At 45.9% G+C, this 248,589-nt stretch overlaps 4 protein-coding genes and 1 long non-coding RNA gene across 6 annotated transcripts; 3 read left to right on the top strand and 2 right to left on the bottom strand.

Moving 5' to 3' along the window:
* On the top strand, nt 22,300–27,118 carry SAL1 (salivary lipocalin). Its single transcript, NM_213814.2, is given in 7 exon segments — nt 22,300–22,456; nt 22,794–22,930; nt 23,657–23,727; nt 24,812–24,922; nt 25,291–25,392; nt 25,602–25,647; nt 26,837–27,118. Coding segments are annotated over 7 exon segments (576 nt in total). The 5' UTR covers nt 22,300–22,357; the 3' UTR covers nt 26,847–27,118.
* LOC110256075 lies at nt 31,660–57,608 on the top strand. Its single transcript, XR_002337314.1, has 3 exons — nt 31,660–32,595; nt 56,159–56,339; nt 57,009–57,608. It is a non-coding gene; the product is annotated as an uncharacterized LOC110256075 (long non-coding RNA).
* LOC100516718 (Purkinje cell protein 4-like protein 1) lies at nt 77,794–91,737 on the bottom strand. The gene is given in 4 exon segments (XM_013993755.2): nt 77,794–79,002; nt 79,004–79,125; nt 88,347–88,411; nt 91,638–91,737. Coding segments are annotated over 4 exon segments (357 nt in total). The 3' UTR covers nt 77,794–78,932.
* On the top strand, nt 94,120–105,590 carry SLC46A2 (solute carrier family 46 member 2). 2 transcript variants are annotated; one of them, XR_001306580.2, is made up of 5 exons: nt 94,120–96,304; nt 97,693–97,776; nt 98,136–98,292; nt 100,308–100,393; nt 104,749–105,590. XR_001306580.2 is itself a non-coding variant. In XM_001928427.6 (4 exons), the coding sequence occupies exons 1-4, from the start codon at nt 95,185–95,187 to the stop codon at nt 104,804–104,806; spliced, it is 1,419 nt and encodes a 472-aa protein (XP_001928462.1). In that variant the 5' UTR covers nt 94,123–95,184; the 3' UTR covers nt 104,807–105,590. The 2 variants fall into 2 exon arrangements, 1 of the variants encoding a protein (XP_001928462.1); XM_001928427.6 differs by lacking the exon at nt 100,308–100,393 and having other exon boundaries at nt 94,123–96,304.
* Nucleotides 109,672–236,674, bottom strand: SNX30 (sorting nexin family member 30). The gene is made up of 9 exons (XM_003122081.6): nt 236,203–236,674; nt 181,962–182,153; nt 168,973–169,083; nt 155,714–155,872; nt 150,486–150,681; nt 148,376–148,575; nt 132,635–132,721; nt 119,656–119,808; nt 109,672–115,567 (listed from the first exon to the last, which is right to left on the bottom strand). Exons 1-9 carry the CDS (start codon nt 236,356–236,358, stop codon nt 115,508–115,510), a joined length of 1,314 nt encoding a protein of 437 aa, XP_003122129.3. The 5' UTR covers nt 236,359–236,674; the 3' UTR covers nt 109,672–115,507.

Genomic DNA, 248,589 nt, shown 5'->3' with positions numbered 1-248,589 from the left:
ATATATGGTTTGAGGTAGGGGTCCAATATTATTCTTCGAATGTGAATATTCAGTCGTCTCAGCACCTTTGTTGAATACTGTTCTTTCCCATGTTTAACTATCCTGGCATCCTTGTCACCCAATGGGATTTTAAAATGAAATTTAGCACACTAAAAATAAGTATATTAGAATAACTAAATGACTCTTAAAAACCAGAAACAACAAAATAGGGTTTCCCCTCCAAGTGATTCAAATGGTAGAGTGTAGGAACCAAAATAGTAGGTATATCACAGATGATACATTGTATATATAGAATAGAAAATAAAAGAGAAATATGTATACATGATAGTTTAGTATATGATAAAAATTGTATTTCAAAACACTTGAGAGAGTCAGCTATTCAGTAAGTGATATCAGGGTAACTGGCTACTTACTTGGACAAATAATTACTTCCTAACATAAAGTTAAATTCCGGGAGGGAATAGTGGAATGCCATTTTGTGGTAATTTTCCAGAAGACAGGAACTGGGCACACAAATCTGAGATTTTCTTCAGATCGGTCCATAACCAGTATTGTATAAACACAAATTTAAGTATTTGAAAAAGTTTTATTATAACTGCTGATAGAGTTATATTGGTGGAGTTCCTGTCATGGCACAGTGGTTAATGAATCCGACTAGGAACCATGAGGTTGTGGGTTCGATCCCTGGCCTTGCTCAGGGGGTTGAGGATCCGACATTGCCTTGAGCTGTGGTGTAGGTCACAGACGCGGCTCGGATCCTGCGTTGCTGTGGCTCTGGCGTAGGCTGACAGCTACAGCTCCGATTAGACCCCTAGCCTGGGAACCTCCATATGCCGTGGGAGTGGCCGTAGCAAAGGCAAAAAGATAAAAAATTATATTGGCATAATTCTCTTCACATCATTACAAAAAGTGGAAAAATGACATTGCTTTAGGGAGAAAAAAGAAAAGGAATAAACCTAAAACAAAGGAAGAAGTAAGATTGGATTAAACCATTTTATTAGTAAAGATACTTCTTTTTCTAAATTTAAATTTTTTTTTGTCTTTCTAGGGCCATACCTGTGGCATATGGAAGTTCCCACATGGGTCAAATCAGAGCTCTAGCCACTGGCCTATGCCATAGCCACAGCAACACTGGATGCAAGCTGCATCTGCAACCTTTACCATATTTCATGGTAATACCAGATCCTTAACCCACTGAACAAGGCCAGGGATCGAATCAGAGTCCTCATGGATACTACTCAGGTTCATTACCACTTGAGCCATAACGGGAACTCCAGTGAAGATACTTAAAAGTGACAACTTTTAAGTTACATTTACAGGAAGGAAAACTAACATTTGTTGGTTGCTGAATAGTGTAGAAATGAAGGCGCTGAGGTTGTCTGACTCATCGACGGTCACCCAACTTTGAAGGGCAGAACCAGGATTCCAAAACAAATATATCTGAAATTATGCAGAAACTTTCCTAATGAAGTAGACAAAAATAAATTTGTAGGGTTTTAATACAAAGCTTGTATGAATTCTGCAATGACACCATGCACAAGGGCCTATGCCATAGTATGATAGGGCTCATTACTGAGGAGAATATGGACCTAGGAAGCCAAAGATAAGCATCTTCATTTCCTAGAGTTGATGTAACAAATTACCACAAACTAGGTGATTTAAAACAACAGAAACTGATTGTCTCAGAGCTCTGGAGGCCAGATGTCTGAAATCAAGGTGTTGGCAGGGCCACATTACTTTTGGAGCCTCTAGAGGAGAATCCTTCCCTATCTTTCTAACTTCTGGTGGCTCTCAGCTTCCTTTTGGCTGCATCATTCCAGTCTCGGCCTCTGTGTTCATGTTACCTTCCTTCTGTGTCTGTCTTCTCTTCTGTCTCTTATAAGGGTGTTTGTCATTGAATTTAGGGCCCAGCTGAGTCAGCCAGGGCAACCTCACCCCTAGGCCTAACTTGTATCTGCAAAGACCTTTTTTTCCAAATAATGTAACAGTCACAGTTTCCAGGGGTTTGAATATAGACGTTTATGTTGAGGGTGTCACAGTTCAACCCACTGCAGTCCATGAAATGGAAGACAAATACAAATCATAATCAAAGCAGAATGCAAACAGGTGAAGCCATTCTGAGTGTTGGAATAAGAGGTGAGACAGGTATCAAGATTAAAAATCCTGGCTATGACTGTCTATGAGTTAGAACATGAATGTAAAATTCGACCAGGTCAGGGATTTTCAAGCAGGAATTCCTGGAGGTACATGGAAATACAAGTAGTATGGTTTGAAGGTAATGAATTTCCACATTCTCTTTCCTAAACTTTATTATTTGAAAGGAAATCTGTGTTCACAGTGACTCTTCTTTAGGTTTGCCTAAGGAAGATATATTCCACTCATCCTGAACTTTGCTAATACATACTAAACACATGGTTGTCATTTCTCTGGTGATTAATGGAGACACCATGAAGCCCAGGGCTTCCTTCTGTCAAGGGTGAAGTATAGGCTTAGAAATGGTACATTTTGACTAAAATTAGGATTTCCAACCTGAGATGATGGCAGAATTGGTAGGAGGAACGTTTAAATTTTTAAGAACTTGACATTACCTCAACTGTTGCCAAAGAATGCATTGCTCTCAGAGTTCCTGTTGTGGCTCAACAGGTTAAGAACCTGATGTAGTGTCAGTGAGGATGCAGGGTCGATCTCTGGCCCCACTCAGTGTGTTAAGGGTATGGCATTGCCGTGAGCTGCAGCATAGGTTGCAGATGTGGCTTGCATCCTGCGTTGCCATGGCTGTAGTGTAGGCCGGCAGCTGCAGCTCCGCTTCGACCCCTAGCCTGAGAACTTACATATGCCGCAGGTGTGGCTCTAAAAGGAAAGGAAAAATAAAAAAAGAATGTATTGTTCTTGAGGGAAGGTCTCTTGAGTAAACAAAAAAAATCCATAAAAATGTTGTTAAAAGACAGATTGCTTTATGTAATTAAACAATAATTATTTTCATCTGCTCTTAATCTTCATCCCTAAGTGTGATTTTGGCTGGAAAGGAAGGCATCGTGGAACAGCGGTAGTAAAGGACTGTGGCACCGTATTTGATCATCCGCTCGATAAGGTGATGACCAAAGGTGGCCTGAGATGAGGGCCTACAGGGACTCCTGAGTAGTGGCCAGGGGCTTGATTGGTTGGCCAGAGGCCAGAAAGGATTAAGATTGGGATTTGCAGACAAGGAAGTTGAGGCAAGAAGCATGTGCACGGGGTTGTGCACAAGCTGTTGGTTTCTGTGTCTTGGAAAGGACCCCCCACAGAAGAGGCACTCAGCAACCAGATGTACTAGTAAATGTCAGCCAGGCTGTGTGTTTTTTCACCATAGTGCTTGTGCAGGGGGCCCCTGAATTGAGAAACCATGATTTCAGGGGTGGAGGGTGTTACCTAACGGGCCCAGCAGCACCGTCTCCTTCTCATCAAGGCTGATCTAGCTAATGTTGCGTGGAATACCTGACACTTTAGCAGCAGAGACTGACAGCCTCTGTGGCAACATCCTTGAGATCAGCCACCTGGTGGCAAGTGGATTACCGTGGCCACTTTCCATCCTGGAAGATGTGGTGATTTGTTCCTACTGGAACTGACAGCTAACCTGAATGTGGGTGTGCCTTTGCTGTGACTCTGGCTGCATAATTAATGGAGAACTTTCTGAAGCCCCAAGTTATGGATGTGGAATCCTACAAGTCATTGTCTCAGACTAATGTACCCATTTTTGGTGAAGGATGTGTGAAAATGGATGTATGGCCACGGCATCTACCAGTCCTACCATACACCATATCACCTAGAAGCTACCACTTTGAATAGAATTTTGGAATGGGAGTTCCCATCATGGCACAGCAGAAACAAATCCAACTAGGAACCATGAGGTTGTGGGTTCGATCCCTGGCCCCATTCAGTGGGTTAAGGATCCGGCGTTGCCATGAGCTGTGGTGTAGGTTGCAGATGCAGCTCAGATCTGGTGTTGCTGTGACTCTGGTGTAGGCCGGCAGCTACAGTTAGACCCCTAGCCTGGGAATCTCCATATGCCACTGCTGCAGCCCTAAAAGGACAAAAGACAAAAAAAGAAAAAAAAAAGAACTTTGGAATGGCCCCTTAAGACTCAGCTAAGGCACCAGTTTAGGAATGACAGCCTTCAGGGTTACAGTGGTATTGTCCAAGTTATGGCACATACAATGAAGATACGTGCCCTGCCCGCCCCCCCCCAATTTGTTCTCTACCTCTGAGTTAGGAAAGCTTGGTTCTTTTCCTCCTGAATAGAAAAAATCCATCCCCCCCACCTGGGTGTCTCCTTTACTCTCACACCACTGCCACATTCACACAGAACACTTCACTTTGGGTCACCAAGCATGTATGGGTTTTTTTTCCCACACCAAGCAATTCACCGGCACACCAGCTGGGTGTGATACAATCTAACTCAATTCTGACACTACCTACTTGATGATAGTGTCAGATCCCACAGGTTAAAGGTGCAGTCCCACAAGACTGCTCCCACCCGAATGAATGCCAGGCACAAGTAGCACGTCCCCAGGTTACCATAACTTCTGTCTGATTTAGCTACAAATAAGTGGTTCCCAGGACCCCCTCCTCGGTTTCTATTAATTTGCAAGAGCGGCTCACAGAACACAGGGCAATACGTTCTTAGGTTTACCAGTTTATTAAAGGATATGGTAAAGGATAGAGATGAACAGCCAGAGGAAGAGATACATAAGGTGAGGTCTGGAGAGTCCTAAGTGCAGGAACTTCTGTCTCTGTGGAGTTGGGATGTGTCACCCTCCCAGTGCTTCATCCACCTGGAAGCTCTATGAACCCTGTACTATTAGGATTTTATAAGAAGTTTCCTCACATAGGCATGATCCATTATGAACTCCATTTCCAGCCCCTCTTCCCTTCTGGAGAAGTTGGGATGGGGCTGAAAATCCCAGGCTTCTAATCATGGCTTGGTCTTTCTGGTGACCAGCCTCTGGAATCCAGGAGCCCACCCAGAGTTGCCTCATTAGAACAATAGATATGCTTAGTGCTCTTAGCATCTAGGAACTTACAGAAATTTTAGGAGCCCTGTGTCAGGGACAGGGATAAAGACAAGTATTAAAACAAGAGGTGCCCCTACTGCTCTTATGACTTCAGAAATTATAAGGGTTTTAGGAGCTCTGTGCCAGGAATCGGGGACAGAGACCAAGATACATTCTCTGCTATCTCAGCCCCCCAGTGGCTGTTATATGCAGGTCCAGGAACCAAAGGTTAAAGTAGGATTGGCTCCTCTCACCACCATACCCAGAGGCCCACCAGTCCTTCCTTTGCCACAAACTTGGCCTGTTTGCAGGGGCAAGATGTCCACTGAACATAAAGCCATGACTGCTGCCTGGCCTTTAGCACCCTCATGTCAGGAGACCAGCAGATACAAAAAGAAATACTGGTGGGTTATCTGTATGGCCCCAACCAGTCACATATTTTCTCTTTGTCTCCTTTTTGTTTTATTCTATACCTACAAAAGCTTCTTGCTTTCTGCCTCGATTTGCAGTTCTCTGAAAAGGGACTGTCCACCTCATGAAGCATTTCCTAAGGTTTGTTTATATCACCTAAGTGTTTGACAGCACTAAGAGAAATTGATGCAAAAAGGGCCAGGGTAGGAGAGTTCAGGGCTTGCTCTGGGGGCTTCCTCAGTCTTACTGCTCTTTTCAGAGTGAAATGGGTCCAGGATACAAAGATTCATATTGGTAGAAAACCGCTACCCGGTGGGACTGGGGCTTTAAATGAACTACCGGTGCACTGAGGCTTCCCACCTCTGACCCATTAGCTGCCCTCCAGCCTGCTCACAGGCAGAGGCCCCTGCAACAGAGACAGGATCTTCCAGAGCCAAGGCCCTGACACTGAGGGACACCAAGGTCCAAAGGAGGGGAGCAGTGGAGGCCAGGCTGCAGGGCTCACCTCCTCCATTTGTATTCATTTACTTCACTTTTCTCCTACTAGGCTGATTTTTTAGACTTTTTAGACTTTTCTTTTTTCATGAAAAGGAAGTCTTCAAAACTACAAATTTTCTTCTAAACACTGCATTAGCTGCATCCCGTAAATTTTGATATATTGTATCTTCATTGTCCCTTAACTGATCCAACTTATTTTCTAAATTTCTTGTGATTTCTGTTTGATCCAGGTTCTAGCTACCTATTCCCAGCTCCAGTGGGCAGCACTTACACACACACACACACACACACACACACACACGCACGCGCACGCACCCTGCACCACCACTCTCCAAACACCGAGCACAGGGCCTGGGCCCCCTGCAGTGCCATCTGCTCTCTGGCTCTGGTGGAGTCAAATTTGTCCCTTCCTCTCCCTTCAATTGGGCACAATTGCCTCTTCACTGCTTTCTTTTCATGGTCTCCATTTTCTTCTCAACACCTGAAGAGGTTTCTTTCTATTCTTTTTTTTTTTTTTTAATTGAAGTATAGTTGATTTACAGTGTTTCGGGTGTATAGCAAAGTGATTCCGTTATTCTTTTTCAGATTATTTTCCATTACAGGTTATTAAAAGATATTGAATATAGTTCCCTGTGCTATTCAGTAGGTCCTTGTTGGTTATTATATACAGTAGTGTGTTATCTATTAACCCCAAACTCCTAATTTATCACTCCCTTCCCTGGTAACCATTAATTTGTTTTCTATGTCCGTGAGTCTGTGAATAAATTCATTTGTATAATATTCTTAGATTCCACATATAAGTGATATCATGTGATATTTGTCTTTTTTTCTTTGACTTACTTCACCTGGTATGATAATCCCTAGGTCCATCCATGTTGCTGCACATTGCATTGTTTCATGCTTTTTTATGGCTGAGTAATATTCCTGCAGTGGTTTCTTTGGCCTGCTGCCAGGGCTTAGGGAGAATGGGGCCCAAAAAGGGAGAGAGGGTGGTTGATCTCCTATGGAAGTCTGGCAGAGAGGGCTTTAGACCAGACATCAGCCAGAGCAGACAACAGCCTCACTCTGAGTGCTTTGTTGCCACCTAGTGGCCACTATCCTCAACTACAATCTCTCAGGGCCTTGCTTTGTCTTCAAGTGCTGATTCTTGTGAATAAAAAGTGTTCTGCCTCCTTTTACCATGGAAGCTGGGATTAGGGGGATTTTTGCTGGCCTGGTCATGGATGATGGAGTCAGAATTTAGACTTGAGGGCATGTCGATTACAATGGGAGAAAATAAAGAAATTAATTCCCAACTCAAAAAGCCTGTAATGTGGAGTTTCCTTGTTGTGCAGCAGGTTAAGGATCTGGCAGCTCAGGTCACTGATGTGGCACAGGTTCAGTCCCTGGCCCAGGAATTTCTGTATGCTGCAGGCACAGCACCCCCCCCCAAAAGCCATAAGGTAGAACGAGAAATAAAGGAAATAATAAAAATAAAAACAGACACTAGTGATGTAGAAAGGCAGTTGAACTAATATGTAAATCAAAATCCTTACTTTGAGGGAAAAATTTTAAAAACATTATACAACCTCTAGTTAACCTAATCAAGACAAAGTGGGGGAGACAAAAGGAAACAAAAATACACTAATGACAAATGACAATAGGAAGGGAGCTCAGAAGCGGGGGGCTACAAAATGTGTGGGGCCCAGTGCAAAATGACATTGCAGGGATCCTTGTTCAAAAAGCAGAAGAAAAATACCCTGAAAGGTATGAAAACACGAGGTTTTTTCCCTTCCTCTGTGGACTTTTTGGTACTTTTAATTTTCTACCTATTGTCATTTTCCTTAAAGGAAAATTGAAATTATTTGCATACATTTTCCTTTTCACCCCTACATTGCACAGTGCTAGCTTTTAATGCAATATAATAGCATTTAAGGAATATGCAAAATCACCAAAACTAAACAAGTTGTGTTCTGTACTTCATATATGCACACGTATCTCGTTCTACCCGAGCAGCAGAAATGCTACACAGCTCACTTTTTCTTTCACGTCTTCCTATTGCACATTCCACGAGCACTCTCTCCCTTCAGCTTCTGCATGAGTAAGGACCAAGAAAAAGGAGCTATGTGTTCCCCTATCTTTTCCTTCCCATCTTTGTCATGATTTTCAGCAGAAGTAAATGTAGGGAAGTAAGTTTCGTGTAAAAGGACATGATATGGGTCCTTGTGGGTCTGTGTTTCTTCTAACGCCACTGCCTTCCTTCTGAGTTGGAATCAAGTATGCGGTTCAAACAGAAAGCATGGTGTCTCAGAGGCTGTCGCTCGGTTGCAGATCCAGCACTGGTACCTTTTTGCATCTTGCTGAATTCCTCTGCATTGTGGGTGCAACTCTGTGTTCGTGGACACCGTGACCATCCAGTGCAAATGGCATGACGAGGAATGGCAGACCCGAGTGATGTACGAATCTGCTCACGCACACGGTCCATTGTCCCCTTGGACTTCAAATGATTGGGGATTTCAAGATGATGGCAGCAGCCCGTTAAACCAAGTCCAGGCTCCCTGAGCACTGGGCTCTGTGTGACCGCATGGGTCATGCTCCAGGGAAACTAGCCCTGCTCAGAAGCACATGCTTGGATTTACCAGTCAGTTTACAGATTGATCCCTGCTGTCTGTGTGGTGCACAGAGCAAGGAGCATGGCCACAGCCTCGGGCGAGACCACCGCAGAGGAGAGGCAGCTCAGTGAGTTAGGTGCCCTGTGGGGGCTGCGTGCCACCAGTGGAAACTCCAGGAGCCTGGTTCCCAGAGCCTACAGCTCATCCAAGGCTACCCTCAGTGCACCCATGTGTGTGTAGAACTAGGCTGGGTATGGAGGCTTCCAAGACAGGTGGCTTGAGCCCAGGCTTTACACTATTTGGTCCCTTTAAATATGATTCACACCAGGAGTTACCGTCGTGGCTCAGTGGTTAACGAATCCGACTAGGAACCATGAGGTTGCGGGTTCGATCCCTGGCCTTGCTCAGTGGGTTAACGATCCGGCGTTGCCGTGAGCTGTAGTGTTGCCGTGAGCTGTGGTGTAGGTTGCAGACGCGGCTCGGATCCCATGTTGCTGTGGCTCTGGTGTAGGCCTGTGGCTGCAGCTCCAATTCGACCCCTAGCCTGGGAGCCTCCATGTGCCACGGGAAGCGGCCCTAGAAAAGGCAAAAAGACAAAAAAAAACCAAAAAACAAAAACCAAAAAGATTCATGCCAGAACTTCATCACATAATGTTGTTACATTATCTCCTCCTAAAAATGTCTGTTTTCCTTGGAGTTTTTATTGCTTTGTATTTTCTTTATGCACGCTCCCTTATTCAAGTAGCTGATGAAAGTACAAACTGCTTTTTAATGATTTCTTTTCTTCCTCCTCTTTCTCCGCTTTGTCCTTCTCCCCCTCCTTCTTCTTCTTCTATTTATTTATTTATTTATTTGGCTGCCCCACGGCAGATGGAGTTCCCCGGCCAGGCGTCAGATCGGAGCGGCAGTGCCGGAGCCTTAACCCACTGTGCTGGGGGCAGGGATCAAACCTGTGTCCAGGTGCTCCCAAGATGCCCCTGATCCCATTGTGCCAGAGCGGGAACCCGTTTTTTCAATTTAAACATTTTTTCCCCCTCCTTCTTCTCGTAAACCTGGAGACACGTTCCTGGAGCTTTTCACCCTCTCCAGTCAGATGTTTGCTCTTGTGCCAACTTTGCTGCTTTCCTCTTGGGAATGATCCTTTGCCATTAGCCTAAGAGTTCCCTTGGCTTCTCCCATGTGTCCATTTCATTTCTCACATATTTCTTTTGCTTTGTTTCCTTCCTCATTTTGTGAATCTCTTCCTCCAGAAACTTCCTGATAAAGGATACAAGGAAGTGAATGTTCACTCTTCATACTGACTTTATTCTGCTCTCGCCCTTGATGGAGAGTATGGCTGGATGTAGAACTCTAGGTCAAAAAAAATCATCATTCTCTCAGAATTTTTAAGCTATTTCTCCACTGTTTTCTAACTTCCAGTGGTCCTGTTTTAAGAATGCCATTCTGATTTTGTATGTGACTTATTTTTTCTTTGTAGCTCTTAGGTTCTTTTGGGTTTTTTCCTCAAATTTAAGTGTGATGGTCCTTGCTGTTAGATTTTTTTCATTCCTCAGTATATAAATCAGTTTTGTTTCATTTTACATTCCACCAGCAATGTCTGAGAATTCCGTTTGTTCTACATTCTTCCAATCTGTGATGTTTTGGCTTTCTCGTGTTTTGGTTTTTTTGTTTGTTTTTCTGTCATTCTTTTAGCATATAGAGATATCACCTGGTAGTTTGAATTAAAGAATGTAAATAAATGACAAAGTATGAAAATATCATTTATGTCCCCTCCCCCCAAAAAGAGTAGTAATATCTTTTTTTGGTTGAAGAAATCAGACTTCCTCATGTTGTTGCTGGGAGTCTCAATTTGTGCAGGCTCTTTGGAGGGCAATTATCTATTTAGCAAACCTTCGCTTACTGTCTGCGATGCCAAGACCCGTCCCCGGGGAAGTGAGTACAGTGGGGAATAAGAGATGGTCCTGCCTTCTTGAGAAAAAATGAGAAGATGACAAAAAAGCAAATAAATGCAAGAACTTATGTCTCATTATCTGTGCTTAGCAGAAAATAAAGTGCCACAAAATAAAGAACAAGGGTTGACACACCTAGAGGACAGGGTCACAGAAGGCTCTTCTAGGAGGTGATAGCTGAGTAATTTGGAGACGTATTTAAAGGCCAAAAGTGCTTCCCTCCTGACCTAGAACTTCCCCTTCTGGGAATCGGATTACAGAAGTTCAGAAAGCACACATAGCAGTGCGAGGACGTTCACTCGTGCTTCCTGTCTTGCGCCACCACCATGCCTCCCAGCTCGCAGCAGCCAGTGTGATCTTTGGAAAACTCCAATCTGATCCTGTTCCCTTCTCGGCTTAAAAGCCTTCAATTGTTTGTACTCTGGATAAAGTTCAAACTCCTTATTTTATCAATCCCACAATAACCTGACTCTTCCCTATGAATAGCTTAACTCCATTTCACACCCTTCTCCCTGCTCCTTGGGATCCGGCCACCCTGGTCTGTTTTCTGTTCTTTGCACACACTCTACACACACCGTTCCCTCCATCTGAAAGCTCTTGCCTGGATGTTTCACGTGGTTGGCACGTGCTCACCCTAGGGTCTCAGCTCGGGTCTCACGTCCTGAGAGTTGTCTTCCTGATGAAAGACTCCGGGAGTGTATAGTCTAGTTTATATCTACTCAGAGAGACAGACAACAAGCAAGCAAGTGAAACAAATATATAATAAAATTTCAGGGACTATGTGCTATGGAGGAACAAAGCAGGGAGAGTCTTTAGGAAGAACAAGCCTTGCCAGGGTGTAGGAGAAACATGTTTTTGAGGGAATATAGATGTTGCAAAGGTCATGGGGTAAAAACAAGCACGACATGTTTGGGGAACAGCAAAAGCCAGGACATGAGGCTGGGCTTGGAGAGGTCAATGCCGGAAGCAGTTTGGCTGTTTTCTGGGAATGATGGAGAAGATGGAGGTGTTGAGCAGTAAGATGATCTCATTTCCATTTTTGAAAGTTTGCTCCAGCAGTTGTGTAGAAAATAGGTTACACTTGTGAATGGAACTCAACAAGATGAAGATTGGAGCCAGTAGCCGTGGCTGCATTTCTCAAATGTATCCAAATAAGACTGGCCAATTTTTAAAGAGTACTATGTGGGTAAGCCCTGCTGTACTCTACTGAGACTCTTCAGCTGATAGTTGCAAATTATATTTACATATGTATGTAAATATACAGAAATAAACATTTAATACTTCTGACCTCAGAAATCTCACAATGCACAGAGAAAGAGAGGAAGCCGGAAGAGGCTGCTGCTCCAGTTTCCCGGGAGTGGTCACCGTGCGGCTGTGCGAGGCAGGGCGGTCCTCTAGATGGCCGCCAGAGGGCGCTCCGGAACCGCGCAGCCCTTTCAGCCTCTGATCAGCTCGCAGGGTCGGCCTTCCTCTCTGGCAACTTCAATCAGCTTCGATGGGCGTCCCAAGCTCCTGATGGAAATGCAGTTACGAATTCTTCCTCTTTCATCCCTAGATTATCTGGGACAAGTCCGAGCATGGACAGTTACAGAGATCTTAGAGAGGCTCCGTACGAACAGATCTTTCTAAGGTCCTCTCTTATGTTCAGGATGCTAAATCTCACTGACGTTTTTTCTACTGTCATTTTACTTGACTTTTCATCAGCATTTGACCCACTCACTCTCTCCTTCATTTTTCTATGTACTAAATTAAAACGTTATTGAATAAGGATCCTTTTCCAAAACATATGATTGGATGGACTACACCACATGCAGTTAAACTGAACATAGTCATTTAACATGGAATGTCACACAAATCAGTACTTCTCATTGTACAAAACTGTTTATATACCAGCTTTATGATAAACAAGGCATATGATTCTAGATTAGTAAATAATATATTTGAAAAGACTAGATTTTTAAAGCATATATTTTAAAAATATGTCCCATATATGCTATTCAAAAACTATTTCAGTTGTTTTGCATTCAAACCTAAATGCCAATATCAAAACTAATGGTTATTCTGGAAAATTGACTCCCAAACTCTTAAGAGAATACAGGTTCTGAGCTAATGTATATTAAGTGAACTAAGTAAGGCAAAGCCCAAGAAATACCAGTCATTGCCAAATTCATATAGGCACACCTAGTAGATCAGTTTTAAGCACTTCTTTAGCGATTTTTAAAAGTTTCTCACGTTATGATGAAAGTATGTTTTAAAATTCTGTAATTTGGGGAGTTTCCATTGTGGCTCAGTGGGCTAAGAACCCAGCTAGTATCCATGAGGATGAAGGTTCAATCCTTGGCCTCGCTCAGTGGATTAAGGATCTAGTGTTGCCAAAAGCTGCAGTGTAGGTCACAGATGCAGCTCGGATTCTGCATTCCTGTGGCTGTGGCATAGGTTGGTAGCTGCAGCTCTGATTCAGCCCCTAGCCTGGGAAATTCCATATGCTGCAGGTGTGGCTCAAAAAAATTTCTATAATTAAAAAAAAAATTGAAGTATAGTTGATTTACGTTGTGTTAATTTTTTCCATGCAGAAAAGTGATCCAGTTACACACACGCACACACACATATATATACATTCTTTTTTATTTTCTTTTCCATTATGGTTTATTATATGGTATTGGATATAGTTCCCTGTGCTACACAGTAGGACCTTGTTGTTTACCCATTCTATGTAAAATAGTTTGCATCTGCTAATCTTCAATTTCCAATTCATCCCTTCCCCCCCTTCTTGGCAACCACAAGTCAGTTCTCTGTATCTGTGAATTCGTTTCTGTTTCATAGATAGGTTTATTTGTGTCATATTTTAGAGTCTACATATAAGTGACATCATATGGTATTTGTCTTTCTTTTTCTGACTGACTTCACTTAGAATGAGAATCTCTAGTTGCATCCATGTTGTTGCAAATGGCATTATTTCATTCTTTTTTATGGCTGAGTAGTATTCCATTGTATATATGTACTACATCGTCTTTTTTCATTCATCCATTGACTGACATTTAAGTTGTTTCCATGTCTTGGCTATTGTAAAAAATGCTGCTATGAACATAGGGGTGCATGTATCTTTTTGATACAATTCTATAATTTAAGATTAATAATTACATTTTAGGAAAAGAAAACCATTAATGTCAGTGGTAGCATCACTGCTATTCAGTTGAACCATAAGAAACTGCCAATAATCAGCTGTTTTTTGACATATAAAATAACAGTTTTATATGGTTAAACTTAACACATGCCATGTTTTCTGCAGTTACCCCCTGAATATGATCCAGTGCATTTGGTATAGGTTTCTGAGTAAGCTGGAGAAAGCTATAGAAACTAACAAGTAACCCAATTGTCCCACTTCACATACAACTAACTAAAGTTGAAGTTATTTCCTTTAAAGGGAGGTCACTTAAACTGATTGCCAGATTTTAACTGTTCAGTTGTGATATCATGATTCTTATCAATACATCACAGCAAGTAACATTCTAAGTGAATAGAATTAGCTCTCCTTAGTTCTCCTGGAGAAAAATAAAATCTCTTTGCTTCTGCCACCTTGTTGCCAATTTCATTTTCCTGCTTTGCTAGTTTTCAATAGAAGAATTTCTATGATTTTATGAAGACTTTGCTTTTCCAGAAAAAAAAGTATTTGGACCCATGGCTTAAAGGACTTGCTTCTTTTCAGGACGCCAGGCAAAAAGGTTAACTGGTAAGAAATCTATATTTGGTTTAAAAAGTGTGTAAATTCAGTACCTGTTGTGCCCTAAGCCCAGGAGGAAACAGAAAACAGAAGAATGGGATCCAGTTCCTTCCCTTTAGAGCTCAGTCAGTGTCTGGTGCAGGAATGATCAAGACAATCACCTGAGGCAAAGCTATGAGCAAAAGTCCAAAGGGATTTTGGAAGGGACTCACTCCGAATGCAGCCAGCCGATCCCAAGCTTTCTTGTGGAACTCTGGTGTTACTTGTAAGCTCTTTTTTTTGTTGTTCTGTTTTGTGTTTTGCTTTTTTTTTTTTTTTTTCCCCTCCTGATGGTACGACCTTGTCTTCAGACTCCCTACTCTTCACTTTTCGTGGACACTCAGAAAAGACTAGTCGGTTCCCAAGAAGGGTGACCTGGAACAGTCTCTTTCCCCAGAAGATAGAATAGCTCAGTGTGGGAGTTCCCGTTGTAGCTCAGCCGGTTAAGAACCCGACATAGGGTCCATGAGGATGCAGGTTCCATCCCTGGCCTTGCTTTGCTGCAAGCTGCAGCGTACATCGCAGATGCAGCTCCGACCTGGTGTTGGCTGTTGCTGTGGCCATGGTGTAGGCAGGCAGCCGCATCTCCGATTTGAACCCCAGCCTGGGAACCTCCATATGCCACGGGTGCCCTTCCCCTAAAAAGAAATGGAGGAGAGGAAGAGAATGAAAGAACTAATATGTATTGAGAACCTCATGTGTTCCAGCACTTTCTAAACCTTTTCAGTTTAGAAGTTGTTATCTTTGCAACAACTCTTTGAGGACACTGAGACAGGGGTTAAGTGTGGAGGCAGAATTTGAATCCAGGCTTTTCGGATTCCGAAGCCATTATCGCTTCACAATTACCTTTCCAACCTATGTGCAACCATAGAAACTAGGGTTGCAGAAAATTACCCCCAAATTGATAAAAGGTCAAAGACGACCACGTGTCCTTCAACCTCATACCAGAACACCGTCTAATAAGCCCTCCTGGGGTCATCTGGTTCTCCTGGCAAATGCAACTGTGTTTAACTTGCCATCTACTGTTAAGTGGCCGGACTCTGAAGTCAGAAGTTAATTAGTCCCAAACTGAGAAGGTTCCCTTTGTTTTTGTCCAGTAAACATGTAAATGATTTCTGTTCAGTTGAGCCAATAACCGCAAAGGTTGTGGATTTATTGCCCAGCAGGAGATTACCCTCCTGTGGTTAACTTGGCAGTGTTATTCCAGCAGTTTTTTTTCCTTTCACTGACCTGTATACACAGCTGCTTCTCACATCCGCCTTTGCCTCAGCTGTCATTCTTTGGGTTCCTTCAATAATGAGTTAATTAAATCTTTGACATGGGCGCGCTGTACGAGCTGTACATGCGGTACGGGCTGTACATGCGGTACGGGCGTTCTGAGTTTTAATTCACTGAGAATTCTCTTCTGACAGCAGCACGAACCAAGTGGGTGGGTGCTGCTTGCATGCGAAAGTCAAACTCTAGGTGCCGTGGAGACAGACGAAGGATGAGAGCGTAAAACCTGGGGAATCGAAGAGAAGGAATTCTTGAGTGGGGCCTTGGAGGAAGGATACAATTTGAACAGGCCAAATGTGCAGCATGAGGAAAAGAAGCATGAAATCAGGGGGTTTTCTAGAGGCTACAATTAAAGAAGAGCCACCTAGTTTGGTCTTTTTCCTTAGCTCATGCTCTTGATTGCATAGGATCCAGAATGTGAAGATTTAGAAGAAATAGACGACTGTAGCGGCTCAGGAACAACAGGAGTTTGAGGGGGGTTTTTTGTTTTGTTTTGTTTTGTTTTTGTCTCTCTCTTTTTTGGGGGGTGGGGGCCACACCCACGGCATATGGAGGTTCCCAGGCTAGGGATTGAATTAGACCTATAGCTGCCAGTCTATACCACAGCCACAGCAACACAGGATCTGAGCCATGTCTGCGACCTACCCCACAGCCTCATGGCAACACCAGATCCTTAGCCCACTGAACGAGGCCAGGGATCGAACCCGCAACCTCATGGTTCCTAGTCGGATTCATTTCCGCCGTACCAGACGGAACTCCCTGAGCTATTTTTTATCAACAGTGTACTCTCGGGGCCTAGGCATAGTAAGCCAACAATGACTGTGAATGACTAAGTCGATCAAAAGAATAGAATATGACCAGCTCCCATTAGTGGACCACTTACTATGTGCCAAGCACTGTGCCAGGCTCTTTGCATAAGTAATTCCACCAGAGGAGTTCCCATGGTGGCTCAGCAGGTTGAGGACCCAATGCTGTCTCTGTGAGGATGCAGGTTTGATTCCTGGCCTCCCTCGGTGGGTGAAGGATCCAGCATTGCTGCAAGCTGCAGCATAGTTTGCAGATATGGCTTGGATCTGACGTTGCCAGCAGCTGTAGCTCCAACTTGACCCATGGCCCAGGAACTTTCACATGCCACAGGTACAACCATCAAAATAAAAATAATAATAATGATAATAAATAATAATTCCATCAGACTGGTGGAACCATTGATGGTACCAGTGATCATGCCATTACACTGATGCTATGAAGCAGATTTTCTTTATTTTTCAAATGAGAGCCAGCCTATGGCAAAATTGCTCTGTGGATAATCTTTATCTTTGGATAAATATCTGGACCCAAGGGGTCCAGAATCCAACACTTTTTTTTAATGGCCACACCTGCGGCATATGGAAGTTCCCAGGCCAGGGATGGAACCCGAGCCCCTGCCGTCAGATTCCCACCGCAGTGGGAACTCCCAGAATTCAACACCTTTGATTCTTCCCCCTCTGCCCAAACTGTCTAACCCCCTCCCCAAGCCTGATGCTGTCAGTACCATTGGAATAAACTGATCCTAAAGGATGAGCAGCTGAGAGTCCCAGATGGACCTCTGGGTAACCTGGGCCCACGTGTACGAGGTACTTGCTGAATTTTCGTGAGGGAATCTGGAGACAACATTCACTGGGCTCCTTGGTTTTCTTACCTTAGGGACCCCTCAGGTTGTGGTGGAAATTTCAAACTAGAAAAGAAGGGAACGGGTTTCTGCTTTCACCCCTTCCCCTGCCCTAGGTGGGCAGAGAACTCAACCTCTTTTGGGGGGACTCCTTATTTATCGAGATGTCTTGCTCAGAGTCCCTCTTCCAGAAAGGGCTCGTTCCCCTTTCAAGAAAGCTGTGAGGCATGTGGCGCCTCGCAGCCTCCACTGACAACCGGTTCAGATGGCCCTCCACTCCTGAGCCGAGCTAGTGGTGTCCTTGGGGCAGCCCATCCAGTGACTGCGCGAGACTGTGGTACAAGGTCCCATCCATTTCTGCCTAAGCCGGGACTCTCAGAGTTCCCAGGGGGTCTGACAGAGGCCGTCTCAGATCCCTTTTCCCTTTCTCAAGTGTCCCTCCCAGTAAGCTTTTCACACTCCTAAATCTGCCTTAGTATCTCCTTTCCGGGGACCCAGATGGTACCGATGGGATGCTCTTAGCTCCAAGCAACCTCCCTCGGTGAAGGGAGTGCATATTTTAGAACTGAATTTGAGCCAGTACCAGCAGAATATGTAATCACCCTGGATGCTAGGGACCAAGGAATACTTCCATTCTGGCACATGAATCACATCAGCTTTATTTCTTGCTATTCATCTTGGCACGGACTGGGTCTTGGTGTTATATAACACGGCCTGACTTGTTGCTCCCGGCTTTCTCAATGAGCGATTTGTTCAATTCAGAGTGTGACTAAAGACAAGGTCACTAAGTCCGTTTCTAGCCAGCCAGTTAGTTTCAAATCCAGTTGCCTGTTACAAATGGATTGTTATCTGGTCATATATGGACTCCAGAAGCCCCTCGCCCACACTGAGTCATGACTTAGGTTAGTCGTTTCCCAGCCACCTGGCAGACTGTTACCTTTCCCATGGGTCATTTATAAAATGCACTATAGTCTGGGGTTGGGTAAGTAAGTCTTTTTTTGGGGGGGAGGGGGTTCTTTTAAGGGCTGCACCTGCAGCATATGGAAGTTCCTGGGGTGGGGTCGAATCGGAACTGCAGCTGCCAGCCCATGCCACAGCCAGGGCAACTAAGGATCTGAGCCGCATCTACACTTCCACCACAGCTTGCAGCAATGCCAAATCCTTAACCCACTGGGTGAGGCCAGGGATCAAACTCGCATCCTTATGGTTACGAGTCGGGGTCTTAACCCACTGAGTCACAACAGGAACTTCCAAGGGTGAGGAAGTCTAATGTGGTTGGTGATCAGGTACTTAACTTGTGACCACAGGTGGAAGAGAATAGTTTTTGCTTTTCTGGGGTGTGGAAGCATCTCCCAATTCCTTATTAGAAGAGCAATACTCCCCCAAACTACCCATCCTTCCATCCATTCATCCATCAAACATTCATCCACCGAGAGAGTTGCTCCTTGGCCTTCACTTCATCACACTTGCAGCTGCATCCTTAGTGCCACATTTTGGGGAAATCTACATGCAGCTTTTTCAGTAGTAACTCTCACCTCTGGGGTTTAAATTGTCACTTGTTCCTTTTCTATCTGTCCTTCATGTCAGAACGTCCATCCTTGACCTGTGTTATAGAGTCAATAAGGGAGTTCCCGTTGTGGCTCAGTGGAAATGCACCTGACTAGTAACCACGAGGATGTGAACTAGCCTGGCCACTTCCATATGCTGTAAGTGGGGCCCTAACGAACAAACTAACTAACTAACTAAAATTGAGTCAGTAAGAGAAAGTGCTCTGGGATCAGACAATCTTGGGTCAAATATGGGTTCTCCCACTTACTGGCTGTGTGATCTTGGTGAGTTTGCTTAACCTGAGTCTCAGTTTATACCTCTGTAAACAGAATGATCGTTCTCATCAAACAGAACTATTATAAGGATTATATGAAATAATATTTGTAAAGCAATTATCTAACACTCACTGATACTTTATGACATCAAAGTATTATTTTTTAATATCTGACCCATGGACAGATGATTTTTGTACTGCTGCAAAATATATCCCCGTTATAACTATTTGCCTTGGTAAGTGGATCCTGGCACAGTCCCCTGCTTGAACAAACATGACTTTGAACAAGACCTTCTTTATCTGATTACCAGATTGTTTCTGAGTTTACGTCTAAGTGCCTTAAATATAAAAGTAACTGATGCAACTTGACTGTACTGTAGTACTTTGTATTTGCGCGCCGAAGCGAGCACTGTAATATACTAGTCTGGATTCAGGTGTCAGTGTCATGTTTGCAATGTGGGACTACAATTGTTTTAAAATAATCTCTGTTCTTAAAAGGTGGGTAGATGTTTGGGGCCTGGGCAGCTCAGCCCTGGAATGACTGGTTACTCCTGTCGTCAGTTGGTCCCATAAATAGAGCCCAAAGGCTAGCTCTCCAGGGTGGGGACACAGGACAGGATGGACCCTTGGTCCATCTGCTTCTGTTGTACTGACTGAGGCTGGCTCCTCAGACTCACCTTTCTCCACAAAACCTTGACATCCCAGACAGCCTCCATCTCCCTCTCCACTGGGCCGGGAGACAAAATTGTGGTCCATTAAAGCTGGTGTTTTTTTTTTAGACAAAGCTCTGCTCATCTGGAGGGAAAAATTCTCTGGCTCTGTTCCTGGAATTACGTGGTCCGTCGTCCATTGGACCAAGCCACGTTTTCTTTTTCCCCTGTTGTTCCTCTTCTACATCACTCTTGGCTTTTCTGTTCTCCTGTATTGCTTTTCTTTTTCTTTTTGTTTCGTTTTTTTTCTTTTCTTTTACTTTCTACCTTATAATTAGATTGTTTTCAAAACATCCACACACTGGCCAGGAGTTTCTTGAGCACACAGCCCTTATCTTATTAATCTCTTTAGCTCCTGAAAGTGCCGAGTACAGAGTAGGCATTTGTTTTGTTTTTTTAGGGCTGCACCTGCGGCCTATGGAAATTCCCAGGCTAGGGGTCAGGTTGGAGCTGCAGCTGCAGTCTTACACCACAGCCACAGCAACACCAGATCCGAGTGTCATCTGTGATCTATGCTGCAGCTTGCGGCCACACTGGATCCTTCACCTACTAAACAAGGCCAAGGATCAAACCTACATCCTCATGGGTACTAGTTGGGTTCTTAACCTGCTGAAGCATAATGGGAACTCTGCGAGCAGGCATTTGTAAATGGTAGTTGAGCTAAGTTGAGTCATCATTATTTCTCAAAAATCCTTTAGAAGCACTAGCTCCCAAATCAGCTTGCTATGCTCAAGACAAAATTACTCTGTCAGATGATTGCCCTTTGTATCTTGCATTATGTAATAGAGGTATTCCCTATTGATGGGTAGTCAGGTGAACTTTTGTAAAATGAATCCTTATTCCATGAACTTATACTATCTCCTGGGAGATGCTAACACCCGTGGTTACTCTTTTTCTATTTCCTTTTTTGGTCATCTTTCCCCATGTCTCTATCCTTCCTATCTTCCACTGTTTGAAAGTCAGTATCACCCAACTGTGGTATTTATTGGTCATCTATAAGTTGTGAGAGTGTTTTCAGGTCATTAATTTACAGCACCTACTGCAAATATTTCAATGCAGCGCACAAATATTATTTAAGGGCATCCTGTTGGAAAGCTAAGCATCGCTCTTGATCGACTTAATAGTCGTTTGGCTTTGGTTTTGTCTGGGTTTTCTTTTTAAAAAAATTTTGTTGAAGTATAGTTGATTTATAATGTGTTAATTTCTTCTTAATCGCAGAGCGATTCAGTTATACTCACAAATTCTTTTTTAAAATAAATGTTATTGGAGTATAGTTGACTTAGAAAGTTGTCTTAGTTTCAGGCGTACAGCAGAGTAAATCAGTTATGCATATACCTATATCCATTCTTTTTCAGATTATTTTCCCATGTAGGTTATTACACAGTATTGAAATTTCCCTGTGCTATACAGTAGATCCCTGTTAACCATCTATTTTATATATAGTAGTGTGTATAGTTGTACATATTTATTCTTATTTGTATTCTTTTCCATTATGGCTCATCATAGGATAGTGAATGTAGTTCCCTGTGCTATACAGCAGGACCTTGTTGTTTATCCATCCTGTATATAATAGTTTGCATCTGCTAATCCCAAACTCCCAATCCATCCCTCCCTCCACTTGGCAACCACAGGTCTGTTCTCTACATCTATTTCTGTTTCGTAGATAAACTCATTTTATTGGGTTTTTCTCTTTTTCCTTTTTGGCCACCCCTCGATATACGGAGTTCCCGGGCATTTCCCCACCTTCATTGAAAGTTGCTAAGGAGTTCTCTGGTGGCCTAGCACTTAGGAATCCAGCATTGTTACTGCACCTGCTTGGGTCACTGCTGTGCCACAGATTCAATCCCTGGCCCAAGAACTTCCGCATGCCTCAGGCACAGTTTAAAAAAAAAAAACAAAACAAAAAAACAAACAAACAAACAAACAAAAAAAACGCTTCCCTAAAGGGAGGATGACAACTTGTACTTCACTTCTGTTATGGGACCTATGAATGCGAGGCATACATGGTGATTAAACACTTGTTCAGTCATTGTGTGGAAAGGAAAGGCTGCAGTGGTCAAATCTGGAGAACAAGGAATCGAGATATACTGAATTGAATGCCAGACACCATACTCTGAAAACATTATTTTATTCAACCCTATTTTAACCCACCATATGTTAATGCTTTGTGATAGGTACCATTGTTTTTGGTAGAGACAGTTTCTTTGTTTCCGAGTCCATAAAAACAGAGTAATTCTCCCAATTCTGCACACATTGTGAGGGACTGGAAATAGAGTCCCCACACATCCCATTTCTCAGTAAGACTCCATTTCTGCCCCATGCAGCTGGATTTCCGATTGCAAGCTGGATCCACAGTTAAATCTGGTTCCACAAGGCAGTCCTGTAAAGCATCCACTATTTTACTTGAGTATGTGCTTCGAGACATGTAAGGTCACTAAGCAGATGTAAGAGGTGAGATTGCCAACTTTCAAAAGGGCAGGAACAGTCCTTGGCCTCACCCCAGTGAATGACAGACCGTTTCATGGAGTGGGAGGAACCAAGGAGGGGATAAAACCCTGAACCCAGAGCAGATATGAAAACAGAGGCACTGGGGAGTGAAGCCACCAGAGGGGAGAGATTCAGTCCCAGTGACTACAGAGGAGACAGTGCTGTCCGCTGCCAAGATGAAGCTGCTGTTCTTGCTGTGTCTGGGGCTGACTCTAGCCTCTTCCCACAAGGAAGCAGGCCAAGATGTTGTGACAAGCAACTTCGATGCTTCAAAGGTAGGGTCAATGGAGCAGAGTGCCTTCGGGTTTGGGGGATTCGGAAGCAAGGTGGCCCTCCTGGAGGGCAGGAGTCCCTTGACATATTAGACAAAAGGGGCAGTTTCAGACCTGGGACTGAGGGGAGTTGTGCCCTGTTAAAAGATGACATACTTGGGGACCTGCCTTCTCACGGAAGGGACAGTGGAAAGAGGCCTCGGTGTGGTGCCTGTTGGCCTGTGTTCGAATTGCCTCTTCGCATCAGCGTTGTGAGTCCTGGCCAGAGTTCAAAAAGACCAGCATTTGTGTGGTATCCTCTCCCCCTTTCTCGGCCAATCTTTTTCTCGATTTATTGCAGATTGCCGGCGAGTGGTATTCCATTCTTTTGGCCTCAGACGCCAAGGAAAATATAGAAGAAAATGGTAGCATGAGAGTTTTTGTGGAGCATATCCGTGTCTTGGACAACTCTTCCCTAGCCTTTAAATTTCAGAGAAAGTAAGTGTGGCTTTTTTCACTTAGGAAAGAAAAAAACCAGAAGCCCGAATATGGTCTTGGACACACACACACACACACACACACACACACACACACACACACACACACGGAAACATTCCGAGTCTGTATCCAAAATCGGAGTCCATCACCTGGCACTGATCTGAGGCTTGATAAACCTGTGGCTTTCCTATATTCAGAGATGAGGATTGGTGACAGGAATAAATTTAAACGGGAGCAGAGGAGGTAAGGGGTAGAGGGGTGACAGAATCCTAAGTAGCATGGCAGTACAGCGTAGCGTGCAAGCATAGCATTTGGAAATCGACAGCAGGTCTAGCTCTTGAATCTGTTTTCCTAGTTGTGTGACTAAGAAAGTTCATCTCTTTCTACCTCGATTTTCCCTTGGGTAAGAGAAGGTGATGCTAATGCCCTCTTGTGGTTTTTTGGTGAGGACCGGTGAGGTCGTGTTTGTAAGGTACGTGACTGAGGGGCCGGTGCATGGTGAAACTGAGCTCATTCTCTAGACAAATAGCGGTCATAATACTAAGAGTGGTAGAAGTTGTTGACTCATTCTCAAACTACCAACTAGAGTGAAATAACATAGATGAAAGCGCTCTGGAAGTGGTACCCCAGAATGCTCCGCAATTAATCAGGGGAATCAAACCACAGTCATGGAAGGGAGCCAGCCCCATCAGTCTCTCTTGGGCATCAGCACATTCTGTTTTTCAGGGTAAACGGAGAGTGTACTGACTTTTATGCGGTTTGTGACAAAGTAGGAGATGGTGTGTATACAGTTGCCTGTAAGTATGCCAAAAAAAAAGTCTTTTTACATTCTACTTCCAACCACAAGGACTGTACTAAACCCCAGTATCTTCAGGATCTTGATCAATTCCTGACCAATGCTTATTTCAATAATCTAATGGGGCCAGCGAATAGCCAATATTCTGAGTTTGGGAGAAATGCATGTGTAAAAGCCAATGCCTGGCACATAATACCATCAGATAGAGAAGGCAGTCTGGTCATATGTGCTTCCTGCAATTAAAGAAAATTGACAAAAAAAAAAAAAAGGTAAATTGGCAGGACAGGTTCTCATTTGCTGCCTACTTTCTGATGTCTGGAGCCATTGTCATATGTTTTAATATTATATAGCATATTATTATTATTCATTATTGTTATTAGTATTGAATATTATTCAATATTATTCATTATTATTAGTAGTATTGAATATTATTCAATATTATTCAATATTATAGAGCACTGGGTATATAATACCAATGGGGCTTATAGAGAGGACAGAGACACGTCTTGGTTGGCAGAGATGGCCAGGGGGCTAGGTGAGTCTCGGGGAGGATGAGGGAGGGGAAGTTGCCACTGTGGCTGAATTCCCCACCACTAGTGGTCAGTCTACCAGTTGACCTTAGACGTTGCCTCATGGAGCCCAGAGCAATGCAAATGGAAGGCAGCCAAAAGCACTCGCTCTCTCTTTCAGGATAGGCATGTGGATTTGTTTTGCGGGAGAGAATGAGTGAAAGGGGTCACTTCCTTCTCATGGACTTCAAAGAAGTTCTGAGGCTGTTCCCATCGTGGCGCAGTGGAAATGAATCCGACTGGGAACCATGAGGTTGAGGGTTCAATCCCTGGCCCTGCTCAGCAGGTCAAGGATCCGGCGTGGCCGTGAGCTGTGGTGTAGGTCGCAGACACAGCTCAGATCTGGTACTGCTGTGGCTCTGGCCGGCAGCAACAGCTCCGATTCGACCCCTTGTCTGGGGACCTCTATGTGCCATTGGTGCAGCCCTAAAAAGACCAAAAAAAAAAAAAAAAAAAAAAAAAGGTAAAATAAATAAATAAAGTTCTGAGCTGTGTTCTGTTTCCCTCCCCTGCCAGACTATGGAGAGAACAAATTTCGCCTACTTGAAGTGAACTATTCTGACTATGTCATTTTACACCTTGTGAATGTCAATGGCGACAAAACATTCCAGCTGATGGAGTTCTATGGTACTGTATTGTCATGCCGACACTTATCCTGGGGCACGGGGACCAGGGAGGGAAGGCGGCCTGGAGACACCATGGCCTTCCCAATGCTATCCTGAGACACCTGTTCTCTGAAGACAGATGCTCACCTTTGGTAAAAATCCCTCAGGCTCAGTGATGGGAAGAGGATGAGTCTCTCATGGTGCCAGAAAGCTATCCTAAAGATGTCAAGCTCAAGACAGGTCCTAGTCCATCTGCAAGACTTCTGCCTAAGCAACCAGTCAAACCAGTCAGCACCCTCCCTTTTCCCACCCATCTGGAGCCCCACCTCGCTCCTGAGCCTCACAGACCAGGGAACAAGACAAAAGCAGTTTCTGTCCCTCTTCCCACAGGCCGAAAACCAGATGTGGAGCCAAAACTCAAGGACAAGTTTGTGGAGATTTGCCAACAATATGGCATCATCAAGGAAAACATAATCGATCTGACCAAAATTGGTGAGCTTAACCATCCCTGGCCTTCTCTGCCTAACTTCCCTTTTGCTGAATGCGGACCTTACTGAAGGGGGAAATCCGAGAGAAGCTTATCCCTCCCCTGATCCGTCCCCCTTTGTCCTCGCCTGGAGAGTCATCTGGTTTCATTCTGGGAAATAAACGGGGGCTGGTCTTTTTGGTTGGTTTGAATGTGTTCTCTTCTGCCTCTATAGATCGCTGCTTCCAACTCCGAGGGAGTGGAGGAGTCCAGGAGTCCAGGTTGGTCAGCTCTGGTGGAAAGGGGGTGGCCCAGGGGGTCAGTGTCTTCCAAAAGCATTGGGGGGTTCCATCCAAAGACTACAATGAAAATAATTTGGGAAGGAAGCTTGTTGGGAGAACTTGCAATTTGACGTTGGAGCACCTGGGTTCAGGACCCGGTCCTGCCCTGAGCTCCGGAGCAAATGACACAGCAATTAAAAGGAAACAATGATGTCTACTGTACAGAGTGACGGGGTGGCTATAATGCTGGAGAAAAGGGCTCGGTAACTGATCGTGTGCTAAAAGTCATTAAGACTGAAAGTTGTAAGTGGGAAACGGGTGTGAGTATGAACCTCAAATACATGTCTGTGTTCATGGTCCATCTTCCAAGCTCAGAAGGCCATCTCACCCTCCAATTTATGGGGGGGAAATCTCTTCCTTTGATCTCTGCACATCCTTAACTTCTAATCTGGGAACAGAGCTGTCTGACTTTCCAGTTATCTTCCAATCTGGAAAATAGACCCTTGAGTCTCCTCATCTGTTTCCCGCCTCGGATTTATTGTGGGGCTTCACTCAGATACTATGCGGGGAAGTCTTAGCAACTGTGGCTTAGGTAAGGTAAGCAGTTCAAAAAAGATGGCCATGACTTTTGCCGTTATTCCTCAGTTTACCAAAAATTCTTTCAACCGTCCAATGCTGCAGATGGCAGAAACAAGCCTACGAGCCTTGGGTGCTTCCTTTCTTCTTTTCATAGACTCACCTGGGGGAAAGTCAAGATGGAATCAGCAATGGGAAAAAAAGTTATTTACTTAACACACTGGCAAATAGCGTGGTTAGAACACAGGTTGACATCTATTTCTTCAATTTTTTTTTTTTTTTGTCTTTTTCCCTTTTCTAGGGCCACATCTTCAGCATATGAAGGTTCCCAGGCTAGGGGTCGAATCGGAGCTGTAGCCACCAGCCTACGCCAGAGCCATAGCAACGCAGAATCTGAGCTGCGTCTGCAACCTACACCACAGCTCACGGCAACACTGGATCCTTAACCCACTGAGCGAGGCCAGGGATCAAACCCGCAACCTCATGGTTCCCAGTCGGATTCATTAACCACTACACCAACTTTTTTTTAAATAATAGAAATTCTCTTTGTCGTCAGTTCAGTCTGAGAAGGCTTAATGTGTTTGTGTGTTCTCTTTCTCATCTGCTTGTTTAGTGCTGAGTGAAGGCCTCCTCATGTGGGCTCCAGGATCTTCTCCTCCTTGGTCCCCCCATCATCTGGTGACAAGTCCTGTGATCCAGTTTCCATCCCGAGCCCACAGAAAGCCTGAAAGGCATTATCTCTGCCTCTTCAGGATCTTCCCTAATTATCTAGGAAGATTCATCAGCTCACCAAGAATCAAAAGTGTTCTCCAAATTCCTGACTCCCTCCGCCAGACCCAGGACAGGGCCACCATGAGGAGAACCTCCTCTACCAGGTCAATAAATGATTCTCCTTGCAGTCCTGTGACTCATCTTTGTTTCAGGCTATGCCTTCAGTTCCCTGCTTCTCTACCCCTTTCATCCCATGAGGTGGTCAGTGTCCTTCCTTTCAAACTCTTGGAAAACCTCCTTCAAACACCTCTCTTGTCTGCGGTGAACATATTAAGTGAGATTCCATGAAATGTGAGAACACTTATCTTCAGCAGTCAACACTTGGTACAGTCAGGAAGCACCAAGGAGGCTAAATGTTATTAACCTCTTCTTTGGGGAGTTTACAGGCTTTGGAGAAAGGGAAATGAAAGATCCTCTCCCATTATAATCCCTTCCCAACATCAGCTGATAACGAAAACAGTGTAAGAGCTACACGTGGGCATTGGGGCAGAGCGAGACATGGATAGGGGTTGTCATGCAAAAAGAATGACTCATTCATGATGGACATAAGGTTTATAGTAATGAGAGAAGGCTTTCTAAGCATCCAATGCTCCCCATATTCTACTCTGCCTCTAGATCTGAAGAATTAGATTGAGGGCTTTTATTCCTGACTGAAGTGCTTGGTCTGGTTTGGTAAAATACGACAAAAGGCTATGTAGAAAGTCCACCAGTCATGCTAGAATCACTCGTCTTTAAAAGGTGGCATTCAGGGAAAAGACCAGCTGACACCCCCAAGGGCGTATTGCTTGGGAATTCTTAGCACATGAACAGTAGTAACCAATGCAAGGGATGGGAGATGGCTGGATAGTGCCACGTGACCGGAAACTACAGCCAAGCGGGAGGCATAGAAAGACCCCCAGGGATGGCAGATGAGCTCATGCTGAAATCCACCCCCAACCCCAAACATTTTATGCAAATGAGGCCTGAAATGTCAAGGACCCCCAAAAGCGAGGAGTGAAGGTGTCTGAAGGAAAGCAAACGGATGGGAATGAAATGGGTACATTGGCCAGAGCAGCATCATCGTCTGGGTTCTCAGGACAGATCTGGATGCAGAGTTGGGGCCAACCAGGTGGGGCTGCAGACTGAAGATGCTGACCTCATCCTGGGTCACAGAAAGACGCTGGCTGCCTATGGCCTGCAAAGGAGGCACCATCACTTACTTGAGAACGAAAAGGGCAGTCCATGCTCTCCTGGAACAGCCTGATCCCATCACCAGCTTTCAGTGTTATCGCCAGCTGGGCTGATGCTCACAGCTGGCCCAGGTTACTCTGTTAGACAGAATCTCCTGAAACACCAACACAGACAAGGTCACTGTCATATAAGCAAGATCATTGTGCGATCCAGAAACGTGGCCCTCTCTTGGCTAAAATCAGTGGTGGCTTCTTTACTAATTATAGCTTTATCCTCATGCTGGACTCCTCTTCCTTCAGATAAGATTTTATCTGAGATATTCATAGACTTGCCCTTGCTTTCTGACAGCACCCACTCCAGAGCTTCCTTAAATCCATCCCAAGCCTGTGGTAGGTTCTTCCTATGCTCTTACGGAGACACCCATGGTTCACCATGGTGAGCAGTCTTCCTAGCTGCAATAATAAACCCAGTTTGTTCAACTACAGGTATGATCCTGGTGGTCTTTGGCTGAAGAGTATTAATATTTCTAGGACTTGAACTGAGGCCCACTCCCTGCCTGTGCCACCTGGAATTCTGGGAAACACCAAGTCCTGGTTTAATGCTGTGTGTTTAAGTAGGCACAGGCTGGCACCCAGGATGCCTCCAAGGCTTTTGGATGCCTCCAAGGCTTTTGGCCAGAGCAGTTGGAAGGATGGAATTGCTTTTTTTTTTTTTTTTTTTTTTTTTTTGTCTTTTTGCCATTTCTTGGGCCACTCCTGCGGCACATGGAGGTTCCCAGGCTAGGGGTTGAATCAGAGCTGTAGCCACTGGCCTACGCCAGAGCCACAGCAACGCTGGATCTGAGCCACATCTGCAACCTACACCATAGCTCACGGCAATGCCGGATCCTTAACCCACTGAGCAAGGGCAGGGATCAAACCCACAACCTCATGGTTCCTAGTCGGATTCATTAACCACTGCGCCATGACAGGAACTCCGGAATTGCCATTTCTTCAAGTTAGCTAGAGGAGCCAGTTCAGTGGGGAAGGATAAAATATCTGTGTTAGACATTTAATTTGTTTGTCTGGCAAGGCTGCTATGAGAAAAAAAGAAAAGAAAAAAAGGAGACCCAACCATAATTTAGTTTGGGTTAGTGACGATAGAATTAAATTCACTCTCCTGTGAACAATCTGAAGCTGGCAACTGTTCCATGTGGTTATTCAGGAACTTGGTTCCTTCTATCTTGTTTCTCCATTAGACTTAGGACCTTGTCCTCGTCTGGGTGGTTAAAGCAGAGGTGCACATAGTAAGAGAAAAGAGAATGTGGTGGAAGTAGATCTTATGCCCGCTGTCTTCTGTGCTCCCCAGCTCTGGGAGGTTCTTCCCTGTTCATTATCATCCGTGGCCACAAGTGGCTTCCTGTTCGTGCAGGCTCTTGGAGGTTATCTTGGGAATTGAAGGGTTACATGCTCTTGCTATAGGCAAGTGTCGCGAGACATGTTTCTACAATATTTTCTCAGCCTCTTTGCTGAAAACTCCATCTTGTCCTGCTTTACTTTACCCCATCTTCCTCCTTTACTTTACCCCACCTTCCTGCTTGAAAAACCGTCGCAGTGCTGGTAAATGACTTCAGCTTAAGAACAAAGACCTAAAGGCCTAAGTTATTCATAGGATCAGCTGAATGAGGACACAATGCATTGGTCTAGGCACACCGGACCTGTGCAGATTGGCATGCCATTTGCACAGCATGATAGGTCCTCTTAAGAATAAAAGAGGAGCCCCATGGCCCCAAGGGGCTTATGAGGGGTGGTTAGCTGGATATGCACTAGCAAGGAGCACCGAGGTACAAACCGAGGCACGCTGGGTTGCTGCAGATAGGCATGCCTCTGCAGAAGCACAATGGTGATTCTCTAGATGCTGTGCAGATAGCTGACGCCAAGCTTCCTCAAATGCTACTGATTGTTAAATGCCTAAAGTTCAGAATAAAAGCTTAATCAGCAACAGGCTATGTGACTTTTAAAATAACTTTAAAAAACCTATATCCTGCACCTACAACCCCCTTCTCACTTGACATAATCCTAAAAAGCACAGTAAAAGCAGTGTGGTTTCTTAAGGCGGGGCTCTTGGTCCCTGAGACCTTGAGTCCCCTGGTTCCCACCTTTACTTAATATAAATGTCCCTGTGTCTTGTTTTATGTTAACTTCTTTCCTTAAGTTTCACAGCACCCGTTCTTCAGCCCCATCCTGCTGAGCTGGTCTCGGCAAGCAAGACCTAATTTTCTTTTGGCAATGCAAATTCCCCAAAACCTGCTAGGCTTCTGTAAGTTTTGTATTTGCCTCTTAACTCTTCCATGTGCATATAACAAGACTCCCCAGATCTTAGCAAGACTTAGAGTTAAGCCTGGAAACGCCTAGGCTGGCCTCTACCCTCTCCACTCTATCCTTTTTTCTTAATTTAATGGTAGCTAATTTGAGGCCATCTAAAAGAACATGTTTGGGTGGGATGGGCCCTTAATCCCCTCTTTGCTGGTAGGATCAGAGCTTCTCAACAGCAGCAACATCGCCTCCAACTGAAACTAGGTTTTCACCCCACAGCCACTGATTACAACTGGTTGGCTTTGGGGTAAAGAAGCAATAACCCTGACACAAACAAGGGGACACTTCAGGCAGAGAGTATCTCTTTTAACAAAGTTGTGCCATCTTCTCTCTCTGCTTGCACCCTGGCTGGCTCTAGCCCAAGTCTCTCCCTCTTTTAAGTTTTGCTGAAATCAGCAAGAGCCATGGCCACAATGCCAATATTTGAACCCTCCGAATATTTTCTATCTATTCCTCTAGGTCCACAGCCTTTGTCAGCCCACGGCCTGTTTTCCAAGATACAGCAGGCAACCATTTGACCACACGTTTCACCAACATGTAGAGTCACCAGCTTTCCAGGCTGTGGTAGTTGAGTCCTTGGTGCCCAACATTGACCTTCCTCCAGTAAACCGGCCACACGTTTTAGGTTCTATCAATTCCTCAACTAGTAAATTTCCACCACATCCCATATTCTTGTAACAAGCCCTTGCGAATAAAAAAAATCATGATAAAGCCAGATATTGTACGTGTTAAGAAAGATCTATGTCAGAGGGCCTGTGAAATACAGAGCAAAGGTCAAAGCCCAGGGAGGTTTGCTGGCCAGTTTCCCTTAAAGATACTGGGATAAATGGCCCTTCCTATTCCACCCTGTTGATGTAAATATCTTTGCTTGTCTAATTTGCTTTGAATATTCTCATTGACCTTGAGACATCCAGACTTAAAACTTCTCCCCCACCCCCCGCCCCCAGGCATGTAACATTTAGTCTTAAAGCCACACGCAGTTACTCTTTTTTTTTTTTTTTTTTGTCTTCTGCCATTTGTTGGGCCGCTCCTGCGGCATATGGAGGTTCCCAGGCTAGGGGTCTAATCGGAGCTGTGACACCAGCCTACGCCAGAGCCACAGCAACGCGGGATCCGAGCCGCATCTGCAACCTACACCACAGCTCACGGCAACGCCGGATCGTTAACCCACTGAGCAAGGGCAGGGACCGAACCCGCAACCTCATGGTTCCTAGTCGGATTCGTTAACCACTGCGCCACGACGGGAACTCCAGTTACTCTTTTTCTTTGGGAAGTACATTCCTCCCGTGGCTGTGATGCTCCCAGGAAAGAAATAAGTGTGTTTTGTGATAAGGAGAGGGCGTTAAGACTCTTTGGGCATCTCCCTGTCTACCTGATCACACTAATCCAAGCTGCTATCTGATTTAATAACAGATTTCATGATCAGCAAAGGAAAGGTGAATTTTCTTCAACAAGAGGGAATGTCCTAGATGGATTTTAGCATCTTTGGATCTCAAAAACAAATTGTTAAGATGAAAAAAAGCCACTTGTGGAATGACCCACAGTGTGACACCATTTATACAATTTTTTTTTAATGGCTGCACCCAGGGCACATGGAAATTCCCAGGCCAGCGATTGAATCCAAGCTGCAGCTGTGTCCGATGCCGCCGCAGCTGCAGCAACACTGATCCTTTAACCCATTGCACTGAGCCGTAGATCGAACCCGTGCTTCTGCAGTGACGGGAGCCGCTGCAGTTGGATTCTTAACCCACTGCACCACAGTGGGAACTCCTATATAACTTGTAAGTAACACAAAGAACGGTGCAATGCATTATTTACGGATTCCCACAGGTCTGCTGGCACAGTGCTTATACTGTGTATCCACATCACCTGGGGATCATGTTTAGCAGCAGGCTCTGATTTAACAGGTCTGGGGAGGGGCCTGAAATTCTGCCCTCTCACAAGCTCCCAGAGATGCCAGTGCTCCGCTCCTTCAGGAGAGAAGAGATGCAGGTCAAGTGAAACTGTTCTTTTGTCATTTCGCTCCATCTGGGTGCTAGAACCTCTCGTGTGTACTTCCGGACTCCCTCCCACAAAGGTATTATTGTCTGTGAGTGGTTGTTAAAATAGGTCTGTCTGTGGGGTTGGGAGGGCTGGCACCTCCTATTCTGCCATCCTGCTAATGTCAACCCAAATGAGTCATCATTTCACCTGAACGACACACAAAGACATGGAGTTTTCACAGCTATTTTTTAAGATTTTTTCTAGACTATACTGAAATCAGGGATCAAATGGAAATTAGGGTGGAATTGTTACCGACGTGGGTCCTTAGACCCTTTAATCCACTGAAATTGATGAGGCCTGATGAGAAATTCAATCAAAGCTTTATTGGGGCTCGCACTGCAGCACAAAGAAGGGAGAACAAGAAACAAGAACCCTTGCCCGCTCCCAGAGGGCGGGCTGGTTCCTTAAATGGCCTAACAACAGGGGTGGGTCTGTGGATGGAGCAGGAGGTGTCGCTTAGCTGGTCAGCCCACCCTCTAGGTGGCGCTGTGTGCAGGGCTCCTGGGCAGTACCCGCGTTCACTCTGGGCCCCACAGAAATGGCAGTTGAGTTGCGGCCTTTTTGTCCCTTACTGTCCATCATCGCCCCACCTGGGCAAGCCTGCAGCTATTTTTCGGCCCTGATAGTCACTTTGTATCCTGTTGCTGGAGGAATGGCTTGTCCAGGTGCAAGCACTCCAGTGAAGGGTGCCAGGTCACAGCATTTCTCCTTCCCCACTGAGGGATTCTACAAACCCTTATTTTTAAGGGTGAAGGCGCCAAAAGTCTCTTCTTCTGAAAGCTCTTCCTGCTGGAGAGGGGCTGCAGATCCCTAGCCTACCCTAGACCTGTAGGAGTTTCTCTGGGACTGTTCCAAGGACCTGGAGGGACCTGGGTCAACCTCCCGCTGCAATGAGTTAAAATCCTTGCACTGTTATGAGCCTCATTTGACACCACTGGAGCCCAGAAGGCACAAACTTAACCAAAAGGTTCAACAGACAAGGGCCAAAAAGAACAATTACTAGCTGCTAAAGGACCTGGAAAGGGAAGGAACAAGGTTATCTTTGGGAGGAGCTGTTGGATTCCTTTTCAAATATCATTTGCCTGCTCAGCCTGACTTTGGTGATGAAGCCAGTTGGTCTTTTCTAGAGTCTTGCCAACACTGTTCAATAATCCCATTAGTATTAATGTAAAAACGGCAGGAGGTGTTAGCTAAGACAGGTACTCTTGCCTTAGTTTGCTAACAGAGAGTCTAAGGTGAATCTGTTATCCAAGACCATTTTGCCAGTGAGTCAAGTGACTTCTGCTGAATTTTCAAATCCATTCCAGATTCCTTAGCCGCCTCAGACACAGTTTCCATCACTCTTTAAAGAACAACAGCATTGTAAATTCTTCCCCACCTGCTGCTAAGGAGCAGTGATGAAATGACCCTTGCCCACTATTGAGTCCAACTCCCCTTTTTGTGAACCCTGTCTGTGTGGCTGGTGGGTCGCATCTCATTGAGTGCTCCAATAAACTCAGGATGAGGGGAGACAGTGCCGATGGTGCAATACCTGTGAGTCTGGGTGGGGCTTAGACGTTAGGATGCTCATCTATTGCGGAACTATCGTTGTGAGCACCCGAAAACATTAGTCTTCCCTCAAAGCAGACCATTCTTCTCATTTATAGACCTTCGGTTTTTTTGGGAATTCTCTTGTGGTGCAGCAGGTTAAGGGTACGGTGTTCTCACTGCAGCAGCTTGGGTTGCTGCTGTGGCGGGGGTTCAATCCCTGGTCCAGGAACTTCCATGTGCCACAGGTATACCCCCTCTAAAAAAAAAAAATAGACTATTTTTTCTAAACCACTCTCAATATTCTATTTTGAACTTTATAAGAAAATGCGGAAATGTGTTTCCTCTAGTACTGTATTAGTATCTACATAATATCTTCAATTTTGTTGCTCCTTCTGCAAAGCCTAAATTATTTGTGTTGTCTCCCAAAGATTTACGTTTCTCCCAGGCATGTTGAAATTAGATATGGCCCTGTGCCTTGCTTTAAGCAGTGAAAGTGAAGTACATGGAAAGCGGGGTATATTGGCCATTGGGAATCTGCTGTATAGCACGGGGAGCTTTACTCAATATTCTTGATAATCTATATGGGAAAAGAATCCAAAAAAGAATGGGTATGTGTTTATATATAACTGAGTCACTTTGTTGTAGAGCAGAAATTATCACTACATTGCAAATCAACTATACTTCAATAAAACGTTAAAAAAAAAATCAGTGAAAGTGAGTGGAAATTCCATAAATACTGGGCACCAAGATATTTTAAAAGCTCCCCAGGTGATTCCAAAGTGCAGCCAAAGCTGACAATGTGCTTAAGTAAGGATGGAAGGAGGAGGTTCTGGTCACATATCTCTAAACTAGACCTCTGGAACTGGAGCTGCAGAGACCCCAAATCTTATGAGGCCAGAAGGTGGCTGGTGGCTGGGAAAATTGCAGATTGGCCCTTTTAGATCCGCCCCATGCCCAGAGGAGCCCCAGGGAATGGCTTATGTCCCCTCACAGGTGGCCTCCCAAATGCTCATGGCTCAGACTTGTCTCCCTGCAGCAGGGGAAGATGCAGCCACAAATGCGCACCTTGGGGTTGGGAGCTGCAGAAAGCTTGGCATGGTGTCCCAGGATATTTGCGAGAGACATGGCGCCGTCTGGTGGCCGATCATGCACATCGCAGCGAGGGCCAGGGAGCTGCCTGGCAAGTGTCAAGGAGCCTGGGCAGAATCCCTGGCAGAGAGGCCACAGGCCACTTTGGAGACCTCTTGATGAAAGCCTAGGGTTCATGCTGGCTTCCTAGGATTCTCTATGGGCTGGAGAAGCTAAGTTGGCGCAGGGCATGAAGGAGAAGTCTGCCAAGGAGACTGTGGTTTGAGAGGGCAGGATGAGGCTAAGGCCAGCCTCTGGAGGGGAGGCTGATAGAGATGCTTTTTAGATGCTGGGTGTCCAGAACTCACCAGACCTCTCTGATCACCTCCTGGCACTGGCAGGAGTTGCAGAGCTTAGGATTAGGGCCTGCAGAGAACCCTGTGTTGGCAGAACCTGCAGCCAATGGGTTGGTTGCTCTCTGCTGCCTGCAGGTTAGAGGTGGTCCCCAAATGTGTTGGGGAACCAGGAACTTTGCCTCCCAGAGCCCAGGGCCCAGCTAGGTATGTCCAGAATCTGGACCTCGGAACCAGGCCCTGGGAGGCTGGCTGGAAGCAAGTGAATTAGTTTGGAATCTTCACTTACCTAGTGCCCTCGGGTACTAAGGAAGCACCCCCAACACACACACAATAGCCCAGTGACTCAATTATACACATGTATACGTTTTATTCTTTTATTTCAATTTTTTACTATCATTTTTCATTGTTTGAAGTATAGTTGATTTACAATATTGTGATAATTCCTGCTGTATAACAAAATGATTCTGTTATATATGCACACACTTCCATTCTTTTTCACATTCTTTTCCCATTTAGATTATCACAGAATATTAGGTAGAGTTTCCTGTGCTATACAGCAGGTCCCTATTGGCGAACCATTCCATATGCCCCAGTGTGCACATCCCAATCCCACACCCACGGTCCATCTCTGCCTGCCCCCACGTGTCCCCTTTGGCAACCATAAGTTTATTTTTAAAGTCGGTGAGTCTGTTTCTGTTCTGCAAGTAAGTTCATCTGTAACCTTTTTTTTTAAGATTCCACATATAAATGATATCATATACTGTTTGTCTTTTGCTACCTTCACTTAGTATGATAATCTCTGTGTCCACCCCTGTTGCTACAAATGGCCTTATTTCATTCTTTTTGATGGCTGAGTAATATTCCATATATATATGTACCATGTCTTCTTTATCCATTCATCTGTTGATGGACATTTAGGTTTCTTCCATGTCTTGGCTGTTCTTAGTGCTACAGTGAACACTGGGGTACATATATCTTTTTGAATTATGGTTTTCTCCAGATAGATGGCCAGGAGTGGGATTGCTGGATCCTGTGCTAATTCTATATTTAGTTTTTTGGAGGAACCTCCATACTGTTTTCCATAGTGATTGTACCAGTTTACTTTCTCATCAACAGTGTAACAGGGTTCCCTTTTCTCTGCACCCTCACCAACATTTATTGTTTGTAGACTTTTTGATGCTGGCCATTCTGCCTGGTGTGAGGTGGTACCTTATAGCAGTTTTGATTTGCATTTCTCTAATAAATAGCAATGTGAGCATCTTTTCATGTGTTTTTGGCCACGTGTATATCTTCTTTGGAGAAATGTCTATTAGATCTTCTGCCCATTTTTCAATGGGGTTGTTTGTTTCTTTGATATTGAGCTATATGATTTGTTTGTATACTTTGGAGAGTAATCCCCTGTTGGTTGCTTCATTTGCAAATATTTTCTCCAACTCTGTGGGTTGTCTTTTCATTTTGTTAATGGTTTCCTTTACTGTGCAAAAACTCTTAAGTTTAATTACATTCCATTTTTTTAATTTTTATTTTTATTTTCATTATTCTAGGAGGTAGATCTGAGAAGATATTGCTGCAATTTGTGTCAGAGTGTGTTCTGCCTATGTTTTACTCTAAGTTTTATAGTATCCAGTTTTATATTTAGCTCTCTAATCCATTTTGATATTACTTTTGTGTGTGGTATTAGCAAGTGTTGTTATTATTATTTTTAATGAAATTCTTTTTTTTTTTTCTTTTTCTTTTTTAGGGCTGCACACACGGTATATGGAAGTTCCCAGGCTAGGGGTCTAATCGGAGCTGCAGCAATGTGGGATCTGAGCCTCATCTGTAGCCTACACCACAGCCCACAGCATCGCTAGGTCCTTAACCCACTGAGTGAGGCCAGGTATCAAACCTGCATCCTCGTGGACACTAGTGGGGCTCATTACCACAGAGCCACAGGGGAACTCCCTAGAGAGTGGGGTTTTGTTTTGTTTTGTTTTAATTTTTGGACAGGGGCACGTATAAGCATAGAATCCCCCCAAAAGTGGCCATGCTTTGGGCTCAACTTATGACATCCATAAAGGAGGCCCTGGGGGAAAAACAGCCTCTTGTGTGGTGTGTTGTGTTCAGTTGATAGAGGAAGGAAGAGGATACAAATAGGGGGAGGGAAGCCCCTTCTGTTGCTGACCATGGAGGGAGGAAACTGCTGCTGGGGCTCTGTGGTGACCCCTGAGAGCCACTGTCTAGGAACTCCGCCAGAGCTTCATGCTTTTTTTAAGAAAAGCCTGGAACCTGGAGATGTAGGTGAAGTGCCTGATTTTAAGTAATTCCATGGTCCTGTGGGCCAAGGAAGACCAGTTGGTAGGCCTGTGGGCTGTAGCTTGGTTTCGGCGTGTCCCTTGCCCAGCACCGTGATGGACACAGCATGACGAGTGCACAGGGAGCCAGAGCGGGGCTGCCCTTCCAGACCCTAGGGCAGAGCTCGCCTACCGGGAGTCTCTCTCGCAGCCTGGAGTCCATGCCCACTGTTCTTTTAGCTGCTGAGGCCAAGAGTTTGGAGGTCCTCCTGTGCTTAAATAATTTCCTCCTTTGATACTTTCCTCCGCTGGAGCACAGGCCTGACCTCGGGCCACAGGTGAGTCACATGACCCCAGCCCTGTGGAAAGAGGAGCAGCAACCCCTCATCTGTGGACTGAAAGGGCTCGCTGGTTCTAGAGCCTTTTGGGAGCCCATCTGTGAGGGAAGATGATTCTCTGGAAAGTACTGGTGCACCAGGAGTGAAATTGGAATTACCTTGGGCTTGAATTTTTTTTTTTTCCTTTTCTTTGTCCCATGTATATGTTAAGCTTCTGGCTGCATACACATGGCTTCTTGAAAAATATATAGCAAAGGGAGTTCCCTGGTGGCTCAGTGGGTTAAGGACCCATGTTTTCACTGCTGTGGCTCAGTTGGCTGCTGCGGTGTGGGTTCAATCCCTGGCTGGGGAACTTAGGCATGCAGTGGGCATGCAAAAAAAATTTTTTTTTAAATGATTGGCATGAATTAAAACTTTATAGTTCCTGTTGTGGCTCAGCGGTAACAAACCTGACTAGCATCCATGACGATGTGGGTTCGATCCTGGCCTTGCTCAGTGGGTTAAGGGTCTGGTGATGCCATGAGCTGTGGTGTAATTTGTAGATGATGCTTGGATCTTGCGTTGCCATGGCTGTGGTGTAGGCTGGGAGATGCAGCTCCAATTCCCTAGCTTGGGAACTTCCATATGCCACAGGTGTGGCCCTAGGAAAAAAAACAAAATACACAAACAAAAACAAAAAAAACTTTATACCAGTGGTGTCATACTGTACTCTTCCTTCTCCAACTGCTTTTCCCCACTCAAGTCCTGGTTGCAAGATTTGAGTAAACAGAAATAATCCTAGTGGCTTATTTTCTTCTTTATTGTGGTAAAATACAAATAACATAACATTTCCCATCTGAGCCATTTTTAAGCATACAGTTTAGTGGTATTAAATACAGTCAAAATGTTGGTTAACCATTATCACCCTCCATCTCCAGAACTCTTTCCATCTTATAAAACTAAAACTCAATACCCACCATCAGGGAATATTTTAACCCAGAAAATGATACATCAAGTAAACAAAAATAAAGATATAGAAAATCTAAATAATCATTATTAATAACAGATACTCATGATCATGTTTTAGACCATAAGGGAATTATTCATTAATTTCACGGATATAGAGAATATAAAACAAAAATCTTTGTTTAATCTTTAAAGAAAGTTTTTTAAACTGTATGGGTTAAATCATAATGGTATTAAATGGAAAGCCTTGAAAAATTGCAGCCTTGTTCAAAATAAATACTTTGAGGAATAAGAGTTAAGTGAGGAGTTCCCGTCGTGGCGCAGTGGTTAACGAATCCAACTAGGAACCATGAGGTTGTGGGTTTGATCCCTGGCCTTGCTCAGTGGGTTAAGGATCCGGCGTTGCCGTGAGCTGTAGTGTAGGTCACAGACGCAGCTTGGATCCTGAGTTGCTGCGGCTGTGGTGTAGGCCGGTGGCTATAGCTCCGATTCGACCCCTAGCCTGGGAATCTCCATATGCCAAGGGAACTGCCCCAAAAATGGCAAAAAGACAAAAGAAAAAAAAAAAAGAGTTAAATGAGACTCCCTGGTAATAACCATGCCCCAAATAAGTTATGCTTTGAGATGACCATCCCCAAAATAACAGGGCTTGAGAGGGAGGCGTTGAAAGTTTGCCTATCCAAATGCCTGCAAGCTAAAACCAGCTTAAAAATTCCTGCACATCATGGGATGTGCCTTCCTGTTTATAAATGGGATTAATTGTTTAAGGAATTCAGTCTGTTCAGTTGAATTAATCAAGCCTCAGCCAAAGAACATACGAATGACTAAATAGAAAGGTCATTATACAAATCCAGATATATTAATCAAGTGCACATGGAAATTTCCTATAAAATAAGAACTTAACATGTTTCATGAAATGATGACCGCAACAAGTGAACATCCATCATCTCATATAGATACAAAATTAAAGACATAGAAAGGTTGGAGTTCCCGTTGTGGCACAGCAGAAATGAACCTGACAAGTAACCATGAGAATGCTGCTCTGATCCCTGGCCTTGCTCAGTGAGTCAAGGATCCTGTGTTGCTGTGGCTGTGGCATAGGCTGGCAGCTGCAGCTCTGATTTGACCCCTAGACTGGGAACTTCCATTTGCTGTGTGTGTGGCCCTTAAAAAAAAAAAGGAAAAGAAAAATTGTTTCCTTATGATGAAACACAATGCATAGGATTTCCTCTTAACAACTTTTGTATATAACATACAGAAGTGCTAATTATATTAGTCATGTTGTGTGTTACATCTCGAATACTTATTTATCTCATAACTGGAAGTTTTTAGTTTGGGACCACCTTCATCCACCTCCATCCCAGGGTAGACTTTTAGCAAGCAATGTTGCCATGACTAATTAGGCTCATGGAAAAAGATAATACTAGAATAAACTTCAAATGGATCAGATTGCTATGCATAAGGGGAAAAAAATAGAAGAAAGCTTGAGTGGATTCCTTTATATCCTGGCAATAAGGAAAACTTTCCTTCTTATGATTCAAAATAAAGCAATGACAGAAAATAAGGAAAAAATGGACTATACAAAAACCATTTTTTTTTTTTTTTGCCACTCCTGTGGCATGTGGAAGTTCCCAGGCCAGGTATTTAACCCACACCACAGCAGCAACCTGAGTTGCTGCAGTGACAATGTTGGATCCTTAACCCACTGCCCCACAAGGGAAACACTGCATGCATTTTATGTCCATGCTTGTGGCCCGTAGAAGTTCTAAAGCCAGGGATGGAACTGACAACCATAGCAGTGACAATGCTGTGTAGTTAAGCTGGAGGCCACCAGGGAAGTCTGAGGTTTTGAAATTATTTTGAGTTTATCTTTGTATGAGGTATGATGGAGTGTTCTAATTTTTTTTTGTCTTTTTTTTTTTTTTAATCTTTTCTAGGGCCTCATCCTTGGCATATGGAGGTTCCCAGGCTAGGGGTCTAATTGGAGCTACAGCTGCCGTCCTATTCCACAACCAGAGCAATGCAGGATTCAAGCCGTGTCTGTGACCTACACCACAGCTCATGGCAACAATGCCAGATCCTTAGCCCTGTGAGTGAGGACAGGGATCAAACCCACAACCTCATGTTTCCTAGTCGGATTCATTAACCACTGAGCCATGATGGGAACTCCCGTGTGTTCTAATTTCATTGTCTTATGTGTAGCTGTCTAGCTTTCCCAACACCACTTGCTGAAGAGACTATTTCTTGATTGTATATTCTTGCCTCCTTGTGTATTGACCACAGATGTGTGGGTTAATTGTCTCTATTCTGTTCCATTGATCTATAGGTCTGTTTTTGTGTCAATATCATACAGTTTTGACTACTGTAGCTTTGTAGTATTGTCTGAAATCTAGAAGGGTTATGCATCCAGCATTGTTCTTTTTCCATAGGATTGCTTGGACAATTATGGGTCATTTTTGGTTCCATATAAATTTTAGTGTTAATGGGTTCTAATTCTGTGAAAAATGTCATAGGTATTTTGATAAGGATTGCTTTAAATCTATAGATTGTGTTGGGCAGTATGGCCATTTTAACAATATTAACTCTTCCAATTCAAGAGCATAGGATATCTTTCCATTTCTTTTAAGTATCTTTTATTTCCTTTATCAATGTTTTATAGTTTTCAGCCTATAGGTCTTTCACTTCCTTGGTTAAGTTTATTCCTAGGTATTTTTAATATAATTTTAAAAGGGATTAATATAAATTAATGATATATTTTTAAACTTTCTCTTTCTGATACTTTGTTGTTAAAGAAATGCAACAGATTTCTGTATATTAATCTTGTATCCTACTACATTGTTCAATTCATTTAGTAGTTTCATAGTTTTTGTGTGGAGTCTTTGGGGTTCTCTACATAGAGTATCATGTCATCTGCAAATAGTTACAGTTTTATCTCTTCCATTCCAATTGGATACCTTTTATTTCTTTTTCTTTTCTGATTGCTGTGGCTAGGACTTTAAATACTACGTTGAATAGAAGTGATGAAAATGGGCATTCTTGTTCTCTTCCTGAATTTGGTGGAAAGGCTTTCAGCTTTTCACCATTGAGTATTATGTTGACTGACTTTGTTGTTTATTATGTTGAGATATGTTCCCTCTATGGGTACTTTAGAGAGAATTTTTATCATAGATGGATGTTGAATTTTATAAAATGCTGTGACTTTTGTTGTTGTTGATGTGGTATATCACATTGATTAATTTGTATATATTGAACCACCCCTGTGACTCTGAAATGAATCCCACTCGATCATGGTGCACGCTCCTTTTTATGTATTGTTAAATTCTGTTTCTTAATTTTTTTTTTAATGGCCGCACCACAGCATATGGAAGTTCCCAGGCTAGGGATTGAATTGGAGCTGTAGCCACTGGCCTACACCACAGCCACAGCAACTCAGGATCTGAGCAGCATCTGCAACCTATACCACAGTTCACGGCAATGCTGGATCCTTAATGCACTGAGTGAGGCCAGTGATGAACCCACAACCTCATGGATCCTAGCTGGGTTCATTAGCCACTGACCATGAAAGGAACTCCTCTGTTTCTTAACATTTTGCTGAGGATTTTTGCATCTATAGTCATCAAAGATACAGGCATGTAATTTTTTTTTTTTTGGTAGTGTCTTTGTCTGGTATCAACCTGATGGTGGCTTTATAGAATGAATTTTGAAGTGTCTCCTCATCTTCAATCTTTTGAAATAGTTTGAGAATGAAAGGTATAAGTTTTTTGTGTGTTTGGTGGAATTCACCAGTGAAGCCATCTGGTCCTGGACTTTTGTTTGCAGGGAGTTTTTTAAATTACAGATTCTCATTGACATCTAGTGATTGGTCTGTTCAAATTATCTGTTTCTTCTTGACTCAATTTTGGCAGGCTGTACATTTCTAGAAACATGTCCAATTTGTTGGCATATAACTGCTCATAGTATTCTTATTATTTTTTTATTCCTGTGGTATTGGTTCTTATTTCTCCTCTTCCATTTCTTATTTAATTATTTGGGTCCTCTCTCTTTCCTCCTTGATGAGCCTGGCTAGAGGCTTATCAATTTTGTTTATCTTTTTATCACTGATTTGTTCTTCTGCATTATTCATTCTGGTTTTTACTGCCCTTAGTTCAGTTTGCACCTCTGCAAATGAATGTTCTAGTTTTTCTTGGCTCCTCCTTATATGTTCTAGTTCCTTTCTGAGGGTATCTGCATTACTGTTCATATCTTCTCTTAATTCCTTCAGTATTTTCACTATTTCTCTTTTGAACTCCAGGTCTGTCAGACTGCAGAGATCTGTTTCATTGTTGACTGTTTTAGGTGAGTTCTCCTGTTGGTTTGACTGGGGGTGGTTTCTCAGCTTCTTCATCTTGCTTGTTGTTTTCTTTCTCCTGAGGGAGTTGGACTCTCCGTGATCGGGCAGTGTTTGCCTTGTCACTGCCATGGAATATTTCCTGAGGGCTGGTGTTGTTGGTCAATCTTTTTTGAGGCAGTGTGGCTTTTCTGGAGTGTTGATGGGGCTAACAGTGTTTCTTTGAAGCAAAGGAGGACTTCCTGAGGGCAGACAGGACTGAGAGGTCCACACCACGATGGTAGCAGATTTCACTTGGTCATGCAGAGCTTGCTCTGGTGTTTTTAGGCTGTGGGGTTCTTGCAGGGGGTTGGCGGTGTTGGGCAGCTGTTCCTCAGGAGTGCAGCACCCCCTGGGGGCTGGAGCAGCTATCTGGGTCACTGAGAACCTAAGAGGCTCTTCCCTAGGGCAGCCCAACTCAGAAGGACAGCCTGAGAATGTAGGCGGGTCTTTTCACAGTCTGGCCAAGCTTGTTGCAGCTTTTCTGGGCTGCAGGGGCTCTTCCAGGGGGCTGGTGGTGCTGAGCAGCTATTCCGTGGGAGTGGGGCACCCCCTGGGGGCTTGGGAGGGTAGCAGGGCCACTGGAACCCCAAGAGGCTCCTCCCCGGGGCAGCCTGACTCAGAAAAACTGTCTGAGATCTTTTCCCGACTCGGCCAGGCTTGTTGCAGCTTTTCTGGGCTGCAGGGGGTCCTGCCTGGAGCTGGCAGTCCTATGCAGCTGATCCACTAGGGCACCCCCTAGGGGCTTGGGCGGGTAGCAGGGCCGCTGGAAATCCAAGAGGCTCCTCCCTGGGGCAGCCCGACTCAGAAAAACTGTCCGAGAATTAGGCAGATCTATTCACAGCCTGGCTAGGCTTCTTCTAGCTTTTCTGGGCTGCAGGCCTTTTCTCGGGAGCTGGTGGTGTTTGGTGCTGCTCTGCGGAAGTGTAGCCCCTCCAAAGGGCAAGCAGGCCTGTGCAGGGACAGCCCCTGCGGTGGTAGGCTTCAGGCAATTGTTGAGGCCAGCCCTCCTGGATGGCAGGCAGCCCCAGGTTCAGCGAGAGCGGAGGGGGTGGTGGGGGTGGGGGGAAGGGATGCACTGGGAAGCACAGCTTTCAGCTAGCTAGCGGGCCTGTAAGCTTGCTGTGGCGTGGGGGGTATTCTATGGGGACCTACCCCTTCTTCTCTCCCCTCCCCAGCACTGGCACAGACCAGGCTCTTCTCCCAGGTTCCCTCTGATGTGGCTTTCCACTTCCCCACTCCTAGAGTATTGCTCCCTTCCTCTGTGACAGCTTTGCTTTCTAGTCTCCCAGGCAGTCTCTGCCCCATCAAATGGTTTCTAGACCTCCCAAGCAGTTTCCGCTCTGCCCCGCCCCCCCAGCCCGATCTCGCAGACTAACCTCTGGAGCCGAGGTCTCGGTGCGTCTCAATTTTTGGTGACTGTGCCCATAGTTCAGATGGTCCGTTCGGTTCTTGATCGGCTTTTCCATACTCCAACTTACTGCTACACTCTTCTCTGCATCTGGAGATTCCTCCGGTTCATTTGATCTTTCCCCCATGTAGGTGACTTTCCAGGGTGCGGGATCCCTTTCTCCTCCGCAGTTCCCTTCCGGGACTGCCCGTCCCGCTCGGATTCACCTTCTCTCACTCTCCTCTTTTCTCCCGTTCTGCCCAGTAATGTCACGAACTTCTTGCCATTATTGGAGTTTAGGTTCCTCTGCCAGCGATTAGTTGCTGTTCTGTGCGAGTCATTTATTCTGTAGATGTGCTTTTTTTGTTGTGTTTGTGGGAGAGGGCGAGCGTGTCCCCCTACTCCTCCGCCATCTTGTCCTCTTCTCTTGTTTATCTTTTTAAAAAACCAACTCTTGGTTTTATTGATTTTTTTTTCTGTTTTTAATTTCTGTTCTGTTTGTTTCTTCTCTGCTCTTTATTATTTCCTTTCTTCTACTGAGTTTGGGTTTTGTTTGTTCTTTTTCTAATTTTTTTAGATGGTAGGTTAGGTTGTTTATTTGAGATTTGTATTGTTTCTTGAGGAAGGCATGTATTGCAATGGATTTCCCTCTTAGAACTGATTTTGCTGCATCCCATAGACTTTGTAAATGTGTTTTTTCATTGTCATTTGTCAAGAAGTATGTTCTGATTTCCTCTTTGATTTGATTGTTGACCCATTGGTTTGTTTTGTTTTCTTTTTTTTTTTTTAATAGCGTGTTGTTTAGTTCCCCTGTGTTCATTTTTTCCCTTTTTCCTTTCTGTGGTTGATTTCTAGTTTCATACCACTGTGGAGAGAAAAGGTGCTTGAAATGATTTCTATCCTCTTAAATTTGTTGAGGCTTATTTTGTGGTTCAAGGATTGGTCTCTCCTAGAGAATGTTCCTTGTGCACTTGAAAAGAATCTATAGGAAAGGGGAAATCACAATAGGAAAGACAAATATATAAAAGAATTGAAGATCACTTAAATAAGCCAATACAGAGATTTTTTTAAAAATCAAAAAATTTTTGTAAAAGCGATGATAACTGCAATTAGTACCAAAAGGATAAACATGAGGATGGAAATGGGAGTCAAAAATCACAAAATGTCGGGGAAGGAAGTAAAAAAATGTAGATATTTTAGAATGTGTTTGAACTTATGTGGCTATCAGTCTTTTTTTTTTTTCTTTTTAATCTTTGCAGAGAAGACATGTATTACCGGGCTATAAATTAGAGGTGGCAGGTGGGGTGGGGCCGGAGGAGCCGCGTGGTCATGTTTGGGGCATCTGCTGGCGCTCTCTGTCCTCCTGGGCCTGGATCCTGACTTCTTCATCAAGGCGCTCCTTCGCAGGGGCCACCTTTGACTGCAGGTAGAAGGAGCCACCCACGGATTTGTTGTTCACTTTGAAGAGGTGTTCGTAGTTCTGCAGAGGAGGGGACGCGATGACAGGGTGTGCGGTCCCCGGGTTGCAGAGGCGGTTGTAGCTTCTGAATCTCCTGGGGGCTCAGCTTGGAGATGTTGAGAATCGGCTGTGCCTCCTGAAGGCTGAGGCCGGAGAGGTTGGAGACAGCTGCAGACTGGGGGCGGGCACGTCCCCAGGCATCAGCTGCTGCCCTGCTGGCCACAAACTCCTGGCGCAGGGCCCGGGGGCGAAGGCCCTGCCCACCACCTGCACACACATCACAATGATGCGGGCCAGGTACTTGGCCACGGCGGCTGCTCTGCCTCAGGGACCCGGGCTCCTGCTTCCTGGCCCCGCGGCCTGAGCTCCTCGCGGCTATCTGTCTTAAACAAGTAGATGTCATTACTGGTTAACATACTAGAAAACCAGGGTAACCACAAATCAAAAGCATGCAATGGATTCAAACACTAAAGAGAAGGAGACTTGAGCCTAATGCAAAAGAAAACCATCAAATCAAAAAAAAAAAAAAAAAAAAAAAGGGAAGAAGAAATGAACAAAGAAGAACTAAAAAAAAATCAATCCTTAAATCTTCTGGTGACCACTGGGGTCACCACCTGTTATAAACAGCAATAAACAAGACACTCTTTTTCGTTAAAGTTGAAACACTTCACAAGGCTTGTAAAAGGGATTTGAGAATTTTCCCAGTTCCTTTAACACTAGAGATAACATATCTATTAAGCCTTTTTATTTGTTTCTTCTGAATTTTAATTTTCTAAAATTTTAATTACTTGCCTCTAACTAAAACCATTGCCAAATTGATATTTTCACTGTGACGTACTTCATTCTAAGAAAATCACATGCGCACATACTACCAGATTATGTTTGTAATAACAAAGCTCCAATGATTTTTTAAATTATTTTTATTTTATTTTTTGGCCTCACTTCCTGTGACATGAGGAAGTTCCAGGGCCAAGGATTGAACTTGAGCCTCAGCCGTAACAACGCCAGTTCCTTAACCCATTGAACCACCAGTTAACTCCAATGATCTTTAAAAAAACAAAAACAAAAAACCCAAAAAACCACACTGTGAGTGGTAGGTTGCATATGTGGCTCAGATCTGGAGTTGCTGTGGCTCTGGCGTAGGCCAGTGGCTACAGCTCTGATTGGAACCCTACCCTGGGAACCTCCATATGCTGCAAGTGTGGCCCTAAAAAGACAAAAAAAAAGGTACCGAGGAGCACTAAAAGGAAAGTTGACTGTGATGGATTGAACATATAAACATGTGAAAATCCACAAGTGAGGTATAGAACATAATGTACTTTTTTGTTTTGTTTTGATTTTGGGTTTTTTTGTTTTTTTGGTTTTTTGCTTTTTAGGGCCACACCCACAGCATATGGAGTTTCCCAGGCTAGAGGTCAAATTGGAGCTATAGCCACCAGGCTACTGCACAGCCACGTCAACATAGGATCTGAGCTGCGTCTGCAACCTACACCACAGCTAGCTCACAGCAACACTGGATCCTTAACCCACTGAGCAAGACCAGGGATCAAACCTGTGTCCTCATGGATGCTAGTCAGATTTGTTAATCTTTGAGCTATGAGGGGAACTCCCATAATGTACCTTTTGATTTAACATGTTTTTGCCACTTAAAGATAACTAAAGATGACTTATAGGTGTATAAATATGATAAAGTGAGCCCCGAATCCACTAAGGTACAGGGATGCTTTAAAACTCAATAAGAATATTGGTCAATGAGAGTATTTTTAAAGCAACTTTGCTTTATAATTGCAGAACCAAAAAATACTTTACAATGGGGACATCTAGCGGTCACCAAATGACTAAAGCACCACTGATGGGACAATAAGAGCTTAGGTGGCTCTTTGTGTGTTGCCATATGAAACACACTGTATCACCTATGACAGATTCTTGTTAGCCGTTTTTAACTTGAAGTTAATCAAGTTTTTGGCTCTAGCCTGTGGGTTACAGGAAATTCAAGGTTGAATGATTGCTCATTGCAAATTAGGCTTGGTGTTTCACCTGGCCAGTTCCGCCAGACTCTTTATCTGTGGTTGCTCTCTTATCTCCATTTGACCTTGTTCAGGGAGCCAGTGCATCTGATGGGTTCAAATACCTGTTGTCTGCTCTTGGGGGGTCTGGGGAACCAGCATCTGATTCATAACTAAGAAAGCCAAAGCAGCCATGGAGCAGAGTTGAGTCTGTGTTTGGAAAATAACTGTATTCTTTCCAAAAAGCAAGGCAAAGCCCACAACTTCTCAGAAATGGTTGCAGAATGTTGGCCAGGATTAACAAGACTCTTGCTCAAAAGGACAACCTTCTGGGGGGATTCTGTGATGCCCTATAGGAAGATGCTAGTTGGGGGTGGGAGGAGTTACAGATAGGAACAAGCCAGTCAACAGAAGATTTAAACAGACAATTCTCCAAAGAAGACATACAGATGGCCAAAAACACATGAAAAGATGTTCAACATCACTCAGTATTAGAGGAATGCAAATCAAAACCACTCTGAGGTACCACCTTACACCAGCCAGAATGGCCATCATCAAAAAGTCTATAAACATTAAGTGCTGGAGGGGATATGGAGAAAAGGGAACCCTATGACACTGTTGGTGGGATTGTAAATTGGTGCAACCCCTGTGGAAAGCAGTATGGAGATTCCTCAGTTCTAAAAAATAGAACTACCATTTGACCCAGCAATCCCACTCCTGGGCATCTATCCAGAGAAAACCATGCCTCGCAAAGACACATGTACTCCAATGTTCATTGCAGCACTATTTGCAATAGCCAAGACATGAAAACAACCTAAATGTCCACCGACAGAGGAGTGGATAAAGAAGAAGTGGCACATATACACAATGGAATATTACTCAGCCATTAAAAGGAAAGAAATACCAGCATTTTTAGCAACATGGATAGACCTAGAAATTATCATGCTAAGTGAAGTCAGTCAGACAATGAGACATCAACATCAAATGCTATCACTTACATGTGGAATCTAAAAAAAGGACAGATTGGACTTCTTTGCAGAACAGATGCTGACTCACAGACTTTGAAAAACTTACGGTTTTCAAATGAGACTGGCTGGGGGGTGGGGGGATGCACTGAGGGTTTGGGATAGAAATGCTATAAAACTGGGGTTGGGATGATTGTACAACTATAAATGTAATAAAATTCATTGAGTAATTTTAAAAAACAAACAGATGATAGGTGATAGATCAATTGTTAAATGTTTATACTTGTATGTGAATAGAAAATTTATGGAAAAAAAAGGGACCTAAAACAATTGTTCCCTGAGAAATGGAACTGAGTGGCTGGAAACAGAAATGGAAGAGAAACTTATTCCTTACTTATGCCCTTTTATATGTTTTACTTTGTTCTATATGCATTTTCTATTTATTAAAAAAATTAATTGTTTAAAAAAAGGAAGAAGCCAGTCAAAGGAGCACTGCCTCCAGCATGGGGGCCTAGTCAGTGAAACCTCTCAGAGGATCCACCTTAAGAAAGGTCAGCTTTGGAGTTCCTGTTGTGGCTTAGTGGTTAACAAATCCGACAAGGAACCATGAGGTTGTGGGTTCGATCCCTGGCCTTGCTCAGTGGGTTAAGGATCCGGCATTGCTGTGAGCTGTGGTGTAGGTCACAGACGCAGCTCAGATCCCGTGTGGCTATGGCTGTGGTGTAGGCCGGCAGCTGTAGCTCTGATTAGACCCCTAGTCTGGGAACCTCCATATGCCCTGGGATCGGCCCTGGAAAAGACAAAAAAAAAAAAAAAAAAAAAAAAGGTCAGCTTTAGACACAGAGGGTAAATTCTGAGTAATCTAAACCAATCATGATAATTTCATTCTAATCACCAGTAACCCGTTTATAGTGGTCACATGACCAGATCCTGAGCCAGCAAAACAGATGGGTTTTGGTTCTGGGGAAAAAAAAGTAAAAAACAGTGATCAAATGGGTCTTACTCCAGGAATGTGAGGGTATTTCAATAATAAAAAACCAATCACCGTAATCCATCACACTGAAGAAAAGTAATCTAGTATGCAGGATTCATTCGTGTTCTTAGCAAACTGTGGATAGAAAGGAACTTCCTTTTTTGGGGTAACGAATATCTTAAACTACAACAAACAGCATATCAGATGGTGAAATATTGAAAATTTCTCCCAAGATCAAAAAACTAGACAAGGGTATCTGTGGTCACTCGTTTTTAATTCAATCGTTTTGTGCAGAAGGACCTAGCCAGGAAAGTAAGGAGGAAAAAAGAATGAAAAGGCTTATGGATTAGAAAAAAGTAAAATTTTAATTTTCAGATAACATGATGTTGTATGTAGAAAATCCTCGGGAATATGCAGATAATTGGAATTGAGTAGATTTAGCAGAATCCCTGCATATAAGGTTGCTATGCAAAACTTGGTTTTTAATATACCAGCAATGAATACAGAAAATGAAAATTTTTAAAGCAACCCCACTTACAGTAGTATCAGAAATCCTTAAGTGCCTAACTCTATGTTTTCAAGAATTGTATCCAGAAAAAAAATTATAGAACAGTGAGAGGTAGATATCCTGTTCCTGGACTCCGGGACAATCTTAAAAAAGTATCTGTTTTCCCCAGATTAAGTCACATATTTGATGTAATCTCACTCAAAATCCTAGCAACTTTTTTTATTCAAAATTCTCAATGTCATATAAAAATGCTGAAGACCAATTGTCAAAGCTATCTTCTAGAAAAGAACTAGAGAACCTGTAGCGCCAGATATCAAGAGTTGTTACAAAGCCCAAATGTGGTATGGGCACAAAGATAAATTGACCAGAGGAACAGAATAAAGGTTCCAGAAACACCCATGCATCATTCACTCACTTTTGGCAAAGGCAATAATGCAATATAATGGGAGAAAGGCTGTTCTTTCCAGTAAGTGCTTTGTCAATTAAATGTTGTGATTTCATAGAAGATGGAAAAATGAAATTGAGAGGAGGTACCATTTTAAGTATGAAATGTAAAATAATAAAGCTTCGAAGTTCCCTTGCGGCACAGCGGGTTAAGACTCCAACGGGGTCCCGGCAGTGGCTTGGGTCTGCTGCTGCTGTGGAGTGGGTTTGATCCCTGGCCTAGGAACTTCCACATGCCTTGGGCATAGGCAAATGAATAAATAACTAAAGCTTTAAGAAGGAAATTTAGGCTAAAATTTTACAGTAAGCAAAGTTTTCTTACCCAAGAAGCACAAGTCATAAAATAAAACCTGTTCATTTGAAGAAGAAAAAAAAAAAAGAAAAAGAAAAAGAAAGTTCAGCTTTCAAAGGTCAGCTGTAAACACTCGTCAAGTCCAGGGAGCACAAAGCCACGTGAGGATAGTGTTGGCCAAGTGCAAACACTTCCACTCCTCTCTGTTGCCTTTTCCTCCCTCCAATCTCAGAGAGGCCAGAAACTGCCCACAGGAGTCTAAGAGGGGAGAAGTGGGGGGAAGGAAAAACCCTCCACGGAAGCCTGTAGTGGCCTTGGTCCCTCGAGAGGCGTGAAGACCCATCTTTGAAACGGGCATGGAAATGTTCATGAAAATATTGAAGTGGACATTCCGGTTGCAGAATTAAGACTCTGCTTGTAACTTAAAGTAACCCCTGGCATATAAAGGTGTGTTTGATTAAATGATCCTCGTGGAGGACACTCTGTACAGACAGAAGAGGGAGAGAGATTTTGTACTCGTTGTCCTCCTCCTGTGTAAACAGTTTGATCTCATCCCTTTGGCCGGCCGCCTCTGCCCCTGACATGGCTTTGAGATCTTAGACGGGAGGGGCTCAGCTTGGGCAGCCATGGGTGTCCCTCAAGCTCGCCCAGTGTCAGCTTAGACAATGTCCCACGAGAATCTACTATATTTGGGGGGAGCAAGGACTTAAAGTAGAAAACTATGTACTTAAAATAGAATGTGTTTATTACTATTCAAGCTCCCCCCCACAAGGCCATAGAAAAATTTCTGTCCACAGAGTAAAAATGGCATATAATTTAGCATCTTTCAATGTATTACTATACCTCACAAGTTCTGTTAAATATGGGTTCATTTTCCAATCAAATATTTGTAAAGAACAATTTCTTTTCTTTTCCTTTTTTTTTTTTTTTTTTCTTTCTTTAGGGCCACACCTGTGGCATATGGACGTTCCCAGACAAGGGATCGAATCGGAGCTGTAGCTGCCAGTCTATACCACAGCCACAGCAACGCCAGATCTGAGCCCTGTCTGCTGACCTCCACCATAGCTCACGGCAACACCGGATTCTTAACCCACTAAGCGAGGCCAGGGATGGAACCCCAGTCCTCATGGATACTAGTCAGGTTCTTTAACTGCTGAGCCACGACAGGAACTCCTGTAAAGAACAATTCTTCTATTCATACTTTAACAGGTTAATCTGTATGAAGGGCTTTTCATTTAAAACATGGTCTGCGAATCAGCAGTTTTACTCCATTTCAGCATTTCTATGCATGAGTTTCTTTTCTTTCTCATTTGCTCATGTCTAATCAAAACCTTTGAAGATTATGGCACTTGGTAAATAAAGGCCAGACACACATTAGTTCAGCTATTGAATCAAATTAATGCGTGCCAGGGCTGCGTAATGGGTAATCCTCTTAAGGCCATTACTTTACAATCTGCCCTAATGCAGCCTATTTCTGCCAGGGCAAATCTTTTTGGTAAACAGATGGGAAAATGGCTCTTGGTATCACGTTTCTCTTTGAGAAACGTACTCAATGACTTGTTTTTCTCTCACAAATGGTGGCCATTTGGGGAAAACCTCAGAACAAAGAGACATTCCAAATCAACACTGCTACATAATTCTACAAAATAGAGAGTTGGCCCAGAATGACTCCAGTAAGAATAGTAACTGCTGTCCATTGTGTGAGATACATGTGCATATTGTGACTTCGTTTGATTTATGCAAGCTACGCTGTGAATTTTTTAAGTTTTCTGCTATTGTTACCAACCCGGGTTCTTGGCCTTCTTTAACCAATAGAGATTGCTAAGAGGCCAGTTAAAAATTCAGGCAAGGGAGTTCCCTTCATGGTTCAGTGGTTAATGAACCTGACTAGTATCCATGAGGATGTGGGTTCGCTCCCTGGCCCCACTCAGTGGGTTAAGGTTCTGGCATTGCCGTGAACTATGGTGTAGGTTGAAGACGTAGCTTGGATCCTGCGTGGCTCTGGCTGTGGCATAGGCTGGCAGCCACAGCTCTGATTCAACCCCTAGCCCGGGAACCTCCATATGCCATGGGTGCAGCCCTAAAAAGACAAAAGATTAAAAAAAAAAAGAAAGAAAGAAAACAAGAAATTCAGGCAAGGCTTCATTTGGGTCCCTGCTGCAACAGTTTCCTTTGTTCCCCAAGGATGGGGGGCAGGGGCAAGCTGGTTCCTTATATGGGACAAGGGTAAGGGTTAGTCCAGGGGTCGGGTCAGAGGGGTGGCTTAAGTGGTCTGCCCACCCCTTTGGGAGTGGTGTGTGCTGGGGCCATGTAGGGTACCCTGCTTTTGCTCTTGACTCTTCAGAAGTGGCAGTTGAGTTTTTAGGGTTTTTTTGTGCTTTCTTATCCATAATTTACCCCAACTATGCATGCACACAGCTGTTTTTAGTCCCTTATAGTTGCCTTGTATGTTGTGGCTCAAGGAGATGTTTGCTTAGTTGCAAGCACTGCAGCCACTGCAGCAAAGGTCCCAGGTCCCAGCCCGTCTCACTATGTGTTATGCCAAAAGGTGGTCTGATTCTTGAGCTACAGCAACTTTGTAATATCACTTACAAGCAAAATGAAGTAAACTGCCTTGAATAAATCAATTGAAAAACAATGTTAGCCATCTGTTCAGCTGTAGAAACATACAACACATTGTTTCTACAGAGACAACTAAAGGGGACAGAAAAAGACAAGCAGCTATTTAAATAGACATCTTAAAGGGGAATATTCTGAAGCAATCCTTGCTCTCCTGAAATTTGCGTGAGTTCATGGCTAGATGCTCAGCAGTGGAAAGTCTGTGCTTCCCCTTCCTCACCTGGACTCTGGCCTTGGGTTGCTGAAGGTCTCCCTGACCCCAGATCCTGTTCTATAGCCCTCACAGGAGATCCCATCATGGTAATCCCTTGCCTAAAACTCTTCTGTGACTCCCTACTTTCTGCAGGAGAGAGGCCCCCCGAGTCCCTTAGCATTAAGATCCTTTGTGGGGAGTTCCCATCATGGCTCAGCAGAAATGAACCTGACTAGCATCCGTGAGGATGCAGGTTTGCTCCCTGGCCCTGTTCAGTGAGTTAAGAGTCTGGCATTGCCCAGAGCTGTGGTGCAGGTCGCAGACACGACTCAGATCCCATGTGGCTGTGGTGTAGGCCGGTGGCTACATCTCCAATTCGACCCCTAGCCTGGGAACTTTCATATGCCATGAGCGTGGAAAAACAAAGACCCTCGGTAGTTCAACCTTCTTTCCCAGTGTCATCCCTGCCACTCGCCCCCAGACCCTTTTCACTTTCTAGGCTCAGCAAGAAGGCAGCTTATCTGACATCACATTGAAAGCAAGATTTTGTGGGGCCTAAAGCTAATGTCATGTGGGGACCTTCTTAACAAAATTCCAAATTACCCAAACAAAATTAGACATTGAAGTAAGTACTTAGTAAGAGTGAGAAAATAGGAGTTCCCACTGTGGTACTGTGGGATAAGAACCCGACTGCAGTGGCTTAGGTGGCTACAGAGGCTTGGGTTCGATCCCTGGCCTGTGCCAGTGGGGTCAAGGATGCCGTGTTGCCACAGCTGCAATGTAAGCCACAGGGATGGCTCAGACTCACTCCCTGGCCCAGGAATATCCATATGCTATGGGTGTGGCCATTGGAAAAAAAAAAAAAAAGAATGGGAAAATAAATCACAACAAGGTACAAATTCCACAAAGCTGAAATATACCTCAGACGTCACAAAATTCAGAAAAATAAAATACCTTAACTGATGAACTGCCAGACACGCCGCTATAATATTTTTTCCCCTTCATGTTTGTTTCACACTCTTTGATCACCTTCTGACATGACAATAATTTTTAATTGGTAGTTTAATGGAAAAGTTTCTTGGAGTTCCCATTGTGACTCAGTGGGTTAAGAACCTAACACAGTGTCCATGAGGATGCGGATTCAATCCCTGGCCTCACTCAGTGGGTTAAGGAGCCGGTGTTGCCACCAGCTGATGCAGCTTGGAACCTGTGTTGCTGTGACCGTGGCATAGACCTGCAGCTGCAGCTCCAATTTGACCCCTAGCCTGGGATCTTCCGTATGCCACAGGTTTGGCCCTGAAAAAGAAAAGAAGAAGGAGAAGGAATGGAAATATTCCTTTCAGCTGTTCCTTTCACCTCATTAATAATATAACTTTCTGGGATTTTGTCAGCTTGGGAGATTTTAACAAGTTCTTTCAAATATGAGCTATAAGATTTCAAGGTGCTTTTTTCTTGTGCAGTGACTATTACATAATCTTTGAATTAATGACATGTGAACCTCTTTGTAGGGGATGCTCTCATTATGCTATATTAGGCCGTTTATGTTATCTTTGAGTTTGTTTTGTTTTATTTTTGGCTGTGCCACACTATATGAAATTCCCGGGCCAGGGATGGAAGCTGCACCACTGCCGTGACCAGAGCCATAGCAGTAATTGCACCAGATCCTCAACCCACTGAGCTGCCAGGAACTCCCTATATTATCTTTGTTGGTGTCACTATTTCACGTTGAATCAAGATATTAAAATCTGTCTTTTCTAATATGTTCATATAATTCACTCTTCCTTATTAACTGGTTTATGAAATAATAAAATTACCTGTTCATTTATAATTGTTTGGTCTGCATTAGTAACAGGTTTTCTCTTTTTTGACTAGGTGTACCTGAAAACTGAATCTTTTATTTTCCATTTTGCCGTCACATCACACAACCTCTATCCGCAGGGAGGACAAGGCCTGGAAGCCCTCGTCAAACGGTTTCATTTACCTCCAACTGCCAGAAACCGGGGGAAGCAGGGCCTTTAGAAGAATCGAGGTGTATCTGTGTTTTTTTTGAAAGGTAAATCTAACTTGACCATCTAAGTCCCTAGACTCTATGGCCAAGAAGCTACCCTAGTGATGGGTTCTTGAACATTCTGCTACTGTTGGAGGCTCTTGATCGCCTATTTATGTTTTTCATGGCTACCCTGGAAGCATATGGAAGTTCCTGGGCCAGGGGTCGAATCTGAGCTGCAGCTGAGACCTACGCCAGAGCTGCAGCAATGCTTTAAACTCACTGTGCTGTGCCACTGCAGTCAGGTTCTTCACCCACTGTGCCACAGTGGGAACTCACACTTGGCCTTCTTAATCAATGGAAATTGGTAAGAGGCCAGGCAGGACAATTCAGGCAAGACTTTATAGGAGCCCCTGCTGCAGGAGGGAGAAGTGAAAACAAGTTCCCTTGCTTGCTCCCTTGCTGAGGGGGCATGAGCTGGTTCCTTAAATGGAGTGAGATAGGGGCTGGTCTAAAGGTTGAGCCAGGGGAGTGGCTCAGGGGGTCTTCCCACCCTTTGGATGGTGTGTGCAGGAGGCTTTTGCTTCTAACACCCTGCTTTTGCTCTTGGCTCTTCAGAACTGGCAGTTAGTTGGGTTTTTAGTTTTTTCGTATCTTCTTGCCCATAATTTGTCCAAACTGTGTATGCATGCAGTTATTTTTAGCCCCTTAGAGTCTCCCGGTATTTTGTTGCAGGAGATGTTTGTCCAGGTTCAAGCACTGCACCCTCTGTGGCAAGCGTCCCAGGTCCCAGGTCTCAGCCTGTCTCAGTTGCATAGAAGAGAGACCCAGGAAAGGAAAGATCATAATCCCTGATAATCTGCAGGTGAAAGGTTTGAATGTTGGGTCCTGGGTCACCTTTGTGGCAAGTCACTTTTTATACCCTAACCCAATATAAAGGGACTTTTCACATATACATGTGATGTCCTTTTCAAAGGAAGACCGTTGAACCAAGGAATTATTATCTTGGTGGGTGTGTGTGTGTGTGTGTGTGTGTGTGTGTGTGTGTGTGTACTTTTCTCTCTGGATACTAGATGTCTGGTGTGTGTCCTTAAATTTTCAATCTTCCTTCCCTACTCCAGTAATAGTTGGAAGTGTCTATCCCTCAGTTGCTGATTTCTTATTTAGAAGATGTTAAAGAGGAACTGGGACCCAATCTCTGAAAACTTAACTCGGAGGAGCTATTGAAACAGCAGGATCCGGATGCTTAAAACCAGGTACAGGATAGAGGACAGTTGAATCCTTGCAATTTCTGAGCCTGTCTCCAAATCCTCAATACCTATTACTTTTTTTTTTTTTTTTGTCTTTTTGCTATTTCTTTGGGCCGCTCCCGCGGCATATGGAGGTTCCCAGGCTAGGGGTCGAATCGAAGCTGTAGCCACCAGCCTATGCCAGAGCCACAGCAACACGGGATCCAAGCCGCGTCTGCAACCTACACCACAGCTCACGGCAACACCGGATCGTTAACCCACTGAGTGAGGCCAGGGACCAAACCCGCAACCTCATGGTTCCTAGTCGGATTCGTTAACCACTGCGCCACGACGGGAACTCCTCTTTTTTTTTTTAATAATGATTTTTGTTTTTTCCATTATAGCTGATTTACAGTGTTCTGTCTATTTTCACCTTGCACAGCAAGGTGACCCAGTCACACATACAGGTATACATTCTTTTTTCTCACGTTGTCATGCTCCATCACAAGTGACCAGACGTAGTTCCCAGTGCTGTACAGCAGGATCCCATTGCTTATCCATGTTATTTTCTTTTTTAACATTATTATTTTTATAGCCATCCTAGTGGATGTGATATCCATATTATTCTTTTTCAAAATTTTGTTGAGGGAATTCCTGTTGTGCCTCAGCAGGTTAAGAACCCAACCAGTATCCATGAGGATGTGGGTTCAATCCCTGGCCTTGCTCAGGGGGTTAAGGATCCAGTGTTGCCACAAGCTGCAGCATAGGTCACAGATGCAGTTCAGATCTAGTGTTGCTGAGGCTATGGTGTAGGCCCAGCAGCCACTGCTCCAATTCGAGCCCTAGGCTGGTGTGGCCTTAAAAGAAAAAAATTTTTATTGATGTATAGTTGATTTCCAATGTTGTGTTAATTTCTGCTGCATAGCAAAATGACTCCGTTTTATATATATATATATATGTAAATACACACACACATATATACATATTCTTTTCCATTATAGCTTATTATAGGATGTTGAATATAATTCCCTGTACTATATCCAATTTTTTTTTTGTTCTCGTTGTTTATCCATTCTATACATACTAGTTTTCCTCTGCTAATCCCAAACTCCCAATCTATCCCTCCCTCCACCACTCCCCTTCCCCTATGGCAACCACAAGTCTTTTTCTCTATATCTGTGAGTCTGTTTTTGTTTCATAGATACATTGATTTGTGTCATATTTTAGATTCCATATATATGATATCATATGGTAATTGTCTTTGTCTAACTTACTTCATTTAGTATGATAATCTCTAGGTCCATCCATGTTGTTGCAAATGCCTTATTATTTCATTCTTTTTAATGGCTGAGTAATATTCCATTCTGTGTGTGTGTGTGTGTGTGTGTGTGTGTGTGTGTGTGTGTGTGTGTGTGTGTTACATCTTTATCCACTGGGGTGCATGTATATTTTTGAATTATAGTTTTGTCTGGGTACATGCCCAGGAGTGGGATTGCTGGATTAGGTGGCAACTCTATTTTCAGTTTTTTGAAGGAAGCTCTATATTGTTTTCTATAGTGGTTACACCGATTTACTTTCCCACCAACAGGGTAGGAGGGGTTCCCTTTTCTCCATACCCTCTCCAGCATTTGTTAGTTGTAGGCTTTTTAATGATGGCCATTCTGACCAGTGCAAGGTTGTACCTCACTGTAGTTTTGCATAGTATTCTGAAGGTTAAAAAGTCATATTTCAAAACAGCATGTAGTGGTGTCCCCTACCAGAGGTGAGGTATTATCAAAGATGAAATTTGTAAGTCCTCCGCCCCCAGCAATCTTCAGTTATAAAAAGGAACCACAATTCCATTCCTTGGATTTATTAAAGGTAGCACCCCCAAAACTTAGAGGTAAGTTTCTTAGAAGAATTCCTTAGGAGGTGGGAGAGGGGTTCCCCTGGAGTCCCCCGGCAGAGCCTCCTTTTAGGAAAGGCAGGTAAGCAGCCCTGTTGGGAAAGGGAGAACTGCGGGACTCCATGTTTCGAGAGCTTACAAGAAAAAGTGAATTGGGTTCACAGAGGGAAGGGAGAAACTTGTTTGGAGTTGGTGGGGTGATAGACACTGGAACCAGATCTGATTCCATGCTGGGGCTCCCTGGGGCCCTAGGGGTTGGCCTCAGGGAGGGGAAGGGAGAGTGATGATTCAGTACGGGGCGGGGGGCGGGGCCGGTGGTACTGCGATGCTCTTACAGTTGGCTCTTTGCAGGTGTTTCCAATTCATGGCACTAATGTAGTTATCTCGTTGATGAAGACATTAAATCAAAAAGAAGTTGGAGTTCCCGTCATGGCGCAGTGGTTAACGAATCCGACTAGGAACCATGAGGTTGCAGGTTCGGTCCCTGCCCTTGCTCAGTGGGTTAACGATCCGGCGTTGCCGTGAGCTGTGGTGTAGGTTGCAGATGCAGCTCGGATCCCGTGTTGCTGTGGCTCTGGTGTAGGCCGGAGGCTACAGCTCCGATTTGACCCCTAGCCTGGGAACCTCCACATGCCGCGGGAGCGGCCCAAAAAATAGCAAAAAAGCCAAAAATAAAATAAAAAAAAAATCAAAAAGTTGACTTTTTTAAAACCTTGGAAAGGCTCCTTTCAAGCTGCTGTTACTAGGAAAAGCAATGAATGGACAGGCACCATGAGGTTCTTTCGCTCATTGATCAAACCCCTTTTGGCCATAGAGAACCTTGGTTCTATTTGTGAGGATCTCTAGAAATGTCTTGGACTATTTGAGGAGCTGTTCCTGGGAAAATAATGTGCTTCAGGCTAATAAGCCAGTAGGGACTTAGAGCATGTGACCTTGGGACAGTATTCTAAATGAGATAGTGGACTCCTAGGGGTAGAGATTTTTTTATCTATTTGATTGCTGCTGTGCTCCCGGAGCCTAGAATATTTGGGGGTGTAAAGGATTCACCTCGTCCAAAGAGAATTCTGGCCTTTGCCCTCAGTTCCTGGGAGGTGATCTCTAGGCTTTCAGAATATCCTACCCGAGAAGAGCATCTTTGTTTACCTATGGGCCTTGGGCCACACAAGACAGTCTAACAGTGTGAGCATGATGGGGGTTTGGGGCCACACAGTCAGCTGGGCCTGATCAGAAATCAGAGGGGCTGGAAACTATAGGTCAGCCTCGCCTCACAGGCTGCCAACCATGTCAACATAATGGAGCTCTAATAAAAACTCTGGGAGTTCCCGTTGTGGCTCGATGGGTTAAGAACCCAACATATTGTCTGTGAGGATGCGGGTTCCATAGGTATTGCCATGGCTGTGGCGCAGGCTGGCAACTACAGCTCTGATTTGACCCCAGCCCTGGAACTTCCATATGCTGCAGCTGTGGCCTTAGGGAGAAAAAAAAAAAAAAAAAAAAAACTCTGGATACTAAGGCCCAAAGACCCTCTTTGGTTGGCATTACTGCATACATATTGTCACACATTTTTGCCAGGAGAGGAGCCCTAACCATGCTCCCCTGGGAGAGGATAACTGCAGGCTCTACTCTTGGAAATTTCCTGGACTCTACCCTATGTATGCATCACTTCTTTTGGGTAATTTTATTTCTTTTTATGGCCACACCTATGACATATGGAAGTTCCCAGGCTAGGGGTCAAATCCAAGTTGCATCTGCAACCTATGCCAGAGCTCACAGCAATGCTGGATCCTTAACCCACTGAACAAGGCCCGGGATCAAACCTGCATCCTCACAGAGACCACATTGGGTCCGATGAGCTACAACGGGAACTCCCTCTTGGGTGATTTTAATCTGTATTCCTTTGCTGTCATAAAGCTTAATTGTGAGTATAACTCTTTCAGAGGATTCTGCACGTTTTTTGAGGAAATTATCAAACTGGAGCGGGGACTTGGGATTCCCCTCGAACTTTCCTTTGGTGTCAAAAGTCAGAGTGATCTTGCACATGGTCTCCCTACCATGGCAAGTGCCTTGCACAAGCAGATGCTTCCTAAGGGTGCAATGAATGAAAGAAAAAGAATGAAGGGATTTCCATGCACTAACCAAGGAAGGCACGCCAGTTACTGAAGGGCAGAGACTTTCCAAACATAGCGTAATAAAATGTTGTGTTTACGAGACTTGCGTGACAAAACGAGGCTTTTAAATCCTGTGAGTGTTCTTCCCAGATAGAGTTGGACAGTTTGGGTCACCGCTTAAACATATTTTAATTACCCCAACAGCAGGCAGATTTCTGCGTAAAGAGTGAGAATAACAGCAATGGCCGCAAGGTCTTTGTAGCGCATGCGCAGGGTTGAGGCTGGTCTGGAAGGAAAGTGCCATCATTTCCTGGGTCTTCCCCTGGAGCTGCTGTACTGTGGACACCTCAAGTGTCGCTGGCCACGCGAGAGACACCTCCTCCCTCCCCGTGGCTGGCAGAAGCTTCACACAGGGCACAAGAGCACCTCAGAGGCACAGCACACTCTCTAAACTGCTGCCCGTGGACAAAAGGAGGTCTCCTCTCAGTCGGAGGTCCGGTTATCCGTGACCTCAGAGAAGCATAAAGCCTGGAGATGTACCTTGGGGGGCTTCCTCCCGCTCTCCCTTCTTTGGAGACCCAGGGAAGGTCTCCTCTGCATCCTCTCGCACCTTGGATCTCAGGCACAGATACATCCCCATTCAGAGGTTATGCTCCATGGACAGGTCAGGCCTGCAGTTCCCTCCCTTGATGTTTTCAGCAGTGAATAGCTGGAAAGCAGCTGCTATCGCATCATTAGCAGGGGACAGACAGTTAGTATAATAATGAGGCCCAGCCCTGGGAGAAAAGCACTTCATCTCCCTGATTCCTATCAGCTTTTTGATGGTCATGAATCTGAGTTTCCCCCCAGGATGCAATCCTGGCCTCAGGCATCACTGAAGAAATATTGGCTCCCTTATCCAGACCTGGGATCCCTGGCCTTTCAACCTTCAAATCCCCAGGGTTTTGGGGGAGGACAGGGGTAGGATGGTCGGCCATGCCCACGGCATGTGGAAGTTCCCAGGCCAGGGATTGAACCCAAGGCACAGTAGTGACCCAAGCTGCTGCAGTAACAATGTCAGGTCCTTAACCCGTTGCACCACAAGGGAACACCTACCCCAGTTTTGATCAGATATCCTCAGGTGATACAAAATTTAGATACCCATAGTCTCTTCTCAAGAATTCCCACTTCAGGGAGTTCCCATCATGGCTCAGTGGCTGATGAACCTGACTAGTAGCCATAAGGATGTGGGTTCAATCCCTGGCCTTGCTCAGTGGGTTAAGGATCTGGCGTTGCTGTGAGCTGTGGTGTGGGTTGCAGATGGGCCTCGGATCTGGCATTGCTGTGGCCGTGGCATTGGCCAACAGCTACAGCTCCGATTCAATCCCTAGCCTGGGACCTCCGTGTGCTGAGGGTGCAGCACTAAAATGACGAAAAAAAAAAAAAAAAAAAAAAAGAATTCTTAATTCAACCCCAGAAATGCAAAGCCAACTTCCCTTTACAGACTTCTCATGGGTCAGTTCTACATGAATGTAATCTGGATATGATGTGGTGCTTCTAGATTTTTAAGTTCTAGAGAACACTGGCTTGAAACCTGTGTGCCCCCCTCTCCCCTGAACCTTCTAGAGTTTTCAGAAGTCCAAAGCTTTTCCAGCATCTCCTACAAGTTCCCAGGGGATATATTCCCATGTTCACTCAGCTTCCATGCTCCAGCCTCCACGTAGACAGCTCTTCTCTGTTCAGTTCCTTCTACAATTTTCACAGAATTCCCATTTACACGTTGAAGAGTTTTGTATTTTCATAAAAAATGTGGAGCATATTCAGAAATGGAAGCAACCTCACTTGATATCGCCATTGAACTTGAGATAGCACCATTCATAAATTATCCTTTACTGACTCATGGAACACCTTAGCTGATCACACCACCTCTCTCCATCCTTTCTTCTCCAACCTCTCCCGCCAAATTTATTTTTCTTTTTCTTTTTTTTTTTTTGCTTTTGCTTTTTAGGGCCGCACCTGCAGCGTATGGAAGTTCCCAGGCTAGGGGTTGAATCAGAGCTGCAGCTGCCACCTACACCACAGCCCCAGCAACACAGAATCCGAGCCGTGTCTGCTACCTATGCTGCAGCTCATGGCAACACCAGATCCTTAACCCACCGAGCGAGGCCAGGGATCGAGCCCTCATGGATGCTAGTCAGGTTTATTTCTGCTAAGCCATGATGGGAACTCTCAAATTTCATTCTTATTGCAGCAGAGCAATTCAATCATTCTTTGTTGCTGTGATTTTTGCTCTTTAATCCCATTCTCCATCAATCAGCTTATCAAGATATTTTCTGCCCCCAAAGAATCCTTTTTTTTTTTAATGATCATAACAATCTAATTTCACAGGATTTCCATCCCACAGCCCAAGCACATCCCCCCACCCCCCAAACTGTCTCCCCCAGAGACCATAAGTTTTTCAGTGTCTATGAGTCAGCATCTGTTCTGCAAAGAAGTCCAGTCTGTCCTTTTTTCAGATTCCACATGTCAGTGAAAGCACTTGATGTTGGTGTCTCATTGTATGGCTGATTTCACTTAGCATGATAATTTCTAGGTCCATCCATATTGCTAAAAATGCCAGTATTTCGTTCATTTTAATGGCCGAGTAATATTCCATTGTGTATATGTACTACATCTTCTTGATCCACTCCTCTGTTGATGGACCTTTAGGTTGTTTCCATGTTTTGGCTATTGAGAAGAGTGCTGCAGTGAACATTGGAGTACATGTGTCTTTGTGAGTCGTGGTTTTCTCTGGATAGATGCCCAGGAGTGGGATTGCTGGATCAAATGGTAGTTCTATGCTTAGTTTTCTCAGGAATCTCCAAACTGCTTTCCACAGTTGCACCAATTTACAATCCCACCAATAGCACTCCACACCCTCTCCAGCACTCAAAGAATCCTTGTATAAACAATTATAGTGTTTTATTGTCATTTCTTAAAGAACTGCAGTTTACCCTTGAACAATGCAGAAGATAAGGATGCCCACCCTCTGTGCAGTGGGAAACCCTCATATAATTAGAGTCAGCCCTCTGTACCCACGACTCCTCCATATGCATGGTTCCTCTGAAATGTGTGCTTTCATGTTCATGGAGTCATCCAACCATGGCTCGTGTAATGCTGCAGTATTTACTATTGAAAAAAATCCTGACATAAAGAACGCTTGCAGTTTGGACTCGTGTTGTTCAAGGATCAATTGCATTTTGGCCTTATTTGGTTCCGTCAACCAATGATCATCCCTGACAGATAGAAGCTCGTTCATGGAAATGGACACTGTTTTATCTATTTATTTGTTTTTTACTTTTTAGGGCCACACCCATGGCATATGGAGGTTCCCAGGCTAGGGGTTGAGTCAGTGCTACAGCTGCCGGCCTACACCAGAGCCACAGCAATGCCAGATCCAAGCCACATCTGTGACCTACACCACAGCTCAAGGCAACACCGGATCCTTAACCCACTGAGCGAGGCCAGGGATTGAACCCACAACCTCATGGTTCCTAGTTGGATTCATTTCTGCTTTGCCACGACAGGAACTCCTGGGCACTCTTTTATGTTGGGTTCCCTGGAGACAGACTCTGAAACAGAGAACTGCTTATAGAAGGCTTATCAAGGAGTGTTCTTGGGGGTGAGGAAATCAGAAAGGCAGGAGGGGGCAGTGGAAGCCACTGACCTGCGATGAGATTGCAGTCAACACCTGGCTCTGTGGACCTCAAACAACTCTGCTGAAGACCCCTGGAGTTGCCCCAAACTGAAGCAAGGGGATTGAGCCTTGTATCCTTTCAGTAGCCAGTTGTCAGCTGGGGGATGCTCCCCGGGAAGTCTGTGGAAACTTGGGCAGAGCAGCCCATCGTGCCGAGTGGAGTTACCAGTGACAGACGCAGCTCTTGGGGGGGCAGAGTCTGATGTTTCCAGCAGCTGGGGATTAGGTGTATGGGCCGGAAGAGAGGGTCTGAGTAAACACTACAATATCCTCTTCAGCTCACCTCTCACACCTCTCAGATCCGTCTGAGAATGATGTTTCCATAATTCTGGCTGACCTAGCTTGCTGGGGAAAACCGACCAAAAAAGGGAAATAGTGTAATGAACTGCTGACCCCACTGCCACAACTAAACGGAGGCCATGAATGACATTCACCGTCCCCTCCTCCACCTCCCATTATACAGCCCCCTCATTACCCCTGCTGGTCTGAGTGGCCACTGAGGGACTCAGATCATCATCCCTAAGGCGTCTGTGCCTAAATCTGCCATGTGGCAGTGGCCACTGCCCTTGTCCATCTAGTACCATTAAACCTGGGCATGGGAACACTAAGAGGCCCTCGTGGATCTCCTGAAGATCAAACATGTTCTTTCCTGTCCCGTTGAGTTAGAGCAGCCCTAGTTACCCTGCGTTTCCTTTTTTGCCTGCTGTTCTCTTGGCACGTGGGACTGGAAGTGCGCCAGCCACAGCCGTAGCTTAAAGTTTGATGCGATTCTTACTGTGTCCCCTGATGGAAGCGGCCCCTTCTAGACCTGAAGAGTAAAGCTACAGGTATGGGAAGCACAGATTCCCCACGAGGGTCTCTGGGAGTGATTAAGAGGGGCCACTCGAGTTCCATCCTTTAGTTTCCTAGACTCATGTATTCTACCTTCTGGGGACAGGGAACAGCGCTCTACAATGGTCCCTGGTTTAGAATGCCCTGGATAATGATATTCCATCCTTAAAGGGTATTAACTCTAAAGTGAGATCTTGGCTGGTCTTATAAAGACCATTCTACTGCTCTACCATGTTAGTGGCTTCTAGGTGATGAAATGTGAGATAGAACTAATGGATCCCATGACCATGTACCAACTCCCATACCCGTTTTGCTTTAAAGTAGGACTCAGCTTTGATCCTTTGCTTCTACAAAACACCCTATAAGGTATCAGATGGTGGTGCTGGCTGAGGCCTCGCATCAAGAAAAACAAACCTGTATTAAGAATATGGGGAGTTCCCATCATGGTGCAGCAGAAACGAATCTGACTAGGAACCGTGAGGTTTCGGGTTCGATCCCTGGCCTCACTCAGTGGGTTAAGGATCTGGTGTTGCCGTGAGCTGGGGTGTAGGTTGCAGATGCGGCTCGGATCTTGTGTGGCTGTAGCTGTGGTGTAGGCTGGCAGCTGTAGCTCCAATTCTAGCCCTAGCCTGGGATTCTCCGTATGCCACGGGTGCAGCCCTAAGAAAAAAAAAAAGAATATGTATTGACTTTGATCAAGATTTTAGTGGGCAAGAGACACAAAGTAGCCAAGTGGCTGGTTGGTTTTCCTAGGGCCATGTCAGAGGCTCAGTGGTGGTCTCTGCTGCTGATGGGTGAGACTTTTTTTTCTTTTTTTCTAGGTGGGGTTTTCAACAGAAGCAACAGTCATACCTTGGGAAACATATATAACCAGCTTTACTTCTAAGAGATTGTCCCATTGGGAGGGCTTCCACATTGCTCTCTTTCAACAACACAGCTGAGTGGCGTTCAGGTGTAGCCATGGTCCTTTGGCTTATTAAGTTATTAAATCCACTGGCATATTCAGCGGACACGTGTGAGCCAAGCACAATCTTTTTTTCCCTTCCTCAGATGCCGTAAGCGACCCCGTGCACCGCTGGTGCTGAGAGGCACCAGAGGAATGGGATCTGAGCCATTGCACTGTCTGGCCCTACCCCAGTGTACCACTTTCATCTTATGATAAACTGCAGCTGGGTCCATCCAACCTTACGGTTTGGAAAAATAGTTCATGAGAGATGGTCCTGGTTGTGCGGACAACTGCTGTCTCTTGGTCAGATGCTCCTTCTCTATCAGGGCCCAACGGGACCCCAGAAGCTGCTTTCCAAGTGGTATAGAGTTCTCTCCTGTCAATGGCATGGACTTTCTCCAGTAAGTACAATATCCACTACAGTTCTCCTTCATGGCATTTGCAATTTGGGAAGGTTAGTTGAGGTTTACTTTTATTTCCCCTTTTGGCCTAGGTTACATTTTAATCCCCGAAGCCAGAGCTAGTCCCCCCCCCATCTTTTTCTGTCACTCATTGATAGATATGGAAGATAATTGGTCATTGCATACTTTAACTCACAATTAACCCCATTACTGTTATGATGCCTTCCAAGCTTCTCCCCACTAGTCTAAACATCCACATTTCCTTACCCTACTGTATGGCTGTTAGCATAACTGAGGCCATCTTGGACCCTCACAGTTTCTCCTGTCCTTTCACTGACCCTCCCCACGACTGCACTATATAGTGAATCACTCCTCTGTCATCAAGGGCTTTGTAATTAATAGATATTGTTTAATAATCATTAGGACCAGGTAGCCTCTATGCTCTCTTGGTTCCCAAACAATCGTGAAAACCTTCTCTGACACATTCCAATGCCCACGAAACTGGTTACCCATTCATAAATCTTAAGAGTGCACTTCCTATTTCCAAGCATATACCCCTGCATACTCTAGGTTAATTATAAAAAGTTTCCAGTGGAGTTCCCATCGAGGTGCAGTGGAAATGAATCTGGCTAAGAACCATGAGGTGACGAGTTCAATTCCCTGGCCTCACTCAGTGGGTTAAGGATCCGGTGTTGACGTGAGCTGTGGTGTAGGTTGCAGACGCGGCTCCGATCTGGTGTTGCTGTGGCTATGGGGTAGGCTGACAGCTGTAGCTCCAATTTGACCCCTAGCCTGGGGACTTCCATATGCCACAAGTGCAGCCCTAAAAAGACAAAAGACAAAAATAAAATGGTCCCAATGGCCGTTTAGGGGTGTGGAATACAGCTATTCGGTTCCCTGTCAACCGAATCCCACCTGTAAGTAACATCCTCTAATAAACTGATCCATTGGTGTATGGAGCCACCTGCCTTTTTTTTCCATCTCAGGCTGATTTTCAGTTCAGTGGGCACTTTTTTTTCTGTCTTTGAACACCTATGCTTAGAAATATTCACCAAAATGTCTCTGCCCCTTCTGTGGACTTTAGAGCTCTGCTCTAAATTCTTTAACTTCTCCTCGGAAAAACCTTCCACGCACAGTGATACTAAACTTTCCTTGAATACATTTTTGTCCTATGGATCTCATATTAATTATCCTCTGAGCCGATAGGATTATTGGGTCTTTACCTACACTCTTTGTGAGTGAGCACATTTATTTCCAGGGCTTCTCCTCCTACCAGTATTTCAAACCTTAAATCAATTACTATCACCACCCAGTATCGAAAATTATGCTCACCCTAATTCCTTTATTCATGTCTCATTTTTTTCCATAATCACAAATATGATAGGCTAAGAGTGTGTTTAAATTTGCACTTTTCATTACTAATGATGCTGGACATTTGTTGGACATTTTTTGTAAAAATAGTTTCCTATGAGGTTCCCATTGTGGTTCAGAGGTAACAAGACTGACTAGTATCCATGAGGACGTAGCTTCAATCCCTGGCCTCGTTCAGTGGGTTAAGGATCTGGTGTTGCTGTGAGCTGTGGTGTAGGTCCAAGACATGGCTTGGATCCTGTGTTGCTGGGGTTGTGGTGTAAACTGGCAGCTGTAGCTCCAATTCCACCCCTAGCCTGGGGACTTCCATATGCTGCAAGTGTGGCCCTAAAAAGCAAAAAAAAAAAAAAGGTTTCCTGGAGTTCCCACTGTAATGCAATGGGTTAAGAATCCAACTGCAGCAGCTTGGGTAATTGCAGGGGCAAGTGTTTAATCCCCAGCCAGTGCAGTGGGTTAAAGGATCTAGCATTGCCACAGCTGCAGCCCAGATTCAATCCTTGGCTCAGGAACTTCCATACGCTGTGAGTGTAGCCATAAAATTAAAAAAAAAAAATCTTCCTATTTGAATTGTCGCTTTTTGTCACTTGCCTGCGGCAGTAGGTGCTGGAATGGGCTGTCCGGGCCTATCTTTCAGGGCTGGGGCATTCATTCCCTTAGATACTAGAGCGTTGATGGCTGACAGCTCTCATCGGAGTCCTCTCTGGGACCTGGTTTCAGCTGAGGAGCTGCTTAGCCCAAAGTCACACTCCCTTCTTCAGGGCAGCCTGATTCCCTTGGCTGATCAATCCTGTGCGGAGGGAAGCATAAAGGCTTGGCCCCGTTGCCCAAGGTGGGTCAGCCCTGAAGGATCCTCCTAGCTCCCTCTAAAATCAGGCCTTCATTGCAACTGCACCACCGTTCAACTGTGCCCTGTGAGCCTGCTTCTCTCACTCCCCCTGGGGGCATTGATCCGCTGGGCAATTCACAGTAAACCTCCTGCACACAAACCCTCTGCTTCTTAGGGAAGCCAACCTAGGCACCTATTTTTAGAAGCTGAGAATGTATGTCTTTTTTTGTCATTGTTGTTGTTCCTTTTAGGGCCACACCTGAGGCATATGGAAGTTCCTGGGCTAGGGGTCGAATCAGAGCTGCAACTGCTGGCTACACCAGAGCCACAGCAATGTAGGATCCAAGCCGTGTCTTCAACCTACACCATAGCTCACAGCACCTCCCCTTAATCCACTGAGCGAGGCCAGGGATCAAACCCACGTCCTCATGGATACTAGTGGGGTTCATTACCGCTGAGCCACAACAGGAACTTCTGAGAATGTTTGTCTTTATTATTATTATTATTATTTTTAGAAGTTTTATTGAGGTATAGTTGATTTATAAGATTGTGATAATTTCTGCTGTACAACAAAGTGATTCAGTTACACATGTACACACATCCATTCTCTTTCAGATTCTTTTCCCACATAGAATATCATAGAATATCGGGTAGTGCCCTCCCTGGCCAACTGTCCCTGGTCCTCACAAAATGACTGCTCCTCTCTTATCCTTTGTAACAGGACTTTCCTCACTTTCCTTCTCATCTTCTTCTGAGCTAAGGCTTCATATTTGATAGGGAAGAGATTGTTGCCCCAAATTGGAGTCACTTGCAAACTCCTGAACTGGAGGCTCTTGTGTCTGATTCCTTCTCTCAACTCTTGGTCCTCAAAGGTGGTACGATGATGAGAGATCGAACCCTACTCTGAGGCCTCAGCTAAAAAGAGTTGCTGTCCAAGCTTGGGTGATGCAAGCTTGGGTTTTGGAAGAATGGGGACAGTGAGCTAAGAGGGGGTTGGAGAGCATTGCCACACTGGGGAAAGTGAGCCAATGGAAAAGAAGTTATCTCCCATTGGGAGAGAATAAGGGGTTGCTGTCCAATCCCATGAAAAGTCCACTGGCTGGTCTCCTACATGATAGGGGGACAGGGGCAAGCATCTCTGATTTCAGGAAACAATTAGCATGGGTCTCATTTTCTTGTGAAAAGTGGCAGCATTTCTCCAAGTCGTATTCACTGGGAAAGTATTTCACTTTGAGTAGTTTAAAAGGTAAGATGTTCCCTCCTACGGTGCCTTCTTCCCACGTAATATCCATCTACATCCGGCCCCTCCCGCCTTCTTCCCTGTGGTCTTCTCCAGTTCACGGAGAGGCCACCTGCTCCATCCCTTCCTCCTCATGGAAAGATCTTGATCCATCACTCGTTCCCTCTCCAGGATAATCCTTCAACCAGTTCCTTTCCACTGGCTCTTTTCCGCTAGCCTAAAAGTCTTTCCAATAACCACACTTGAGGGCCAGGGATGCCGTCTTGCTCTGTTCCACGTGGCACTACTGACATCGTCGTCTGTGTGAGCGGCATCCGATGGAATTGAGCAGCACATATAAGATGAACGAACGCGTGGGAAAAGGAGCATTGCCTCTGATCACTAGGTGGCGCTCTGGCAATTTTCAACTAGATGCTGCGGCAGAGGTTCCATGAACTCACTGCCATTTTCTTAGCCAAGTAAACCTATTTTTTTGACACGGGTCCTGAGATTACAGAATCAGATTCTAAAAGAAAATTTGAGTTTGCATAGCCTCAGCTTGTAAAATCTCCAGTGGAAGGAGGATAATAATTCCCACATAAAACACGTCGGTCAGCTGTTCAGTCTTTTGTGCTGTCCATCAGGAAGCATTGATTGAGAACCTCCTAGGTTTCAGGCACTATGCTCCATGCTGAAAATTCAGGTGAGGATAAAAGGGAAAAAACATAGACCTTTCAGGCATTAATCCAAAATTCACACGAATGCCATTCAATTGTATCAGTGGAAAGAAGTACACATTAGAAGTACATGATGTTATGAGAACAGCTAATGGACCAAGGCAAGAAGTTCAAGGGAGACTTCCTTGAGAACGGCATGGTTGAGTTAACATCTGAAGGGAGAGTAGGCGTTGATTAGTTAAAATGGAAGTGAAATGTTCCAGGCAAAGATAAAAGCGTGTTCCAGGGGCCCTGTGAGGAAGTAAATGATGAAAAGCAGTGTGGCTGGACCACCGTGAGCAAGGAGGAGGGTGAAGTGAGATGATATTGGAGGGGTGAGGAGGGCCAGACCCAATAAGCCTCATAGGCCATAATACAGATTTTGGTTTTAGTCTTCCTGGATGTTATTGCAGGGTTATTAACAAGGAAATGACATGATCATATCTGTGCTTTAAAAGGACCACTGGCTGCGGCTGTAATGTGGCTCATATATCAGAGGAGTCTTAGAGACGTAGAAGAAGTTAGAAGGTTATTGAAATAGATCAGGAGAGAGACGCTTGTGGCTTGTATAGGGATGAATCTAAAACACTCTATTAGGAATTCCTTCCTTTGGATTCCACCAAATCCATCCAGTGCCCCTAGCTCTTTCTCTGGGACCACGAAGAACAAGGCAACTCCACATCAACAGGGTAGATTAAGGATTGCATTGTGTCACCTCTCCGACACTACCTCCTCTTGCCCTCATCGCTTAGTCTCCTTTCTTCTTGGTAAAAGCATGATCCTCTTAAAATTCAATCCTCAAATGGCCTAAATATAAACTCCCTTTGCCATCCTCACTGCCCCTCCCAGGCCAGTCTCAAAAGACCAGTAAAGACTAAATCCCTCGATGGCTTCTGGAGGTTCAGAGGGCAACAAAAGATGTGATTGAGATGTTACACCCTAACTGCGGCATGCAAATAAACAAGGAAGAGTTGAACCTACAACCTGACAGCTAGAAAAATCATAAATTAACATCGGACTTCTCCATCAGGCCATTCATATTAGAAATCAACATATATCAATGGATGGAGTTCCCGTCGTGGCGCAGTGGTTAATGAATCCGACTAGGAACCATGAGGTTGCGGGTTCTGTCCCGGCCCTTGCTCAGTGGGTTAACGATCTGGCGTTGCCGTGAGCTGTGGTGTAGGTCGCAGATGCGGCTCGGATCCTGCGTTGCTGTGGCTCTGGCGTAGGCTGACAGCTACAGCTCCGATTTGACCCCTAGCCTGGGAACCTCCATATGCCGCGGGAGCTGCCCAAGAAATAGCAACAACAGCAACAACAAAAGACAAAGGACAAAAGACAAAAAGACAAAAAAAAAAAAAAACAAACATATATCAATGGAGTTCCCTGGTGACCTAGTGGGTAAGAATCTGGCATCGTCTCCGCTGTGGTGTGGCTTTGATCCCTGGAACTTCTGCATGCTGTGGGCATGGCCAATGTATAAAAATAAAGAAGTAAAATAGCTTTTACTTTTAAAAAAATCTATTGAGACTTTTAAAAACATATCACATGGATTCATTCATTTAGTCCTCACAAACCCCCCCTGAGGTAGGTCCTAATATTATTGCTATTTTACAGATGAGAAAAATAAGGTCTGAGAGATTAAGGTTACACCGTTAGTAAGCATCAGAGACAGGACTCAGGCCCTCATCTGACTTCAGGGACTGTGCTCTCAGCCACTGACTACAGTGCCTTCCAGGGCAAGGGAAACTGCCTTCAAACTTTTAGAAATGAAACATAAATTGATAAAAAAAAAAAAAATTAGGAGTTCCCGTTGTGGCTCAGTGGTAACAAACCGGACTAATATCCATGAGGATGTAGGTTTGATACCTGGTCTCGCTCAATGGGTTAAGGATCCGGCATTGCAGTGAGCTGCAGTGTCGGTGGCAGGTGCGGCTCAGATCCTGCATTGCTGTGGCTTTGGTGTAGGCTGGCAGGTGTGGCTCTGAGTCCACCCCTAGACTGGGAACTTCCACATGCTGCAGGTGGGGCCCTAAAAAGCAAAACATACAAAGAAACAAAAAACCCAAAAGGAATTAGAGATTAAGATAACCAGATAATTTACAATTGTTTCATTTAATTATAATCTAAAGTCCAGATGACAGATTTTTTTTTTGCCTTTTCTTGGGCCGCTCCCACGGCATATGGAGGTTCCCAGGCTAGGGGTTGAATCGGAGCTGTAGCCACCGGCCTACGCCAGAGCCACAGCAACGCTGGATCCGAGCCGTGTCTGCAACCTACACCACAGCTCATGGCAACGCCAGATCGTTAACCCACTGAGCAAGGGCAGGGACCGAACCCGCACCCTCATGGTTCCTAGTCGGATTCGTTAACCACTGCACCACGACGGGAACTCCCAGATGACAGATATTTTAAGATACTGAAAGAACAGTCAGATATAAACCCAAAATAAGAGTTTGTCATCTTTAAGAAATATTGGGGAGGTGTACCCACTGTAGCTCAGTAGCTTAATATCCCCACATAGTGTCTGTGATGATTTGGGTTTGATTACTGGCCTTGCTAAGTGACTTAGTTCTCAGATGTGGCTCAGATCCAGCATTGCAGCTCTGATTCAACCCCTGGCCCAGGGAACTTCCATATGCCACAGGTGTGACTTTCAAAAGAAAAAAAGAAACATTAGGGAGTTCCCACTATGGCACTCAGATTAAGAACCTGGTGGTGCTGCAGCTGTGGCATAGGTCACAGCTGTAGCTCAGACTCAATCCCTGGAACAGAAACTTCCATATACTATGGATGCAGCTGAAAATTTTTTTTTTTTAAAAAAGAAGAAATATTGGAAGATGATTAGAGATGCCCAATGTATGGTCAGGTCACTCAAGATGGCTATGCTCTTGCTCCCTGTACATCCCCTGCTCCACCTGCTTCACCTTCCCTCTACTCACATGGATGTGCTCTGCCCCCTGCCCCAGCTGATGATTGTTCTCATCCTCGGGCCAGAGTAGCTGCACAGGGTTAGCTTATGGAAGGGCAAGACCTGCCCTTGTGATGGCTGTTCACCTGAGGGGCTGGGAGCGAAGGACCCCTCTGGTGGTTTCCCTGGAAACTAATGAGCCAACGCCCTATAAATGGCAGCCTCCTCCTCCAAGCAGCAAAGGTTGCTGCTAATGTCTGCCTGCCCGCCCGCCTGCCTGCCCGCCCGCTCTGCCGCAATGGGGTGTTATTCCAGGACCTTGGGCTTCAGACATGTAAGACCCCTTATCCAATAAGCCACTGCTCTCTCTGTTGCTGTCTCTGGGTTCTTTTCTTCAGTCTCCAGGCTGGGCAACTGCAAAGCTTGCAGGCCTGTAGGGTGTACCCCAACAACTGGCAAGCCAGCCAGGAGGCTGAGGAACCTCCTGTGAGCACCGAGATGTGGGGAAGTAAGGATGAGAAGTGGAAAATTGAGGGATAATCCCAAGGTGGTCTTCCCCCGCCCCCCGCAGCTGACCACCACCGCGAGAGAGGTCTTTCTCTTCCATTATGTTGCTGATCTCGTGTTAATCTCAGTCTCTTCCCAGTTTAAAAGCAGCAGCCCCCATGCTCTTGGCTCATCTGACTGCAGAGGGATAGCTGGTGAAATCAGACATACCCCCCCGACCCACCACCCCTAAACAATTACAGACGAGGGCTTTAGGGGTATTAACTCAGGGACAGGCTTGCGAATTGGACGTGGCCAGTCACTCAGAAGGGTTTTTGTTGGGGCCTGTGGCAGCAGCAAAATAATGGCTCTAATGGGTACCCTGGGTTTCTAAGGCGAAGGAAGGAGGCAGAGCAATGGTATAAAGTGATGGAGCAAAGCCCATGACGTGTTACAACAGGGGGAAGACATCACAGAAGGTCCATCATGTTACTGAGCGACGCAAAAACACATGATTTGGGGTCTAGAAGAACTGTGTGACATATGGGACCTCATGAACATCGACGACACCCCACTTTACCACTCAACTCCGGGTCAGGGCTTTGCCACAGGATCTACCCCATGGGAACATACAAAATAGCCCTGAGTCTGGCAGATACGTCCCTGGTGGTTTGGGTTTGCCACCCCGTGGGGAAGAAGGCTGGAAAGGAGGACTTAGAGATGTCACCTCCCTTCTACCCAGCCCCCCCCGAAGATCACTCAGGTCCTTGATATGGGCCCCCTACTGGAGAAAGGCCCCCTTATGTTAACCCTGTGGTCTGTGGTTATTCCGACCCTCCAGTACTTGGCACCAGCTGTGGGGACTGAGGGTGGGCAGGCTGGCTGTGTGGTCCTGCAGGCCAGGACAAAAGCCACAGGCAGACGCGGTGTTCTCTGAAGGCTGTTACTGCTGGCACTCTGCTTCTTGGTGGTGATTGTCCCTGTATGATGCTTGTGAAATATCTTCCATTCCCTCCCTAGTCCGAGGGGAGGGACTTTGTTTGCAGACTGGGGTGACAATGGTGGTCTCACTGTGAAAGGAGTCTGATGGCTGAGTCTACAACAAGATGCTCTTGTCCTCCTGTGGACGTGAAAAGTTGACCCACTAAGCTCTTGGATGGTTTTTTTTTTTTTTTTTTTTTTTTTTTTTAATGGCCAGACCCAGGGCGTATGGAAGTTCTCAAGCCAGGGACTGAAACCAGCCCCACCTGTGACCTATGCTGCAGCTGCCACAAGCCAGATACTTTAACCCACTGTGCTGGGCTGGACATGAAACCTGTGCCTCTGCAGTAACCCTGTCCACTGCAGTCAGATTCTTCACCCACTGTGCCACAGCGGGAACTCCTTGGCTTACTCTTGAGGCTTGTTAGCTGCTATCATCTGTACTGTTTGCAGTATTTGGTTGCAGTGTATCTCCACATGCTGACCCCAAGGGTGTCACAGAAGAGGGGTGGACCAAGACTATAAGGGTCACGCAGGGTAGGCAGGGGTGGAGGGTATGATCAGGGCACTCGGATGGCTGTGCTCTTGCTCTTTAGTAATTCCCCAGCTTAACCAGTCCCGGCTTTGCCTGCTCCCTACCCACACCAACAGCTGCTTGCCTGCATTCCTGGCTATTGATTGCTCCAATCCTTAAGGCCCCAAAGGCTTCACCTGCTACTTATTAAACAACCTCTACCCTCGTGATAGTCATTAACCTGAGTTTCCCTGGTAACTGATGAGCGCAACCTGATGTTAGTTCACCTAATAAATGGCAGCTCCTTAGCCCCCAAGTGGCTATGATGGCTGCCATGTCCTGCCTGCCTGCCTACCTGTCCCAGTGGGGTGTTGCTCCAGGACCTTTTGCTTCAGATATGTAAGATTCCCCTATCCGATAATGTCTCCCTTGCTATCTGCCAGCTCTTTCTGCTTGGTCTCCAGCCTGGATGGCTACCAAACTTGTAGGCCTGCGGGGTGCAGCCCAACACCCAAGAAATGAAAAAGACAAACTTTCAAAGCAAAGGGTCTGTTTTAGGAAACTGACTTGATTTATCTTCAGCTTTCCTCCTTCTGTATTGCTATCGTTTATTAACTGGGAAGTGCTAAATGGCTTTAGGAAAGTCATTGAAATTCTAGCTTTTAATTAATCATCCATCATTAATTCACAATATTTACTGAATACTCATCTGGTGAATGTCATACAGATTGCTAGGTGCTGGAGGAGTTGGTCAGGGATCTCCTCTTGGAAAAATCTTTTTTTTTTTGCTTCGGTTTTTAGGGCCACACCCACGCATATGGAGGTTCCCAGGCTAGTGGTCCAATTGGAGCTACAGCTGCTGGCCACAGCCATAGCAAAGCCAGATCCGAACGGCATCTGTGACCTACACCACAGCTCATCGCAATGCTGGATCCTTAACCCATCGAGTGAGGCCAGGGATTGAACCCACAACCTCATGGTTCCTAGTTGGAGTCATTTCTGCTGCACCTGGATGGGAACTCCTCTTCTTGGAAAATTCCAGTGAGGAATATCATTACTGAAAAGGCAATCTCACTATTATAAACGAAATAACGTTATAATTAAAAATATGGCTTCCAGTGCAGTTTCTAATTTTTAGTAACAAGAATGTAAATGACTTCATTTTTAATAAAACTTATACAAAGGGAAAATCATTTAAAATCTTATGACTTAAATGTTTGGTAAGATTATGTCCAAAATTGGTATAAAAATATGGTAAAATTGGAGTTCCCACTGTGGCACAATAGGCCCAGTGGCATCTCTGCAGCCCACCAGATGCAAGCTCAATCCCTGGCCCAGAAGGTTGAAGGATCTGGCATTGCCTCAGGTAACTGTGGCTCAAATCTAATCCTTGGCCTGGGAACTCCATACGGTTTGGGGCAGCCAAAGAAGAAAAAAATTGAAAATTACATAAATCGAGAAACAACTTAAAAAGTTGAATCCAGGAGTTCCTAGCCTGGAAACATCCATATGCCATGGGTTCTGCCTTAAAAAGAGCCCCCCCCCCAAAAAAAAACAAACTTGAAGAATCCGTTTTGAGTCCACATTCACTTATTTATCCCATTCAAGGGTTTTAAAAGTATTTCTATAACTACTAAACATGCTAAAACCACAGCGTGGCTCTTCCACTTTTGCTCTGACTCCACAGTGGGGCAGGTGGAAACTAAAGTGGCCAGTTGCTTGTGTGACCTCTGGGGACAGCTGGATGGAGGGGTTAGCGGTAGGCAGCTTAGCAAAGCCCAAGACTCTTTCACACAGGTGCCTTCACAGCGGTGACGTGTGTCTTTAGACACTTCCTTTTTCTTTCCTGCTTTCCCCACCTACCCAAGTTCCCACTCCCCTGCTTATGGCCCCCTGAACCTCTTCCACTCCCACGCCTTGTGATGCTAGACTAGATGATGAAGGAATCACTTCCTGGTCTCTCCCAGTCCCATCTCCCTTCTTGGAACGAGTCTGCACAGCACGCATGGACATGGGTTCAGCTGGATTTAGAGGATGTCTAGGGGGCAGGGAGGTTCCAGACCCCGCTGCGGCTTAGCTCCTAGGAGGGAAGTTGAGGTGCTGGTGAGAAGGCGGCCAAGGGGGATAATGCAACCTGAAGAGTGAATGTCCCACCTGGCAGAACAGTGTCTGTGCCCCGTCCTTGGGCCCCTTCCCCTGAGGGCTTTCCCCTCCCTTCCGCATTGTCTGGGTCCCTCTCAACCTCAGCGCTGGCATCTTGCCACCCTCATAAGGCAGGTATAGGGACCCATTAAGGAGCCCTTTTCCAGGTCCACCCGTAGGCAAGGGGCTGCCTATCAGATTCTTCATCTTTCCCACGTTCCTTTAGCTGCAGTGGCTTGAAGGAGCCAGAGAAAATAAACAATGCATAAGGGTTGAATTTGCCTCAGGGAGAAGCTAGAGGGACGGAGGTACATAGGGGTCAGAGCTGTGGAGAAGGGGAGAGAAGGGAGCTGGGCAAAGGGCAAGACTGGCTCTTCAGGAGCTGGGACCTTTCTTCCTCTTGCAGACTCTCTGGAACCTGCCCTGCATGGCAAGGGCAGCCTTCTGTTTCTGGTTAAGTCAGATCACAGTCTGTCTCCTCCTCCTCTGCCTTCTTGGCATTGCCAGCTTTCCTGGTTTCCTCTGGGCCAGGTGCCTGGTTGGTTGCTGGGGATGCTTTGGTGTTGAGCTAGATTTCTGGAATCGAATTTGTTTCGAGACAGCCGAGGGTCTCCGTTCTGTAGCTGGTTCAGAGACTGTGAAGCCAGCTCATTGCTTTTCCTCATTTCAGCCTCTGTGCCTGGAAGAGAGCCGGCTCATGGGGCAGCGGGACAGGGCGCACCGAGCACAAGTGCAGGGGAGGCGGCAAGCAGCCTGGGGGGCGGGGGCCCTGCTGACAGTGGAGGAGAGTTAGTAAGGAGAGCCTCTGCTCCCTTCCTGCACCCCGGCTCCCACCCCTCAGCTCTGCACCAGGAGTCCCCTTGTGACCCTGTCCTCTCAGAGCCTTTGAGTCCACTTTTAATGTTTTTTGAATTTATAGACTTTAAAACGCATCCTTTTAAAATGCACAATGCAGTGAATTTAGCATACTCACAAGGTCATGCAACCATCACCACCATGTCATTCCAGAAGGTAACAGCCCCAAAGAAACCCCTTACCATGAGCAGCCTTCCCGTCATCCCCCTCCCTGAAGTCCCTGGCGGCCACAAATCTATTTTCTCTCTATGGATTTACCTAATCTGCATATACATGGAGTCATAGGATATGGGGTGTTTTGTGTCTTTCACTTAGAGTGTTTTCAGGGTTTATCCATGTTGTATTGTGTATCAACACTTCATTCCTTTTCATGGTAAAAATATTCCGCTGTATGGCTACACCCCATTTGGTTTACCTGGTCCTCTTTGGGGTCGTTGCCACGTTTTGGCTGTTATGAATAACACTGCCATGAACATTTGTGTTCAAAGTTTTTATGGGGACACGTATCTTCAGTTTTCTTGTGTGATCATCTAGGAGTAGAATTGCTGGATCACATAGGGACTCTGTTTAACCATTTAAGGAATTACCAGAACTTTTGCCAAGTTGGCTGTCCCATTTTAAGTTCCATCAAGAGTGTGCCAGACCCTGTTTGTCATTGGCTTTCTGATTAAAGCTCTCCCACGAGGGTGTGAAGTGGAATCTCTTTGTGGTTTGGGTTTGCATTTCCCTGATGGCTAATGATGTTGAGCATCTTGTCACGGGAAGATGGTCATTTGTATGTGTTCTCTAGAGAAATGTCTTTATATCTTGGGCTCTTATTTTATTTTTTTTCTCTTTTTTTTTTTTTGGCCACCCCCCAGGGCATATGGAAGTTTCTGGGCCAGTGATCAAATCTGAGCCACAGCTGCAACCTACACCATGCCAGATTCTTTCTTTCTTTTTTTTTTTTTTTTTTTTTTTTTTTTTTGTCTTTTTGCTATTTCTTTGGGCCACTCCCGTGGCGTATGGAGGTTCCCAGGCTAGGGGTCCAATCGGAGCTGTAGCCACCGGCCTACGCCAGAGTCACAGCAATGCGGGATCCGAGCCGCGTCTGCAAACTACACAACAGCTCACGGCAACGCCGGATCGTTAACCCACTGAGCAAGGGCAGGGACCGAACCCGCAACCTCATGGTTCCTAGTTGGATTCGTTAACCACTGCGCCACGACGGGAACTCCTATATCTTCTGCTCTTTTAAAAGTTGGGTCACCTACCCTTTCATGGAGGTGTAAGAGTTCTTGATATATTCTAGATTCAAGTCCCTTATTAAACATAGAATTTGCAAATACGTTCTCTCATTCCGTGGGTTGTCTTTATACTTTCTGATAGCGCAATTTAAAGAAGCAAATTAGCAGCAAATTAGAATTTGAATGACATCCATTTGGCCGGTGAGTTTTGAGGATGTCACTTCCTAGGCCAAGTATTTGATTGCCACCATGAGAATCTCTCTCTTCTCTAAATTAGATTTGATTTATAGTTTTGTGCCAATTTCTGCTGTATAGCAAAGAAGACCCAGTCATACATATACATACATTCCTCTTCTTATATTATCTTCCATCGTGATCTTTCCCAGGAGATTGGATATAGTCCCCTGTGCTCTTAAGTAGGACTTTATTGTCTATTCATTCTAAATGAAATAGTTTGTATCTGCTTAACCCCAAACACCCGGTCCTTCCCACTGGCTCCACTCTTTCCCTCAGCAACCACAAGTCTGTTATCCATGACTGTGAGTCTGCTTTTTTTTTTTTTCTGGAAATAGGTTCATTTGTGTCATATCTTAGATTCCGCATTTAAGTGATGTCATATGGTATCTGTCTTTTTCTTTCTGACTCTCTTCACTTAGTATGAGAATCTCTGGTTGCATTCATGTTGTTGCAAATGCCATTATTTCATTATTTTTTTTTTATGGCTGAACAGTATTCCATTGTATATATGTACCACATCTTCTTTATCCATTCATCTGTCAATGGACATTTAGGTTGTTTCCATGTCTTGGCTATTGTGAATAGTGCTGCTAGGAACATCGGAGTGCATATATCTTTTTGAATTGTAGTTTTGGCCAGATATATGCCCAGGAGTGGGATTGCTAAATTCTATGGTGGTTACTATATTTATGGTAGTTCTATATTTTCTAAGGAGTCACCATACTGCTTTCCATCATGGTTTACCAATTTACATTCCAACCAACAGTGTAGGATTGTTCCCTCTCTAGCTAGCATTTGGTATTTGTAGACTTTTTAATGATGGCCATCCTGACTGGTGCGAGGTGATAGCTCATTGTAGTTTTGGTTTGCTTTTCTCTAATAATTAGTGATATTGAGCATTTTTTTTATGTGCCTACTGACCATCTCTATGTCTTTGGAGAAATGTCTATTCAAGTCTTCTGCTCCGGCTGCCAGCCTACACCACAGTCACAGCAATGCCAGATCCGAGCTGCGTCTGTGACCTACACCACAGCTCATGGCAACGCCATATCCTTAACCCACTGAGTGAGGCCAGAGGTCGAACCTGCAACCTCATGGTTCCTAGTTGGATTCATTTCCACTGTGCCACGATGGGAACTCCAAAAGGTATTTTTTAAATATCCCTTTTCTAATATCTCATTGTTAGTATACAGAAATGCAACCAATTGCTGAATGTTAATCTTGTATCCTGCTACTTTGCTGAATTTGTTGATCAGATTAAGTAGTGTTTGTGTGGATTCCTTGGGTTTTCTCTATATAGTATCATGTCATCTGCATAGAGTGTCAATTTTACCTCTTCTCTTCCAAGTTGAATACCTTCTATTTCTTTTGTTTGTCTGATTACTGTGGCTAGGACTTCCTATGCTATGTTGAATAAAAATGGTGAGAGTAGGCATCATTGTCTTTGTTCCATTTTAGCGGGAAAGCTTTTAGCTTCTCGTCGAGTATTATAGTGGCTGTGGGTTTGTCATAAACAGCTTTTATGAGGTTAAGATATATTCCCTCTATACCCATTTGGGTAAGAGTTTTTATTTAATGGATACTAAATTTTGTCAAATCCTTTTTTGCATCTATTGAGATGATCATGTGGTTTTGACTTTTCATTTGTTAATGTGGTATATGACATTGATTTACATATGTTGAACCATCCTTGTGAACTTGGGATGAATCCCGCGTGGTCATGGTTATGATCTTTTTTATATGTTGCTGGACTTGGCTTGCTAAAATTTTGTTGAGAATTTTTGCGTCTATATTCATCAATCTTTTGGTAGTATCTTTGGTTTTGGTATTAGGGTGACAGTGGCTTCATAGAATGTCTTTGGGAATGTTCCTCCTTCAATCTTTTGGAAGAGTTTGAGAAGGATCTGTATAAGTTCTTGGTATGTTTGATAGAATTTGCCTGTGAAACCATCTGGTCCTGGACTTTTTGTTGGTATATTGAATATGTATATTCAATTTTATTTCTAGTAATCAGTCTGTTAAAATGATATATTTCCTTTTGATTCAGTTTTGGTGGACCCTGTTTCCAAAAAGTTGTCCTTTTTTGGAGTTGCTATTGTGGCTCAGCAGTAACAAGCACGACTAGTATCCATAAGGATGTGGGTTTGATCCTCTGGCCTTGCTCAGTGGGTTAAGGATCTGGCAGTGCTGTGAGCTGTGGTGTAGGTCACAGACACAGCTCAGATCCCAAGTTGCTGTGGTTGTGATGTAAGCCAGCAGCTGCAGCTCCGATTCGACCCCTAGCCTGAGAACTTGCATATGCCACAGGTATGACCCTAAAAAGACCAAAAAAAGTCCATTTCTTCTAGGTTGTAATATCTTTTTTATACAAGAGCTTTGACATGTCAAAATATTCTGTGACTTTTATCTCAAGATGGTAGGTGGACATATGTATTACCTCTTCTTCTCAAAATATTATTGAATGTAGAGGGAATATAAATAACTCCATTGAGTCAAAAGCAAACAGATGCCAGAGGTGAACCAGAGTGGTTAAGGAACATTTGGAAAATGCTGGGCAGATGGTCAGATTGAAGGTGAAATCCGTGAACAGAGAAGTCCCAAAATACAAGCTGGTTGCAAGAGGTGATAGCACTATTCCCCTCCCTCATTAAAGGAGGTGATGTGGAAGATGGATTTTTGATGGGTAGACAGATGATTAGTCAATAGACAAGTAGGTTAGATAGGTAGTAGATCTGAAAGTCTGAAAGAAGGGAAGAGGGAGGGGGAAGCGGGGAGAGAGAACAAAGGGAATTCGGAATGGCACAGCAGATCAGAAATGCGCTACAACTCAGTATCTAATTGAACAAAGAAGAGAATGAAAGTGAACATGGAAAAATTCATAATGTAAAAAGTGAATGTCGAGCAAATACCAAAAAAGGAAGTGATATGGAATAAACTCGAACCCCGATCTATGATGACTAAATCTAGGTCTTCAAAACATGTACTTGCTTTCTGGACAGGGAAGCAGATATATTTATTTTCTCCTTGGCCCTACTGTGATTCTACAAGTTTGGCAATATCTACATGTCGGAAATTCCCTCCACTGTTTCTTTCCTTTCTCTGGACTAGTTTCCTTGACAGCATTTGTGTTTGACACTTTCACTCTCTGAAATCAGAAAATACCCTGTCCTGAGTTAACTCGGTACAGAGGTATTTCCAGGCCTACGCCATCCATGTCTCTCCAAGCCCTACTTGTTCTGTTTCACAAAGAAAAAAATTGACTGATACATGATGGTGCAGACCAGCAAAGAGTGAGTCAGGGTGACTCACATACACATCAGTTTTAAAATAGGAATGGTGGTTTGTTTTTTTTTTTTCCTTGCCTCCTCTTCTTCCTAAATTGCAGAGTGGTTTTTGAGATAAAGCTTCCTTAAGTACGTGGGAATATAAAACTTTATTTTGATTTGTTTTTTGGTAATACTGGAGTTTTTTTTTTTTTCCACTTTGAGGTGGCTTAGCATGTGTTGGGTAAACAGTGTGGCTTAGAGCCCCACTCCCTCAATTATGGAACTTCAAGTCTCTGTCAGCTCCTCTGTTTCCCCCTAGAGATTCCCTATGGTGAAACACCTGAGGGGGAAGGAATGGTGGTGTTAGCTTTTGACTGAGACAGTGTGTGTGTGTGTGTGTGTGTGTGTGTGTGTGTGTGTGTACTTGCTAGATCCTGACCAAGGAGAACCAACAAAGGCAGGTGAGCTGAGATTAATGTGATTCCCAAAGGATCCTTTGCCAAAAAGTTTTCTTGGTATATTAGGAGCTGCCAGAAGGTGATGAGACTATGAGCTGTAGCTCTTGGCTCTATATCCAGCACCACTGACCACAAAGCTTTTAGTAAATCAGGGCTTGTAGGACTAGCAGGATTCCGAATTCACCTTTGTAGATCTTATTTAGTGGTGACCGTCTGTCCAAGGTATAGTGCTGATGAGGCTAAGCATCTCCCCACAAAGGTACCAGTAAGTTAAACCTAGCCCCAAAATCACATGCTACTCTGCTACAAATATGTGCTAAGATGTTAGAGGGTTTGGCTTACTGGAACCCAGCACCACTGCTGAATGGGAGGAAGACTGATGCAGTGGAAGGTTTGAGTCACAGAATTAGAAGACTGGTACTTACTGACTGACTGTGGATTTGGGGGGCCTCAGGGTCTTTATAAGGCTAGTTTAACTAATGACTAATATTCAACGTTTCTGTCTCTAAAAGCCTAAACCCATGGTACATTACAATGGGAATGTAGTCTTTACTTAATAAAATTTCGATCGCATGCCTTCTACATGCCAGACAATGTGTTAGGCTCTGGGGCTTCAGCAGAGAAAATACGGTCCCAGCCCTCATTGATACCAGAAGACATGAATCATGTTTATCACCCAACTAAATGTGAAAATTGCAACTGTGACAGGAAGAGGAGTTGCATGGTGCTGAGGGACCCTACAATGGGCATGGGGTAGAATAACAGCCAGAAAGTCAGCGAATGCTTTCCTGAGGAAATGGCATTTGAGCAGAGACCCAAAGGATAAGGAGCTACTACTCAGGCAAAAACAGGACTTGAGCAGGTTCCAGATAGAAGGAATCACATGTGCCAAAAGGTCTCTGCAAGGAGAAGTGCAAAAAAAAATTTAACAGAAAGCCAACATGACTTGGAGTAGAGACAACAAGAAGGAGCACAGTAGAAGATGGAGGTAGAAGGGAGGTAACGACCAGACCATGTCAGGCTGGTGGACCATGGTAAGAGGATTTGGCTTTAGAATAAGAGTATCTAAAGCCTTGAAGAGAGAATCTTCAAGATTCTCTTGTGTATCTTTTTAAAAAATTACTCAATGAATTTTATTACATTTATAGTTGTACAATGATCATCACAACCCAATTTTATAGCATGTCCAACCCAAACCCCCAGCACATGCTCTCACCCCTCAACCTGTCTCATTTGGAAACCATAAGTTTTTCAAGTCTGTGAGTCAGTATCTGTTCCGCAAAGAAGTTCATGTCCATTTTTTAGATTCCACACGTAAGTGATAGCATATGATGTTGGTGTCTCGCCATCTGGCTAACTTCACTTAGCATGATAATTTTTAAGTCCATCCATGTTGCTGCAAATGCCATTATTTCTTTCCTTTTAATGGCTTAGTAGTATTCCATTGTGTATATGTACCACATCTTCTTGATCCACTCCTCTGTCAATGGGCATTTAGGTTGTTTCCATGGCCTGGATGTTGTATATAGTGCTGCAATGAACACTCTCTTGTGTATCTTGAAATGAGAAATTCTTGGAGAAGAAGGAAAACAGGTAAACCAATTTGTATCTTATTGTGTGAGTCAAGAAAGAGATACTGATACTTTGAACTATGGTGCTGATATGATACTTTGAACTATGGTGCTGATATGATACTTTGAACTATGGTGCTGATAAGAAAATGGAAAGAACGAGATAGATTCTGGAGATATTTAAGAGAGTAAAGATAATTTGGTAAAGAAATGTATAAATAAGCAGGAGAAAAAGTTATCAAGGATAACTTCCTAGCTTATACATCTAGATGGATGGATGATAATGTTGTTCACAATGACAGGGAGTTGTTGGGGCTATAATGGGGGTGGGGAAAGGAGACTATGAGTTTGGTCTTAATACCCATTGGAAAGATATCCAGCAGGTAGTCAATGTGTGGGTCTGGAGCTCAGAAGGGTCTGAATTGGAGATATAACAATGAGTCATCTATATTTAAATGGTAGTTAAAGCTATATGTGTAGGTGACATTGTTTAGAGAAGGGACTGAGAAGAAAGCCTATGACTGGCCCATAAGGAATTTGAATTTTAAATTCCTGGTTAGAGTTTGAGTCTCCAAATGGTCAGAGAGAAATGAGATAAACCAGAAAGGTGTGATGTTACCAAAGCAAGAGAATAAACTCTCAAAAGTTTAGGAAAGAGTCCAAAATTTTCAAAATTTGCTCAGAGTTAATTAGAATCACAATAAAAAAATGTCCATTAGGAGTTCCCGCTGTTGTGCAGTGGGTTAAGAACCTGAATGCAGCAGCTTGGGTCACCACAGAGACCCAAATTCGATACCTAGCCCAGTTTAGTGGGTTGAGGATCTGGTGTTGCCACAGCTGAGCTGCAGCTTGGAGTCAATTCCTAGCCTGAGAGCATCCATATGCTGTGATACAGCCATTAAAAAAAAAAAAAAAAAAAAAAAAAGTCCATTAGATTTAACAGCATGGAATTGCTGACCTCAGAAAATTCATTTTAGTGACACAACAGAGCTGGACATAAAATAGAAAACAGTAGAAGAGTTTGAACATTTGAAGGGAATGGTGAAATTCTGAACCTGTAATTTTGGAGAATGAAAGACTGAGAGCTGGCTAGAGAAACAGCGTAGGATCACTGGGTAGTCTGAGTGCTCATTTGAGATTGCAGTTGGTAAATTTAAAACTTGGCCCATTGTGAAACTTCCCCTAACAATCCCAAGCCACTTCAATGCCAGCAGATAACCTGGTTCATCCAAGGTTGACATGGATCCGTGGATCAAAAAGAGAGACGAACCAGAATTTGATCTATTGAAAAGGGAGTTGTTGAAATGATGTACACCATGAACTCTAAGTTAGATGGTAGAGGTAAGAGAAGAAAGGAAAAAGCTACTGGCTTGGAGAGTCATACATTCGTATAGGGTACATGGGTCCTGATATAAGATCAAAGAATCATTGATGTGGAAGTGGTTGAACAAGCAACATAGGGGCGGAGGCTGAAGTCAGAGTGAGGTATTTGATTCAATGACTATGGAGGTGGCACAGCTACCCAGGACCCAAGGGAATTTGTGGCTGAAGAAGGGCAGGGGTCACTAGAGCGAGGCCTTGGTTTGATTCCATCACATCTTTCATTTGTGATAGATGGAAAACCCAAATCAAACTGGGATTGAGAAAGGGGAATGTAGAGCTTTTGTTATTAAAGGCTGAAGGGATCCTTTAGCTTCAGGTATAGCTCTCCTGACCTCATCAGGATCTGACTCTCCATCTTTCAGCTCTGCTGCCCTCTATGCGGGCTCCATTCTCAGACAAGCTCGTCTCTGGTGGGAGCAAAATGGCAGCCGGCCACTCTCACCAGGCTTTCATCCTCACCAGTCTAAGATGAGTAGAAAAGAACAAGTGTCTCTTTCCTAACCATTTAAGCCAGAGTCCTGGACCTTGTTCTTATTAGTCCAAATTTGGCTTACATTTCCATCTTTGAACCAATCATTGTGACCGGCCAGACCTGAGTCTCATCTCCACTTGGAAGACGGTTCATCAGAGGAAAAATGGGCAGTTGTTACCTGAAGAGTCAATGCGGGCTGGCCAGTAAAAACAGATGTCTGTCGTCGTCTTTTTTTTTTTTTAATTTATTTTTTATTGCTATTTCCCCCAACATACTTTTTTCCCCCACTGTACAGCATGGGGACCCAGTGTCGTCTTCTACCGTGCTGAACAGGTTGTTTGTGAGGCCATTCAGGTTGGTGGCAGAGTCTGGGCTGGCGAGGAATCCTGTTAAGCCAGAATCTTTGAAAGAGGAGGCATGACCTGGCATCAGTGACTTCATGTGTGAAACAGGATTTGAAGTGTTTGTAGAGTGCCTTTGGCTAGCCCTTCAGACTGAAAGATCCTTGAGGGCAAAGGATTTTGCATCTCTGGTAGCAAGTAGTGGGCCTGACACTTCAGAGAACTTGTAAATGATGGATGTGTGGATGGAAGGTGGAAGGATGATTGAGCAAAGAAATAAAACAACTGGGTTTGAAAATATCTTAGATAGGAATAGGCTCGGGGTATTTGATGGAAAATATTCAACCAATGCCTTTTAAAATATCTCTTCAGAGTTCCTGCTATGGCTCAATGGGATCAGCGGTGTCTTGGGAGTGCTGGGTCGCAGGTTCAATCCCTGGCCAGGCACAGTGAGTTAAAGATCCCCAGTCAGTGTTGCCCCAGATGCAGCTTAGGTTGTGACTGTGGCTTGGATCTGATCCCTGGCCTGGGAATTCCATATAGCATGAGGCAGCCAAAGATGAAAAAAAAAAAAAAAAGTATCTCTTACAATTATATCAGAAATGGAGCATCGTGGGAGTTCCTGTTGTGGCTTAGCGGTTAACAAACCTGACTAATATCCATAAGGGCATGGGTTCTATTCCTGGCCTCGCTCAGAGGGTTAAGGATCTAGTGTTGCCATGAGCTGTGGTGTAGGTCGCAGGTGCAGCTCAGATCCCCACGCTGTTATGGCTGTGGCGTAGGATGGTGGCTACAGCTCTGATTAGACCCTTAGCCTGGCAACCTCCATATGCCACAGGTGTGGCCCTAAAAAAGAAAAAGAAATGGAGCATTGTGAAAATAGCAAAGGCTCTGAAGTCACACAAACCTAGATTTGAATTCCTCACTCTCTGGATTCTTGTGCAAATGACTTAAGTCTCAGTTTCCTCATCTATAAAATTGGGCAATGTTTGGGTGGCACCTTGAGGGGGAATGGCCAATTAAACCATTTCCCAAGAGGATCCATGGGTGGCTTTCATTATTTTGATCATTTATTATAGATGGGGACCTAGCTCTCTGTTTAACAGAATAAAAAACTTCATATGCATGTGGAGAGGGAAGCCATTTTCCAGATAGAGGCCCACATTAACCAAATTAGAGAGGCAGAGAAAAATCAATGTCAATATATTGTCTTACCATGAGAAAATATTTGGCGTAGCACATTGTCTTCCTGTAAGCAGCTATACAAGGGAAGTAAAATAATAACTAGAGGATTGCTGGTGCTCAGGTAAGGGGACTTGGGCTGCCTCCAGCATATAGGGATGGACCAGCCATTGGGGAAATTCTAGAACATTCTTGGATGGTCACAGACAAGGTCTCCTAGGATGAGTTTGTACATCTTTGCTTTGTTCCATTACGTACTGACATCTTGGAGGATAGCCTTTCCTCCCTGGCTGTGTCTTGGGAAAAGGCTCTAGCCCCTAAAATATCAATGACAGAGAGGCACGCCTTTCCCATCCGTGCAGCCTCTGTCAGCTGTGAGGGTCTCCCTGGCCCTCAAGATTTGGGTCAAATGGCTTAACTCCCCGAGTCCACAGCGTGTGACAGACTCGAGTCCGTCTTAGAGATCAGCAAGTCCTTGGCGTTCCTGTGGTCCCCTCTCCTCCTGTTTCCTCACGATCTCTGCCCAGCACTGTGTCAATCCAGACATGAATCACAGCTGCTTCCCCAGCCTCCACCAACAGGAAAACCAAAAAATCCCGCTCACACAAAACATTCATGCAGAGACTCTTCCAAAGAACCGAGGCAGCAGGAAAGCTTCCTATACCCACAGGAGACAGCAAGCAGCTGAAAGCCCTATAAGACCTTGCTATTAAGTTCCTCCGAGCACCCGGACATGGGGGTTCCCATTCTCATCAAGAGCCCTGAGTCTCACTTCCCCCACCTCTTGTCTTCCTCCTCCCCCTCCTCTGAGCTCCCTCCCTCCCCCCCCCTTTCTGGGCACCAGGCAAGTTCCTCTTGACCTCAGGCACAGGGCTTCCACCCCCGTCTCTGGAGCCACCTCCACAGCTGAAATCCAGGCTCGGGGATGTCACCTTCAAACTTTCCAGACAAAGACTATTCCTTTTTTTTGGCTTTTGTCCTTTTTAGGGCCACACCTGCAGCACATGGAGGTTCTCAGGCTAGGGGTCCCATTGGAGCTGTAGCCACCAGCCTACGCCACAGCCACAGCAACACGGGATCCGAGCCGCGTCTGTAACCTACACCACAGCTCATGGCAACGCTAGATCCTTAACCCACTGAGCAAGGCCAGGGATCAAACCACAACCTTGTGGTTCCTAGTAGGATTCATTTCCGTGTGCCACGACAGGAACTCCCAGACAAAGACTATTCCTTTCTAAAATGAATTTGGGGACCATCTGTTAAGAAAATAGAAGTATTTCCTCTTTGAAGGGAACTAAGTGAAGGGTCTGGGACGTATATTCAATAAGTCAACTTCCATCCGCTCTTACTCCTCTCCCCTTATGTAACGCCTGTTGATCAACAGTAATTTCATCATGATGAACGTGCTTTTGCTCCTCACCACATTCCTATGTCAGCTGAGAAGACACCGGCAAATATAATTCCTGTATTTACCTGTATTTTCTCCATAGAGCAGTGCTACATGCTGGCTCCCCAACTTACTAGCTGTGTGCTCTTGTGCAAATCACTCAGCCTCTCTGGCCTCAGTTTCTCCACCCATAAAAGGAGGTGATAGACTAGTGTGATGACTTCTCAGGAGGATTAAATTCATTCCTATAAAGTGCTCAGTGGATAGCAAAGGCTCAGTAAATGTTGCTGCTCCTTTTTTTTTTAAATGTCCCTTTCTCCTCAAATAGTGTGACTTGATCAGTGTAAAAAAAAAAAAAAAAAAGAGAGAGAGAGAGAATTTAACCCGTGCGGTTTATTGTTTGTCTTTTGTATTTGGTTGGTTTTTGTTGTTGTCATTTTTGGTTTTTTGTCTTTTTTTCTCTTCTTAGGGCCACACTAGCAGCATATGGAGATTTCCAGTCTAGGGGTCAAATCAGATCTGTAGCTGCCAACCTACACCACAGCCACAGCAACATGGGATCCAAGCCGCATCTGGGAACTACACCACAGCTCACAGCAACGCTGGATCCTTAACCCACTGAGCGAGGCCAGAGAGCAAACCTGTGTCCTCATGGATACTAGTCAGATTCTTTTCCACTGAGCCATGACGGGAACTCCTCACCTGTGCAGTTTAATGAAGCCATGCTTGAGCTAGAGACTAAAGTGGCAGAGTCAGGGAGCACCTTGGCCCAAGGGCTAGCTCTGCTGGTAGCCTCAGCCATGGGGGATGGCCAGGTGCTAACTCTGCTGGGAGCCGGCCTTCAAAGATGGAAGGGAGCTTTGGGTGTGATGAAAATATAATCGAAACCTGAGTGGCCTAAACTAGGAGAGATCCCAAATCTAGTTCATTTCTGGACCAGAGGCTTTGGGTCCCAACATGGAGGGTCCCGGGCCTGCCAGCATCATGAGGACCCAGCTCCCTTTGGGTCCTAAGATGAGGTGTGAATCTCTGAGGCCCCTCAAATTTCCCTGGTTTCACAAAGGATGGGGAGAAATAAAACACCGTGGATGCCACCCCTCACCCCAGAGGGGATAAAGGCTGTCCTTTATCAGCAATCCCAAGACTAGAGAGACCCTTCGATTAAATGACCATAGTGGTCCATCTGGTTCGGCGCTGTTCTCAGGGCCATATCTGCCTGCTGAATACCGTCTTCCCCCATAACATACCCACCCACTGGAGCCCCTGCCCCTCACAGGAGCAGGCTGGCTGGACTGCTTTGCTGTGACCTCTGGAAGAACAGGGTTAAGAATGGAGTGGGAGGGCCCAGCCTGGGCTGGGTGAAACCAGTACCTCCCAAGGTGCTTGTAGGTGAGGGAGAGGGCAGCGAAGAAGCTTTGAGGGGCTGCCAGGCCAGCTCTACAGGGCACCTCTTAAAGGGGAGACTAGGTGAGGGCTTCTCTCAGCAGAAGGCGCAGCTGACCAGGCCTGGATACACCAGGCTGAGCAGTGACAGGGAGGAGTAGAGAAGATTCCAGCTCATCTGAAAACTACCTAAAGGGCACCTGTCTACACAAGATCATTGAGAGTTTAGCCCCTCTTCCCACAAGGGCATTATCCATTTGGGAATGCTGGAGTCTTCCCCCTTGTGTGACTTCCGGTTCCGGTTCGCATGGGCTACCATGGGGTCAAGCAGACAGGGAGAGCGGTTGAGTGTTTTTTGACTCTCCATCCCTGGGGGGGACCTGGAAGAAGACAGGTCTACCTCCATGGTGCCTCGTGGCCACTGCACCCTTTACCCTGGTCCTTTTTGCAGAAGTGTGTGTCTAAAGGAGGAAGCAGGTCTCCACCCAGTCCTAGGCAGCGAGCCCATGAAACGGAGGAAGAGCCACTGAAAAGAAACAGAAAGGGTCTTGGGACTTTATTAAGGAGCAGATGAACCTGGTGACTCTGTCCTTGTAGGATCTACCCCCCCCCCCCGCCCCCGCCAGAGTCCAGTTTCAGCATCTTTAGGGGACACCTGGCAAGCCCTCCTCCCCTCTCCCTTGGGCCTTGGGATTGAGGCCAGAGCCTCCAGGCTGGGGCCGATGCTGGCTCTGGGCCCATGAATCCAGGTGCTCAAAGGGGGCCTCTTCTCTGAAAGGCCTTTGGCTTAAAGGAAGGGCTGAGCCTGGCAGCTCCTGAGGTTTGTTTGGGTTTGGGGGGGCGGGGATTTTGTTTTCTAATTGTGTGGGAAGAACACGTCACCTGAGAGGTACCCTCTTCACAAACTGTTAAGTGTGCAATATGTTATTGCTGCCCGTAAATACAACCCACAGCAGCTCTCTGGAGCTTATTCATGTAGCTTAGCTGAAACTTTATGCCTGTTGATTAGTAATTCCTCATTTCTCCTTCCCTCTGCCCCGAGTCCTGGGCAATGGTCTTTCCACTCTTTGACTCTGAATTTGACAGTTTTAGACCTCATGGGAAATCAGGTAGTAGTTGTCTTCCTACACCTGGCTTATTTTACTTAGCACGATGTCCTCAAGGTTGATCCATGCTGTCACAAATTGCAGGATTTCCTCCTTTTTAAAGGGTGACTAGCATTCAGGTGTTTGTATGTATACACCTCATGTTTTTTCCTGTCAATGGACATTTCGGGGCTTCCACATCTTGGCTATTGTGAATGGTGGCGATGAACATAGGAGTGTTAATCTCTCTTTGAGATCCTAAAAATCAAGTGGGACTATATCTCATTAAAAACTTCTGCACAGGAGTTCCCGTTGTGGCGCAGTGGTTAACGAATCAGACTAGGAACTATGAGGTTGTAGGTTCAATCCCTGGCCTTGCTCAGTGGGTTAAGGATCCGGCGTTGCCGTGAGCTGTGGTGTAGGTTGCAGACGTGGCTCGGATTGCGTTGCTGTGGCTCTGGCGTAGGCTGGCGGGGTACAGCTCCGATTCAACCCCTGGCCTGGGAACCTCCATATGCCGCGGGAGCGGCCCAGGACATGGCAAAAAGACAAAAAAAAAAAAAACCTTCTGCACAGCAAAAGAAAAATCAGAGAAAGGGCAACTTATGGAATGGGAGAAAGAGTTCCCTGGTGGCCTAACAGGTTAAAGACTCAGCGTTATCACTGCTGTGGCACAGGTTTGATCCCTGGCCCAGGAATTTCTGCATGCCGTAGATGCCTCTGAAAAAACAGGGGGGGGGGAGAAAATACTGCATATCATATACCTGAAAGGGGTTTCATCTCCAAAATATATAAGAACTCCTCGAATGTAAAACAAAAACAGGCGAAGGATTTGCATAGACATTTCTCCAAAGAAGGTATAGCAATGACCATCAAGCAAATGCAAAAATACTCAACTTCACTAAATCTCAGGGAAATGCAAATCAAAACCACAATGAGGTATCACCTCACACCTGTCAGGATGGCTATTTATCAGAATAGGTAAGTGTTGATGAGGCCATGAGAAACGGGAACCCTTGAAGCAAAATGCTGTAGCTTCGAAGGAAAACAATTAGAAATCTTCCCCCCAAAAAAGGCAGAAATGCTCTATGATCCCAGAGTGTTACTCTCACTGCTGGGTATTAATATAAAAGAACTGAAATCAGGATCCCAAAGAGACCTGTTAGCACTTCTGAGTTTTTTACTTTTCTCAGACTGCTGCCCTGCTCCCGACAGCACTTGGGTCCCCGCTGCTTTTAAACTCCCAATAAACCCTCCTCTCCCCGAGCCCATGGATCCCAGGCAGCATCCTAGGCACCCCTCACCCCACCCCACTCCCTACCCCGACCCAAATCTGCCTTGCCGGAGAATTATGCTCCTTGCCTGGGGTCTCAGGTCAGGACAAGCCCTAGATGAATGAGTCCAGCGACCTGCGCGAGGTCCAGGCACGCCGGGCTGAGGGGAAATCAGCCGGTCAGGCGGCCGCGCTCCCCGAAGCAGCGTGACCCGGGGGCGTGGGGGTACGACTCGCTGTGCGCTCCCCGCGCCTGGCTTCCCTGGGCGGCTGCCAGTCCCACGCTGCCGGTAGGGGCGGAGCGCGGCCTTTTTTGGTCTGGGGAGGAGTGGCTGCGCGGCCCCGTGTTCCCTCGGCCTGAACTCCGCCGCCTGGCTGTGGGCTGTCACTTGCGCCCCGCGTCCTGGCTCTGCGCGCCTCCCCTCTTTCCCGCGTGCACCCGGCCTGAGCCCCGGTCCTCGGGAGCAGCTGCCAGTGTGCACACCCTCCTATCTCCCTATCCGACCACATGGGCCCCGGGGCCATCTGCCCGTGGAGGGGCCCCCTGCCCCGCCTCCAGGTCTGGACCTGGATCGAGCCGGTGGTGGCCTCCAACCAGGTGGCCACCTCCCTCTACGACGCGGGGCTGCTCCTCGTGGTGAAGGCATCCTTCGGAGTCGGGGCCTTCTCCAACCACAGCGCCAGCCCGTCACCCAGGGGGGCACTAGAGGACCAACAGCAGAGGGCCCTCTCCAACTTCTATATCATCTACAACCTTGTGATGGGCCTGACGCCCTTGCTGTCAGCCTACTGGCTGGGCTGGCTCAGCGACCGCTACCACCGCAAGATCGCCATCTGCGTGCCGCTGCTGGGCTTCCTGCTCTCCCGCCTCGCGCTGCTGCTCAAAGTGCTGCTGGACTGGCCGGTGGAGATGCTCTACGGGGCCGCGGCGCTGAACGGGCTGTGCGGTGGCTTCTCAGCGTTCTGGTCGGGGGTCATGGCCCTGGGGTCCCTCGGCTCCTCCGAGGGCCGCCGCTCCCTGCGTCTCATCCTGATTGACCTGATCCTGGGCTTGGCAGGCTTCTGTGGCAGCATGGTCTCCGGGCATCTCTTCAAGCAGATGGTTGGGCACACCAGGCAGGGCCTGGTGCTGACCGCCTGCAGTGTGAGCTGTGCCAGTTGTGCCCTTTTCTACAGCCTCTTGGTGCTGAAAGTCCCTGAATCCATGGCCAAGCCCAGCAAGACCGCGGATACAGTGTCGGGCACAGTCGGCACGTATCGCACCCTGGATCCTGATCAGCCAGCCAGCCAGAGTGTAGTGGGGCACCCTCCGGCTCCTGGAAAAGCACGGCCCCAAAAAACCATCATCGCTCTGCTCTTTGTGGGTGCCGTCATATATGACCTGGCGGTGGTGGGCACGGTGGACGTGATCCCCCTCTTTGTGCTGAGGGAGCCTCTCAGTTGGAACCAGGTGCAGGTGGGCTACGGTATGGCTGCGGGGTACACCATCTTCATCACCAGCTTCCTGGGCGTCCTGGTCTTCTCCCGCTGCTTCCGCGACACAACCATGATTATGATTGGGATGGTCTCCTTTGGGTCCGGGGCCCTCCTCTTGGCTTTTGTGAAAGAGACGTACATGTTCTACATTGGTGAGTCTGGCCTTCCTGGGGAGGCAGGATGAGGGCACTGCTGGCCCCCCCGAGTCATGGGGCTGACAGCAGGGAAGCAGTGGTCTAGGGGTCTGAGCCCAGCACCAGGGATTATAGCTGGTCCCTGGAGGTACAAGGGAGGTAGGATGATTTGCACTTGAGTTTGCTTGTATGGTGTGGTGTTATCTGTATTGTGGTGTTGCCCACTGTGATGTCACCAGAGTGGCATCCATAACTCTTGGACATCAAGGGAGAGGTAGTCAGTGGTGCCTGGAGTCAGTAGGAGAGGCTTCAGGGTGAAGGCGATGGGGTTGAGTTTCCTCTCCCCAGTTGTAAAGGGAAAAAAAAAGTTAAGGCAGCAGAAAAAGCCCCTTAATTGAAATCATTTCAGGTCAAGCACAGGCTTTTTAAAAACAGACAAAAATCCTCCAGCAATGCCCTCCACAGCCAATGTAATACCCTCCCTCAAGGAAGCAGAATGAAGTTTCTTCTCTCTGAGGACACGGGCCAGGCACCTGCAAGCAGAGAGCTCCGGAACGGTGGCCCAATAGAAGTTTCTGTGATGACAGAAATGCTCTGTGTCTGTTCTGTCCAGTACAGTAGCCACTGGCCATGTGTGGCTCTGGAGCCCTGGAAAGGTGGCTTATGCAACTAAAGGACAGAATTTTTCATATTGAGTCACATGTGGCTGGCAAGTGGCTAACATGTTAGAAAGAACTCTAGATGGTTACCAGAGACTGTCCTTTGGCTGGGGTCACACACCTCAGAAAAACACCTCACAAAACAGCAAGATTACCTTTAGCCAGCTCCCAGTTAAACACGCCAGTGCAAGAACCAGAATACCCCTTTCCATGCACCCTGGTCTGTCTCTTTGTCTCTCTTTCACACACACACACACACACCACATCAGGGATGACAAATAGGGCTTGAGGGAAGGAGGGGTGTGTGGCAGTGGTGACACAGGTTTCTGGACGCAGTTTGCCAAAGCTCCTGGGACCATCTCCCAGAAGTGCTGATGAAAAGGAGGGCGGACACCTCTCCCGGGAGGCAAGGGAGAGGGATTTTGAGTCCCTTGAGTGACATCCACTCCACTTTCCTAGAAACCACTCAACTCTGCCAATAAGGACACCCTTCCTCTGTCACCGTGTCAACTGTGCCTTGCCACTTTGCAGATGAGTCTGCATCAGAAAGCTCGGGGAGTCAGCCCGCCCTGGAGGAGGTGGCGGAGGGGGGGGCACTAGTCTGCCAGAGAAACCACTTCTTCCCAGGCCAGCCACCTAGGGATTGTGGAAGAGTGGGTTCGAAGAGAGACTTTTGCTTTATTCTAATGTATTCTTTGGCCAAGCCTGGGCTACAGGGAGGAGTGTTCTCGTGTGATTCCTTTCCAGCTCGGGCCGCTATGCTGTTCGCTCTCATCCCCATCACAACCATCCGATCTGCAATGTCCAAACTCATCAAAGGCTCCTCTTACGGTGAGTGAAAGGAAATCTCTCTGAAGCTCTCTGCCTTGAGGGTTTCAGAGCCGCTCGGCTCGAGGCACAGGGTTTGGGCTGGCAGAAGGCACAAGGGGAGAGCCCCAGAAGCAGCCTGGAACACACTGGTGTCCATCCAGAGGGGAGGGGGTGGAAGACCCAGAAAGTGAGCCGCTGCAAAGCCACAGTCGAAGGGAGACACTGCCATGTACAGGATGGAAGCAGGAGTCCTGGTAAAATGAGCCATGAAGATGGAGGGAGTTGGGTAAGGGTAAGGGGTTCTCCTGAGAGCCCCCCCAGCCACCCACCCCGGAGACTCAGCTCTAACATCGTGGTAATCTTCTTGGTAACCTTTGCAGGAAAGGTGTTTGTCATCCTGCAGCTGTCCCTGGCTCTGACCGGGGTGGTGACATCCACGGTGTACAATGAGATCTATCAGCTCACCATGGAAAAATTCGTGGGCACCTGCTTTGCGCTCTCCTCCTTCCTCTCCTTCCTGGCCATCATCCCCATTGGGTAAGACGGGAGCGGTGTCTGTCGTTTGGGCCTGGGGCTTAGGTCAAGGGCGGCTGGAGCATTTCCAGTCCATGATCAGAAAGCCTTTATTTTCTGCCTTTACACAATGGGTTCTGAGCAGGCTCTCTCACAAAGGAGAAGTTCTCCTGTTCCCCCAAACTCATAATCTGGCAATTTAGGAATTCCCTCAAGACATAGGTCATAAACAGAGGACCTCAAGAAGCTGGCTCACTTCCTGGCAGTTTTGTAACACCATTTATTTATAGGCTCCTCATATACTTCCCTGTAATCACAGAGGCTGGGGTTGAAAGAAAAGCCTTCTTGAACCATTCAGACCTCCTTTGTCTCGTTTGGCCTCACTTCCAAGTGCTTTCTTTCTGTACTTTGCTGAGCAGCTGGTGGCCTCTGCTCGGTGCCCTTGAACTCTCATGGCCTCTGGACTGTGGGAGCTTTTGTGTAGGATATGAGCAATTCCTTGGACCTCTCTGGGGCACTGTCTCATTTGTCAAAGGAGAGTGCTAAAGTCTGGGAGCTAACAGGCAGGAGGCAGGCTGGAGGAGCAAAAGAGGGACACTCCAGGCCGTGGTTGAGAGGGCCAGCCTGGGTCACCACCAAAATGGGATGGGGAAATACACACGAGCCACAAGGGCAAGCCATATATGTGATTTTAAATGTTCTAGTAGCCACGTTTAAAGAGTAAAAGGAACAGGTGAAAGAATTTTAATATTTGATTTGGCTTAACATATCTAAAAGATCATTTGCCATCAATTTAGAAAATCAATTTTTTTTTTAAACAAAGTCTTTGAAAGCCGGTATGTATTTTATACTGACAGTTGGACTCAATTTGAATACATTTCACGTGTTTAGTAGCCAGTGGAAGTAGTGGCTGCATATTAGCTCAGCGTTGGTCTGTTTAGGCCCTTTTATCCATTCCTAAAATAAGGTTCTCTCATGCTTGTATCAATCCCACCAGAGGAGAAAGGAGTCAAAGAAATTACATCCCCGGTAAGATGCAAGGGACTTGATACAGATTTGCCTTTTAAAAGGGACCTGCCTAGTAGCACATGACAGCTCTGCCTATCAGTCATGGGGACGTTACAGGCAGCAGAGTAAACAGAATTGAAGGCAGTTTGGAGAAAGTGGGAAGCGGATGGTGGAAAGGGCCTTTTTTGAATTCTCACATCACATTGTATAGGTCCCTGCCTACACAGAAAGTTAAGCCTCCTGGAGTTCCAGTTGTGGCTCAGCAGTTAACGAACCCAACTAGTATCCATGAGGATATGGGTTTGATCCCTGGCCTTGCTCAGTGGGTTAAGGATCCAGAGTTGCTGCGAGCTGTGGTGTAGGCTGCAGACGCGGCTCAGATCCCACGAGGCTGTGGCGTAGTTGGGGGGCTGCAGCTCCAATTGGACCCCTAGACTGGGAACCTCCTTATGGTTCCTTTGAGGGTGCAGCCCTGAAAGAAAAGAACAAAAAGACAAAAAAGGGAAGCCTCCTGAGGCAGGAGTCATCAGTCATGAAGGCCCTTTGCTTTATTTCTTAGTTGAGAACAAGCTATGAAGGTCAAACAGCTGAGAGAACGGGTGCGAAGCAGCAGATTTGATACTAGTCCCCTCTTGGTCCAGTTGTCATCTTCCCAAGGGCTAGGAATGGGCCAGACCTGTCCTCAACCTGCCCAGCCCTTAGGCCTTTTCATGTGCCCCTGTTTTCACGAGAGTCTTTGCCAAATGGGTTGAGCTTAGCTAGACCTGGCCGGCGATGCAGACGCCTCAGAAGTCCCAGTTCTTTGTCCAAGTGAGTAATGGATTTGCGGCCACTCGGAAGTTATCCAGTCCTATTTGCTTGGCAGTTGGCTGAAAGACTCTCTTTCACCTACATAAACAAACAAACCCCCCAAACAAAAGAAAACAAGTCTGACTAGTTAATGTGCTCAGAGGTAGAGATATAAACAGGCAAATGGAAGCAATGAGCATATGCGATAATTGGGTCCTTGCTACGGTTTCATTGCTTGATAGGTATGCCAAGAGGCTTTGCCTTCTTTGAGACTTTGGGGTCCATGAAGCAGGCGTGCTCCTCTTGACGTCTCACCCCAGTGTACCAGGTAATATGCCCTTGGACCCAGGCCTACCTTCTGTGCATGGAATTTTAATCACAATATGCATGTTTATGATCTTACATCACAGAAGCAGGGACAGAATCGTGAGCCAATCAAGTAACTGAAGGCTTACGTGGCAGAGAAGCAGTTGCTAATTGTGTCCCTCTGTTGTAGACGTTTAGTGGTAGAGGGACCCATGGGGCGAACAAAGCCTCCTTTGCTGGCTGTACATTGGACCCTGGAGAGATTTTAAAACTTCTGGTACCTGGATCCCACCCCCAGAGATTCCAACGCAATGGATCTGGGATGCAGCCTGCAGAGGAATTTTTAAAAGCTCTCCAATTTATTCAGATGTACAACCGGAGTTGAGAACCTCTGGTATGAAGAGAGTGTTTCTATCACCTTTCCCTTCCACAAAGTCACTAAATGAGAGCCTAAAAAATTCCGGAGGCCAAGGCTGTACCATCATTCATTAAGTGCAATCAACAGGAAAGACCAGTAGAACTCTAACCGCAGAAAGAAAAGCTGCATTCCAAAGACATAAAAGCAGAGGAAGACATGTCACAGCAGGAAGCAGAGGAGGGCTTGGAGGGCGGAAGCTTGGAGAAGCTCCTGGGCCAAGCTGCCAACAGCCTGTTTGCAAGAAGGGGCAGTGGGCCCAACCCTTCCTAGTACTGAAGTGAGTTGACCTGATGAAGCTCTTAGTATTTCCTGCGATAGGGAGATGCTGAGGGAATCTGGTGGGGCCCACCTGCAACCCTCTGGTCACCCAACACCCATGCACTCAGCTGCAGCCTGCCTTGGGCTTCACAGAGAGAATAGAGGCTGTCATGGGTGAATGGGCTCCTCTTCTCTGAAGGAGACGTACAAGCCTAAGTGCATGTGCACCCAGCATGTGTTCCTCCTCCCAGCCTCTCAAAGGTGATAACAGCAAACACTTAAATAGACCTTATTATGGGCCAGGCACTACTTTAATTTTTAAAATTTATTTCATTGACGTGTAGTTGATTTACAATGTTGTGTGTATTTCTGCTCTACAGCGGTGATTTCGTCAAATTTTCTGTACAGCAAAATTATTCAGTCTTTTAACACTTCAAATTACCAGTTCAGTGCTCCAGATTGATTCATGAGGCCTCCAAAGCCTGCTCCCCTCTGGTCTTCCCCATCTCATTCAACAGCAGGTGCACTCAGGCAGGTGGAAATCTGAGGGTCACAGATATCCTCCCTCTCCTTCGTCTTCCCAAATCTCCAAGCTAGCAGGCCTCGCTGATTCTACCTCCAATACATTAGGCCTCAAATTCATCCTTTTCTTTGTATCCCTACTGTTGCCACCCCTAGTCCAAAGCACTTGAGGGACCAAATTAGCTTTTGAGCCATTCTCTCCCCATGCACACTTGTTCCCCTCACACCCTCTCCACCAGGTGGCCAGAGCAATTTCCTTAGAGTGTACATCTGTTCACACCCTCTCCTGCTCAAAGCTCTGCACGTGGCTTTCACTGCTCTTAGGATAAGACCCAAATGTCTTTCTTCCCCCCCAGGGTGGCATAACATGTTAAAAAAATTATTGGAGTTCCCGTCGTGGCACAGTGGTTAACAAATCCAATTAGGAACCATGACGTTGTGGGTTCAATCCCTGGTCTTGCTCAGTGGGTTAAGGATCTGGAGTTGCTGGGAGCTGTGGTGTAGGTTGCAGACACGGTTCAGATCCCGAGTTGCTGTGGCTCTGGTGTAGGCAGGCGGCTACAGCTCCGATTACACCCCTAGCATGGGAACCTCCATATGCCTTGGGAGCAGCCCTAGAAAAGGCAAAAAGACAAAAAAAAAAAAAAATTATTGAAGCACTGAAGTTCCTGTCGTGGCTCAGTGGTTAAAGAATCTGACTAGGAACCATGAGGATATGGGTTCGATCCCTGGCCTTGCTCAGTGGGTTAAGGACCCGGTGTTGCCGTGAGCTGTGGTGTAGGTTGCAGACAAGGCTTGGATCCCGTGTTGCTATAGCTCCGATTAGACCCCTAGCCTGGGAACCTCCATATGCTGCAGGAGCGGCCCAAGAAACGGCAAAAAGAAAAAAAAATTGAAGCGCTGCTTTACAATATTGTGTTAATTTCTGTTGTACAGCAAAGTGACTCAGACACACTCTTTTCATGTTCCTTTTCATTATAGTTTATCACAGGATATTGAATACAGTTCCCTGTGCCACATAATGAGAACCTTGTTTATCCATTCTCTAGATACCAGTTTGCCTCTAATCCCAAACTCCCCAATCCTTCCCACCTCCACTACCTCCCCATCTTGGCAGCCACAAGTCTGTTGTGTCTGTGCCTCTGTTTTTGTTTCATAGATATGTTGATTTGTGTCATCTTTTGGGTTCCCTATAAGTGATCTATGGTATTTGTCTCTGACTTCACTTAATATGATAATTTCTAGGTCCATCCATGTTGCTGCAAATGGCATAATTTTACTCTTTGATGGCTGAGTAATATTCCATTGTGCATATATATGTGTGTATAAATGTGTGTATATATACACACACACACACACATTCTTTATCCATTCATCTGTTGGACTTTAGGTTGTTTCCATGACTTGGCTATTGTGCATAGTGTTGCTATGAACATTGGGGTGCATGTATCTTTTTGAATTATAGTTTTATTTGGGTATGTCCCGAAGTGGGTCTGCTGGATCACAGGGCAACTCTATTTTTAGTTTTTTGAGGAATCTCCATACTGTTTTCCATAGTGGCTGCACCAAGTTACATTCCCACCAACAGTGCAGGGCGGGGGGGGGGCGGTTTCCCTTTTCTCCACACCCTCTCCAGCATTTATTTGTAGGCTTTTTAATGATGGCCAGTGTGAGGTGGTAACTCACTATATAGTTTTGTGTTTCTTTAGTAATTAGCAGTGTTGAGCATTTTGTCATGTGCCTATTGGCCATCTGTATGTCACCTTTGAAGAAATGTCTATTTAGGTCTCCTGCCCATTTTTCAACTGGGTTGTATTTTGTTACTGAAGAATTCTTTGTATATTTTGGTTTAATTTTTTTTTTTTTTTTTTTTTTTTGTCTTTTTGCCTTTTCTTGGGCCGCTCCTGCGGCATATGGAGGTTCCCAGGCTAGGGGTCTAATCGGAGCTGTGGCCGCCAGCCTACGCCAGAGCCACAGCAACGCAGGATCCGAGCCGCGTCTGCAACCTACACCACAGCTCACGGCAACGCCAGATCGTTAACCCACTGAGCAAGGGCAGGGGTCGAACCCGCAACCTCATGGTTCCTAGTCGGATTCGTTAACCACTGCGCCACGATGGGAACTCCATGTATATTTTGGAAATGAAGCCCTCGTCGGTTGCATCATTTGCAAATATTTCTCCCAGTCTGTAGGTTGCGCCCCCTTTTGTTTAAATGGCTGCATCCGCAGCACATGGAAGTTCCTGGGCCAGGGAGTGAGTCAGAGCCGCACCCGAGACCCATGCCAAGGCTGCAACAACAACGCCAAACTCTTTAACCCACTGTGCCAGGTCAGGGATTGAACCCGTGCCCCTGCAGTGATCCAAGCCACTAGAGTTAGATTCCCAACCTGCTACACCACTGTAGGAACGCCTGTCTTTACGTTTTGCTTATGGTTTCCTTTGCTGTGCAAAAGCTTGTAAGTTCAATGAGGATCTCTTTATTTTTGCTTTTATTTCTATTGCCTTGCGATCTAAATGTCTTACTGTGGACCCCAGGTCCTGCCTAATCCAGCCTCACCTGCCTCACCCACCTCTCTAGCCTCCCATTTCTGCCACTAACCACTCTCTCTTCATGCTACGCTTCAGCCCCAGACACCTCCCCTCATGCTCTTCCCCCTTCCTGATCTGCACATCTAGTTGTGGTCTTAACACGAACACCATTTTCTCAAAGAAGACAGGAGAAAAGCCCCTTCTGAATCTAAATCACATCCTCTACTACATGCTTCCCAAGCTGAGGCGCCCAGAGCTCAAACAGCTGAGAAAAACTAGAGGTTCTCCTTCCTCCACATCCATTTACCTACAAATATCCTCAAACCACGCAAAGATTCATGGAAGAGAGAAAAGGGCTACGGAGAGGCGGCAGCTAGTTCTGCTGGGGATGAGCAAAGCTTGATCTGGAAACAGACATGGGTGTTCATCATCAGGCAGAAGAGATTCCCAAGAAAAGGTAAATGGCAGAGGCAAAGGGCTCTCGCTGTTATGGGAACAGGACTGAGGCTGGAGTGAGAGAAGTTCCCTGGGGCCATCTTCCTCCACGCCCACAACCTTCTGCTGTCATAACAGGTAGCGCCTCCCAGTGACAAAAAGGTCACCCCATTCCAGCTCTTCTCTTCTAACTCCCTGTTGCCATTTCTTACAGCATTGTGGCCACGAAGCAAGCCTCGTTGTTGCAGTATGGTGACACGGCAGAGAAATGAAGGTGCTGATCTGCGGGAGTCGAAAACACCCAGCCGTGGCCGGGCCCCTCCAAAGACCCAGGAAGAGACCAGGAACTGGGGACCAAAGCGGCTCCTTGCCCAAGAAACCCGAGTTGGCTTCAGACTGACCTGCTCTGGTGCAGGGCTCTCCCTGGTGGGTGGGGAAAGCACTTTCCTGGTGATGGAGGAACTTTCTGAGCTTTCAGACATTGAAATTAGATAGAGGTGAGGTTCTGCAGGCAGGAGAGCTCAACTTGCACGGGCGATACGCAGGCTGCACCCACAGCCAGACCAGACCCCGAAGCCTCTTTCTTCGAGGACCATTCGCTGAGGCCTCCCGCATGGGGCCAACTAGTCACCTAGGGAGTCCAAGCCCCACATTTTCAACAGCCCGAGGGATAATGCGGAGGGGAGGTTTGGTAAGAACTGCCAACAGTGGGCATTCCATCAATCTTTGTTAAATGAAAATATAACCTTGAAGGAAAGTTACTTTCTTCCCTGAGCCTGTGTTACCTGCGAACAGCTCCAGAGAGAGCTGGACCCCTGGCACTTGGCTTCAGGGTTGTTTTGTTGTTTCGAAGAAGCAACTATCCCAAAGCTTTCTTCAATGGACTATATGAAATTTGATACTTCAGTCAACAGTCCTTTCCAAACTGAGAGGTATGAAGGGAGAGGGGAGTGGAAATATGCGAAGAGGCCTTTTATTTTGAGGTACTTATTTTTATAGCCTATTTTACGACTATAAAGGCAGCCTCACCTGCTAATAAAATCAACGTTCATAACATGAGTGTGAGTCATTCTTGCTGAGGAGGTCTGGTTCCCTCTGGAACTCAGACAGGTCATTCTTAGGCTGGGGTCAAACTTAAAGCTAGAGGATGCATGTACATCTCGGCACATTTGCATTCAGAGTCTGTGTCTCTAATCCCTGGGAGGGAGTGTTCAGAACTTGAAGGCACATCTCCTAAGGTCCCGGCTCCCTTTGAGCTGCTGGCATACAGCGAGACCATGACAGCACCTGCCCCAACAGTGTATTATCTAGAGGGTGGAGCAGACAGAACAGCAGGCACTGGTGCATCGTATAATAAACTCTAAAGCATATCATCTAGACACAGGAGAGCAGGGAGGCCTTCTCCAAAGACGTGGTGTAGGATAAGACAGGAAATAGAGTTACCAAGGCTGAGGAATATTTCGGGTAGAATGAACAACAACATGCTGGAAGGCAAGAAGGGGAAACTATCCCCAAGGTAAGAAATCGATGTGAGGGGAGAAAAGAGGGATGGAGGGAGGGGTATCCGGGGGAAGGAAAGCCAGAGGCGAAACTGGAGAACAGTAAGAAGGAACAACCTCAAAGCCGAGCCTCTAAACATTGCTCCTTAGAGTAACAGGATAGCTGCTGAAAGGCTGGTTTGAAGCAGGAACAGCGAATGCTTACAGCTGTAGCTCAGAGGGCTCCAGCGGCACCAAGAATGAACTGGTGGAGGGAGGAAGGAGCAAGACTTGCAGAGCGGAGACCAGGCAGAGGAACCCCTGCAGGAATTCAGGTGAAAGAGGATGGTGGACCATCACTGCGTAAGAAGCTATGGTGGGAGGCGTTGCCTTCATGGCTCAGTGGTAGCGAACCTGACTAGTATCCATGAGGACGTGGGTTTAATCCCTGGCCTAGGAACTTCTACATGCTGTAGGTGCAGCCAAAAAAAAAAAAAAAAAAAATCAGGAATGAGTGAAAAAAATGTTCTTTTTTTTAAAGCTATGGGGATAGAGAAAAGTTAGATGGACTTGGAGAAATATTTGGAAGCAAGAGGTCAACAGGAGTTGGTGATGGATGAACTGCAGTGGGTGAGGTGGATGGAAGCAAGAATGACTCAGATTCGGAATTCAGGCAATTAGGAAGAAGGCAGAGTTCCTCGCTGAGACAGGCAGCACGAGCAGAAGAGGGTGGGATGGGGAAGATGAGTTCAAGGCCAGGCCCTGCTTCACTCACACTCTCACCAGTCAGCCCATTCCTCTAGACGCCTTGCCTCCCACGCCAGCCCCTGACCAGTTCCCCAACCTGTGTGAATCTCATCATTGGCTTCTCCATTCCTAAGAAACTTGCTCTCAACATCCAGAAACATTTCCTTATTTGTCCACATTGACCCTGCCATGAACTTGTGTGTTTTTCCCCTAAGCTGTGCTCTCAACATGCCAACACTTTTTCAACCCCCCTTGTTACCAGGGTAGCAGCTTCAAATCTGTTCCCCTTTCCCCAGGTCATCTGAGTGTGATTCCTGGACCAGCATCATCGGCATTCCCATGGGAACCTGTTAGACATGCAAATTCCTGGGCCCTACCCAAATCAAACTCTAGGGGTGTTTGGTGCTTTCACAGGTGCTCAAGCTCAGGAACCACCATTCTAATTTATAGGCCTTTTTCTCCTTATAAACTTTCCCTGAGCACCCCCCTCCCTGCAGCCTTTAATTCTTGAGCCCCCAAAGTCCTGTCCTTGGTTCTCTTCCCAAGTCATCTGGTCTACCAGAACTCTCTCTCCAACAATCTAGTTAACACCTCCACCCGGATTTCCTCAAACCCAGGTCCAAACCAAATTCTTCTTCCACCCCACCATCCAAGCCCACTCCCATCTGTTATGCTTCTTCTGATTCACTTCATATTTCAGCTAGTGGCATCACCCCCCAGATCCCAGGCTGGAAATCTCCAAGTCAGCTCTGACCCCCTCTCCTCCCCGTAGAAATCTCTTCAATCCCTCTCCCTTTTTACAACTTCTTGTCACAGTGTTTATGACCCATTCCCATCTATTCCCTCCGGTCTCCAGTCTGACTACAATCCCCCCAGCATACTATTTTCACAACCTTCTTTAAAGGAAAACAGCTTTCAAAAAAGATACATCCCCGATGTAAACTGCTTGTGGTACAGCAGGTTAAGGATCCAGCATGGCCACAGCTGTGGCATGGGTTCGATCCATGGCCCAGGAACTAAGATACACCCTCCACTTTTTCTTTTAGGGTTGCGCCCAGGGCATATGGAAGTTCCCAGACTAGGGGCTGAGTTGGAGCTGCAGCTGCCGGCTTATACCACCGCCACACAACCTACAGTGTAGCTCCAGGCAATGCTGGATCCTCAACCCACCGAGCAGGGCCAGGGATCAAACTCACATCCTCATAGATACCAGTCCAGTTCTTAACCTGCTGAGCCACAACAGGAACTCCCTATATTCCCTTTTAAAATATTCAATTGGGAGTTCTGTTGTGGCACAGCAGAAACGAATCCGACTAGGAACCATGAGGTTGCGTGTTCAATCCCTGGCCTTGCTCAGTGGGTTAAGGATCCAGCGTTGCCGTGAGCCGTGGTATAGGTCGCAGATGTGGCTCAGTTCTGGTGTGGCTGTGGCTATGGCGCAGGTCAGCAGCAACAGCTCCCAATTAGACCCCTAGCCTGGGAACCTCTACATGGCATGGGTAGGGCCCTAAAAAGAGAAAAGACAAAATAAAGTAAAAATGTTCAACTGGCAAAGCATACAGCAAGGACTGTTACAGCAACATCCTTGATATTTAACTCGGCCATACTTAAACAAGTAACAGGACAAGTCTTCCCATAAGGATTACTGCATAATGAGCGCCGAGCAGCCACTTAGGTGCTTTCTATACATTTTTGCCCGTCCAATTAGCAACCTTTCAGGGAAGCCATGTCTTCATTTCAAAGATGATACTGAATTTCAGAGATGTGACTTGCCCAAAGCTACCTAGCTAGGAAGTAGAAAAGCTAAAACTTGATCCCAAATCTCTTATCCCACACCTCGCTGCCTCATTTTATATGACTGCAGTTTTATGTTAATAATCTCTACCATGAGTAAGCCAAGTGTAGCACCAGTTTAAGCCCATTTCCAGGGCACTGCCATCATTAGGTAAGCTTAACTGAGCATTTTCTTTTCTTTTCTTTTTTTTTTTGTCTTTTATCTTTTTAGGGCTGCACCCATAGCATGTAGAGGTTCCCAGGCTAGGGGTCTAATTGGAGCTACAGCTGCTGGCCTACACCACAGCCACAGCAATGCCAGATCTGAGCCACATCTGCGACCTACACCACAGCTCATGGCAACGCCGGATCCTTAACCCACTGAGCGAGGCCAGGGATCGAACCCGAAACCTCATGGTTCCTAGTCGGATTCATTTCGGCTGTGCCACGATGGGAACTCCTCAACCGAGTATTCTGGTCTCTAATTTACAATGCACTTGAATGCTCTAACGAGCCACAGTCATGTCTTCTTTCCTTACAGACTTTTTAAAAACATAGCGATAGAAAATAAAAATCAGAGACTGACTCTGACTCAGAATATGATGCTGTGCTTTGCTATGGGCTGGAAAAGGAAGAAATCCTTCATGTAATTACCTGGGCCGGCGGCCGGCCTTCCCGCCAATCACGGTGCCGCATGGACGCCAGGGAGTTTCTTCATCTCCCCAGACTGGTGCCACCTTGTAAGACGGGGGAGAGGGTAAACTGAGGCTAAGTCCCCAAATAGTTCAATTACATGTTTTTCCTCTTGCTCTGCAGATCCTGATTCTTGCAGGCAGACTGATACCTCTTTAGAGAAAATAAGAAAACAGAATGAGAGGCACACTTATTTTCCTGTCCTATACAGCAGTACAAATGAGAACGTGACCCAAGGTAAAGAAAGCATCTTTTATAGGTTTATTGGTCCATTACTTTAAGTTAATTGAGGTAAAGAAACCTTTTAAAATTTACAAGCTCATAGTTTTTATCAAGCAATACAAATTCTCTTGTTTACCTCAAAATGTAATACTAACCCCATAGTAAACAATGGACAGAGTTTTTTACACACAGATATATGAAAAAAACGTGGACAAAAACTTCATGCCAGCGTCAAAAACGCAACAAAGCCTTTATAATCTCTGGGTTCCATGGCAAAGGAAAAAAAAGGTGACATTCTTTTTAACGTTTGGTAGCTTCGTGAAACAAAGATTTGAATCTGTAAATAAACCACGTTCTCATCTACACACATTCTCGAGCACACTGGTTTTTCACAGCTTTTGATTTGGCTTAATGGCAGCATGGAGAGAAGCGGGCACATTTACACGGAGGACTTAATACCGCGGGGGTGGTTTTCCTTTAAAATTTTTCGACGTAAGGAATGACTTCTAAAATAATACGCAGTCCATACCTTGGACAGGACCTCAAACAAAAGGTGGTGTTTGGTTTTTTTTAACAGTTAAAAGACGAGTTAGAAAGTTTGCTGGCAGTTTATTTCATGGGGATTTATCAGATGCACACTGTGTCTCAACACATTCCCAACGCATGGACATCGAGGGGACAGGCACACGCGTGCAAGGGCCAGGGCGCTAGCGGACAGGACCAAGACCGCAGGGTGTCCGGGGAACGGTGCTGACTGGAGAGAGCTGCTGGTTTGTTACTCGATGAGGGCCGAGCTGACACGGGTCTCGTGGTCATCCCCTCCGCGGCACACGTTTGTTCAACGTACTCGCCCCGCCCCATGTCCTCACTGGGGAAAAAGCCAGGCCCCTTCCCTCCTTCCAGTATCGACTGGGGGGACAGGCTGAGACTGCGAGCCAACCTGTCACGCACGGGTGCCAGCAGGTGAGTGACCTGCTCGGACCCGGCCTACGGGGAGCCCGGGATCACCTGGTGAGAGGCCCACGGGTGACGCGCAGTCACTGGTTTTAACAGTAACAAGCTCTATTAAAATGGACGAAACTCTGGGTCAACACCATGTGTTTTATGGTTTTTGGCATTTCAACCTGTGGAGGATTTCTACCAAAAATACGCTGCTCTGAGGCCCCCACAGGATCTCTTAAAAAGCTGTTCTACGGAATCGGGGGAAACCTTTAATAGTGTCATAATCTATAGGGTGCTTTGTATCTACATGATTTGTCGATGCTGATACCATCATACCCTTTCCCATCCAAAATGTGCCACAAGGCACAAAAGTAATTTTGCACACTTCAAAACAAACAAACAAACAAAAGTTTTGTGGTCCCTGTGTCTCCTTACATTATCAAAAATATCATTTGGCAATAGTGATACTCAGCTTTCTCCTCCCAAAAGGCAGCCCTCATGTTCTTGCTTGTTTCTTTAAGAGGAATGAAATCTGGCTATGTGAGGCCTCCAGTATTTCAACAGAACCACTGATTACACGTCTAAAAACTCTTTCTATCCAGAATCTAGAAAACACTAGTTGAAGAATAAGGCATATTAGTAGGTGTTGACAGATTCTCAAAAAGTAGAGTTAGGCTTCTAACAGTCTGTGGCATTTCTCAAAGTCTGGATGGGCTGATTTTCAAGTGCTAGGTACACAGAAGGTTTATAAGTGAGACAAATACCTTATTGGTTTGTTATTTTTTCAAAGCACTTATTTACAAGCTATCTATAGTAGTAAAAACTACCTGGAGAACATATTTCTGCCACACAGAAAGAGTTAGACAGTCACACTGAGAGAGCATTCCGAACACATGATTAAGGAAGAACAGTCACCCCCCCCCTCCCGCCCCCGTAACACCACCCCCTAGGCCTTTTCTGTTGCAGACAGCCCTGCGCACACGCTGATCTGAGCAACTCTGGGGAGACCAGGTATCCTTAACACAAAAAGCTAACCACCTATTGGGTGGGTTGATGAAAACTCGGGTTCCTGGTTCATTCACTGAATTAAAACACCACGAACTGGTGAACAACTCCAACACACTCGGCACAAGCTGTAGGTCTGGACCAGGGGTGACACTGCCCTCAAATTTTCCCTGCCACCTGAAGAGAGAAAACAGTAAGTGAGAGGGCGGGTTCAATCTGGTGCCCCGTGAGGATTTCCGAAAGTGAGAAGGGGCTAGACCCAAGTTCCCAACATCATGTTACAGATGGGGTGGCCAAAGCAGTGTTACTCCAGCTTATAAGGGGGTCATCCAGTAGCTACAGACCTTGAAAGCAGGCATCTGTGAAGGTGGGGACCAGGACAGGTATGTCCTACCCTGGCCACAGGCCTCTGTTGGCCTCGTCTGTTTAGGTCTCGGGATAGGTTAAAACTGGGCTCTACCCTGGCTGCTCAAAGGGCTCCTTCCACTCAGAAGACAGGCTGCTCTGGATCCCACTCCCCGCACCCCCACCCCCCAGCTCGGGATGCAGCGTAGACACTCACTACCGTGCAAACCAACCAGGAGCATTAGCGAGCCCGGGGCCCGGGATTTCCATGCAATCGACAGCAGGGCGCACAAACCCTGAGTACCTCTTGGGCTGATATGTCCTAAGAAAAAGCCCGCGGGCAGACGGCCATACGGCGTCATGCCCTTCTCTAAACCGAATTTCCAGTCGACCCAACACAAATGGCAGCCGCACAAGGAATGTGTACATTTAATTCCCTTGTGTGGACAGGGACTGAGAAAACACATTCAAGTCAACAACGTGTAGAACACACTCTGGGTGTGGCTGAAATTTGGCATGAAGACAAACTTAGGTTACATTCACCACGGTCCCCAGAGTCGTGCTGGTGTTTGTTATTTCAGCAAAAGAAGGGTGGGTGGTGGGTTCAACGGGCAGCACAGTGAAATATGAGCCAATCACATCCATAATCGCACTTATCTGAGGTCACCAGAAATTAGCGTTAACTCCTAATAAAGGATAAAACCCAACCCCCAACCTGGCTCGAGCAGGAGCGGTGATTCCATGCTTGGGGCAGAGCAGCGTCGAGTCTTCTTAGAGATGCAGCACATGATGAGGATGAGCAGGGGCCGAATCTGCTCCGATTCACGACTGCTCCCTCCAACACCATCTGCAGCTCTCAAATCTGCTCCGTTTTTAGGAATTCTCTCTCCCGCCTCCGCCTGGATTTCTAGCCCAGGGGAATGGACCCTTTCACTTCCCTGGCCCAGGGGCCCTTGACAGGGATGACTTTCCACTCCACTGCCATCTGCCCAAGTTTCAAAACGTGTCCACGTATGTCTGCCTGAGGTAAGGCACATCCCCAGGCAAAAATCTCCTGGAAAGCAAATACGAGAGAGGGGTCGGTGACCTCAGCACCACGACTTTGCGGGGCCAAAGGATGGGGTGACGAAGCCTCTGTGAGGCGGTCTTTGGCACAGAAGTCTCTGGGTGACTCTTCTCCTAGAGGATCACCTTCGTGCTGATGGGGATGAAGAGGTAACTGCTTGGGGCTGCTGACCCTCAGGGGCCTGAAGGGGTGGGGGGCTGGAGGGCCTCCTCCACTGCCTACCGTCCCTTGCCTTCCGGGCCAGCCTCCTCACCTCCTCAATCGCCAGCCAGAAGCAAGGGACAAAGGTCCCTTTCCCGGAAGGGCCATTTTTCCAAAGGAAGGCTGGAAGATGCCCTGGTCTTCCACGCTCTGCTCGCAATGGCATGCTGGAGCTCAGCCTGCCTTGCACGGGCTCTCCCCCGGTGTCTAAAAGCACAGCGACGTCATAGGGAGACCAAACGAAGCCAAAAGCCCAAGACGCCTGGCTCCCTTCAGAACCAGTGTTTTGCTTCCAGTAACATAGGGAATGACTATGTCCCCCACTCCCTTCCCAATGTGTCCCAGCGAGGAACCAGATCATTCTTCTCCAGGGCTGCCCTCTTGCCCAGCTAACCCTGGCACAGGAATGCCCCTGTCTTTGGCAACTAGCAGCAGACTACAGTCTAATCTTCCTGGAACTCCTTCTGCAGTTCTTTCCAAGCATTTGTTACACTGGACAACGCTTTTAAAGCACACGCTCCACCAGGCAAGGCTTCCCATGTTCCCAAAGATGAGCACTGACCTCTAGGTCAGTCTGGCATCTTCTGCCACATGTCAAGTAGAAGGCCCTCAAGCCCCTGTCGGATACATGACCCTGATTCTACCAGCAAGCCGTCAGGTTGGACCCGGACATCCGTACCCACACCAACTGGATGGCACAGAGGTAGAACGCAACACTGAATCACCACTCGGGGCCGATGGACTGTTCTGCTTCAGTGAAACATCTCTTAATTGTACCAAATTGAGAATTCACATCGAAGGGTTCTGGAATGGCACAAATGGGGCCTATGACTGCATGACAAGTACCAACTGATACACAAATTATTATAATCTAAACTGCAACTTTTTCAAACACGATGAAAACAGAACCAAACCGTTCTGGGCTATCCACCTGCTGTCCCACCAGCGTCACAGCTGTGGCTGCCCCAGGATCAACGCTGCAGCTGGAAGTGCTATGAAGTGACCTGGGCAGGCTGCATGTTGACCCGCATCTGCAGGTTAACTTGCAAATCCAGCAGTGTCTCAACATAGCTGTTTCATTAAAACAAACAACAACAACAACAACAAAAAGACCTACTACTACTACCGCTTATTTGAGGCTCAGATCTCTAACTTTTTAGAGATGAGCCACAGATGAAAGAGCACAAACATGACATAGGTAGTTTCACTTCGGGGGAGGGGAATGAGCTGGGAGATAAATCCTTTTTGTCTGTTTTGTGTTGATGCGCTTGAAAAGGAAACCTGGTGATAGTGTGAAATGAAGACTTTCGATGCGCAGCCAGCTGTCCCCAGGAACTTGGCGGCAAATGGAGGAGGTTTCAGCTTAACTAGAAGCAAAGAGTTCACGGTCACACTTGTCATCTCCGAGGCCTGTCTGGATACAGACTCCTCTTCCGGACCAGGAAATGTTAAGGTTAAAGCACTTCACGGAGACCATTCACACTGAGTTGACAAGTCTCGCTGTATCATAAGAACACGCCAGCATCTCCCCAAAAGGTTGCCCAAACATTCAGTGGACAGAGTAGGAAACATGAAACGAGGAATTTTTGGTGAGGTAAAGGCAAACTGCACAGAGCAGACGTAGGAGGTGGGCTTGCTACACGCCCACTGACCTCAGCAACTGGGGACTCTGACTTCAAGACACTAGATATTCCTACCAGGCCTGATTGCTACCCTGATGACACTCAACACGCCAAAGAACACTGAACAACGTCACAGAGAAAAATGCACCTTTTTTTCATTGTACACAGGACAGTTTCCACGCTACCGCATTTTTAGTGTCAGAAACGAGTGCGGGGAGCACCGCCCCCTCCGCTTCCCAAGGCATCGCGGAAGGACAAGGACGCGAGCACGGATGCATCTGGACACAGATTTGAACGGTCCTAGACGAACCAGAAACCGTAACTCGGGTGTCGCTCGTCACAGGCCGGCAGCAGGCCACACTTGGGGCTACAAGCCGCAGCACGTTAAGGACCTTCCACGGAGATGCCTTCTCGGCTGAGACGAGTCAAAGCCCACAGAGGGCAATTCCAGAGCCGCCGTGGGTCCATGGAAAGTGAGAGCTGCCCCCTGTCCACGCCAAGCAGGGCCTGTGTTCTCCTCCGCAGCAGGCAACTCTGCTGTCCCCAAACAGGGGGCGGTCATGAGATGTCAGAATGTCCGCTGGGGGCTGTCTTGTCCCTTGGTGTCAAATCTTCATGGTGGCCCACTGAGCAGGCTCCTTCACAGCACGGAGGTAACGCTTCCTTCACTGAGAGGTGAGGACAGCCTTATAGACTCCACCGAGGAATAAATACTAATTGGAAACAACTGTCGGACAAGGTGGGGGGAAGGGAAAGAAATACACAAGGAGAGATGTTTCTGTGGTTGTTTTCTCGGTGCCACCTCGCTGGCACCGCAGGGGCATTCCGGTGTGGGCACCATGCCCCGTAGGTGGAGGAGTCTCTGTCCCAAGAAGAAACTTACTTGGCCTCTTGCTTCTCCTGCAGCAGTGGGATAATCGACTCCCACGCCATGAGGCACTGAAACGACAATACACACACACACACAGGATCAGCGTGGAGTTTCAGATCTCACGGTCAGCGACCTCGTTCTGCTTTGATCTACCCTCTCACTGTCAATCTTGCCGGGTCACCTTTGTCTGATGACACCTACATGTGCTATCCCGCACTAGCAGCAAGAAGGGAGGGAACAGGTGCTAACTTTGAAGACATGGCCCGCCAGCGCCGCCTCTCTACGAAGGGCAGCAGCGTCTCTATGAGGCCTACACGCACGGTCCCTAAAGCTCATACCAGTGAGCAGAAGTGTATTCACGGAAAGAAGCTCCCTCCCTTCAAAAAAGAGAAGAGAAGGCAGGATGCAAGCCCCCACTGAGGCCCTGGGTTCTCGGCCAGGCTGGAGGCACTGCTCCAGGTGTGAGCAGTGCCTGCGTCAGGACAGAAACCATCTTGGGTCGGGCCAGGCACCTGACTCAGTGGGTGGGAAACCCGCTCTTCCTCACCCACCTCGCATCTGCTTGTCCGGGCCATTCCCCAAGCCCCCAGAAGGGAAAACAGGGGAGGGAACTCTATTTACTGGGTTTTGTCACGGCCAAACAGTGTTATGATCTTACATTCATTATTACTAGTCCTCAGCACAAATCTAGGAAGGAGAATTATTATCATTTATAACACAAACCACACATTTCATAGGTAAAGAAACTGAGACCCAGAGAGGTTAAAAAAAAAAAAAAAAACTTGCCAAGACATACAGCTTGTAAGTAGCAGAGCTCGTGACTCCACCACACCGTGCCTTTCAGTCCAGACCCTTCAGAAGGGCTGAGAGCCTGGATGATGCTGCTGCTCTCCTCTGAGAGGGCTCCAGAAGTGGCTCTCCCTCGCAGCAGTCTCTCTCTCTCTTTTTTTTGCTTTTTAGGGCCTCACCTGCAGCCAGCATATTGGGTTCCCAGGCTAGGAGTCAAATCAGAGCCGCAGCTGCCAGCCTACACCATAGCCACGCCAGATCTGAGCCACATCTGCAACCTATGCCATAGCTTGTGACCAACGCTGAATCCCTAACCCACTGAGCGGGGCCAGGAAGCCAATCCGCAACCTCATGGATACTAGTCGGGTTCTTAACCTGCTAAGCCACAATGGGAACTCTCCCCCACCCCGTTTTTTTGGGGGGGGGTTTTTGGGAGTCTGTTGCATAAAGACGACAGCAGAACTGCACAAGGCCTTTCTTAGAAGCAGCCCAGGGTGAAGCAGGACTTCATGCCAAGTCATCTGGGGAGATCTGAGGAGGCAGGGAGAGAGGCCACCTCAGGTCAACCAGGGAGGAAAGTGGTGACAGGGATCCCTCTTTCCTTGCTGGGTGGCTGAGATTGGAGAAGAAGCTGGGCTTGGCCCCTGCCCTACAGAAGGAAGCCTGGGAGCTTCAAGAAGCTTGCATTCAGTGAGAGACCCAAGTGTGGGGTCCGGGGACTCCTGGGTCCTGCTCCCTCCCTCGGCCATCACCTCCCATCTGGAAGGTCCTTCTGCCTCAGTGAGGGGTACCAAGGGCACAGCAGCTTTCTTTTCAGTCTTCCAATGCTCGAGCTCTTTCCCACCTCAGGGCCCTGACATTTGTTACTCTTTGCCAAGACAGCTTATTCTCTGTCCTCAAGGGTCAGGTTCAATGCTATCTCCTCAGACTGGCCTGTGCTGCCCACTGCACTTGCCCCCTTCTGTCCTGATCGGAATGAGGCCCTCAAGGATTTCCTCCCAGTTTCCCACTGTCTCCCTGCAGACACGCACTTCTCTAAAGAGGAAGGATTCTTGGATTTTTTTTGAGTGTGTGTGTGTGTCTTTTTTAGGGCCCCACTGATGAAATATGGATGTTCCCAGGCTAGGGGTCAAATAGGAGCTGTAGCTGCCAGCCTACACCACAGCCATAGCAATATGGGATCCGAGAGCCGCATCTGTGACCTACACCACAGCCACAGCAACTCCAGATCCTTAACCTACTGAGCAAGGCCAGGTATTGAACCCATGTCCTAGTGGATACTAGTCGGGTTCATTAACCACTGAGCCATGACAGGAACTCCAGGATTCTTGGATTAATGTGTACCCTCCACCAGACAGAGGACTCCCTAATTTTTATCAGCTGTGTACCTGGTCCTTGGCAGGCAGCCAGCATACAAAAGGAGGAGCCAAGATGAGGCCCCCAGCAGGGACCCTGCTTATGGTATAATAGGAAAACCACTAAACACAGAGAAGGGCCTTGGGGTTGAGGCCTAGGCCCTGGGCCTTGGGAAAGCTGGCGTGAACCGCCCAGAACAGGAATGGACACCCAGCTGAGGGGCAGGTGAGGATGTCAGGACAAAAGCACTGTTCACTGACTATCCACCTGTGCCAGCCACACCAGAGGCTCCCAGCCAGGTGCTATTTCCCTGTTTCTTCACCGCTGTTTGGTGGAGAAGGATTTCTCCCATTTTACAGATGAGGAAACAAAGGCAGAGAGAGGCACCCTGCCAAAGGCCACAGTCGGCAAGGAGGGCGGCCTGGACAGCACCTGGAGCGAGTGTCTGACCTCTGGGCAGTCAGGACTGCCCTGGGAGATGCATGGACTCTGTCCCCTCACTGATGGTGTGTGGGAATTTTCAGACTCGTATACCCAGCAGAGCCCAGGTCTGACCCTAGTGCAGTCACTCACAAGTGACGTGACCTTGGGCAGAGTTTTAAAACCTTGCTGAGCCTTCATTTCTTGGGCTTTAAGACCCCATAAAACCCACTTCACAGTGTTACAGGGAGGATATGGGTTAATGAGGTGACACATGCAAAACATCCAGCCTACTGCCAACCCAGGCACACAGCTACACAGCTGGGGCTCCATGCCAACAGTATCCCCCTTCCCTCTGAAACAGTCCTTAAGACCCAGCAAGTAAGGGCCACTCCATGACTCTTTTCCTCAGTCCTCCTCCAAATTCAGACAGACACACTGCCTCTGAACAGCAGCCAGAACCATCGAAGCTTTCAAAAAAGATGGATTCCTCTAGTTTGGGATGGGGGTGGGGTTCTAGAATTCTGGTGGGAATTAACTGAGTCAGTGCTTGTCTAGTTTGATTTCAAATCTACAGGTCACTTGCTGAACTGTGTTTGGGCAATTGTTCACCTGTAACTTGAAGCTTTTAAGAAATACTGGGATTCATCAACAGGAACGATCTAGAGTTCGATCATGATCAGGAGCAAAGCCTGACTGAGGATGCTTGGCTGTAGGATGACAGCTGTGAGTGTGTGTGTGTATGTGTGCGTGTGTGTGTGCATGTGGGGGTGCACACATATGTGCTTATATAGAAGTCCAGGGTCAGGGGGATTCATGGAAAAAAAAAACAACTATGAATAGTTTTCCTTTTAATCCTATGTACCTTTGTTTTAGGTATTCAAAAACAGTATTTTAAAAAACAGGGAGTTCCCGTCCTGGTGCAGAGGAAATGAATCTGACTAGGAGCCATGAAGAAACACATTCAATCCCTGGCCTCACTCGGTGGGTTAAGGATCCAGTGTTGCCAAGCTGTGGTGTAGGTCGCAGACATGGCTTGGATCCCAGGTTGCTATGGCTGTGGTGTAGGCTGGCAGCTATAGCTCCAATTTGACCCCTAGCCTGGGAACCTCCATGTGCCATGGGTACAGCTCTAAAAACCAAATAAATGAAAATAAAAAATGGACAGTATTTTGATAAGGGGTCCCTGGGCTTCACCAGATGACCAAAGGCACCCAGGGCACAGTGCTTCTGTGCAGAGACACAGAACAACTTAAAGGAGCCCTGAATCCCCATCAGGCCAGGGCATCCTTGGGCTGCAGGCCCGACTGACTCTGGGGAGCAGCCGCTGGAAGAACTAACGAGCTTGGAAGATAAAACCACTGCCTCCGTCAGCAGGGGGTGTGACACCCCCGTGGGCACCCAGAGGCTCCCGCTTCCAAACCCAACACTGTACCTAGCCCAGCAGAGGGAGGACAAGCTGGGGTTGCTAAGATTAAACACTTAAGAGAAGGTGATGGACCCGGCAAGACCCCTGCTTCCTGACCAAGGGCTCTGGCTAACAGAAACGCTTCCCTAGGGAGAGGAGCGCTGTCCTGCCAGTGCTCGTTACCTTCTCGTAATACTGGATGTTCTTATCGGCCATTCCCATGAGCAGCTGCCGGAAGTCCTGCCTCTTGTTGTTTTGCCACCTCTCCATGTCGGCTTTCAGGTCAGCATTGAAACACTCCATCCGATCCTGACATTTCTCAACATCCGCCGGGACCTGGAAGGGGGCACATCAATGGGTGCTCTGCACGTGTCACTGGTACCTCAAGCCCCTCTGCCCCATGAGAGGCCAGATGACTGCCTTAAAAGGCCATGAACACACTCTCCCCTCTGGAGGCATTGATTTCAGGCAGAGTCTTGGGTTTCCAGGTCTAGGAAGGAATTCTGAAAAGTGCTACCCTGACCCAAAGCTTCAAAGCCATCCGAGCCAAACGGTGACCTGTGGGGGAGACCCCTGTCTGTTTACAAACAGGAGGAAGGAGCACTGTGATTCAGAGTCATAAGTCTTTGGTTCCTTTTAGGATTTACCCATCTGCAAGTAAAAAGTATGTGTGCGGTATTTGGTATTGCCCTGCTATTGTCCTATGTTCCATACTGAAACTAGGAAAGGTTTTCCACATCACATGAACTGTTCCACTAGCTGTGATGTGTGATAACGCCTATCCTCATTAACCAGAGGATTCTGCAAAAAGAAGACTACTAGCCCACTTTACAAAGAAACTGGAGACTTGACCACACACCCTCAGAGCAGAGATAATCAAAAATAAAGAATTAAAATTGAGACAAAACTTGGGGAAATGGGAGGAAGGTTTTTCATGCATGTTTAAAAACATGACACATGGAGTTCCCATGTGGCTCAGTGGAAACGACTCTGACTGGCATCCATGAGGACGCGAGTTCAATCCCTGGCCTTGCTCAGCTGTAGTGTAGGCTGCAGACACGGCTCAGATCCCGTGTTGCTGTGGCTGTGGTATAGGCCAGCAGCTGTAGCTTCAATTGGATCCCTAGCCTGGGAACCTCCATATGTTGCAGGTGTGGCCCTAAAAATACAAAATAAATAAATAAATAAAAATTAAAAAAAAAACCCATGAAACACAAATAAGAAAACCACAGCAGGCTATTTCTAGTTTTCCTAAGGAAGTTTAAAAGACTTTCTCAAATGGAACTAGGTCCCCTGAATTTTGCAACTTCCACTTTGCTCTGGTGAGTTTCCTTCAACCCACACAGCTAGAGAGAAAATATCCAATATTATAAGAAGGTAATGGGAAACGGTCCCCCTGATACCCAAAGCATGACGCTGGCTTCTCTCCTAACTCAAGAGCTCCACGGATTCTGGTGGTGGCCAGAGGCATCAACATTTCTAAAGCTGGGTCACACGCTCACCTGCCAAACGCTTCTCCCCAACAAGTGAGGCCTTGTACATTTTCTGTGCTGGGACCTCAGATCCCAATGTCTCCAAGCCATGCGTCACCATCAGGGTCAATCTCTACCAACCAGGTAAGTTTTATACCCAGACCTTGGGGGCAAGGAGCCGACTCAGCAACGCCTCGGGCAAGGCCACACTGGCAGAGCCGACCCCCTCCCAAAGCACTTAGCTGTCTGCTGCCCAGACCATTTGCCAGTGGTTGCAGTACCCAGAAATGGAGCAGAGGCTGGAGGGGTGGGCGGATTCAAACGTGCCAGGCACGGGAACCACACTTGGGGGAGACAAGGATGAGTTAGAGAGGACGATACAGAGAGGCATCCTGGGCCATGAAAAAGCAAGGAACTTTTAAGGGGGAGAAAAAGCTTTCTCCAAAGCACTTAAACTTCTGGAAGCAGTTTTTTTTGTTTTTTTGTTTTGTTTTGTTTTCTGGCTGCACCCACAACATACGCAAGTTCCGAGGCAAGGGATCGAACCTGTGTCACAGCAGCGACCCAAGCCACTGCAGTGACAGTGCCAGATCCCTGTTTGCTGCACCATAAGGGAACTCCTGGAAGAAATTTTTAAAAGGATTTGACTTTTTCCTGTGACTCCAGGACTGAAGTCCCTTGTCTTTCCTGCTGATTCACTCGTCACCACCGGCCACCTGGGTGAAGGGCGAGTGAAGTAAAAACATGAGCGCCCTGATCTCTGAAGCCATCCGCTGGGAATGTCCTGGGAACCAGCCTCAGCAAGCCCGGGGCCAGCCTCCCCTCCCTCCCCGCAGGCACCGGTCCAGTTCCCTATCCCTCTCCTGCCCACTGCTCGGCTTGGAATCTGAGCAAAAGTGCCCACAAACCAACTTCCTGTTTGTTTAACAAGACGACTGTGGCGGGGAGAGAGGCCAAGCTTGGCGAGGAAAACCTCACGGGACCCGGTGAGAAGAGAGGGGCAAGGCTCTCTGATTCCAAGGAGTGTCCATCGAAGAAGGACTCCTGGGTCTGACCTGGGCATAGAAACTCTGGATTTTAGGATTGCCTGAGCCTCGACGTGGGAAATTCTTCTAGCTCGTTTTCCCAGCACACTCCACGCTGGGCACGGGGGAGACCAACGTGCTTAGGTCTCGGCAGGCCGTTCTTGTCTCAGGGCGCCCGGAATCCAGTTGGGAAGGAAATGACTATGGCTGGACGTGAAGGGGGGATGCTTCGAGGGCTTTCACTTCACTGGGAGCCTGTGCTAAGCAGGATGTGAGGAGGAGCTGGAGAGTGAGCACAACCTGGACAGGGGCCAACAGGCCTCCTTGAAGGAATCACACCAAGGTGACTCTTAAAAGATGATGGAGGGAGTTCCCGTCGTGGCACAGTGGTTAACGAATCCGACTAGTAACCATGAGGTTTCGGGTTTGATCCCTGGCCTCACTCAGTGGGTTAAGGATCTGGCGTTGCCGTAAGCTGTGGTGTAGGTCACAGATGCGGCTCAGATCTGGCATTGCTGTGCTGTGGCATAGGCGGGCAGCTACAGCTCCGATTCGACCCCTAGCCTGGAAACCTCCATATGCGGCAGGAGCGGCCCTCGAAAAGACAAAAAGACAAAAAAAAAGGATGATGGAAGTGGGACATGTGACCCCAGAGTGACAAAACATGTAGGCGACAGTGGTGAAATAACATTTGGAGCCACCTCAGGAACAGCTCAGAGGCCACAGAGCCCCCGAAAGCAGAGAGAACCCCAGGTAGCAAGAGGGGGGAGGGCGCCAGGGAGCAGGTGAGACACCTGGGGCCCTTCCTGAAGGCCAAGGGTGCATTTATCCCCTGCGCCCTTCTTGGAAAATAGGAAAGTTTTGTGCTCCCTCTCACAACAGAGACAGTTCTAGAGCCTGAATCCTGTACCTACCACTTCCTGGATGAGTGACGCTGGGCCTCTCTATGCCTCAGCTTCTGTCTCTGGATATACTCTCCACCTTCCCAGGCTGTAATGAGCCTAAGTGAGACAGCATGCACAAAACTCTTGGTGCCTGGCACGCTTGAAGCGCTCAACCAATATTTAAGTTCTGATCGGTATCAGTATTGTAAATCCCTGTTCACAAAAAATAATCTACCATGTGCAGAACCCCTCAAGTCAAGAATGTTTCACTGAACTTTTTTCCATGTCCTATCAAAAGAGGTTTCTTTTTCAGGCTCCAAATATAAAATATTATAATATCATTAAGTATGCTCCTTCGAACTGCATGCCACCACCCTTCGCCTGTGCTACCTTAGCCCCAAGATTTCACCAGAGATCAGAGATGAGTCACCACCAAACTATACTGGTCCGGGATCCCCCTCAGCACCCTGGAGCCAGGGTGGTGGCTGTACTACCAGGAGGGAGAGGACAGAACTGACAAATCTGGCAACCAACTTGCACGTGAGACATCAATCAGAGGAGGTCGGAGGGGAGCCTCAGTTTCTGGTTTGGGCGACGCAGGGCTCAGGATGAAGGACAAGCTCACAGAGCAGATAAGGAGGTGGCTGCAGCCATGGGAAGGGTGAGGGCTCCCTCCGCAAGAGGCGGCTGAGACGACTCCACAGCAGCAAAACAAACAGACCCATTTTAAAAGGAGGAAAGGTCTCATACAGACATTTCTCCAAGAAGGTATACGGATGGCCAACCAGCACATGAAAAGATGCTCCACATAGCTAATCCCAAGGGAAATGCAAATCGAAACTACAATAAGCCACATCTCACATCCGTTAGGATGGCTACTATTGAAAAACCGAAAACCAAAAACCAAAAACCAGAAAATAATAAGGATCGGCAAGGATGTAGAAAATTGGAACCCTTGAAAGGGTGGGGGAAAAACTGTAATTGTAATGTATACATGTAAGGATAACCTGACCCCCTTGCTGTACAGTAGGAAAATAAAAAAAATTAAAAAAAAAATTGGAACCCTTGGACATGTGGGGAGAAAAAGTATGGCAGTTCATCAAAAACTTAAAAAATAGAATTACCCTATGATCCAACCATTTCACTTCTGGGCATATATCCAAAAGACTGAAAGCAGGGTCTCCAAGAGAGATCTGCTCACTGGGCATGAGTCATAACTGCCAAAAGACAGAAGCAACTCAAGGGTCCATCTACAGATGAATGGATAAATCAAGGGTGGTGTATACAGACAATGAACTATCACTTGGCCTTAAAGAGAAAGGACATTCTGACACGTGCCACTACACAGACGAACCTTGAGGGCATTATGCTAAGTGAAATAAACCAGCCACCAAAAAAAAAAAAACACCAACTAAAACAACCCCCAGATACTCAGACTTCTCCTTGCGGTGCAGTGGAAACGAATCCAACTAGAAACCATGAGGTTGCGGGTTCAATCCCTGGCCTCGCTCAGTGGGCTCTGGCCTTGCCCTCAGTGAGCTGTGGTGTAGCTGTAGCTGAAGTCTCGGCTTGGATCCTGCATTGCTGTACCTGTGGCACAGGCCGGCAACTACCACTCCACTTCGACTCCTAGCCTGGGAACCTCCCTGTGCAGCACGTGCGGCCCTAAAAAGAAAAAACAAACAAAAACCCCCAGAAAGATGCTACATGATGATACTTCTAAGAGGTACTCAAACTCATAGAAACAGAAAGTAGAACGGTATTTTCCAGGGACCAGAAAGATGGGGCAACAGGGCCTTGTTAGTTTAATGGATATGGAGTTTCAGTTCTGCAAGATGAAAGGCGTTCTGGAGCTTGGTTGCACAATAATGTGAATTTACTTAACACTACCAAACTATACAGTTAAAATGGTTAAGATGGTAAGTTTTATGTTATGTGCACTTTGCCATGATTTTAAAAAATTTTAATATGGGGGGAATAAAAGAGGAGGCTGAGGAGGAGGAGGGTCAAAGGGCAGAACTCATGGGAAAGCCTACATTTACTGGGTTAATAAAGGAATCAGCAAAAGTTACTAAGAAACATGGGCACAGAAGCAGGAAATGAGTCAGAGGGAGCAAAGCCATTGAACAGAAGGATGGAGGGGGTTAGGGTAGTGGGGGAGGCTTAAAAAACAGAAAATAAGAGGAATTGGGTGAGCTGTCTGAGGTGACAAGCTATGGAAGTTGCCCGACTTTACGGAGAGGAGGGCTGCTGGCAGGAGATGCTCGGGCTTGCCTTCTGTTTGCTTTTGTTTCTTTTTTTGGATGGTGTCTGCGACAATCAATCCACTGCCTAGGAACACCCAGCGCTCCTTCTTATCTCAAAGTATTCATTTTGTGACAGGGGCGTTGTTCGACTTATGCTACCTCGTGTCTGAAGGAGGTGGAGATGCCACTCCCCGATGCTGACGGCTAGAAAACATCCCCACAGATAAGACTTCAAAAGACAAAAACTTGTAAACAGAGGCCAAGACTGCACTTCTCACCCTGGTTCCCCTACCTCTCATGAGAAGTTCCAGTACGGAAGAGGGGCTGCTGGAGCGATGGGGGGAAGGCTTCTGTGGGATGAGATCAGGCATTTGCATGTGGCGGGGGAGTGGGGGACGGAGAGCAGGGAGGTAACGTAAGTTCACTCAATGTTCATTTAAAAACGTATCATTCAGGAGTTCCCATTGTGGCTCAGCAGAAATGAATCTGACTCGTATCCATAAGGATGCAGGTTTGATCCCTGGCCTCCCTCAGTGGGTTAAGGATCCAACGTTGCCGTGAGCTGTGGTGGCAGGTCACAGACGTGGCTCGGATCTGGCATTGCTGTGGCGTAGGCCGGCAGTTACAGCTTCGATTCGACCCCTAGCCTGGAAGCCTCCATGTGCCTCGGGTGCAGCCCTAAAACAACAACAACATTTTTTTTTAATAAATTTAAAAAAATAAAATGGATTATTATTCAGCTCTTCCCATGTACCAGGCATTTCTCAGTCCTACAAAATCTCCACCTAAGTTTTCTTCTTGGAGCTAGGCTGGAGTTGTCACATTTTCTGTTCCTATGGTGATAACAGGTTAATGAGGTTCCCAAAGACTATATAAAAGCAGGCATGATCCCAAGATTTGGCAGAGAGGGGATTCACGGCTGCTGGGGGACAGGTGCCAGGACCAATGACAGAATCAATTTGAGATGGTAGTCTTTGCAGCCATATGTGGCTAAATGAAAGGGGGGGGGCATAGCTTTCTAACTGGTGCCGTGTAAATGACAGCAATGGATTCCCAGCCCTCTGGGAAGCCAGAATTCCAGGCTGGTCCCCTCCAGTCTCAAGCAACCTGGCCTTGGATCCCAGGGTGCCATACAGATGTTCTCCTTTTCTGTGTGAGCTGAGAGTTGAAAACAAGTTGAAAAAACACTGAGGCAGTGTAAAGTCTGAGAAGAGGCTGCTGAATTTGGCAAATTAGAAGTCACTGGCACCCTGAAAGAAAGCTTTTTAAAAAAATACATAAAAAGAAAGTTCAGAGAATGGCAAGTGAGGAGGAAAGTGAGTGCACAAGAGGGGGGCAGACCCCCCCGAGAACCGAGGGGCCGTGAGCACGTGCATGGCTGAGTGGCCTGGCAGACACAGACTGAAGAGCCCAGGTTCCCGCCCGAGTCCCTCTAGCTCTCAGCCACGTAGCTTACAAAGGCCCCCTCCTCGGCGAGGCTGAGGTTGCTGGGAGCCCAAGCAGTGGGGCTAAAGGGCTCCGACTTTGGAGCCAGATACATCCGGGGTCCAATTCCAGCTCCACCACGTGTGAACTTTGGCACCAAGTCATAGAAGCCCCCTGAGCCCTGGATCCTCACCTGTAAGATGGGAACCGTGGTGACAGAAGGCTGTCATAGGCGTTAAATAGGGGAGGTGACGGGGTCCTGCCCTCCTGTGGCTGATCAGTCTGGCTCCTTTAGCCAGGCTGAGATCACGGCTGCCACGGAGAGAACTGGGGATCACCAGGCGTGTCTCTCACTCGTCAAAAAACAGACAGCCTGCAAAACTCTCAGGTCTGTCAAAGCTCCCTCTTAAGAGGCCTCCCTGTTCCTATCTGCTACTTCAGAGCTGGAGTTCTTGCTGCCTGTCAATCTTCCCATTCCAGAATATTCACCATTCTGGTGGTTCTAAGAGCTCTGAAAGGTCCACAGCCTTCAAGAGGTTTGTCCAAGTGACCCCAAGTGCTCCTTCCCCTCCCCACCTGTGCTCGCCCTGAGAAGTAACGACTCAGGACATCTTGTTTCCTGCGCCGCGCCCCTCTGCACCTCCCCCCGCAGTGACACTAGCCACCTGCAACAGCCTCTTCACCTGACACTGTTCCCAACACAAGGCTACCAGTGGGGCAGGGCCAGAAATAGCCCTCTCTCTTTTGTTTTTGTTTGCCACACCCACAGCGTGTAGAAGTTCCCAGGCCAGGGATAGAACCCATGCCACACAAGTGACCCAAGCTACAGCAGTGACAATGCCGGATCCTCAACTGCTAGGCCACCAGGGAACTCCCTCTTTTTGTTTTTGTTGTTGTCTTTCTTTTTTAATCTTTCACAAAACATTCTCTCTTGGCATTCCTTCTTTTTTATTTTTTGAACCAACAACACACAAATATATTAGCACTGAAAAAAGTCAAACACAGGAGTTTCTGCTGTGGCTCAGTGGTAACAAACCCGACTAATATCTATGAGGACGTGGGTTCGATCCCTGGCCTCGCTCAGTGGGTTAAGGATCTGGCATTGCCATGAGCTGTGGTGTAGGTCGCAGATGTGGCTCAGATCCCAAGTTGCTGTAGCTGTGGTGTAGGCCGGCAGCTGCAGCTCCAAGTGGACCCCTAGCCTGGGAACCTCCATGTGCCACCAGTGTGACCCTAAAAAGATTAAAAAAAAAAAAAAAAAAGTCGAATGCAAAACAGAGTAAAACAAGCACTTTCCCCCACCACCATAGTTTACTCACATGTGAGTTCCCGAGTGTGCACACTTCCTGTCCAGCTTTAAATCAATTCCTCTACCCCTCTTTGTTTCTAATAATAGATCTGAGGGCCTCACAGCTTCTCTGAGGGGATCTCCTCTGATTTCCCCAAGTCTGTGGTCTGACAGATGCCAAGCGAGGCAGCCAGCCCTGTCCAAGTGCATGTCATTTCTCTAACCTCAAATGAAAATGAGGAAAGCCAAGTCTGCACAAAGCTCCATCTGTCTGAGAATAAACCACCTCGGGGTCTGCTGAGCTTCCTCCATCTAGAAACAAGGCACAACGTTACATGCGGCAATACAAACATTTGCCCTCAGCTCTAGAGGCCCCTTGGCCGCTGGCCCTCAGCCCACGCCCAGGAGATGCAGCCACAGGCTCCTGGCCGGTGGCTGGAGCCCCGGGGCTCAGTCTCCCGGCCTGAGACGCCCACCCCAGGGTGTGATCTGCAGTGAGGGCCCTGGAGACCCCAGGGGCCAGATGCTTCTTCTGGGTCTCGGAGAAGGGCCGTCTTTGGCGGGACCCTGTCCTTCCCTGCCACCCTGAAGTGGCCCTGTGAGCAATCGCGCTCCCACGATCGTGACGAACCGTGGAACTCGTGGTGTCCCGGCAGGAGAATCAGCCCTGCCCCGCTGCCCGATACCCTGGCCTTTCTCTCATCAACAGCAGCTCTGCAAAGTGGCGCTCAAAGCAGAAGACAGGAAACAGAGTGGAGCAAAATCTTAAGCTACTCATTCCCTACAGCAGGCCTCTCCCTGCCAATGGGCAGTCAGGGAGGACAGGCGTTCGGGAGGCGTGGGGAAGCAGGGGATGCTTGGGTGACACAAAGAAACAATGCCAACAGTGCAGTCGGAAAACAATATATATGTATTTTTTGTCTTTTTGCCATTTCTTGGGCTGCTCCTGCCACATATGGAGGTTCCCAGGCTAGGGGTCAAATCAGAGCTGTAGCCACCGGCCTAAGCCAGAGCCACAGCAATGAAGGATCCAAGCCTCGTCTGCGACCTGTGCTCACGGCAACGCCGGATCCTTAACCCACTGAGCAAGGCCAGGGATCGAACCCGCAACCTCATGGTTCCTAGTCAGATTCGTTAACTACTGAGCCACAACGGGAACTCCAGAAAAAAATATTTTTAATGATTAAAAAAAAGAAAAGATAAGTGGCAACAAACCCAGAAAACAAAGTTCTCCTTCAACATTCCTCCTAGAGACAACGGACGATGCACCGGTGGAACACCTGTTACCACGCCAGACACTGCGCTGACCTCTGCCTCTTCACAGCAACCCCGTGGACCAGCGCCACAAAGGCTAAGAAGCAAACCAAGCTGGGGGACGGAGCTGGGATCCAAACCCAAGGCCACCCGTTTCTAAATCCTGTATTCTCTCTGCCAAACCATGGTCAACCTTGACAGGCTGCCAACCGAGCCCGCCTCTGCTCACCAAAGTGGCTGCTGCCCTGGATCCCAACCGACACAACTTCTGCCGCCCCTACGGCTAGATGGCACTCACGGGTCCACCACCCGTTTTGTTAAATATCACCATTGTGAAATAACGGTAGTCGAGTGAACGCTGGTGTGGCTCAGTATCCCACCACAAAGAGGGGAGACCAACACTGTCTCCCCACGGTGTGCTAAGAGAGTGCAGGCGTGTCTGTGAAACCGTGGACGAGACCCCCACGTCCTCGTGTTTTGAAGGAAACGGCTTTTCCTTTAGCCTCCCAGGGCTCCCCTCAGTCTCAAAAGGTTGACTCGAGTTAATGACAAGGAAATTGTGCTACAGCTTAAAAAAACAAACAAACAAAAAAAAAAAACTAGTCAAAACAGTCTCCATTATCTTATGTCAGGGCCTTGGCCCAATAACTTGTTACTAATATTTATTTTCTGGTTAGAGTTACACTGTACCTAGTGCCTGGCTTTTCACAAAGGATCTCTTCCCTGATTAACTGTTTTCTTCTACTAATAGTTATTTCCTAGTTAAGAGTTATACTGCACTTCACCTTTTCTTTTGTAACTGGAACACCCCCTAACACCCCTTCCCTATAAGCAATCTTCATTCCAGAGAGGCGGTTATCATTCGAGCGATAACCCCAAAGACAGCCAGAAACCATCACCAGACGCCAGCCTTGACGACTCTGGGATGATTGGTGGAGGGAGAATAATCAATACCCTTAATCAATAACCCTGTCTTTCAAACTAAACCTCTAAGACCCCTTGCTGTCCCCTCCCAAGGAGGACAGTTTTGAGGCGTTAGCCTGCTATAACCCCCTTTGCCTGGCAAAGCAATAAAGCTGTTCGTTCTGCTTCACCCAAAACTCTGTCTCCTAGACTTAACTGGTGCCGGTGTACAGAGGCAGTGTTTCAGCTACATCTGGAACCTTCTGGTTGGTCTCAGTGGCTGGAAAGAAACTTTTCCCCCTCCGTGGCCAGAAGAATGAGTCGTAGGGGTTAGCGACGCTCCAGGGAGGTGAGAACAGCAGCAGCAGGAAGAGGACGGACACCTCCAACACACAGCTCAGCCGGGCAGAGTGGGAGCCAGAAACAGCTGTTTCCTCTGCACCAAGGCCGGGGACCGGGGGCACCTTCAGGCTGGCGATCCCGGGCTCAGTCATCATTTAATTCAGCCCTTTATTCATTCAGGAACCTGCAGTTCCTGTCTTTGGAAAGGAACTGTACCAAACAGGGCAGGACATACACTATAAATGACAAAACCAGCCTCTGAGAAAGTTTGCCTTCATTCAGTGCTGAGCAGGCACGAAGGCTGACAGAACTGTTTAAGTGATGTCTTTTAAATACCCCCATCCTCAGCTTCCAAACTAGGCTAGTGGCAGAATTTGCTGTCTCTCCTCCCTTCCCCAGCCAGGAACTGTGACCTTTTACTTAAATTTGGAAGCCAAACTGTTAAGAGTGAAATTTTTAAATATATACACGCAGTATTCCATGTCATTCCTTTAAATGAGCCTGAGACGTGGGCCCAGCAGGCGGCACCATGTTCCAGAACGTCATAGGGACAGCTAGGAACTCGCCAATGCATGCATGTGGCAGCCATGCTTGTGGCAGCGTTTCCACCACGGCCACCCTCTTGACACAGCGGATGGGAGGCCCACAGCCTGTGCCTCGCTCCCTGGCCAGGTCCCAGCTGCAGAGACCGGACCAAAGACAAGAGGCCCAATCCCCATCCTCTGACTTCCCGTAGATGCAGGCAGCCTTCGCCCTCTTGGATAGGTCACTGTGCTGCCACGTGAAGCAATGCAACATGCCCGCACCGCATGCCCACTGTGCCCAGCACATGGGAGAAAGACATTTGCCCAACCAAGCCGGGCAATTCATTGAGCTGCTTTGTTCCTCATTTCCTCGCCCATGAAATGGGGAAAGAACAATGCCTACCCCTCCCCACCCTGCCCCGAGCCTCAGATGACTACTGCGGTGATCATGCGAGGCAGGAAATATAAAAAAAGTACGACGCGGAGTCAAGGTGTGCCATTTCCAAGTTTAGGCTTCAAATTCCCAAAACTGGTTCCTTCCAGGGACATCTGGCCCAGTAGTAGCGGCAGCAGCGAGAACCACAGCAGAGAAAGACAAACCAAAACAGTTCTGATGTCAAACGACTTCCTAAGACCTGGGCCCCTGCTACTTTTCTGTCTTTGTGTGTGTGTATGTGTGTGTGTGTGTCTTTTGTCTTTTGTCTTTGTAGGGCCACACCCGCAGCACATGGAGGTTCCCAGGGGTCTAATCGGAGCTGTAGCCACTGGCCTACGACACAGCTCACGCCAACACCAGATCCCTAACCCACTGAGCGAGGCCAGGGATCGAACCCACAACCTCATGGTTCCACAATGGGAACTCCTACTTATCTAATAACATTCATTTCCTACTCACCCTTGTTTTACTGTTTAAAGAAATATACCTCCCAAGCACAAACAAAAAGGAGCAGCGTGACTTAATGGTGACCAGCAAGGCTCTAACGTCGGACTGCAGGATGCAATCCTGGCTCTGCCACTTGCAGCTGTGTGATCTTGGACTCTGCTTGCTCATCTCTCAAATGGGAATAATAATAGCACCTAAACCACAGGCTTGTTTGAAATAAAAGAGATAATATAAATGTAAAGAGCTTAGCACTGTGTGAGCTCTTGCCGGTTGGCTATTACTACTCTTGTTTTTCATCGTGGCTGGGGGAAGAGACCTTCGACAGAGGCCCTCTTACAGTCGTAATCTTATGTCCAGACCCAGAGCACGGGAGCTGGAGGGCCTCATAAACGAGCTGGATCAGAGGAGAGGATGACTTTTCGTTGGCTTTTTCCCTAATGCAGAATCAGCACGCAGCTTGCTCCGCCCCACTCTCCAGGCTAACCTCCACAACACGCATCGAGAGCCTTCCCCACGTGTCAGGCTGCCACAAAAGTGCTCACTCTCAGCTTCTGTGCTTTTCTGTCAGGGGCTGGTGACAGATGCAGACCAGTCCACAAACCACACCTTTGAGGACACTGATCTAGACCGTGCTTCCCCTTTCTCCTCAGCCCCATCTTTAGCGAGGAACTGCCTATGAGTGGCAGAGATGGAACTCTTAAAAAAACAACAACAAAAACAACCCAGGCAACAGCAGAAGACTCCACCCCAAGTGCATATTCAGCAGAAAAGGGAGCAAAAAAGAGGAAAAGAACAGCATGAACCCCCCCACCCCCAGCCGGCACTGAGCACCTCGGCTGTGTGGATTCCTGATTCCCTTGGCCCCCAGCCCACCCCACCCCAGGGGGCAGCCCACCCTTCCAGGGCCTCCCCTGACCTTGGGCCGTTCTTCCTTCCTCAGCGCCACGGCCTCCAGTTTGGCTTCATACTCCGCTTGCACTTGGTCCCTCTTCTTCAGCACACTCTGTGGGGGGAGAAAGGGGAGCATGAACACAGCCCTTGCTTCTGTACCCAGTTCCACCCCAAACTGCGGTGCCAGCCCCAGCCATGTGCTCCCAGGGCAGTATGGCTGCAGTGTGACAGGTGACATGGGCTCTGGGGTCCACAGGGGTAGGGAGGGAGGGAGGGAGGGCCATTCGCGGAGCCCGAGCTTTCTAGTGCGGTAAGAGGCCAGAAGCTGAAAGTGCCAGGATCCCAGGGAAGCCCACCCACAGGCCCATGGACAGGAGGACGCTCGGCCTCCCTGTGCACAGAGAACCCAGCCGTGCTGAGACGTGGAGCCTGGCAGGAGACAGTGTGGGATGTTCTCTGACCCATCGATGGAAAGAAAAGTCTAAGTCAGGAGAGTTTTAACTCATCACATGGATCCCTGGTGGACTGATCTGCTGCCCTCAGTTCCCCAATCAGCCACTTATTTGTCTCCACTCTGGGCCAGGTACACAAAGAGCAAAGACATACAGCTCATCCCCAAGGGCTCTTGGCCAGAAGAGGGGTGCAGACATGGTCCAAGGCTGTGTGTGCTCAAAGAGCCAAGGCCAAGGCCAGAAGCTCTGGAACCCAGCAGCAAGCCTGCCAGAGCGGGTGGTAAATGGGCTCAGAGTGCCGCCTGGACAGGGCGGGGGAGGCACACAGGCATCCAGGACGCAAAATTCAAGGATGGACGCGCTTGCTCTTGGACTATGCAAGTTCAAGGCTGGCACCTGAATGTCTCCCTAGCTGTTTGCCTCACCTACTCCTGGCTCTGCAGCAAAGACCTCACCAGGTGGAGCAGAAAAGAGTGTGGTCGACATTCTACCAAAGCATCTGTTTCATTCAAGGGCTTCTTTTTCCTTCTTTTAGTAGAACCACAAGTGGCAAACCAAAAGTAGCAAGAATTCCCTCTCCCACTAAGACACGACCTGCAGTGAGAGTTCCTATAATCTCACATTTTCCCCACCGGGACCATGGAGTCAGGGCGGGAAGGGGCCCTTGGCTGATCGGTGGGCACCTTGTGTCCCAACAGTGTGCTAAAAGGTGACAAGTGATGGAAACACTGAGAATGCTCTGGGGAATGCCCAATGGACGGCATCAACACGGGGAACCCCAAGTCTCCTCTAAGGATCTACTTGGAGAAGTGTTTTACCACAAGAACATGAGGTAAAAAAACAGCTTCTTTCTCCATCATGTGACGCCCAGCTTGCTCCTGGGTGCTCAGAAGTTCCCGCCCCACACTCATCAACCCCTGAGCAGGGATGTTTATAGTGCTGTTCAATAAGAACGTTCCGCGGTGATGGGAACGTGCCAGGACCCACACAGTCCAGCCCAGGGGCCACTAGTCCCACATGCCGACTGAGCTCTTGCAATGAGTCTGGTGTGACTGAGGAACTGGGTTTAAACTTTTTTAACCAACTGAATTTAAAATGAAACAGCCACCTATGGGAGTTCCTGTCGTGGCGCAGCAGAAGCGAATCCGACTAGGAACCATGAGGTTGCGGGTTCGATCCCTGGCCTCGCTCAATGGGTTAAGGATCCGGCATTGCAGTGAGCTGTGGTGTAGGTCACAGAGGTGGCTCGGATCCTGCATTGCTGTGGCTGTGGCGCAGGCCAGCTGCCACAGCTCCGATTAGACCCCCTAGCCTGGGAATTTCCATATGCCGTGGGTGCAGCCCTAAAAAATAAAATAAAATAAAATAAATAAATAAAATAAAATAAAATATTAAACTGAAATAGCCCCCTATAGTAAGTGACTGCTGTACTGGGCAGAACAAACGTATAAAGTAAAAAACAAAAGAACAAAAAAAATCAGGAGCCCTTCCTAAATTTCATAGAGCTGAAACTATTCTAAATCTACTGGGCTGGTATCAGCTATTATAAAAATCACAACCTCTGCCCAAGAGAAATAAACACATGCTGCTCTCCATGGAGACGCAAACGTGGTTCCCTGGGGGTCAAGGGGCAGCAGACAGGGAGGCTGGCTGGGATCCTCATCACCGCCGCCGTGCACGCCCTTCACAGGATGCCTCACAGCTGACTGGGAAAAGCACGGAGATCCAGGCTGGGAACAGGGCTCCAGGAACAAGGATGAGCTGTTCCAATGACACATCCCCTGTCAGTGTGGCAAGAACCTCACGACCGAGCTAGAAATGCTCTTAAAACAACACCTTGGAATACAGCACAGCATGGGGCCTCCTGTCCCTGGTTCTGCTCCAAGTCCCTTTGCCGAGGTTGTCCAGGCCCCCAGGTGAGGAGCGAAGGTGAGAGGAGTCCCGTCGGCTCCACTCTGCTACATGCCTCTCCTCTCCCTCCCCCCAGAGCAGGCAAGGGGGTCCCAAGATTCAGCCACAGGCCCTCCCCCATGTGGCTTGGGCCTTCCCAGGCCCAGGGGAGAGGTAAGGCCTCTGTCCCCTCAGCCACTGCCACCCCAGCCTCAACCGGAACAACCAGAACGCTGCCTCTCATGCAGCCTGAGGTTCTGCGCTAACATCCCTCCTCCCCGGACAGCAGGCAAAACTCACAACAACCCTGCAGACGTGAAAGGGCGCTAGAACACAAAGGCACCGTGGAAAGACCTGGCTGAGGCCACAAGGGCTGGCGAGGAGCACAGCAGTGACTCACTGAGGCTCTTGCTGCTGCATTCCAGGACAGTGCATGGTTTCCCAGGCTGACTGCAATCCAGCCACTCGAAAGCCTGGGAAACCTGTCTGGACTCAGGATAAACTGCTGAAGCCTACCATCCTTGATGGGGGCACCTTGGCACCCTGTGGGTGATGGTCTGAAGGGAATGGCCTCCCAGCCCAACCAGCACAGGCTCTGCCGATAAACTGACCAAGAGCAGCCAGTGGTTGAGGGGACCTGAGCCTGCAATGGGGTGAAAGGACCAAGATGCTGAGTCAGGAGTTCCCGTCGTGGCGCAGTGGTTAACGAATCCGACTAGGAACCAGGAGGTTGTGGGTTCGGTCCCTGGCCTTGCTCAGTGGGTTAACGATCCGGCGTTGCCGTGAGCTGTGGCGTAGGTTGCAGACGTGGCTCGAGTCCCGAGTTGCTGTGCCTCTGGCGTAGGCTGGCAGCTGCAGCTCCCATTCAACCCCTAGCCTGGGAACCTCCATATACCACGGGAGCGGCCCAAGAAATGGCAAAAAGACAAAAAAAAAAAAAAATGATGCTGAGTCAGAATCCACAGAGAGGTCCCACCATCACCAAGTGACAGCAAAAGACACTTAGCATCTGAGCATCTCACAGACATCTCTGATCCTAATGGATGCCAGGAATCAAAATGGTGAAGGGCGCAGAGAGACTTCTGTTCCGTTCTGCGCCCCTCGGCCCCTGGTCCACACGGCCACCCTCACCCCGTCTCTGGCTCCGGCCTTAACGTTTCTTCATTCATTCGCCCCGGTGCTGGGGATACAGCAGAGAGGAAACTCACAAAACCCCTGCCTTCATGGAGCTTAGATTCTAGAGGAGGGGCAGATTTTTCTACACCAGTAAATTCTATCAATATAGAGCTTGTAAGGTAGTGCTAGGTGTCCAGGAGGAGAAAAAAAAAAAAAAATAACAGGAAAAAAGGATGTAAAGCCCCAAGGGTTTGAGAGATAGCAGAACCATGCACAGGGTGGCCAGAAACGGCCTCAATGAGAGGTGACTTTTAATTAGAGACGTGGAATAAATTTCTCTCGAATGCTATATATATATATATATATATATTTTTTTTTTTTTTTTTTGGCCGTCCTGAAGCATGTGGAATTCCCAGGCCAGGGATCAGATCCGAGCTGCAGTTGCAACCTACACTGCAGCTGCAGCAACACCGGATCCTTTAACCCACTGTGCTGGGCCGGGGATCAAATCCACGCCCTGGCGCTACGGAGAAGCCTCCAACCCCATTTGTGCCACAACAGGACCTCCTCGAAGGCTGTATTTTTAATGCAGAGCGCTTCATCACAATTTCAAAATGGTCCCAGGGATCTCAAACTTCAGTATCCTTCTTTTCAAATGTAGAGGGAAAAAAAGGACCCATTTCTTTAATAAATAAATTGCAAGAGAAAATAGAGAGCCCAGGAGGAATTCTTAGAACATTTAAGAAACATATCAAGAAATATATGGGGAGTTCCCATTGTGGTACAGCAGAAATGAATCCAACTAGTATCCCTAAGGATGTGGGTTCGATTCCTGGCCTTGCTCAGTGGGTTAAGGATCTGGTGTTTCTGTGCACTGTGGTGAAATGTGTGGATTTTATTTACACACCAATTTGAGGGGGGAAAAAAATACAAAAACAGTGTCTGAGACAACTGGGGAATTTGAACACTAGAAATCTAAGGAAATGTTAAGAAAAAAACCTGTTTAGGTATGATAATAAATGATAGTAATGTAAACCTTTATCTTTCCTTTTTTTTCTTTTTGCTTTTTAAGGGCCACGTACGCAGCATATGGAAGTTCCCAGGCTATAGGTCGATGTTGGAGCTATAGCTCCCGGCCTTCAGCACAGCCACAGCAATTCAGGATCCAAGCCACGTCTGCAACCTACACCACAGCTCACGACAACGCCAGATCCTTAACCCACTGAGTGAAGCCAGATATTGAACCCACATCCTCATGGGTATTAGTCAGATTCATTTCTGCTGAGCCATGACAGGAACGCCCCCTTTTTCTTTTTTAAAAGAGGATAATGTGAGAAAAAGAACGTATATATGTCTATGTATGACTGCGACACGTTTCTGTACAGCAGAAATTGACAGAACATTGTAAATCAACTACAATTTTAAGAAAGGGGGAGTTCCTGTCATGGCTCAGCAGTTAATGAACCCGACTAGTATCCATGAGGACTTGAGTTCGTTCCCTGGCCCTGCACAGTGGGTTAAGGATCCTGTGCTGCCATGGCTGTGGTATAGGCCTGAAACTACAGCTCTGACTCGACCCCTAGCCTGGGACCCCCCCATATGCTGCGGGTGCCGCCCCAAAAGAAAAAAAAAAAAAAGGAAAAAAGTCACAACTCGGTCCCTTTATAATGGAATATGAATAGAAAAAAAAAAGAAAGAAAGAAAAAAGAATACTAAGTATTTTTGTGTTAAATGATGTCATGCTTGGGATTTGCTTTAAAATAGCCCAGGGGGTGGGGGCTGGATCAGGTAGGAGGCGAGCTAGAACAAGATGGACCACGAGTGGGCGACTGTGGGCGCCAGCTGATGGGTACATGGGGGACTGTTATACTTTCTATTTTTGGATGTGTTTGAATTTTTCCATGATAAAAAAAGTGAAAACAATGGAAACACAATCCCTATCATCCAAAATGTTTACATTACAAACTAATACGAGCCATTAAACAAAACGTTTGGAAGTTAGATCATACATACATTTTGCAGTTTGGCTCTCAACATCTGCACTAAAGATTTTCCAAGAAAGTGCCGCAAAGGTCAGTATGAGCGGGAAAACCCAACAGCCAGGAAACCGGAAAGTCTCCACCTCCAGAGCTCAGCACACATCTCCCCCAGTGAGGCTGAGGGCTCACAAAGGTGGAGGAGGAGGAACAGGCAGTCCAAAACCAGCCCCAGAGCAAATGGGCAGCGACCAGAAGGGTTTTAAGCGTCAGATCTTTTTTGTAAGACAGATGAGAGGACAAAGGGTTGAGAAAGTACATGAGAGCAACTGGAACAGCTGAGCCACATGTAAGAGAATTTCAGGACCGAATGGCTTATATTCTGGAACACCAAGAGCTGACAGCCCAAGAGACCCAGGAGGGATTTGTGCAAAGTAATAAGGATTCAGTAATAAAGAAGCTCAAATGAGAATAAAAATCAAACACCCCAAACGAAACAAATACAGCCTCACAGATACAGAGAACAGATCCACGGTTGCCAGAAGGAAGGGTGGCAAAACGGGTGATGGGGATCCTGGTTTAAAAGAACAAAGTCACGGGGCTGGAGTGTAGAGCATGGAGAATACGGCCAATAACACTGTATTAACTTTGTAAGGGGACAGAGGGTAACCACATTTATTTGGTGATCATTTCACAAGGCATACATATGTGGAATCACTGTTATTCACATGAAACTAATATGTCAAATATACTTCAATTTTCAAAGTGGTTTTTGTTTTTGTTTTTGTTTTGTTTTGTTTTTTGCTTTTTAGGTCCGCACCCACAGCATATGGAGGTTCCCAGGCTAGGAGTCACATCAGAGCTACAGCTGCCAGCCTACAGGATCCAAGCTGCATTGGCCTACACCACAGCTCACAGCAACGCTGGGTCACTGACCCACCGAGCGAGGCCAGAGATCGAACCCACAACCTCATTGTTCGCAGTCGGATTCGTTAACCACTGAGCCACGACAGGAACTCCTCAAGTTTTTAATAATTAAAAAACATTAACACCCAACGTGGCCCTGTGGCCTGTTTTTAGATGCCCTGCTAGGACGGCATTTTCCTACAGGCAGGAAAATGGGTCTGACCTTGGTCCTGGTGATATAATTTCTGACTGAACCTGGGCTGCCCCTTTCGACATGTTCTTTTCACACATGCCTTCTTTGATGACAGACCAACTGTGAGTTAAACATTCTAGCACAATGTTGGTAATATTAACACCACACATTTCCCCTTATTTTTAAAAGTATTTGTTACAGAACATTTGGAAAATAAAGAAAAATGTGGATGAGGGGGAAAGGCATCCGTGAGTGCTTCCTCTAGGCACAGCAAGTAACACATTTATTTACTCTACTTCCCGTTTTTTCTCTTGACTGTGATGCTCCCATCTCTGTTTCTCTTTTCAGCACTTCTGTTTTTCAGATGTTGGATATTATGGGCTGGTCCTCCCATTTTCATATTTTTTCTCTCCAATCCTGCATCTTTTTGTTTCACTTTATAGGTGATTTCCTTAACTTTTTCTTCTAACTCTTCCATTGATTTTTTTCTTCCATTCCTATCATGATCTTCATCTCTTTGAACTCTGTTTATTCTCTGGGTTTTTTCTTTTTCTTCTAATGGTTGCACCTGCAGCATATGGAAGTTACTGAGCCAGGGGCTGAATGGGAGCTGCAGCTGCAGCCTATGCCGCAGCCACGGCAATGCTAGATCTAAAACCCACTGAGCCAAGCCAGGGATCAAACCTACATCCTCACAGAGACAACATTGGGTCCTTAACCCACAGAGCTACAAAAGGAACTCCATCTCTCTGGATTTTTAAAAATGCTCCCTCTATACAGGTGACATCTCTTTCTAAAGATACTAATGATTTTTTTCCCAGAAATTTTCTTCTCCCTCAATAACGTTTCATTCAATGTATCTCTTTCTTCTTTATATCTACTTAATATTCACATTAGAACCTTCCCTTAAATATCTCGTGATCCTTATCTGCACCCTCACCCAAGAGGAAAATTCTTAAAAAGAGGTTGAAAGCTCTCTGACAGGGAGAGCTTGCTGACAGTTCTCTAGAGGGACTTCACTGAATCCCCCATTCCTCCCTATATCAGTGCATTCTAGTCTCTTCTCCCAGCCTGTTTCAATTTTAAACAAGGCTCTTCTAATCCTTACAGGGAATGTATCAGGCCAAGAGCCAAGCAGAGGAAGACAATTAAAGGTCTCAACATTCAGTAACCTTTTGCTTTTGATTCAGGGATTTTAGCCTCCATTCTCAGCTCTGCCTGGTGTCTCTCAGTCCAGGGACTTTCTCTTGTACCCTCTCCAGAGATTACACCTCCAGCTGTGCCCGAGTGGAGGAGGGACACGGCCCCTGTGTGAGCAGGGGGAACAGGACTGGAAGCTCTAGCTGCTTCTTGACCAGACTCTTGACTAATCCTTCTCATCATACCATCTTTCCTTCAGTCCCAGAGGTACTTGGTGCTGCCAATTCTTAAGCTTTTTGCAGGACTCCACACTTTTTGAAGGTGTATAGCAGGTGGCTTCTAAGCTTCTCCCCACAGTCAGCTTCAAAGGCAGCTTGGAAGGTTCTGAGTCGCTCTCACCTCTCAGCCTGCTTTCCACTTCCTAGCTGTACTTTTAAAAAAACTATTTTTCCTTCCTGATGTGCTTTGTCTTTGCAGACTTAGGCCTTTTTTAAAAAAAGTCATTCTAGTTTCATGAAAAAGAGGAAGTTTAAATATCTATTCAGTCTGCCATGACTGGGAATCACAGAGTTTTAATTTTTCTATTTTTCTAATTAAAAAAAAATTTTTGAGATCATTTTGCACATTTCTACATCCTCATTCTTCTTATTTGCAAGAAATCATGCCCTCAGTCTTTTGTTTAGGAAGAAGGACTCTTCTGTCCCAAATGAATCTTCAGAAAATCTCCTTTTTACAGTTTTGAAAGGCACCAGAAGGGGGCAACTTAAAGCATAGTCACTTTACTCATTAGCTCCACCTTGTGGCCCCTGAGGGGAAAGGTGGGCAGGCCAAAAAAAACCACCCGGCAATTAAATCACCAGCATTTGAAAAGAGCCTTCCTGGAACTTTGCTCAAAGTACCTCCAACTCAAATGCAAACTGCCTACAAACCCAAACTTCTACCTCCACATCTTATACCTCCAATTATGATCAGCAATGACTTTCATATTATTAAATCCAAATGGTCACTGTTTATATCGTGCCCTTCTAGAAACATTTCTCTTGGCTTCACTTGGCTCTACTTTTTTTCCTCCTGCTACACTGATCATTCCTTCTCAGGCTTTTCTTTTGTCTCTCCTAATTAGGTGCCAGACCACTAAATATTGCCAAGGCTTCAGGAAGCAGGCCTGGACTATTTACCTCCATCTCATTTACCGTAAGGTCTCCCCCACTCTCACAGATTTAAATGCCATCTATACACAAATGACTCCCAAATTCCTATGCCCACTCTGAACTCATGACATTTCTACCTCAATGACTAACAGACATGTTTTAACTCAATATGGCCAAAACGACTTGATCCCCAACTGCCCAATTTGTTTCACCCCAAACTCCCGCATCTCATTAAACAGGACCGCTAGCCACACAGTTGCTGAAGCCGAAAACCCAGGGGTCCTCAGTTTCTCCACTTCTTACTTCACATTACTGCAGCAGCAGGTCAAGTTTGCTCCTCAGACAAAATACACCGCAAATCCACCCACTTCTCCAAGCTCCATCACCTCAGCTATCTGCCACTTGGCTCCCTGTGACAGTCCCCTAATGGTCTCCAGACCTCCACTCTCTCCCTCTACAACCCATTCTCCACACGACAGCATTAGCTGCTGCCTTTTTTTCTTTTTCTTTTTATGACATACAGAAAGCTCCCAGGCTAGGGGGTCAAACTGGAGCTGCCGCTGCAGGTCTACACCACAGCCACAGCAATGCCAGATCTGAGCCACATCTATAACCGACACCACAGTCTGTGGGAACGCCAGATCCTTAACCCACTGAGTGAGGCCAGGGATCAAATCCACATCCCCAGGGACACTGTGTCAGGTTCTTAACCCACGGAGCCATGGCAGGAATTCATAGCCATTTTCTTAAAGTAAAAACTGTATCCTGGAGTTCCCGTCATGGCTCAGTGGTTAAGGATCTGGCAGGTTCGATCCCTGGCCTCGCTCAGTGGGTTAAGGATCTGGCATTGCTGTGAGCTGTGGGGTAGGTCGCAGATATGGCTCAGATCCCACGATGCTGTGGCCCTGGTGTAGGCTGGTGGCTACAGCTCCAATTCGACCCCTAGCCTGGGAACCTCCATATGCCGCTGGTGAGGTCCTAGAAAAAAAAATAAAATAAAATAAAATAAATACTGTATGCTGCCATTCCCCTGCATGAAACCAAATGGCTTCTCCTTTATTCCTAAGAATAAAACCCAGACTCTCACCAACCGTGGCCCCGAAGACATTACTCCGAGTCCTGCCTTTCCTATCCCCTCCTCTCCTCCTCCCACCCGCTCCCTGGCGTGAATGGCTCCCCTCACACTGGCCTCCGCCTTACGAGCCACTCTTCCAACACTCACCTCCCTGGCTGTTCACCAAGGCCTCGGAGAGAAGCACACCCTTCGACCTGGAGATAAACCTATCTCTTAAAATCAGCAAGATACATGGCACACAGTGGTTACATATCTGCTGAGAGTCTAAATGCACCATGGTGTCAACTTCCAGTAAGTATGTGCCAGCCACCTTCTACATGAGGCCGTGTGGGCTACGCCCTTCTTCTTTAATGAAGCTTCTCCAACTCTTGGCCTAATCATAATGAACCAGGACTCAAAAAGCACTATCTTTGCTCAGGACCTAACGTGTTCTCTCCCAGCCCGTCATTATCATACTTGCATTTTACACACACTTCGTGTACAGGACGTGAAACGCCATCCAAGGGCTGCAGGCGTCTACAGGGTGCTTCACTGGAGTCCTGGGCCTGAGGGTGACTTTGGTACCCTCCCCTCACCAGCACTGTTCACGGCACCGCATCCTTAGAACCCCTGTCTTCGACCGTCCTCCCAGCACGAGCTGTCCTCATTCTCTGAACACCGTTCATCTAGTCCACAGGCCTGATAACGACCTGTCTTTTCCTGTGCCTTCTCTCTGCCTCCAAAGAGAACAGAACGTACCCAGCCTCAAGAGCACTTACAGAGAGACAACTTGAGCCTCAGCCTCGAAAAGTGGGATCTGACCCGGTTTCTCTCACCAATGGTCAAGACACAAACATAAGGTGGCTGCTCATTAGAACCATGGTACACCTGAAACTAATACAACCTTGTCAAGTCAACTATACCCCAATAAAATTAAATTTTTTTATAGTTTCTTCACCTATAAAATGAGCAAGTTAGAAAGGATGAACCCAATGGCCTTTTCAGACTAGAGAGGAACCCCAACCTTAGCCCCATGAGGAGAGGGTTCCCAGAAGTTCCAGCGTGTTCTCCATGAAGGGTTACACCGACCCTTAACTAGTTCAGATTCCCAAGGCACAGGCCCGACCTCAGATGGTGAGGACAAATACTCACTTTGGTTCATGCAAGGCCATCACCAAAGGCGCACAACGACAAAATGTCACCACACCAATACCAACCCCACCCCACCCCCAAAACAAGACCAGAGGGATTTTCTCAGGTCTGAAGGCCATTCAGCAGCTGACAAAGAGTATGTCACAAGCAGGCCCTCAGGAAGCCCTCCACCCTATGGTTAGTCTTTATGCTGAAAAGTAAAGTCTGTCCTACTTATATCTCAAAAATCAGAAATATTTTGGAAATGGAATCATATGACTTTCTCAGAGGAATAAAATATAGGTAAGGGAGTTCCCTTTGTGGCTCATCAGTAATGAACCCGACCAGTAACCATGAGGACGTGAGTTTGATCCCTGGCCTCACTCACAGTAGGTTCAGTATCCGGCGTTGCTGGGAGCTGTGGGGTAGGTCACAGATGCGGCTCGGATCTGGCGTTGGTGTGGCTGTGGTGTAGGCCGGCAGCTGCAGCTCCACTTCGACCCCTAGCCTGGGAACTTCCCTATGCCGCAAGTGCGGCCCTAAAAAGCAAAAATGAAAATGAAAATGAAAAACATACAGATAAGAATCATTAAAAAGCATCGATGTTAAAAAGGCAGGGGAACAGGAACCTACTGTGTAGCACAGGAGAAGATACTCAGTAGTTTGTGATGACCCATATGGGAACAAAGGAATGGATATAGTTATATGTATGACTGAGTCACTTTGCTGTACACCTGAAACTAATACAACCTTGTCAAGTCAACCATACCCCAATAAAATTAAATTTTTTTTTAAAAAAGATCCACTTAAGACACCCATCACTCTCCTGCTGTGTCCAGCCCTGGGCACCCAGACCCTGACAATCCAACACGCAGTCTTGGCTCTGCCAAGTCACTCCTGTCCTGCACAAGCCACTCTGCAGCAGAATTTTCCTGTTTGAAAGAAGGGGAGCAGGAGGCCTCATTTCCTTCTAACTGGGCTTGGCTCTGCTCACCGCGGTGCAGAGCGAGCCACTGCCAGGCAGCACGTCCGCTGGACCAGGCCCTGCCCCAAACAACACCGTATCCAACCCCATTCTCTTGACGAACCTAATACTTTTTTTCAGCAAGAAACCCAATACATGTGCTTCACCCATGGCGTCAAGAAAGAGAGCAAACTAACAAGTTTCTTTGAGGTCTGCCTTGAATTACTCACACAGGCTTCTGTCTCACTGTGTAATGATATTTTAATAAGGATGCCAGATAAAGCCTGGCCAAATAATTTTAAGCCCCGCTTCAAATACAAATATATGTTAAGCACTAACATTCTTGCCTCGTGCAAGAACAAAGCAATCTGTACTGTAATAATCCCAGGTCCATGTATGATGCATCAGATTTTCAGTCCAGCAAGGTTACTGGAGCATTTATGATAAGGGTATGTCTCTGTGAGAGACAAATTCGAGAAACTTGCATTTCCAGGGATCGGAAAACTTTATTTTTGTTCACAAAAAACAGGCTCTATTAACTTTGTAAGTAACGTGAAATATTCTGGCTCATTTTAAGCAAGTCAGAATGCCTTTTTTTATTTCAATGTAACTAACATATAGCATTATATTAGACTCAGGTATATAACATTAGTGAATTGATCCTGGTAGATGTTGTGAATGATCATCACCATGAGACTAGTTAACATTCATCACCACATAGATTCACCTTTTTTTTTTCTTGTTATGAGAACTTTTTATTTATTTATTTATTTATTTTTTTGTCTTCTTAGGGCCACACCTGCAGCATATGGAGGTCCCCAGGCTAGGGGTCAAATCGGAGCTGTAGCCGCTGGCCTACACCACAGCCACAGCAACGTGGGATCCAAGCCACGTCTACAACCTACCCCACAGCTCATGGCAACACCGGATCCTTAACCCACTGAGCAAGGCCAGGAGTCAAACCCGCTTTCCTCATGGATGCTGGTCGGGTTTGTTAACAGCTAAGTCACGACAGGAACTCCGTGATGAGAACTTTTAAGATCCTGGAATTCCCGTTGTGGCTCAATGGTTAACGAATCCGACTAGGAACCATGAGGTTGCGGGCTCGATCCCTGGCCTCGCTCAGTGGGTTAAGGATCCAGCGTTGCTGTGAGCTTTGATGTAGGTCACAGACAAGGCTCGGATCCTGAGTTGCTATGTCTGTGGTGTAGGCTGGTGGCTACAGCTCCGATGGGACCCCTAGCCTGGGAACCTCCATATGCAGTGGATGCGGCCCTAGAAAAGACAAAAAAAAAAAAAAAAAACCTTTTAAGATCCACTTTCCTAGCAATTTCAAATATTACTAACTACAGTCCATTACATCCTAAAACCTTATTCTGTAGCTGGAAGTTTGCACCTTTTGACCCCTCCTCACCCATTTCTCCCACCCCCACTCCCACGCCGGGATGCCTTGCCATACCCGTTTCAGGCACAGGATGAAACGCACAATGGGTAGATCTCAATTTTTTTTTAATACAATGCAGTAAAGGAGAATGAGTTGCAAATTTGGAGTCAGAAGCCTCGGTGTTCAGCCTGTTTCAAGAATTACCCACAAAGCTGCCTCAGGCGAATGACCTCACATCAGAGTCTTAATCTGATCATCACCAACCACTACCATCGCTGTCCCCTCACAGAGAAGGAAATTCACACCATGTTCCCTGATCACTGTGAGATCCGGACCTCATCCTGTCTTTGAAAGTATTATTCTTTTATAAAGTGTACATAAGACAGTGATTCATTCTACCAGGAACAGGCTTCATTTTCCACTGTCCACACCTTTCCGGGTATCGAGAGCCTTAAAACTTCACACCTAATGAAACAAGATGGAACGAGAGTGACAGGTATATGAGAGAGTCTGTCATACCATTCTCTCTGGTTTATGTGCTGAATATTTTCCATGGTAAAGTTTTTTTCTAAGTCTTTATAACTAGTTGATTCATTATTTTTTTTTAAGTCCTCAAAGTGTAGAATCTTTTCACAGCACCGTGAGTTTTCTGGTTTTCCATTTTTACAACCGCAGGCTGACAGACAGGTTTCTCTCTCAAGATCTGTGGCAGTCCCTACCCCCGGGGGTCTCCTTTGGAAAGGAGGAAGGGTGACCTGGACACGGGGAAGTTCAGCACTGAGCCACATGTCTCCTTCTGTTGGTCAGGAAGACTGACCCTTTTCTCTAACTGGGGCCACCGTCATAGGAGTCCCCAGAAGCTACACTCTCCAGCCAGTCTAAGGGCAGGCTGGGGAAGTTTCTTTCTTTCTTTTTTGTCTTTGTCTTTTTAGGGCCGCACCCATGGCATTTGGAAGCTCCCAGGCTAGGGGTCTAATCAGAGCTGCAGTCGCCGGCCTACGCCACAGCCATAGCAACTAGGGATCCAAGCCAAGTCTGAGACCTACACCACAGCTCACAGCAACATCAGATCCTTAACCCACTGAGTGAGGCCAGGGATCAAACCCGCAACCTCATGGTTCCTAGTCAGATTCATTTCTGCTGCACCACAACGGGAACTCTTGGGAAAATTTCTAATGTGGGCATTAAAGCATTTAATTCATATTTTTGCTCCAAAATTTTACAATGATATGCCTTGGGTTGGTTCTCTGTTCATTCCTTTTACTGAGTAATTAGCCTGTCTTTTAATTAATTTATTTATTTATTTTGCTTTTGAGGGCCACACACATGGCATACAGAAGTTCCCAGGCTAGGGGTCGAATTGGAACTACAGCTGCCAGCCTGTGCCACAGCAACACCAGATCTGAGCCACATCTGAGCCACATCTGCAACACCAAATCCTTAACCCACTGAGCAAGGCCAGGGATTGAACCTGCATCCTCATGGATACTAGTTGGATTCCTTTCCACTGAGCCATGACAGGAACTCCCAGTCTGTCTTTTTAGTCTTAAGAGTCATGTCCTTCCACTTAGGGGGATTTTCTTGTATTATTTCTTTCATAATTTACTTCCCTCAGTTGTCTCTGTTCTCTCAGTCAGGAACTCTAATCAGTTAGATGCTGAACCTCTGAGATTAATCCTCTATGACTCATATTTTCACATTTTCAGTACCTTTGCATTTTTGTTCTACTTTCCAGTTACATGTGTTTGTTTTGCTTTCCAAGATTTCCTCAACCTCAGCTTCCCACTTTACTCTTTGATTTTATTAAAGTAATCATATTTTAACTTCCGAGAGCTTTAATTATCCGATTGTTCTTTTTTCCACACCATACTGTTTTTAATTAAGAGATTTTATATCTCCTTCAACTGTCAGAGAAGGCTTATTTATAAGAATTTCTTCCAAACTTTTTTTCATTTAGTTCACATACTTGATTCACCTTGTTTTCTTTTTACAAATCTATGAGGTCAGTCCATATGTCTGATGGTGCCCACTCAGGAAGAAAGGAATCTGTACCCCTTGCAAATGCACAATAATAAATCACCTTTTTTCTTTTTTTTCTGCTTTTTAGGGCCGCACCCACAGCATATGGAAGATCCCGGGCTAGGGGTTGAATCGGAGCTACAGCTGCCAGCCTGCGCCACAGCCATGGCTGCAGCCACGTGGAATCTGAGCCATGTCTTCGACCTACACCACAGCTCATGGCAACACCAGATCCCCAACCCACTAAGCAAGGCTGGGGATCCAACCTGAATCCTCACGGATACTAGTCAGATTCATTTCCACTGTGCCACAATGGGAACTCCAATTACTTTTTGATTAATGATTATAACGAAGAAAGTACCTAAGTGCCCAAGAATTGAGCCAGCTCACCTTCATGGAGTCAGAGTATAAAATATATTCCCTGAGCACTGGGAGAAAGTCTTCTGTCATGTCGTCTGTCAGCTCTTCCAAGGCTGTAGAGCAGTTGCCGATGCAAGCGGACACACCCTCCAGGGGCTCGGCCAGCTCCCCCTCTAACGCGCTCCACGTGGAGTACACAGGCCCGTATTCTCTCAGCTCTACAAGGTACTCTAAAGGGGGACGAGAAACCAGTGAAGACCTGGCTGGGTGGCAATCACTGACTACTGACTGTAGTACTGACCCCATGACCACTGTGGCCCAGAGCCCTCCGCGTTAAGATGGGTTTCCCTGACCAGTCACTCACCTGGGCATGCTCTCATTTAAACACAACACTCTAACTTTTTTTTTTTTAAATCTCTAGAAGCTGATGTTAGAGCTAACCTTATAACATCGATCAACTCTACCCCATTATCCAAGGAATAGGACATACAGTAGAAAATGGGGAAGCACAATACATTCTGCAGAAAGTGGTAGGACCTACATCATCGAATATCTTCAAAGAAAACCATCACCCATACAGGGAAGCAATATTTTTTTTTTCTTTTTAGGACCACCCCCTCAGATCCAAGCCACGTCTGTAACCTATGTCACAGCTTGTGGCACCGCTGGGTCCTTAACCCACTGAGTGAGACCAGAGATCAAACCCCACATCCTCATGGACACTAACTGGGTTCTTCACCCACTAAGCCACAGTGGGAACTCTACAATATTTTAACAGGCAATAGAAGCTGAGTTTCATACAGGTTTAGGGAGATGTTTTTAAGAGGAAAACAAGTAATTAGTCACAATGGGGAAAGGATGGAATTTTAGGGAACAGTTGATGCAAGAAATGTGGTCTTACATTGGCAGACTCACTCTCTCACCCATGCGTCAACCCAACACCTCAGTCCCATCAGAATTAACCCTGTACCATCTTCAGGTGGGGGTGGTACCTAAAGCCATTTCCAAACCACAGGCCACACATGACACCAGCGATGGATAAACGAGAACTAAAGCACAAGAAACAGAGGAAAATGTTGATTTATTTCCTCCCACAAAGAAAATGTGGCCCAGAGTTCCCGTCGTGGGTCAGAGGTTAACGAATCTGACTAGGAACCATGAGGTTGAGGGTTCGACCCCTGGCCTTGCTCAGTCGGTTAAGGATCCGGCGTTGCTGTGAGCTGTGGTGTAGGTCGCAGACACGGCTCGGTTCCCGAGTTGCTGTGGCTCTGGCGTAGGCCGGGGGCTACAGCTCTGATTCGACCCCTAGCCTGGGAACCTCCATATGCCTTGGGAGTGGCCCTAGAAAAGGCAAAAAGACAAAAAAAAAAAAAAAAAAAAAAAAAAAAAAAAAAAAGAAAGAAAATGCGGCCCATCACCTGTCACCAGGATTCTTGCCATTACAATAAAATGTTGTTGCCGTTACCTGATGGATGACTACTTTTCTATGTGTTTCGCATCACGTGCCAGCATGATCATTAAAGCGGCTCAGGTCTGTCTGACCTACATGTGTGTGACAAGACCAAAAAAAGTACAAAAGTGGCCACAAGAGGGGTGGTGAGGCGGTGGTGCCGCCAGCAGGAAGGTTAGAGAAAGGCCTCCGAACTCCCGGGTCAGGAAGAGGGGGGCTGGAAGGACGTCAGGGTGGGGCAGGCGAGGCAACATCAGGCCCGAAGGCATCATAACTTTGGCAAACACAGGTCATCATGCTGGCCTGTTGACACCACCTTTCTGCCCGGAAAGACACCTCATTTTGTTTTTTAAATGTTCATACCGATGAATGAAGGGAAGCTGAGGCAATGTCTCTTAACTTTGGAAGCTAAAGTTAAGAGTGAGCAAAGCAGACAAGCCTGGAGGCTCAGCGTGGTTGCCTGCTGTGGGAAAGCAAGCACAAGGCTGAGGCGGAGGGTCGGGGGCAGAGGGCACAGCTATTCTCTGGTCACAACCGCCTCCCCGGCTCCATGTACTGTGCATTAGTTTTATAAGTAAAATGCAGGCTGGTTCTGCCATTCGAGCATTTCTGCAGTTGGAGTCCGCCTGGCACGCGCGAATGCATGTCTGCAAACGCGGTCCCTGAGCAAGACCACGAGGGGGCGCTCACCTATTTCTTCCTTGATGATCCGCTGGGCTATCCGATCGATGGTTCCCAGTTTGAGCGCGAACGTGTCTAAGTACTCGCCTATGGCTGCAAACTCCAGCGGCCGGCTCCTCAGCTTGTAGCCTCCCGTGACATGCTTGACCGACTCGCCCACCCGACTCAGCAACGCCATCCCCTGCTTCTTGTACACGTTCAGGTCCTGAGGATGACACGTGAACAGACAAACTCGAGGGGCTCAACCACTCACACGGCCAGGACACAACCAACCAACTCCCATGGGCAGTTTCCTTTGGGAAATGGAGGACTCGGAGAAAAAGGAGCCGAGTTAGGTAAGGACCTGACCACACACACAAACGTGCCCTCTCCTGCCCATCACAACCACCCAGCTCGCACGCCTGAGCTTCCACACCCAGATCGCTTCCAGCAGGCCTGCACGCTGGCCTTTCCCATCAGGTTCGCCCACCCAGTATGCTTTCCCTTAAACACGACTGTCCACATATAATTTTTTAACACGTGACCCCTTCTCCCATCAAAATATCCTAAATTGTCTTTAGGAGAAAAATTCAAGAGCTGAGGAGTTCCCGCTGTAGCACAACGGGATTGGTGGCATCTTTGCAGCGCCAGGACAGAGGTTTGATCCCCAGCCCGGCACAATGGGTTAAAGGATCTGGCATTGTGCAGCTCTAGTGTAGGTCACAGCTGTGGCTTGGATGTGATCCCTGGCCCGGGAACTCCATAAGCCATGGGGCAGCCAAAAAAGAAAAGAAAAAAAAGAGAGAGAGAGAGAGAGAAGACTCATTCCATTCATTTATTTATTTATATCCCAACCAAAGCCATACAAGAGAGTAGAGGGTGGTGAGCTGGAGACAGTGACAGAAGAGATGGTGCAACACAATCCCAGCCAAGGAGGGATTCTGCAAACAACAATACATTTTACCCTGGATTTCTTGGTCGAAGCATAAATGGGGAATCTGTTGAGCTACCTAATCCATCAAATATAAATATAAAAAGCGTATTAGTCTGCCACGTGAAATAAATTTATTCCTCTCATTAACCTCTAAGAGGAATCCACAGTATCTCCGGGCTGTTCTCTGTCACTCACTTTAATGGTGCCTTCAAAAGTGGTTTGACTTGATGCAGCCAAGGCCTTCACTGGTGCCCTTAAATCCACCTTTTCCTGTCTAAGCCTCCCCTGCCGGCCAAGGCCCTTGCCCCATTAGCCAGCCCTTCTCTCCTGGCTATATCTTCGACTTCTAATCCTTCAGCATGTAAAATATACTCAAAGCTGGGAGTTCCCGTCATGGCTCAGGGGTTAACAAACCCAACTAGCATCCATGAGGACATGGGTTCGATCCCTGGCCTCGCTTAGTGGGTTAAGGATCCAGCGTTGCCATGAGCTGTGGTGTAGGTCACAGACGAGGCTCAGATCCCGTGTTGCTGTGGCTGTGGTGTAGGCCGGCAGCTACAGCTCTGATTCGACCCCTAGCCTGGGAACCTCCATATGCCACGGATGTGGCCCTAAAAAAATAAAATAAGATATATCCAAGGCTCACCCAGCATGAAAACAGCAGCAACCCCCTCCTCTATCACCTCCCTCCTTCTCTCCCCTCTTCCTTTCAACACCATCTGCCTGAGAGAATGTTCTACAGATTCCATCTCTCCTACTAACCTCATACACGCCAGACAAAAAACATCACCATAGGTACCAGGCTTCCACAAGACCATAACTGACGCCCTGGAGTTCTAGGAATTGCTCCACAGACCATGTGTTTTGGTGCAGGGCCAGCTCCAAAAGGAATCACTGGACTACACAACTTTACTTCGAGTAGAGCTTTGCAAGAGAACCTCCCATCAACCAAGTTCATTAACGTGACGAGTAAGTTACTTACTCATACCCACCCGACTGCTGTACCCACGCTGCCAATAATGAACACACGGATTTGCACACTGACTCGACACAGCTGATACTAAGCACCCCCACCTCTCCCAGCATTGGTAGCTTCTTCTTAAGGCCACTTCTAGTTTGTGGCAAGGACATGTCATCACAAGGACGAGGAAAGCTTTTGCATTTGCTGTGGCCGAGCATGTCAGTGGCTCATCGAAAGACAAGACCGAGTTATTCCAAGTGTGTGAAAAGATGGGGGAACAGGGATGGGGTGGGGGCGGAGAGATAGGGAGCTTCTGTTTAGTGGGTGCAAAGTTTCAGTTTTGCAGGCTGAAGGAGTTCTGGAGATTAGTTGTACAACAGGGTGAAGACACTTAACACTTCCAAACTGTACACTGCAAAATGGATACGATGGCAACAGACGAATGGATTAGGCAGATGTGGTATATATACTCAGCCAAAAAAAAAAGAACAAAATAATGCCATTTGCAGTAACATGGATGGAACTAGAAGACTCTCATACTTAGCGAAGTAAGAAAAAGACAAATATCATATGATAACACTTATATCGGGAATCTAATATATGGCACAAATGAAACTATCTACAAAAAAGAAACAAACTCACGGACATGGAGAACAGACCTGTGGTTGCCGAGGGCGAGGGAGTGGGATGGACTAGGAGTTTGGAGTTAGTAGATGCAAAAACTCTTGCATTTGGAGTGGATAAGCAATGAGATCCTGCTGTATAGCACAGGAGACTATATGTAGTCACTTATGATGGAGGGTAATGTGAGAAAAACACACACACACATATACATATGACTGGGTCACTTTGCTATACAGCAGAAATTGACAGAACACTAAGTCAAATATAATAGAAAAAATACAAATCTGAAAAAAAAAAGAAACAAAATGGGTACGACAGTAAACTTCACATATGTGCATTTTTACCACATTTATAAAGGGAAAAAAAAAAAGAAAATATGAGGTTATTTAGTGTATTTACTTCAGCAAGTAAAACTGACCTAAGGCAGGAAGCTGTGTTGTTTAAACAAGCCAACTCCCCTGTACTCACATCAAGTTGGATTTTGAGTGATATTGAAGGGCTTTTTCAAAAGCAAAAAAACCAGTTCTCTGCGCTGTCAGAAATCAGGATATTGTTTACTCTGTGGTGGAGGGAGGTGTGGTAGTGATTGGGAGGGGGAATGAGAGAGGCTTCCAGGATGCTGGTAATTCTCTGTCTTGATATGGGTACCATCAATAAATACACATCTCTTTTTTTTTTTTTTTTTTTTTTTTTTTTTTTAATGGCTACACCTGAGGCATATAGAAGTTGCCAGACTAGGGGTCAAATTGGAATCACATTTGCAACCTATGCCGCAGCTTGCGGTAACACTGGATCCTTGTCCCATTGAGTGAGGTCAGGGATAGAACCCGCATCCTCACAGAGACAACATCAGGTCCTTAACCTGCTGAGCCGCAACAGGAGCTCCGATATGGGTAGCAACTATAAAGGCGTGTTCATTTTGTGGTCATTTAGAGAGCTGGGATTTGCATACTTTTCTGTATGTATGTTACACTGTAATGACAAAACTGAACACTTTTAAAAAATCAGGTCACATTGCTTGGCCCACAGATAAATACCACACACACCAAAAAAAACCAAAAACAAAAAAACTTTCCTACTTATGCTTCACACAAATTCCCAATATCCAGGGGGTCTAAGCTTCCTCCCCGGTTGTCTCTCTGCTCAACAAAAATGATGAAACGCGAGGGCCTGCCTGGACGACGAACCTGTCCTCTGGGTGAAACAGGGAGCTGCACTGTGGGAGAACAGGGTGGATTTTTCCTTTGTGGCTACACCGGAGGAACTGTATTCGAGGAGGAGGTCACCAGGAAATACTTATTTTTAAAAAGACCACAAGTCTGGGGACAAGGCTTCCAGGAAAAAGAGCAGATGCATGGGCATGTCATTACGGAGGCTGCGTGCCAACACTAAAGGACTGCCGTGCGGCTTTTACTGCCTGGAGGACGGCACCCCTCACTGGTATGACCGGCCAACATTTCTCCATTTCGCCCCTTTGAAAAAGGAACCTGGCAAGTACCTGGACCGGATACTCTTGCCAACATGGAATGAAATACCCATGACCTGAATTTGAAAATGTGATACAGGAAACTAAACAGATGGGGCCGCAGGGGAGCTGGCAGGCGAGTCTGAATACAGCCTCCCATGTCTGCAGACAATGAGAGTCCACTGCCTCAGGTTTAGGGCCAGTTCTGCCAACAGGGAAGTTCAGAGAGAGGTCCGTGGATGGCCAGCTTGAGTTTCCATACACAGAACCGGGCAGCTGTGTCAGCTCTACATATGTCCCTGGGAAATGCTTGGAAAATGCCCACCCGCTAGGAACTCGGCTGCAAGCAAGTAACGCTGAACTGCTCTTGGTCGGGCGGCCTGATACCTAGGAAACTGGCCTCATCAGCCTCACAGACCCAATTTCACATTCCAGTAACACCCCCTGAGCTACTACCCATGCCCTGAACGTCAGTTTCCTCATCTGTAGAGTTCCTTGGTGGCCTAGCAGGTTAAGGATCCTGGATTGTCACTGCTGCGAATCAGGTTGCTGCTGTGGTGTAAGTTCAATGCCCCACCCAGAAACTTCCACGAGCCATGGGTGAGGCAGGAAAAAAAAAAATCAGGCTGTGGGCAAACACTCACAGGGTTCCTGTGAAGAACATCCTTATCAAACACTCAATAAAGGCTCTTTTCCCTTTCATGCCCACTGGTGGTCAGAATGGCCTCACCCAGTAACACTGCTAAGTGTTCAAGGAAACACCCAGCCCTGCTTTTGGCAGGTGCAAATATTCTAACTTCCTCTGTTGCTTCAAGGGGGTATTTTTCTGAAATCTAACATGGAAACCAAGCCAGGACAAGTGGGCACTGCCCAAAAAATAGAGCAATTTTTTTTTTTTTTTTTGGTCTTTTTAGGGCTGCACCCACAGCATATGGAAGTTCCCAGGCTAGGGGTCGAATCAGAACTGGAGCCGCCGTCCTACACCAGAGCCACAGCAACACTGGATGTGAACCACATCTTCGACCTACACCAACAGCTCCCAGCAATGCCCGATCCTTAACCCACTGAGCAAAGCCAGGGATCAAACCTGCATCCTCATGGATGCTAGTCAGATTTGTTTCCGCTGAGCCATGACGGGAACTCCAGAGCAATTCTATGACAGCTGCTATGGGGGCCCATTCATGAAAGTGGCTTGTGAGAGATCAAAACAGCTTCTAAGAAAGAGCCTAAAGAACGCTAATTTGGGGGAGAGATATGAAAACATCTGTCCTTACCTTGGCAGTAAGGAAAACATTAAAGTGTTCGTTGAAAGAGAGCACAGGATGATCTGTAATTCTTTTCAGGAATTTATCCAAAGCTTTTCTTCTGGTCTCCACAAATTCTTCTGAAAATCGATCCACAACACCTTTCACCACAAATTTCTCAGGAAGTGGCTACAAAGACATGAAGAGAAATATTCAGGTAACTGATAAGAAGGTTTGAAGAAAAACCTCCAGGCTAGCTACTAAGTCCCTAGGAGCCATCTGTCAAGGACAGTCTTTCTTAAGCAGTCAGATCTTTATGTGGTCATCAGCACATTCCCGAAAAACACCGAGAGGGTAAATCACAACGGCCCTGTCGATTTTCTGATGCAAGAAATGAGGAGTTCCCATCATGGCTCAGTGGTTAACAAATCCGACTAGGAACCATGAGGTTGTGGGTTCGATCCCTGGCCTCACTCAGTGGGTTAAGGATCCAGTGTTGCCGTGAGCTGTAGTGTAGGTCACAGGTGCGGCTCGGATCTGGCATTGCTGTTGTTCTGCTGTAGGCCAGCGGCTACAGCTCCAGTTAAATCCCGAGCCTGGGAATCTCCATATGCCACAGGAGGGGCCCTAGAAAAGGCAAAAAGACAAAAAAAAAGAAAAGCAATACAAGAGTCGAGCATGGTCCCTGGAAGATAGAGAACAGTCCGTTATTACCTACCAGTAAATCCCATAGTACAGTTATCTTTACACATTTTGATGCACAGGTGACACAGGGGAAAGTTAAGGCAAAACACAAAAGTCTGAAGGCAGACAACTTCAGCCACAAAAAAACTTATTTAACATTTAAGACTCTACTCCCAGTTCAACAGGTAAAAGAATTTGATGACTGAAAAAATAAATATATCAGGGAAACTCATGTATCTAAAAAATACCTTTTCTAAGCCAATTTTTTTGTTTAGGTTTATGCTAACAAGTTCTTAATAATGTAACTTCCTTTAATCCTTACTGAAACAAAGTTCTCTACCATATTTATTTTCAGCCAATATTGGGGGCAATTTAAAACTACCTGGCTGCCAAGGGATCCTTGAGCTTTAACCCATTTCCATAGCAACCTGATTAAGAGGCCTTCCTCATTACCGCCACCACAGGGAGAGTATCTGCTGATGCACAATTTGAAAACGTTTTGGTTATAAAATATTAAAAGGACATTTATGTTTTGAAAAGAGTAAAAGGGAGTTTCCACCGTGCCTTAGCGGTAACAAACCCAACTAGTAACCAAGAGGACGAGGGTTCGACCCCTGGCCTCCCCCAGTGGGTTAAGGATCCAGCTTTGCCGTGAGCTATGGTGCAGGTCATAGATGCGGCTCAGATCCTGCCTTGCTGTAGCTGTGGTGTAAGCCGGCAGCTGTAGCTCCGATTTGATCCCTAGCCTGGGAACTTCCATATGGCATGGGTGCAGACCTAAAAAGACAAAAAGGGAAAAAAACAAAAAAGAGTGAATGATCCAGGATTCATTTCTCCAAAGGAGATACACAAACGGCCAAAATGCACATGAAAAGATGTTCAACATCATTCGCCATCAGGGAAATATGAATCAAAGTCACAGTGAGACTCCACTTCACACTCTGACGTGAGAGTCAAAGACAGAGAAAGACAGGAAAGGAGAAGAAAAGGACAAGTGCTGATGAGAAGAGAGAAAAACTGGAGCAAGTATTTAAGTCTTAATACAAGTTATTAAACTCTGTCAATAAACACTTTTTCTTCTAAGTTACAAATCTCCAAGTACATGTGTGTATGGGTGCACGCGTGTGCACCCACACACACACACACACACACACAAAATGCAAAATAAGACAAAGGAACAAGGACTTAGGCAACCCAAAGAGTGGAATCCTCAGCACTCAGAGTGGGAGAGCCAAGAAGCAACCCAGATTTATAACAAAAACCTTTCGAATGTTTAGGAACCAGCAGCACCAGCACCCCTGGAAATGAAGCACTTGGGTATGAGAGAATTCAACAGCCTCCACTTGAAGAGCTGTGGAACGTCCATATATTTGTTTTCTTTTCCATTGCGGTTTATTTTAGGATACTGAATATACTTCCTGTTATATAGAAAGACCTTGTTGTTTATTTTATATATTATAAATGTATCTGCTCATCCCAAACTCTTAATTTATTCCTCCCCCACCCTCTTTGCGCTTTGGTAACCATAAGTTTGTTTTCTGGGTCTGTGAGTCTGTTTCTGTTTCATAAATTCATTTGTGTCATATTTTGGATTCCACATATAAGTGACATCATATGTATCTATCTTTCTCTTTCTGACTTACTTCACTTGGTATGGTAAATCTCTTGGTCTATCCATGTTGCTGCAATTGGCATTATTTCATTCTCTTTATGGCTGAGTAATATTCCATTGTGTGTATGTGTACACACACACCACACCTTCACCCACTCATCTGTCGATGGACATTTAGGATGCCTCCATGTCTTGGCTATGGTAACAGCCCTACTGTGAACACTTGGGTGCGTGTATCTTTTCCAATTAGAGTTTTCTCCAGATAATATGCCCAGGAGTGGGCCTGCTGGATCAAATGGCAACACTATTTTTAGTTTTTTAAGGAACCTTCATACTGTTTTCCATAGTGGCTGTATCAATTACATTCCCACCAACAGGGTAGGAGGAGGGTTCCCTTTTCTCCACACTCTCTCCAGCAATGGTCTTTCATAGACTTGGAAAGTCAGTACGTTTTAGTTCTCAAGATTAAAGACTACTGGGTACCATCTTTGTCTCTATGCCTCAGGTCGCTGCGGAGAACATCCTCCTCCCCAAAGCTCACTCCTCCATCTGTGTCCTTGACCCACAAGCTCACGATCATGCGCCTGTCATCAATTAATTATACCTTCTCTGCTATGTACCTTCACTACCTCCTCCACATCCCACTCTATGTCGAGTTTATGAAAACATGGTTGGCTCTCTTTCTACCTGAAAAAAGAAAAAAACTATCTCTTGACCTTAAATCTCCCCCACAGTCCTTCCTGTCTCATTCAATCTTCCTGAAAAGAATCATTCTCCTATATTTCCACTCTTTCCCTTGATTTCTCAACCCCACCCTTTTCTCGCCCCAAAACAAAGCCGTTTTTGGTACCGCCTCCAATGCTGCGTTTCTCTGCCGTTATCCCCGCCCAGTGCAGAAACCACTCTTTTAAAGATGATTGACGACTTTCTAATTACCAAATCTGGTGGATATTTTTCTGTTCTTATCTCAAGGGTCCTGTTGAGCATTCTCTAATTTGTTTATGCTGAACAGGACTTAGGAGAAAGGCCTAATGAGCAAATCAGTAGTTAGGTGTGCATCACATAACATAACAGATAACCTACTGAAAAGAGTTATCCGGTCTTCGGATTTAGTACATTGAACTTTATGTTTAATGAATCAGGGAAGCTTGCTATTTAAAGGAACCCTGGGGTGAATCCTTCTGCAAACAGAATTTCCTTCTGTAATAAGCATTATTATTGCCAAACATACATGGCTTCATAAATTTAGTTCTTCCTATTTCCAACTTCCTTAAAGGGACACACCTACTCTCTGCTTCACCTTTATAATTACTTCCTGGGTTGTTTATGCATAGGAATCTGGGTTGCTGGTAAAATCAGGTCAACTACACTCCATAAATGAAATAATACAAGTGAAGAGCTCCAGAGAGCTCGCAGCACATGAATACCAATGATTTCTATTAATTTGTAAATACTGAGGACAGAAAGCAAAAAGGGAAGTGGACTAAAGGGTAGAACTTCCATGTGCATTCCAATCCAAGATATTTTTAAATTTAAGTTGATTTACAATGTTGTCCCAATTTCTGCTGTACAGCAAAGTTCTTTCTTTAATATTATTTCCATCATATAGTTCCCTGTGCTATACGATAGGGCCTTATTGTCTATCATTCTAAATGTAACAGTTTGCGTCTATTAACCCCAAACTCCCCATTCATCCCACTCCCTCCCCTGTGCCCCTTGACAACCACAAGTCTTCTCTCCATGTCTGTGAGTCTGTTTCTGTGTGTGGGGGGGGTTGTTTTGTTTTGTTTTGATTTTTGTCTTTTTAGGGCCGCACGCACACTGCATATGGAGGTTCCCAGGCTAGGGGTCCAATTGAAGCTGTAGACGCTGGCCTACACCACAGCACAGCAACGCAGGATCCAAGCCAAGTCTGCGACCTACACCACAGCTCAGGGCAACGCCGGATCCTTAATACACTGAGCGAGGCCAGGAATTGAACCCACGTCCTTGTGGATGCTAGTTGTGTTTGTTAACCACTCAGCCACAACGGGAACTCCCTGTTTCTGTTTTGTAGATCGGTTCATTTGCGCTGTATTTTAGATCCCACATATAAGTGATATCATACAATCTGTCCCTCTCTTTCTGACTGACTTTAGTCAGTATGATAATCTCTAGTTGCACCGATGTTGTTAAAAATTGGCATTATTTCATTCTTTTTATGGCTGAGGAGTATCTCATTGTGTATATGTACCACATCTTCTTAATCCATTTCTCTGTCGATGGGCATTTAGGTTGTTTCCATGACTTGGCTATTGTGAATAGTGCTGCTATAAACATAGGAGTGCATGTATCTTTTTGAATTACAGTTTTGTTGGCTATATGCCCAGGAGTGGGATTGCTAGATCATGTGGAAGTTCTACATTTAGTTTTCTGAGGAACCCGCATACTGTTTTCCATAGTGGTTGCACCGACTGACATTCCTACCAACAATGTGGGAGGCTTCCCTTTTCTCCACACCCTCTCCAGCATTTGTTATTTGTAGATTTATTGATGATGGCCATACTGACGGGTATGAGAGGTGAGACAGTACCCAATTTTAGTCTGAATGTATTTCTCTACTAACTAGTGATGTTGAGCATTTTTTTTATGTGCCTATTGGCCACCCACATGTCTTCTTTGGAGAAATGTCTATTGAGGTCTTCCATCCAGTTTTCAATTGAATTGTTTGTTCAAAATATTTTTTAAAATCACCTTGGCCAGGAGTTCCCATTGTGGCTCATCAAAAAGATACATGTCCATGCACCCCAATTTCACTGCAGCAACTATTTACGACAGCTAAGGCATGGAAGCAACCTAAATGTCCACTAACAGAGGAATGGATGAAGAAGATGTGGTACATATGTACAATGGAATATTATCCAGTCATAAAAAAGAACTAAATAATGCCATTTGCAGCAACATGGATGGACCTAGAGATTTATCTTACTCAGTGAGGTAAGTCAAAGATCATATGATATCACTTATATGTGGAATCTAATAGAAAGTGATACAAAAGAAATTTTTTAAAAAACAGAAAAAAAAGATTTCAAAACCAACCCTCTGGTTGCCATAAGGGAAACCGTTAGGGGAGGGCAGAATTGGGAGGGTAGGAATAACATAAACACACTACTGTATAAAACAGATGATTAATGAGAACCTACTGCATAGGACAGGAAAAGCTACTCAATAGTTTGTAATAACCTATATGGGAAAAAAAATAGATATATGTGTAGCTGATTCACTTTGCTGTTCACCTGAAACTAATACAACACTATAAATCAACAACACTCCAATAAAATTAAATTAAAAAAAAAAAAGATGAGTTCCCATTGTGGCTCAGTGGTAACGAATCTGACTAGTATCCACAAGGACGAGGGTTCGATCCCTGGCCTCACTCAGTAGGTTAAGGATCCGACATTGCCGTGAGCTATGGTTGCAGACTCGGTTCAGATCTGGCGTTGCTATGGCTGTGGTGTAGGCCAGCAGCTACAGCTCCAATTAGACCCCTAGCCTGGGAACTTCTACATGCCATGGGTACGGCCATTAAAAAAAAAAAAAAAAAAAAAAGCCAAAAAAAATCATTTAAAAAAAAAAGAAATGGAAATAAATAAAAATCACCTCTGATACCATTTCAAACCCACTAGGATGGTTTCTATTAAAGGGGGCAAAAGGAAAGTAAGAAGTGCTAGCAAGTGTATAAACTGGAACCCTCACACTCCGCTGGTGAGGATGGAGAATGGCACAGCCACCGGGGAAAACAGCGTAGCTGCTCCTCAAACACTGAAACCTAGAATCATCCCATGACCCCGCATTCCATTCCTTGGGATTGAGCCCAAACAACTGAAAGCCAGTGTTCAAAAAAAAATGTGTACAACAAATGCTCGTGCACATTCTTCGTAATATTTGGGCTGGGGGAACAGGGACTGGGAAGTGATTGCGTAATAGGAATGGGGTTGCTGTTGGGGGTGATGAATATGTTCCAGAATCAGACAGCGGTGGTGACTGCAAAACACTGTTCGGGAGAATTTTATGTTATGTGAATTGTACCTCAATTTAACAAAAAGACGTAACAGTGGAAAGAGGGGACAGAGAGGAGAGGCGATGCTATGGTTCGGGCTCTGAGGACAGAGGAAGGGGGCCTGGGCCAGGGAAGGCAGGCAGCCTCCTAGAAGCTGGAAAAGGGGAGGAACAAATTCTCTCCCAGAGCCTTCAGAAGGGACATGGCCCTGCCGATACTTTGATATTAATCCACTGAAACTGAGTCGGACTTTTGATTTCCAGAAATACATATAATCGAAAAAAATTTTAAGTCACTTTAAAAACAAACAAACAAACAAAAAAACACCTGGTATGGGCATAGGGAGTGACTAGGGACAGAGATGAAACAAAACAGTTCACAAGCTGATAAATGCTGAAACTGGGTGATGAGTACATGAGGGCTGAGCTGAATCTCTCTACTTTGGGATGTTTGACATTTTCCATAATTAAAAATCTTTTTAAAAACTATATATTCATATATATGTTGGAACCTTCAAAAAATCCTATTTGCAAAGCATTACAATAACCCATTAAATATTTCAAGATTGGTTTAATCTTAGAATATTTACATTTTGATAGCACTTGATACTTTGGTAAAGTGCTTCACATATATTTTACATTAGTTTGTAAGAAAGTATTTTATAATCTATGAAACAAAAGTATATTATAATCTATGAAACAAAAGCATAGTAGTTTGTTGCAGCAAAGTTACTATTCCTGGGCAGGAAATCTGGACAAAGACCTCAACTGCTCCATCTTGGTATGTCCAATTTCCTCTCATCAGCTTTTAAACTGCCTCTTCTAGCCAATTCAACAAATATTTAGAGCACATCCACTGCACGACCAGAAACTACTTTTCCTATTCATAGCAAACCAACAGAAAATATTGCTCCCAACCAAAAATAAAAGAACATCAGGAGTAAAAGAAAAATTTGCCATTTGCAACAACATGAATGCACTTGGAGGGTATTATGCTAAGCAAAATAAGTGAAAGACAGAGAAAAATACCGTATGATATCTCTTAGATGCAGAATCTAAAAAATACAACAAACTAGCAATATAACAACAACAAGAAAAAGAAACAGACTCATAGATACAAAGAACAAACAAGCAGCTACCAGTGGGGGAGGAAAGGGGGGAGGGACAAAATAGGGGGAGGGGATTAAGAGATACAAACTATTATGTATAAAATAAGCTAAAAGGATATACTGTACAATAAAAGGAATATAGTCAGTATTCTATAATAACTATAAATGGAATATAGCCTTTAAAAATTGTGAACCTCTACATTGTACACCTATAAATTATATTTTATAATAAAATTTTAAAAAACACTTTGTCCTAATTAAGAACAATCACCAAGCCTGATTAAATTCAAGGCACTTGAAAGTTCAACCAATGATTCACTGCTTATTAACCTACCTCCTGAGTAAGCTAAAAGCATGTATACTTAACAGGACAAAAATAAAAAGAGCCCACTAGAAAGTAAAGTTAGACATTTTACGGATTATCTCATGTTAAGAAAAACAACTGTTGCATTACAAACTTCTTCCTATTAATTCCTATGAGTTTACCACTGCCCAGAACAAAACTGGGTCCACAGTAAATACAAATGCACCCCTCCAGCAAAGCTCCCTTCATGAAAACTGAAGCCAACATTAAATTTCCAAGTGAAATTAAAATCTAAAGAGCTTAATAAATGTATTTACTTCGTCTCCACAATCTATCTGTGCCCATCGAGTCATGAAAGCTATCAGCTGTGTAATTAGTTGTGCACCAGTAAATGAAGCAGTGTTAAAACCAACTTCTGAGAAAAAAAATAATAAACTAAAAACAGAAAGTTTTAAAAAAATAATTAAAAAAAATAAACTAAAAACCATGTCACAGTGAAGACTCTCTGGTGGCTCCAACTGTTACATAATCCAGAAAAACAAAGTGAATTGCCATTATGAGATGACAAACATATGCATCCAGCACAATTCAAGAGTTTTAGGATGGCATGTGAAGAACACCTGATTATTTCTTTCTGATTTTAAAGTTCCAGGAGGAAAAAAAAAAAAAAAAGCTGCATAAAAAGAGAGAAATCTATTGCAACACCATGTGATCCTACTCAGGCAAAGCCACAATCGGCTTAGGAAGTAAGGGGTTGGGTTTCCCTGGTGGAGTCCCAGAAGCTGCCAAGTTCAGAGCCACAAGAGCTGGAAACAGGGCAGGTCTCAGGACACCAGTGGGAGAGAAGCAAAGGAAAGAATGCAGGGGCCTCCCCAGAACTACAGTCTGGCTGGCGTTCACCTACAATTTCACATGGCTCCAATGAAGCCCAAATAAAGTGGGAAATTTATCTCCATGCTCCCAACAGAAGCAGCAGACTCTGAAAGTTCCGGAATTCTCACATATTTTTAACCACAGCTGACTTAAAACTGGCACAAAGAAACCCCAAGAGCAAGAACCCACCACCAACCCCTAATTTTCCAACTGATTCAAAGGATTCTAAAGTTCATCTTAAAAAAATAAAACATGCCAATACACCGAAAAAAACTCTGAATACAAAAAATATTGGGAGGTGTGTGCAGAGATGGGAATCTACCCAACCAGGAAATAATCTATAAGCTTATTCAAAAGTGTAACAGGGACATAATACTAAAGAGATCAACAAACCAAAAAGAATAGCCCAAGAATGCACAAATCTAATGCACGACCTAGCCTAACACACAAACTAGGATAAAGGTGAGCTGTCCCAGAACCACTTCTGTAAAGAATCAGATCCTACCATCTCACGCCAGAATAAATCCTAGATTTAAGCATAAAAGATGAGGACATTAAAGTAACAAAAGAAAATACAGAAAAAAAAATTTTAACATCCTAGGTTAGAAACGAGGTTCAAAGCCAGAAACTATAAGGGAAAAATAAACTTGCCGGGAAGGAAGGGATGTTATCTTTCACGGAGTCAAGACGAAGATCAACCACAACATGAGAGAAAACACTCTCAACTGGGTTAACTTCCTTTGCAGATATGGAGTGTGTACAAACCAATAAGAAAAATTAAGAGGCAACTCATAAAAGAAATACCAATGTTTAATTCATAGGAAGATAATTCAGCCTCACTGATTAAAAGACATGAAAACAATTTCAAAAATGAGTTCAATGGATTAAAGACCTAAATGTAAGAGGTAAAATTATAAAAATTTTACAAGACAGCATAGGTATAAACCTATGTGATCTACAATTAGGCGATGGTTTCTTAGCTAAAAACACCAAAAGCACAAGCAAATAAAAAGATACATTGGACTTCATCAAAATTTAAAAACTTTTATACTTCACAGGATACCATTAAGAAAATAAAGCGACTACTAAATGGGATGAAATTTTTGCAAATCACGTATCTGAGAAGGGACTAGTATCTCGATTATATGAAGAACCACTATAACAATAACCAAAACAATTTTTATTATTCTGCCAATTTTGCCAATTCTTAAACAGCAAAAGATCTGAACAGATATTTCTCCAAGGAAGATAACAAATGACCAACAAGCACATTAAAAAAAATTCAACATCACAGCCGTGACAGAAACGGGAATCAAAACAACCAGGAGATACCACTTCACACCCACTAGGGTGGCTATTACCAAAAAGAAAGATAATAACCAGTGTTGGTGAAGATGTAGAGAAAATGGAACCCTCATACATGGCTGGCGTGAATGTAAAATGATGCAGCCACTTTGGAAAATAGTCTGGCAGTTCCTCAAAAGGTTAAATATAGCATTATGTATGATTTAGCAATTGTATTCCTACACAGGTACCTAAGAAAAATGAAAATATATGTCCACACAAAAACTTGCACATGGGTGTTCACTGCAGCATTACTCGTAACAGCCAAAAAGTGGAAACGACCCAAATGTCATTAAAGGCGAATAGATAGACAAAATGTGATAAGGCTGTAGAATGGAATATTATTCAACAATAAAAACAAAGTCCTGACACATGCTATAATATGGATCAGCCCTGAAAACGTTACGCTGAGAAAAAAACCCAGAACCTACTGTACAGCACAGGAAACTCAACTCAATATTCTATAATAACCTATGTGGGAAAAGAACCTGAAGAAGAATGGCTGTATGTATATGAATATGTATATGAACAACTGACTCACTCTGCCCTACACCCAAAATTAACACAACACTGTCAATCAACTATACTCCAACATAAAACAGAAATGTTAAAAAGCAGACCAGTTAATTCGTAGAATTACAAAAATAATAAAAAAAAATCCAACCATAAAAGATAAGTGTGTATGATTCTCTTATATGAAATGTCCAGAATGGGCAAATCTATAGCGGCAGAACACAGATTAGTCGTTGCCAGGCACAAAGAGGGTTTGGCAGTGACAGGCAAGAAATAGGAGGTTTCTTTTGGAGGTGATGAAAAAATTCTAAGATTGTTTGTACTGATGGTTGCACAACTCTATGAATATACTAAAAACTCTTGACTTGTACATTAAAAATGGGCTAATTATATGGTGTGTGAATTATGTCTCAATAAAGCTTTAAGAAAGAAATGAAAGTTTAAACAACAATTATGTTACGTGTTTACTGGGTCTCTGACAATTAACTCTCCTGTCTATCCTAGAACCCCTCACCTTCCCAAGGCAGTAAAAACACCAAGCATACTATTAATAACAGACACTTCTAAGCAGAGCTGTAGTAAAACGAATTTCTTTCGTGGGGGGAGGGAGGGGGGAGGGGGGAGTTTGTTTCCAATCTGACTTGCATGCTGAAATCTCCCTTGTTCAATCTCTCTCCACCCTAGATAGGTACTAAGAATTTATGAAGAAATGTATGAATAAATTCCATGGGCTTCGAAAGTACTTTAGTCTCGCTGCTTCTACCCAGACCATAGGAAACCAGACTTAAAGATACTCTGGATCCACCTTGGACCTTCGGGAGAATTCCCTTCTCTCAGTTCTGGCTTCAGCATCTACGCATGAGTGCTACCATGTTTCACCAGCGAGTGTCGCTGTCTAACCTTTGAACTTGAAGTGCGGAATTACGAAGACACTAGCTGCCAGCAGGTGGTGCACAATACCCCTTATGCAGAGTGTGGGTTACACTTAAAAAGCAACTTCCTTCCAAAGAGTACAATATGCAGAGGGGGAAAAACCTGACAAGCACTCCCTCAAGTAGGGTGATCAAGGTTTAACATCAACAGAATACACACTGCTGATGATAGTATGTACCCTCCATACAATGTTAAGGAGAATCGTGCTTTATGTAAGGTAACTTTGTGCTTTTCCTCCTCAAAACACATTACATCAGGCTAACTGTGAGGAAAACGTCAGGCAAATCTCAACTAAGAGACAATATACAAAATGCCTGACCAGTACGCCTCAAAACTTTCAAGATCAGCAAAGACAAGGAAAGCCTTGAGAAAGTCACAACCAGAAAGAACCTGGGAACAAGGAGACATGACAACTAAATGTAATGTGGTTCCCTGGATGGGCTCATGGGACAGAAAAAGGACACTAAGCAAAAAATGAGGAGATATGAATAAAGAACTCTTAGTCAATACTACTGTATCGTTACTGGTTCATTATTTGTGACAGAAAATGGTCATAATAAGCAAAACTGGGTGTGGGGTCTACGAGAACTCACTGTACTATATTCAAAATAATTCTGTAAATCTAATACTGTTCTAAAATAAAAAGTCTATTTAAAATAAAATTCACTAGCTGCCAATTTTGCCACATTGAGCTTTTAAGGAATAGTTCCAACTGCTTAAAAACTATGTATTTTTTTTTTTTTTTTTGGCACATTTTAAAGTGATGAGAAGACAGAAAGCAAAAACTTCAGGCTTGGTGAGCAGACGGAATAGCTGGGTTGGGGGTTTCCCTGAGAAAGAACGGAGACCCAGGCAAGACCCATTACTCCCATCACAGCACCAGCAACGTGGCCACTTCTGCCTCAAAAATCAAGAAAACTGCTGGAATGTTCACAGCATATGCGGGGGGGGGTGGGGGTGTGCTGCTGGCAATACTAAGAAGTTATCTAGCCACAGTTTTACTGAAAGATAAGGCCCTGCTGAAGAGTTTTATGACCCAAATTGCCCTAAAGCCCCCCAAACTTTAAGAAATGCCTAGGGCCTAAATAGTTATTTATACTAAAAAAAAAAAAAAAAAAAAAAAGTAGTCAGAGATGTATTCAATATGTATGTTGATTTAAGTCATCTTTTAAATTTTACTTGCTCCAGTTTTTTTTTTTAATATGTGGCTACGGTAATGGATAAATATTATTCTTCTTCAATAAACAGAGTTAGGTGGCTTTGGATTTGTTTTTTAAAGGAAAAACTGTGGTTGAGCGGATGGTGTGCTAGATTCCTGCTCCCTGAATTACCCATGTTTAAAGAAAGCCCAACCAGCTGTAATCTGAGGCATCTTTCTCCACCTGGTGGCAGCTATCCAAACCTCAAGAACAGTGTCTAGGAAGGTGGAAACAGACAGTGTTTAAAGAGGCAGCACATGAGAATTAGGATTCTCCATATCTCAAAGAATGGTCATAATGAAAATTAAAATCTGCACTACCCCACTAGAAACCAGCATACTGCAGAGCAAGTCAGAAACAAAACACCAAAAGGTGAATTATACTACACAGCATCCAGAAAATGCACATTTGAGGGATGCGTTTGGTACAAAATGTAAGGCAGGGTTTGCCTGTAATTTAAAGGGTGAGAGCTGAGTGAACATCACCAAGCAAGGATGTGGGAAAAGCGGAGTTCCCTGGTGGCCCAGTGGTTAAGGATTTGGTGTCACTGCTGTGGCTCTGGTTTGATCCCTGGCCTGGAACTTTGGTATGCCGTGGGGGTGACCAAAACAAACGAACAAATAAACAAATCCCAAAGATGTAGGAAAAGCAGTAACAAGCTGTCCTGACTTAGTACCTACGGGAATGAGATGAGTGGGCTGGGATTCTTCCAGTTTGTTCCTCAACCAGTCAAAATCCTGGTATCTTCGTCGAACAGAATATTCTGGCAGGTCAAACTCCACCCGTGTACTCTGCAAATGAGGAGAGCGGAACAAAATCAGTGTCAGGGAAGTTGAACATATCTTGGCAGAAGGGAAGGGAAAAAGCTCTCTTTGAATAACCCAACGGGGCAAGAACACACTTTCCTTCCACCAAATGCACCAGCCAAATGGCAGGCTTTACCAGCTCGAATGACGAGGCTGGGCCACAAGGTCCAGTTAAAAATTTCAAGGATCTAGAATTAAATTCATTCCCCCCTCTCCCCGCCTCAGGAAATGGAATTCAACTATCCCTCCAGATTGTGTTTAGAAACATTTGATTCATTTCCTCCAAGTTTAACGTTGAGAATTTCTTTCAGCAGAATAATTCCACTGAGGATATTGCTCCTGAATCCAAATCTGTGCAACTTAAAAAAAAAAAAAAAAAAAAAAAAAAAAAAGACATCTCCACACTCTGCTAAATATGCTGACAAGTTTTGCCAAAGACAGAGGGGAAACAAAACCTAAAGACAAGAGATCACCTGCTCATTTAAGAACCAGATTCAATGGAAACAGAAAAGGTTGTGCCTAATCTACCATCTTCTACCAGAAACATAAACTCGAAACTATATTGTATTTTGGATGATTTTTTTTTAATCTAGAAGGAAAAGAAATAAAATCTAGAACAAAATAATACTAAAATGTCATTGCATTGCAGAAAAAAATAGATCTCTTTCCTAAATTTAAGTTTTCTGAAATGGGATTGCAACACTTTGATAATAGAAACCAATATTAAATAAAATTAATTTGTACCAAAACAAGATTTGTATACATTAATCTGCCCAAACCAAAATTTTACCTCAGATAAACCATTTTTCCCTATAAGGGTGCTGATTATATGACAGTCACAGTTCTCCGAAATTAAAGCGCAAGATAAAAACGACTCAAGCTACATTTTATAAATTTATTGAAATCAGTTTTATTTCTTCGTCTTTTCCCGTGGCATAGGAGGTTCCCAGGCTAGGGGTCCAATCAGAGCTGTAGCCGCCAGCCTACGCCAGAGCCACAGCAATGCCAGATCCAAGCCGCGTCTGTGACCTACACCACAGCTCACGGCAACACCAGATCCTTAACCCACTGAGCGAGGCCAGGGATCGAACCCGCATCCTCATGGTTCCTAGTCGGATTTATTTCTGCTGTGCCACGATGGGAACTCCCCAAAAGTCTATCCAGGGCACCAACCAAATCTTAAAAACACATGAACAAGAGTCATCCATCAAAGAAAAAGCCAATGAGAAGCACTGGTATCAAAAATTATTTCATCCTCCCCAGAGCTAGGCTCATAGTCTGAGCAAAACTGGGAAGTTAAGTTAAAGGACTTGGCCTTGGACTAACACCCAACTAACTCCTTCTGCCTCTTTTCTCCTTCCAAAGTCCCACGTACCACATATGCCCATGAAACATAACCTTCCCCTAGGATGCAGGAGTAAGGTGAGAAGACATGAGGAAATCTTTTCAACTTAGGTAATTGTGGTTTATTAGAAGACTCCCCAGGAGTTCCCTGGTAGCCCAGTGGGTTAAGGGTCTGGCACTGTCACTGCTCTGGCTGAGGCCACTGCTATGGTACGGGTTTAATCCTTGGCCCAGGAACTTCTGCATGCCGTGGGCACAGCCAAAAAAAGAAGACTCCCCAGAGGAGTTAGCATTGTAGAACTGGAGAGAGGAAGAGGAGGAAAAGGAGGAAGAGGAGAAGGGGGAGGCGGCGGAGGGGGAAGGAATGGAGAAGGGGAAGGAACGGGAGGAGGACTTAAATCCCCATCACTACTGATGGCTCTTTAGGCATGAGGGTGGCAGACATATTGGGGGCAGTAGCCTGGCACTCCTCCCAGGCAGGGGCATGGGAAGGCCAAGCATCCCTGAGATGCCACCAAGTCTCCCACACCCTGGGTTTCCTCAGCGGTAAGAAGGCACTTGGAAGGAACGTTCTTCAAGACCCCACAGAGCCCCCCAGAAGGCTCCGTCTGGGGACTGGCTGATGATTATGGGCTCATGAAAGGCAGACTCTGAAAAGTGACAAATGCAACTCACTTTTATTGCAAACAGAGCTGCCTGCCTAAATGTTACATGCTATCAACTGGTCATTCCTCTCCATTATGGTTTGCAAATCCACCTCATTAAATTATACTTAGTCTGCGTAACATTTCTACTCTAAGTTTGAAATCAATCTTCGGTAACTACAAAAAGTAGTATGTACATATGATAAAACACAAGTTTTATTTCTGCTGTAATCAATTTTACTTTCAAGAATGTCTCTTTTTTTAAATCTTCTGATTTAGGTTAGACACACTTTTATTTTATTTTTAATTTTTTAAGGGTAGTTATTTATTTTTGTCTTTTTTCTTTTTTTTTCTTTTTTAGGACCACACCTGTGGCATATGGAGGTTCCTACCCTAGGAGTCAAATCAGAGCTGTAGCCACTGGCCTATACCACAGGCACAGCCACGCCAGATCCAACGGTGACTTTTCTACTCGTGAAAGCTCTTTATAGCCACTTATCTATCATAATTGCCAAATGGCTTTTCTTATACAGTATTTTAAAATTGTTATGTAGTCAAATTCATCTATTTTTTCCCTTAGTTGCTACTTTTAGTGTTATTGATAAATTTGTTCCCATTGCAAGCTTCTAAAAATGTTCATCTGAATTATCTCTTTATGGCATATATATTAAAATATACATACATGTCTTTAATAATTTCTGCTATTCTACTTCTAGGAATCTATCATTAGAAAACAATTTTTAAATGTGGCAAAGATATCTATAGAATGATGTTCACTGCAATATTATTTAAAATAACAAATTTAAAGCAACCTAAATGTCCAACAGTTTAAAAAAAAAAAAGTCAAGGAAACAGTAGTACATTTACTCTATGGTCATTAGTAATCATGTCTGTAAGACATTTTTAGTGACCAAAAATGCAATACGGAAGTTCCCATAGTGGCTCAGCAGTTACTAAACCCGACTAGCATCCATGAGGACGCAGGTTCAATCCCTGGCCTCATTCAGTGGGTTAAGGATCCGGCATTCCCATGAGCTGTGGTTTAGGTTGCAAACATGGCTCGGATCTGGCGTGGCTGTGGCTGTGGCCAGCGGCTACAGCTCTGATTCAACCTCTAGCCTGGGAACCTTCATGTGCTGCAGGTGCAGCTCTAAGAAGACAAAAATACCAAAAAAAAAAAAAAAAAAAAGCAATACAGTTTTAATAAAAAACAGTAGGATATAAGATTAATTATACATACATTTTAATTTCATTGGTGTTAAAATTTGGAACATAAAAAGTTAGAAGAGGAGTTCCCGTAGTGGCTCAGCAGTTAACAAACCTGACTGGCATCCATGAGGACGCAGGTTCAATCCCTGGCCTTGCTCAGTGGGTTGAGGATCCAGTATTGCCATGAGCTGTGGTGTAAGTTGCAGACGTGGCTTGGATCCCGTGTTGCTGTGGCTGTGGTGTAGGCCAGCGGCTACAGCTCCAATTCAACCCCTATACTTCCATATGCCACAGGTGTAGCCCTAAAAAAAGACAAAAAAAAAAAGAAGAAAAATCTAGACCTGATAATGACGGTTGTCTTCTTTACATTCAACTTTACTTCCAAGTTGTCTAATATTTTCATATAATACTTTTACAGTCACCAAAAAATAACTGCTTTTTTTAAAAGCTCATTTTTTACAAGAGCTCCTTTAAGGACAGGGAATTTAATATTAATAAATCAGTACAACTTGTTTGCTGCTGGAAAGCTACAATGTAAAAAAACAATCATGAAACAGAAGGAGGCTCATAATCTCTGACCCAATATTTATTTTACTTTTTTTTTTTTTTGCCACACCCACAGCATATGGAAGTTCCCAGGCCAGGAACTGCATCCGAGCTGCAGCAATAGCAACACCGGATCCTTTTAACCCACAGCACCGGGCTAGGGATTGAACCTCCACAGTGACCAGAGCCACAGCAGTTGGATTCTCAACCCTTTGCACCAGAGTGGAAACTCCTACTTTACTTATTTTTACCACCACTTGTTCTAGAAAAGATATGGTGATGCATGGAATACAATCAAGTAGGTGAGAAAGATAAAGGAAAAACAAGGACAGAGGATAAAGTGGAGCTGGAAACGAGGCTAGCAAAACACACTCACCTTGGAATTCTGCACACTTGTTAAAACTGGGCCACAGACATGACTGTGGATTTCTGGAAAGAAATCCAGTCAGTTATAAGACGTACAGTACTCATAAAATATGCAGGCCAGTAAAACTCCAACTCTGAGCCTGTGGTAAAATTACCCTCTGTGAAACTCGGGGTCTAACTTAGAAAGGAAAATAAAATACTGAGAAATATTCATCTCTGTTTTCTGATATGTGTGGTAAACAAAACAATAAAAAAAGAAGTGCACACCCACAACTCCGTAATTGTGGAGACAACCACTTGACAGTTTCGTGCCATGTTCTTCCTGAGTTCCAGACTCTAGAAAGCCCCGCAAAGGTCACAAGGTGGTGGGGACGCACCTGAAGTCGGAACTACAAACAGGCAACGGAGCCCAGGCGGTGCAATGAAGACTGTCATTGTCACCCCTGCACCCTATGAGCAGCTCCCGGGCCGTGTCTAGGCATCTCCGCCAGATTTTAAGTTCAATGCTTTGGAAGACCCGGACCAGGGCCACAGGAAAATCAATCACCCAGCAGAGCACTCTGTCCCCTGGGCCTCACCCCACCACAAAAGAACCCCCTTTGATTCCCCAGGAGCTGAGGGGCCCAGTGCCTGTGGCCTGGAGCCTTTCCAAACAAGTTTCATTTAATGCAAAATTTACAATCAACCCACTGGAGAGAGATTTGGTCTTTGTCAGAAAGGCCATCTGTCCAGGTCACAGCTGGATCCTAGGAAGTCTGAGTGACCCCTGCCTGCCCCCCACAAGGGGCCTCTTCCTTATCAAATATTAGCCAGCTAATCCCATTCTGCTTCAAAGTCCTGCAGCTCTAAGAGAGCACCTCAGAGTGAGGCCCGGAGAGGCTTCTGCCCTCCTGCGTCTGACAGGAGCTTCCGTTACCACGCCCCCCTCAGATCTTCCCACCCAAGCCCCCTGGAACACCCCATTCCATAATTAAGAAAGTCCCGTCGCTCCTCCGTCTGCTCCAATTCTCCCCTGAGAATACAGCCTCCTCGCTGTCCCATCAGGGGAAAGCGGCTGGTTTTCTGACGTTTTGCAGATCTCTAGGAGCAAGAGTGGCGGCTGACATCCTCCTCATTCTGCTCCGCGCCTCCCGCCTCCCCGTCCCCCATGGCCCCAAGAAAGTCCTTCTGAGGCTCAGGCCATTGAGACACAGACATCTCTACCCCTGCTCACGCCTGTCATCTGCTGACACCCAGGCCTGGTGTCCCGGGCTTCAGAATCTGGGTGCCCTCAAGCCCCCGGTGACTCCCACACACACCAACCTCTACACCAACCACACTTCATTCCGCTCCCAGGGCCTCGCCGCAGACTTTTTCATTGCGCAGAAATTCAGACAGCTCCTTCTCTAACCAGCATCTCCTGTATTTTAGGCTCTGCCATTTCCCAGGACCCCTGGGTTTTTCAGCCTCGGGACTTAACAAGGTTCCTGATAATCCGTCCACTCCTGCCTGTATTTTCTCCCTTATTCAGCATCAAGTCCATGATTCGTCACTTTGACTCTTGTTTGTCAATATCCTAGATGCCCCTTCCCGCTGTCATTCACACAACTCTGGCAAAAAGGCAACCATCTACCGCCTGCTTTACTAGATGTAGGCATGGTCTGGCGGAAAAACAAAATCAAGCAAACACCCTGACTGACACAATAAATTCTGCAACGGGACCCTGAACACTGCCAAGCCATCTCTTCACATGTCCTTAGCCAGCTCTCCCCACCCTCCTTCCTAGGAGTTAATGCAAACCCTGCAGACGTTTGGAAAGACTCTAAGCCCCACTTCAAAACCTCTCCCTTAGAAAGGACCTCATCGTGTACCATAGAGAAAACTGCAGATATAAGCAAAGAACCCCTCAACTTCCTGTCACAGAACAAAACAAAACAAAACACTTCCCTTCTTCCTTAGAAACAATGGAAAAAGCACGCCTCCCCCATCAGAGGCCACTCCCTCCCTCCCTCCACTTCATTTTTTTTCCATCTTTGGCTGCCACACAGCATATGGAGTTCCCAGTCCAGGGATCACAACCTAAGCCGTAGCTGGGGCATCGCTGGATCCTAAACCCACTGTGCCGGGCCGGAGACCAAACCTGCAACCCAGTGCTTCCACGATGCCACCGATCCCACTGTGCCACAGCGGGAACTCCCCTCCCTCCGCTTTGGCTAGGGGACACTCTCCTTCCACCTTCTCAGTGGCTTCCATCCTACCCTCCAATCTTCAACCACTGGTCTCCTTCTCCATCCACACTGGCCAGGTGGCATTTAAACAAGTCTCTTCCACCCATAACAAAATGTCTCTATCCTCTCAAAGCCACATCCCACCCCAACCCCCTCCAGCTACTGCTCGTTCTCTCACTCACTTTCATTGCCAAACTACCAGCACTCATGCGGTCTTTTCTTGCTTGCTTCTCACTCAACCTAAGCCACTGCAAACTGTGCGCTGCGCCCACCGAAAGAAACCACTCTCCCCACAGTCATCGGTAACCCCCTTGCCATTAAAGCTAATGCTCACTTGGTAATCCTTATACATCACTTAACCTCTCAGCAGCATTCAGCTGCCACTGACCCCTGAGGCATTTGAAAAAGGGCACTAACTGGGGTGCAACTCTCAGTGATGACTACCTGGCAAGGATAACATACAAGAGGAGGGTGGCTTCCAAAGGGAGCTAAAGGCTCTTCTCTATCCCCCACCCTCCAGCCTATCTGCACATCATCGTCAGTTTCAGTATCAGGCCGTGGTAGTTAGACCAGCATTGGGGGAGGTGCGGGGGTGGTGTCTCGAAAATCACATCTTCTGAAAGCACAGCACAAGACGGGTCTGGGTTCAAGGTCTAACTCCAGCCCATGTTACTGCTGTCTCAGTTTCCTCATTTACAAAAATAAGACTACTACCAGTAGTTACTCACTGAGTGTGAAGATTAATTGATGATTTATTTAAAGCACTTAGCTCTCCCCCCCAAAAAAATGACAGCTCATCCACAGAGCAAAATATTACTGCGGTCTTAGAAATGATAGCATAAAAGTGTGCTCACTGGCATTTACCAGCAGAGAAAGATGTCTGCAACACATTAAGTGAATTGGCAGCATACAATATACTCGTTTTTGCAAATGGATAGAGACAAACAGTTACAGAACTACAAATGATTATCTCTGGCTGGTGAGTTTATACGTGTTCATTACTGTTTTAGCTCACTTGAGTTTTATAATTCCTCCACAATGAGTACCTATTACTTACATAAAATAAAAATTAAAGGGTTTCTTAAAACAAGTACAGTATATGGTAAAGGCTCAATAATTAGCTATTATTATGATGTTCTACAAGTCTGCAGAGAAAACTGTCAGGATCTGCCTGCCCTGAAAAGGCCTCTCCACTTCTCGAGAGATGACATACCCACAGCTTAGACCTGGGTGGGGAATGTATTGCCTGCATTGGCTCTCAGCCCTGGACTTATTTTAGCTCAAGCGAAAGCAGCTCTGTACTTTGGTCCAGCTTTTGTCACCAGGAATCTTAATTAGGCCCGGGAGTCAAAGCTGGAAATAATAAAAGTAAGTGTTTGTACAACCTTGTCCTCTGACCATTAACTTTGCTTGGGAACCCCAGCGCTAGTGGGGGGTCCCGGGAAGAGATCAGGTGTCTGGGACCCTGTGTTCCTGTCTATCCTCACTCTCCTGTGCACAAATTCCTCCATGTCCTTTAATAAACCATTCAGAGAGATGGCTCCAGGTGCATCACCATGATCAGAAACCTGGTATCCCTATTTGAAACAGGAAAAGGAAAGGACTCTGGGTTTGAACCGATGGTGAGAAGTAAAATTTGGAGTTCCCGCTGTGGTGCAGTGGGTTAAGAATATGGCATTGCCATAGCTGTGGTGCAGCTGGGAACTTCCATATACTGAGGTGCAGCCAAAAAAAAAAAGAAGAAGAAGTAGTTAAACTTTATCATGCAACAAGTTCACCCCCGGGGCATTGTCCTAGAAGCCAAATTAACATGGGACTGGAACTAGGAAAAGGTGATCCTAAGATATTATCTGATTCATTGGAAATCAACCCCAGGAAAAGGGACAGAAATAAGAACACAAAGGAGAGAGGGGCCAGAGGCCAGAGAAGTGGCCAAGAAGAGCAGCGAGCTGGAGTGAATCAGTTAACAGGGAGGGAGGCTGCGGGGTGAAGGACAAGCAAGGGTCGGAACCCAAGAGATGGGCGAGCACTGCTGTGCCAGCGAGGCAGTCACCTTGCCAGTCAGCTGTTTAGAGCACAAATTCAAGAAAAACAGGTTTTGCATTTCACTGACTACAGGGTAAAAAATAAGTTGACCCTACGGGGATGGAAAACAAGTAATTGGAAATGATTCCAAGGAATACTTATATCAAACCTAGGACCTCTGAGGATATAGTGCACATCAAAGCACCTAGCCCGATGCTGAGAAATGTTACCTAGTGGCCAAGGTGATAGGGGCAGACCCCGAGAGCGTGTGTGCACGTGTACACAGACAAGTGTTCAAATGTGAACCAGGTGTGGAAGAGACAAGGCACTATGACAGTGGCATGTGCAGAAAGTCAATAAATATTAGTTCCCATTCCTCCTACTCCTCTCCCTACCATCAAGTCTAATTACACCAAATTATAATCATGGTCTTATTAGAGAGCTTCAGATTGATACAATGATTTATCCATTTCAAGAGTAATGTGATATTAACATGTTAAATTGTATCACCATAGAAAATAAATAGAGAAGTACCAGGACTATGTGTTTTATTTAAAAGATTGTAGTCAGAATTTCTCTGTCATTTGAAGATTTAAAAAAAAAAAAATCATAGAGACTAAACAATCATGGAGACCAAACAACAGGCTACTGAAGAACCAATGGGTCAATGAGGAAATCAAAAGGGAAATTTAAAAATAACTTGAGACAAACAACAATGAAAACACAACCACTGAAAATCTGTGGGATGCCGCAAAGCAGTTCTTAGAGGGAAGTTCGTAGCAATACAGGCCTTCCTCAAAAAAGAAGAAAAATCTCAAATCAACAACTTAGCCTACCACCTAAAAGAATTAGAAAAAGAAGAACAAACAAAACCAAAAGTCAGCAGAAGGAAGGAAACCATAAAGATCAGAGAGGAAATCAATACAACAGAGATTCAAAAAAACAATAGGAAAAAAAAAAAATAAAACCAAGAGTTGGTTCTTTAAAAGGGTAAACAAAACTGACAAACCTCCCGCCAGATTCAACAAGAAGAAGAGAGACAGAACCCAAACTAAATAAGAAATAAAAAAGGGGAAATCTCAAATACTGCAGAAATACAAAAAAAAAAAAGTGAAAACTATAAAGAATTATGCCAACAAATTTGACAACCTAGGAGAAATGGACAACTTTCTAGAGACATACAGTGCACCAAAACTGAACCAAGAAGAAACAGATCAACTGAACTGACCAATCACTAAAAATGAAATCGAATATATAATAAAAACTCTCCCTACAAACAAAAGTCCAGGATCAGATGGCTTCACAGGTGAATTTTACCAAACATGCCAAGAACTTATACCCATCTTTCTTAAATTTTTCCTAAATACTGCAGAAGGAACACTTCTGAAGACATTCTATGAAGCCACTATCACCCTAATACCAAAACCAGACAAAGATACACCAAAAAAGAAAATTATAGGCCAATATCTTTGATGAATATAGATGCAAAAATCCTCAACAAAATTTTAGCTAACCAAATCCAGTAACACAAAAAAAGATCATACCCCACAACCAAGTGGGGTTCATCCCAAGTTCAATAAGGATGGTTCAACATACACAAGTCAATCACGTCATACACCACATTAAAAAAGAAAAGTCAAAAACCACATGATCATCTCAATAGATGCAGAAAAAGCAACCGAGAAAATTCAACATCCATTCCTGATAAAAACTCTTACCAACATAAGTACAGAGGGAACCTATCCTAACATAATAAAAGTCATTTATGACAAACTCACAACCAATATAATACTCAACAGAGAAAAGCTGAAAACCTTTCCACTAAAATCTGGGACAAGGATGCCCACTCTCACCACTTTTAGTCAACATAGTATTGGAAGTCCTAGCCACAGCAATCAGACAAACAAAAGGAAAGGAAAGGTATCTAAATTGTAAGAGAAGAGGTAAAATTATTACTCTACTGTAGATGACATGATACTATATATAGGAAACCCCAAGGACTCCACACAAAAACTACTTGAACTGATCAATGAATCAGCAAAGTAGCAGAATCCAAGATTAACATTCAGAAATCAATTGCACTTCTGTATACTAACAATGAGATTTAGAAAAGGAATATTTTAAAAAAATGCCTTTTATAAGTGTACCCCCCAAAAATTAAATACCTACGAATAAACCTAAGGACATGAAAGACTTAATATGCTAAGAACTAGATGCAAATTAAAGAAGATTCAAAGAAATGGAAAGATACACCATGCTCCTGGATTAAAAAAATTAATATTGATAAAATGGCCATACTACCCAAAGCAGTCTACAGATTTAATGCAATCCCTATCGAATTACGCACAACATTTTTCATAGAACTGGAACAAACAAACCAAAAATTTACATGGAAACATAAAAGACTCAGAATTGCTAAAGCAGTCCTGAAGGGAATAAAAGAAGCAAGAAGGCATAACTCTCCCAGACTTCAGACAATATTACAAAGCCACAGTAATCAAAGACAGTGTGGTATGGTACAAAAACAGACATACAGACCAATGGAACAAAATAGCCCAGAAATAAACCCAGACTCCTATAGTCAATTAATCTTCAACAAAAGAGGCAAGAATGTATAATGGAAAAAGACAGTCTCATCAACAAGTTGTGCTGTGAAAACTGGACAGCTACGTGTAAACCAGTGAAACTAGAACACACCCTCACACCATGCACAAAAATAAATGCAAAATGGCTTAAAGACTTAAACATAAGACAAGATACCATAAAACTCCTAGAAAAGAACATAGGCAAAACATTCTCTGACATCAACTATACACATATTTTCCTAGGTCAGTCCAGTCTCCCAAGGCAATGGAATTAAAAACAAAAATAAACCAATGGAACCTAATCAAACTTACAAGCTGTTTGTAAGCACAGCAAAGGAAACCATTTTAAAAAAAAAAGAAAAAGAAAGAAAAGACAACCTATGGAATGGGAGAAAATAGTTGCAAATGATGCAACTGACAAGGGCTTAATCTCCAAAATATACAAACTACACAAACAACTCAACAGCAAAAAAAAAAAAAAAAAAAAAAAAAAAGGGCCCAATCAAAAAACAGGCAGAAGACCTAAACAGACATTTCTTCAAAGAAGACATACGGATGTCCAACAGGCACATGAGAAATTGCTCAACAAGACTAATGAGTAGAGAAATGCAAATCAAAACTACAATGAGGTACCGCCTCACACTGGTCAAAACGCCATCATTGATAAGTCTAACAAATAACAAATGCTGGAGAGAGTGTGCAGAAAAGGAACTCTCCTACACTGCTGGTGGGAATAGGAAATGGTACAACCACTATGGAAAACAGTAGGGAGGTACCTCAGAAAACTAAATACGGAACTACCATAGGATCCAACAACCCCACTCCTGGGCATATATCCAGACAAAACTACAGTTCAAAAAGATACATGCACCACTGTGCTCATAGCAGCACTATTCATAACAGCCAAGACATGGAAACAACCTAAATATCCATCAACAGACGAATGGATAAAGAAGATGTGGTATATATATACACTGGAATACCACTCAGCCATAAAAAAGAATGTCATTTGCAGCAACATGGATGCAATTAGAGACTCTCCTACTAAGTGAAATAAGTCAGACAGAGAAAGACAAATACCATATGATATCACTCATGTGTGTAATCTAAAATGCGGCACAGGAGTTCTCATTGTGGCTCAGTGGGTTACGAACCTGACTAGTATCCATGAGGATTCGTGTTTGATCCCCAGGCTCACTCAGTGGGTTAGGGATCCGGCGTTGCCATGAGCTGTGGCATGGGTCAAAGTTGTGGCTCGGACCCCATACTGCTGTGGCTGTGGTGTAGGCCGGCAGCTGCAACTCCGTTTCAACCCCTAGCCTGGGAACTTCCATATGCCAAGGTCCCTAAACAGCAAAAAAAAAAAAGATTTTATATATGTATTATATATAAATATATATCTCACACAGATGAACCTATTTATAGAACAGAAACAGACTCACAGACATGGAAAGCAGACCTATGGATGCCAAGAGGGAGAAGAGAGGCAGTGGGGTGGATGAGGAGTTTAGGATCAGTAGGTACAAACTATTACATTTAGAATGGATAAGCAATGACATCCTGCTGTGTAGCACTGGAACAATATCCAATCACTTGTGATAGAACATGATAGTACGAGGAAAAGAATAGATATATATATATATATATATATATATATATATATATATATATGACTGGGTCACTTTGCTGTACAGCAGAAACTGATGGAACAGTGTAAATCAACTATCCTTAAAATTTTTTTAATTATTAAAAAAAATTTTACATAAAATCCTATTAATCTGAATATATCTGGTCTCCCAAAGAGCTGTACACACAACTGTAATGCAGGTGAACAGAGATGTACAGAGGGAGGGAAAAAGCAGAGGCAGGAGTCACGGCAGTAGGACTCGGATTCTCCAGGACATCCCGCATGGGTGGAAGACAAAGAAGGGACCCACCTTGGTGGTGATCCTGTACGTGATGTAGGTCTCCATCGTGCACACATGCTTCTTGGGATCATCAACCGTGACAAAGAGGTCTCTAGTCTCACCATCAATGTCATCATCAAGCTGAAGTCTGTTGAGAAGGGAAGACGAAGAAGCCGGACTCGCAGTGCCTGCTGGAGTACCACCGTTGGGCAAAATGAGGTCCTGCAAGAAGAAAAGAATCACCTTACAAATCAGATGAAAACCCACCCCTGGAGAACACCAGCAAAAGTAGCTGGTTTAGCCAAACAAAGGAATACCTCTGAAGGCAAAAATAATTACAAAGACTCTGAGCCTCTTCTTACTTAACATTTCTTACGTGAATGGGTCTTTTATGACCGAGAGAAATGCAGGACAGGCAGTGCTCTACACCAAATCCTACTTACTGATTCACTTGCCAGCAAGCACCAGTGGACCAACAGTTCAGGGACCGAGAACATAAGAGCCACCTCCACTGTTGGAATTCAACAGGGAAAGAACTCTGTGAGCACACCACCTTCTCTCTTTCCCCCACTTTCTCCAAACCATCACCTGGGCCCAAATAAACATTAAGGGATCAGAACTCTCTTAAATACCTAACACATTTAAAAACTCACTCAAGCATCACCAAGAGACAACTAAACATTATGTGCCACCTGGAATAAGTTCACAACACTTCCTATGGAGGATGCTTGCCAGAAAATTGAATCTGAATCCTAAAAAAATCTCTAGACACAACACCAATTTATAGGGAATACAGAGGAGTGAGGAACAAGTTAAACAATGCTACAGAGATGGCAGTCGGCAGAATCTACACTATGAGAAACTAAAGAGAACCAAAGACCCAGTTTCTTCAATATGTAAATTGCAAGGAAAGGAGAGAGATGGAAGGAACACCTACAGATATGAAGAAACTCAAGAGACTGATCACTGGTTGCAATGGATGCTGACTATAACACAGGGTTAAAAGGTTTCAAGGAGTTCCCGCTGTGGCACAGTGGGTTAAGAATCTGACAGTAGCAGCTTGGGTTCCTGTGGAGGCACAGGTTCACTCCCCGGCCTGGTGCAGTGGATTAAGGATCCAGCACTGCTGGAGCTGTAGCCTAGGTCACAGGTGCAGCTTGGATTCAATCCCTGGCCTGGCAATTTCCATATGCAGAGAGTGCAGCCATTAAAGAAAAAGGTTTTGAGATACGCAGGAAAATTTGAATACTGGTTATTCAGTGAGAAGAAGGAATCAGATGTGATAATGAAAATACTATGACTTTACAAAGTCTTCATATTTTGGTAACGCATACCTACATTTTCATAGAGGAAATGATAAGATGTGGTACTTGCGTCAAATAATTAAGAACACTTAGGTAAGTGGGACACAGATGATACAAGAAGCCCCAAAGGTGATCACTGTTGAAGCCAGTACTTTCAGGTTCAGTATAAATTCTCTCTTCAAAAAAAAAAAGTCGGAGTTCCTGTAGTGGCACAGTGGTTAACGAACCCGACTAGTATCCATGAGGATTTGATCCCTGGTCTCGCTCAGTGGGTTAAGGATCCGGTGTTGCCATGAGCTGTGGTGTAAGTCACAGACATGGCTCGGATCCCATGTTGCTGTGGCTGTGGTGTAGGCTGGCAACTGTAGCAGCTCTGATTCGACCCCTAACCTGGGAACCTCCATATGCCACAGGTGCGGCCCTAAAAAGACAAAAGACAAAAAAATACATAAAGAAATTCCCTCATCTTTTGTATTTGTTTTAAAATTTTCACACACACACACAAATTTGTTTAAAAGGGGCAGGAGGAGCAAGTTCCAGAAAAGAAAGGGAAGGGAATATTAAAAACATCGGGAGTTCCCACTGTGGAGCAATGGGATTGGCATTGTCTCTGTGGATGTCACAGGGTGGCCAAAAAAGAAAAATAAATAAATAAAAAGTAAAAACTTATGGACTCCCATCTTCTCAGGCCTTAGCAGGAAGCCACTTGCAATACCCAAAAAAGATGCAGTCTTCCAGTTACCTTTTCTGGTTTTAAGATTTGATAAGAGAGCAAAGCTCTGTCTAGCTGCAGATGTGAAAGTCACCTTGGAATCACTCGGAGGCAAAGACTAAGGAATATGGCAAGAAGGTGATGTGATACTAGGCAAAGGGCCTTGGTCAGGAATGTTTTCTGCATTCCTGACCCGTGGGTAATCAGACCACAGGCTGGGGGTGGGAAGGTGCTTTTTCCAGAATGATCTCTTCTTCTGTGCAGGCTGGATGTGCCGTAGGGAGGAGAATACACAGGAAATGAGAAGGGCACCTAGCAGTCATATCCATCCATGAGCTTCAGGTGATCATGGCACATCTGGGCAGAGGGTCTGGGACAAGGCAGAGGGAAGCAGGGTCTGGAGCCAAGGGCAATGCCACCCAACGCAAGGGGCGATGGAAAGTAAACCAGAAAGGCACCTTCCTTTGTCTCCCATCACTGCTGACCACAGATAATTTAATCGCATGCTTATGCGATGTTAAAAATACTTCTGTCATTACTGAAAGGGTGCCTTTTTCACAGAAAGTACTCCTGGGAATGGACCCCACCCCTCCACTTCTCCTCGGCCATGGGGCTTGTCAGCTGGGAAGGCAAACCCCTCAGCAGCTGCTCTCAGTGTGGACAGGCCCACAGAACAGCAGCATCTGGCCAATCTCTTTCCTCAGCACACTGACGCCACAGGGCATAGAGTGTCCACACCCCAGGGTCTGGGGATCGGCAAGGGGACATCTTCTCTGGAGCTGAGACAACCATCATGTCATCATCATTTTGGTAAATATGTAAACCCTGACCTCAGACAAGGCACCACGCTAGGCTCTGAAGGGCCCACCCACATTTTATCAACACCAGCTCACTGGGCCTCAGCATGACTTTAGCGTCTATGTCTAAACGTCACACAAAAGAAAAAAGAACTCAAAATCTTTAGTAAGGTAAGCCAACATCGGGAGTTCCGTTGTGGCTCAGCAAGTTAAGAATCCAACCAGGATCCATGAGGACATGGGCTTGATCCCTGGCCTGGCTCAGTGGGTCAAGGATCCGGCATTGCTGTGAGCTGCAGTGTAGGATGCAGATGCGGCTAGGACCCCACTTTGCTGTGGCTGTGGTGTAGGCCGGCCTGGGAACCCTAGCCTGGGAACTTCCATATGCCGTGGGGTGTGGCCCTTTAAAAAAAAAAAAAAAAGATAAGGCAACATCAGCTCAGACAGCAGTTTTCCACAACCTGGCCTGACCTGAGCCTTGAACCTGCCATGCTGTTTCTTTTCCCACCATCGTTGCTTGCAAAGCACACACGGCCCTTTCTCTTTTCTTTTTTTTCTTTTTGTCTTTTACCTTTTTAGGGGCCGTACCGGCGGCATATGGAGGTTCTCAGACTAGGGGTCTAATCAGAGCTGTAGCCACCAGCCTACACCACAGCCACAGCAACACGGCATCGGAGCCATGTCTGCAACCTACACCACCAGCTCATGGCAACACTGGATCCTTAACCCACTGATCGAGGGCAGGGATCAAACCTGCAGCCTCATGGTTCCTAGCTGGCTTCGTTTCTGCTGAGCCACGATGAGAACTCCACACCCTCTTTTTTTTTTTTTTTTTTTTTTAATGTAGAGGGCTCCAAAGGTCTCACAGGAATCTGCTCAAACACCCCCTCCTCTTGGAATCCTCCCCTGATCCACTCCCTGGCAGAATTAGTCACTCCCTTCTCAATATTTTGACGATACTGCCACTGAAGCTATTGTCAGTTTTTATCATTTATTTTACATATATAACTAACCTGCCAGCGCTGTGCATCCCCCAACACCAGCAACTGTGCCTTGTTCATGTGTGCATGTGAAATTGTCCACCTGTCTGCAGGCCTCCCTGTGACTCTAGGCCAACTCCCCTCACCTCTGCTCTGGGGAACCTCAGCTACTAACCCTCCAGGAAGCCCACATAAAACGTCTAAAGTGCCCTGGCCAGACAGTGGAAAATTAACTAGTTCACAAATCAGTTAGTGGGGGTTGGGGAGGCAAGAGTCAACCAGAGCTTGTCACACTGCAGATTCTTTGCTCTGAGGACAATACGACCAGGGAAGACATCCCTACTGCAGGGCGTGTCACGGCGTATTCCCTGAGCACATGGGAAGAGCTGGTGAACCCCAGAAGCCTGTGACTTCCCTCTGTTTCCATGGCACATGTGTGCACGGCACTTACACATTCTCATTTCACCACACCCTCTGTCAACCTTGTGAGGTTAATGGACAGATACTATCTCTACCGACGAGGAAACAGACTCAAAAAGGTTAAGGACCACGTCCAAATGTTTCAAAGCTGGCCACCGCCATGCTGAGCTGAGCCCAGGTTTCTGGCTCCTACTTCAAGGATGTCATCAAGCTGAATCCCCTTTGTGTGGCTTTTTCCAACCCAACAATGTCCCCCATCTTCATTCTCTGGCCATGAATCCTTTTGGGCAAACATGAAGCTTCTGTTTTTAAAGCCAGTCAAGGAATGCTAACATCTTCCCTTAGGGTCTTTTTTTTCTTTCCCCTCCTCCACTTTTTAGGACCACACTTGTGGTATATGGAAGTTCCCAGGCTAAGGGTCGAATCGGAACTGCAGCTGCCAGCCTATGTCACAGTCACAGCCACAGCAACTCAAGATCTGAGCCACCTCTGTGACCTACACCACAGCTCCCAGCAATGCCGGATCCTTAACCCACTGAGTGAGGCCAGGGACTGGACCCATGTCCTCATAGATACGAGTTGAGTTCTCAACCTGCTGAGCCACAAGAGGAACTCCCTCCCTTAGGGCCTTAATACAGATTATTCCCCAGATAACTCCCCTCAAGATATGGTCCCCATGAGGGGGAAAAAAAAACAAAAAAAAGCGGAGGGAAAATATGAAAACATTAGGAGGAAGTGTGGTTGGTTGGGGGTGGGGGGGTAGAATGAGGGTTAGATGGACTGAGTGACCCCAGGTCTCGTCCACCCTCAGATCCCTCCAGAGTGGGTCTGCTTCACTGGGCCCTGAGTTTAAGAGCAGGCACTGTAGGACAGCAGCACCTTTAAACTGAGTTACAGGAGTTCCCATCGTGGCACAGTGGAAATGAATCCAACCAGGAACCATGAGGTTGTGGGTTCGATCCCTGACCTCGATCAGTGGCTTAAGGATCCGGCGTTGCCGTGAGCTGTGGTGTAGGTCATAGACTCGGCTTGGATCTGGTGCTGCTGTGGTTGTGGTATAGGCTGGCAGCTGTAGCTCCAATTAGATCCCTAGCCTGGGAACCTCCATATGCCATGGGTGTGGCCCTAAAAAGACAAAAAAAATTAAAAAATTTAAAAAATAAACTGAGTTACAGAAGGCGAGATGCGAGAGAATCTTTGAGCTCAACACGAAAGCCTCCTATTTTATTGTTGCTGTCCTGCGGCCAGAGTGCTCTATGAAAAACGTCAATCCAGACACATCACGTCCACCCCATTCCAAGCTCTCAAAGATAACCATCTAATCACATTCAGAATAAAGCCCAGACTCCCTCCCATAACCTGCCAGGACCACATGACCTTATCACCCTCTCTGACCTCATCCCAGACATTCTCTGCCCTCCCCTCCAGCTCAACCTGCTCCACACACTCTGGCCTTGGCTCATCCTGACTGCAGGACCTTCGTCACTCTGCCTGAAACACTGCTCCCCACTCCAAGTCCCCCCTAGGCTGGCTCTTCTCCTCAAACAGGCTTCTGCTCAAACCACACCTACTCAGAGAGGCCTTCCCAGCCCATGGAAATCTAAAACTATCACTGTGCCCCTGCATCACTGTCCAGTCCCTTCCCTGGCTTTATTTTTGCCATAGGATTTATCACTGTCTGAAAATTTATTATCGATTGATGGATTGATTGCCTGTCTGACTCCAAACCAGTCTCTAACTTCCACATGAGCAAAGACTTTGTCTTGTTCGCCCCTCCATCCTCGGGTACATAGTAGGTATTCAATAAGCATTTGATGAATGAGTCAGGTTTAGAAGGGACCCAACTCAATCTCTTGCCAGTATACGGTACTTAATAAATGTCTGTTGAATGACAACGAAACTGAGGCTAATGAATCTGAGGAGACTGCCCAGTTCTGACCCCAGTTCCACTATTTAGTCGCATCATGGCTGCAGCAAATGTCTTAATGTCTCTATGCCCTGGTTTCCTCGTTTATATAATGGGAATGATGGGATTGAGTGAGTTAGCATATGGAGCAATTGGAACAGTGCCTGGTACATGGCAGGCACTATATCACCATTAAAATACTCCAAAAAAGAAAGTCAACCCCTCTGCAATTATTCCTACATCCCCTTACAGACTATGGGCCAGGGTTCACAGACAATAAATGCTGCTGAAAACTGAAAGTGCACCTACACTCACAGTGGGTGCCTAAACCACACCTCCCTTGATGATGTTGCTGTAGCAACAGATACATCTACAGGAGCCCTTGGGTGAGTTACATCTACGTGGCTGATAAATGAAAACTCCTCATTGCTCCAAAATACCAGCTCCTACTATATAGGTTTTGTTATAAGAGAACTTCTTCTCCCCGCCACCCCTTTTTACCTAGAAAGAGAAAAACATAACTAGGCCACTGTGGAACTCCCCCAGTTCAAAGAATTTCAATGACAAGGTCCACCATTGTGGCCAGCCAGCCGCAGGATTATTAAATTAACATACATCCCCAGCAAAATTCTATATTACATTAAGGGTGTGTGAAAAGAGTGACCTACATTAGGAGCCAATACAGATTTCATAAAAACAAGTCGTGCTAAAATACTATCTATAATTTCCCTTTTTGATACGATGAGGGGAATGCGGACAACACGACGGTCTAGTTTCAGCAGCACTAGCCAATGGCGCTCACGGCATCCTTAAAGGGGAAGGAGGCTCTCGGGACGCTCAGGCTGTACCTGACTTGGGTTAATTCACCATCCTCCTGCCAGGCACAGAGGAGATGCCTGAAGAATGACTGTGCCCTACACAGAACACTCTTGACTGCTGACTTTGTTAAAGTCAGGCCAACTTTGAACAATAAATTCAAAGGGAAAAAAAAAATCTCAAAATTGCTCCGTTTAAAGACATTTCTAACAAAGCAAAGAACGCAGAGTGAAGCCTGGAAAAGTCCCAAAGCCTGACTAATCAGGAAACGATCATGTTTACGTTAATAAGAATGTTACACACTCATTGAAAAATTACAAATCTAGACTTCCAGATAAACTCAGTGTATTAGTCAGAAGCCTTTGCTTTCTCCCTCTTTCCACCTTCCAGATACAAACTTAACCACCTAGAGAACAGGAGAGAAAGAGCAGTGGTGGGAGCGGGGTGGCGAGAGAAAAACAGTGACTGGAATGGTACCAGACTGGAAACTAGGAAAGGGTACCTACCATCCAAATGTTAAAACTTCTGAAGATTTTCTACAAGAGATCATCGGGATGCAGCTGAGAAAGGAACAAAGAGGTAGCTTTCAACACACGTCACTGAGGTTAGTTAGATTATGAGGGTTATTTACGAAGTAGAAAATATCCTGAACCCTCACACACACTCTACGTTGAATGTGTAATTGTCTGGGGGGATGAGGGTGTGGAAGGGCCCGCAGTGGGGAATGAGGACCTGCAGAGCATTTGGCTGCTGTGAGCAAGGGCTCGAGCCCAGGCGGATACTCTTAAGAGGAGCACCAGCAGAGGGTGTCCTGCCCCCACTGTTTCGTCTCACATGCAAGAGAAAGGTCAGAGGAACACGAAGGCACTGACTGCACTTCCACAAAGTCAGCTGCCTGAACTGGGTGGGTCCACCAAGGACGCAAGTCTTGGTGTCCTTGGATGGGCTCTACCAAGATGAGGAGAGCACCTAAGACAAGAAGGCAGGCAGGCTATACTGGATCCAGACACAGAGAGGGACCAGGCTGAGTCTTCCTGACCAACTGTCCAGGACCCTGGCTGGCTTTCTTCTGATTCATTTTCCCACAGAGAGATCATGCATCTGACCTGTCAAGTGACGACTGGGCTCCACCTAAGATCCAAGAAGACAATTCCAACACATCAAGTAGAAAGAAGGGAATCGAGTAATTCACTTGTTCTGGTGAGAGGCAAGTAACAGGCCTCTATGACCTCATCGGACCCAAGAAAAGCAAAACATGAGGAAAGAAGCACAGTCCTCAAGAGCAGAGAAATACACACATTTGAAAAAGGTTTATCCCATGAAACAGAACACTTTAGTCCACGTCTATTTTATGCTCCCATCAAAAAAAAAAAGATCAGGAATTCCCGACATGGCACAGCAGAAACGAATCTGACTAGGAACCATGAGATTGCAGGTCCAATTCCTGGCCTTGCTCAGTGGGTTGAGGATCCAGCGTTGCCATGAGCTGTGGTGTAGGTCGCAGATGCAGCTCGGATCTGGTGTGGCTGTAGCTGTGGTGTAGGCTGGCAGCTGCAGCTCCAATTAGACCCCTAGGGCTGGGAACCTCCATATGCCATGGGTGTGGCCCTAAAAAACAAAACAAAACAAAAAGTCAAAAAAAGTGGAAGATGGAATAAAAAATTAAAGCAGAAATTAAAAGCAGGAGTTCCCATAGTGGCACAGTGGTTAACGAATACGACTAGGAACCATGAGGTTGCAGGTTCGATCTCTGGCCTTACTCAGTGGATTAAGGATCCGGCGTTGCCGTGAGCTGTGGTGTAGGTTGCAGACTCGGTTCGGATCCCGAGTTGCTGTGGTTGAGGTGTAGCCCGGCAGCTACAGCTCCGATTGGACCCCTAGCCTGGGAACCTCCATATGCCACGGGAGTGGCCCTAGAAAAGGCAAAAAGACAAAAAAAAAAAAAAAAAAAAAAAAAAAAGAAAAGAAAAGAAAAGAAATTAAAAGCAGAAAAGAGCAAAAGCTATAAACAAACCCAACAAACCCAACATTTAATTCTTCTAAAAGCTGAATTAGATAAACCAAAACTTAGGAGGCCTAATCAATACAGAAAGAGGGAGGGGGAGAAATGAGCAATAAGTAACTATTTATATCTTACACCTATGAATGACTGTAAATTATAAGGATGTGCTACGAATAGCTATGCTAATAAACCTGGACATCTCCATGGGTTAGATGGCTTTGCAGGAAAATGTACGGCCAAGGTGAAATTAAACTGAGGCAGAGAAACTCAACAAATAAACAACCTCAGAACTACTGTCAGAGAACTTTTACTGAAAGGTGAGCTAAAGCCCCTAAGGTTTTAGAGCTGAGCTCTAATGAACCTCGAGGAGCAAGTCCTGTTTTACTCAAATACTCTAAGATACATTTTTGAATGAGAAAACTTTCCAATCATTTTATTAGGATTACCTATAGCTGATATCAAAAGAGTAAGACAAAAAAGGAAATCAGATATAAGTGTAAACTTCATCAATAAAGCAACAGCAAATAATATATTAGAAGAATTTTTTTTTCTTTTTATAACCACACTGATGGCATATGAAAGTTCCCAAGCTAGGGGCTGAATCCAAGCTACAGCTGCTGGCTTCTTAACCCACTGAGCCACAATGGGAACTCCCCCCAAAATTTTTTTAAAAAAGAAAAATAATACAATAGGAACCACCTCTTAGTTCTTTTCTCAGAAAGAATCAGGACTGAGTCAAACATACTCCAGGAAATCAAGAATGATTTAACATTAAAATTTATTAATCCCAGGTATTCCATTCACTGACCATATAAATCACTGTCAAATAAAATCATGTCCACAACCACCAAAATGCTTATTGGTATCATTCATCAGTAAATACCAGCCATTCTATAAAACTCTAAGGAAAATTAAATAGAAGGAAGGTTTCTATATATGTTAAAGAGTATATATCACAAAACATCAGCAATGATGGGAGAAAATCTTTTGCAAGTGAGTAGACTGACAAGGGATCAATCTCCAAAATTTATAAACAACTTCTGCAGCTCCATACCACAAAAACAAACAACCCCATCAAAAAATGGGCAGAAGATCTAAACAGACAGTTGTCCAAAGAAGACATACAATTGGCCAAGAAACACATGAAAAGATGTTCAACATCACTCATTATTAGAGGAATGCAAATCAAAACCACTCTGAGGTACCACCGTACACCAGCCAGAATGGCCATCATCCAAAAGTCTACAAACAATAAGTGCTGGAGAGGGTGTGGAGAAAAAGGAACCCTACTACACTGTGGGTGGGATTGTAAATTGGTGCAACCACTGTGGAAAGCAGTATGGAGATTCCTCAGAAAACTAAAAATAGAACTACCATTTGATACAGCAATCCCACTCCTGGGCATCTATCCAGAGAAAACCATGCCTCGCAAAGATACATGTACTCCAATGTTCATTGCAGCACTCTTCTCAATAGCCAAAACATGGAAACAACCTAAATGTCCATCGACAGAGAAGTGGATCAAGACAATGTGGTACACATACACAATGGAATATTACTCAGCCATTAAAAAGAACGAAATACCGGCATTTTTATCAACATGGATGGACCTAGAAACTATCATGCTAAGTGAAGTCAGCCATACAATGAGACACCAACATCAAATGCTTTCACTGACATGTGGAATCTGAACTTCTTTGCAGAACAGATGCTGACTCACAACATTGAAAAACTTATGGTCTCCAGAGGAGACAGTTTGGGGGGTGGGGGGATGTGCTTGGGTTGTGGGATGGAAATCCTGTGCAACTGGATTGTTATGATCATTATACAACTACAGATGTGATAAATTCATTTGAGTAATAAAAAAAAATCAGCAATGAACAGTGAAAACACTGTTCTAAAGGAAAGAAGCCAGACATGAAAGGCCACGTGTATAATTCCATTTGTATGAACTACACAGACAGGTAAGTCCATAAAGACTGAAAGCAGACCTGGGGTTGCCCGGGGCTGAAGGGAAGGGGAAATAGGAGTGAACACTTAATAATACAAGTTTCTCTTTCAGGTGACAAAATAGTCTATAATGAAATAGCAATGATGGTTGCACAGTGCTGTGAATATACTAAAAGCCACTCAATTGTATAGTTTAAAATGGTGAATTTTAGGGTATGTGAATCATATCTCAAGAATATATTTCTTCAGAAACGAATCCAGCTAGGAACCATGAGATTGTGGGTTCGATCCCTGGCCTCAATCAGTGGGTTAAGGGTCCGGCGTTGCCGTGAGCTATGGTGTAGGTCACAGACACAGCTTGGATCTGGCATTGCCGTGGTTGCAGCGAAGGCCAGCTCCGATCAGACCCCTAGCCTGGGAACGTCCATATGCCCCCGGTGCAGCCCTTAAAAAAAAAAAAAAAAAAAAAAAAAAAAAAGGAATATATTTTTTCAAACAGGAAACAATGTGAAACACTGGAGGCATGTCTACTAAACTCAGAAACAAGATTCTGATACCTAATATCACCCCATTTTTCAAACAGTTCTGGAGACTTGAGCTAATGCAATGGTGTACCATAGAGCTCCATGCACTGCAGTCACTCAGGAAGAAACAGGCAGTGATCCATCACATCACTTCCTAGCAAGAGGCTGCTTTCTTCAAAAATGAATCTAAAATTGTAATACACATAATAGGGAGGAAATGTATTTAAAACATTTGAAAATGATAAATCTGAGCTGACGTAAAGAATTCACTACGTGTCATTCACTAACAAAAGGGGAGGACACAAACCACCCGGTAGATGGTATTACCGCTTGCAATTGCGACTTCTCCACCTTTAGGAGGATTATGCTCGCTTCCTATCGCCAACAGGAGGGCACATCCCCGTGCCAGTGACCGTCAGCCTGGCTCTGTAACCTGCTCTGGCCAATGGCTCCTGAGCAAACGTGACCTGCACCAGATGGAAGCGGACACTTTCAGCGCCACCACATGTTTCTATCAGCTCTCGTGTCCTCTCTCCTCTGCCCTGAAACTAGCATGTCCCAAACAGGGGCTGTGCCTTCAGAAGGGAAGACTTGTGGAAAAGAGCCACAGCAACTGACTCACAGCCACTGACACATAAACGTGACCTAGAAACCAGGGTTTGCTGCAAACCTCTGTATGTGGGAGTTGGTTATTACTACAGCAAGGCTGACTAATATGTATATATTCTTTATTAGACTTATATCTAAGTCTGTATTCTTGTTTTAATCTAGATAGGAAATAGTGTATCAACAATATGGTATTTTAAATTTTTTATTTTTTTTCCCGCAGTTATTCCAAAGGCATGTTAACCATATGTCCTAAATGCTGGGGCTACTTGTTTTTCAGTAGGAAGTTTGGTCCTCCTTCCCTCCCACCCCCGCCCCAGAAGCCCGTCTCAGATCTCCTCCAAAACCTCCGAGGTGGTTTGCACAACTAGCGCCAAGCTCCCAAGGCCCAGCAGACTGTGGTTTCTAGGCCACCATTTTCGCTGAACAGTCTGGATCATTTCTTATGAGGAAAAGCCTTTTTTTTTTTTTTTTTTTTTTTTGGCATATGCAAGTTCCCAGGTTAGGGGTGGCATCGGAGCTGCAGCTGCTGGCCTACGCTGCAGCCACTGCAATGCCAGATCTGAGCCGTGTCTGCGACCTACACCACAACTCATCACAACACCGGATCCTTAACCCACGGAGCAAGGCCAGGGATTGAACCCGCATCCTCATGGACACTAGTCGAGTTTTTAACCTGCTGAGCTATACTGGGAACTCCAAGGCTCCTCTTCTTTAGACAAGGTTGAGGTCATCTTTAATGATTTGTAGGTTAATAAGGTCACCTAGAAATTGAAAATGTTTCCCTACCTCCCTTCAAGTAAAATCCACCCATAGCACTGATGCAAAAGATGATCTCTGACAAGATCACAAAGTCAAAATGAAAGCACCCAAGTCCACATTCCTTGGCAAAGTTTCCCAATGACTGTTAACTAGTTTTTTCTAAGAATCTCCAGACTAGCGACCAGCTCTTCAGACATTCTTGTGATTCTTGGGAGTAAAGATTTTTCCTCCCACTCCCTGATGAAGTTAAACACCATCCCTTTACATTCCTTCTAAGGAGGATGCGCTGTTGCAACCACAGAGTGAACTACCTGATACACGTTATCCAAAGTGCTGGCACAGAGCTGCCAAACAAGCAGGATGGGACACCTGTGTTTACGTGACTCACTCAGTCTGGCCGGGCATGTAGCCACCAAAACCCCTATGACGCAGCGCAGTGGGGGTCACGGTGGAGGTCCACGCGAAATGAAGGAGGCGCACAAAGGACACGGGGGCAGCTCGAGAAGAGGGAGGAAATCTGCCGAGTGCAAAACCAAGACGGTGGGAGAGCTGGATGTGGACATTCCAGGCTGAGAAATCACCGCCTCTGAAGGAGGAGAGGTGCTTCCAAAAGCCTGTCCCTAAGTGAATGATAACTAAGACCCTCAGCACAAAGGTGCTGCCTCTGCGGCTGCTCCAGCTCAGGCGTCATCTGAGGACTCCAAAGCCTACGCAGACAGCTTTCTAAAGACGAGGATTCAACCTCCTCCAAAAGTACCTAACAAAGAGAACATGATTCGAACCCAAAACTGCTCTCTTTTCTCCCCTCCTGGATGCATTCTGCCAACTGAAAGCTAAGTCATAAAGGCCTTCCCCTGCGCCGCCACCCCCTGCCCCACTTCTGTAGCAAAATCACACAAGGGTCAGGGACTAAGAACCCCTCAGATCATCCAAGTTCTTTGTGTCACTTATAAGAAAAGGCTCAGGGAGTTCTCGTTGTATTGCAGTGGGTTAAGGACACAACTTTGTCTCCATGAGAATGAGGGTTCAGTCCCTGGCCTTGATAAATGGGTTAAGGATCTGGCATTGTCATAAGCTGCAGCACAGGTCACAGACGTGGTGGCTTGGATCTGGTGCTATCCTGGCTGTGGCACAGGCCTCCAGCTGCAGCTCTAATTCAACCCCTGGCCCAGGAACTTCCATATGCCACAGGTGTGGCCAGAAAGAGGGGAGGGGAGGGGAGGAGGGAGAGAAAAAAGAAAACATGCCAAAGTTCCCTTGTGGTGTAAGGCCACGACGGCAGCATGGGTTCAACCCCTGGCCTGGGAACTTCCACATGTGACTGTGGCAAAAAAAAAAAAAAAGAAAGAAAAGACAAAAAGATTCAGAAGTAGCATGCATGAGGTCACCTGGGGATAACGTGAGGACCCCAGGTCTCTGGTCTCCCGTCTAGGGCTGTGGTATACCGCAACCCAGACGCTCCTCCTAGTATCTGACCCAGATCAAGGTAAGTGATGCACCCAAGCAGATAAAGAGCTCTGAACGACAACCGAGAAAAAGTGATGGGTGGGAATCAACAGAGGAAAAATGATGACTCATAAAGTTAACCTACTGGGGAGGCTCCATCTAAGGGTCTCATTTCTACGCTCTCCCAAAACCGATCCCATGCCATCCGCCTCCAGTCTTTAATAGACGAGGCGAGGAAGGACAAGACCTGAGTTTAGCGTCCAAATGACTGGCCTGAATCCTGGCTTTGCTCCTCACCAGGCATGGAGCGAGGTACTCAATCTTTCTGAGCCCCGGTTTCTCCCTCTATGACACAGAGGGTGTAAGGATGAAAGAACACAGGTAATACACCTATTATCATCCCTTAATATGTGTTAGATCTTTTCCACGCCTCACCCAATACTCCTTAACTGTACCATTTGCTCATCTTACAAAACCTGGTCCTAAGTGACATAAAAACATGTGCTGCCGTCAGACACAGCATCACATGTGCAGAACTCACTCGGTGTCTGATGACATGAGTCAGATGCCTACGGAAAGTTAAAGGAACGAGCATTTTGGTTTTCAGAACAAGGACCTAGACGAAGCAATATACTATACAGAGCTGGAGATGTACTAGGCGATCAAATATCTGTTGATTAATCATCACCTCAGACCAAACCTTTTCAAGGGCAAAATCCACTCCAGTGGAAAACAGACCAGGCGGGACTCCACTACCCACTGCATGGGAAGTGGTTACCGTTAGGTCCACACTTACAGCCACACCACGCTGCTGTGCTTAAGAAAGCCTTGCACTCTGAGCAAGACTGAAAAGTGTCCTTGCCTCGAAATTCTCCGAAGCTCAGCATTCCTCTGCAATAGGAACTCCTTCTCTGGAATCCACAGGCACCTTGTGCCAAAGTTACATGCAGGACTTGTGAATTTGAATCTTCCTTCGTTGAGACCCCATCATTTTTAGAGTCCCCAAAATACCCATGGGGTAACAGCAGTGAACCTGGTGCTCCTGGCAGCAAAGACGACCCTGGCGCCAAGGGAGAGCCCGGCCCCACTGGTGTTCAAGGCCCCCCCTGGCCCTGCTGGAGAAGAAGGGAAGCGAGGAGCCCAAGGTGAATCAAGACCTGCCGGCCTGCCTGGACCTCCCAGCGAGCGTTGTCGACCTGGCGCCGCTGGAGAGCCTGGCAAAGCTGGAAGGAGAGGTGTTCCCGGGCCCCCTGGCACTGTTGGTCCTGCTGGCAAAGATGAAGAAGCTGGAGCTCGGGGACCTCCCAGACTTGCTAGCCCCACTGCAGGCAACCCCAGTGAACAGGGTGCTCCCGGCCCCTCTGGAGCAAGAGGTGAAGAGGTTTCCCCGGGTGAGCATGGGGAGCCTGATCCCTGAGGCCCTGCTGGCTTCACTGCCCCACCCCCACCCCAGTGCTGACTGCCAACCTGGTGCTAAAGGCGAGCCTGGTGACACTGATGCTGAGGGCGATGCTGGTCTCCCTGGCCCTGCTGGATCTACTGGATCCCCAGCCCCATGGGTAAACGGGTGCCCCTGGACCCAAAGGTGCTCAGAGAAGTGCTGGTTCTCCTGGCGCTACTGGTTTCACCACTAAGGTGGCTGGGAAAATAATGTTAACAAGCGTTACATTGGCTTAGAGCCCTCCCAACAGAAAAGGTACAGTTAGCCAAGTGTTTCACTCTTTCCCTAGGCGGCCTAGGCCCCATCTCAGCAGGAAGGAGTTCCTGAACAGTCGTGGCCCAATATCCCCTTTAAGCATAAAGGGTAAAACACCCGGAGGGGAATGACGGGGCTGGAGCAGGCACGGGTGGCTGGAGAAGTCCCGATAAAGGACCATAGATACCGAGGGAAACCTAGGGGACTTTGGGAGACCACTGTAAGTTAACTGCCCAGAAAGCCTTGCTTGACCAGTGGAGGCTGGAGATTTGCCTCAGGTCGTTGGGTGGGGGATGGGGTGAGGCCTGCATTCAGGTTCAGACCAAGGGCAGGAGTTGAAGGACCACCCTTCTGCGGATTTGCATACCGGATACCAACTCCCAGAAAGGATGTTGTGGCCTTTCCCTCCCCCATACACACCCCTCCTCCCCCACCTCCCACTCCCCCCACCCCCCCATTCCCCCACCCCCAGCGGATGATAAAACTAGCCCACCTGATCCTTGGGGCAGAACCTCCTTGCCTGCCTGCATCCCACAAGCATCCTAACTTAATAAATCTATTTCTTGCCCCTCTCTCTCTCTCTCTCTCTCTCTCTCTCTCTCTCTCTCTCTCTCTCTATATATATATATATATATATATATATATATATATATATATAAAATACCCATGGGGGAAAGTTAAGCCCTGCTGATTCTAAACTGTCTCTCTAAACTAAAAAGGGAAGCAGAAGTATATCTGAACTTCCACAAGCTCCCCAAATTCAAATTGCCCCTAGCACAGTACTCTTGCGTTCAACGATCTGTGACACAGAGACCGACCTCTAGGGGTTGGGATGTCCTTAAACCCTCATGTCAAATCTAAAACTAACCTGAGATGAGAATTTGTGAAATAGGTCCCACTTGCTCGAAATGAGTTTTCACTTCACAGGATTCTCTCAATACTAGTCCTGTGGCATTAAACACTGTTGTGTTGGAGTTCCCGTCATGGCACAGTGGTTAACAAGTCCAACTAGGAACCATGAGGTTGCGGGTTCGATCCCTGGCCTTGCTCAGTGGGTTAAGAATCGGTGTTGCAGTGAGTTGCCGTGAGCTGTGGTTGTAGGTCGCAGACGCGGCTCAGATTCGGTGTTGCTGTGGCTCTGGCGTAGGCCGGTGGCTACAGCTCCGATTAGACCCCTAGCCTGGGAACCTCCATGTGCCACGGGAGTGGCCCTAGAAAAGGCAAAAATACAAAAAACAAACAAACAAACAAAAACAAAAACAAAAAAAACCCACTGTTGTGTTGATTTAGGAATCTGCATCTTAGCACGAAGGAGCTAAAAGAGATTGTTTTTCTGTGGAACTCTTCAAAGCCCGAGACGCACACTTTTTAGAAGCCTGGAGGGTGCCTGCCTCCCACTCCAGAGTGCACATGGATTTGTGCAGAGGCTCAAAGAGACCCACCTGGCTCTCTGGGTGCTTCAGATCTAATTCCCACATTCCTACTGACATGACTCAGACTGGACGTGGGGGATTCCTTATTTCCACGGTGAACTAAATCGTTGGAAAAGAAAGCGGCTCTCAACAACCAAGAGTCTGATCATAGTCTGAACAAGAGGAAAAGCAGGAACAGGACATTCTAAACCAGAACAGCTCGAAAGAGTTTCCCCAGTGAGTAACCAGACGAGGAAAGTGGGAGGAAGCGGAAAGGAGGGACATGCAAGAAAAGGGCCCTACACTTCCTACCGGCCCGTCTGGCCCTCACAGCGTGGGCGGTCTGAGCTCAGAGGCAGAAACAAGCCCTGTGAATTAAGGGCGAGTGGAAGGACTTCAGACCAGGAACAGATGGCAAGAGGGACAGAAACAGGTAAAGGAAGTCAAGGAATGAACGAGGAATAAAAGAAACTTGCGACCTTATCTTCCTATAAACTATGAGGGTTAAAAAAAAAGCCAGAAGGGAGGCCGCTCCCACACAGTGGTTCTGCGGGGACTATGGGGAGGCAGGGAGGCTTGTCCTGAAGCCAATGTATACGAGAGAGCAATCCACAGCAAGGATTCCTCAAGATGCTTTTTTTTTTCTCTTCTCTTTAAACAAGTTATTTTTCATCTGTCGGAATCTTGTAGACATTTTAGACAAAATAGCGAAAGAAAATAATTTTATGTATATCCCTTTTAAGTAATCTTCATATTTCTTTCTTAAAAACTGTGTGATAGTCAATTTACAACATTCTGTCAATTTCTGCCGAATATCAAAGTAACACAGTTATACATACGTATATATATACATTCTTTTTCTCGCGTTATCTTCCATCACGTTCTATCACAAGTGATTGGGTTTGGTTCCCGTTGCTATACAGCAGGACCTCATTGCTTATCCATTCTAAATATAACAGCTTACAACTACTAACCCCCAACTCCCAGTCCATCTCACTCCCTCCCCATCCCCTTTGGCAACCACAAGTCTGTCCTCTATGTCCAAGAGTCTGTTTCTGTTCTGTAGATAGGTTTATCTGTGCCATATTTAAATTCCACATCTAAGTGATACCATATGGTATCTGTCTTTCTCTTCCTGACTTCACTTTGTATGAGAATCTCTAGTTGCATCCATGTTGCCGCAAATGGGATTATTTTGTTCTTTTTTTATGGCTGATCAAGATGCTTTCATTTCCACTTCACATATGACAGAGAAAAATGTCAGCTGTCCAAAGTGACAATGATGATGATTTTGTAATTAAGGTTGTTGTTAGGGGGAGTTCCCGTCAAGGCTCAGCGGGTAGCGAACCCAACTAGCATCCATGAGGACGCGGGTTTGATCCCTGGCCTCGTTCAGTGGGTCAAGGATCCAGCATTGCTATGGCTCTGGCGTAGGCTGGTGGCTACAGTTCCGACTGGACCCCTAGCCTGAGAACCTCCACATGCCGAGGGTGCGGCCCAAAAGCCCAAAAAAAAGGGTTGTTGTTGGCGGGGCAGAGGCTGACAGATTGGGAGTTAGCGTTTCTCAAAGCCACTCTGAGGTATAACTGCTGTTTGACATAATTTGGCTCAAAGATTACACTCTTATAATATATATAATTAAATATGCTTTCAGCATCTTTCTTCGAGAAGTCCCTATGAGACGGCAGAGGGAATGGGACAAAATAATGACCATGTTCTAGATCTGCTATAACCAGAAGAGAGATGTTTTCCAACACACAGGAGATTCAAGCAGCCTAATTACCAGGCTACAATACTCCCTCAAACCACAAATTAGAGGATATGGAAAGAAAAAATCTACTCATTCATGTGTTCATCCAAACAAACGTTTATCCAGTTCCCTGTGAGTGCCAGGTACTATTCCAGATGCAGGGAAAGCAGGCCGATAAGGGATTTACTTGAGGAATCAGGTTTTGGGGTGGAGTTCAGGGTGTGGCATGGACCCAGGGCAAACAGCAATGTGATACAGCGTGATGAAATACGTGAATAAGGAGAAACCGCTGTGCTGGGATCTAGAGAAGGCGAGAGCAACTCCGCCCTCTGAGCAAGGCTTCCAGAGGGAGAGGCGGCCTGACTGGGGCCTGGGTTTAAATTCCAGCTCTCTGGCCAGACATGCACCAGTAAGAAAACCACTTCAATTTCCCAAGAGTCGCTGGAAAGGGACAAGACCACCCGGTCCGAGCAGCCAGGCTGCCTGGTGAGCGTGGGAAACATCTGTGAAAGCCGCCCACACACAGTCAAGAGCCACTGGACACAGAGGAAAGGTGTTCCTGGCGTGGAGCGTGGCATCGGCACAACTATCACCAGGCGAGGTGCAGGAAACAAGGCCGAGGGCCGACTGCCTCCAGACTCTGAGGGATCCTAAATAATAGGCGTTAAAAATTGTACATGCCCCCCATTTGTGGTGGCTAAGCTTTCGAGCAGGAAAGTGGCAATCATAACTAAGGTTTTCAAAAAGACTTCAGGGGAGCTCCCTGGTGGCCTAGTGGGTTAAGGACCCAGCACTGTCACTGCTCTGGCTCAGGTTCGATCCCTGGCCTAGCAACTTTCACATGCTACAGGCACGACCAAAAAAAAAAAAAAAAGACCTCCGAAAAAACACACAGATCAAATAAAAGGGGGAAGAAACAGGAGACAAAAGAGGGATCAGTGAGGGGCTATTCCAACTGTCTGGGCACACCTCCCCACCCCCAAAGGTTCAGACCAGATGGCAGATGCCACAGAGAGGTCAGGAGTGTCCCCAACAATAAGGTCAGATGGCTGGGACACTCTGATAAACGTTTCCTCTGCAGAAAAAAAGAGTCTGGCCACACCCGGGGGAATCACGTTTCAAGCACAGGTAAATTACAGAGTATTAGAAACTGGTGCTGCTCTAGCGAAATCGAGTGAACACAAGTTCAACAGCCCCGTGTGCTGTCTTTAAATGCAGGGAGCCCATCCCTGGGACAAGAGGGCAAGTCCTGTCAAAGTGACTGGTCAGCAGAGGCTTCCACCAGGGACTCGACACTCTCACCCACTTGGGAGCTGCGCCTCCTCCCACCCACCTTCCGTCACCAGCTTCAGAGACACCTGCCTCGAGTCATCGTCCCTCTGTCATAAGCAGCACCCCTCACTGCGGGGCTCACAGTGGGACCCCTGCACTGCAGTCCATTTAAGGTCAATGAACAAACGGCCCACAGGCTGCCACTGCCACCTGGCTCCAGCACCTGGCCCAAGGGTTCCCCTGTCATCCTAACCCCCCTTAGCAGAGCGCAGAGGGCAGCCAGCTGGGGGCCCCAAGAGCCTGGGCTATAAAGTGACTCAAAACATGTCAGGGAGTTCCCGTCGTGGCTCAGCGGTTAACGAATCCGATTAGGAACCATGAGGTTGCGGGTTTGATCCCTGGCCTCCTCAGTGGGTTAAGGGTCCGGCATTGCCATGAGCTGTAGTGTAGGTCACAGAGGCGGCTTGGATCCCGAGTTGCTGTGGCTCTGGTGAAGGCCGGTGGCTACAGCTCCAATTAGACCCCTAACCTGGGAACATCCATATGCAGTGGGTGCGGCCCTAAAAAGCAAAAACAAACAAACAAACAAACAAACGAAACACGTCAGCAAAACTCCAACACAGAAAGCAACTCTTAGGGCTAAGAAAGATCCCAGGACTTGGAAACAAAACCCATACATTCATAGGGGTCTATACATACACCTCTAAGCCAAGAGAAAATAAAGAAATTAAATATCTGAGGCTCGCACTCTCTGCTGAGCACTGTGAGAGCTTTTCACAGGATATCTCAACTAACCTTAAAATAACACGAGGGAAGGGCTGGGGGAGTGAGCTTAACTATCTGTTTTCCCACTAAGAGAACAGGCCCCGGGGGCTCAGAGGACAGGCCCAAAGTCACTCAGCAGTAAGGAGCAGAGGCACAACCAGAGTCCAGCCCCGGGAGTCCAAAGCAGAGGCCAGTAGCTGTCCCCTACCTGCCCCCTGGTCACTGGTGATTTCACGGATCAGGCACCTACCCAACCAGAGGACCACCCGCTCCCACCCCCACACCCGCTAACACAACATTCGCCTCTGCACCTGCAGTAGGGCCTGGTGAGCAATCCCTCAAGGTGTTCCTTAAAGCAGTCAAATTCCTGATCCACCCGTGTCCGAGAAGTAAACCAAATCACCCTGCCTCTCAAAGGATGTGTAAGAGCCAGCCAGCTTCAGAGAAGATCCAACTTAGGACCAGACACCATGAACCAGCATCTCCATTTGGCCAACAGCAAGCCCTCATGGACTCCAGAAAAATAAAGCTAGACCCCGCCGTACCATCTGCACAGAGAAATAAAGCCGAGGGCTCAGACAGCTTGAAAACTCAGGGCACGGGGTGAGGGCTTCTCGTCCCCAGAGAGCTCGTGGGTAATGCACACCCTGCCCAAACAGCCTGATGATTCACCGTGTCACTCCCCAAACTGATGGAATAGCGCTGAGCTTTTAATATATGGTAACTATGTAAGTTCAAATGGTGAGGAGAGAGTAGATTAGCCGAGAAACGCTGATGGAGAATTTGGTTAACCAATTAGGAAACAATTCAGTTATAGCCTTCGATAATAACAAATGCAATAATAAATATCAGGTCAGGTGAAGAATTAAATGCAATACACCAACTATCCCTCAATAAAAAAAACTGAATGCAAGATTAAAATAATAATCATTACTATCATTAACTCATGAGCTGGACAAAAACAAAGTAGCTGCCAGATGTAGCCTCTTGGCCTTCATCTGCTGATCCCTAATTTAGATGAATAATATGTAAAATCCTGTGCTTGGGGAAAGCTTTCTAAACCCCAAACCAAAAGCAGAATCCATAAAGGAAGGGTAACGGGTTTAACAATTTTTTCTCTAAGTCCAAAAAACACTAAAAGTGAAAAGATAAAGAGTGAACTGGGAAAAGGATCTGAAAATACATGACCTTGGGTTGTTTCCTCTAACATACTACAGGTTTTTTTGTTTTTGTTTTTTTGTTTGTTTTGCTTTATAGGGCCTCACCCACAGCACATGGAGGTTCCCAGGCTAGGGGTCGAATCAGAGCTGCAGCTGCCGGCCTACACCACAGCCACAGCAATGCAGGATCCGAACTGCATCTGCAACCTACAGCACAGCTCAAGGCAACGCCGGATCCCTGACCCACTAAGCAAGGCCAGGGATCGAACCCAAGTCCTTGTGGATACTAGTCAGGTTCATTTTTGCTGCACCACAACAGGAACTCCCATGCTAGGGTTTTTAAAAATCAACATTAAAGACAGCCAGAGCCTGATACAAAAATGGACAAACGAGGTAAATATGGCCAATAAACAATAACTGTTCAACCTCAATAGTAAACAGCAAAATTAAAATGAAAACAAGATTATCATTTCTCCTATCGAGTTGGTAATGAAGCCACACTGTTTCTATTATACCACATATTTAAGACAACACCACAATAAAATGGCCTTTTCGAGTTCTGTTCAGAGCCAGAAGAGCCAGGACGGACTGGGTAAACAAGAGAGACGATGAGCTGGGTGACAATACTATGGCTCAGGGACTCTGTGGCTGAGCTACCTCTGCTGGCTAAGGAGAAAATGCTAATGAAAGAACTAGTATCCCCCTTCAACCTTCAGCAGCACCCAAGCATCAGCAATGCCTACAACCAAGAACAAAGATGCAGGAGACATGACCCGAATGCACTAGTCTCCAATGACCCAAGTGCTTTTCTCTGTCAGTTGTGACTAACAGCAGATGGCAATGTTTATACCCAGTGAATTTCATCTTACTATGAAATTCAAGCCCCAGGAAAGCAGACAGTCCTCAAAATCACCCCAAGAAAGCAAAGGACACGGACGGTAGTCAGCCAAATGCCATGCCGAAACCCAGTGTGAGGAACAGGTTTTTGTTTGTTTTTTGTCTTTTCTAGGGCCGCACCTGAGGCATATGGAGGTTCCCAGGCCTGGGGTCTGATCAGAGCTGTAGCCACCAGCCTACACCAGAGCCACAGCAACTCAGGATCTGAGCGTGTCTGTAACCTACAGGATCTGAGCGTGTCTGTAACCTACACCACAGCTCACAGCAACACCGGATCCTTAACCCACCGAGCAAGGCCAGGGATCAAACCTGCAACCTCATGGTTCCTAGTCGGATTCAGGACTTCCTAGTCATGACGGGAACTTCCAGGAACAGTTTTTTTTTTTTTTTTTTTTTTTTGTCTTTTTGCTATTTCTTAGGCCGCTCCCACGGCATATGGAGGTTCCCAGGCTAGGGATCGAATCGGAGCTGTAGCCACCAGCCTACGCCAGAGCCACAGCAACACAGGATCTGAGCCGCGTCTGCAACCTACACCACAGCTCACAGCAATGCCGGATCGTTAACCCACTGAGCAAGGGCAGGGACCGAACCCGCAACCTCATGGTTCCTAGTAGGATTCGTTAACCACTGCGCCACGACGGGAACTCCCAGGAACAGTTTTAATTCGATGCACAATGGTGTTACACACCTAGGGAGGAGGCCATGGAGAGAAGGCAGGAAACCCATTCTTCCTGGGTTGTGGTGAGAAGATAACAGCTTCCAAACGAGTAAAAGGGCTTGGACGGAGATCTCCTTTCAGCTGCCATCAGTGAACCCACACAGCAAGTTTTTCTAGGACTCTCAAGTCATTTCCTTAGGCTGCGCCCAACAGAGATTATGACCTTCGCTCGCTCTTTTTTTAAGTTGCAGTAAAATACACATAAAACTTACCATCTCAGTCAGTTTTAAGGGTACCATGGTATTCAGTACATCCCCACTGCTGTGCAATCGACCTCCCGAGTTCTTTTCAGAACCTTCTCTTTTTAACCGAAGGTGTTTGCAACTGTGGTTGGACTCGTTCCCTTGCTCCAAGTCTGCTTACTTGTGCGCACATGCACATGTTTACCCACACACACACCCCAAGTGGCACAAGAACCAGTCTCATTGCTGGGGGAACAGCACATGCCTCTCTGAGAAAGGAGATGCAGCAGAACCCACGTGTGCAGACCAGAAAGTTAGTGCACTCCCATCTAAAGGTGGTCAGCTTCTCAAGTTCCCTGGTGGCCTGGAGATTAAGGATCTGGTATTGTGACTGCTGTGGCTCATGTCACTGCTGTGGATCATGTCACTGCTGTGGCACGGGCTTGATCCCTGGCCTGGGAACTTCCAGATGCCATGGGCATGGCCAAAATAAATTAATCAGTAAATGCAGTCAGCTCCTGCCCTGAGCCAGGATCATCAGCTTGGACACACATCCTGGAGATAAGCTTGTGTCTGAAGGCACTGTGTGACAAGGAACCCTGTCCCATGTCTGCTCCTCACAAGCTGAGAGAGTCCATCTGTAAAAGAGGGATAGTGTTCATTACCTGCCTGCCTTGGAGAGCATCGGATGAGAGAGAATCTGAAATGCTCAGCCAAGCGCCCAGGTTCTCCATCTCAGGCTCCCATCCTCCCCTTCCCTTGCCTGCCCTTATCCAACATCAAACAGAATCCTCATCTACGTGCTCATTTAAGCCAGAGGCTGAGGAGGGAAGGACAGCGTAAGTACCCGAGGGGAACTGAGCAATGGAGCATGGAGAGGACCCAGGGAGGGATCCGAGAGTGGAGTGGGTGAGGCACTGAGTGGATTCAGGCAGCCCCTCCTTCACCCCGAAGACACTCTGGACACAGAACCCACCGAGGGCCCTCACAGGACTGACAGAACGTGAAGGCAGAGCATCCCTCTCTTTGCTAGAGTTTCACCTCCCACCACCTGTGCCAGCAGCACCCAACTACTTGCCAGTCCCTGGTCTACCGGCAGTTCCCCCAAAGTGCCGTGAGCTCTCACACATCCACGCTTCTCAGTGAGAGAGGTGCTTCCCCTCCCGGGATGCCTCCTTGCTCACCTATCTAAGGTCTCCTTGTAATGCAAGAGTCAGCCCTAAAGACATGCCCACTAAGTTGCCTTCTTTCTCAACCGACCTCCCCATGCCTGCCAGCACTGCCCGGTTGAGGTTAGAATCCCCCACAAAGCTCTCACCATGCTCCTCTGCCCAGTCTTTCAAAACACATACTATTTGTTACTGCCTGTTTATCCACCTGCCTCTGCACCATAAAGTGCAAGGATCTATGGCCCCGGGATCAGTGATCTTTGTCTCTGCAGCACAGGCTCTGTGTCAGTTCACATATTTTAAAGCCTGGCCTTAATGGTATCTCATATCCCACATGTTTATCTGCAATGTGCCCTGGCTGCTTCCCCATCAATAATCTATCAAATACAGTTCTCCTGTGGCAGAGTTGGTGAAGGATCCAGCGTCGTCACCACAGCAGCTCAGGTCGCTGCTGTGGCGCGGGTTCAGTCCCAGGCCTGGGAACTTCCACATGCTGCAGGCACTGCCAAGAAAAAAAAAAAAAAAAAAAATCCACGCTACCTATTGAATCTGAGCAGACTCTATGAATGCTATGAACAAACGAATATGGCACAGGTGATGCTGTACCAATTCTGGGCACAGCCCTCATCTGGTCCAGCAGTTTCCGTTCTCTGTCTCTTGGGATGCTCATTCTTGGGACACATCCCCTGGAGCCCATCCAATCTGCCTCGAGCAGCCCAAGCCACATGGAGATAGCACTCGAGTCAACTGCCAGCCACAAGTCAACTTAGGCATCCAGCCCAGTTAAGCCTTCAGATGACCACATGAGACTCCAAGCAAAAACCACAATGCTGAGGCCAGGCAACGCACAGAGCTACAAGGAACAAGAATAAATTTGTCTTTTAACCTAGTTTATTTGGGGAACGCTTAAGTAGCAGTGCATAACCAAAAAAATGTCTGCCTGGTACATGGGAAGTACAAAATGAAAGGACAATTAAATCAGCTCTGACATGAGATACAGCAGATAGCACTCAATGTAATAGCCGCTGCTATTATTGACATTATGTGGAAGGGGAACAAACAGAAAGAGAAACTGGTTAAAGAGGCCGTTACATCCCTGCCAGTGAAAAATAATGAAATCCACTAAGTCCACAATAAGGATGGGCTGAGCCCTGGGCTTGACTCTCGTGTCCCTACAAATTCCACAGAAATGACAAAAGAAATATAAAATGAAGAATAAATCTATTTTTAAAATCTGGAAAATGGGGAAGGACGCAATCGGTTCAAAAAAATTTTTTTTTAATTTTTTTTTGCAGAATTTCTGGAAGAGATGCAACAGATAGGATCAAATTTACAGCAAAATGAAATTTAGCCAGGGTTGAAAAACCACAACCTGACTGAGCCACAGCGGGAAATGCTGAATACAGAAAGGGTCTGAGAAAACCCCAAATTCAGATGTGACAGAGACTAGGAGCAGGCACTGAGCTGGCAGGTAGGGTGATCGAAGGCTGTGGAGTGCCGAGTTTCTAGTGCAGCCTGAAGAAAGAAAAGAGAAAGGCATTTGGGGATCAACTGTAAAATCCTCCATCTGCCAGGCAACTCCTTTCCCACTTCCTCAGTTAAGACGGGTCCATCCAGCCTATTGTCCTATTACCAGCCACACACCCTAACAGGAAGCCTGCCCAAGAGCAATTCCAAGGATCTGTCCTCCATTCTCTTCCTACCCCACCCGGTCACAACCCCAACCACTGCAGTCAGGCAAAGGGCCACGGCAGTCCCTGTGCACTGCATGTGTGCACCTACACCACGTGATTCACAAACACAGGTATCCAGGGCCACACACAAATACACTCTCCAGAGGTGGCTCAAGAACAAATCTCATTACTTGGGCATTATTTGTGCCTCCCCACGAAGGGAGAAGCAGCAGAGCCCACATGTGCAGGCCAGAAACTCTGCTCACTCCTGACCAAGGGTGTTCAGCTCTTGCCCTGAGCCAGGATTGTCATCTTGGACATCACATTCCGAGCGAAGGTCCAAAAGCATGACTGCTAAAACAAACACGAGTGAGGAGTTCCCAGCGTGGCTCAGCGGAAACGAATCTGACTAGTAACCATGAGGAAACAGTTTGATCCCTGGCCTCACTCAGTGGGTTAAGGATCTGGCGTTGCCGTGAGCTGTGGTGGAGGTTGAAGACGTGGCTTGGATCTGGCCTTGCTGTGGCTGTGATATAGGCTGGCAGCTCCAGCTTTGATTCAACCCCTACCCTGGGAACTTCCACATGCTGCAGGTGTGGCCCTAAAATAAATAAATAAATAAATAAATAAATAAATAAAAATTTAAAAAAACATAAGTGAGATTAAATTTAAATTAAATAGAAAAGTAGAGGACTTACCATCATGGTTAAGTGGTTAAGGAAGCCGACTAGCATTCACGAGGACATGGCTTCAATCCCTGGCCTCACTCAGTGAGTTAAGGATCCGGCGTTGCTGTGAGCTATGGTGTAGGTCGCACACAAGGCTCAGGTCCCACATTGCTGTGGCTGTGGTGTAGTCTGGCAGCTACAGCTCCAATTCAACCTCTAACCTGGGAACCTCCATATGCCACAGTTGTGGCCCTAAAAAGACTAAATAATAACAAAATATTTAAAAAAAAGAAAAAAGCATAAATAGCAGAACAAGAGAAAAATCCATCAAAAGAATATGAAAAAGAATGGATGCATATATGTATAACTGAATCACTTGGTTGTACAGTAGAAATTGTCACAACACTGTAAATCAACTATGCTTCAATAAAACTTAAAAAAATGAAATAATGAAATAAATCCAACATTCAGAAGACCAAATCAAGGAATTCTCCCACCATACAGAATGAAAATAGAATGTGATCAAATGAACCAAGAAAAAGTGACGCCCCCAAAAAGGACAGACTAAAATCCAAATATCCATGATTCCTTTCTCCCAAAAAAAGAATGAAGAATAATAAGGATGTAGGCAGAGCAGTAAAACTGAAAGCATTTCAAGTAGAAAAATACACACCTAAGAAAAATACACACCTAAATGCCAGCAAACTGGTAAATTTCTAAATTTAAGAGCAAAATCTAAGGATGTGTGGAAGATTAGGTAAAGAAGAAAAAGAACCACTGACACAGACTTTTCACTGCGACTGCATGTGCTGAACTAACTGAAACAAAGGAATACTATGAGGTCATGAAAAGGGAAGGAGGGAAATGGAGAGAAAGGGAAGGAGGGAGGGAGGGCAGAAGAGCCTTCTATACCACATGGAACCATCTCCAAGATCACAGGCTGGGTGCATAGCAGGAGACGAAACTCCATGTAAGGTAAGCTGCTATTTAAGTTTTTAAAGGATTACATGTATGTAAAGTTTGTATTTATGCATAACATATATCACTAGAAAGTTTCTCCAAAAAACTGGTAACACTGGTGGCTTCTGGGGAGGGAAACCTACTGCCAAAGGAAAGGAAATGATGGGCCCTGGGCAAAGGGGAGACCTCACCAAGTCTACATTTTGCATCTTCTGAATTTTGTGCCATGTGAATGCACTGGCTACACCACACACACAAAAAAGTTCTCTCTCTCTCTCGCACACACACACACACACACACACACACACACAAAGTAAAAAAGACAAGCCACAGGATGGGGAAAAATACAATACATATATCTGATAAGCACATATCCAGAATATATCAAAAACTCTTAATAAAAGCTATATGTGGTACAGGTGCTCCCAGTGTGGCACAATGGGATTGGTGGCTTCTCTGGAGCACTGGGACGCAGGTTCAATCCCCAGCCCAGCACAGTGGGTTAAGGATCTGGCATTGCCACAGCTGCGCCTTAGGTCCCAACTGCACCTCAGATCTAATCCCTGGCCTGGAAACTCCACACGCCACAGGGTGGTAAAAAAAAAAAACAAACAAAAAAAAACAAACCAAAACAATGTGGCATATACATACAATGCAATGTTATTTTAGCCTTAAAACAGGAAATTCTGCCATTTGCTACAACATATATAAACCCTGGAGTACATTCTGCTAAGGGAAATAAGTCAGATATAGAAGGACAAATACCACGCGATACCACTCACATGAGGAATCAAAAACAGCCCATTTCATAGACGCAAAGAGTGGAACGGTGATTGCCGGGGGGGGGGAGGGAATGGTATTACTCAAAGGTACAAAGTTTCAATTATGCAAAATGATTAAGTCCTAGAGATCTAATGAACAGCAAAGTCCATAGTTAACAATACCATATTATAAACTTACGTATTTGCTAAGAGGACAGATCCTATCACTAATAATGATGATCACGATGATGATAAAGACGGTGGGAGGAAACTTTTGGGGTGACGAATAACATTTAAGGCATAGATTGTGGTGATGGTTTCACAGGTATATAGTTATCTCCAAACTCAGCAAGCCATATACACTAAAAACATACAGGCATTCCTGGTTAACAAATCTGACTAGGAACCATGAGGTTGAGGGTTCGATCCCTGCCCTTGCTCAGTGGGTTATCGATCTGGTTAACGATCCGGCATTGCCATGAGCTGTGGTGTAGGTCGCAGACGCGGCTTGGATCCCGCGTTGCTGTGGCTCTGGCTTTGGCTGACAGCTACAGCTCCTATTCGACCCCTAGCCTGGGAACCTCCATATGCCGCCGGAGCGGCCCAAGAAATGGCAAAAAGACAAAAAAAGAATACAGCTTTTTGTACGACAATCATAATACTTCAATAAGGTGATTTTTTTAAAAGAATAATATGTATGAGTTCCCATCATGGCACAGTGGTTAACAAATCCAACTAGGAACCATGAGGTTGTGGGTTCGATCCCTGGCCTTGCTCAGTGGGTTAAGGATCCAGCATTGCCGTGAGCTGTGGTGTGGGTTGCAGACGCGGCTTGGATCTGGTGCTGCTGTGGCTGTGGCGTAGGCCGGTGGCTACAGCTCCGGACCCCTAGCCTGGGAATCTCCATATGCCGAGGGAACGGCCCTAGATAAGGCAAAAAGACAAAAAAAAAAAAAAAAAGAAGAAGAAGAAGAAGATGTAAATAATTCAATATATATTATATTCAATAACTATACAGGTACGTATATGTCTCTAAGAAAAATAACCCAATAAAAACAGGCAAAAGATTTGAAGATACTTCACAAAAGATACAACTGGCCAATCAACATGTGAAAATAGGTTCAACATCATTAGTAATCACCTAAAACCAAATTAAAATCATGATGAGATGCTACTACACATTTGACTCAATTCTAGATTAAACAGTACCAAGTCTTGGCAAAGAGGTGGAAGCAATGGAGTTCCCGCTGTGGCACAGTGGGTTAAGAATCCAACCGCAGCAACTTGGGTCACTGCAGAGGTGCAAGTTCAATCCCTAGCCCAACATGGTGGGTTAAGGATCTGGCATTGCTGCAGCTGTGGCTTGGATTTGATCCCTGGCCCAGGAACTTCCATATGCCACAGGTGTGGCCAAACAAACAAAAAAAAATGTGGAAGTACTATCTTGGGCACTGCCACTCCATTATTAGATACTTACTGGAGAGAAATGAAAACACGTCACCCCAAAACTTTGAATGTTGACTGCAGCTTTATCGGTGTCTAAGAATTTGTCCATTCCACCTGTCATACAAATTATTAGCATATAATTTTTCACAGTATTCCTTTATAACCTTTTTTTATTCCTATAAAGTCAGTAATATCTACTCTTTCATTTCTGATTTTAGTCACTCAAATCTTCTCTTTATCTTGGTCAATTCAACTAAATGTCTATAAATTTTGTTGATTTTTTTCAAAGAACCAAATTTTGGTTCTGCTTATTTTCTCTATTGTTTTTCTATTCTCTATTCTATTCACTTCCACTCTAATGTTTATTCCCTTCCTTCTGCTTTTTGAAGTTTAGTTTGCTCTTCTTTCTTCAGTGCAGCAGCTTAATTTGTAATAGCCCAAAGCTGGAAACAATCAATCTACATGTTCCTTAATAAGTGAACAGCCAAACAAATGGTGGGATATTCATTCAGTGGAACACTATTCAGTAATTTTTTTAAAAAAAGAACTATGTACAGGGCAATAAAATGGATAAAAGTCATCATGTTGAGTGAAAGAAGCCAGACATAAAAGAGTACTTCATGTTCTACAATTCCAATTACACAAAATTCTAAAAAATGAAAACTAATATAGCAACAGAAAGCAGATCAGTAGTTGCCAGGGCCAAACAAAGGTGGCAGAAAGTATGAACTACCAAGGCGCGTGAGAAAACTTTGGTAGGTGATGCTCTGTATCATGATTGTGACGTGGTTTCACAGGCATGTACAACTGCCAAAATTCACTGAATCACACACTTTAAAAATGACACAGTTATTTTTTATAAATTACACCCCAAGAAGTTAATTCTTAAAAATGCGTTAACCTTCTTTAAATTTTTTTTTTTAGGGCGGCACCCTTGGCATATGGAGGTTTCCAGGCTAGGGGTCGAATCGGAACTACAACTGCCAGCCGACACCAGAGCCACAGCAATGCAGGATCTGAGCCGTGTCTTCGACCTACACCACAGCCCATGGCAACACCAGATCCTTAACCCACTGAGAGAGGCCAGGGATCGAACCCGCAACCTAATGGTTCCTAGTCAGATTCGTTTCTACTGCGCCATGATGGGAATGCCTAACCTTTTAAAAATGTTTTTCAAGTGGAAAAGAAGGCAATGGAACAATCTCTAAACATGTCTCAAGGGGAAAAGTCAGCCAAACTACCACCCAGACAAGAAAAGAATGCTATATACCAACCAGGTGCTGTTATATAATGCATACCATCCAGAGTGATTGTGTTTTTTCCTTAACTCATAGACAGAATATAGCACACTGAAAAATAAATCAGAATAAAGGTCTGTTCAAAGGAAGACACTGGTGTAAAGGAGGTGGACGTTACTGTGAAGTTTGACTCAACAATCAAAAAAAAAAAGAATTCATAAAATAAAAGGGGCATTAATTTAAAAAAATTGATCACAGTCAGGAACTCAAGATCAGAATAATTTCACTAAAACCAAGAAGGGGAAGTAAAGGCAAGCCCCAGGTCTCTCCTTGTGCTGGAGAAAGTCACAGGTACTAATTAAATCTTGCCTACAGTAGAAAATTATAAACATCAGTCAAACAGAAACAGGAAATAGAACTTAGAAGAAAATAAAATTGAACAAAGTTCATTTGATCAATATAACCAGAGTCAGGAAATGGAGAAAAGGAGAGGAGGAAAAAAGAGAGCACAGTGAATAGAATATAAAGAATAAAATTAAAATTCCACATAAAACATTAGCAAACTAAACCTAAGACTAAGTAGGATATAGGCTAAGTATGGTTCAATATTAAGGAATTATATTAAAAGGTTAATGTATAAAAACTAAGTGACCATCCATTTCCACAGATGCTAAGAAGCCTTTTTTTTTTTTTGGCCAAACCCACAATACACGTTAGTTCCCAGGCCAGGGATACCACAGCAGTGACAATGCAGGATCCTTATTAACCTGCTGAGCCACCAGGGAACTCCAAGAAGGCATTTCATTAAATCTGAATTCTATTCCTAAATTTTTTTTTTTAATGAGTAAGCCACCAAAAAAAAAACTCTTTCTTAACTTGATAAAACAACAGCAAACATATCACTTATAAACTATTCAATACATTCCCTTCAACAAGGAATGAGATAAGAACACCCTATTTAAGAATTTCCAGGAGTTCCTGTAGTGGCTCAGTGGTGAACGAATCCGAGTAGGAACCATGAGGCTGCAGGTTCAATCCCTGGCCTTGCTCAGTAGGTTAAGGATCCAGTCTTGCCGTGAGCTGTGGTGTAGGTTGCAGACGCCGCTTGGATCTGGCATTGCTGTGGTGGTGGTGTAGGCCAGCGGCTACAGCTCCGATTCGACCCCTAGCCTGGGAACCTCCATATGCCTCGGAAGCGGCCCAAGAAACAAACAAAAAAAAAAAAACCCAAACAAACAAAAAAAGAATTTCCATAGGTCCCAGCCAATGCAATAAAATGAAAAAATATACATATTTTGAAAAGAAGCACTGAGTTGCAACATACATGATTCTCTTGGATTCCTAAGTAGAAAAATAGCTGAAAAATGATTCAAAACATGTTAGGGATTCAGTAAGGTGGCTAAATGCATGATAAAATTATAAAAATAAATAGTTTCCCAATATACTGGCAATAAGGAACTGCAAAGAACAACAACTTTTATTCAAGAATTTTATCTTTTAATCTTGGGGAAGAGGAAGAGAAACAGGAACCTGAAAAGCCCCCTAATGCAATGTTCTGTCCAAAGGGGACTTGGCTAGAAGCACCTAAGACAGTGCTGGGCACTTGATAAATATTTGATGAATAAATGAATGGAATATGAGCTTCCTGATTAAGTCTGGTTCCTCTCATCTATTTCCCTTGGGAGGGAATTCTATTTTCTTGCCAGGTGAGATAAACTCTTCTTCTCAAGGTATAGAGCTCACATATCAGAAAAATTCTTCCTTTGCTTTTTAAGCATCATGTTGAATGAGCCAAGAGTAATTCCCTCTTATTTAAATAAAATGAAACTCAGAGGAAGGGAAATTATCTACCATGATCAAATCATGGTAATAATCAGATCAATGGTAATGTAAATATAACATGATTGCGGGATATTTATTGTGGGCTGTTTATTTGTTAAAGCTATCTAAAATTCCGTCTTCAACTATAGAAAATAAGCCTGGAGCTGATTCAAGCTTTTCTTTCCCACAATTTATGCACTCTTTTCTGCAGAACTGGGTCTGTTTCCACTTACTTTTTCTGTTCAGTATTACCAAAGGGGAAAAAAAAAACCTTCACTGTACATACAACCTTGCTATACTCTAGAAAGCATTTTTCCTTTCTTTCACCTGCCACTTTCTGAATTTTAACACACCGCGTGATGTACCTGGCCTACCCACAGTACTCTCAAAAACGAGGAATCTTCTTCGCAGCCATCTAAAATATGGTGTTCAAATTAGTCAGGAGAATCAGTTATGAAAACAACTTTTGGGGCCTACTATACATAAGCCCATTAAGGACAACCCTTTGAAGTGGGTGCTATTATAATTTCCATTGTACTGACAGGTTAACAGAGGTTCAGGGTAGGTAAGTGACTTCCCAGCCACTAAGTGACTGTATTAGGACTCTCTTCGCTGATTCTAAAGTCTCCTTTTTTTTTTTTTTTTTTTTCTACTCAACTGGGTCTGCTTCAAACCCACAAAGTTACTCTAATCTCTCTAATGTAACAGTTCTAAACTGCTTTACACAGTGTACTTCCTTGATCTGGAACCAGAGATAGCAAACAAACTTTATTCATTCTGCTATTGGCAACGCTGCCTCTGGTGATGAATAGATCCTCTCTGCCCATTCATTGCAACATCAGAAACCTATAGATAGATGAAATTTCCTTTGGTTCATGAATAAATCAACAGCAAGACTTTACTGTCAGTTTCACTGAAGAAAGTTCAAAATGGACAAGGTCCTTATTTTTTTTAAACAAGTAGCAAACCTGCCAAGATCAACACCTAAAAACATATTCACCTGTGTGATATCAAAACTGTTTTACAGAGAATGCAAAAATGCCTTCTACAACTTATCACCTTGGAACCTTGTGATCTGTCTTTAGTCAAGGTTACCCTTTGCCGCTCACATGTCCAAGAGAAGAATGATTTGAGAAAAACAAAAAAATAGTGGCTAGTGTCTTCTTCAGAGTCAGACTGAAAGTAGTGATGTCACCGTTTTGTTTAAGCCATGGCAGTTGAGACACGCCTAGAAATCTATAGATGCACAGGTGAGCCCCAAACGTGGATCTCATTCACTCTGAAAGTCTAAACAGTCCAGTCTAAAATACTCTATGAAATACTTCCCAGGTTACTCAAAAAGCCCTACAGACACCTACAAGCTTCCCAGTACACCTGGGGAGGGGAATTTTGTCATATCCAAAGAGTCGAGTCAACCCAAATGCACTGTCTTAGAAAGCGGTGTTAGTCTCACCCCTCACAGAACCACCTCCTAGTACCATGCCTTCCATTTCCACTTGTCTGAAAGTTGGCTGCCCCTCTAGGAAGCTGCAGTGGAGCCCAGAACCCCTCACCAGGACGAGGACTGCGATCAGGGAAACTGGCGGGGAGAAGTGCTGATGTCACTGGGCTGAGAGCGCCTTGTTCCCTTTCATGGGGACAGACGAGGCCCAGGGCGGCCCTCGCGGTCAGGAAGGGCGGAGGCAAGAGCGTGGGATGAGGGTCTGACAAAGGCTGGACAACTGGTCAAACGAGGGAAGGTCCTGCCCCTCCCCGGCAGCTGGAAGCAGGAAAGAAAAGAAATTTCTTAACACAGAGGAAGAAAAAAGACGGACTGTTCAACAAACTGACTGACCAGCTGGGGAAAAGGGGAAAAGTTCACTCTGAGCCAACACTGACCTGTAGTTGATGAGAACAGATTAAAAACGACCCGAAGACCACTGTGTCTCCTGTCCCCGCAGTTAACAGCTTAACTGGACCCTCTGAAGTTCGAAGTGGTCTGGCGCAGTTTTCAGGCAGGGACAAGACATCCCATCCCACAGGCCGACCAGCGAGAGCCCCATTTTTCTTGTTTGTCTATTTGAAATACGACTGGAGTTAGTCAGGGGTTGGTCAGTCAAGCTGTTTTGTTTGTTTGTTTGTTTGCTTGCTTGCTTTTTAATCAATATCACCCAGCACTGGCCAAGTCAGGAAGAGAAGAGAAGGGCTCTTTCAAACTTGGTCAGAGAGCCTCCCAGGAGGGAAGACTACACTCTCAAGGGTCAGAAAGTTATGAAACGGTGCATCCTTCCAAGGCAAGTGTACACATGCACACCTATGCTCTCCCACTCGTGCAAATGACAGCAAACTGGACGTTCTCTACCTTTTTACTATTTTTTGCCATTATTGCATATAATATATGCATGTGTGTGTCAAGCGTGTGTCAATACATACTTTTTAACACATTTTAAAAATTACCACAGTTTACAAAACTAGCAACCCCTACCGATGGATATTTAGGATCCTCATCTTTTTTTTTATTTTTATTTTTTCCATTATAGTTGGTTTACAGTGTTTTGTCAGTTTTCTACTGTACAGCAAACTCTTCTGCCATTAAAAATAATACTGAAGGGAGTTCCCGTTGTGGCTCAGTGATAACAAACCTAACTAGTATCCATGAGGACGGGTTCGATCCCTGGCCTCGCTCAGTGGGTTAAGGATCCAGCATTGCCATGAGCTGCGGTATAGGTCACAGACATAGCTCAGATCCTGCATTGCTGTGTCTGTGGCACAGGCCAGTGGCTACAGCTCCAATATGACCCCTAGCCTGGGAATGTCCATATGCCGCAGGCGCAGCCCTTAAAAATGCAATAATAATAATAATAATAATAATAATATCGCAGCAAATACCCATGAGCACGTGTCCATTGAGTCAACAAATATTCACCCCATCCTAGGCTTTGTTTGTGCACTGATATTAGAACCCTAAGCAGGTGAGATAGAGCCCTTGCCCTCAAGGAGTTTACAGCACAGAGTAGGAGACATACAAGTCTGATGGCACATTCCCTCTGGATGAGTCAAAGAATTCTTCCATGGCAATTGATCTCAACTTGGCTGCACCTTAGAATTACCTGGAAAAACCTTATGGTATTAGCCTTTTTTAATAGGTCCTCAGAAAATGTGAGTGCTTAGCTAAGCCAAATAATCTTGTTTTAAAATAGTGTTTCCCTAGTGTTGTATTTTGCTGTTACGGGGGGGAGAGGTGTTGTTTGGTTTTGTTTTTTGTTTTTTGTTTCGTTTTTTGCATATATCCAAGGTATGCAGAAACTCCTGGGCCAGGGATTGAACCTGAGCCACAGCAATGACAATGCCAGATCCTTAACCACTAAGGCTACCAGGGAACTCTGAGTGTTTATTTTTAATGTGCATACAAATGACCTAGAAATCACATCACAGTACAGAATCTGATTCAGTAGGTCTGGAATTAGGCCTGAGATTCTGTATTTCCAACAAGTTCCCAGATGATACCAAGGCCGCTGGTCCATGGACCACACTTTGAAAGGTCTACAGCAACAGAGACACAACAGAGGACACAAGCTCAACAGAGGTAGGCAAGTAAGAACTCACACAACATGCCAGGCTGCTTGGGGGTGAAATCCTTTGGCAGGGACATGACTGTCCAGGAGAGGATCAGAGAGGTAGAGGCACCTGATCACAGAAGGCAGGCTAGGGACTCAGACTACTAGTGTGCAAGCACTGGGAAGTCACTGCAGGTCTCCAAAGAGGCAAATGACATATACAGGGTAGTATTTCAGGAAGGTGCATTCTGGCTACAGTGTTCAGAATAAATTCAATTGGGGCGGAGGGACCCGACTGGATAAAAGTAGGGAAAACCAGTTAAATAACCACACATCTTGATTAGGAAATTCACAACGACAATGGAAATGAAAAGAGACATTAAATAACAGTGATGTTATATACAAACATGGGATATTTAAAAGGAGAGGGGAAGAAAGGTATGGTTTTAAATACTCTCGCCACAGAGTGATTGTAAGGTGCTAAAAACAAGAATCACAGAAACACTTGGAAAGGTGGGTTTGAAGCTAGAAACGAAGACACAGGCTCTCTAAGCCCAGCCACAGTGGTCAAGTCCATCCAGAGACAGTATAAAAGGAAGCAGCAAAGGGCAGGAGCCACGGCTGTATGGGCTCACAGTCAGAGCTTAGAAGGAAAGAGAGGAGCCAAAGAAGCAGGAACAGGCCAGGGAAGGGCCAAGAGAGGAGAGAATCCATTCACTCAGTGAATATTTATTAAGCATCTGCTATGTGCTGGGCATAGGGGATGAACAGAGTAAGACCCCGAGAACAAAGCAAATGGGGTGGGGGTCGGGGGAGCTGAGGGGAGGCTGGTGAATGACGCTAGTTCGGGGACATGAGCACTGAACCGGAGATCTGGAAACCTGGGTCCTCGCCTCAGCTCCGCCATGAACTAGCTGGTCTCACAAATCGCTTCTCTCTCTGGGTCTCGGTTTTCTCAACTGAAAAAAGAGGGTCTTGGAGGGAGTGACCCCCAAGCCCTCTGCAGCTCTAAAGGCCTGGATGCTACTGCTGTAAAACGGCCTCTGCAGTTCTCCAGGAGCTGTGAGTGGTAGAGGCAGCCCTGGGCCCACGGGGCTGGATGCGGAGGCAAGAGGAGGCAGATGGCGAGGCAGATGGCAGCAGTGCCCGAGGACCAAGCATCCAAAGAGCCTGGCTGTGACAGGAGAGCGAGCAGGCAGAAGGCAGGGAGCCTTGGAAAGCCTCTCCAACAAGGGAGACTGCGGTGAGCAGGAAGAGGCTCAAAGAGCCAGAAACTGAGATGAGGGAAGAGACACCGGCTCAGATTCAGAAAGGGTTGGTTTCATTTCCCTGGGCCTGAAACTGTGCTTTAAGATGTGCCACCAACAGTGTCTAATGTGTGTAAGCACTCAAAAACGCGGGGGGGTGGGGGGTGGAAAAGGATACAGTTTGTAGCAGTGGCAGGGAAAGCAGTGGGCTCTAACGTTGGAGAGACTCAGGTTCAAATCTCAGCCCCACTCTCTTCTAGCTCTGTGACCTTGAACATGTTACTTTACCTTTCAAAGCCTACATTTCCCCAGCTGACAAAGGGGAAGGAGACAGCAACTACACCCTAGGGGAGTGCCCCGAGATGATGGGGTTCATCAAAGGAAGTGCTCTCTAAAGGGCACAGAGATCACAAACACGTGTTACTATTATCTCTGGCTGAAGGGGAAGCATAAATGAGGGACCATACGCTGGACACCTTCGGTGGGGAAGAGATCAGAAGAGAAGCAAGTTAGGGAAATGAAAAACAGGCCAAAGCACATGTTAAACATGAAAGGCTGGGCATAGAGGAGACCGTGTTAGGTTTTTCTAGATGCCAGAATGTTGCAACGGATGGACTATTCCAGGCAAGTCCCACAGTCAACCCAGATTAGAGAAGCAAGACCTGGGTACCCCGACTCACTGCAAGCTGACCCACGGAAAGGCAACAGTCCAGACCCAGAACACTGAGATGAGTAAGAGGTGATTTTTAACAAGATCTGGAAACCAGTACCTCCAAAGGATACGCCCAGGGCCAGCTTCACGGGGATCCCATGCTCAGAAGGGTTCCATGCCGGGTTTACTCCTCTGCTCTTGCTCCCTTGAAATTCTTAACAATTTTTAGCAAGGGGATAAGAATTTTAATTTTCATTATTTACAATAGCCAAGACACGGAAGCAACCTAAATGTCCACTGACAGAGGACTGGATAAAGAAAATGCAGTACATATATACCATGGACTATCACTCACCCATAAAAAAAAGAATGAAATAATGCCATTTGCGGCAACACGCAGGGACCTAGAGATTTTCACACTAAGTTCGACAGTGGAAGGCAAACACCATATGAGATCAGTAATATGTGTAATTTAACAAAAAATGATACAGAAGAACTTACAAAACAGAAACAGACTCAGATTTTGAAACCAAAGTCATGGTAACTAAAGGGGAAATGTGGGATAAGAGGGATCAATTAGGGGGTTGGGACTGACATAGACACACTACTATATATAAACTAGATGGGTAACAAGGACCTACTGGATAGCACGGGGGAATCTACTCAATACTGTGTAATAACCTATAAGAATCTGAAAAGGAACAGATAGATGGGTAGGTATAACTGATTTACTTTGCTGTACGCCTGAAACTAACACAACTTTCTAAGTCAGCTATACTCCAATAAAATTGACTTTTAAAAAAAGAATTTCAGTTTTGCACCAGGCACCACAAATTACAGGGTCAATCTGGGATATTCACTGGTAAAGATGACTCACTGCATGAACATACACGTAGTAAAAGCTAAAGGGCTTAAAGTAGTAAAGAATTTGCTATTGTCATCAGGCCAGAAAACAATTATTCAAATACTCACAGAAATCCAAACATTGATCATTTTTTTCTTTTTTTGCTTTTTTTTTTTTTTTTTTTTTTTGCTTTTTAGGGCTGCACTAGTGGCTTTTGGAGGTTCCCAGGCTAGGGGGTTGAATCAGAGCTACAGTTGCCGGCCTACACCACAGCTCATGGCAACTTCAGATCCTTCACCCACTGAGTGAGGCCAGGGATTGAACCCATAATGTCATGGTTTCTGGTCAGATTCGTTTCCACTGTGCCACGATGGGAACTCCAACCATCAATTTAAAAGACAAAATGTAGTGGTTACCTATGAGAGGTAACCTAAGACCTCCTTCCAATGTGCTTCCCTTTAAAATTTCTTTAACGCTAATGAATCGCTCTGATTACCTCCATGGCATCGTGCAGTTACCCTATCATCATGTTACACAGCAATCACTCACTTGTCCTTCTCTGTCGCCCCTCGTGGACCTTGGATGCTTAGAAGGTCAGGTCATTTTGTTCACCTGTCTACCCCTCGAGCACAGCACATGAGAGGCCCATAAGAATCTCTGAGAAAGGACCAAAAAGTCCAAGGGTCTTTCACAAGTGCTGATGCAAGCCATGAAGTAAGCAAGATTTACTGGACCAGACAGTGCAGAAAAAGGCTGTTAAATTGCATTTTTTCAGCATAGATGCTGATGCAGCAAGCTGACAAGCCCAGTTCCAGAGAACATAACTCTGTCCTAATTAAATAATCCAAAAGAAGGTCTAGGTTTCCATTTTTGCAATCAAACAACTATTCCACCATTTTTATTCTAATTATAATAAGACATCGTTTTCCTGGAACGTGTAAGACCTGACCTGTCCCAGGCTAATGTCATTTCCAAAATGTAGTCTTGATTGCCAAGGAACATAATGCCTCACACAGCACACTTACAGAGAAGTCCCTCAAACATGTGCACCGAAGTTCCTCTTGGCACTTCAAGTGTTAATGTGATTTATCAATTCTAGTAAGAAACTAGCTTTAAAAGCATATATACCCTCTGAGGGCAAAGGACAGTCTTTTCAGCAAGTGGTTCTGGAGAAACTGGATATCCGCATGCAAAAAAATGAAACTGGACCTTATCTTACACCCCATACAAAAATTAAGTCAAAATGGGTTAAAGACCTAAACCTAAGACCCAAAACTATAAAACTTCTAGAAGTAAACATAGGGGGAAAAGCCTCATGACACGGGACTTGGCAGTGATTTCTTGGCTATGACACTAAAAACACAGGCAACAGAAGCAAAAACAGACAAATGGGACTGCATCAAACTTTAAAACTTTTATGCAAAGGACACAATTGAGAGAGTTGAAAAGAAGCCTATGGAGAGGGACAAAACATTTGCAAATCATAGATCTGATAAGGGTTAATATCCAGACTATATAGAGAACTCCAAAAACTCAACAACAAAAAAATCAAATAATCTGGTTGCAGGTTCGATCCCTGGCCTTGCTCAGTGTGTTAAGGATCCGGCGTTGCCGTGAGCTGTGGTGTAGGTCACAGACACGGCTCAGATCTGGTGTTGCCGAGAGCTGTGGCGTTGGCCAGCAGCTACAGCTCCGATCAGACCCCTAGCCTGGGAATCTCCATATGCCGCGGGAGCGGCCCTAGAAAAGGCAAAAAGACAAAAAAAAAAAAAAAAAAAATTACCATATGTTCCAGTTTTTATATATAAACTTTTGGGTTTATATAACCAAAAAAGTTGAAACAGGATCTCAGAGAGAGAGATTCGTACATCCATGTCCACTGCAGCATATTCACGACAGCCAAGCGGCAGAAGCAAACCAAATGTCTGTCAATAGATACTTGATAAAGAAAATGTGGTACATGCCTGTTCTAGAGTATTTTTCAGTCTTAGAATATCCTGTTACACGCTACAACATGGTTAAACCTTGAGAACATTATTCTAAGTGAAATAAGCCAGTCAGAAAAAAAAATACTGTGAGTCTACTTCTGTGAGGTATCTAAACAGAGCTATCAAATTCAGAAAGACAGAAAGCAGAACAGTGGTTACCAGGATCTGGGGGGAGGGACAAAATGGGGGTTGTCATTTTATGGGTATAGTTTCAGTTCTGCAAGAGGAAAAACTTTGGAGAGCTGATTCACAACAACACCAACGTACTTAACGCTACCAAACTGTATACCTAAAAATGGCTAGGTGGTTAAAAAAAAAAAAAATCAGGATATTTACAACCACCTTATTATACATTCATGTCTAAAATTACCATTAACCTCAAATGCAGAATTTTTGTAGAAAATTCAATAAACTGTATTCCATGTCTCTTTTTTTTTTTAAGTATAGGGCAGATCTTGAACAATGTGGGTTTGTGCAGGTCCACTTATTCTCAGATTTTTTTCACTAACTACATAGCCCGGTGCTACACAATGAGATTGATTGAAACTGCAGATTCAGAACTGTGCTGACTATAAAATTATCTGCATATTTTCAACTGTGCTGGAGGTAAGCACCCCAACCCTTGAACTGGTCCATGGTCAACTGTATATATCTAAGAAAGAACCCAAATGACCAGCAACTGATGAACGGACAAACAAAATGTAGTCTATTCATACCATGGAATATTATTCACCCATAAAAAGGAATGGAGTACTGATACACAAAGATAAACTTTAAAAACATTTGCTAAGTGAAAGAAGCTAGTCACAAAAGGCCACGTATTCTATGATTCCATTTTTATGAACTATCCAGAATAGGCAAATTCATAGAGAAAGAAAGCAGATTAGTGATTGGCAGGAATTGGGAGTGAAGAAAATGGAGTGTTTGCTAATGAGTGTGAGGAGTCTTTGGGAGGAACATTCTGGAAACACTCTGAATTAGATAATGGTGACAGTTGCACACCCTTGTAAATAAGCTAAAAATCACTAGGTGGTATGTTTTTAAAAGCTGGATTTTATGGTATGTGCCTATGGGTGTTGCTTAAAGTAGTGTGAGCTAGATTTCGACTGTTTGCAAACAAAACTCCTGACCAGTACACCTCCGAATCCAGGAGTCAAAACCCCACTGAAACTGCCTCCCCCAACCTTCTGCAGCAATACCTTCTCCCTGGACCTCCTGCCTCTCGGCTCCTCTCACCCCCTCCCAGCCAGGGACTCACAGTGACCTCTCAAGCCACAAACAGGGCCCTGCACCTCCCCTGCTTAAAATACCACTGGCCTCCCAATCACTGAGGATGAAGGCCTTACTTCCTGCCATTCCCGACCACAACCTGCCCACTCCCCTCCTCCCCAGCTGCACTGCTCAGCCCTCGCTGCCACTCCTGCAAGCTGCCACTCCCAGTCTCAGCACCCGCAGCTTCTTCTGCTTCACTTGGCCTTCCTTCCTCTGTCCATCTGCAAACATCTACTTCTGCACTCTCCAGCTCCTTCGGAAAAGCCACCACGCTCCTGAGCAGGTCATTACTTACCTCATTCCCTTTAAGTTAACCACCATAACAACTGTACCAGACGCTGTCGGTGCCCCCCACACCCCCGCTCGCTGACCAGTCCCGTCCCCACTGGCCTGACTTCTTGACCAGCCTGCTTCCCCCGGTTGCTGAACCTGTTTCGCCCACCATGGGGCGCGCTGGCAAGTGCTTGGCGATTAATGCCCAAACACCCTGTCCATGCAGCGCTCAGCCAATGACTCACAAGGGCCGCTGTTTGAAGACCCCAGCTCCCGCACCAGGGCGGGGATAACCAAGGCCTATATTCTGTACAGGCTCCCAGGGGTCCCAGTTGTTGCTTCTAAGGCAGTAACAACACCTAGCATTTTCATTTACTTACTCTGTGCCAGACACCATTATCATTTAGGAGTTCCCATCGTGGCGCAGCGAAAACAAGTCCAACTAGGAACCATGAGGTTGCGGGTTCCATCCCTGGCCTTGCTCAGTGGGTTAAGGATCTGGTGTTGCCGTGAGCTACGGCGTAGGTCACAGACGTGGCTCGGATCTGGGGTAGGCGGGCAGTATCAGCTCCAATTAGACCCCTCACTTGGGAACCTCCATATGTCGCGGGTGGAGCCCAAGAAAAAAAGTTATAAAAAATAAATACATAAAGTGAAGAAACTGATAGAAATGAACAAGGATATAACAAAGGATATAACTCTTTTGTTATGAGTGATAGGCAGTACAAACAAAACTTTAAAAAAAAAAAACAATTTAGTCTTTAGAACGCCACTGCCAAATAATCCAAACTCTAACTAGGGAGACACGAAGGCATTACAAGATTGAGAAACTTGCCCACGGCAACAGAGCTGGTGAAGCCATCTAGCAGTGTTCACATTCTATTGCAACCACCTGGATATAGGCCTCTTTTTAGCACTGGGCCAGGACCCTCTCAAAAGAAAGACCTTTTTTATCTTTCTCAGTATTCCCCGCATCCAGCACTGAGCCAGGCACATAGGAGACACTCAAGAGATTTTGAAAAGTGCCTGCACTGCACTCTGCTACCCAAACAGGCCATGAGTTCCCTCCCACCACCCTTCTGCTTCACACACAACAACAATAATTCCTGATCCCTGCTCTGTGGCAGCCAACTCAAGGAATTCTGAGAGGCAGGGCAAACATGAGACAGCATATGACCCCACAGCATCCAGTAAGGAAAGCTAATGGTTCGCACATGAGTCGCTGCACCTTCCCAAGCTGTTATCTACGTACTTATTTTGTCGGACTCTCATGTATCATGGAGCAGGTCTTTTTCCCTGTACCCTCCATTAACACCTGACTCTCTCCCATCCCAAAGACCTTCCTTCAGCCCTGTTTTCCCCCAAGCTACCGCCCTTCTCACTACAAACTGCTACAACCTGCTGCCTTTCACTCAATTGTTAATATCCACTTTGTTTAAATTCTGACCTCAACCTCTGCATCTTCCACTCCCATCTCTCTTTCGATCTATTGGGTGACACATTTATATATGAAGAAGAGCTTCTGGGAGGCAGCATTTGTGCTAAGTTGAAGAGTTTGAGCTTTCAACAGCAGTGTTCAAACCCACTCTGTCCCGACTCCTGACTTCAAACTGCATTCTCACCATCCTCACACTTGCTCACACCTGCTTCCCAAACTGCTCCCCCTCTCAGTGGGGGCGCCAGTCAGCACCAGTCTCCTGGACTAGAAAACCAGCCACCTCCACTATACCAAAACTAGTCATCTTTACATTTTCTAATCTTTCTTCCTCCAGGCAGTAGCTCCAACCTAAACCAAGCTAACACCTTTTTTTATTTTTTTATTTTTTTTTTTGCTTTTTAGGGCCACACCTGAGGCATATGGAGATTCCCAGACTAGGGGTCAAATCGGAGCTACAGCTGCAGGCCACAGCCACGCCAGATCCATGCCACATCTGCAACCTACACCACAGCTCATGGCAACGCCAGATCCTTAACCCACTGAGCAAGGCCAGGAATCGAACCCGCAACCTCATGAGTCCTAGTTGGACTCGTTTCCACTGCGCCACAACAGGAACTCCCAAGCTAACACCTTTTTAACTTACCTCTTTCACTGCCAGTCTCTCCCCATCCCAAGCACTGATCACACATTCCCCTGGTCAAAAACCTTCTAGGGCTGGCTACTGCCTAGAGAATAAAAGCTAACTTCCACATCAGAACATTGAAAGCAGTCTCAGCCTCCTCCTGACCGGTCTTCCTACCTCCTCTATAATTCCCAAACTCAAGACTCTCAAAACCTCTCCACCCTCAACGCACGACCCAACTCAATGCAACCCCAGCAGGCACAGGTATTTTCCATCTCAAGAGCTCTGCTCAAGCTGCTCCCTCGGCCCGCGATGCCGTCCCCACCCACACCTGAAAGTCTCCTCAAGCTTCAAGGATCAAGTGAAGACACACCTCCACCACCAAAGCTGATCTGCAGACAATACATTCTGCTGGGGGCGGGGGGGGGCCCTGATCAAGAGGAACTAAGCACTCTCCTCTCAGTGATCCAAAGTATTTTTTCTTTTCTTTTTTTTTTTGCTTTTTTTTATTGTTGTTGTTTTTGCTTTTTAGGGCCGAACCCGCGGCATATGGAGGGTCCCAGGCTAGGGGTCTAATTGGAGCTACAGCTGCCATCCTACACCACAGCCAGAGCAGCTCAGGATCCGAGCCACGTCTGCAACCGACACCACAGCTCACGGTAACACCCGATCCTTAACCCACTGAGCGAGGCCAGGAATCGAACCCACTTCCTCTTGACTAGTAGGGCTGGTTACCACTAAGCCACAACGGGAACTTCCTCAATGATTCAAAGTAAAACTTCACATTTTAAGGTCTATGTATTGATCTTTCTTTTTTTTAAGTTTCAAGTGACAAACCAAATTGAAAATCATGTAAACAAAAGGGAGTCCGTGACCTGCTGTAACCAGGATGCCGGGGAAGCAGTGCTAGCTTCAGGCACAGCTGGCCCAACTGGGTCCTAGATTCAAGTGATCTTCAGGGCCCGGCCCCTTGTTCCTCACCAGCTCCACATTCCTCTCTGGCTTCATCCTTAGGCAGGCACTCTCCACGTCACAGGAAACAAAGGCGCACAGTCTAACAGAAAGAGAGATTCTTTCCCTCAGTATCCATCGGAGCTAATCTCTGTTTGGCTCTGCTAGGGTCACATGTCCACCAAGGAAGCTATTTGGGCCAATGGGCGATACAGATGAAAGACCAGAAGCAGGAGGAGGTGAGAAGCCAGGCTTTCCCCCCCCCCCCCACCCCGACCCCATCCCCTCCTTTCGGATCCAGGTAGCATCCCTGGTTACACCTGCTTCCTCTCCAGGGCTCCCTCCCCTTGTGGTCCCTGCTCTTGTTGAGCAGCCCTGGCGTGGTTCTCTTTCCCACAGAACTAGATTCTGCTACCATAACCTTCTCTGTCGACCCTCCCGCCTTGAGGGTGACTGCCCTTTCCTGTCATTGCTCCCCTCTGGGTTACCTCCCTGACCTCTGCTTGACCTCACACGTTCTCCAGCACCTTTGCGACTAATTCCCTATTTTATGGCCTCTCCATCTGAAAAACCTACAGTGGCGTTCATTTCCTGACGGGACCACAACCAATCCTGAAATTGACACAGAATAGGCAAAAATGTTCACATGAAGATGTGGAGAGGACGGTATCGAGGAACAGCCACCACCCCCAGCACCTCACAGCTATCAAAGGCTCACTGTGCATCATACGCTAAGGTATGAACTCCCTGGGTAGCACATGGACCTTGCAACGTAGGCACCTCTGTTATCCCCTTTCCACAGAGGAGGAAACCGAGGCTCTGAGAAGTTAAATAAGTTGCTGCTACAAAGACTTTAAGTAGTGGAGCTGGGATTCAAATCCAGACAACCTGGCTCCAAAGTGCATCCTCTGAAACAGATTCCACTGAGGAGTGTTCCCAGCAGGGGAACTCGACGGGATCGAGTGCTACCTCCTTCGATATCACGATGTCACGGCAGATAAGGACGTGAAGCATCCACTGGATTTAGCAATAAGGAAGTCACGAGGGACCCTGAATTGTAAAGAAGTCAGACCCAGGAGGCAGCAAGCTGAGAAGTAAGCCAGAGGTTAGGAAGTGGAGACAAGAGGAGCAAACCTTTCTTTCAAAAGATTTGGCTGTGAAGAGGAGCCATAAAATAGGGCAGGAGATGGAGGAGAAGGGGGGCAGCGGACAGGGAGTCTGGAACCACGGGAGTGAGGCAGGCTGACGGACACGGCCACGTCTCTGAGAGGCCAGGGTGGGCAGGCCCTATAGTCCAGGATCGGCCTTAGAAACATCTTCTACCGCAACCGGGGACAAAGAAAGGACGGCCACAGATTCTGATCATGTTGTGGTTTGGTGGAAGGCAGTTCGGGCGGCTTCTGTCTTCTCTAAGGTAGAAATCGAGGCCATTAGCAGAAAGGGAGGGTGGGGGAGAAGGCTAGAAAGTGTGAGAGGCAGAGAAAAGCTTCAGAGGAGCCCCGGTGCAGAAGGGGAGCGTCTGTACAAAGAAGGTGGGCGCCCAGCATCTCTGAGGCCCCAGCTGTACTTGGAAGCTGTGAGTTTACACTGGCAGCAACTCTCCAGGTACCTCAGCACCGGAGGTGCTGGCAAAAGACAGGAACAAACAGGATGATCCAGGTGGGACGCACGAGGAGGAGCGCTCGGGAACCGCACAAAGGGCAGTGGCAACTGACAAGGGGAGCCCCGGACTCTAGAGCAGGCGGGCGGCTACAGGCCATGGGGCGACAGGGGCAGGCAGTTCTCACGGACTGGGAGGAGGGCGAGCCAAGACAAGACGCTGTCTGCAGGCACTGGTTCAGAGCAGAAGCAGTTCTAGGTATGACATATAATGCGAGGGGGTAGCTGTGAGAGAGAGCAACCGAGCTGAGGGAGGGGGAGAGGTGAAGGTGACCAGATAGCAGGTCAAGAAACTATCTAAAATCTCTAGTTTTAGAGATTTGGACAGAGTCCCCTGAGGTGAAGGCACACCTTGAGAGGATAGTAAGGTGGGGTTTAAAGATTCCTATGAGTAAGAGAAGCAGGGAAGTTACAAAGTGACAGGGAAGAAAAAGGCAGTGGGAGGTCTGTAATGGGCATTTGCTTCGTTTGTTTTTGTCTTTTTAGGGTGGCGCCCACAACCTATGGAGGTCCCCAGGCTAGGGGTCGAATCTGAGCTATTAGCCGACAGCCTACAGCACAGCCACAGCGACGCCGGATCCTTAACCCACTGAGCAAGGCCAGGGATCGAACCCACAACGTCATGGTTCCTAGTCAGATTTGTTTCCACTGCGCCACAAGGGGAACTCCTGTAATGGGCATTTGTGAAACAACAATCACTTGTCCATTCATTCCCTCCTTGGAGGAGGAGAAGCACCCTGATTTTGCTGTAGAAACCATCTCCTTCCTCCCCAGGCACAGAGAGGGCTTCCCAAATACTAGTAAAAGTCTAGGCCTTAATTCTGAGTCGTGGGAGAGGGGGGAGGGTGGGAACCGACGTGTTCTTTTTATTATTCTTTAAACTGTGTAGATACATTCTATTAATACAGATGCATTGATATACTTCATATATATTTACATATCCCAGTTAAAACATACAAAAGCTCCCCTTCGCCACCCTCTAAAGATAAAGACCTGCTCCAGGTCTTGGGCAATCAGAGTTACAGAGATTGGCTTCAGCACCTGACCCACTTTAGGCCCAGGAGATACGAGCCCAGAGCCTCTGCTGGAATTATCAGGAAAGAAGTGCTCTCTTTCTGCTGCAGTTGCAAAGCTGGTTTGTAGAATATAGCCCTTCACCAGCTTGGGAATAAAGCTAACACAGAAAGAAGAAAGCAGAGCCAAGAGATGGAAAGCGACAGACTCCTAACATCCTTTGAATACCTACTTCCAGCCATTCCGGAAACCAAAATACCTGGGGCTTTTCAACATAAGCCAGTAGATTTTTTTTTTTTTTCTTTTCTTCAGCCAGTTTGCATTTGGTTTATGTCTTTTTGACTAAAAGAAACCTAATTCAGTGCTGTAGTCAAATAAAGAATTCTTTTTCCTTTTTTTTTTTTTTTTTTTTTTTTTTTGTCTATTTAGGGCTGCACCCACAGCACATGGAGGTTCCCAGGCTAGAGGTCGAATCGAATCAGAGCCATAGCCACTGACCTACACCACAGCTACACCAGATCGGAACATCGTCTGCCACCTACACCACAGCTCACAGCAACACTGGATGCTTAACTCACTGAGCGAGGCCAGGGATCAAACCTGCATCTTCATGGATGCTAGTCAGTTTCACTTCCACTGAGCCATGACGGGAACTCCAAGAATTCTCAATTCAATAGCCTGTGCGATCCTTTCAGCACAGAAGTCAAATCATGCCCTCCAGAGCACCCGCCGCGGCGCAACAGGATTGGCAGCGTCTTGAGAGCCGATGGGGCACAGGTTCGTTCCCTGGCCTAGCACAGCAGGTTGGGGATCCAGCGTTGACGAAGCTGTGGCTTAGGTTGAGACTGTGGCTCCGATCTGATCCCTGGCCTGGGAGCACCACGTGCCTCGGGGCGGCCAAAAATGACCAAAAAAAAAAATCATGCCCTCCTGCTGCTCAAGTCCCTGCAATGGCACTCAAAGTAAGGGTCAAAGTTCAGCCTAGATGTCTGGCTCCCTCTTCTTTCTACCCTTGGCCAAGGAGCCCCCACTGCTCATTCTGCTCCAGCCACCCTGGCTTCTAAGGTCGTCCCTGACAACACCAGGCAGGTGCCTTCAGGCCTCGGCTTTGACTGCTCCACCTGGACACTCCTCAAATAGCTGACCCCCTACCTCCTCCAAGTCTCTGCTCAAATCTCAAGTTGTCGATAAGGGCTACCCGAATCCCCCTACAGCCAGTGGTCCTGAACGCCCTCCCCTACTTTTTCTTCCTTTCACAGCATTCATTACATAAAATTACATGTAATTGATTCTTTTCGAATTCATAGAACTGTGTCTGGCTCGTAGGAGGCTCTCAGATATATGCTGAGTGTGCCAACAAAATGGCACGGGCCCCCAAGGGGTAGTGCTTGGTCTGTAAAGGGAGCAGAGAGACAGAACACTGACCCCCATTGCCTGAACCTGACCCAAGTGGCGCTTAGGAGGAAAAGACACCTCCATTTTGAAGACTTCAGGGGAAGCAGTGACCGAAGGCGACAGGAAGAGTTCAGCAAAGAGGGTGAGGATGTGGCTAGGGGTGTCAGCCACAGCTGGGGCTTGAGAGGGCTGGGGTGTTCGGTTTTGGAAGGTCCACAGGAGTTGGAGGCTGAGTCAGGGGAGAAGCGAGCCCAGAGTGGTTTGCAGATGAAAGTAACAAAGAGAGATGGGTCAAGTGGTTTATTTACATTTCAGGTGGAGACGAAGAATGCAGTGCTAGAAGGCCTGGTGAGCTTACCTGGCATCAAAGGAATTCCTAGCAACCCTTGGTAAACATATCCTTCCCATCACACCAGGGTTTGAATGATTTTTAGATGTTGTGGCTGGAGAGGCCATCCCATTTGGTCCTTCCCTGCTTGCCAGCACCCCCAGAGACCAGGGAAAAGTGTCTGCTGACTGAGATGCAAGGCTTTCCCGCTCATGGCACCATCCTGGGCCCATAGAAAGCAACTCCTCTCAGCATAGTATAATAATCCTGCATGAGGAGCAGCCTGTCAAAGCCCCATGTGCCTGGCCTAGAAGTGACTCTCAATCAGGCGTCCAGGATCACAAACCCCAATGTCCAAAAAGGCAAAAAGACACAAGTTTCTTTTCAAAGACAGACCCTGGCACTCAGTACTCTGACCTGCCCTCCAGCAGTCCCCAGACTTCCTGGCCAAGGGAAAAGCAGGGCAAAGGGAAGGCTCGTGTCTACTGGTTCTGATTCACCTCTTACTTGCTAGCTTCTCCCTGCAGAAATTTCTCCAGAGTTACAAGAACATACGTATATGCCCAGATTCAAGGAGAGTGTTACTCCCAGTCGGAGAAAGAAATTATGTTGCTCTATAAGCCTCTGAGGAAAAGTGGCTTACTATAAACCGGGCCCTTGGGAGTGAGGTCATTTTGATGCTCCTCACAGCTCTGAAGAGACTTATTAAATATTCAATAATTAATAATAATGCCTTCAAGACCATCTCATTCTGAGTTCCCACTGTGGCACAGCAGGTTAAGAATCCAACTGCAGGAGTTCCCATCGTGGCTCAGTGGGTTAAGATTCTGACTAGCATCCATGAGGATGCAGGTTCGATCCCTGGCCTGGCTCAGTGGGTTAAGGATCCGGCATTGCTGCAAGCTGTGGCATAGGTCGCAGGTGTGGCTCAGATCCGGTGTGGCTGTGGCTGTGGTGTAGGCCATCAGCTACAGTTCGGATTCCACCCCTAACCCTGGAACGTCCATATGCTACAGGTGCAGCCCTTAAAAAAAATTCAACTGCAGCAGCTCAGGTGGTTGCAGAGGTGTGGGTTATATCTTTGGGCCCTGGCCCAGTGGCTACAGCTGTGGCTGGGATCATAGCTGAGGCTAGGATTGGATCCCTAGCCCAGAACTTCCATACGCTGTGGTACAACCATAAAAAGAATGGAGGGGGGAAAAAAAAAAAAAGACTCTCTTTCATGGAACTGTCCCTGTAAAGGAAGCCAAAGATATGTGACTTAGGCATGACTTCCTGTGCACCAACTAGATCTTGGGGGTATGTGTCCTCCCATTAGTTAGTAGCAAAATGCCCACACTTCTGAATCAGATGTCCTCCAAGAATGGATCCTTAAGCAGCTATTTAAAAAGAGCCATCGGTTGTAGCCAGCCTCCAATGTGACCCCAATAATCCCCACCTCCTGATATCCACACCCTCTTCCCATGCTGTACCAATGATGGTCAATGTGACCTAGAGAATATGGCAGAAGAATGTCACTTCTGAAAGGAGCTTATACAAGACTGTGGCTTGAGTCTTGGGGTCTCTTCATCTCTTGGATCACTTGCTCCAGGGGAAACCAGTTGCCACATCAAGCAGCCCCATGAAGAGGAACTAAGGCCTGCCCACAGCCAAGTCAGTGTGCTTGGGAGCTGATCCACCCTCAATCCAGTCTTCAGTGAATGCAACTTCATGAAAGACCTGAGTCAAAACCACTCAGTTAAGCTGCTCCCAGATTTCTGACCCACAGGTACTATTTTCAGACGCAAGGTTCTGGAGTAATTGGTTATACAGCAGTAGATAATTAATTCACTATCCTACACAAACCTGAGAAAGAAATTGGAGGTTTAACTTCAGTTCCCCTCCTACATGCATGTAGCACCAAGTTCTCTGTCCTTAAAAAAGCATCAAATTACTCATTCAGTCATTCAGTCAATTTCATATTGAATGTCAAACATGGGCAAGGTATTTCCAAGTGATATAAGCCTTCATACGGTCTCTAATCTTCTATAAAATAAAGAGAAATACAAAGAGCGCCCTTCCAAACACAACTCAAGCTGTTCAATCCATTGCTTTCATTAGCTTAAGATGTCTCTTTCCTAATGCTTTGCCGACCCCTACCCCATCCCCAGCCCCGGCACTCTTTGCTTTCACAAACCCTCTGGGGAAGGTACATCTCCAGCTATTCTGACTGCTCAATGCACTCATACTCATTTTTACTGTACCACATGTCCTTCCATCTAAGAGGGAAAGAAAGTTAGGTTCCCTGATTCCATTTAATTTTGGGACAAGGAGGAATCCACTTAACTATTTTACTAGGACGGGACAAGCGTGATCACAGGGGTTGAGAACAATTCTAATTCCTGCAATTAGTGACTAAGTGGCAACAGTGGCGCTGATACAATCACAGCTCAAGTCCTGGTCACAGCTGAACTAGCAACTCTGCGGGGGGAGGGGGGACGCCGCCCCTTACCCCTCACCGGACTCTGCTGTCTCTCAAGGCAGCGGGAGGGTCATGCTGCTCTAAGGAAAACCAAGAGCCTCTCTCTACACAAAGAAGGTCAAAGGGCGACCTTTCTTTCCATCAAACACAAAACCAGCCTCTGCCAAACCCTAAACAGTGTGGGAGATCGGCAGAGGTGGATGGAGCTCCAAATAGGAAACCACAGGGATACGCTCCTCGCTCCTCCCGCAGCCAGCTGGGGTCTGAGTCAGGTGACTCCTCAGGGCACACAGCAAACCTAAACAAAGATCTCACTCCCCACAAGACAGAACGAGGGTAAGACGCCTCTGGCAGTGAGACCACGGAAAACCATTAACTCTTGCTTCTTGGCAATCCCAGCAAACTGGAGGAGCTACAAGTGACACGGTAGCTCAGCTTTCAGGGATGTGTCCGGAGGATCCGAGACCCCATCCCAGGACCTAGGACCTAGTACTGCACCCACGCCTCCGGCCACAACCGCCAGGCGGGACCCCTCCCCACCAGCTGTCACTGGCGCTCCCGACCAGTCACAGCCGGGCAATTCCGTCCCTTCTGTCCGCTCCCCCTGCGGCTGCGACCCCGCGGGGGCGGCAGAGAGATAATTTTCCCAAGGCTCTGGGGCGAGGGCACGCCTGCCCCCGGAAAGGAGCGCCAGGGTGGGCGCGGCCCGTGCCCAGTGGTGCTCCAGGTATCTCGTCTCCCTAGGGAGCGAAACGATTCCCAGTCCCACGTGCCCTACCTTGTCGCCGAAGCTGCGGGCCATCAGCAGGTCCGGACTGGGCGTGCTGTCGCCGCCCACGGCCTCCTCGCTGCTGGAGCCGGCCAGCGGGTGCGGCATGTCGCGCAGGGAGTGGGGCCCCGTGGACGGCAGGGCCTTGGGGGGCCTGCCCGACATGGCGCGCACCGCTCGGGACTCGCCGCCGCCGCCGCTTCCTCCTGCTGCCCGCCGCCGCGGGCTCCCCCAGCGCCCGGGCCAAGGCCCCGCTCGGCCGCGGCTCGGTCGGAGGCCCAGCACCAACCGGTCTGGAAGCCGCCGCCGCCGCCGCCGCCGCCGCCACCCGCGGGCTCCTGTCTGCCCGCGCTGGGTCGGCTGAACTGTGCTACCCAGCTCCGCGCCGCGCGCCCCGACTCTGCTCCCGAGCCCGTGGCGGGTCCGCTCGCACCTTGGCCCCGGCGCCAGCCCAGCCCGCACCGCCACGCCGCCCAGCCCGCTCGCGGCCCCGCCCCCGCGGCGCCCGGCCGCTCTGGGAGGGGGCGGGGGCGGGGAGAGGAGGGCGGAGGGAGGGGCACGGGGGAGGGGGGAGGCGGGCAGCTCCGCCCCCGGCCGCCGTCCCGCAGGAAGTGCGCCGGGAGCCCTCCGCCGCTGTCCTCCGAGAGTCCAGGCTCGCCTCCGGGAGGCCGGCCCTTGCAGGCTGCGCGCAGACCCCCGGAGCGGATATTTAACGGAAATCAGGGGTGGAGAAAGACGTTGGAGGATCTTGTTCCGTTCCACCGCGATCACTGGTGCACCCAGAGGCAGCCGCGCTTGGAGCTGGGGGCTTTAGGACACGCACGGGAGTGGGGATCTTCTGGCCTCTAAAATAATCCAAAATGGAAGATATTACGACGCATATTATAAGAATGGCGTAAAAAGATTATGAGGCTCCCAGGGGATCGAGAACATCGGGCAAGGAACCTGGAAGAGAATTCGAGGAGGCGTGTGGGGTTTCTTCCGATGCAAGATCCCCGTGGTTTTGCATCTGCGGGTCACCCGGGTTTATGTAAGGTTAAACCTCAGAAGAGTGAGCATCAAGAAATAAAGGCAGGGAGTGCTACCCAGGATCAATGACCCTTACACTCACACCTTGACCGAGGCTCCCGTTAGTTTTCATTCTTTTGTGCTTCCTTTCCAGGCCTTTGGCTGGGCTGGATTCTGAGGTTTTTATGTGCCAGCAGAATGGAGATTGCCAAAGCCTCTTGGCTCTTTGAAGTTTACCTCCTTTTTCCACCTTACCTGGCTTCACAGCTTCTGCGCTCAGGGCCAAGTCTGTAGAGGTCCTCAACCTGCTGTAAGAACAGGTCGATACTCACAAAGTAATGGGTAGAGGGGCCCGTTGTGAAGGGAGCACGTTTTTCTTTGCCCCTGTCGCCAAACACTGGGTTCGTCCACTTTCACCCGGCTAATCTTGAAGCTGGGATTGACTGTGGTCTCCACCGCGCTGTTTTTTTCTAGAATACCTCATCATTCTATATACTTCAGCAGGAAGAGAATGCAGAGGGTTTATGCTAACACACAATAACACCCAGGGATTCACGGAGCTTCAGAGACCTTACCTTGTTTTCTCTAGTGCAAGTCATCTGGCCTCAAGGCTTGAGTTCTCATCTTTTCTCTCCCCTATGTGGGTCTGTCTTGGTTGTGGAGAACAGGACCAGGGGGCACTGGAAACAGATTTAAATGCGGCATCTACCTCACAGGAATGCCCATGTCTGGTCCTCTTGGAGTTGAGTAAAATTCACACTTTTATATTCAAGAGCTGCTTACAATTGTGACAAATCCTGTTATCTGATCTTCTGATGAAAACAAATAGTGTGAATATAGCTAGAAATGAGTGCTCTGTAGATGTATAACGGACGGAGGGTTTTGGTTTTGTTTGTTGTTTTTTTAGGCCACTCCCGCAGTATATGGAGGTTCTCAGGCTAGGGGTTGAATCAAAGCTGCAGCCACTGGTCTGTGCCACAACCACAACAACACAGGATTTGAGCTGCATCTGCAGCCTACACCACAGGTGTGGAAATTACACCACAGCTCACAGCAACGCAGGATCCTTAACCCACTGAGAGGGGCCAGGGATTGAACTCGCATCCTCATGGATACTAGTTGAGTTTGTTACTGCTGAGCCAGAGGTATTTTTTACTGAATGGTGTTATTTCACAGCCAGCTTGCCTTCACATAATTGAGAGTTTATTTTACTAAGACTCCATACAGCTTTCTCCTCGGGATGCCAGTGAAGAGTGAAAAGAGAGCCACCTTTGAATTGCTACAAACGGGTGACCTTGAGCAGGTTACCTAACCTAAATGAACCTGCTTCCTAACGTAAAAAGGTGGACGGGGAGCAGGTAATAATACTTAACCCAACTCAGTGGTTGTGAGGATGAAAGAACATGCACTGCATAATATTGCTAGCAGAATGCTGGCATGGAATAGATGCTCCCTAAATGTTAACTCCCTTCCGTTCCCCCTCTGTGGTGCTTTCTCTACCATTCTTACAAAATAATCCTTAAGTTTTCAGAAAAAAAAACCTGCTCCTCTCTAAACTCCTCTCTTGGCTCGGTTTGGTCAGAGTACAATTTGTCTATGCTCCCACCATTTAAAAAACAAAATAGAGTTTTAAAAGGACATAACGAGGAGTTCCCGTCGTGGTTAACGAATCCGACTAGGAACCATGAGGTTGAGGGTTCGGTCCCTGCCCTTGCTCAGTGGGTTAATGATCCGGCATTGCCGTGAGCTGTGGTGTAGGTGGCAGACTCGGCTCGGATCCCTCGTTGCTGTGGCTCTGGCCTGGGCTGGCGGCTACAGCTCCAATTCGACCCCTAGCCTGGGAACCTCCATGTGCCGTGGGAGGGGCCCAAGAAAATGGCAAAAAGACCAAAAAAAAAAAAAAAAGGACATAACGAGGAGTTCCCATCATGGCTCAGTGGTTAATGAATCCAACTAAGAACCATGAGATTTCTGGTTCGATCCCTGGCCTCGCTCAGTGGGTTAAGGATCTGGAATTGCTGTGGCTCTGGCGTAGGCCGGCAGCCACAGCTCCAATTCGACCCCTAGCCTGGGAACCTCCATGTGCCGTGGGAGGGGCCCAAGAAAATGGCAAAAAGACCAAAAAAAAAAAAAAGGGCCGTAACGAAACAGTTTATTTTCCAGTTTCCTGGCTGGTCAGTGGCATCTGGCCACAATGATCCGGTGGGTTGTCATCAAAACTAAAGAAAGTAAACTTCTATGGAAAACAGTTTGGGATAAAGTTTCCACCATTCAAATTTAGCCCAGGACTGCCTATTCATATTCACCATTTCCTGTTGTATTTTAGTGTTCCTTGTGGTGGGAAATTGCCACTGAAATAGAGTAAGCGTCCTGGACTAGGTGACCATCTTCTACTGAAAGTTTTCAAAGCAGCACAGCTGTGAGGAGGAATCGTGAAGTTTCTGTATCAGAGTAAAAGGTTGTAGCGTTTATTAGAATTTATGGAGGGAAGCTTGGGTTTCTAGGGTTCGTTCAGAGGAAAGGGCCCTGGATATATATGTGCTTGGGGTAAGAGGAGATGCCACCAGAACCCAAAAACACAGCTTGGGGCCTTCCCCCCACCTCCCAACCCCCTCCACCCCTGTCCATAGGGCATCTTAGGTACTTAGGCGGGAACCTTTCAGAAGTCAGGGCCTTGGGCCCCAGAATTCAGTTGATGCGCCAAGCCAGCATCCTGAAACCTCATAGCAAGTCTATCAGGGCTTGACATGAGCACCCAGACCTCAGAAACAAAGCGGAGTCACAACGAAGCATTCTCTCTCTCCCTCCCCTGGTACAGCATGTGCTCAGGCCTTATTCATTTTTGTGTTCGCTGCTTATCCTCTTCTGGTTTTTAATACAATCCTAGCATTATTTTATACGGCATCCCAAGCCCTGCCTCAAAATAACACCACACTTCTGAAGTGGACGGCTAATGAGGACAGAGGAGGTTTTCAAAGAGCATTCAGAGTGACATGTAGAAAGTCACAGAGGGCTGACTCAAACAAGCAGGGCAGCTGAGAAGGCACTGTTGCCAACAGAGGCACAACTGTGTGCACGGTTTAATTCAGCCGATGATGTCCCACGAAAAAGCAAAAGCCAGCAGGTCCGCTTGAGGCCAGGATCTGAAGAGTTTCGCAAACAAGAAATTAGAACTTGCCCCAGAACCAGCAAAGAGGCTTGGGGGTAAATGATTGGGTCATTTTATCTTTCCATCACAAGCTCCTGGCCCAAAAGCAGGAGGGGAATGCAACACAAATCCTGAAGTTGGTCCCAAAGAACCACCTGTGAGTTGGCTAAAATGCAAATTTCTAGGCCCACCGAAGAGGCGGAGATGCAGGTGTGGGGCCTGGGATCTGCATTTTAAAGAACAACCACCTAGCTGACACTCGGGCTGATTCTGATCTACAGACTATGCTTTAACACTGTTCTCAAAGCTCTGCCCATTTCTCCAAATCACAAATCATTTCTCCTTTTGTAAATAGCATGTTGAAATTCTTACTTTAGAAAAATCTCCTGGAGTTCCCGTCGTGGCACAGTGGTTAACAACTAGGAACCATGAGGTTGCGGGTTCAATCCCTGGCCTCGCTCAGTGGGTTAAGGATCCGGCATTGCCGTGAGCTGTGGTGTAGGTTGCAGACACGGCTAGGATCCCGAGTTGTTGTGGCTCTGGTGTAGGCCGGCGGCTACAGCTCTGATTAGACTCCTAGCCTGGGGATCTCCATATGCTGCGGGAGCAGCCCTAGAAAAGGCAAAAAGACAAAAAAATCCTGGTTGCTGGAAAGTTACTTACTGGCGTGGCTCAGAGGTAACAAACCTGACTAGTATCCATGGGGACACGGGTTTAATCCCTGGCCTCATTCAGTGGGTTAAGGATCCAGCATTGCCATGAGCTGTGGTGTAGGCCAGCAGCTGCAGCTCCAATTTGACCCCTGGCCTGAGAGCTTCCATATGCTGCAGGTGTGGCCCTAAAAAGGCAAAAAAGAAAAAAAAAGGCAAATTTCCCTTGCAAAATTCTATTACGGGGTCCTTTTGCCCTAAACTTTTACAGTTATTTTTTTATTGAGCATTTACCAGGTGCTTAACATTTGGAAGAAGAGCTCCGATGAACTAAACCAGCCGCTGACAGATTCATTTCATAGCTCTGGCTGTAAAGTGTCTCCCAGTGGAGTGGATGTTTTCCACAGCCCCCCACACTTCTTTGGCTGGCCCTGCAGCCTCCTACAAAGGGTCGTTCACTGCCAGCACAGAGGACTACAAGCCAGCTCTGGAGTGTGTGGGTGTGTGTATACTCCTTTGTAATGGCTATAACCATTAAAGAGGTCAGACTGGAGAAGACAGTGAACTGACAGGTACTAGAAGCTTTGGCATTGAGTCTTATTAGTAAATCTTTGGATAGGATGGGAAAACTATTTATTGGCAGTGTGACCCCTGATAGTGTTTGGTTCCATCACTACGAGTGATCTTTCAAAGGCAGCGAGAAGATGAGTGTTCAGATGTCATATGACCCAGCAGTTCTGCAACACAACAGAAGTGCATACATATACTCCTCAATAGATGGACCCAGGAAACTCCACAGTAGGAGTTCCCGTTGTGGAGCAGCAGGTTAAGAACCCAACTAGTGTCCAGGAAGATGCAGGTTTGATCCTTCACCTTGCTCAGTGGGCTAAGGATCTGGCATTGGCACAAGCTGCAGTGTAGATCACAGATGTGGCTCGGACCTGGCGTTGCTGTGGCTGTGGTGTAGGCTGGCGGCTGCAGCTCCGATTTGACCCTTAGCCAGGGAACTTCCATATGCCATGGGTGCGGCCCTACAAAGGAAAAAAAAAAAAAAAAAAAAGAATCTCCACAGCAGCAGAGATTTGTAATAACCAAACCTAGAAAAAACTCACATGACTATCAACAGCAATATAGTCACATGCTGGAATGTTACACAGCACGGGGAATGAAGCAGCAACACAGTGAATGGATTTCACAAACATCGCACTGGGCGAAAGAAGCTGTACACAAAAGAATGTCTCCCACTGATTCCATTTGTATAAAGTTCAAACAGGCACAACGAATGTAGAGAGCTAAAAGTCAGAATAGTGTGGCCTTTGTGGGGTTTCCTGGGTGCTGATGATATTCTGTTTCTTAATCTGAGGGCTGGTTCTTTGTTAAAATTCATCAAGCAGTATGTTTCTGATTTGTGAGCCTTTATGTGATACTTCAATTAAAAGTTTACGTAAAAAAAGGCATCTACTTTGTTGTATACCTGAAACGAATGCAACTTTGTAAGTCAACTATACTCCAGAAAATTTTTTTAAAAATTTAAAAAGGCATCCAGTCTAAAGAAGATGTGGTACATTATACAATGGAATATTACTCAGGCATAAAAAATAATGAAATAATGCCATTTGCAAGAACATGGCTGGACCTAGAGATTGTCATACCAAATGAAGTAAATCAAATATATGATATTTATAAGCAGAATCTAATGAAAAATGATACAAATGAACTTATTTATAACACAGAAACAGATTTCAAAAACAAACTTATGGCCCGCAGCTGCAGCTCCAATTCGACCCCTAGTCTGGGGACTTCCATATGCTGTGGTTTCGGCCATGAAACAAAAAAAAAAAAAAAAACTTCAGATATTCTGAGCTCTTATCCAAGAATTAATCTTACCTCCTATTTGTGGTAGATTTGTAATTCGCAAAGCATTTTCATTTCTCTTACTTTAGTTGAGTCCCACAGAATCCCAAGAGGTTTCTATTTTGCTGATGAAGAAACTAAGGCTCAGAGAGACTGAGGACTCTAAGTCCACACAGTGGCAATTCTGAGGCTCAACCTGAAGACTTTGTATTTCAGGTTCAATGTATCAAAGAGGCACTATCAGGAATCTTGGACACTCTCCTATGAGCAGCTATATATGTTTTTTCACTTTTCCCTGATATTTGACATTGAATTTGCATCACTGAGGCAAAAAAGAATGGGGAAATAAATGAATTCTAATAAAAAAGAAAACAAAACAAACTTAGGGTTACCAAAGGGGAAAGGTGAGTGAGATGGGGGAATAAATTAGGAGTTTGGGATTAACATATATACACTGCTGCATATAAATTAGATAACCAGGAATTCCCATCGTGGCACAGTGGAAACAAATCTGACTGGGAACCATGAGGTTGCAGATTCCATCCCTGGCCTTGCTCAGCAGGTTAAGGATCTGGCATTGCCGTGACCTGTGGTGTAGGTCACAGATGGAGCTTGGACCCCACGTTGCAGTGGCTGTGGCTGTAGCTCTGATTGGACCTCTAGCCTGGGAACCTGCATATGCCAAGGGTTTGGCCCTAAAATGCAAATAAATAAATTAGCTATCCAACAAGGACCTACGGTATAGCACAGAGAAATCTACTCAATATTCTGTGATAACCTATATGGGAAAATAATCTGAAAAAGAATGAATATATGCATATGTATAACTGAATCATTTTGCTGAACTCCTGAAACTAACGCAAGATTGTAAAGCAACGATACTTGAATTAAAACAAAACAAAACACAAGGAATTCCCGTTGTGGGTCAGCGAGTTACAAACTGGACATAGTGTCTATGAGAATGCAGGTTCAATCCCTGGCCTTGCTAAGTGGATTAAGGATCTAGCATTGTGGCTGTGGTGCAGGCTGGCAGCTGCAGCTCCAATTTGGCCCCTAGCCTGGAACTTCCAGATACTGCAGGTGCAGCTATAAAAAGAAAAAAAAAAAAAAAAAAAAAAAAAAGGCATCTCATCTACGACCCTCACTTCATAAATGAGGAAGCTGAGGCCCAGGAGTGTTAAGTAACTTGCTCCAGTTCAACCAGTTCTACTGCTCATGTTCCCTCCCACTCGGACGCCTACCGAGGCAATGTGGGTTTGGGGGATGCTAGCTCAGGCAGAGCCAAAAAGTAAAGCAATGAGGAAATTAGCCAGAGAGAGAAAGAGGTGTGAGCAACTATTTGCCTGCGAGGCCCTGTTGCCTGGAGCTTCTACAGCCACCTGGTGGCCAAGGGCGAGACATGTCCCCGAGGACAGCTGAGCGCATAAACCAAAAGCCCACCCAGGTCTTCAATGGCATCCCTGAGCCATTGCACCTGACTCCAGACTTCTTAACTTAAAAACACACATCCCTATGGTCTCAGGCAGTTTAACTGGGGTCCCTGTGCTGTGCCACTGAACTCCTCCTTAGGCTTCAGAAGACGGAGGAATGCAAGCAGGCAGTAGAAAATCTGCGAAGAGAGTGCCCCTTTGTGGGAAGCAGGGTTCACAGCAGCAGGACCATCTCACATTAACATGCCTTCTCTAAAGGGGCAGGGGGCAAACTGGTCCTTGGGGGTGGGGACGAGGGGAGCCAGCAGGTCTTAGGTGTTACAACGGCTGTGGCCCTGCAAAGCTCAGCGATACCCCACACAATTTCATTCCTTAGTATTTTTTTTGTTTGGGAAAATGTAAACCTAATTCACCGTTCCCTCTTAGGGGCAGTGATAACGGGGAAAAAAGATGGAAAAATGGTTCTCTCTCTCTCTTTGCAAAACCTACTCTTTTTTTTTTTTTTTTTTTTTTTTTTTTTTTGTCTTTTTGCTATTTCTTGGGCCGCTCCCGTGGCATATGGAGATTCCCAGGCTAGGGGTCCAATCGGAGCTGTAGCCACCGGCCTACACCAGAGCCACAGCAACGTGGGATCCAAGCCGCGTCTGCAACCTGCACCACTGTTCACGGCAACGCCAGATCGTCAACCCACTGAGCAAGGGCAGGGACCGAACCCTCGACCTCATGGTTCCTAGTCGGATTCGTTAACCACTGCGCCACGACGGGAGCAATACCTACTCTTTTAAAGATGCAGAAAAAGCTCTAAAACAAAAGAGGAAGGGAGTTCCTGCTTTCCTAAGGCAGAGCTCCTGGCCTTGCCAAAGCCTCTGAATTCCACCGGCTCTTTCCAGATCCTTGCCACTGCGGTAGCTCCAGCCAGGCCTGCTCTGCCCAGCCCCTCCCCTGCTTCAATAAACGATCACAGGCCCGAAGACTCGTCCTCACTGTACAGAGGTAGTGAGACTGTGAGGGCAGGTGCACACGGTCTTTCCATGTAACAGTGTAGCAAGATGGTGTTGAGGACACAGTAGGAAAGTTATCCTTGGTACCCAGATTTTATATCCAGGTGAGATGACTTGCTAAAGACAGGGCTTCCTCCCGCCCCAGCTATGCATGGTAGTTCATTATGAGGGCACTTCAGGATTTGCAGGGCAGGAGCCTTGGTTTTCCTGGTGCCCCACTTGGGCCTTCCTGCCATGCGGCTGGCAGAACCATCCCCCTCTCATGAAGAAAATGGGAGATTCAAGAAGCTGCCCGCACCACACAGTCATACGTCTGATTCTCTCTGCTGGCTGGAATAGCAGCCTTTAAGGAGCTGGGGCCCATAGACAGACACTTCTAGAAGTTTTATCTGTAGGAATGCCTTTTTCTCCAAAAATCAAACCCCAAAGCAAAAATCAAGTGTTTGTGAGACTTCTTAAACCACCCTGTCCTATACTAGAGTGCTATTTAGTCATCTCCCAGTTGCTAGTGCTGGTGGTGTATCTTGGCTCCTCCAAGTTCCCAACCTTGCCAAGTCTTCCAAATTCACTCATTCAACAGCTTCTTAACATTAAGGCGGAACTACGATCCTTCTAGGAAAAGCCACATCCAGCCACTCAGGAGGGGATCTTCAGAGGTTATTGATGATACAAGTAATTTAACACCTAAATGAGAGTAGCGTTCTAGCCTTATCTCAACCGCTGGATTTCAGTACAGCCTCAGAATGAAGGTCTGCTTTGCTGACTTCTCTCCATCCATCAGCACCAGCACAGCCCAGAACCCCCTGGAGTGTTGATACTTGGGTACATGGCCAGTACAGTCTGGGGATCAGAAAACTGAAGGGGACATAAAGAACTAAATCATGTCATTATTCCCTTAAAAAGGGAACATCTGCTAGAAAATAATAACTTGGTAGTAATAACATTAGTGTTATTACTAATGGAATAGTATTTTTTTTTTTGGTCTTTTTGCCATTTCTTGGGCCACTCCCGCGGCACATGGAGGTTCCCAGGCTAGGGGTCGAATCGGAGCTGCAGCCACCGGCCTATGCCAGAGCCACAACAACATGGGATCCGAGCTGCATCTGCGACCAACACCACAGCTCACAGCAACGCCGGATCCTTAACCCACTGAGCAAGGGCAGGGATCGAACCTGCAACCTCATGGTTCCTAGTCGGATTCGTTAACCACTGCGCCACGACGGGAACTCCAGGATGATGTACTTTCTATTGGATGATATTGCTGCTGATGGTAACCCATCACATGGATAAGGGAAGCTACAGAGGGTCCACTCCTTCCAGCTGAGACCAGGGGCCTTGGGCTATTGGGCAGTGAAAGATGGAGGGAATAACTCCCACCTGCAGCCTCAGGTAGTACAGAAATCAAGAGATTGTGCAGAACTGAGTAAGGTGAGGAGCCAAGATCAGAAAACCAGGGTAAGGGGTCAGAATAGGTCACTAGTGCAAGGAGGGGGATGTGGTAAAAGCAAGTCTCAAGAAAAGAGCTGGGGGAGTTCCCATCACAGCTCAGCAGTAGCAAACCCGACCAGTATCCATGAGGATGCGGGTTCAATCCCTGGCCTTGATCAGTGGGTTAAGGATCCGGCGTTACCATGAGCTATGGTGTAGGTCACAGACAGGGCTTGAATCCCATATTGCTGTGGCTGTGGTATAGGCTGGCAGCTGCAGTTCTGATTCAGCCCCTAACCTGGGAACCTCCATATGCCGCAGGTATGGCCCTAAAAAGAAGAAAGAGCTGGGGTTCAACAAGCTGAAGTGACAGATCCCGAAAATAAGCCTTTCATGATCCTGAGCAGCATCCTGGGGGAGAAGAGGGTCGGGGTGGAGGCCATTGTCATTGTGAACCACTCACTTGCTGGGACGGGATGCGTGGAGTGGCCAGGACATCAGAATCGACTGTTATAGAAGGCATCTCTCAGCTGATGGGGACATTTCAGCCGGGGAAGTGATTTCTCAAACACTCCTTTCTGACCCGTGCATATGATTTGTATCAAATTAAGCACCAGGTTATAGAGATACCAACTCTTGTGTTTCTGAAGGCAGGATGCTTTCTTGGCCTCGATATACTCCCTCGGGAAGGATGTGGCTAGCAAGAATATTCTCTCCCTCCCTTCTAAAACTTTTTATTTTAGAATACCTTTAGATTTATAGAAAAGTCACAAACAGTGCAGAGAATTCTCACATACCCCTCACCCAAAATATCCTATTGCTAACATCTTATGTCACTATGTCACTTATATCACTTATCACTCTGATATCACTTATATCACTCTGTCACAACTAAGGAGCCAATGCTGGCACATCACTATTAACTGTATACTTGATTAGATTTCACTAGTTTTCCTGATGTTCTTTTTCTGTTACAGAATTCCACCCAGAGTACCCACATTACATGTTATAGTCACATCTCTTCACCTCTGCTATTTTGTGGCAGTTTCTCAGACTTCCCTTATTTACAATGACCTTGACCCAGGTTTGAAAAGTACTGCTTAGGCGTTTTATAGAGTGGACCTCAGTTTGGATGTGTCTGGTGTTTTTCTCATGGTCAGACTGGGGTGATGGATTTGGGGGAGAAGAGCGCAGAGGTGACATGCCTGCTCACCACGTCATATGAAGGCTACCTGACATCAACCTGACTTACCTCCGAGGATGTTAGCTTGGATCACCTGGTCCAGATGGTGTTTTCCAGGTGTCTCCACTGTGGTTACTCCTTCCCTGGGCATCACTCACCCCCTCCCCATACTCTAGTTTTTGGAAGCCTGTTGCTAAGGGCAGATTGGCTACTTTGTAACCATTGAGGTTAAGATCCCATTTTCGGAGTTCCCGTTGTGGTTCTGTGGTTTACAAACCAGACTATAATCCATGAGGATGAAGGTTTGATCCCTGCCCTCGCTCAGAGGGTTAAGGATCTCGCATTGCCATGGCTTTGGCATAGGCTGGCAGCTGCAGCTCCCAATTGACCTCTCACCTGGGAACTTCCATATGCTGCAGATGCAGCCCTGAAAAGCAGAAAAGAAAAAAATCATCCCATTTTGAACTCTTTATTTTAAAAGAGAAAGCCATATGGTCAAGGCATGTTTCAAAGCATCATTTGAGCAGGCATGATGTGCCTGCAGCAACGCTATGCAGTCTAACTGGGACCCTGCCTTTATACGTGCCACTCCTCCTTGCTCCTGCCCTCTAGGCCTGGTTCTCAAGGGTTATTCCCTGGCCCCCCACCAAGTCTGTTGAAAGAGAAACTTCTCTCTCATTAGGCTCAGCAATTT

This window comes from Sus scrofa, chromosome 1 (genome assembly GCF_000003025.6).
Source record: "Sus scrofa isolate TJ Tabasco breed Duroc chromosome 1, Sscrofa11.1, whole genome shotgun sequence".
In the NCBI taxonomy this organism is placed as follows: Eukaryota; Metazoa; Chordata; class Mammalia; order Artiodactyla; family Suidae; genus Sus; species Sus scrofa.
The sequence above is the reverse complement of the archived record's forward strand: the minus strand, read 5'-3'. Positions and strand labels throughout refer to the sequence as shown.

Coding starts and splice junctions, on each gene's coding strand:
- SLC46A2 (XM_001928427.6), top strand. CDS start 95,185: ATGGGCCCCGGGGCCATCTGCCCGTGGAGGGGCCCCCTGCCCCGCCTC. Junction 96,305..97,692: donor GACGTACATGTTCTACATTG/GTGAGTCTGGCC, acceptor ATTCCTTTCCAG/CTCGGGCCGCTATGCTGTTC. Junction 98,293..104,748: donor CTGGCCATCATCCCCATTGG/GTAAGACGGGAG, acceptor CATTTCTTACAG/CATTGTGGCCACGAAGCAAG.
- SNX30 (XM_003122081.6), bottom strand. CDS start 236,358: ATGTCGGGCAGGCCCCCCAAGGCCCTGCCGTCCACGGGGCCCCACTCC. Junction 150,682..155,713: donor ATGTTTTCCTTACTGCCAAG/GTAAGGACAGAT, acceptor TGTCATCCTCAG/GACCTGAACGTGTACAAGAA. Junction 148,576..150,485: donor GATCATCAAGGAAGAAATAG/GTGAGCGCCCCC, acceptor GTCCCCCTTTAG/AGTACCTTGTAGAGCTGAGA.